This window comes from Hippoglossus stenolepis, chromosome 9 (genome assembly GCF_022539355.2).
Source record: "Hippoglossus stenolepis isolate QCI-W04-F060 chromosome 9, HSTE1.2, whole genome shotgun sequence".
NCBI lineage: Eukaryota > Metazoa > Chordata > Actinopteri > Pleuronectiformes > Pleuronectidae > Hippoglossus > Hippoglossus stenolepis.
In genome coordinates, this window is record NC_061491.1 from 4,025,910 (window position 1) to 4,252,825 (window position 226,916).

The 226,916-nt window shown below is 41.7% G+C and overlaps 1 protein-coding gene across 2 annotated transcripts; it reads left to right on the plus strand.

Moving 5' to 3' along the window:
* Positions 1 to 14,591: 14,591 nt before the first annotated feature.
* Positions 14,592 to 203,501, plus strand: unc5db (unc-5 netrin receptor Db). Of its 2 annotated transcripts, XM_035167032.2 has the most exons (17): positions 14,592 to 15,028; positions 97,724 to 97,939; positions 124,194 to 124,337; positions 126,202 to 126,305; positions 137,638 to 137,818; positions 138,598 to 138,765; positions 150,837 to 151,001; positions 153,926 to 153,958; positions 156,050 to 156,235; positions 160,359 to 160,721; positions 167,121 to 167,205; positions 176,282 to 176,453; positions 186,550 to 186,777; positions 192,647 to 192,796; positions 195,623 to 195,787; positions 198,146 to 198,324; positions 200,988 to 203,501. In XM_035167032.2, the coding sequence occupies exons 1-17, from the start codon at positions 14,911 to 14,913 to the stop codon at positions 201,247 to 201,249; spliced, it is 2,919 nt and encodes a 972-aa protein (XP_035022923.1). In that variant the 5' UTR covers positions 14,592 to 14,910; the 3' UTR covers positions 201,250 to 203,501. The 2 variants fall into 2 exon arrangements, with proteins under 2 accessions (XP_035022923.1, XP_035022924.1); XM_035167033.2 differs by lacking the exon at positions 153,926 to 153,958.
* The last annotated feature ends 23,415 nt before the right edge of the window (positions 203,502 to 226,916 follow it).

The window sequence follows — 226,916 nt, forward strand, 5'->3', positions numbered from 1 at the left end:
ATTTATACCAGTCCCCAGATGAATTTAGGGGAAAAGTAAAAATATCACATATGAAATTTGAATGCTGTTATTTTTATTTGCTGAAATAAGAAAAAGTGATTATTGGCAGCCTTAAGGTCTCTCTGTACTGGGGGATTTTAATTCGATCAATATGTTCTTTAGAACTAATGTTTTTGTCGTTCGCACAAAAGGCAAATATTACACAGTGAATATGAAACAGAATTATTTTCATGGCCTTTCGCACCAATCACTGTGCACTACATTAGTTTGGGTTGTATAACAACTGACCTCAGACAGATGCCAGACTATACTCTGGGTCAATAGGATCACAGTATTGTCCTCAATGTCCTCTGATTCATCTTTATCGTCTCCAGCAGAACGTGGGGTCGATAAAGTCTCCGTCTGTTTTTTTACCTTCTAAAATGGGAAATCAGGTCTTTTGACGGATGAGAACTAGATCATCATCACTGGATGATACCGAAGTCATCACTTTTTCTGACAACTGATCCAGTGGAAAGCTTTTTTTAAAACTTTTTCTTGACAAAGTGTTGCAACCGTTGCAAACACTGTTGCTATGAATAGTTTTGATGCAATATATTGCTTTGTGTATTTGTCATGCCCTCGGTGTGTAAGGGTCTGCACATCCACACTGGTGTAATTCATTCTAATTGCTGGGATCCAGGTCCACAGTAAATTACCAGTCTCCAACTTGTAAAGCAAACCTGAGCCACAATGTTTGATCAAAAAAGGAATTTTAACTTTGTAAACCCATTTGGTTAATTCTACCTAGTTGTTCTTCGGGCTTGAATTTGTCTGACTGCCCCAGCACCTTCCTCGGCTGATGTTGGCACAGCAGCACCGGTCCAAGTGCAATAAGATCTCCACAGTGGATTTATGACCAACACGATATTTGAGCATGATGATAACCTCCTCCAGTGTTTTGCAAACACCGGAGCCTCATATGAGTTTGATCAGACCGCTGAGAGATAAGCTGGGGAATTTTAGAGGGTCGGATATTTGAGCCTCGTGCTTGATTTGTTCCATAATATGGAGCCGCTTGTCCTCATTCTGCACAGCCGGCTCCAGCAACAGACCATTGACTCTACACGCGGGGAATCATCTTGCACTTTACCAACAGTGTATCAATTATCAGGTAAATTAAATTCAACCATATTGTCTGTGTATCATATTGCAGATTACGTGAATGTTTTTTAATAATGCCAGCAGCAGTACAACAGGTGGGAATCTGATATTGCTTGTGTAATTATATTGTCGCCTAATATATTTTTTTATTGTTTCTCGTTCTGGGTTCCACAGCCTCTGTAGAATTTTTCTTGTATCACGGTCTAGGAACAGATGATTCATATAACCTTAGCCAGTGGCAGGAGGCATTATGTTTTCTGGTTGTCTGTCCGTCTGTACGTCCAATTCTTGTGAACACAATATCTCAAGAATGCCTTGAGTGGCTCTGGTGACGGGGGGGACTCGCTGTTCCACTTTATTATAATATATATTATAACACCCACTATTATATAGTATACTATATTATAAGGTATATTCAGCTATGCTATAGGATGTATGCATGTATGTAATTATTCATCTTCCCTTATTTATCTTTGTTGTTTTTTTGCTTTGGTAATATACATAAAATACCATCATATATTTATTACTACCACAGTGCAAACATCACATCCTTTCGTCTCTCCGCTCCACATTCCTCATCTCAGACCACAGCTTGTCCAAACCAATTAAACATGGACATGTATCATGGACTCATGCAGACATAGCTCACACACACACACACACACACACACACACACACACACACACACACACACACACATCATTACATTAGCATACACATCACTTTAACTGCATTATGTTATGTCTGTCTTTTCATTATGTACATATATCTTTGTTTCTTGTCTATCTTGTACGTCACTTTCTGTTATCACCCTCTGTTATCATTTCACACACAAAATAAATAAATACAAAATAAGAAAGAGGGAGTTTCCACATATTTGGTATAAATATTCACTTGGACTCAAGGATGACCTGAATAGAATTTAGAAGCCAAAGGAAAGCTTGAATTTCATCTTAGTAGTCCAAGATCAAAGGTCAAGGTCACATTGGCCTCACAAAGTCTGTTTATGTTTTTCTTGAACATGATATCTTAAGATCAGCTTAAGGGAAGATGAACTTATTAGATCTTGGTGCCTGGAGGTCAAAGGACAAGTGATCTCATGTTACTGTGAATGTTAGGCCCGTAGGGAATTTCTTTACATCTGGCACAATTCACCTGGATCACTGATAAACTGATTATATTTCAGTGGTCAAAGGTAAAGGCTACAGTGAGGTTTATGTTGGGACCTGGTATTTGTTAACTACAGTTCGGCCTACATGTTCAGCCAAAGCCTGACCACATGTTTCTTTGTTCTGGAGACAAACCAGAGCCTCCAGAACTCAGTCTCCCAGGGTGCTTCAACTTCACACAGAGGTGTGAAAACTGACCGTGGACACAACTTTCAACCACTATTGGTCACTGTGGGCCCCATGACCCATGAGGTCACCAGGCCAATGTAAGCCCAGTCCTCCCTCTCTCCTCTCTCTTTTGACTCTTTCTACTCAACCCTCGGAGAGGAGTGTGGCTCTCCAGCTCAACAAGCCAGGGGAACTTCCTCCCTACCCAAGCTCTACCAACCTTCAAGCAGGCCTGCCTGGAGCAGACTGCTAAAACCTTCCAAACGCAGCGACGCGAGAGCCTGCCTAAGAACTTCAGCACAAGAGCTGCATCGCACAGCAGAACCACAAAAACAGGAGCCACAAACCAGCAAGACGACTTCACTGGACTTTGAACAGCACATCAACCTTTTTCCCCTTTTCATGGACGGGTAACACAACTGGGCTTAATAATTATACTCGACTAAGCAAAGACTGTTTATTCTATTCCGTGTGATGTTTATAAGTTTGATTTGTGTTGCTGTGATATTTTGGTTATAAGTTATTTGAAAGTTAATGATAGTTATGTTATGCTCTTCATAGTCTTTCTTTGCATGCAACTAACTACTTTCTCTAACCTGGCACCAACACACACACACACACACATATCTCGCCACACATCTCTCTGACCTCATCCACATGGGGGGGCTCCGTTATCTTCATAGTGGCCAGCCGCCATTTTGAAAGCACACTCACTCACACAGACACACACACACATACTCAATTGCACATATTTATATAGTAAGTACACCTTTAGTAATTTGTGTTTTTATACTTTATTTTCTTTAAGAAATGTTGTCTTCATTAATGTTGCATAAGTGTGAATTTTGCCAACCTCTACACTGTCAAGAACTCCATATCCTTCAACTTACCTAACTATCTATATGGTAATGTTGGTTAGTTATTGATTTAATTATTAATCAGAGTTCCAAATTTGTAGTTAGTACTTTCATGAGACTTAATCAATAAATTGGCTATCTTTTCCCTTCCTTTGAAGGGTGGTGCCCAGAGGTAACTTTAATCAATTAAAGTTATTATTTAATATGAATATTTTTAATATTAATATGAAATATCTTTTCCGGTAACCAAATTTATTGAATGCCCAAAGGCACACCATTTCATGGTGTCACGCTTAATGTATCATATGCACAACATATATATGAATCTGGAACAAAAGTATGTAGAAATATATATACAGAATCTGCACTGGTTGGCGGAGAAATACAACCGCAGTGCAGTAACTAGTTTATTTTTTGATGTTTTGTTGTAGCACATTTTACTTCAGTCAATCTGTGTGGATGCAGTTTGAAGGCAGAAACAATTTCATTGATTGTTATAAATCTCTATAGACCTGCACATTGTTTCAAAGTAACATTTAACTCAAGCCTGATGAAGGAGACAAGTGTTCCCCTCCGCAGCTACAGCACGTATGAAAGCCAGTCAATATTTTTCCAAGAGTTTATTATATTGTGTGTCATGGTGGAGAGTTAGCGTATCCACTGTCCCATTCAGGACATATTATGAATTTGTTTGAGTGCACCCGCACCTACCTCGGGTGATGTCGGCACAGCAGCACCGGTCCAAGTGCAATAAGATCTCCACAGTGGTTTTATGACCAACACGATATTTGAGCATGACGATAACCTCATATGAGTTTGATCAGACCGCAAAAAACACAAGAATGAATGTTCTTAATTAACAGAGCTCAGGTTGAATATGGGTGGATTTCATCCCACTTTATGTAAAAGATAAGATTCACAAAGGTGTTGAACCCTAAAGGGCTGACCATTCTATCTACCTTCTGTGTCTGCTAAGAGTCGTAAACTGGTTCCTGAAAAACATTTCCATTCATATGTTAGCGTCCGTCTGACGTTCCACGCATGTGTACCTGATCCTACATTCCATTGCAGGAGGTGGATATAGGAGCATGTACAGTCAGCGCGGATACAAATTCTGGGCTGTGTGTTCCCAAACAGACGTGGGTGGATGATGACATTTACGTCACGAGGACAATTGCAGACCCCAGCAGACTGGTGGATGCGGAAATAATGAATTCCCGTTATTGGTTCTTAAAACTATCATTAAATTTAAGGCGATGTCCACAACTGTGTGAACCCAGCCTGAGCCCTGAGAGGAGATCTGATTATGAACCATGTTTTCCATGTTTTTGTCTTTTGGTGGCGCTGGTCAGCAGGTGGCATTCTTACCTTGGAAACATGGCTCTTAGACCAGCTAGCGTCGGGAGTGTAAACTTTACAGGCGCAAGGCTTGTCTACACGACTGCAGATTTTTTTGAAGAAAGATATTTTCCCCTCTGTTTGTAAAAATAATCCACACGAGCTTTGTTTTACAAAATATCTCCCGACAAACGACAACAACAAAATTGACAACAAACGCTTGAACAACCATGCCTGGGCAGTAGGTGGCGATAAAGCCTGCATCAATAATGTGGCAAATACCAGAAAAGAGCATTGTGAGAATGCTTCCTGAGTTTATTCTACTTTGGTGGAAGTAACTTCAAAACCAAAACATTCATAGATCATAATTTCTATGCTTCTTGCCGGCGACAGCCAGTGGTGGAGGCATTATGTTTTCGGGTTGTCTGTCTATCCATCCCATCCTTGTGAAAGATAGCTCATTAACGTCTTCAGGGAATTTCGTCAAATTTGGCACAAATATTCACTTGGACTTAAGAATGAACTGATTCTATTTTGTTCGTCGAAGGTCAAAAGGTCAAGGTCACAAGACCTCATGATGTTGTGAACACGATAAATGGCCAAAGAGAATTTCATTACATCTGGCACAAACATTCACTTGAACTCAAGGATGACCTTATTGAAAGGTCAAAGGTAAAGGTTTGTATCGTTTAAACTTTTTTTTTTAAATTGTAGCTTTATTTGTATCTATGTTTGTCTAGTTTTTCACTTAGTGCTTTATTCAGAAACGTCTCTTACTTTACTTCCTGTTTTATTCCTGTTTCCCGCCGTTGTGATTGTCTGCACCTGTTCCTAATGTGTTTCACCTGTGTTCTATTATCCCCGCCTCCCCTGTGGGTCTCTGTGTTTCCCTTCGTCTTTGTCAGGTCATCTCTATGTTTGGGTGCTCCTGCTGCTAACCATCGTTAGCTGACTTCGTTAGCTGAATATTTTATATTTTTAGTTCAATATATTATTCTGTGCTGCTAGATCTGTCATCTGCATTTTGGTCCTATAAACATTAAACCCTGACACTAACAGAGCAGTCTGATGAGACTTCCACACGTACAGTACCTTGTTTAGTCCTGAGCAATATAGCAGGTGAGAAGGGAATCTCTAACTAAGGCCCAGACCAAACTTTGGATCAACCTGAAACATGGTTTGCACTGTGAAAACACCAGAAGGGAAGTAATGAGCCACATACAAATTTGAGTGAGTTAGTCCCTTTATAAAGTGATCAATGAAAAGTAGAGATACAGTAGACATAGATCACAACGACACAACTTTAGGCAGGTCTTGCAAAATGTTATAGTACGTCTTAGTAATGGCAGCAAATTGTAAAGCAAGTGGATCACCACTGGTTAATATGTAGAAGTGCTGTGAATGCTTGGGTTTGTTAAAGTTTAACTTTCAGTGCTTCATCGAGAGTCAAACTGAGCTCTGGACAAAAGTCTTGATTAAAATGATTAAACTTCATCTTTCAGGTGCTATCCTCCCTTGCTCCATTGCCTACACTTTGCAAGGTTCCCTTATGTTTTAATTTAAAATAGTTGTTATGTTATGATTAAAACTGGGCGGCAAAGACCTCTGGAAAACTAAAGCTGCTTTCAGAAAGAAAATCATGTGATCTCCACAGCGGAGTTAATACATCACTTCCTGCCTCTTTCTGCTTCGCCCGGCTCCTCCACCTCTTGCCTGAATAATGCAGAGGATTTGATGCTTTTGTGAATGCCAGAGAATCTCCCATTGCGTTGTATGTGTGAAAGGCAAACTGTGGGTAAACTCTGTATCCAATTCTCCGCACTTTACTCACAGGTCATGTCTGAAAATTGCTTCAATTTTTGTCCATCAAATTAAAGTAAACTCTGCATTGTTAGGAATCTTCTTTTTTTTTTACACGAAAGTACTGTATATTCAGCATTGGTAGGACGTGTCTGTGAAATAAACCTAGAATAAGGTGTTTGTGTTCATGGCAGTGGAGGAACATGTTAAGCAATGCAACAAAATGGCTCACAGATGTGTTATATAAAACGTTTTGGACTACAATGGATTATCTATTTTTTTTTTGCTGGGCCATGTTGACAGAGAGGAATGCAACAATCACCATCTTAAAATTGACCAGTGAGATATCCTTACCCTTAAATGAGTTCTGCCTCATGCTGCTCAACCCTGTTCCCTGACTTACAAATACTGTTTCAAGGATATGTTATTGCTGCCTTGAACAAACGTATTCTTAATGTGGTGACACCAGAGGACAGCCAGACAGAGTAGCTGTTTGGCTGTGCAGGGAACATGACCATCAGAGACCTGATTGATGTCTTGCGTCTCTTGATTGGCTGCAGTAATGCCTGGGTCATGCTGGGTGTGAGTGCAGCGCGTGACAGCAGTGTTGCTGATCGTTGTTCACACAGGGCGTGTGTCTGCTGCAGAGCTGCTACGTCAGGTTTCTGGTGTCAGCACTGTATTTCCTCAAATAAAAGTACTCCACTAAATGCCGTGCATCTTCTGGTCCTACAATAACAATAAAAACCTATAAAGAAATGAATGGATTCATTTGTCTCAGGCATGTCAAACGTGGGCAGTGTTGCTGCTCTAACCTGATACCATGGGCACCGAAATGAAAAGCAAGAGGTTCTGCGACCCAAACGCATGGTGACACATCCAGTGTGGCCTGAGCATTAGGTAGACGACTTGGTCGAGGTCTGGAGGAAAACAACATATACATAGACTCCACCAGTCTGCTCAGGGGACGTCTCATTTTTCTGTAAAAAAAACTTCTGCTGCCAGAATCTTTTGAAAAGTGCCATAACATATTTAGGTTGGAATATAGAAAAAGGGAATGTGTCCTATCTTTTTCTCCAGGTCAGTCTTTACTTTAAATCACAATATTTGACCTAGTCTCAAACAATTGCTTTAATTAAACATAACCATAGGTTTTTTAATCTCTTTAGTTTCCAGGAGGCATATTGTGGAGAATAAAACAAATGTTTGACACATTGACATATTTACTGATGAGTTTGTTAGCTAATAGTCTTCGTGATTTGGTGTTGTGCAAATCAGTTTCAATGAAAATCATTTTTAGGGAGAGAGACATGTTGGCCTTTCAGGAACGTACCTCCACTGGAGCTTCAATTATTCTGCACAATAATCCCAACGCTGCACTCCAGTCAAGTACGGCTGAACTCTAGTTCTGTACCATTCTATCAGCTCTCTCCAAATCCAGGAAAACAGGCTGTCCACTTTGTTTTATCTGCATGGCTGCAGGTACTTGCACTGATTGCTCACCCAATCATTTAAAATAAAAAAGCAACAAGAGGTGAATCATTTCAAGTTTTGTCCTCCAACTTCCCCTTGTAGCCCTGTCACAAGTGTCCAGTCCAGAGCAGGATGTTATGAAAGTGGTCAGCCAAGGATGAGATGCTTATCTGACGTTCGCCGCTCATTTGTGCTTGTAAATTTCACTTACCTTGAACATCTTGATGAAACCTGATTTGTCGTGATGTGTTGTGCTCCTCTGCTGAACACCTTGAAAATGCTGCATTTATTGATAGAGCCTCTGAGCCCCGACTACATAACAGGCGAATAACTTCCATTCCAAGTTTTGACATATATGAGTGCATCATTTTAAGCAGGCTTCTCATTTGTAGCTATTGACTTTGAATTGTATTATGTCCTTGGGTCTGCGATGATAATTATTTTTGACTATCAGATTTTTACTTCCAAGCAATCTGAAATTCCACGTGTTGAAAACACATCATAATTGCTAGGTCTGAGTTAAAATGTTGCAAATGTTGAAAATTGGTACCGTTCTTCCTCTATGTTATTAACAATAGTAATATTAGTTTAATCAATACTAACATGACATAATGCAAACCTATGTAACAGTGTTGGCACTTTCTTTGGAAAGATCACTAGGCTAGTTAGCCAGGCATACGAACATTAACCTCTTATCATAGCGCAAACAAAGACAATCCATCCCTCCAAATTAGAGAATCTTACACAACTTTAGCAAACTATCAAATAATTGTATAAACTTAGAGATGAGCAACAGCCAAGCCAAACTTCCAGTGATTGAGTGGCATGTTTTGATTGAGAACAACTACTTTGAGGACATTATTCAGGCCAAAGAAGAATACAAGGCTGCTTGCAGACCTTCAGCCTCACAACCTCTTTAACAGTGTGGGATTTTTTTATTTTTCTTTCTTTTGGAAGACTGTTCATTCAAGGATGTAACTCGTATTCAATATGAAGGTTAATAATCCATTGATGTTACAAAGCTATTTGCACTGTGTAGCAAGAAAGTACAAATATTTGTAGGCATACAAACTTTGAAGATTTTGCCAAAAAGGAGCAGTGTGTAGTATTTAGTGCGATCTATCACAGAAATGTAAAAAATATGAATTATTATTTTCATTAATAAGAATTCATGTTATAATGAGCCCTTTACATTTATATAAGGGCCAGATCCTCTTGCATGTATCCAGCCATGTTGCACGGCCGTGTCTCTACAATATCCCACTGGACAAACCAAACACTGACTCTGGAGAGGATCTTTGGGGTTTTTATTTTACCTGTGGGGCAACGTTAGGTTCTTCTACTCACTTGGAAGGGGTGAGACAACGGCTATACATTTGTTTGCAATATACAACTTCACCAATAGATGCCACCCAATCACACACTGGTCCTTTAATATTCTTTAACATTTTAGGTTTCACTACCAATCAATGAGCAGCACAGGGAGGCATGACAGCTGTGCCTGATGAATGAGTTAAGAAATGCTTCTTTTCGTGGGAACACCTTCCAATTACATTGTGAACATTCAGATATAGCGAGGGTCGCTCGCCTCAGTATCAAATTTTCTTAATATCCAGAAATTCATATGTAAACCCATTCCATAGAGCTGTCTGCTGGTCACACTGATTACAGGCTATCACATCTCTCTCAGATGAGAGGGAAAACATAATTGAATGCAGAATCTCTGCCACACAGAATCAGGTCAAGAACTTCCTGACGAAACAGCCTGGGCCTCGCATGATGGGAGGGAAGCTTGCCAGTGATATTCCACACAGCAGCAGCACAGTTACTGACAGGACAGCAAAGATTATCAACAAGAAATTAAGTTGGTGGATTTTTGAAAGAGTTGATAAGCAGTTATTGTTAAAGTGAGAATAAAAACGATGAATTCACACAGTTCTTATAAACCTGTCATTTGTTTTAATCATGTACCGTGGACATTATGACTACTTTTATCATTGGTGTAGTTAAATATATTATAGTTACACTGTAAGCCGACGCTTCTCAGTTTAATATTCTTATAATTTGCACATAATTTGTTCTAACAGCACTTGAAATGTGCCATAAGCATATAGAATTAGGTGTGCTCTCTCTCTCTCTCTCGTTTTATCTGTGACCTCATTGTAAATTACAGACGACAGATAAACAATGAGCAGCACAAAGCTAGTTCTGGTCATGTGTGACAACAGATGCACAACACTGAATCCTCAGCTATAACAGTGGAGATCGAAGAAAAGAAGAAAAAGAACATTAAAAAAACATGGTTGCAAATTTAATACATGTTTCATTATTACAATAATTAAAATAATGTAGGATATGCTGTGTGTTAAATTATACATGCTAAGGCTGCGTAACTCTGCTCAGCCAACCACTCACTGAGTTAAAAGCTAATGAAGGTTAATTCTGAGGGGATTATGATTAAAGAACATTTCAGCCGGGCAGGTCCAGATCGGCTCCATAGGTGGTCTCTGGGCAAAAATGAGCTGTGGGTCCTTGTTGACCCCCTGTTTCTCCCACTGATACACATATCCAGTGTTGGTTGGTAATTAGCTTCTAATTAAGCACACAAGTATTTGTTAAAAACACCACTTAAATATTTACTGGCAACAAACACAGTCAGCTGAAATACATGATGAGTCATGATGCGTTCACTTGCAGCTGTGTTACAATAATGGTATTCTGAGTTTCCCTCCAGTTCTGCTGGTAGTCTTCAGATGTGTCTGTTTTACCATTAAGAAGATTTGTTGAACAACTGCTACTCACTGGTGCTGTGTTTGGGCGCTGTTTTTCTCCCCGACCTTCTCTTAACCCTCAGAAGCCTATATAGACAAAGAGATGTCTGAACATAGTGTTATATTTTAGCCAATTCTAAGCTTATTATTTCAGTTGGTATCAAGAGTTATAAATCATGACCTTCGGTGTAGCCTGACTTTCCTTTTGGTGAACTGTCACTGTCCTCCATCGCCTTTGTTTGAGCATACAGTATGTGAACATTAACGCTGCTTTGTGTTGGCAGTTGTCAAAGCCCGTTGCTCTGGACATTATCTGAAACTTTTCCTGAGTGAAACGTCCGGAAAATTCACAGCGACTGAGTGGGCGTGTTGATGACGTGATGTACACAAAACTGACAAAAACAAAAAGGATACAGATATCTCATGATGACCAATAGCTACCATACATGTAGAGAACACCAACAAAGATGTCAACTTGGAAAGACAACGCGATTCAAGAGCTGTTGGTGATACGGGCCTACACTGGTTTATTATCTTGGTGAGTAATAGACACTAGGAGGCAATTTCGCCACTAAAAGCCCAGTAATACACCCACATGCTGTGAGTGTGAGAAAATTCCATGTCCAGTTGAATCAGCAAGCTTCCTTTATACCAACTCTTTGCGTGCATTGTAAATCTGTTACAATGTCATAAAGGACCATTAAAGTCACTTTGGAGAGCAGATAATCGAACTATTCAGACACACACTCCAAGCTTGTTAACTGTCAGTTCAGGATTTATACAACAACATGCATGAATCCTATGATCGGTTTTCGAAGGTTAAGCTTTTATTGGTTGCTTTTAATATTAGTTTAACCAAAAACTTCACTTCCTGTAATGTCTTTGTTAGTCTCTGAGGGATTAAAGAATAAATGATATAGCTCACAGGAACCATACACTCACTGCAGTGATGAGCAAGTTGTGAAGGAGCATGTGGTCCAACAAGTTTTCACACAAACTCCAGGTCTACCAAGCTTGTGTCACCCCGACCATGCTGTACAGCCTGGACCCTTATACCAGACTAGAAAAGCAGCTGAACAGTGCATGTGATGCCTGTGCAGTATCCTGATCCTGGGCATCATTTGAAAGGAGAGAGTACCCAACACACAGGCCCTAGAACGTGCTCACTCCTCCTGCATGTTGGCCATGCTGGGTCAGCCCCGCCTCAGGTGGATTGGTCATGTCTACAGCATGTACCCCAGTCGGCTCCCCAAAGCCATCCCGTACGATGAGATGTCGACAAGCTCCAGGTGTAGTGGTCGCCCGCGGTTCAAGGATGTCTGAAAGCGTGACACGAAGCAGGCAGGCATCGACCCCAACAGCTGGGGAAGAAGCTGCAGGTGATGGCCATACTGCAGCAGAAGAAACAGAAGTGGAAACAGAGCGGTAGCCCCTTCCCCTGCACCAGGTCCAACCCACAGGAGAATGTCACTTCAGAGTGGAGCTGCAACAAAATCTGAAGGCCTTTCAGGCACCGTCCACCGTCAGCCCTGACAGACGGAAACCTACTGGACTGCATTCGATTCAGAGGTGTTTCACTTATACCATGCCCCTTTCTATGGAGGAAAAAAAAGCTTCATGTCAGGTTTGGTTAAAATACACCTCTCACTGAGTAATAGACACTAGGAGGCAGTTTCCACTAAAGGCCCAGTAATACACCCACATGCTCCTGTCATCACGGTGCTCATAACGTGTACACATGTTTACAGGTGCACCTTATGTTGCCGCTGACTCTGTATCCTAGCATTAGTTGTAAAATTGTACTTTACATAAAAATGGGGTGGTGGTCCACACTTACCAGCATATCTGGCCCCTTACACAACTGGTAATAACATCCAAGATCAGAGATCTGTTTAAAAGTAACTGTGTTTACACATTGTCACAGTCTGGTTCATAGGCCATGGCAAACAACAGGAAAAGCCTCAAAATAGCACGAACGAAAATCATTCACTGTGAAAAGAACAGCAATAAGAGATGAGGTGTGTTGACTTTGTAGCATCATGTGGATGTGTGTGTGTGTGGATAATGTAATGCAATGTGTTGTGGCATGACAAAATAAAGTAAAAGCAGAACAAAAGCAAAAGGTGCTGGATGGCCCAGAAGGGCAGGAGACTTTGGAAACGGGAGGCTTTAGGCGTGTTCAAGATGGATGCCGACGTGATCTGCCGGGGCTCTCACCAACATGCATCACGTTAAGTCAGCGCTGCCCATTGCCGCATTAAATCCAACGCACCTTCTATTTCCTGTGGGCTTAGGTGTTCCTGATCTCCTACAATTAGGTCAATCAGTGACTCCAATCAGCATAGGTAAACACATAGGGACGACACAACATTCTTTCATCTCATATTTAAATGTTTTAAAGACTTATGTAACAGTGACAGAACTCTGAGCTTATTCTGTGGCTCGAATAAACCCAGAGATTTTAGTTTTAAATAATTACTATAGTGTACCAGAGCAGGAATGCCAAGGAACATGTCTTACAAGTGTACTTGGCACCCGGGAGCACCGAGGGCCACTCTACTCTCTGCGCTGTATGTGTGACTGAATAAAGAAAAATAAATCATTTAGCACTCTGACTATACATATCTTGAGTGTCACTGTTTCTGGCACATTTATCACCAGGTCTGACCCTGTTTCAGAGGAGGTTTTGTGAATCCTTGCCTCAGTTCCTTTTTTCTACTTTTAGGCACCATCGTACAGTCTTGAGCTGTGTCCCAATTCAGCTGCAGCATCCTGCGGAGGACCCGTTCTACGCAGTCTACATCGGCTACATCCTTGACCAAGTCGACCAAACCGAAATGAGACGGTCTGGTCTTCCTAGTGAGAGCCGTCACCTAGCAACAAAGCTACAATTTGGTTGATTAAAAACATTGAAAACTTTTTAATCACGTTTACAGTTAGCTGTTTGGTTGATATCTTACATTTAAAAATACATTCTGCTGACACTTTTGTCCACCATTACCTCTTTGAAAAACAATTTGTCACTGAAGCGCAATGAATGGAATGGAGCTTCCATCGCACGGGGGTGGAAGGACACATTTGTTGGGTCGCATTTGGAGGAACCTTCGAATTGGTACAGTCTTGTCGCGCCGCTGTGAGAATGCTGCCAATGAAGGATGCGGCCCCTAAATTGAGACACAGCTCTGGTCTCATGCCTGGACGTGCACAGCATTGGGCTAATGTTGCCTGGGCAACTGCCCTCTTTGACTGAACCTCCCTAGGAGAACAAATATTGAACTATTATTGTGTCTGTATCAATAAAAGAATCCCAATATTTGCTTAAGTTGGACCAAATTAAATCACAATATCATCCAATTGATAAAGTGTTGGTTTTTTAAAGATGCAAAGCAATGCACTTTGCCCCTTGTCATGTCACATGGTCCAAACTTTGAGTGTGAATTTGCAAAGGTCAACTCACAATGACCTGAATTTATTTATTTAGAGCTCATCTTCGAAGTTTATATTGTGTGGTTTCCAATCGTATAAATGACTGTTAATGTCAGGATGCAAAATCATATTACTGCTTAAACTAGGTTATAGGAAACTGTAGCCGGCACTAATAAGTTAACTTACACTATCATGGGGGGTGGGGGGGAGGTTGCCCTTTTTTCAGGTTTGAGCAATGGCCCCTGAAAATGTCTGTGCACGTCCCTGGTGTTGTGGCTAATAACAAAAAGAAATGTTTGAGAGATTATAGGTCTACATGAAGCCTGCGCCTCAGTCTCCACCTCTCTCTCTCTCTCTCCCTCACACACATACACTCTTACACTCTTACACACACACTCTCTCTCTCTCTCTCTCTCTCTCTCTCTCTCTCTCTCTCTCTCTCTCTCTCGCTGTCTGTGTGCAGCTAGGTTGCAGGAGCCACACTTCAGGCAGGGATGGTGATGATGATGGAGAAGGGGCTAAACTCAGAGCGCGCACACTCGCGGCCAAAGTGAAGTGAAGATGCTCCTTCTCTTCTTTCTGCCAACAGTCCAACCAGAGAGCCACTCAGCACCCCCTCCTCTCCTCTGTCCGCCTGAGCGCCAAACTGCCCCGGTCCCTGGCTGCCTGGAGGAACTTGCGCTGCCGGGGCTCGTCCAGCAGCAGCTCGCCGGAGGAGGAGGAGGCGAGAGGAGGCAGCGGAGACCCGGAGAGACGTCCCCACTATGGCGTACCCGCGGACAGCTGGACGCGGCGGGATGGGCGCGCTCTCAAAGGGACGTTACCTCTCCATGACGGGCCTCCTGCTCCTTGTTTGTTGCGCGGCACGCGTGGTCTCTAAAGGTAAGAGCTGCCCCGCATGCACGCATCTGTACTTCTGGTGTCAGGGGCTTTCGAACGCGTGTGCTCGGCTTGTATTAGAAACACTCTTCTGGTGCCATCCCCATGATTTACGCACCACATGTGGCATTTCCTCGCGATTTACGGAGCACGTGTGGCATTTCTATCACGTTTTTATTCTTTTTTAATTTCAAATAGCAAATACTCCTCTGTGCACGTTCAGCCTCCAACGTGCGTTTTTTTTTTCCAATCCATCCTCGGACTTATTATCACTGTTGGAGCTTCCTGTCCTCTCATATTGACTCATCAAGCCGCAGCTCCCACTGTCAAGTTGTCCCACTGTTTTATCTGCGTCCATATCCCCGTGAAATCGATGTTAATTGTTCCCTGATCACTCAGTTCTCACAGTCTGTAATGAATCCATCATCGCGCCCGCGCTGCGTGCAGGAGAGTGGAGGCTGTGGCGCGGCGTGGAACCGGCACGCCTGTGCAACAGGCATGTCCCCGCGGTTTGCTCTGGGAGTTGAAGGACTGATGCTGTGGGTGTCTTTCTTCATTTTTGAAAAACGATGCTCCCCCTGATATGATGACCCGGAGGCAACACGGTGGCGTGTGACGGACTGTGCGGTGCGTTTCTGTTGAATTCAAGCCCAAAACAAGAGAAACATTCTGCCACTGACGCACCTAAAGTGACTGTAGAAAAGGGCGGCAGTGCTGGATTCCAGCGGGGTGCCCTCCACTTTTGAGCAACACGTGTTTAAAGCCATGCACCCATGTGTTTTAAACGTTTTTATTGATGGTAATAATGCAACTGAGAGTGGGGTAACTGTGTCAGATGAGGGGCAGTGAAGGAACGTTTTGCCAAAGCATACTTTCAGGTTTTGTGACCGGTGATATTTGATGCATGCACTGAAACTCACTCATTTAAATCTAATGTTACAACCCAAGCATACACCTCCCTTCAACATCTTTGGCTTTCAGTCCTCTCGGTGTGACTTGGAGAAAAAATTGTTTACTCACAACTCCTCAGGCTGCAGCTCAGAGCTGATTCTTCAGATTCCTCTTAATGTAGGTTATAGGTGAGTGTGTACAGTGATGGTGTTTGAGTCTGATTTGATATTACTCTCTCCCCCCTCATGGAGCCACACAATCTGGACTCACTGTACGGCTGCGGATGGAGCTGAACTGAGTGCAGTAATAGATTGAGGTCACAGCATCACGACTCCATCGGCCAGCGCACTCACTGAATGTGTGTGCGCAACATCCCCAGTTAGAATGAGCACAATAACACTCCAGCTCTTTCATCTTATTATTTAATCTGGTGGTCTGTTGGACGGGGTCTATATCGTGATTTTTTTCCCGTTGTGTCACGAGGACAAACACATTTGCCCGTAACTTTATTGTTTTGAGTTAATCTTTCATGACAGGGAAACGGGTGCCACGTCATGTTGTGCAAATGCAGAGCAAGCTCCTTTTTTAAAATCAAAAGGAGCACGGCCCTCAAAACAGAAAAAAAGAGCTAAATGCATAATTACACTTTGCATTTAACCCATAAATTCACATCCTTTTTTCCCTTATGACCTTTACAATGAAGCAATGTCCTCCTGTAATCCCCACCCACACAGGCTGCATATATTTATGAGCAACCAGAAGCTAAAGGTGCACTCTGATAATTTAGTATCGCCCCTCCAAAACATTTGGGGACTGACGAGGTCAAAATCTGTGCAGCAGAGGCCAAGGTCCCCTGATGTTTGGTTCCAGGTTTGGGTCAAGGTTCAGAAACACTGGACCCTACAATTACCATAAAGCAACTTTCCTATTAAGCGCCTCATCTTTTAAGCACCACACCTCAATTCTGTTGAAAACATTAAGTCTTAAGCCCGAGTCAATTAGCTCAGCATCGTCACACCAGGTCGCATTCGCCAGTGGGTCTGGAACCTTGCCGTTAATTCTCGATTCAGGGATATTGTGAACGGTCGCAGAGCAGACCCACAACATATCTGAGCTACAAAACAGTTGATGTAGTTCCGAGTTACCTCTCCACACCAGCAGCAGCCATCTTGGTTGTGAATGAAAATGCTTTACTGGTACTCCCACACCTGACCGCTGTCAGCATGGTTTGAAATCTGGAAGGTGTGCGGGCCAGACCCATCTGCAACAGCCAATACATATGAGCCTGCTGAGTGGTCTGGTTTTGAGGCTACAAGTCCAAATAACCCTGATAACATGTTCTGGATTATTTGCTTAAATATCCGGAGTTTTTCAAGTAGATCAAAAATGTATAAATCTCCTGCAAATCACCTGACAACTTCCGATTTCTCTTGCGAGAGGTTGTCGGAACTAGTCTAATTGTTCACTCGATGCAAAATATGTTGAATTTGTTTTTCAGAATAAATGATATGCTTTGGCTCAAATGGCAGAGTTTGAAATTTGAGGGACCTAATTTCCCAGAAGCCCTGGGAGGTGACATCAGTAAACTGTCCTCTTTTATATTCCTCTGTCATGCTCCAAGAAATAATCCTAATCAAAGATATGACAGAATGTTTGTGTTAAAAACTGATTTAAGTGATTCATTAATTTATTTAAATTTCCCCTCATTATCTAATCAATGAATTTACTTAGTTTTAGTGCTTGATGCAGATGCCGTACATAAAAATGTCACTTAAAACACAGTGAATGCCTCCATGGAGTCCGCAGCAATCAAAGTGACATTTTGCTCTGTGCCCTGTGCCTCATGTGCTGCACCAACACCTTCCATGTTGCCATTTCCCCGCACGTTACATCAGTCTCAAAGGCCATAAATCTAATGACAGGTGTCACACGGACATTTCCCCCCACAAGGTTGACTTTTAGTTGAACCAGACAGCGGTCCCGCCGCAGCAGGACGTGACAGCGCTAGCACGCACTCAGCAAGATTTAAGCTCTTAAGGATCAATGGTGAAGTTTGCAGGTGGGAGGGGGGGGTGAGACTGAAGAGAGGGGTTGTGAGGGGAGGGTCCCTCCTGTGTGACATGGGTGTGAATAAGCATGCATGGCGTGGCCCGTGGGGGAAATTGAAAAGGCCTTTCAGCCATGCCACACACAGAGCTAGACACGAAACGGATGCAGCTTCCTTACCAAGAGTATGAGGTGTAACATGCATTCATCTGCTTTTGAAGCCCTGTTTACAGATGCAAAAGGGCGCTGTCAGAGTGCTCTGATTTGTAATATACCTTTATAAGCAGGCTTCTGATAAGGCTCTTGTTGATATCACTTAGCATGCAGGCGAGTTTATTTGGAACTTGATGACTAATTTATGTGATGTGTGATTTAGTGTGTACAGAGCAAAAAAATAAATAATGGAAAAGGGGATTATCTGTTATTTGGCTGAGGATTGTTGAAGTCACCTAGTTCATTTACCAGTCGTTCAGCATGTTCAGCTGCATGTTTTTTCTAATGCTTTACGTCATTAAGAGAATGTGTTATGAGACCAGAGCGTGGAGTTGTTTGCCTTGCCGGAGAGAGCCAGCGAGCACACATGCCTGGGCCCCTTGTGGTCACCTCATTTGATAAACATTAGCAGCCGTACAGCATCTTCCCGCTTCCCAGATGCACAGTTGTGTCAAGTGTCGTTGAAATAACCATCACCGCATGGCGACGGCCTTTCCATTTTTCTGATGCTGACACCTCATTTGACGCGTGGACTCTTCTATTCTTTGCGGGGCTTGGTTCACCAATGACCTCAGGCTGCAGATTGGACCTCTGTGCTCTTCAGGGATAAACAAAAAAAACACACGCACCTGAGTGCAAAGGATGCACAAAACGGTAGCTACTTTTGTTTTCTAGAAAAAGAAACTCAAGGTTTTTCTTTTTTTATTTCACTGTGTACAGGGTTTTCATGAAAACAGACAAAGGTCAAATCTGTTATTTTCCCTCGGAGACGGTAAAGGGCCTCTTATATTTTCCCTGCCAATCCCAGAATGAATCATCATAGTCAGGCTGCCGTGGGTGACAACGTGCGCAGTTCAGTGCCCAGATTTACATTTAAATGAAACCAAATGGCTTTACATTCCGAAATGATATACAGTAATGATGATGGTAATAAAAGCAAGTCCCCTTTCATATTGGACCCGCTCCTGCTTGGGATTGTTGTCATTTGGGGACTTTGCAGGTACCATCGGTGAGTTATGTCTTTGCTATGTCAAGACTATTACCTTCACATTTCAGCGAGTGGATTCATCAATGCGCTGCCTTTGAGGCGTAATGTAGTCAGCAATCAGCCCTGCAGCTCATTGGCTTCTCCTGTCAGCTCTGTGGCTGGAAGATAATACAGGACATTCAACTTTTTCCAAGTACTGTATGTCATCTGTGCGTGTGGGTTTATGCTGCAGAGGCCCCGGCATATGTTGGGTGTCAGGTCGCCTGATTCCTAACATTTGTCGTGCAAACATCTGGGGACGTCATCGTCCTACACCTGATAAATCCATAAAAATGGCTGAGCCTGGATGAGATTGAGACAGCCGAGTCTGAAATAGCAGTTATGTCACTAGTTAGTAACATCCTCCATGAATGAGCTGTGAAAGTATTTGTGTTATCTGGCCAGTGTGGTTTTGCGTTTTTTTAATTAATAACAAAATAAAGGTTGCTGGGTTTTGGATGACACCAGATTAAGATTAATATTGGCCTCAAAATATAACTAAAAAAAACCTTAACTCCTAATTTATACCAGTTTCTAGAGCGGTTACCTACAACTCATGGTGGTCTCGTTTATGATCCATGTGGTACAGAAGAATTGCAGGTGGAATACGAGGTATTTGGATTTTTAATTTCAACACGGCTGCAGTATTTATAACGGTACTGTAGTAATTATAAGAAGTACCATTTTAGTGATCAGTAACTTCCCCCTGTCGCCCTCAGCTTGACCATTTCCTGCCCTGTTTCCTATTTAATATCCCTCAGAAAATGCTTGGGTCACCGTGTCCTGATATGCCCCAGAAGAACATTGTAGCTTCCATCCTGCCTAATCTGAGGGGACGGCAATCAGGACAGGGTGAGAGGGCCCACTCAGTCACAGCGCTAAATCATTTAAGAAAGCCGCATATACCCTCCATCCATCTCAGTCCGCAGACTCAATCGGTTGTGTTCATAGAGGTTCTTCCCTCCATAGTCATGTTGCGACTGCGGCTGAGTAGGTTTCTTTTCAAATATTGTAATCTTTGTATGAGACCTGAATGATACATGTGGACACAGCCTTTTTTTCCCCCCCGTTTTTTTAAGCACTTGTGAAAGAATTCCCTCAGGGTGAAAACACTTGGGATTTAAATGTGATAAGCTCTGTACTGTATAATACTGACAAGCTAAGACTTACAACAGGGTAAACTGCATTTTTCAAAAGAGCCGGAGACAAGGCACATTATCACTGTGATGATGTTTATATATAATATTAAGTAGATTCACATTTCCTTTCAGATGAATTCTAGGCATTAAGTTGATATATTTTGCACAAATAAAGAGCAGAAATGACCCAGGCTTCATTTATTTAGCATTTTTTAAATTTACATAGCCAGTGCAAAGGTCAAAAGAACAGCCCAACTGCATAATTAAAATATATTGTAATATATTGTAAATGTATATGGAATATTCATACATCATAAATAATAGATAAGAACTGTACACAGGAATAACAGCTAGTTGAAAAAAATCATCTTATTGTCTCTACTGTAAATGGGTTATTACTTATTTTGTACACACACACACACACACACACACACACACTGTGCTTAAATATTTATAGCTATTAAGTGAACATCATCTTCATTGCTGTAATCTTTGAAGATTCTACATGTGCTCTAAATAAATGCATATTTATTGTTGCAAACATTAATTAATCACCGGCGTATAGTGGAGCAGTTCCTCTCAAGGAGCAGCAGGTAGAATGGGTTTTTTATGAAAGCACAAATCTGTGTTTCTCTCACATTTATGAGGCTTTTTGCTATAGAGCAAATGCTGGCATTACATCGGTGCAGTACTACACTGCAAACACAGAGGTGTCAGGCCGCACAGACGCCGTGAACTTCCTCATATCTGTGTTTACAGATGGTGTGCACCAGATGAGCTTTTTACATGGCTGCTTTATGATAGCATCCTATTTAGCAAGCCTCCAAGCAGCCATAAGGCCTTCTGGGGGACGTTTGTGGCGCGATTGTGCACGCATGCTCACAGTCACACACACAGTAATTAGGAAAGCCAAACACAGTCCTGTGTAGATTCAATGTATACTATTAATAAATTGCAGGGCTTATTTGATAGCATCTGGGTGTGAGCTTGTATAGAATCAGAGTCAAGTGAAAGGCCTCATCTCTTTTCAAGTCAGAGAGAATTTTATATTGTTATCGAAAGACATGTCTTGTTGATGTATGGGGTCATGGCTGAAATCTATGTCAGCTGATCTCATGTAAATGTCACTATAAATGACTGGAGTGACTCTGTTTCTCACCTGGAACAGACATACAGGAGTTTTATTATTTTGTATAATGCATGTTGTCAACCATCTTTTGATTGTATTTGTTATGCTGGAGGTATGAATCTATTCGGGCTGTCCTGTGGGCAGATAGAGACGAGGACAAAAATGGGACTTCTCTTATTTTTAGTGAGCATGCAGCGAGCCGTTCACTCTAACATCAAACACCAGGGACGGCTATATTCCAATTAATTCCGGTTAATATTCAGCATCTAAAAGCTGCTGTTGTTACTTGTAAGTGCTGGTTACATTAGATTATAGCTGTGACTAGAAATGTCCTGATACAATTTTCCCTTTTAAAAATACTGATTCCAATAACTGGACTATGCCAGAGTACCAACTCAATACCAGTTTATATATATATATATATACTGTATAAAAAAACTTCTTCTCTGCTGTAAAAACCGTAGTTGCTGTTTTGGAGAGACAAAAAAAGAAGAGAATTCTGGGAGAAGAAAATTGCAGTTTTATCTGAGTGAAACTAATATAATTTAAAGATGTGGAATCAGATCGGTACATTGAATCATGTACTCATTGAGTCCTGGCCCGGCAATTTCATCAGTATCGGAACGTACCAGTGTGTCTTTATCAGAACATGTCAAGCTGTCATGCACCAAACTATCAGTGAGAGTAATAATTAATATTGATGAATAATGTTGGATTACTATTTCTTACTTCATGGAATTCTTGTGGTAATGCACAGTATGTGGGTGGGTATGCAGTTTTGTTAGTTTGTTTTCCGTTACATCCGTGTTCTATCAGTTCCTTGGTATATTTCTAGCTTACATTATGGATAGATTTTATGGTCCAAAAAACATCTCCAATCATAGATGACAGGCACCTTTCTTAGATCCTTGATGTATAGTCTTTGATATGCCAACCCCGATAGTTCCATGCTGTTGCTGTTGCTGTATCCACTTTCATGGCCTCGGGTCAGCTGTTCAAACATGTCCTCTGTTGATCCATGGTGGCGCAGCAGGCCTACCGGGACACAGCAGTGCCGGAGGACAAGTTGTGATGAATGGACTGCCCAGCTCCAGTCTCATTTCGCTGTGTCCTGTCCTGCTTGGAGGACCTCTGGGTCTCGCTGGTGGGCACATGTTAGTCATGGGACCACGCTGTTTTGGACCAGTGGTTGACACGTACAGGTGCTGCAGAGAAGTCCAGAGAAACGGTTTAATAGTAGGTTTTTCTATCTTTATAGATGTTGACGAAAGGTCAGTGGTGATTTGTTAATAATAACCTCGTTATTGGGTTAGTAGGATCGACAGCGCTGTGTGAAAATTGAGTGGAAAGAACAGATGTAGAGTCTGAACCTAAATGTGTCATTCATTTTGATAGCATAGAAGAAACAAATTCCAACATTAAAATCATGAATAATCATCAAATTAATGTAAAAAAAAGATCATTAATTATCAATAATAAATCCTAATCAACAATCAATCGATCAAAACTCTACAGTCGCACTCACAAAAAAGTGAAATAAAAGAAGTGTCTCTGATTGGCTGTTTGGTGCCTAATGAAACAACACACATTTTTGTCTATTTTTTGAAGTGCCCATGAAAAGTAGAGCAGAGTCACGTATGAATCACAAAATGAAGTAAACAACCTGAGGGCACACCGCGAGGCGGACATGAAAACAGAATAATGCTAACATAAAGAACTGACATGCTTTAACTACAAATTTAACTACGACAAACAACTTGCACCGTGCTGGAACTCTAAATAAACAGTAGCAAAACAGTGGACTAGATATACAGTATCATAAAGATTCCAGGCTCCCTTGTACGAGTGTTATCAAGTTGCTTTGTTTAAAGCACCAGTGTGTCAAGTTAGCTGGAATCTCTTGGCAGATATGCAACACAACGTTCATAATTATGTTTTTATTAGTGTATAATCACCTGAAACTAAGAATCCTATTTTAATTACCTCCGAATAAACTCTTTATAGCTTCATCAGGAGTGGGTACTTTTCTCCAGAGTCCACCATGCTGCTCTGTCATGTTTCTACAGTAGCCTAGAACAGACACACCAAACACTGGCTCTAGAGATGTTTGTATTTATATGTTACCTGAAGGCCAATGTTGTCTCCTACAAACTTGGAAGAGGGGGTGTGAGGGGAGGGGTATTCAGTTGCAATTCCTTAGCTCAAAAGCCACTAAATACTACACATTGGTCCTTTTATAGTTTATAAATACGCATTTGGTGTGACTATGCAGTTGATTTGTAAATGCACAAAGTCACATGCAGGTACTTGGCAGAGACTTGAGCATAAATAGGGAATCAATTTTCAAGGAAAATCAAGTTTCAAACCAATCATGTCTTTGTAATCAATATAGTTATTTAAAAAATATTATCTGTTCATTATCATGCAACTCAAACCTTAAAAACAAGACATCTACACAATATGACAACAGTGTCAGTCTTGTAGTTCAAGTCCAAATATCCTGAAAACTTGGAGTTCAGAATTTAAAGTTAGAAATAATCCATAGGTTTTATTTCAGCAGAGTGTTTTTTCTATGGGATGCAATCTGTACATATGAATCAATTTTTAAAAATAAATATAAAAAGAATAAATATATAAATATAAAAAGAAATTGGAAAAGTGGTAAGTAAAGAATAGTCTTTATAAACCCTGTGTAAACTTTACAAACCCACGAGTTAAATGTCGATACGTGTTGTTTAGGTCCATTACTGAACATTGTTCCAGCACAAATCTGTTCTCCAGCCGATCGAGCAGCTGTGAGTCACCTTGCCTGCGTGGCGCTTCACCTTGCTGCACTTGCAGTTTTTCAGCGCTGCGGGCTCCCACACGCTGTACCAGCAGGTTGATGCTCAGAGATGACCAGAACAGTCAGAAAATGAGCATCTCTACAGAAACACTAACACCGACCACCAATGAGTAACCACCGACTCCAATCATTTTAGGAATGGCCTCTGTTCTTTAGGTGAGAATATTCTTCTCTGCACACATTTCTACCTTCACAAATGTCACAACATGTGCCCTATTTTACATTTTCAACACTTTGGTACAGCAGGATCACCTCAATGTTATTCTGAGTGGCAGAATCGGGAAAGATAACATTAGCCTCTTCTAATGTCACAATTTATGAAAAGATTCACCTGCAAATATATTATGTCATTCAGGGATTTACATGCAGCTTAACATAACATTACACATTTGGAGTGAGCACAATGTGCCCAATGAGCAGTTGGAAGCTTTGGATCTGCAAATAACAACTTGACTTACTCAAAAAACAGTATGTGTGTCCCATGGATTATCCTGCACAGTAGTGTGTGCGCCACAGCTCTGATGAGAAGAGTGTTTGTCAGACACGACCTGAGTTTGGCCCTGGATCAACATCTTGTACAGTTGGAAAAGTAACTTTCCTTCTTGGAAAAGTTTATTTTTCAGCTTCTCAGTTCGTAGCTCTCAGCTTGCATTAGGGCAGTTTCACATCATTTCCTCTGTGTACATGTGTTGGGTAAGGGGCAGAGACACTGTTAGACCAAACAAGTCAGCTTAGAGTGAGGAAAAGTGAAAGTCTACAGAGAGCAGCACGGACTGCCTGATAAAATCAACAGCTGTAGGGCAATGGTATCATGATATTTGATATTTCCATACTGTAGACTTCCTCTTTGACCTGAGGACTGCGTATTTCACAGTAGCTGCTATGGCGATGACATGTGCATGGGACTTATAAATCACAAATGAGGATGAACACTTGACTTTGCTCTGCTTGTCGGTGGAGCTTCCTCCCCTGCCTCACTCAGGTGGAACGCTATCAGGTGAGCCCATAAATTGCACAGTTCAGAGTCGACAAACAGCCTCACCTACAGTGCCTTGCATAAGTATTCACCCCCTTGGACTTTTCCCATTATGTACTGTTACTAACTGGAATTCAAATAGACTTAAATAAACTTTTTCCGTTTGATCAACAAAACATGCATAGTACTTTGGAGGTGCAAAATAAATTTTATTGTGACACAAACAATAATGAGAACAAAAAGTTGACATCTGTTGGGTGCATAAGTATTCACCCCCTGTGTCAATACTTGGTAGAACCCCTTTCGCTGCAATTACAGCTGCAAGTCTTTTGGGGTATGTCTCTCCCAGCTTTGCACATCTAGAGATGGAAAGGTTTGTCCATTCTTCTTGGCAAAAAGATGAAGCTCAGTCAGATTGGATGGAGACCGTCTGTGAACCGCAATCTTCAAGTCTTGCCATAGATTCTCTATTGGATTGAGGTCTGGGCTTTGACTGGGCCATTTTAAGACATTAACATGCTTTGATCTAAACCGTTCCTTTGTAGCTCTGGCTGTATGTTTAGGGTCATTGTCCTGCTGGAAGATGAACCTCCGCCCCAGTCTCAAGTCTTTGCAGACTGCATCAGATTTTCTTCAAGGATTTCCTGTATTTGGCTCCATCCATCTTTCCTCTATTCTGACCAGTTTCCTGTACCTGCTGAAGAGAAGCATCCCCACAGCATGATGCTACCACCACCATATTTCACTGTTGGGATGGTGTGCTCAGGTGATGGGCAGTGTTAGGTTTTCGCCACACATAGCGTTTTGCATTGAGGCAAAAGTTCAATTTTGGTCTCATCTGACCAGAGCACCTTCTTCCACATGTTTGGTGTCTCCCACATGGCTTGTGGCAAACTCCAAACGGGATTTTTATGGATCCCTTTCAACAATGGCTTTCTTCTTGCCACTCTTCCATAAAGGCCAGATTTGTGGAGTAGACGACTAATAGTTGTCCCGTGGACAGATTCTCCCACCTCAGCTGTGGATCTCTGCAACTCCTCCAGAGTAACCATGGGCCTCCTGGTTGCTTCTCTGATTAATTTTCTCCTTGTCCAACTCTTCAGTTTGGGTGGACGGCCTCCTCTTAGTAGGTTTGCGGTTGTGCCATATTCTTTCCATTTTCTTATGATGGATTTTATGGTGCTCAGAGAGATGTTCAAAGCTCTGGATATTTTTATAACCTAACCCTGCTTCATATTTCTCCACAACTTTATCCCTGACCTGTTTGGTGAGCTCCTTGGTCTTCATGATGCTGTTTGTTCAGTAATGATCTCCAACAAACTCTGAGTCCGTCACAGAACAGGTGTATTTATACTGAGATTAAATTGCAGACAGGTGGACCCTATTTACTAATTATGTGACTTGCAAATGTGACTTGTGAATGCAATTGGTCGCACCAGATCTTTGTTAGGGTTTCACAGTAAAGGGGGTGAATACATATGCACTCAACACTTTTCAGATTTTTATTTGTAAATAATTGTGAAATCCATGTAATATTTCCCCACTTCCAAATGATGCACTATTTTGTGTTGGTCCATTACATAAACTCACGATGAAATAAATTTTAATCTGTGGTTATACCATGACAAAATGTAGAAAAGTCCAAGGGGTGAATACTTATGCAAGGCACTGTATGTTCTTTACTCTGCTGTCTGCACCCGAAATACTTCCACAAGCTGCTTTACAGAAATGTAGGAGTCGTGATTGTCCGCTCAGGACGTCTTTGCTTGCTAACGTCCTCCATTTTCGTTACAAAACAATGCAACGAAACTACTTTACTGAAAGGTCGAGAGGACAAGCAATAGGTCAAGCTAGACTAGATACTTCTTCCGATGTGAACTTCTCCCCTCATGTTCAAATGAATGTTCAGATTTCAAAGTCACAACCCTAGTTTATTTGCATAAACATTAAGTGGAAGTTGTCTGTGCTCCTAAATAACAGCTTAATATCAGTGTGTCGACGTAAACCACAGTTTTGACAAATGGTTCCCGAGTGACTGCACTGACTCATCTTCACAGGATATGATTGTTGTCATGAGAACTACTCTGGAGGGCTCCAGGGCTCACTGAAGTCATCCCATTTCAAATTATACATGAGGGGGGCCGTGATTGCTCCAAATACTTTTGGTAAATGAATTCCTGATTTAAAGGCTGTAATGTGTTCCAGATAATTGGCTGAGCTTAATCACATTTCAGATTTGATGAAATTTCTGCTTAGGTGATGAGACAGCACAGATGATGTGATGAGCATCTTGACAACCTAAGGTGCTGATGCTGAGCCAGTGATAGAGCTGAGTGTGTAATGGATGATGTGACAATGTTGATAATAATCAAGCAGTCCTAGTCCCTGTTGCAGATATGTCACCCCAGATGCCATGCCTTTAAGTACTGCAGCATTTTAAAGTCAACATCATCTGCAGAGGTACTCAGAGACAAACTGAATATACAGAATATATAACATGAACAATGAGATGATTGCTTGCACTGAAGAGAACTTTAAAAAAATTGTTCTTCAATAGTGATGTAATTTTGCACCTGGAGATTTAAATAAAAATCTCAAACTATAAAATTGTCAGACATTTTGAGAAAAATATCGTCATTAAACAATAATCTTTCTTTTCTTATCAAGCATCTTAGTGGTTGTAATTTTCAAACAACATTTCACACTCACATTCACACCTACAGGTCATTTTTAGAGTCTCCAATTAACCTGCATGTCTTCGGAGTGTGGGAGGAAGCAGAGAAAACCCACACAGACACAGTGACAACATGGAAACAGAACCACTGCAATAGTGTGCCACCTGAGATAGATACTGTATGTTATCAACATTGTAATTGTCAATATCATGATGGTGTGATCATTTATTTATCATCATTTATCTTTTCTATCTTGCCTCAAGTCCTATGAACAAAATACTATTCTTTTTTTGCTTCAAGAAACAAGGAAAAAATAGCTCCTTGAACCTCGACATCCTTAGCATCCTTAGCTGAGAAAACAGAACTTCAATAAATAAATGCATTTAAAATAATATTAAAAAAAACAATAAAGATAAAAAAAAACCTCATCGATAAATGACACTCTCTAATTGACCAATAACTGTCAAATGTTCAACTCTTGTTTTTAGAATGGATAAGTGTCTGTGACAAAAACACCAATACAACATGTTTTATAACAATTTCTCATTAATTGGCAAGGTAGACTGTGGCAGCCGTCGAAGGCCGTTCCGCCTCAGTTTCATAATGAATTTTTTCTCAACACAAAAGATCTCTAACTTTGTGTTTTGTGCTGTTGCTTTATTGCAGAGCTGTAAGCAGTGCTCTTTGCCCAGCTGTCGCTCTGTCTCCCTCTCTCACTCTCTGTCTCTCTCCCTCATCTGTCATTGTCGACTGGCCATCGGCGGCACCAGGAGAAATCCTGGCGTGTTGGTGCCCCGTCAAAACAGCCATAAAGATTTTACCGCCTCGGCGTAACACCTGCTCTTTCTTGTCTCGCTGGTGCTCAGGAGAGTAAACTGTATGCATGTTAAGTAGACAATCACAATAATCCACCCTCATAAACAGGTCAGACCTACCTCAGTCCTCTGCAAAGTTGACAGCTTGTCAACTGGTTTTTATTCATCCTCTGTGGGGTTTGTCTTGTGTTAACTCTGAGAATTCCTTCTCCAATGGTACAGATGTGCCATCTGCAAAATCTGCATTGTGCTTAAGTAGACAAAATTATTCCTTTGTTTCCAAAATATTAGTGCACATTCTCTTTTATTACAACTACATTGAATTCATACAGATGTGTGATATCATGCCCTGAAATCTATCTTTGTTTTTGAGGAAGTAATCCAGAGATCATTTTGTTTTCAGTTTAATCCTCCTAAAAAGAAAGAGAATTCTACAACAAGTCAAATCACTGAATTTTAACATTGTAATTGAAGTGAAAACAAATATTTGGGTGAAATATGTTTGATTGTGGTTTTTGGTTTATAATTGATGTAGTGAATGGCCACGGGCCACTCCTGATGTATAAAGAGTTTATTGAAACATAAGGTGTTTTCCTCCTTCAATCATACACCTGTTTGATCACTGCTTCAAAAACAGATGGAAAAAAGAGACTGAAAATTAAAGATGAAAAGTGGTTTGACTAAGCTGTTTGTATTCCAGCCCACTGTAAGAAACACAAAAAGACTGACAAGAAATGTCATCATTTCTACATTTGAGTTATCTTCTATCTCCTTAAGAGACAGTCAACATGTTATATATGAGATGCATTTCATTCTGTGGAACCTGAAAATGTTTGGGCATATATATGAAAATATACTAAACAATAATTTGCAGTTAGAAATTATTTATATCTTGCCTTTAAAGAAAATTATATAAATTCGGGGCCATAGTGAGTTAGATTTATTTCTTGTTCTTTGGAATGAGTCTTAAAAGTCGATGTGTTTTGATTCTGTCGTGTTGTGTCTGCACTTTAGAGGACGGTTCAGCAGATGTGTTCAAATATCAACCTGAGCTTCCAGTCAAACCATTTTCTTAGTTCAACTTTCTTTCGAGGAAAAAAAACACAGTGGCATTTCAAATGTTATCATTTCATTATGTTAATGGTTTCTCTGTAAAACTGAAGGGCTGATCCCTTGAATACCAGTTTAGAATGCTAATATGAAACTAAGCATTGGGACAATGTTTTTTGGAGAATTTACGAGTAAACTTGTAAAAGTTTGAATTGATGTTGGAAATGTGATTGCTAGTTTTATTTCACTTTAAACGTACGTACTTAAAACTATACATTATACATTAAAACTAAAACTTATTTTTTTCCAGGTTGCATTTTGTTATGTTATTATATTAAGTTTGTATTTGTTTGTCTGAAAAAGTATATTTACAAATAATGTATTTACTAAATTACAGGTGACAAAAATATCAATTTGGAATTTACTAATTTAGCTATGTAAAACCAATGGATGGTTACCAACATGAATGAAAACGATTTGAAAATTCGAATACAAGAGTAAATTTACTCTTAAAGTAATGTACACGTGTTATGTAATGAGCTCAGCAAACTGCTACCAGTATTTGTGCTATGATTGACCTGCATAACGTATTTAATTGAGGTGAACTTACAGTAAACAAATTTCCCCAAATGTCACTGTGCTCTTTAATGTCACTGCTGATGGTATTGATATGAAAGATAAGGGTTGTAATATGTCGACTGTACTAAATCATTTTGTTATAGTCATAATAATGTGTCTTGGCATATGCAACTTCCCCAAGACAATATTGAATATTTCCTTTCAAATGAATTCTAACACACACACACACACACACACACACACACACACACACACACACACACGCACACAAAGACAGTCTTTAATGGAGTTTTTTCAAAGAGCTATACCAGATGATTTTTCCTGCTTCTTGGGAATATGCCCTTCTTTTGTTCTGACAATAAAACACTAGATCACAAATTTCACAAAATTTCCTGTGTTCTTGAACTGTCCCTATTCAATTCTATACAATTGGTATATATCGTAAAACCAACATATAATACATTTACATATTAAGGTACTGTACAGAGTTAATTTGAGACCTTACAATAGTATAGAGAGAGAACCAGCACTTGGCAATAGTAGAAACTCTCTTTCAATAGGAATAAGCCTGTTTCTTATGCTAATGAAGGTGACATCTCGAGACATGGAGTGAACATTTGGTGAAAAAACTGTGAGGTTGAAGTAGTGTTACAATAAAAAGTATTTATAAGAATTATAGGCTTAATTTTGAGAAAGAATGGCACCGGCGTGAGATAGAGGCCAGTTGTCCCACCATGGTCTCATTGTTTTATGGTCAGTACACAAAAGCATTACAGTAAACTAGACTGTGGAATATTGACACTTAAAAATGCTACACATGCATTTTTAATGTTAGAAAGCTCCCAGTGTTGCTCTCCGCCTCAAAGGCACCTTTGTGGGCACATCCCTGTTTTATGGACTGTCTGTTTCTGACAGTTTGTTCACTCACAAGCCACATGAGCCACATCTTTCATCCAACATTACTCACTGCAGGTATCAACCTGAATTGACGAATGATCAGGACTAGCCTCTCGACGGTCGTGGCCACTGTGAAATGAAGGGTAACATGAAAATACATTTAAAGCCTGTCACCGTGGCAGAGACATCAGGTATTACTTTACAGCATGCGGCAGTATTTCAAAAGATAGACCTCTGGACAGGAACACGAGTTCTGATCATGCTGACTGCTGCTATCTCCTCCGAGTTTTGTGGGTGAAAGGTGATGAAACACCTGGCATGTGTTACTCCTCCCACCTTTTACTGGTTGTTCACATCCTTTCTTTTTTATTGATGGCTATTCGCTTTGAGTTGCACCATGTAAAGCCTTTGTTTAATGAGTATGGGCTTTGATGGTGAAATAAAAGGGCTACTCCACTGGTTTTCATTTGATTTAACAGGTCCTGACAGCTTGGCTTGTGACCTGGTAAAGCATTTAAAATATGAATATTGCACTGTACTCGGCTCTGCTTTGTCTTTAGCGGGTAGTGGCTGTGCAACTCGGCCGTTTCTTGTGTGCCTAAAGGCATCCTCCTACTGCCTTCTTTTCATGCTCCATTTTTTTTTTTTTGAAACTCATTTTGGCTTTTGATACAATCTCAGAGCTCTTCAGGGTCAGCACCACTGTGGATTACTCAACCCTCCCATCTAAACCAACATATATTCATCTCAACCTTGTGGGCCATGATGCATCTTTGCTGATTTGCCGTGGCTTGTGCCCACACAGCATCCCGGGAATTGATTGTTTTGTTGCCGTTGCTTTTGTCTTTTTAAGCTGCATTAGCGCGAGTCTGAATAAATAGCAGTTATGAAACAAAGTGACGTGCACTGTGTCACTGGCCGGAAGCGGCTGCTTGTTTGGGAACACATTATGTCAGCCGTTGGTGTATGACGCAGCGTGCCTCTTCCTACAGTTTATGACATCAAATACCATCCAGATAAATGCTGTCTGGAGATATGCCTTTCCTAGGTGGGTGATCAACAGTGACCAGTGTTCAGTCATGGTGTCACCTGATGCTTTCCTGTCTTTCTGTACTTGGAAGTGTTTTATACAGAGATTCCAGGAAAAGCTAGTGGCTAATGCAGCATAACCTTTTATGATGCAGATACGCCAAAATAGAGCTCCAGCTAAAGGCTACACCTCACTGTCTTCATGGCAACATTACACCTCCTGTTTACATCACTTAAAGCATTATGGGACCCCAGGTTTGAAAACTGAAGGAACTACATAGAGCTCAGAGGAAAAAGACAATCCTAGTAGGAATGACAAAATGTATGAGAACCATCTTTTCTTGCTATTCTCTTTTTGTCTTACAGTAAATTTTTGGGACATTTCTATCAACTTATATCAATCAACCTATAAAAATGAATATATATATATATAAAGCATTGTTTAAAATTGCCTTTCCTGCCCTGTGGTAAATATCCAATGATTTACCTGAGAGTAGTGTCGGGCGATATGGAAATATGTTATCACAATAATTTTTTTCTAATCAGTCGATATCGATATATATCGATATAAATCAAATCACATTTTTTGTCATCTTTGCTTCAGATGGTAAAAAAAGATTAGTGGTATTACCTGTCTTTATAGGAACATGCTTTCGACACAATTTGCAGTGCACGCTACTCTGCTTCTTGTCGGACTTTAAATAGCCCAAATATCTCCACACTACCTAATTGCCCTGATCCTTCTTTTCAACAATGTCCTCGTCTTCTGAGGCCTGGGCTGTGTCCGTTGAGGTGTCCTCTTCGGTAACGCTGTTGCCCGACTTTTCAGTAATATTTTCTGTCGTCATTTTCTCTTTTATCTTGCTCCCACTCCTGTTGCACTGGTGTGCATGGCTGCTTTAGCCCAAACACTAGCACGTGTGCTGCTGCTGCTTCCACACTCTGTGCTTAATGCGTAACCCTAACCTGACGTGGCTGTAACTCTATTCAAGCCACATGATTGGTCACTGGTTGTTCATGTTGTCTGTCAAAACATGGATGGAATGAGTTCTGTCGACGTTGTATGGAACATGTCTTATATTTCTATCGAGGAAAAGTTATTTTGTGATAATTATCTCTATCGTTTAATCGCCCTACCTGAGAGAAATGCCTGCCATATAGGACTTCTCCTCGGTCTCTGAGAATGGTGATATAATGTCATGTTCTCAGAAGAGGAATACACACTGAGATAACTGCCATCTCTTTTCGTCGACCCCTCTCTGCACAGGGTGTGTGACATTCATATTTGCTCAAAGATCTCCTGCAAAGTAATAGAAATCACCTCCCACCACTAATAAGCTTTTAACGTCACCTGCTACCAGGTCAAGGAGACGTCCCACCATTAGTGTGAGTGTGGAGACAGAGCCGGAGTTTGGGAGAGGAATGTTTCGACATGATTAACAGGCACTCGCACTTATTTATTAACTGCACCAATGCTGTTTTGCAGAAGTATGAATTTTGAATAAAGCCTAATTAATGCAAAGTCACTGATTAAAGCTGACAAATCCATTCAATGAATAGAGCTATTCAGCTTGGACAAACATTGAGAGTCTGAATTTGTACACCAGGTGGCTATTCAGTAATTTTGTAAGATAGAAAAGCCAATAGGTGGCGGAGAAAGAACAGGAAATAAAACCCCACTCACAAATGTCCCCACTGATTTTCTTTAGTCAAGTCCCAGCATCCGTGTTGAGGTTGTTGAGCTGGATAGATGTTTTCTCTATAGACAGACGGGGTGGAATAAATGGAAGTAGTCCATCACCACGTTAAGTCCTTGAGTAATGAGTCGCCCTCGGGGCTGTATGGAAAGCAGAATGGTAATTGCAGACAAAAAGGTTTCGAAAATCATTTCTAGAAATTTTGTTGCACTTCAGTGGCATCCGGAATATTCCACATTTAGTTCTGCCAGGGGGGAGGATGGGAATGGAAAAACACATTCTCCTATTCAGGAGGAGTGAAAAAGGCACAAAAAAAAAAGAAGACAGATGAGAATTATAAGGCATAATGGATTACATAAAATATACAGTATTAAAACCTTAAATCCATGTCATTTCTTATAATCCCCATGAGCTGTCTGCTTAAGACACATCAAGTGCTACTGAATACACTGACTGTAAAAGCAGCATTGATGAAGAAGAGTTTCTGTCATATCTCTTCTAGTGATGATGACGAGTTTTGCTCTTTATAAAAACTTGCACTGTAACAACTGCTCTTCAGGAAGATTTAAATGTATGTATCAACAACCAATTCTCAAAGCATAGAATGGATTTTCAGGTCACACAATCCATTAATGCGAGTTAATGAAAAAAAACCGAGCGTGACTACTCATGCTCAGATGTGATTCTTGTTTGCTGCCATCTGGTCTAAAATAGTGCTGTACACACAATGGTTCCTCTGCCTGCAGACTGCCAATTGACCAACTGGTGGAAAACTAATTGCTTTAGTTGCCTTTAGTACGCTGCACTAACCTTGGGTAATTTAACAAAGAGTGCACAGCAAAGGAGGTCCAGCAATCTTGCCTAAACTCCACTGCATCTGTCCCCCCAGCAGCCCAATATTGATAGTTCTGTGTCGTTTTCTCTGCGCTCACTTGGAAGAACAGCGTAATTGAATCTCCATTTGCAAAGAAACACAATCAATGTCAGACTGGGTTGCTCCAGAGTTTACATTTAATGGTATGGACAACCACACATTGCATTAAGGGAAGGTTCTTCAATTGTATGGCCGTGCCTTTCCAGGCAGCGTCGGTTGCATCACCCAGTGGCTGTTACAAATTGTTACATCATCATGTTTTTGTGATGTGGTGCAGGGTTATGTTAATTGGAATGTAACTCAATGATCAGATGAAGGGAATCGGCTAGGACACAAAGTCATTGGTCCTACAAGCCCCTTAAATCCTTTATTTCCCTGGATTTTTGTCTGTTTGTCTGTAAAAATGGATTGAAAGCAGGCACCTGCTGCTGAACAAAGGCAGACAAGAAAACTAGTGCTTTATCGTTTCTTAGTCCACTTTATGAAGTTCAGGTAATGATTAGAATTGAAGCATATTCAGACTTTTTCCCCTAGTATGGATCAAACTCAAATAAATGCTTAATCCTTCACTTCCCATAATGCAGTTCACTGGCATCAGTTATTATGTCCTTCCCTGGTAAAGGTGTATGCTCATGTCTTTCAAGGGTTAGGGGTCAGGTTAAGGGTTAAATAATTCAGAATTCATAATGAACCCCACAAACAAAAACAAAGTAGACATTTAGTTTTCTAGGCCAAAAAGTTCTGCCCACGATGTCTAAACTGAAGTTGGATGTGTCAAACTTAGAAATGCTCTGCTTTAATTTACTATCTAGGATGTTACAGACTTGTAATCTAATCAGTTTTTTTTTTTGCTTTTCAGTAATATTTTACGAGACTAATAAGGGTTTCCATCCACACAAATTTTGAGATTTCACATGATGTTCTAATTTGATAAATGGCACATCCCCCTGCTGCTTGCCGCTCTGTTATTAAACTTTGATGAATGTTACTTTGTTGGGATGGTCCCTGGTCAGAGGCCTCTTTTAAAGGCCATGTTTGTCATAATCTGTTCTTTGCTCCTAAATGTAGTGAGCCATGCCTACAGGGGAAGACAAGAGCTTAAATGTCAGCGGCACGCTGGGTAGGAATCCTACCCAGCGTTTGGCAAGGACATCTTGTGTAGCTCTCTTTGGCAGACGGCACCTTGAAGTAGTAATTGCTTTTTAGCATCAGCATGAAGCCAGAGTGAATGTAAATACGACCAAATGATATTCTGATGGTGGCTTGAGAGGCGGAGGGGGTGAAAAGTAATAAGAAGAAATGATATCACTGGGGAGAACAAAGTGCAGTGATTACATTTATTTCCACTGGCCTATTACTGGAGCACTGGGGGAAAACGAGCGCTGAGCTTTCTGTTTTTGCAGCAGGCCACAGGCCGTTAAGAGCCCACAGGCCTTTTTTATTCATGACATGTCAGAAAAACAACTCGCTTTGCTGTTGTCCTTTGAGAGTTCTTGGATGACTTGGACTGAATTCATTTGTGGGAAAAGCATTTTTATGCTTATAAATTTCAATTCTGGTTTTAAATATCCAAATGTATGCCTGTAGAGGATGGGTGTTTAAGCTATTACAGCAAATTACCCCTTTTTCCTCTTATCAAGTCTGCCAGCAGGATGGATACTTGTCATGTATTAGCTCTTGCCTTTCACTTCCTGAAATAGACTGTGCAAAAAGGATGTGCATGTCTGAAAACCTGGAAGCCTAAATGCACAGTCTACGTTTTCTGTCATTTCTGAGCTGTTAGAGTAGGGTAGGGGTCAGGTTAACTCATTTAAAGAACAGCTGAATTTCATCTCCCGATTTTAGCCACAAACAATGATTAATGTAATGTTTGTGGATTATAATGGGCAAAGCAATCCAAGCGTCTCCTGAATTTATCATCAGATCATTTCCAGGTGTTCACAGTGTCACCCTTATTAGCCACCGGTGCCTTGCTCATGCACATCATGCGTCTGGGTGGCAGTGGAAGTTGCAGTGCCCTGACTGGGAGACATGATGGATACACCTCCATTATCAGGGCGTGCGTCTCTGCCCCTCATCCTGTGGGACTCAGCCAGTGCGACATGTATTAATCGACTGCAGATAATTCCCAATAAAACAGCAGAAGTGCCAAGGCTGCACCACTGAGATCTGGAATGGCATGATGCATTACCATGCCAGCGTGTTCCCCTGACAGGGAACTATTATTAACGTAAGGACTGCAAGCCCGGTGGTTTTCGCTTCTGAAGTTGCACATCTCAGCTGGAAGATTGGACAGCTGCCTTGTACATCCGTGTGACAAGGCTGTTCCTAGATGGTCAGATTATGGTGTTCAGTCGGTCAGTTCAGCATCACAGATGGAACCCACCATTGTATTCATTTGAATTTGCAAGGCTTTCTCTGTTGTGCACCTAGATATACTTTCCTCTAAAAGTTATATTCAATTATACATAATTACTATTTCCTTGGTCAGTTTTTTGTTGTAACATAATGAAATCGCCATTAATTCAGGATTGCAGGTTGACAGGTTGAAATAGCTTAATACTTATGAAAAGCTGTCAAAACCCCGCTGCATTTACCACTGGAAACAGGACAAGCAGCCAATCCTGACATTTCAGAACCTGAAACCACAGATGGCTTCAGCATCTTTGCTTGAAAAACATCAGGTAACTCATTTTCTATTTCAACTTGTGGTCACCACATTGTCACGGTCAAGACAAAATGAACACAGCTGCTCAGCTGCTGTTTGCTTCAGACCTTTTAAGCAGCATGAGGCTTGCCATGAACTCTTTCAGGAAATTTCCTCAGGAGGCTTTCAGCGACTCTGTAACGTTACCTGCCATAGGGACTAAATTTTGTCATTGAATTTAGTTTAAAAACGTGTTGGTCATAGTTCCTAGCCCCTCACAAGTTCCTCCTCTAGGGACAGACCTATCTTAAGTCATGGGAACAGTTCAAACAAAGTTAGTTGCTGTAAGCAGTGAAAGCTGCAATGGTAAACATGACTGTGTCTCTGTAGAGATTTACAATGTGCAAGTTCCTGATTCAGCACACGGGTGTGTTTCCTAAGGCTCTCTTAGCTCTTGGACTATTTTGGTTCAAAATGGGCATTAATGACATTTAAGAGCTAGACAGCACACTGCAGTTTAACACTCCCTATTCTATAGGGATCAAGAGGCCAGGGGTTCTCCATTAAGTCCCTATTATGCAGAACAGCCCAATTAAAGATCTATGTAGAAACAAATCTATATTTTTAACTCCATCCTTCCTTCACCTGTTTGTATAGACGAACCATTTCTAAGTCTTAAATGTTGAATGTTGATTTGGTGGGAAGAATAAATGTCACTCATTTCAAGCCTGGACTGCACCTTCACCCTAACTGAACTCTAACTGTTACAGGGAAAGATTTGTTGCTCTGCCCCAGTGTAGCTCTACACCACGATGTGCTCCAGGCCACAGCCAGGGGCACTTTGTCAGCTCTGGCTCATGATCAGAGGGGGTTTGCTTTTTGCTCATATTTCCAAACAGTCAGGCCTTCTACTTACCATCATTCCCGTCATCCGCAATGTCATGATGTTCCAGGACCTTTTATGTCACTGCAAAAAAAGATGCTGCTAGAACACCATGCCAGCACGAAAAGACGTCTGTTCTATGTCAGGCACGCAGAAAAAATGCAAGGCACCACAAATGAGCTACTTAAAAATGGGGAGTGGTTCTGTAGGCACATGCAGTGTTACACTTTGCTCTTTGCTTTGAGTCATCATTGTTTGCTGTAGCTGTTTTCTGGAGCTGAAGTGCATGATGTACAGTCATTGGGTGGGTGGGTGGGGAGGGGCTGCTTTATTGTTTTGCCAACGGAATTCCAAGGCAGCACAGAAGATGGGCCAGCAGCCAAGACAGGAAAGAGCTTTTCATTAGTCTAATATTCCTCCTGTGCATTGGCCGTTTTATTATGCTCCCATTTCTCTTACCAGAGAGACAGTCAGAGGCAGTGATGAGGAGATGTAGCAGAACCTCTTGACCTCAGATGTAAATTATTTGAAATATATTCCTTTGCTACTGGGATAAATTACATGAATGTATTTCTATGCTCCTTCTACCTCCGCCATTTGTTGTCAAGAAGGCAAAGGACAATTTGATGTAATGTTGTCGTGGGCCGTACCTACTGCTGCTGAATGCTATTTGAATATGATTTGTTTAAGATGAAGGAAGCAGTGCAGTTGCCGTCCAGTTGACTGTAATCCCCCTGGTTGTGCACCAGTCACTCGGCTGTAATGCCTTTCATCACTCGGTTAATGGGGCGGGGTGATGCGAGCGGTGTCGTTCTAATGGTATTTGATGAGTAAAGTGGGCTGTGGTGGCTCGCAGCTCCCACTGCTCTCTGCAGGCTGCACACTGACAGTGAAGAAATACTGCGCTGCGATCCTTTGCCAGCACTTTACCATTACTGTCATTAGTTACCATACTGTATGTCAATTAGCATGTACTTTTGACTTATTGACCACACAATGTAAGTGCCTAGACATTCTCAATGGGAATGAAACCCTTGAGTTTACATTTGGTCAACACTTTGAACATTTGAACTCTGGATGGTTTGGCAGACTGTCAGGCACAATTATCCGGGTGTTGTGATACTTGTAATGAGTTAATTCTTAGTAACAGCTTCAATATGACAATAACTGCTGGTTTTCGACAAGGCACAAACCAAGGTCTTCATGGCTTACTTTACCTTTAGTTGTGCTTTATGATCATTACATAATATTACTTCCAGTATCTCATGCTGTAGATACAATTTTTTCAAATGATGGATAAATAGAATGTGTTTCACTTTTTCAGCAGGAGGCTATGTCAGGACAATATACCCTCAGTTTCAAGGGATAGTTCACCCAAAAAAGAAATTCTCTCATTATCTACTCACCATATGCCGATGGAGGGGTGGTGAGATATCTGATATTCTCCTCTGGAGCTGCATTTGCGAGTGGATCACAGCAGACATTAAGGCAAAATTTTCGTCAAATTTGAATGTTCGTGGCTTACGGACACTTGGATGACACCACAGGAGCAGCATGGAGGCGTATATTTTTTTTTTTTGCGTTTGAAGAAGGTGTCCCACAGATACTTCAATTTTATTGGATTTGGCTGCAACGCTGTTTACCTCTGAAACTCCAAAAGTGTTTTGTGGACTCAAACACGTCACCCACCTCTTTATCGGCATAGTGGTGAGTAGACAATGACTGGTTTTTCATTATTGGGTGAAATAATCCTTTTATTACATCCGCTGACTAAGTTTTCCCTGCTGTATATTTTTTTCTTTGTTGGTTTGTTTGTAAGCAAAAGTATGGCATGTTTATGCAACTAAGTGTGTGAATTTTGCTGCAGCTTAATTGAAAGTAAGGGAACCTTTGGACCTTGGCCGAGGTACATTTTTGATGTGACTGAGGCTGAAAAAGAAATTATACTTGCTTTAGGACATTGCATTTCTTCATTGTCATTGTCTGAGATGCATTTGTATTTACAGTATATATTTTGTTCATGAAAGACCTTGAAACTGCGCAATTAAAAACGGTGCTTTTTGTGACTGCTTCTAGAAGGAAGCTTTCGAGCTTTAAGTAAATAATAATAATTGTTATTTTCATGATTAATTCCGCCTCCAGAGCCACTTCGCCTCTGAGAAATATTCGGATATCTAAAACTCCAGTCTGTGATTAAGTGCTGAGGGGGCAATAATTGTAGACGTTGTGTGATTAATTAAGCTGATTATGACCAAGTGTTAGTAGGCAAAGAAAATAATCTCTCTTTTCACTGTGAACATTGATAAACATATACAGTAATTAACAGGGAGTGTTACACTGTGGATACACAACTTATTAGGACATAGCTGTTGTGTGATATTCTTAAGACAGTAGAATGAGTTTAATTGTCAAGATAAACCCTAAATGAGCAAATACACTGTAATGTATTATGTAGATAATGGATTGTACCACTACATATTGGCTTATGCATTGTGTTTAAATGGTTCCTTAGCTTTTATCACTAATCCAGGAAGAGTTACTCCTAATTAACACTATCAGCTGCCTTTCTGTGGTACACTGTTTCTGGCTCTGTATCTAAAGATTCAGGGAGAAATCAATTAGGGGGATAGGGATCTGTGTTACTAAAAAGCACAAAGGCTAGGGCCCAATCCCTGAGGCTGGGGTTGGCAGCAATAATGCTGCATCTTTGGATACGGTTGGGTTAGATTCCCACCGCCTGCAGGTCTGGAAGTGAAAATTATTTCCTCGCTGAGGATGTCTCAATAGATGTTCCTCTCGGATCTGAGGATAGGTCTGCAAAAGAAAAGGGGACAAGTCGAGCAATTAGGCTGCAAAGAGCCGAGAGAAATGACTTTAAAGTGAAGAGCATTAGTAGACGCTGGTTTTCCTTTCTGTTGCAAATGGCTGTGAATAAACTCGTCAATTTCTACGTCCCCCCCACCCCCTGCGTTACCTCTGAGTGCTGCAGAGAGGTGGAGGGGCTCAAACTTCAAGCTGTAGGGTCCTTTCTTCTGTGCCTGAGGAAAACCACATCCCTCTTTCGAAATTGATGAGTGCAGATTATGCCCACTTAACCATATTATAGTTTTCGGCTGCAGTGGTGGAAAAGGGGGCTGTGCGGTACCTTCAGTCATCTTTTGTAATGGCTGAAAGCACACTCCATGTCTGGATTTAGAAGTAGGGGAGGTGTGTTCGGTCATGAGGCTGTTCACATAGCCCTGGGAGTGGTGACCAGCATTGCAGCCTGTGACTCTCTCTATACTGCTTCTTTAACCTCTTTCTTTATTTTCTTTTTCTATCAGCTCCTTTAATAGACTGTAATGTATAACCATTTCTCTGCGTGAGCCGAGTTCCGGTGTGAATCACTTCAAAGCTATAAAAGTGGGAATTTAGTTTTCATTGGTAATGATGTTGACCTTCTCTTTTATGGCTGCACAAATCTGTCCATTGAATTCCCTTGTATTTCTTTCTATCCTCTTGTGTCATTTGAATATGAAAAGATACTGGCGAAGTCATTGGCTGTGTGTGCGTGGGTTTGTGTGTGTATGTGTGTGTGTGTGTGTGTGTGTGTGTGTGTGTGTGTGTGTGTGTGTGTGGGTTTGTGTGTGTATGTGTGTGTGTGGGCATACGTGTTATTCTGTTTGTGAAATATCTGACATGAGGTTAGTACACCTGCCTCGGTGTAAAAAAAAATCCTGTCATTCTCTCTATATCATGCAAGTGTGTGTATCTTATCATGACTTATAATACAGATCTGTGATTTGCAGCGAAGCCGCAGCAGCACATGCTATAAATTAAGCTCCAGAATCCAAAGAACCTGTTATTCTGAATAATCATTTTGCCCTTTAATTCTGCCTTTGTAGATTGTGCCATTTGACACAGCTTAAAAACAAGACCTTGGGAAATGAATTAATGTGAACATAACCTTGAGACTGTCAAGCTCCACACCCCTTTAATTTTACTTTTAGACCAACCTTGAGATGAATTCCTACTCTACAATTCAACCTTTGCACGTAAGCTCCCGCCGCAGTGCAGAATCCATCACTCCCTGCCGTAACGCCTATCATTTCAATGTGTCACATACAGGAGGAAGGCAGATACATAACCATTGCCATGTCAGGACGCTGTTCATCACTCAGCATGAGTAGTGAGAGCTGTTCGTTCTTCTCTGCATCTCAGATGAAAAAAAAAAAGCTGCATGCTTCGACTTTCCTCCCGTATCCCAGAGGCTGAGAATTAGCACTAATGAAACGACATGAAGGGAGACACTGACTTTGTGTTAAATGTGCAGGTGAATGAACAAGGCTGTAGGGGACGATACGTTGTATCTGAGAGCACTCATTGGTTTTCTTCAAACGAGCTGCGAGACAAATTCGCCCTGAAGTGCGTCAAATCGGGCGTTTCACATGCGACACGGCCCCCTTTCACTCTGCAGGTACATGCTTGTTTGCCATTGACATAATGTTGTGAAGTTTCCTTAATTATTTCCCTGCGTACAGTGAAAATTCCTAAGAAAATTGAATAAAATGTGAGTAAATTGTCGGTATAAAAGTGTGTGTGTGTGTGTCTGTGTGCGACATAGTTGACCTTCTCTTTTCTTAATCTAGTGATTTGTACCACACACAACCCACTGTGCAATACACAGCAAGACATGCAACATGCAGTCGAATGTACGTGATAACTTAAAGCAGATTGTGTTATTTAGTGGCTTGATGAGCTCCTTGGCTGTGGGATTGCACCAATTACATTTCAAAGAATGAGGATTAAGGAAACTTTTAGCTAAAAGGAAGGAAAAGCAGCATCCTAAAATTTGTAACACTGACTGTTTCTCAGCGTTCTCCAGTATAAGCATTTTAACTGTGACACAGATTAAAGTATTGAGTCGATAAAGTATAAGAAATTAACCCTTTGGGCCTAATTAACATTTCCCAGATTAGCATAATATTGTCTGCTGGGATGTCGCTTCCTCTTTGGCTCCGTTTTTAAAAGAAACATCAAAGCCGAATTGCCTCGCAGATATCCCAAGTCTCCTAATTTAGTGAGAGGGATGCGGACCCTGCGGACGACCACTAGAGAAAATCGGCGAGGGGGTAATGAGGAAGAGGGGGTGTCAAAGGCTCCAGAAGGTCCTGCATTGGGAGATTATTACTCTCGTGGCGTTACCTCGACAGCTTGTGCTGCCCACTGAAGATTTATCTTTCAGTCATTTTTTCGGACCAAAGAGAGTGTGTGTTAGAGACCTCATCGTTCTCTCTCTGCCGTGCAGCAGGCGGCCCCTCTCCTTCAGGAAGCGATTGGATTGTGAGAGCACAGAGGGCTCTGGTGTCGCCCTTTCATCAAATTATAATGCTAACAGTTGGATTCATACTGACACTGAATAGAACAAATGTAAAGTGCTGTTTGTCTAACTGTAAACCTGCCGACTGGGGCCACATTGATGTATTTGCTGATGTGTCAGCCAGACACTATCCGGTATCCAGCTCTGTTAAGATGGACATGATGGGGTTGGATTCATTTATATACTCTCGTTCTGAATTGATTGGCTTTCATGCAAATATGCATGAATATGGACATGGCCTGATTAATCCAGTTGGGGGGCACAGGGCCTATTAACCCTATGTTCCCCTCCTCTCTATGCACTGTGTATACTGTTCTTATGCTGAAACGCCAAACAGCCTCAGGTTTACTGTGGGCATTGATGAGAGATGTATTTAGGTTTTATGTAAGCACAGCAGCAGGTGAAAAAGGGAGGTGGTCACAATTGCCTTGAAGCAAATTCCATACAATGAACCTGGGGCTTTTTAGGGCCTTCGGGATGTGGAACCTTGGGGCATGTGTCTATTTTGCCTGCTGTGATTTTATTTCTATTCCCTTTAACCTTTTTTTTTTTTTTAACTCATTACTCACATTAAAATAGCATATACAAAAACAACTAATCACCCAACGCCAAATTATTTGTTTAACTCCACATTTTCCTTCAACTGCATCTCATATTCTTCATGATAATGTGGGATTGTCGAGGAGAAAGATTTTTTTAGCTATTAAGTGGACTTTTACTTTATTAAAATAGTAAAGAAAAACCCTAAACTGATGTCCGAGAATAAAAAAAACAACATGGCAGCTAACATCTACATGTTCTCTCATGCTGCACAAGCTGCAGAGGTCAACGTGAAAGTGCTTTATCCAAGTCTTGCAAATGACTTCCGAGGTTTGTGTTACTTCAGCCTTTCAGCACCAAATTCTACGGCTTTCACATGACTTAAGCTTTTTTTAGGTTTCTCTCTATCCCTGCACTTCTTAAATTTCTTAAAATCCCAAAATGCTCAAAGGAGTCAAGTATAATCTGTCATTGATATATTATAGTATATTCTTACCTGCTAAAAAAAAAAAGTTGCACTCATATTGCACGTAAATGGTGTTTACGTGCAATTTGCTTTTTTTAAGACTAATACTTACATGATTCTTGTTCTTGGTTTGTATCTTCATGGTTGAATGCCCTTATTGTAAGTCGCTTTGAATAAAAGTGTCAACTAAATGGTATGTAATGTAATGTAATGTGAAAGAAAACATTTTTTTTTTCACAAAGATCAATATCTTCATTTCTAGACTTGACATTGATCTCAGTTTCTGCCAGTCCAGACTTAAACAGTGCCCGGACGTTTTCAAATAACGGGGCCAGCAGGGTTTTCAAAACTTGATATGAACGATACGAACGAGTTGAAACTCTGTTGTATTACTATCGTTTCAAAATGAAAATGGAGTAATGTGTCACTTCTTTCCCCCACTTTTCAGTTTTTTAAAGGTTCCTTCCTTCCTTCCAAATAAAGTGCACATGTAGTTTTTTTCATCTGTCCTATTTAGCCATTCATGCGCAGATGTGTTGACATGAAACCCAACTTTTGACACAGATTTGAGTTCGGTCATCAGGGGCCGTGTAGTTACATGTTCTAATTTAGTTGAAATCCCAGTAGCTAAGGCCACACAGTCTGCTGAAAAAGATCACTTAGAAAATCACAAAGATAAAGGAAAAAACATCTTTCTTGTATTTTTCTGCAATATAATCCTGTCACAGCATCAGGAGTTAAAGTTTCTGGTCATTTTTGACAAGGTCCTTAATATGTCAGCCCATTTAAACAGGAGAGCGTCTAGAAGAGGGGTTTATTTGCTGTAGAAAGCAGGCTTGCTGAAGTAGCTGCGTCGAATTAATCTCAGACATCTCAGATTCCTCCTCCAGCAGCTTTTTAAATTAAGTCTCGGGCGTTAGATGAAACTTTGTTATCCTCTCAGTTCCTCTCAGCAGGTCCACCTGATTGCTCTCTGCCCATACAGAGCCGAGGCAAAGCAGATGAGTGGATCTAATTGTGGCTCCGCTGTGCTGTATGTCAGCAAGCCAGCCTATACCGCTGACTCTTGGCAATATTAATATCCCAGCACCTCTCTTATTATATTCCTCAGGCCAAAAACCTTATTGCTCACCTTTTTTTGTAACCACCCCCACCAACCACATGTGACTGGCGGCTGGCCGCCGTGATGCAATATGGCGTTGACACATTGATGCCGGGGCTGTTGATGAGGGAGGTCTCATCCTGATCCTGAGGACACAGACATGGGCAGATTTGCGGGGGTTGCTATCTACCTCAAGGTGAGAGATGAGCCCCTACTGCTGCCAAGTCAAGGTCAGTGTGTTTGGTTGACGGGGGAGGATGCAAGCTGTTGGGTAAAGGAGCCGATGCTCCTCCCTCTGGCCTGCCAGCGAGCGTTGCAGTCCAGCTGGACTGAGCAGAGCTGTCTGCTGCTGGGCCTCCATGTGCAGTAATCAGCTGCACTGGGAATCCAAAGTGCCGACTCCTCCAGGTACATGATTGATGCATGATGAGGTACATTATTGGTACAATTAGTCACAGGGGGGAAATATCTAGTGTAATTACCACTGCAGTGTGAATCTGTGCTCGGGATCGGTACGTTGAATTTATCTGGCATTTCATGGCCTCAAAAATAGTCTTCAAAAAACAGCATGTTCCAGAGCTGCAAATGAGAAAGAATTAGACAAACAAAACATAATCATGACATTATGTTGACCCCTTGTTAGGAAAAATAGATCAGAACCACTTATTTTCTTTGTGGCATGAAATATAATTAGCTTTTAGAATTTTTTGGGGAGGAAAAAGGGGAAGAAAACACAGTGTGCCGGAGCCGAGCACGTGATGAATGTGTCACTTGGCCTATTTGACGAGTTAATTGAAAGCTGTGCTCTGTCCTCCGCTAGATTAAGTGCCGCAAATGACGGGTTACTGTCAATGAACAGGACAAATGCACCAGCCGCTCACTTAACTGGAAAATCAGTCATCAGAGTTGCAAAGGAAATTGTTCCATCTCAACAGCACCATTCACATAATTCTGTCATGTGCTCCATTTGCTTAATTTGATTCGCATGTAACTAATTCATTATAATGCAAAACAGCCCGCAGTTATCTGCTGTTGACTCAGTGAACATTCTGTATCAAATTGAGAGTAAATTATTAAATATGGCCATTTTCTCTGGAGAGTTTTGGAGAACACAGAGTATCTGCTGCAAATATTGAGCAAGGCAGAAAATTGACATAGCGGCGTCTGTGCAAGGTAGACATAAATTACAAAAAGATTCTCAAGATGTGGTATTTTTCTGCCTACAGGAGTTGCTGATGTTTCTTTCTCTTATTTCCTTGAGTGCTTCTGAAGTCAATTTAGAGTATGGTCCCCCAAGAGCAGGTATAAGGAGCCTCTGGCAAATGTATGGAGCGCTCCATGGAGAGCCGGTGCAACTGACAGACTTCCGATAGGCAGCCGGCATAGAAACCCATTACAGCCGTCAGCCTGGCTGTGGCGAAATCCATTACATGATCAGAAAGATCAATCCATAAGGTAGCTTTTTTTGATGTCTGCATTTGAAGCAGCCCAGGGTGATGGATGATTTTAGCCTCCGGTTTTCAGGAACCTGTTTGAAATTCTGCTTTTCTCCCAGATTGGCCAGTCAATATGATCTCAGGAGCGTCACGTCAGTGGGCCTGGGTGGAGACGTGGGTGTACAGTGTACCTGGAGAAAAGGAATAGGAAGCCTGGAAGCAGGTTTCCTGTGGCTCGTGAGATGGCGAACTCGATATGGTCCGCCACTGCGTTCCTCAACAGACAGTACACCTTACCCTGATTGAACAACTCCATTACACATAGCTATCTAAACATGAACATATTTCTTCCCTGCAATGTATTGACATGACATGATAGATTGCCAATGAAAAGCTGCCATCCATCAAGCCCATATGAGCCAGTGTTGCTGCGGGGAACAAGCCCACTGACAATATTTCTCATGGCTTAAATGAGTATGCTCAGTGGGGGCGGCACGGGTCATTAGTTTCCCCAAATATCCAACACACTTCCACAAGTTTACATTCTGTTTTTATCTTAATACATTTTACTGCAGCACAAGGCAATTCACATGTGTCCGTGCTAATGTAATTGAGCAGTGATGTACTGCATGTTGACTCCTCTGATTTAATGAGCTGTCGCACTCCATGAAGATACACTTAGAGTCCTCCTTGTTTCTCTATATAAAAAGCTTCAAATCGGACATGGCCGTTAGTTCGGTCCCTGATCTCCTGACTTCACATTGTTCAACAACCTGCGAACAAACCTTTTTAAAAAATCATTGTCCGGAGTAACTGCAGGGAATTGCTCCCCTGAGATGACTCAGAATTCACAAAGCTTTGCCTGAGTGCCCTGATGGCTTATCACAAGAAATGCTTTGCGCTGTTATCATTAACATTGAAATAACCCCAGTCCTCCGGTGATGTGCATTGCCGTGCAGCAAACAACTGGTGTGGCTCTCGTCGCACTCTGTCTAATGACCCTACAGCGGTGATCTAATGGGGATCCAGCACGATACCTCTGTCCTACCTCCTGGCTTCATCGTCCATAGCTAATCGTCACAAGCCTAATGACCACTTAAAGGAGCAAAATAGAATTTGGACATGAGTATATGCTCATATAGGGTGGAGTACTGGCAATGGGATGCATTTTCATACAAGAAGACAAAATTACAAATTGGTGTCACGTAATACTGCCAGTTGGTCTGTGCTGTGTGATGAGACTGTCAAGCATCCCTGGGGAACTATGTGAATCCCAGTTTGATTATTTCCACCTTAGTGCCACGACCAGGCAAATCTAGATGTTGTATTTCTCACCAGATCGCAGCTTTGCCCACTCGTTTCCAGCCCGACCAGGCATTTGTGGTGTGTACCGAACCAGAACCTGTTGCTAAATTCAGTTTGCAGAGCTGGTCAGCCACAATCTCAGTTATTTGTATTTGTTTGTGGTCCCTGTCCCATTTTCTGGCACACTGATCCAGAACCCCAACCAGTACGGTCCATTGCCAGGTGTTTTCTTTTACTTGAGCTTAATTCGATACGGTACTATTCATCGGTTTTCAGATCAGTGGGATCTATCGGATTTTTCTTCTTCACCTTATTTCATACTTCGGAGCGCCGGGGGGTGGCAAATGAAGATAATGTGCAATATAGCAAGAAGAATTTGTTACACCCGGCTTATTGAGACCATCACAGCTAGACACTGTGATTGAAAAAATAATCACACTTCAGTTTGACTGGAGAACAGGCAAAGTTATTGTCTTCCCTGTGGTACACAAGGTTATTACTTAGCTGCATGTTAACATTTCATACACACCCACATGCCACTAGATCCCTGTTGTTTGTTGTCAGTGCCATGTGTTTTACAATTTTAAGAAATATTTGAGCTGCAACGTCTCTGAGCCATAATTACAGTCATTAAGCACTTTTGATACAATGCACAGAGAGAAATTGGAAGTTAGACGTGCAGAAAAACAAAACCAGTCGTCTATCAGCCCTTTGGTGTGGCAATTACCATATGATAATTAGTTGTGGACAATTGGCCTCCTGGATGGTTTCATTAAAAAGTATCACAGTGGGACCTCATTAGCACGTTAATATAAGGGGAACCGCTAGACCTGCTTTACTCTGGTGGATGGGTCTCGTTTAAACTGGAGCAGTGTGATCAAGGCGCGAGATGTTAGAAGTCTCCTGGAGAGTCAAGTGATGCTTGATTTGTTTTTCGCGGTTTTATGAATATTTGAGCTTTGTAGAAATTGTTTACAGTATGTTCATCAAATGCTCAGTATCCCCAGGCGTGTAATTATTCACCATGACTTTATTGACTGCTGCTACCTTGATAAGCAGTAACAGGAAAAGAAAAGAAAAAAGGGCTAATTTGAAAGAAGTCAAACATAATTCAAAACCCCCTGCTGCTTTCAGCGACTGTCATTGATGGGAAAGGTTACCGTCGCTTGCTGCCAGCTAAGGGGGAGGGAGGGGAGTCTCCCTGGATCTTTATCGGAGCAGCCCATCCAGTATGGCGTTCCACTTCCCTGCCCTCTTCTCCCCAGGTCTCTACTGAGCCCCTGACAGCTCTGGGTTGTTTCACTATAAACCAGGGGAAGGCTGTATAGGAGCCATACAGCAAGGTAAAAGAGCAAGGGCCACACAATTTGCTTTCCATGAACTCATCTATGCCAGAGGACAAGCAAGCCATGTGTGGGGAGACTCCATTGAATCCCATGTGGGATCAGGTGTAGCTGATCACACATCAGATCCAATCCTCCCCTCCTTCCTGTCACTACTGCCAAATGAAGGCTCCATGTAGATGGACTTTGCTAATCTCCATTTCCAGCGTTCACCTCCCCTCTGCTCTCTTCCCAGTCTGAAAAGGGAGGGTTACAAATAAAGTCAGACAGTTGGGTGGAGACAGTGTTGGCAGGACTCGCTAACAAGATTTGTTTCATAACAGGGAAGGAAGTTGAGCTGCCAGATGAATTATTGATATGAACTCGACAGTGACCCGCCGCAGATCAGGGTGCAACAAGTGCAGTGCTACAAATCTCTGACAGCACTCATTATAAGAGCAAGCCAGCTGCAGCAATATGTCCCTCAGCACCTTTGTTGCCTTCCTCAAGGAATAGCTCTTCAAATGTTATTGGGTGCCAGATGGTAAGACCGCAGCGCGACAACAGGTGTCAAAAGCTAAAGATGCTAGAAAACAGTGAACTCTGTAGTGCAAATTGCTCTTCAGTGTCTGAGTCTGAATGTATAATCTCACTCGTGGAGGTTATTTCCTCAGAGATTCAAGCTACCACCAGAAGAAGCCGCAGCGTTCGGAGAAATCCTCAAGTGCCTGCATAAAGAGGGCTGTCAGAACAGTGGAGCAAAGTGGAATGAAAGAGTCTTGTTTTTTTCTGTTTCCTATTCTTGTCTTATATTTCAACTGTGGCGTCTAAGTCACAAAGGCAGTTTGCTCACAGCACTTTAAAACCTAGTTGAGGCTTATCTATGAATTTTCTCTTCTGAGTGCAGTGCACCTGCTGCCTCCCAGCGTCGCACTGATGCCGTCAACCGTGGCCCCTCGGAGTACGCAGTTTGTTTAGCTGGGAACATATCTCCTCTAAGTAATAATCACATTTTCTGTGATGAAATAGCAACAGCTGCATGGCGAGTGTCCTTACTCAAACGAATACAGTGGATGCATACTCGGCAATAAGAACCTGAAGCCCTGCCAAGGTCTGACTGAGCAGAGCGGCACAAGACAAAGGCATCTATCATATTAATTTCAGATAATTGTCATTACTTATTATGTCGCCAAGACTGCCGGCTGGCTCAATCTAATTGTCTGACCTTAATTAGCACTGGACATGCTTTGTGCAGCCTTGATGGACACGATAAAGCACAGGGAATGCAGGCATCAAGAAACAGACGGCAACACAGCCATTATAACAGCAGGGTCTGCACACTGAATAAAAACGGCTTCCAGAGCTGTGCATAATGAAAGTCATGAATAAAATCCATACACTCACTGTGTGGGATGTTATGCTGAAAATACAGAGGGTCATACATATACAGTAAACACTAGGTGTTGTTGTTTCATAACCACAAATATATTTACAACAAATATGAACATGTTAGTTTAAGGCTTTGATCATTGTTTGATATTACGAAGGAAAAATTCTTTGTTTGCTCGCTGTTTGTTTGAACTGCAGCTTTGTGGTTGGGTTTGTCCGATTTGTTGATTCACCTCTTTGTTGATTCACCTCTCGGCAAGTGTAAGTGAATAAGCATATTGTCCAAAATATCTTATACTGTCACTTTCAAAGCTGAGATCTAACACAGTGGTATTACTAATAATGAAATCTAAACTAATTTAGCAAGTGAAAGTTAGTTCTTGAAGTGATGCTTCAACAAAATATTAGCTACTAGTTTTTTTTTTTTCCTTCAAGAGTCAAGATAATTCCATCAAATAATTTGAAAGCGACCACCAAGGCAATCGGTCGCTGCCCAGACCGTGAGATACAAACATCACAGTTTACAGACCCCATTGTTCAGCTTTGATGTGCTATACTTGCCGTAGTCTTCCTGTGCAATGGAATGATATTTTGGGGTTGCCCACATCTGGCTTAACTTTCTGACAGTTCATGAGTCTTGCCCAACGTGACTTTATTGTACAGAAACTCAAAGATGTCAGTTCCCTAAATATTCTTGATTTCTTTTATTAAGATCTCTATTATTTCTCAAAAAATTCTCAAAGATTTTGAAAAGAAATAAATATCTCGCAATTTTAAAGATTGATAATAAATGCCCCCTAATCTTGAGACCAAGAAACCTCAGAGAGAGCCACATGTGAGGGATCCCTCTCCCAGGACGGACAGAAGAGCAATAGAAGAGCAATAGATGCCGACATCTACATTGGTTAGAATGGGCTTTAAACAAAACAAGACACAAATTATAATAAATCTTTATTATGTTTGTACTTATTATGTTGTATTCATTTCTATTTTAAGGTACAAGCACCACTTGCTGGTTTTAAATCTTGTCTGATTGTTTTGGGATATACATTTCAGTGCTCCTAAAATATTTCCCCCATTCCCCCCCACTAAAAGAGTATTTTTTGGCACAGGCATTGTGGTTTCCTTCCCCCTCTGAAACACACCCAATGTACTTGGCAGTCAAACAGGCAACCCTATTAACCTGCCTTCCTGTGACTCTCAGTGGGGGGGTGAAGCCCTGATTCCTGGTCCAACCAAGGAACGTGAAGGAAGCATCAAGGTAATGAAAGTTTTATTCCCAGCCAAACATGCAACCTGCTCAAGAGCTGACTTTGAAAGCTCTTCTCACAAAGAGCTGCACTGTGATAGTCCAAATGGGCTTTTCCTGTTTGCTGAAAACCTCCCGCTCTCAGGAGCTTTGGCTTCAGAGAGATTTTTGCAGATTCACTGGGATGTACACCCCTCTCATCTTTGCGCTTTCCTTCATGACTTTTTTTTTGCTTCAAGGGATTTTAGAATTCAGATCCTTCTGGCAGTTTTCCATACCAGTTGGTGGAGTGCACAATTGGCTTTGTGTCTTTGCTTTGGATTTTTTAAACGCCATCACTTCTCATCTCAGATGTGATCTGTGAAATACGCCATAAAACCTTAAAGATCCCCAAAAATCCCCTGGATTGGTTCACAGCCTCTTGTTTGGTTTTGTGTGCATTAAAAACTAAACTAGATTTAGATTTCTTTGAAAGCATCCTTTACTCTGTGTCCTTTACGCTTCTCACAGAAGGTTGCTGCAGGATACTGTATACATCGCTTCAACTGTATCATGTAGATTAAATCACAAACCAATCTGACACTTTGGAGCCACTGAACTGGACCAATCCCAGATGAGACTCTCAAATTATCATACAGATTGAAGTGATTTCCAGTGTGTGATTCCTCTGATTTCCAGCACTTAGGCTGCAGGCAGGAGGTCTGACTCCCTTCAATAGCTGCTGATCAGCTAAAGGATGCAGAACTGCTGGAGGAGAAACCCTGCGGCCTCCTGGACTTCAGCCTGAATGGATTTATCGGTGGTCAGGGTGATACGGGCAGAGGCGGTAATGCAAAGATCACTTGGTCACTGACCAGATGTTCAGACATTAGAGGCAATGAATAACTAATGAGGCCAGGAATCAACCCCGTCCTTAGTATTACAAGAGGGAAAATTAGTCTTTGTGATGATTTTATCGAAGTTCCAGGGCTGTGAAGATATAAGACACGAGACATATAGCTGGTTTCCTTTGGTTTTGTGGTGATTTATAGTTCAGGCCATTATAATAAATATTATTTTTTAGCAAAAGAAGAATCATATTTGTATATAAATATTGCAGCTTCAAAGTTTGTTGCAAAGTTCCTAAGAAAGTCTACATTGAGGTAATCTCCAACACACAGTACCTCACAGAACCATGTGGGAAATACCATAACTCTTGCCTATAAAATGTTGAGTGCATGTCTTGTCATGTGCAGTGATGTATGTCCTGCCTAGTATACATATAAATTACATATTGTGCATGTCACGATTTATATCCAATGTCAAAACTGCAGGAAGTGGTGTGCCCTTCATGCAGTGAGGTGGGATGTAAGAATGTGGCGGTCTTGGTGGTGAACAGACATGTAGAATGGCAGACTTTCACAGACAAGACAGAGCTGTATGTCCTGTCACAGACCTTTGCCTTTGTTTTAAGTGTAACCACGATGCTTCCTCAACCTCAACCAAGTGTTTATTTCCCCTGACAATATTATGTGCATAAAAGTATATTATATTCATAACTATTTATATAGCACCTTTCAAAACAGCTGCTGTGAAGTGCTTCACAAAGAGGACAAATACAAAACAAGAATACAAAACATCAAAGTCAAGAAGCAAATTAATACAATATCATTTAAAATCAGACGGCAGATAAAGAAATACAACATCATTTAAAAGTGATGGCAAAAGAAAAGGAAAAAAGAAACATAGTCGTAATTTAAGAGTTTTAGCATAAAAAAATCAATTAAAAGCCATTTGGCAAAAGTATCTATCATATTAATAATTATTTTTGCCACAACAATGGTGGATCTGTTGCTGTAACCATGACATTGTTGTTGTGCACAGAGATTGTCGAAAGTGAGGGTTCTTGCTGCGACTGGGGTTTGGTAGAGTCTTCTAATGATGTTCTTGTCTGGTGATAGCTGGACACTGCTGCCAGCTGATTGGCCCGTAGTGCCAGGTGACTTAAATGAGTGGGGTAAATCAAAGAGAGCAGAACAGTGCGGGCAGCATCAGTCCCTTACTGTAGATCTGTAGACCGTCTGCTCATCTCACTGCCCTTAATATCATCAGACATCAGAGGTTGTATGCACGTGTGCAGGCAGTGTCACAAGTTACAAGTCTGAGGAAATGTCATCTGTAGCCTGGATTATGGAAACCGGGGACTAAAGCAGTTTTTCTGTATAGTAATACGACTCATAATATATATTTCTGTTGAAACCAGTAAAAATAATTCAATAAAACTTGGCTGTTGTAGCAGTATGTAGGACTGTTGTGCCTATCCTAAATCATATACCATAAACTACTGTATAGAAGCATCATTTCTCAATCATCTATTTTACTGTATTCTAATTCTCTTGCTTTTTATTTCTATCTTCTGTTGGTGTCACCAGGCTCATATTTCCCTCATGTTTTTATGTTTTTATGTTGGTTGTTTTCTAGCCTCTGTTTTATCACATATTCGGAGGCTTCTTCCTGCTAATTGGTCTGAACTGCACCTTTTGTCTCTCAATAAATCACCTGTTCTGGTGGTCCTGGATTAAACATGGCCTGTGGGAAATGGATATCTCTCTTGAGGGTTTCGGTCTTATTGTTCTGGATCCCGTTGGTTTGTTAACTGAAAGTTGCACAGCAGCAGTGCGATTGCAGCAAGACAAAATAACTGCAGCAAAGTAAAGTTTATACAACATATTTCCATGGCTGCTATAGATCTGCAGATATTATACAGATGATATATAACATCTGCTGTTGACCTGGGGCTTATATACAAGATGTTGATAGCCTTTACATTTTTAGTGTAGGTTTCCCGAGGGAAATTGAACCTTTACCACGAGATGTGTTGCCCCAACACTCCTTTCTACCACAGGGCCGCTCTGTTGTTTAACCATGTTACATTTAATTGAATCGGATACAGAGTCTATCATCATGTACAATAAAGTCACTTTAGCTAACCTTGACATGAAAACCGTTGCTTGGGATTTCTCCCAGAAGAATCAATGTGCTCCTGGCCGTCCTTTTGTCCCCACATATACTAATATAATGAAGACGGAGACAGTGACAATATTTTGACATTCATCTGTGTGGTTTTAATCAGCGGTGAATCAATATCTCATCTGTTGTCTTTTCTTTCAGTGCCCTCTCCATAGAGGGTCGGTCTCAGCTGTGACATCAGTCTAGTATCACAGCGTTGTGCTCCATACATCTCTATCCACTGAGTTCTGAGCCCCACAGAGATGCCCCCACTCACATACAAAGGCCAAATCATCGTTAGGAATCCCTTCAGAATGAACTGGAATTGGCTGGAGGTGGACCAGCCAGGCTAAACTACGACATCCTCTCTCCTTTCTTTCCTTTTGCTGCCTTTACTCTGATGGCCATCCAGCTCTGTGGTTGCTCAGCTCCCCAAAGACAGCGGTGGGGCCAAGTCGGAGGCAGCAATTAAACAGCCATGCTTCGTTTATTTATTTTCTGCGGAGATTACAGCAGGCGTCCTTCCGATTTTTCTGTCCTCCTGACAGTAATTTAGATGATGCGTGTAAAATATTCCCCTCAACCCCTTTCCCCCGACCACTCTTAAAGCACGTCTTTTCAAGCGGGGGTAACATTTCACCTTGTTTTGCATCATCGGTACAAGCAGCATAAGGGTATTTACCAAGACACTGGGGCTGTTGGACATAATTTACTTACCTTCTTGCCAAGAAACCAATGACAAAAGCCTTGACTGCATTCAGAACACTTTGGAGATTAAGTACTCTCCATTTCAGTGCCATCTTCATCCCTGCTTGTCATTTATTGTTGAACAGAGGGAGGGCTCGTGTTGCTCTCAGTGTAATATAACTTTTGGCTGGCTCTGTTGGATTCTAGGCTGTTCTGCTGTGACATTAGGCTATTTACACACACTTAATCCCTACTTCTGTTAAAACGTTTCAACGCCAGCATTTATTCGCAAGGTAAAGGCAAACAATGAGGGATGAGACAAATCATAAGTTTAATATCAAGATATTTCCATCTTCCTTTATTTCCATTGTTATAAGACTATGTTAATGAAGACATTATACTCTATAAATGCTCAAGGACCAGTAGGGGAGGGACACGCTTCCGTCCGCCAATTTGTGCAGCTCCTCTTGGCAACATTCTCCTTCTTTAAATTATGTCTTGCCTCTCTTACATGTGCACATAATTAATCCTTCTTCTCAATGCTGGGACCTCTTGCCTGAGGTAACTAGATGTTTTTTTTTCCCTTTTTAATCCTCGCACCCCTCGCTCTCGAAACCCATGACAGCCTTTTCTTTATAGCATATTCTTCTCAAACAGGAAACCGACAACTGTCTCCTCTGCACTATTTTAGGGTCTATTGCTAATGCTGCTAATCCCCCCTCTTAGATGGAATATGAGAATATTTGTCATTATGAGCTGAAAAGCCGATCTGGGATCAGTGTGGCCTTTCAAGTTATCTATGAAGGACTCAGTGGACTTAGTGAGTCAGCACTTTAAGTTCGAGACACTTAATGCCCATATTAGTCTCAGTAGACCAGTGGCTGTGATGACCACTGCTGTCTTTTTATCAGCTTAACATATGCATAAGCCAGTCAGAGATCTTAAGTATGAGCTTCAACTATTAGCCTAACATATAACCTGCTGAGCCTGTGTCTATCTCATTTGAATATGCCTTACAAGGTGTTTACTCAAGAAGCCACATTAAAGGAGCCATTGTCGTGCTGTTATGTTAAAGGGGACATAGCATGCCCATTTTACCACAAGTTGATATGGTTCCTTGGGGTCTTAATGAAATGTCTGTAACATACTTTGGTCAAAATACCACAAGGATCTTTTAAACAGCACCCTTTTTACCCTGTCTAAAACAGCCCTCCACAGAGTGACCTGTTTTGAGTGCCTGTTCCTTTAAATGCTAATGAGCCAGCTCTCCCCTCCTCCCCATGATTTTAAACGATATAAATTACATATTTTATATGATATAAATTATCAAATATGCATCCCATACTTTGTATTCCCCTTCTGTTGTCCTGGAGTTTTAATTTTCCCAATCACATAATTAAATGTCCCCTCTGCCCATCCACTACAAGCAGACAGACAGAGAGAGAAAGAGAGGGGGGGCTATGAAGACCATCATTTACCCCGAACCCCGACATTCAGCCTCGCTGCGTCCGGTGTAAACCCGGCGTAACGAGTGGGGGGGGCTCTGTGTGTTTGTGCCAGTGTTACAGTAGTGAAGAACACTGCGGAAGTCTTCACACTGCTGGCTGTGTGGCGTTGACACAAATTCCAGCTCACGCATGGGAGACGAGCGGTCGCGCCCGAGCAACTGCTGCAGCCTCCCAGTCCCAACGATCCAGACAAATGCCACATGTGAGTGAATCGCGGGCTGACCAGCGCAGAATGCTCGTCCCGTGTGAACAGCCAGGCGGCTGCGCGGCTGGAACGGCACTGCGCTGCCGCAGCCTCGCGGCCCCGGTGTAAACCCGGCGTAACGAGTGTGGGGGGGCGGGGGGGGGGATGAGGAGGGGGTGGGCCAAGGCCATGTAGGGAGACTTCCAGTGCCTTGTTACGACACAATACACAGGAAGCTCATTCGAGTCACTCAAGCATGACGTTTCTGACTTAGAGGAACCATAACAAAATGCGCAAGTGTTTTTTTCCCAGAGTTTTTGGGTTGGTAGACATGCCAGATACCCACATTAACCTGTAGAAGCACTAACAAAGTGGAATTTGCATGCTATGTCCCCTTTAAGGTGTGTGATCATAATAACAGCTTCAATATCTGTAATGGTGGTTGCCATTGAGACCACCATAAGTAGCTGGCTAATTAGACAAGCTTCTTCTTAGCACCCAATTTTGTACCTTTGACAAAGTTAGATAGGAGCATGTCAAGTGGAAATGAAATAGAATTGCTCATTAAAAGTGAATCCAGCCAAAGGGAACATAACTACAACATAACTAATTCACTTGAGGACTTAATCATGCAGACTTACCGGCACACTTGTTCATGTGCGTGCTGCTTTTAATCAGTCTCCCTGTAACTATGAGGCTGAGACAGGTGAATTAAAACACTCCTGCTGCATTTGTCAGAGAAAGAGTTTTCAGCAGGAAACACTTGCATTAACGCTCCTTTAAACCTATCTGTGCAGATTTAAGGCACGGTGGAGAAGAGAGAAAGGAACATGAAGGGGAACAGATCACATTTAATTACTCTGAGCATCCATGTGGTGTAATAACCACCTGCTGTTCAAACAAGTAGCACAGCCTCCCCATCCTCCCACAATGAAAGCTGCTGACGCCGCAGCTTTACTCCTATCTTATAGTGTCTGCCCTCAATCTCTCTTGATCTGGAACTTCACAGAAAACTTGCAAAGTTATGCATTTTTTTCACAGCCTTAAGGAGGAGAGGATAGTCCAGGATTCGCCTGGTAAATCTGACACTAAAAGACCAGGATGTAAAGAATCAGAGACACATTCTTGCAGTCAAGCTTCCCCTAGTACCCTGATTTTATATTGTGCTTTCTTAATTATAACTCTTTTAAGTTGAGTGTATCAAGCAAAGCTACATTTTGGTTATATATATATACACACACACACACACACAAAATATCAGTTGTAATGACCTTCAAAACCTCTTTTTTTGGGCACTCCAGATTTACATTGTGATTTCCATCAGTGGGAGGAAGGTGGACAAGGTAACACATACTTAACGGTAGGACAAGCCTCCTTTACAGAAGGGATAACTGAAAAGCTGCATTTAAGACGTTTGACCTTGAGAAGACTTTGGTCCATTTACCTTGGTCAGGATCATTCGAGGAGCCTTTCAACGTCAATTGAGTTTCCACCAAAGAGTTAGGCCAGTCTTGCTCCCAGCTCAATCTTCAAGGCTATTTTTATCCATCCGACTGACAGATCAAGTGGCACTGATCAGCACACCTGCTTCTCTGTGCTGAGGGGGAGCGGGAGCAAAAACTGGAGCTCATACATCAATGTGTCACTGGCCAGGACTGTCCAAAGGGCCCTTGGGAGCAAGTTTCCACTGCTGGGTCATGACCGGAGACCCTCCCCAAATCTCACGTCCAGACTGGCCTGTTTCAATGCAATTTAGAAAATGGACTTTTTAGAATTTGCAGGTGGCAAATCTTGGCACCGTTATATTTAAAAGGCCGAACTCGAATTAAATCCATGATAAAGTGGAAGGTTTGATTTATTAAAACTCTTTCATAAGTATTTGCACAACCTTGCCCCACAAAGCTGTGCTATAGTATTTTCCATCATCTCTGGTCTCAAGTTGCCAGGAAATCTTTACCCTCCACTCGCTATCCTTCCGTTTGCTTGTACCGGAGAACACTCGAGAATGGTCTGACATGCACTGTTTACAGTGTGTGTCTTCCTTGAAGGCGTGAGAGCAGCAGCCTGTCAAAGTGCGGGGACGATTCCGAGGATGTCATGGTGGCCACTAAAACATAAGGCTTTTAGGCAGTGGCTGTTGGCCTCAATGGCCATTTGTGAAGAGTGATATGACAGTGGTTGTGCCCAGGTCTGACAGATGGAAGACTTCTGACTCCTTCCCTTGCTGAGCAGGTGAAGCCTTCTAATTGGGGCTGCAGCGCAGATGCAGTGTTCGTAGACCTCCAGAGGCCTTGTCACACCGCGGCTGAGTGCTGATGATGTAATGTTACCACTGACAGGACAAGATGGAGCAACACAGGCTTTCAAAGGCTTGCATTTTACATTACATTGTGAGAATCCTGACACTTATTCCTGGATACAGTGTTTTCATGCCTGAGGCTAAGAACCTCAATGAGATCATACAACGTATTTTTAAATTGGGAGTTATTTGTCAGTCTTGAAACAATTGATTCATCGCTAATGATACTAACGTATTTTTCTTTTCTTCTCTTTCTGCTGGGCATGGTACCATCATCCACCAATTCATCATACAGGTGAGTAAACCTTTCAAGATATTGCTGTTGATATTTCATTCTGAAGTTCAGCTTGAGCAAAAAAGCTGCTTTTCCAAGACTTTCAAGATAAAAGCCTTCACAATGTAGTCAGTCTTTATTAGTCAGTCTTGGCATTATTAAATTGCTCTTTCTGAGATGTAGAAAGAAGCTTCTCAGTAATCTGGGCAGCTCAGAACTCCACACAACACGATGATCTAATTGAAACTGCTGCAATTTGCCTTTAAAATGGCATCAGCACATTAAGCTCATCTTTATTCCGTCAATCAGACAAGTATAAGACGATGTGGCTTTGATTGCCAACAGCTCGCTGTGGGCCATATTCCACAGTGGAAACCTTTGCCATGTCGGAACACTACAGCTAAGTCAAAATCATTCCACAACTGTCTCCTGTGCTCCCCCCACCACACAACTTCCCTCCATCCCCTTGTTGACGAGTAGTTATTTGATCAGGGGTGTGTACATCAGAAGCTATACACATATCGCTCCATCGCAGCACTCACTGTCTCTTTCCCGAGCGTATTCCCTCGTGGTCAGCTAAGGCCAGTTTATCTGGTCACCTCTCTGCTGACCTCTTATACTTCCTCCAATAAAGCTCAGTGAGGACAGCTATAAAAAGTCCCCAATGGTCCCTCTCTCCTCCTGTTGTTGTTGTTGTTTGCTGTGATGGATTGGCCTAATAATCAGTGCCACCAGGCCAAGAAAGGATATACTGTGAGACAGTTGATGGTGTCTGGGGAGAATTGGCTTTAGTGGTGAGTACATTACATATTACTGAGAGAGTAGACGACAAGTACCTCGAGGCTTGTTGGTTTGAAACAGACTTCGGAGGATTTCTAAATCCACAGGTACTAATCTTCAGCTGGAAGACAAGATTTGTCATTGTTGTGAACAGTATATTGAAATCCTGAACATTAATGAAAATGTACAATGTACTGCGTGTCCAGTCTCTCCATGAAAACTGGAGCTTGAAATTACAGTTTAAGAAAGCAGAACATGTTGTGTTTGAGTGAGAGGAAAGCATGCTGGTACTTATGAGGTGACTGTGTGTGTGTGTGTGTGTGTGTGTGTGTGTGTGTGTGTGAGAGAGATTGGCTGAGAGTATATTGTAGCGAGTAGCTAACCTGTCACCACTAACACTGGCACAGATTTCCGATTACTCTGAGAGAACAGAGCAGCATATTGGCTTTTTGCTGCATTGAGGATTTGGCTCATAGAGACGCTTTGATGAATGTCTTGACACATCTGTGACCATTATTTTAGAACACTCCAGAAAAATCAATAGTGTTTGCTCCGACTGCCCGAGGCAATGATATCCATGAATGCTTTATTTACCTCTTTATGCGTGAAGATTTGAAGCGCTACTCGGAGTTGCCTAATGAATGAACCGCCCTACCAAATACTCCAGCTATGGGGCACAAGAGTATCTAATCACCTCCAAATGTCACTCTGGCTGTTTCCCATTCATATTTCATTCACCCTCCACCTCATCAATAATAGGTAAGGAGAAAGCTCAGTGGAGACGCACCGGGGACAATGAGTGTCCCTCTGCCCCCGTGAGGGCCCACGGAGGCCTGGTGGCAACGATGGTCGTGAGCCTTCTCCTCCCGTTTCTCCAAGTTAATGAGGCAGATGTCAGTTAGGCCAAAGGAGCTCCTCCTCGGTGCATTGAGTTTAGAACCAAATCAGGCCTACCTCTATAATTGGCACCTGACGTGTCAGATGAGCTCCGTACGCTGACATTCATTACACTTAATAATGCAGTCCGGGCTCCAAGTGCTCCTCTCTAACCAGCTGTCTGCTCACAAGCCTAATGCCATTAGGTTTCAAAGCTGAGGTGTCAAGCGTTGCTTTTGACACAAGTCCTTCGCTGTAGAGGAGCAGGCCGGTGTGAGCTATTTGTCCACCAGGCTGTCCTGCCCGCTTGGCCGTCCATCACTCCACTGAGCTGGAGAGAGAACCACGTTCAGCTGAAGAGTGATTTCCTCCAGCCTCGTGTAGATACACCCGGGGTACAGGCAGCACTTTCAGAAGAATGTATGATTATGGCTGGCTGTCATGTGGGGAGCATCGAGACAGCCTTATCTGGCTGAACCTCCCTGTCATCAGGTGTGCTACTAGCTCCTGCTGCCAATCAGAGCCCAGTGGACCGATGTCCCTGCCAGGATGCCGTCGCATATGTCGAATCCTGGACACACTGCTGGCAATAGTGGACCAGGCTGTCCTCTCCAATCAGGCTTGAGTTCCGCAGTATTGCTGTGTGTGCAGGAAGCGTGTCTGGGGAGAGCAAAGCTCCTTCAGCCCAAGGATCACAGGCCCTGCTCTGCTAGGAAAAAAAACAAAAAACACAGTCGACTCCGATTCTGCCGCTTCCACACTTTCTTGGCAGGGCGTGCAGAAAGGATTGTGTGCTTGTATTGCAACGTGTAACTTCTTTTCCTTCACCAGTGATTTGTGGTTTGAAGTTTTTGTTTCTTTCCTCTATAGTCTTCAAAGGTACGGTTAACAGATACAAATTTGAATTTTCTGTCATTGGAGTAAAAAGGTGCATCCTCAGTGTATATAAAAGCTTTTAAATGGACATTTTTTACGATTTATAAGAGAGGAAGCTGCTGGAAGTCTGTGAAATGTTTGCTTATAAGTGAATTTGTATGCAACACTCATCCTTTTATGACCACACGCCAACTTTGATAGACAATTCTGGCTGCTAACATGAAACATATTGCAGAAGGATATGACAACTAGTGGCAATGAAAATGATAAACAAGACTAAACAGAAATAGAGTTTTACATGGATACATGTGCTAGCAATGCTAACACTCATGTTAGTGATCACTGCAGTGTCAACAGTCGGAGCAACACTGCTGATAAAACGGATATAATTTGTATTTTTATATCAGCCACTGGCTCATGAAAAGAGAACACACGCATAATCATACTTTTCTGGAAAATTAAAAGTGTAACAACGACATATTTTCCATCCAAAGCCATCTTTCTCCTCCATAAGATTCCCAAACTAAATGCATGTTAGCCTTAGTGCTGTACTTAAAACATCCTTTAACACACTGGGACCGTGTTAGCTGCAGTTTCAGTCTACAACCATTCATAGCTTTCCTTCATTTTGGGTTGTTTTCTATACCCCACAACTGCATGAATCGCAATGGTGACGTCACTCTGTATCCCACAGCAGGGAGTTGGGGATGCCAAGTGGCCCAGTGTTGGAGCAGCGTGTGATATTTCTAAGGCAGCACCCTGCAGCTCGTGAACTATGTGTGCACTACTACTGTGCTGTTTTCCTTTATGAACCTGAACCAGAGTTGAAACTGAATCCGGCGACAATTCCAGCCACAATAAATGACCATGATGTCAGTCAGCCTTTTGTATCTGTTGTCGGTTTTTGTAATATGCCATTTTTGCATTGTTAGAAAGTTCATATTTTTGTACTGTTCTTTTTAAAAGTGTGAAAAGCAACCATTTTTCAAAGGCCACTTAACAACACAAGGAACCTACTCTCCTGTCCCTATTGCCGTGAAGTCAGAAACGTTCCTTTTGTCCGTTTGTACGTCCGTCCATATGTCCGTCCATTCTCATGAAAGCAATATCTCAAGAACGCCTCAATAAACGCCTTCAACGTGATATCTAAGGATCGGCGCTAGGGAATATCTTTAAATTTGGTACACACATTCTGAACTTTATAGATTATGTGCTGAGATCAAAACATGGCAGAAAGCTCCAGATTGAGTCGGGGGCAGTGGACAGCCTGCTGTCTCTTTGCATCTACATGTATATGTCTGGATGCAGTGTGATGCTTCTCTGCAGCTGCAAGGGCCGAAGCTCTGACCCTATTTTGCCCTATTTTGTACATTTTCTTATTCCCTTATATTCATATTGCATGTATATTTTTTATATTTCTTAGGTTTTATCTCCTTTGCTGCTGTAACACACCATATTTTTTTAATAGTTAAATTATCTAAATGTGAGTGTTTGATCAGCACAAGTGACGAGAAGGGAAACATTTACCAGCAGGTTTTTAACAGGACCGGCTCTGTTCATGGTAAATTGACAGCTAGCAGAGCTAAGAGCAGGGCTAGCACCCGTCTGCTAAAATCCACCAGTGACTAAACCCCTGCTCACACGTACAGACTCAAAGCAGCAGGCGGCCTCTGGCCACGAGCCTGCACCTTGTGTGAGCGTGCGAGCATGTGTAGTGTTAATCATGTTACATACATAGAAACAGCTCATTTCTCAAGAGGTGTGTTACTTTTTGGTACCATTACATTAAATATTGAATGGAAACACCTTTGACCAGATGGATCTGTTTTCCCCACGTTTACTACGTAGTTGAGTTGGGGCGGACAGCTCAGCTGTTGTCGCTCCTGCATGTCAGAGGGAAATTTGCTTCAGTTGAATTTCTGTCAAGTTGTTGCACCGCAGTAAGACATATCAGTCTTCAGTTGAATTGAGGGAGGCACCAGGATACTGTTTCCACTGTTCACAATGAATGGCAGCCCTTCACACTGCTAGCGTATGGGTGCTTTGATGTGAACTTTGTTTGATGTGAACTTTGCTGCTAAAGATACAAAAGGTGATTTATCTCAGCATTAAGGTGACTCATTGTCACCTTACACAGCTGTTATGGTATGTTAACCAACAATTATTCACTCTACCTGCAGATGTAGAACAACATGAGCTACGATCAGGATTTGTGTTTCCGGCCACCTGAAGAATATCCGTAATCCATGTAGCCTCTGGTCCTGGCCACCTCCTGTGGGAAATATGTGGCTGTTTGGCTGCGAAATGCTCCACCAGGTAGTCGGTGCTGGACATGTAGTGTGAGTGTGTACAGTGGGTTTATCAGAGCTGCCTGCTGCTGCCAGAAACAAGGAGCAGTGAGAGGAACACCAAGGATGAAACATGCCCAAGCAAAATATGTTGTGTTCATGTAGCGTTACTCTCTAAAATAATCAATGTCTACCCTAAAAATGTGTCACATGCATTTCCCTCTTTGGGATTTTATGTTTAAAATTTGATACTGCTATCACTATTTTGCCGTGTTCTTCTTGCCTGCTTTTGCACGCTATCGTGGCAAGTTGCTGCAACCACACAGTGTCATATTAGATGTGTATGCATGACGTGTGTTCTCATTAGGTCCCATTTTCCCAAAAATCTAGTTCGAAAAAAATTTGACATGATACAACTAGTTTGAATACGAGCTTTCCCCCCACGTTTGAATGAATGTTCAAATTTTTTATAAAAAGTTCTGCATTTGCGTAAGAAAATTAAAACCAACTCAAAAGAAAAACAGATCCATGGCATGAAAGAGGTCTAAGACTTCAGAGGAAATCATGGACTGAATGATTCTTTTTGGGTCAGTCACTATGAGCAACCTTTTTTTGTTATAAACGATAATTTGGTCGTTATTAACATAAAACAAATCCAGCTTTAAATCACTTTTCCCCACAAAAGACTCCAATAGAGACTGTTAAATGATTGAATCATTTGGATATTAGTCATGGTTTGATTGATATGTTAAAACTGCAAATGTTAAAATGATCCACAGGATGTGGATTGTTTTACTGCCTTGTTCAAAATGAAGACAGATCACTGCAGCTTTTACAGTGAGTGATGCCATGTTGGTAATTTAGCTGAATACAAAGGCTTTGCTTTTCCCAGCGAGTCAAGCAGAATGGAATTCAGAGGTTCTGATGATATTCATTAGGCCTTCCTATAATGAAGCCTCATGTGTTTCAGCCTGTAAGAGCACTGAATGAATGCAACACAACAATCAGTTCCATTTTCTGATCGTGCAACAATGGTCTGCAACCACACAATAGGATTTTTGTTTGATCATCAACAAGCATTTAAGTTTATTGCAGAGACAAAACCGTACAAAGATATTTTATTGGTTTAATCATAACCGATTTATTTCAATCTGGGCTATTCAGAGGGAAACCGCCTCACATTACAGCGATGTGCTCTGCATTTATTCATTAGCGAGGGAGAGAGTCAGATGATAGTGTAGCGTCTTGTGGCAGTTTGATCGTCGAGGGGAAGTAATCGGATGTATTTTCGTCTCCTGATATTGAACTGCACAATAAAGCCTGTCAGCAAATTCTGGGCAGAGTGAAGCAGCTGAGACAAAAGGAGAGATGAGAGGCGTAGATAATGACTGGTATTGTTTTATTCATCTGCAGGAATGAATGCTGACCACTGTTTGTGTTGAACCCATTGTGTTTGTCAGAACTGTGAATGTGTGAGTGTGTAATTAATTCCCTCCTGACTGGCAGCCAGGGTTGGCTTCTGATGCAGCAGGAGGAAAGTCAAGTCTGGTTTCGCTCTGTCAACACAGCATGGGGCACAACAGTTGTTTAGGTGACCGCCTGACCCTTTCTGACGAAGACCCAGGGTCCACTTTTCAAATTTTGCAGAAACAATGTGACATATCAGAAAATAAGGTTTTCGTCCCTCTATCGCTGTCCGACATATGAATATTAATCACAACTAATGCAGATACAGTTCAATACAAACCCAACCGCAGCCAACACGCCTTCATTTGACTTTGCAAACTTGTTAGCAATCAGTTGCTTGTTTATACATCCAACAGATTCAAAGTAACATTACAAACATCATTGATTGTGAGCCACATTTCTGGCCACCTTCCAAATGTAAGTTTTTATGTTCACCGTCTTTTAGCTCTGTTTTTGCTCTCCACCGCCTCCTGAGGTCTGGCTCTGTATCTGCTTCTTAGTTTCTCACCGTGTCTGACTGCCGGAGCCCTTGGGAAAAAGTCCACTTTTTAAACTTTGTTGAAGCAATGTGACAAAACTGAACATAACGTTTTCTCTGTTCTATAACACAGGCTGATATAGGAATAATAATCACAACTCTATACTAGTCAGCTTTTCTCTTTGAAGTAAAAAATGGATTCAGCAACATATTCACAATCGCTTAACTACATGGTGCCACACAGAAAACAGATTTTTAGGTTAAAGTTTAAAAGAGGACAGACTGTTCAAAATGTCTGCCAGGTTGTATAACAATCCCTTGATGTTTAATATCTGAGTGCTGTTCTTCACCCGGATTAAACTTTATGTTCCCAACTCCTAATTTACAGTTCTTAGAACTGCAGCTAAATATCTCATCCAAGGATTCTGCGTCAGTACCCGTGTCCTTGCAGAGAGAGATTGTGCGGAAGTTGTTTCCCAGAGAAAGAACAAACTTCTCATGAAAGAGCAGGCGGAGACAAACAGCCTCACAGTTTGAGCCGGGCTGTGTGCTTGATGTGGAGCTCAATAAAATATGATGCACACCTGTTCATTTCCCCAGCTGTTTTACCCAGAGCTCTGCCTTACAACACAAACCTTTTTGGGATGAGGAGAGGCAGTTTGTGTTACAAGTCTTAGAGCTTCCTGTTGATTCTTGCTGATCGACTCACAGAAGGATCCTTGACGGGCAAGTAAACTGCTGGGGTCTCTCTTTTGGCTGCACTGACAGAGCGGAGCTATAGGGTCAACAAGTCAGAAAAATAAACCTCCACAACAGTTTTGGTGTTCTCCTCAAGTATCTCCACGTGGTTAGAACTTTTGGTTGAGCATGTCTTGATACCTTTTACATAGACATGTAAGGTTCTCAGAGAAATGACTGCACAGTGCAAAATACAGGGGGTCTTGAGCCCCTGAATTGACATTTGTCATGTCAATGTTTTTTAGGGGAAAAGTGAACAAATTGAACAATTGTAGTGAAAGCAATACAGAACATACATGTAACCTACAGAGCTAATGTAACCTGTATCACTGCAGCTGCTGGGATGGATACTGGTGCCAATACCAGTCGTAATTCTGAAAACGTACAGTTAATACAGGTGCAATATATATTAACTTTGTTATGTCTTCTTTCTTAATTTATCCAAAAGAAAAAAATATCTTCCTCACAACTTCAATCTTGAAACAAAATAGTAAAACATTTGCTGCTATTCCGCAAATAATCTCACTGAATAATCCCAGTTCAATTAACAGTTAAATGTTTCTGTCTGTGAAAGATTTAAATAATTAATGGAGGCCTCCACACTGTGCCAGCTGTGCAAAATATTATGCACAGTTTTGGAGAGGTGTGAGTGTGTGTGTCTGTGCCTCTGAGCAGGAGAAAACACAAGTGACTATAACTTGCTGAAAAACATGGTGGGTGCTTCCGTCTTCACATCTCTTCACATTTCTTACATCTATCTAGATTTTTTTTACATTTATTTGCCCCCCCCCATCATGCACACCTACAGATTTTGTCTGAACAGCCTGTGCAAATGTACAATACATTTGTAAAACTAAAAAGTAATTTTTTAAGCCTCCGCGCCACTGATAGCCAGTGGCAGAAGACGTGATGTTTTCTGGTTGACCGTCCGTCCATATGTCCGTCCATTCTCATGAACGCAATATCTCGAGAACGCCTCCATGAACGCCTTCAACCTTATATCTTAAGATCAGTGCTAGGGAATATCTTCAAATTTGGTACACACATTCAGTTGGACTCCAGAATGACCTGAAAAGTTGGTAGTCAATGGTCAAGGTCACTGTCACCTCTCAAAACATGGTTTGCCTTGTGAATGTGATATCTCCAGAACACATCGAGGGATCTGTTTGAAATTCGGTGCACATGTTCACTTGAACTCAAAGATTAACTGCTTCGATTTGAGTGGTCAAAGGTCAAGGTCATGGTGGCCTTATGTAAATCTAGAAAAGAAATTATGTAGAAATATGCCAATGGAAACAGCACTGGTTGGTGGAGGCATCAGCAGAACCATGTGGTTATTCTAGTTTAAGATCAGCACAGCACCCCTGACCAGGTGGGTTTCTCTAAATTGGTTTTAATATTTATTTTCAATCTGAGTATTAGGGCTAGGTGATATTACTAATCAATATCACAATTATGTCAAACTTTTACCTTGATTGTGATTAATGAATTATTATTTTGTAATTTATTTTATAACATAACATAAAATGTCGTTTTTTTATACATTTTCCGTGGATTGCCCAGCCTTATTGAGTATAAACCTATCTTGAAGTATGACAAAAAACTTTTTATACTTGGTATCATGGTGTTTTGCCAATATGCTTTAACGTACAATGGAAACAGACCAAGCAAATGGATCATCATGCACATGAATGTGACTTAAGGCTTCTGCTCCACCAGGACTAAAACTATAAATCATCAGATCTATGCAGAGTGATGATGAGGGTTTCTTCAGATGAATATATGAAGCAAACCTATCTGACAGTTAATGCCACATTTCCATCATGTTTTCTGCATTGTTTTCATAGACTGAGGGTTAGAGTGGGAGTATGATTGACATTCTTAATTGTGTCATCTTGTTGCACCTCCTTCTTCAATGGTTTACTGGCACAGGTGCTTGTTGTTTATCTCGATATATCAACTCCTAATAGTTGCGTAACAGCAGTGGCTCGCAAAGTGCATGAAGTCACATTTTCTTGTGGTGAATTGAAGATTTGGTTAATCATTGTACAACTTTGGTTTGGAAATGTTTATTTTTATCATTTTATTTAGTAAATAGCCCAAAAGGTAATTCTAACCATCATGCTAACCCTAGATATAAAATGTTATACCTGCCAACCAACAGCATGTTATCATGAGCATGCTAATGTTAACATTCAGTGGAAAGTACCAATGACTAGGTGCAGCCGGGCAGAGCCACTAGCTAGGTTTAGTTTTGCCGATCTTAAGTACTTGTGTTCTTTTGTTGCTCAAGACCAAGATGGGTCTTTCCTACAAAAATGCTGTGAAGCTGAGAAACAACATGACAACCCTTACATTACAACATATGTTCGTCAATACATTTGAAAATAACCCATCGGTTTTCTAATCTAGCAATAATTACAAAATATCACTATTAGTCGATAAAGTTAACTTGTTAACAGCTGAACAGCTATTTCATAAATATTTATATATTGCATACACATCCGGCAGGTACCAAGTAACATCATCTTTCATTTGGAGTCAAATTTCTGGCCACCTAATAAGCTGTGGATTTTCACTCTCCCTGAGCTCTATTTTTGGAAATGTCTGGCTTTGTAGCTGCTAATAGCTACACTAAGTTCCTCAGCTCGTTGCTGACTGTCTGTCTGCCGTTCGGTACTCAGCATGTTGTAAACACTGGGCTTTTGGAGATTTTTATTAAGAAGCAGGTGCCTGCTGCTGCTGCTGCCGAAAACAATGTTTTCATTGCCATGCAGAAAATAGCCATGACTCATTAAAAAGCTGTAATCCTGAGGGGAGCTGTGGATTCTCTTCTCTGTAGTTTGATCATGAGGTGCAACAACCTTCCACATTTTCTTACACATTATGGTGTGGTAATGTTATAAACATTTTGATTATAGCTGCTTTACAGTTAGGTGGAAGAGGATGGTCATTGTTAAAAGAAAACAGTATTGCCTGTCCAATTTCTTTAAAAAGGTAATTGAAATGTTTGAACAAATTATCCTTATAATATTCTTTCCAAATGGAATTAGCATTTTAGACTTTTAGACTTTAGGCAGCAACAACAGCAATCTAAATGTCATGGGATTCTATGGCTGAGCCGGAAATAAATAGCATTATTCAGACAGATAATGATTTTGTAAATTAATCTCAACCAAAGCTGAGAGACTCGCTGCGATGTTTTCATTAATGTTAATTTAACTTGGGTGATTTCCTTAATGATATATCTGGCACAGAAATGATATATGGGCCTAATTAATATTATATTTAACAATTTAGTTGCACACTAAAGCAAGAACCTTTAGCATGGAAGATGTCACCAAAGTACAAAAGAAAGATTTACCCTGGAAAGCAGACCGAAATATTTGGAAAGATGATTTTTCATTTTGTGTTCCTCGTAAAACCTTTAGCTCAGAATTCTTATAGACTGGCTGCACAGGACGAGCAGATGAAACAGCTGTGCCCTCTGTGTACTTTTGCCCTCTGTTAAACTTGGCAATGAGCAGCACTTTCAAGTCTGGTGAATGTGGGTCACACAGTGCTCTGCTTGTGGTCTCTGTGGTCTTGCTCTGCATAAATAACAGCACATCAGTAGCTACTTCAAACAAGCTCCACAGGGCTGAGACAAGACTCACTGTGCCAAACGTTGGTGGTGACTTTCTTGTTTCTTCAGCTCAGCCCACCAAAGGCTTGTTTTTGGACACTCACACAATTGCAGAATTGCTAAGTTGGTGTTGGCCAAAAACTCCGACTGGCTGAGACGCAAAAGACCAGAAATACATCAGAACTTGTCACCGGGGAGTCTGCTGTTCTAATTGCACCGATAAGACGTGTGATACATGTTGAGCAGATATAGTGTATATTTTTCAATCCAGTCCATCAAGCATTTTTTAGTTTGATAGTGTTTAGCTGTGTCTGAGCAGAAACCTGTCTTCCTTTCGTACTGTGTCTGTCTCTGGAGCCTTTCAGCAGCTTCTCTATGGAAGATAATGAGGACTCCAGTGGAGAGGTAATGTTGAATAAGTGGGATCCTCTCCAGGCTCTTGTTAGGTGTCAGGGAAGTGGAGTAAAACCTTTGGCAAAGTTATCCACACCAACACAAGGCAAGCATATTTGTATTGGGGCCCTTTTAAAGCCTTGTCTGGAGAACATCTTTGTCTGTCAGGAAAGAGGAATCTTATTAGGCTCTTAAACAGCTTTCAGCAGAAAGTTTCAGACACAGATTGTTCCTCACTGCACGGCTGCCACTCTTCATGGCGTTAAGTAGTAAGCTGACCTGACATGAAGGTCAAAGCTGACATGTTCAAGATGGAAATTTCAGTTCATTTCAGATTCTTGGTATTTAGTTGAAACTTTGAACAAAGCAAAGAAGCCTTTACAAGCATAGGTTTAAAGTACAAAAGTGGGATTTAGCACCAAAGATTAAAGCACTTTCCATAGCAACAGTGATTGCGTCAAGTCGTTCTCTTCAGAACATAATGGTGGAGAGTGGACTGTGGCGGCACGATGCAGAAACCTGTTCACCACAATATTATATTTTCAAATTAACAGGCACAGCTGTTATGAATTTACTGAAGCGAACCGACTCTCAGTTTAATGACTTCTTGTGAATCGTATGAAGAAGTTAGCTGAACAAAAACATGTTTTACTCAGAGTTCATTGAAAGTTTTGCTTCTCTGATTAAGGACAATTCCAGGTGAACTCAGAAAAGCGTAGCACAGAAACCTTTATATTCCCACTAATTACAATTTTCACTTCTATGAGTACTAATTTCTACATTTCACCAAAGATAACCTTACAATTTTAGCAAACAACACCTGTGTTACACAAAGGCGCGTGAATAAGGAATATAAATACAGTTACGGTTAAAGAAAGATGGTAATTTCGGTTAGATATAAAAGACTTATATGTTAACTGTTACGCTAACTGTTATGTTATGTTAACTGTTACGCTAACTGTTATAGATTATGTTCACAGTGAAAGTTTTTCTAATAAATACAGGATTTAATAGAAGTTAACAGATTTTGTGGATAAATTGAAATTTAATCGGCAGCAAATCTGATAATGGACTTTAAATGTCACAAGTAAAAACTATTTTTCTCATCTTTCTCTCTCTCTCTCATATCACTGAAGCTTTTTAGACTGGTTTACCTGTGACTAGTCTAACGTGAGACATTTGAGATCGTGGAAATATTGTAAAAATAGTTTCGCAGATTAATCAACAATAAAAAGAAAGTTTGTTCAAGCACATTTTCCTGTTTATGTTGAATGGTGATGGACTATATTTGTACATTCATGTGTACCTCGCAAAGAGCTTTACACTTCAAGTCACACTTACCTTCTGTCAGGGGCAATTTATGGTTCAGCGTTTTGCCCAAGGACACTTTGGCATGCAGGTGGAGCAGGCCATGGAACCACAAACCTTACTGATCCAAAGCTACCCACAGTATTGATACTCTTCCACAACACATTTGTTAAATCAAATAAGTTCTTTAAAAAACATAGTTGCTCAGGAAAGCCTCCTATACACGATCAGGCTGTTTTCAACGTAAACCTGCGCTGCCCTTTGCCTCCGTAAACGTGTGCATAACCGATATGTGAGTGAAGAGCAGGTTTCTTATCTCAATAAGGCATTTTAAATTCTTATAAATGCACACTGATATTCAGATTATCGTCAGGATTACATTGTGATTCTATTTACTTGTGTTCAAAAGAAGAGTCAATATAAATAGCTCGTACCTCAGAGTTGTGCCATGTTTGCTGACGATTTGATGATATGTTGTAATTTCAGTTTTTCTTAGGAAATGTATAGCCCATCTGAGATGAGACAGTTATATCAACATACAAATGTTGATATACCTATCTCATCTTTTCCCTCTGTCATTATCCCTTTACATTTACTGCATTATGTTACATTACTGCTTGCTTACTTAATCGTTAGCCTCTGTGGCTTCTAAACACTAACAGTAGCGTTAATGTGGGTGTCCGTGTTGCCATTGCCTTGCAAGGGTTGTTCTCACAATTCGCCTACTTGATCACCAAGCTCACCATGTACCCGACTTCCAAAGTTGTAACCACAAGCTCACAAGTTCCATTTGAAGGCAGCATCAGATTTGTCCTTCGAAAATCCCTGGATACTTTCTCCTCTCTCGCTTCTAGTGTGTCACACTGCTTCACCGGGCTCTGTGTCCAGTTGTCTGTCGCTAACATTACTGAGACTAACTGCCAACGGAGAAAATCCGGCAGGTGAGGGTGGGCACAGGCGAGTGCCCCCTGAGTAATGCAGTTCATTGAGGGGCCATTATGAAAAGGCCCAGCTAGTCTGATACAGAGAGGGGAGATGAGAACACTGGCAGCTTGTGAGAAGAAAAAGTGTTGGTTCCCCCAAGAATAGGTGTAGATGAGACATAAAACATCCACCTTTTGATGGATTTCCTACATGCACTGACATTATCAGACATACTTTTATATTTTACAGACCTAATTGTGGGGCTGGCATGAGAGAGAAAAAGCAAACTTCAAATAAAGCTGCACTTCTATCACATCCCCTGTCTTTGACAGAGGTGGCTCAACAGAAAACACTGCCTGTGTTTCCTCTTTGAGATGCACACCCAGACACTCGTTACCACATTTCACTCTGTCTCTCTGTCATTCAATTCTGTGCTGACTCGGCACCACTCCTCAGAGAGTGGAGACATCAACAGATCCACGGGCGAGATCAGGACATAGAGACCGCTCCTTTCCCCCTCTCTCTCTCTCTCTCTCTCTCCATCTACTCTGTCAGCTTTTCTTTCTTACTTCATGTGTGATGCAGTAGCAGTAGTGTTTAAGTAGGCAGGCGGCCGCCCAACTGCCTTTGAAACAGCATATTTGATTGCATCAGGCTGGTTGGTAGGGCTGTGTGGACGAGGCTCAGAATATAGGCAAGGTCAGATGTACAAGTATCCAATTGCATATGACAACACACACACACACACGCACACGCACACAAACTACAAACACATTTTTCATTCTTAATAAGTATTAATCACTGGACCTTTTGTAAATGCTGCCGGCTGCCAATTATCAACGATTACGCACTATTAGCTGCTGGGAAGGTGATAAGGATCAAGGCTCTTTGCACTGGAGATTATTCCGTAAAAATCCGCATGGTAATAGCAACCAAAGGAACATTCCCCCACACATTCATGGTAATGACCATTAAGCCAGGAGAGTGCTACCAGCAGCAGGCTCACTGATTTATCGTCCTGTTTTGGTCCCAACATGAACAATGCATATGAAATCCTGTCTTGTTTGTCAGTTCTCTGTAGAACAACAGTGTTGGATTGATGATGATGAAAGTGGTGTTATTTTACTTTTTATTTACAATTCATAAAGACGTTTTTGTTAATTTGATGATTATTAATCTCTGAGGTTACAGTATGGAAAACACTGATATGGAGTCAAGACTGTAGGAAAATATTGAAAATATATTAAGATCTGATACATTTACAAAAGCAATTATAATTTGATTAATGACACTGGCTTCTAAATGATCCATTTAGAAATAGCACAGTTATTACATTTGCTGATGAATTATTTATTTCCTCAGTCGTTCATTTCTTTACAATGTAAATTTTTAATTGCATTTCCATTGTATATTCAGTTTCAGTCACTGTTTGACTCAGCAGAGAAAGAGAAGAAAGTATGATGAGTGCAATATAAATATTCACATACAGCCCACATAAAACAATGAATGGGTACTCTTTACTCAGGGTTTAAATCGTGACTGACTTTTAAAACAGAATTACAAAATGAATAAAAAATGTTACCTCCATTTACTGCATGCATCAGTTTAAATGTTAAATCCTCCAGTTCATATAGTTCCTGCTTTGACGTGTACAGTTTTTATTCTATAACATGAACATTGGTTAAAAATGGCACCTTTAGATAGAAACTGCTTTTATTCTGAGGCGCAGAGATCAAAAGCCTTTCTGTTGATGTGTCAGATAACTGAATTATCTGAATTGTGCTGTCAAACTGCACAGTCATAAACTTGTCTTCTTATACCACCTACATTATCACTTAGTGCATGCACCAACATAATATCCAAACTCGGTTATTTTTGCGCTGCGGCAACAAAAACAAGCTGAAATCACAGCATATTATCAGACATTGAAAATTGTTACAGCAACCATGCTAGCAGACTACTTTACATTTAGAAATTCAGCAGAAACAGTATTATTTCAGAGGCATGGCAGTGTTGAACGTAAGTCCAGTATTGACATTCCTTTCATCTCGGTTTTCCTCTCCACTAACTCCTTTGGGAAATGTCTCACAGAATCACTCAAATGCTCTGTAGAGTTTGTCACTATGAGCGACATCTTTCGAATGACAGATATATTCTAAAACGTGACTGTGCTTCTAAACTTTTGTTCCAGATTCCACCTCCTTCAAAAACTATTTTGGTGGATGATTTAAAGGAAATATTTTTTTTTTTTCCAGGACCGAGCGTCATGTTGTTTTCTGTCAAAGCGAAAACCAATGGCATGTCGATCATCCAATGAGATCTAGCTGCTTATCATCTATTCTTTCCTGTGCAGCCAAGGCAAAATAGCATCTCTGCTGAGCAATGTGCCTATTAAGCCTCTCCAGACTACAATAAGCAAATCGAAAATTGCTGTCTCGTATTGCCAGGCGACAGTATTTGTTGCTTTTTCCTCACTTTTCCTCCACTTTTCTTCAGCCCCACGTCTTCTGCTTCGTCTTCTGTAAGTGGTTCCAAATGTGGAAAAAGTAATAGGAATACTATGAAATGGGAACAGCCCCCTCCCTTATTCACACCTGTCTAAGATAGATTTCTCATTGTATGATTTTTTTTTCTTTTACATTGATGGAAACATTCTTTTCATTCTGAGGAACAGAGAATAAATCTTGATGTTTGATGTGGATGTTTCAGGTAGCTGTTCTGGAAATGTCCTGACATCTTATTTACATGTGGCTGGATAAAAAATAAGAACAAACACACCACTAAACAAAGTGGAGCCAGAGGCATTGGATGGATTACCGACAGCTGCATTATTTAATGTGAAACTGCTTTAGGGTGGATTTTTCCTTTTAAGATCTCCTCTTCATATCGGCAGTAATTGGATCTTTGGCAGGCTTTTTTGAATGACATGAAAATCGGGTGGCAATCCAAATTGTAATGACACTTTTTTTAGTAATCAGCTTAAAAGCCTTTGCTTATCTTCTGAACTGCTGAATAGAGAAGTGCCCCCAGTTAAGAATGCAGCACGGAGCTGTGGAGGAGAAAAAAAAAGATAAATAAATAATGGCAGCAGACTGCAAAGGGGGATTTGAAACTCATTTGCATTGCACAATTGATTTCTTGCAACTACCCTGTCCACAATGTCAGTCATTCCCTCTTTTGAGTTTTAATTAAATCCCCGACTGAGTTCTGTTCAAATTTCTGATTCGAAGCCGCAGTCAATAGCAGCAAAGTGTCCAAAGATTGGGCCCCGTCCACTAAATCAATTCCAACAATGCTTCCAGGCCTGTGCTCCTGCACAGGGAGTCGGCTACACAATGGGTGTCAGAGGAGATAATATCTACCCGCTTGTAACCATCCCATCCCTGCTGGGGGGAACACTTCACCACAGGCCTATCGCTTCCTCCTCATGATGTGATCTCATTCTACAAAATTATAATGCAATGCCGCTCATTATGGATGGTAATGAGGATTGAATTATCCACTTTTGAATGGATATGGAAATACATGGCCGATATATGACATGATCATTTCTCCTCCATATTGCATTATAACATATCGTTTACATGTACGTGGATGTACTAAATATTATATGTTCACACTTATTACATATTTGCAATATACAGGCACATAAATACTACATATACAGTACGTTGCACACCCATAAATATTCTTTCTTCATACAAAGGCGGATGAAATCGGATTAATTCGTATGAAAAGCACTCTGCCAATTGTATCTTCATTATACTCTACAGGAAAGACGTGATCTAATCCATGGAGATGAAGCATGAAAAATATGAGTTTTCCCAGACAAAGCAGTGTAGTATACGAATAAGACCTATTGGGGACCCAGGTGCCTGCTGCCGCTCATTACGCCTCACCTCTGCCAGGTTCTGTGTTGCATTTTTAATGAAATGGAGAATGGAGCAACAGCTTCATTTCACATCTTGCATTCCTCCGCACAGTGGAATCATCTGTCAGAGATGATAAACTCCAATTTGGTGGGAGGTCAAGTGAAATATTAACAAGGGCCCCCAGCAAACCGCTCAATCAATTTCAAAATGATATATTCATAAATCAACGGGATGGAGCTGACAGCTGAAAGACGAAATGCTTCGATGCAATGAGATTGGCATATTGGCTTTTCCACCAAATTAACATTTTCTGTCATCGTGGCCAATTTTCTATCTACATGGTAAAGTTTCCACTGATTTACTTCTAGATTTGAGATTCCAGGGTGAGCACAAATATATTCCTGCTGCTGTTCTTCACTTGATTGATACATTCAGTGCGTGCTACTGAATCTTTAACAAACTTAATGAGCATACATGTCATTTGTTCCTACCCTCTGATATGACCCACAGTAGCATAGCGCCTCACTGGTGGCAGGCGTACAGGAGCGTGGTCATCATGGCAACACAGACAAACATTGCGGAGTGTACCATGCCATTAAGTATGTACGTCATGCAGTGGCAACTGAGAGAGGAAATATTGGAAATAATGAATGTTGCTGTAACACAGAATAAAGAAAAGATGCTGGATGATGTAGGACAAAAGATCTGATTAAGGCAGAAGGAGAGAAATGGATGAGACATGCTACCATTCACAGCTGTTGCGGCCTGCATTGTCACAATGTATAGTACCTATGCCGTAGCCTAGGCGACACCTGTATATATATTGACCTTTTCTAGATGTGACTGGTAACATATGTTGGCTTATGTTGGCTAATAAGCGAACAATCATTTGCTGACTTTTTGAAGCTTTTGTACCTGTGCCACTGTTCGGGTCAGGTTTGGATCTTGTCTCGACCAAACACACAATAAATACACTGAAACGGCTTGAAACAGATGTGTGTTATGGTTGTCTTATGCTCCTTGTATTTTTGCAATTCTTAATTAAATTAATTCATGGGAATTTAGGTTAAGAATTATTTCTCAGTATTTGTTTCTAAACCGACTGGACAAATTCAAAATTTGACCTGATGTTGGTGCACCAGAAAAGTGAGAGTATTTATTTCAGGTTCATCCTGAGGGGGATATACTGTATATGTCAGAAACCAGTTTTATAGCAATGCATTCAATACTTAATAGCCACAACCTATTTACTTGCTCTAGTAGTAGTACTCATAGTACTAGAGGTCATCACCAAAGTCACTAGGATCCGTTCTATTGGGACCATGAATGTCTTGTCTATCTTCTACATCTTGAGATCTTTCACTGGATAAGTAGGAACTGTGGTGGTGCTGGAGGACAAGTTGGGGGCTCACACAAATATGTCATATATCCTCCTGTCCACATGAATCATATCTTTTATTTGATTTACACCGAGTGAACCGAAGTAAATCAACCTGTAACTGCAACTTGTGGGTGTAGTAGCTGCAGACCAGCAAGGCAAAATAAGCTTACTCTAATGTTGTGTCGCATCTGATTCTTTTATGTGTGTGCTTGAGACTGTGTGGGTTTTCTTTTACGATCCGAAGATATAAAAGTCTAAAACCACATGAAGCGTGTATTGGAGACATCTGATGGACCTGTCAGGTTTCCACTGTCTTAAATACTTACCTAGGTTCAGGCCCAATGACCCTGAAAAACTAAATGTTGTGTAGACTATAAAACAGCCTGCTTAAATTACTGTTGGGCCACAGTTGAAACTAGAAATAACAATTCTGAAGAGCCAGAGGGTTGCATTGATTCATTGAATCTATCTGTGCCCTGTCTGATTCTGTGCTTGTGTGAATACAACTGTGGTGGAAGCACCTTGATTTTCCCTCCACAGTATAAAGCAGACTGTTAAATAAGATTCATCAGAGCCGCTTCAGCCCGGGTTTAGAGGCCATTTCCCCTGAATCCCACCGTGGACCCTCTGTGGCCCCCATCAGCCAGCTTGTAAATAAATCAGCCCCAACCACTCGCCTCTTGTCTTTGGAGATTCAGTTTACCTCATGACCGCTGAGCTGCTGTGCACTTTTCTCTCATCGAGAGACAGCTGTGAGCTGGACTGCTAGAATTTAAAGGCAAGGGGGGATGGGGGGTGGGTTATGCAAAATAAGTCTTGAGTTTGACAAGTTCCTGCATCCGCCCTCTCTCGCAGTCTGACAGGGGAAATGAGTTGGAATTGGAGCTTTGTCAGGCAGTCACAGTCTGTAATTAGTTTCTGGCCTTTCATTCCGAATGTGCCAAGAGACGGCGCAGGTATCGCTTAAGTCATTTGCTATCGCTGAAAGAGTGATCAAAGCCTTTCACAAAGCCAGACACGTTCCAATCCGGCTGGACACCTTTTTTTCTCACTTTGGGGAGATGCAGTCTCTGTGATATTTTATTTATGTCTAATTCAAATGTCATACATTCCAACGGAACGGTACAATATCTGGACTGAATACTCTGACTTTCAACAAGATTCAGCTTAGTTTAAACTTTAGTAGGGCATTTTCTAAATGATCTGCCCTTCAGCATATTAGTTTTCAAATGCAGACTTTGTACCCATAGCAGATTAACAATGAGTATTTCAACATGGACACCTGTGTTTTGATATTCACTCGATATAGATAAAAGTTTGAAAAAGACACTGTCACGTAAAGAGCATTTTATGATTACCTTAACCCAAATAAGGTCATATTTGAAAGAAACAATAATCAAATTAAGACATTCAGACCTCACTTGCATTATGTAGACATGTATACATCTTAATCGCATTAGAAAGGTCCTCTTGGCGTTTCTCACAGAGTGTAAACTAGATGGGAAAAAAATAATATTGTATATTTTTCAAAATTCAAAACAAAACACCCAAAATGATATACGGTAGCATCGTACATAAAACTATTTCAGGTTGTGTTTCTAAAACTGGCAGAATAACGTCAGACAGAATGCCGTAGTGGACTTAATGATGATATCATTGTTGTACTTGATTATAGCCTTTACGTTGTTTTCAAATCATGGTTCAGTCACCCCTCATAGTCATGATAGTTATTTTCTATATGGGATGGATTATTATTTTGCTTACTTATTCTATCTAATTTTCAGCCAACACAGAATTCATTAAATGTAGCAGTTATCAGCTAAGTGCAAGAGGAGGAATAACTATTTGCCTAATAATTTATTTAAATGCTTTGAGGATTTCACCTAAATAAAATACCATCTAAAATTATCAACATTGTAATGAGGCAAAAAGCGCCTATAAAGCAATGAATGAAACTAGCTGACAATCTGTAGGATAGTAAGAGATCTCAGACAATGACTGATTGAACTGAAGGACTTATATTAACGTGTCATATACAGCGTATAGAAAGGGCTATTTATCTACACTGTTTATCTAATGTGGATGGAACACAAATAATGGAAGAGAGTCAATACTTGAACCTCTTACTCACTGTGTCCTTTCCAACCCAGTGTGCTTTAGTGCAGAGCCAACAAAAAAATGTGTCTGTGATTTCTGACTGCACTGTTATCCGAGGTTTTGCAGATAAAACAAGCATCAAATCGACCTCCTCTGAACCACATTTGAAGTCTCTGACTACCATCACACTTAGAGAAATTACCTGAAGCAAATTAATTTTGCCACAAAATGCTCCTCAAACATCTTGGCTCATCAAACAGACGACATTAGAGCGTAAAATTAATTTATTTGTTTTGTGTGATTACATAACCAATATGTTCTTTGAAGCGCAAGTCGCCTGTTTCTGTGAATCAAACAACCTGTCTATTCCTGTTTTATGCCTCGGGATTAATTTTTAATCTGATGAGCCTGTGATACATAGAAGCAAGGTTAGCTCAGCTACAAGGCCGTCTGAGGCAGGGATAGATTTTGTAGTAATATGGAAATCAGTGTCATCAGTATTTCCAGCGACAACATTCCTACAGTGGCTCGAAGTCTAATAAAGGGCAGATTGATTCAGCAGTATTGTGAGGATTAGGACAGCAGACACCTCATGTTTATACATGAGACCAAAATGTAATGCCGATCAGCCTGTGGCTCTCTGGTAGAACTGTCGGCATCCATTGTGACTGCTAACACTGCTAACAAGCCATTTCTTAGTGTACTGTCATGCTTTTTGGGGAGGCTGGCAACAGGGGAATAAAGTCAGATTGACCTCCAGCCTCGGGTTAGACTTGTAACATAATTGTGATTAAAGGCCGAAACACTTGATGACACTAAAGTACACAACTTAAGATATGTCCCTAACATTCGCTGGTTGCTTACATCTGTTAAAATCAACTGGTGATTGGTAACCCCAAAAGTGTGGTCGACCCTAAACGTATGGATGTTCTTCACCATGTCTTATGTTCTAAAAAAGAACAAGTTCCATCATGACACCTCCTGGAAACCTTCAGTTGTCACACTCATGTCAATTCAGGTAGATGCACGACACACTACATTGTATTTACAGCTGTAGTCAACTTTTACAGGTAACTATGTTTTTGTCCATGTGGGGAATGAGGTGAGTTTAATATTAAAATTAAGTAAAAGTAAAAATGTAAGTTTGCACATGACATCCACAATCTAGAAGCTGTTGATTTCACACATTTTTTTTTCAAATTTGTTAATCAACACCTAACTGAGCTGCAGATGCCAACAGTATCTCAACCCGCTGCTCAGAGTAATGACGCCTGTTCACAGAGCATGATTGAAATTGTAAATTGATGGAGACGACACCTGGAAGCATACGGATTGAGAGATTTCTCTCCTCGTCTGGTGCAAACATGGAGCACAGGTTGCAGACTGTGATGTTACAGGAATCACAGGTTGTCACCTATCATTCTGTCCACACAGACAAATATGCTGAGCTCCATTACGGCCTGACAGCAGGTGTTGATGGGTGACATATGTGGAGATTCTGTGACAGTGTACCGGAGAGTTCAGTGGGGTTTAAGCTGTTCCTGCATAATTGCATAGCTGTGTCTCAATTTAGGGGCGCGCATCCTTCGCAGGCTGCATTTGAAGGCCGATCACAAAGGCGCAACTGGACTGGCTTATTTCGAAGGCTCCGACAAATGCAGTCTAACAAATGCATCCCTCCAACCCTGAGAAACAAAGGCTCCAATGGATGGGTCCTTCTTGGCATTGCATTTCGGTGACGAGATGTACGATCTTTAAGTGTCTGGCTTCAACCCAACTCAACTGTTAACGGTACCAAGGGCCGTTGAAACTTCTCTGTTGTGTCCAACTGCAGCTCTGTAACTAGGCGACAGCAGTAAGGACGGGACAGGCTGGTGATACCAATCCTTAGACCAGACCATCTCAAATCAGTTCGGCCTTTGCCTTCCAGGCCGTCTACGTGGCCCCTGAAGACCACCTTCTTCTTCTCTTCACCCTCCACATAGACAGAGTCCTCCGAAGTAGGGGGCCCCTGAATTGGAACACAGCTCATGTCTACTCCACTTCTATTACTATACTAATTATGTTCTATTTTGTAGAACATAATTAGGTTGTTTATGGTGTGACTGGGTAAGTGTTAATTGCATACAACACCAACAAATTGTTTCCTTTACTGCGCTGCAGAAATGCTGCTGTCTTTGTATGTTGCAGTGGTCATGTGATCTGCTGTAATCCCTTTCTTTTCTCTTCACATCAGACCAAAACACAAAACACAACTCTGGTGAGCCGGCTCTACATGGCGGCGATTGTCCCCCAAACTAACAGATGTGATCATACTTTTATTTATTTATTTATTTTTAATTAAAAATTCAGATTTCCACTACACAGTCTGTTCAATAATGGCCATTGCCAAAACCGGCATAATGAGGCTTTGTGTTTGAATATCTCTCACACTGGACTGTCAAGATATCATGTCTTTAAAGCTTTGGTGGCCACAGAAGCAGTTGCGTGAATCTGATGAAAGTATGGATGTGAAGTCAGAAAGATCCCTGACCTGTGTAGCCCAGACTCATTGCTGGTTGAAGCTGTTGAACTCTGTAATGCAGATGATTTACAGGGAAAAAAAGCCAGGAATGTAAACGAGGCATTTCAGGAGCTGTGGGAGGGGTGGACTCCTTGTGCTGTGGAAATGGCCCATAGTCACTTAACAGACCCTTTACATGCACAAAAAGCTTTGACACACTAAAGGAAAACCAAAAACCCGAGAAGGGAAAATATGAACCTTAGCTAACCTTAACTTTTTTCAGCAACAGATTCTCAGTTCTTTGGCTAATTTGCCCATCACCTTGTATTTGGTCTCATCCAGTCACTAATATCCAGGCTGCATTGAATTTTGAATTTTGTGCATTTTTTCTTTTTTTTACAAAAATACAGTTATAATGAAGGCACTGAAGCTGTATAGTGTATAATACTCATCAATTCCTGAACACCAGGAGGCTTTTCTACAGGTTGAGCAGTAATGTTTGGTTTCATTTAGCGGCATAGAGCAGCAAGACAAGCATTTATCAATTTGAAAAAGTTATTGCAAACTGGCAAATAGAGTAAAACGTGGAAAAGAAAAACAAGTTTTATTGTTGTTCTTCTGGAAGGTTATTAAAGAGGAATCTCACTGGAGGATACGGTGAGTGGCAGATATTTGATATTTAATAAACAACCCATATCGAACACCAGTCCATAAGAAAGTACCTTCAAATAATGCCAAAGAAAAGATCCCACGCGAAGCCACAAACCATGTGTGAGCAGCTCTAACATGGAGATTTGCTTCCCGATCTCTCACCCCCCTCTCTCCCTGTTGCCCTTTCTTCGAAGTGGAGCAGCCTGTCAATAACTGTCAGAGGCTGTCTCAGTCAATCAGGCCTGTAAGGCTGCCCGGGCCTCTGGTGAAACAGGAGGATCTAACAGAAACAACCTATATCAGGCACCGCTCCAGATCTATGCTCTCTAATCACTGGGGAGCCCACCTCTCAAACTGCAGCTCCGCCAGCTGTCTGACAGTGGACACATGTGCCGTGTAATTGCTTTTCATACCATTCAACCTTTTAAAATTGATTACAGGCCATGTAAGAGGCTTCACTGAGACGCACACGGGGTGGTGCTGTTGGTGGAGGGGGAATATTGCTTGACAATGTCATGCTACAAAATGTGTATCTGTAAATACACACATGGAGTCATCGCCCACAGAGGGTCTAATTCCCCCGGGGCCTGTGTTTGACATCACCACCTTGCAAGTGAAAGAAATCTCCCGCTGCTCTAAGTTATTTTCTTCTCAGTTACTAAACAGAGCAGGTGTTTGTGTGTTTTCACTTGCTGGGGTGAACTTGTGGGTGCTTTTCTACTTGCCTGTTTATCCACGTGTTGGTATTTAATGTATACAATGATTTCTTGTATTTTTTTATAACTATGTATTTTTTATAAATATGGCTCATGTGCCCCTCAACCAAAAAGGAAGCTTGCTGCATCCCTGCAGCAAGCTGTGTTCTCCTGGGTGAACTTCTGTCAGTGCCTTACCTCTTTCTGCCAAAATTAGAAGGTATCAGCTGTTTTTTTAAACATGGACAAACCTGCAAAAAAAAAAAGAGGATTGACTTTTTTTCACATTGCTGTATAGAATTTTGCTTTCTTGTTGTTTTCCCCAGTGAATCATGTTGGACGTCACAAGTGCGCTGGAAACCAATGTATTTTGCCAGCGTTGCATCTTATATGACACATAGAAAACAACTGCAGTTGCATGTTGTTCATAAAATGAAAAAAAAATCATGAACTACACGAACGTTCATGGCTATTTACTTGTCAAAGGGCGAAAGTTCAAGGTGCTGCCTCAGCGCCTATAGACTGCCAAAATAAAGAAGAAGACAGCACATTCACCCGGATGTTCATGATCCCATGTCGGGCGATCAGAGCCAGAGCCAATAAAGCCTGTGTCTACTGCAGAGTCAGTCGAGTGAATGCTGATTGTATCCATCCCCATCGCAGTAAAAAAAGCCAGATGTTATTGGGTTTTTTGTGGGTTTGTGGAAAAGGGGCTTTGCATGTGAAAGTGTTCCATAATATTGATAAATGATTCCATTCATGTAGTGTCATTTAGTCTACCTATAAGGAAACCGCAGCTGTAATGTGTGTGTATGTGAGCTTAATGTATTGCATCAGGTTTTATGCATAAATGTTTTGTGTAGCCTCTCGCATTATTAAAGAAAGGATTTGCTCTCTATACCTGTATATGACAGTCTGTAAACAAAAGAAACAATATTACTTCTATAGGTCAGTGAAGCATACGCAGGTCTGGATCCCAGGGGCCACTCGTGTGTAAATGAGTTTTTGTTAAATTTTAGTTTGGGATTTTGCACCAAGAAATCTTTAGATTCTAGGTTGAGGATCTGTATTGTTAAAATATGTGTGTGCTGAAATTGGTTGTGTGACATCTGCTGTGTGCACTGGGAGTTTGGAGGCGACTGGGGACATACACTGTGCTCTAGGGACTGAAGGTCCATAAGGGCCCAAGAAGCCCTGTGGTCCCATGATATATTACTGGAGCTATGAACACTTGCAAATCAGGTTTGTAATGTATGTAATAATAGGTTGGCCCCTAAAAGAACAATAAACCCTCCTTCTATAAAGTAAATTTGCATCTTATTCTATAGTTTAATTGTAATCTGTATTATTGTGATTATACTCATCTGGTTTCTTGCACACATTAAACTCACTTTCCCAGTCTTAATAACTGCTGTTAGTAATCGTATACTGTGTCTGAATCCAGCTTGTTGACATTTATACTCTACTGGAGTAAATCAAAAGCAGGAGCTGCTTGCAAAGCTGTAAATGTATCTTAAAATACATCGTACACAAGGGGAAGTGTGGCACTAATGTTAAATATACATTGCTAAGAACGCAGAACATCGGGTCCTCTGAGCTTTAAATCAGATTTCTGTTGGAGTTCATGTTGAGGTTAGCGTGAGAGTGAATGTCGGTGAACTTCCCCACAGAAATCACCTCTCTGAGTGTGTCTTTACCAGAGCTTGCGTCCTCTCGGTGTCTCCAGCACCTATATTCTGGAGTTCACACAGCGGTCTCCCAGTGCTGCCGCGTGCGGAGCCTTTTTGCTGGGTTTTTTATTCAGCTACTCTTTCTCCTTTAGTGTCAAGGATTAGTCTGACATCTCCCGACTCTGTGCTTTTCAAATGAGGAGGACTCCTGCTGGAAAGCTGAGAGGGTGCTCACTATGTAAAGCCAATACTCACACTGCTGACTCTCCTCATCTTTGCCCTCCTCCTATCTCAGCTGTTGAAGAAATCCATGAGAAATCCCTGGCGATCTCGAGGATGTGAGGAGAAGAATGTACGGTTTTAGAGGACTTTGGCTGTGGAGGAGCCGTGTGAAATAGTAATGTCCAACTCAGTCAGGAGGCTTTGCATGGAAAAGAGTGGAGTGCTGTCAGGCTTTCAGGAACCCTTGACTACCATGGAGGATTTGTGAAGGACTGACACTGAAGCCAGTTATCAATCTAAAAGCAAGGATATGTTGTTTTGACCACCAGATAAAAGATTAAATGCCTTTATTTTACATCATATAAAAAAAAAAACCGCAAGCCTCCACAGTTTCTGCAGACTTTCTCCACCTGTCTTCCTAGTATAAAGTCCGTAGAAATTCAGGAGAATTCGATGTGTGAACACAGCAGGAGATCCTCTGATGGATTCACCGCGAGCGAGTGGGAAGTTTAAGATGCTTCTAACGCACGACAGAAGTAAAAAAAAAAAAAAGGAAACAAATATGTCCTGGTGAAAAGCGGTGTCATACACGTGGAAGACATCGATGAAGATGTCAAGAGAGTTTGTGGCGATAAGAACCGACACCAGTGTGTTGTAAAGAAAATCATGGGATCTACGCAGTGGAATTAATATGTCACTTTCTGCCTCTGCCTGCTGCACTCGGCTGCTCCACCTCTCGCCTGAATAATTTGGAGGATTTGTTATTGTTATGAACGCGTCTGTGCAGAGAACCTCCTGCTGCATTGTGCAATATGTGAAAGGCAAACTCCATGTCTGAAAGCGGCTGAAGTTATTTGAGAAGAGTGTTCTTATTTATTACATTTTTTAAGCTTTCTTCAGATTTATGAGACAATTTCAGTCCCTTTTCATATGACTGAATATAAACTGTTTTTCAAAAAGAAATCATTAAAATGTCTTTTTACACTGCTTTCATTTTGCATTATGTCCCACCGTCTGCCCCTCTATCCAGAGTAGCTCATCAGCTACTGGCCTGGTTATCATGGAACTTAGCAGGACCACCAGAGGCTTCATGGTTTTCATGACCCAGTGCTTTTCCCTTGTCAATTATTTCCCTCGAATCATCATTCTAGTCAATGGTAAGGTATCTCAACAATTCCCCACTCTCTTCAGATCAGATCAGAATCAGAATTCTTTTATTGGCCAAATATATTTTCACATACAGGAAATTGACTTGGTGTGGTTGGTGCATAGGACATAAAACAACAATATATATAAGTAGACAAAGCATTAACTGAAAATCAGCAAAAGAGCAAATATTAACAAATAGCGAAAAATAAAAATAAAAATAAGAGACCAATGTTTTATGAGATAGAACAATAAGTTATTTGGGCACGTGCGGTACTAAGGTGCAGTGATTTGGAATTAGGATAGTGCCAATAATATATGAATTACACTGTAGTGCATTTGTGTGTATGTATGTGTGTGTGTGCGTGCGGGGGGGGCAGAGTCAGTGTGATGCAGGGGGCTTGTTTGTGAGCCCCACTGCCATGGGGAAGAAACTGTTCAGGTGGCGCAAGGTTTTGGTCTTGATAGCCCGGAACCTTTTGCCGGATGGCAGTCTCTGAAATAGGTGGTGACCGGGATGGGAAGGATCAGCAATGATCTTGCCTGCTCTCTTGCTGGTCCTGGAGTGGAACAGGTGTAGGAGAGCCGGCAGGTCGCAGCCGATGACCTTCTCAGCTGACCGAATGATCCGCTGCAGTCTGCCTTTGTCCTTGGCAGTGGAGGCAGCGAACCAGACGGTGATGATACAGCCATACTTTGAGCTAAATGCTAACACTAAAATGCTCGATATGATTATGTTAACATGCTAATGTTCAATGGGAATTGTTTACATTCATTTACGTAAAACAGCGTAGAGTGTCGGCATGCTACAACATGGAACTTAGCCCTAAATACGACACTTAGCCCTAAATACGACACTTAGGGTTGTGGTAATGCCTTTAGATTTGCAGGTATTGTAATAGAATCATCACTCTGATTAAGATACAGCCTTTAGGGATCATTAATGTCTGTAGATATTTGTAAGTGATAAATCACCCTGATGAAGGCCCTGTGCTGAAATACACAGGAGTAGATTATTCCAGTTAGTCTAGTGTTGATGAGTTTTCTTTTGTCACGTTTGGTTTATTGCAACTTGAGCTTGAGCTTTGCACATGAAGCAGATTGACAGATTGACAGACAGATTGTCTTTGGCTTGAGAACTGTCACAGTTGCTATGACAGTTTTCAGGTTTATTTGATTCTATTGTTGCCAGAAGACAAATAACTTGAAATGGCTCACACACACAGCCGAGAGGTGTCGGTGGACAAACTGAACCTGGTGGAGCGATGATAACTGGAGTTGACAACAACTATGATTGTTAGTCTGAGTGAGTACAAAGTAAAAGGCCACTTAAATCCTTCGTTAAACCACCTGCTCAACACACATATGGAACTGAATTTTCAACTGTTTTGATGGCAGTGTCCTGTCTTGTCTCACACAACTACTTCACACTGCTTAACCTCATAGTGAGTTGTAATGGAGAAAATAAGACAAGAGCAGTCTGTCTGCAGTCTATGTGATTGCGTTAGTTCATTCTATTATTATTCTAGCCCTGTTTACAACATTAGAGGTGCCTGCAGTTAGTGAATCACAGCAGGGACGAGGACAGAGGACTGGTAATGGCTCATAATGTCTGTTTTTATTTTCTCTAAACTTCACTCAGGAATCTGATTTATTTTACTGACATGTTAGATTAGATTCCAGTGACTCATCATTGAGTCAATAGTGAACTTGCTGTATTGAACACGACTGTAGCACACACATGCACACATATTTGTTGAATGTGAAACATTTATGTTTATTTTGACAATGATTTAGCTCTGTGTGAAAGAAAGTAAATATTCACTCTAGGGCTGGGCGATATGGCCTAAAACATATACCTGATATAAATCTCGATATTTTGAAATCTCCTCTATAACACTGTACAAATGTTAAATTCATAATGTTAAATGAAGTCTCTGAACTCTCGTCAACTCGCTGGGACTCTTCTAGGGGCATGAGAAGAACAATGAGAAGCAAAACTCAAAGAGAATTTCATGCTGACAGGTTAAAACATTTACAACAATTTATACTCTATGGTCGCGATATAGTGATTTTATACATTCGATACATCGAGTATATTCGATATATCGCCCACCCCTAATTCACTCTTTATTTTCTATTTCCTAATTCTCTTTTGCGATAATTCACTTCATGTTTACAGTTATATGAAGGCGTGGTGACATTAGAATGTACCACAGAGCACCAACAGAGGGCCACTTAGCTGGTTAGCTTTCTCCCACTGTTTAGCTACTACTTGTTCTTTTTCTTACACAAGTCTCCAGTCTCTGAGATCAGCTGTGCAGGTTGTGTTATTGCACATATGGTTTCATCCATTTAGTCACAGAGTCACTTTGAACTCCAGCTGTTGCAGTCGTCAGTCACCTCGCTGTGGTGACGCATTTTTCTTTCAAACCATTTTGATATCGAACAATTTCGCCTTTATTCCTGTGAGAGTGCGATCCGCAGGTGACACAGGATAAACAGCACTGCTATACTTAGTCTCTGTATTCCACTCAGGGCTTCACCCTTTGAACTCGTAAAGTTCAGCTATGTAACATTTCCATTTATGAACACATCTGACATACGGAGCAGGAAGTGTGGCCTTTCATGGTATTATTATGTTGTTAATAATGATGCCAATTTACTCTTCGCATGTACATTCGTACAAATGTCCACAGGTAGTGTTCATCGTGTTTTTACACGCATTTTGACATACTCATCGGACAAAAAAAATGTAAGATTCGATAAATTTATGATTAAAATATAAAACTGTTCTTGCATGAGGCCCATTTATTCTGAAGAGCCTAATAGTGCAGCTTGTTTGCTAAGGATTGGGTTTAGCTGTCAACAAAAGTTGGTCATTTAAAGCTCCATGACTGTACACTCCATCGTTAAACTCTGCGCTGTCTCAATCCTTCCCTGCGTATCCAAACAGGCCATGTAGTGGTTGTTGCCCTGGCATGTCTCTAAGAGATTGCTGATTTAAATCTGTTTTTGTTCAACATGCTCCCCTGGCTCCCAGGCTTTGTCAGCCTGCCCGAGCTGACAGTGCCACCACCGTGTCGTCTGTGTCCCTGTATGCAGATTGATACCCGGGGCATTTATCAGCTGCAGGTCCACTGCACTGAGCCTCATGTTTAGTCAGGTGGAAACCTGTGACTGGCAGCAGATAGGGCGAGGGAGCATTTTAGAGGCAGTGTTAAAATTAACCAGCGTAATGAGGAAATAAGTGACTTATTGGTGCCGCAGTCATTTCCTTCATTAAGGCTGATATTTATGAGCAGCCATCACGGATGGAACAGCCACGGCTACAGCTCCTGGTTTATGGAGCATGGATTGTCACCTTGTTCCAATTATCTGCTACCTTTGAATGTGCTGAATGTTTAAACATTAAGAGAAGAGGACACAGCGCATCATTAGTTGTTGTGCAGTGTGTAAAAAAAGTGAAAGGAGAGGCTTGTCTGGGCTCGGCGGTGTCAGACTATTTTTATTCATCATAGCAGCAATTAGCTAATTAGAGAAGGGCTGCTCAGTGGTGAGGAAGGTGCAGGATGGAGGAGGGTTACATGGCCGAACCATTAAACGTGTTAGTGCTTTAAATGATGTTGAAGCAGGTTTCTTCTTTCGGTTTTATTAGCAGGCTTCAATGCAAATTCCTGAAAGCAATAAGAGCTGTTTCTTCGATTCATAGCCAGCACTGGTATTTATGCTTGTATTTCTGACATTCACTATTAGTAATTAACAGGCTAGACAAAGGAAAATGTTTTTAATAAAATGAAATAGTCAATCAGAGGGGTTATTGATGTTGCCTGTTTTACAAGTATACTATAATTCTCAGAGGTCCTAAATAATAATTATAATTAACATTGATTCTAAAGCTATTTTATAAGTTTAAAATGAGATGTCATTGTAGAGATTTAGAATAATCAAGTATTCCAAACTCATTAAAAATGTTGATTAGTTTATAGAATTCATAGCGGAACATATACAGGCACCACATATAGCAGGGAGATGAATTTTGAGAAGAGAAAACAAAAAACAAATGCCAAGCTACTCCTTCTTTGTGGCTGTGTAACGCTGCTGGAAGGATGAACACACAACTTCTGAAAGTTTTTTTTACTAATTTGGAGGCATCTGGTGTGATTGTCAGAAATTAGCAGTGGTCAGACACAGACCCCTCTGAGCCAACGTCAGAAAGATGAGGGAGGAAAGTGTCCAGTCTACGTGGGTTGCTGACGTAGTGAGTATTAAAGATGTTCAGGCACAAAACAAGTTCATATTCCACTCACCCACCTCACAGTCTGAGCCCATTTGGTTACATTTCTTGTATCAGTGGCAACACCCACGTTCATCAAAGGAAAAACTGCACTTTATTAAATATTACTTATCAACTCTTAGTCTGACTCTATAGTTAGAAACCCAAGCGTCTGTTCCGTGCAGCAGCAGAGCACAGTCGCATCACAGGGTAATGGAGTCTGATCTCATGATGAGAGGAGAGTCAACCGACAAGGATAAAGACACGTCTCTACAATGAAGGGACGATGCAGAACTCCAAGTTAGAGCTCGTGATGAAACTGTAACGGGACAGATGATGGCGGGCCCCCTCAGTCTGGGTAATAATTGGAGAACAAGTGCATCAAAGAGTGTGAATACCCACGTTTAGAGATCGAAGTAAGAACTCTACGGATACTGACAACAAGCATCTTGTCCACACCATGGCCTCCCTCAAATCTACCTGATGTGATCATTTCCACTAAAAACAGATTTTGCTGAAGATTTCCAATTAACACGTAACTCAGAGGAAAACGTGATCATGAGGACATTGTTAGAATGAGACAGCAACTACACCCTCAGTGGAAGGTCAATCCTGCTGGAAAAAGTCTGTTAGAAAAGTGTTGCTAGATGATGTAATACATTAATTCTCATATTTGTGAGGTCTTTGCATTGTATTCAAACTCTGCCTAGTGTCAGCTAGTTTCAGTCTTTTTACAGTATATCACAGCAGAATTCACTAAGAAGCAGTTCTCATGGGCATTTCTGTTTCTGTTTTCCTGCAAAGGAATAAGTATGAAACAGCGACTGAAGCGTGGCCCTTTAAGACGACGTATGAACCATATTAGTCACTGTCAAGCTGTTTCCAAGCTGCTTCTCTGCTCAGCTACAATCCTGATTTCATAACTGTGACAATGACAATGGCTGTGCTGTGATTTCAGCTATATTTACTTGTAAGATGATCATTTTGGGAGAAAGTCAGAAGCTCATTCACTTCTTGTTCAGCCCCAGCTGTCTTCTTGATTCTTTCACCCATCTATTGCCAGAGCTGAATACAAATCCTCTCAAATGTAAGAGGCTGAGGAGCTAGTAACTTTGCTGTGCTCTTAACTTGACCACCTTGATTGATTTAATACCAATGCTGAGAAGGTCATCTTTTATTTGTATTTGTCTACCAGGCAGATTACCATGAAACGTGATGGAAGGTTGTGGTATGGGTCAGGAAAGAACCCATTCGATGTTGGTGATGATCCGAATAAATGGGTGGATAAAGGAATTTAGTTTCCCTTTCGCTGCAGATAATTCATTGAATCAATTAGCGGTAGCGGAGGTGCACGTGTATGCGCATGTACACCTCTCTAACAGATTCCCAGTGTCAGGTACACAGACTAAAGACTCAAGAGAAGTGATGCGTGAAAGAGAGAGCTGCATTGCGTGCTATTTGCGGGTACGCAGCTGAAACTACGACTGTCTGCGTAATTAGAAAATGGTGGGCAGCGACGGTCGAGATAAATAATGGGAAACACTGCTTTGACATGTGAGATAGGGCATTAACTGTGGTGGAGGTACAAGTTGGAATGATGATGGTTAATAAACCTGCAAATCCAAGGAGCAGTATGTGTTTACACTCAGACAATAAAATAGTAAACACAGGGACCATTGTGTTGTTTTCTTGGCTGGTGCTGTAACCAACCCCCTAAGTCATCCTCCCTCCAGTTCACAGAGTTGTTTAAAAAGTAAATTGAATGCTCCTTATTATGTTGTAATTGCATTACAGTTCATAGAAATCATTATTTATCATCTCTACTCGTATGCAATCCAATTAGTGTCTTTATACAGCAACATTGAAATTCTACTTTCAGGGTTTTAGCCAGTAAACTAGTCAGGTCGTAATATCTGCTATGAATAAGAATGGATGATGAGCAGCTGATGTAGGAGCCGTGTAATTTTCTCAGTAATTTGAACTCAGCAGGGAAAACTGTGTTTTTTTGGAAGAAAAACGCCTCCATGGTTTCATGGGACCGTGTGCAGATGGGCGCCACTGATCCTTCTTTTGAAGGCGGCTCTCCACAGACACTACCTGTCGACAAGGCACAGGTTGCGCCAGGTTAGACAAAGTACCCACGTTCTTTGAAAATCCAACAGTTTGGAGAAAGGATAATTAAAAGCAAGGTGTCAAAATAACCTCTCCCTTTATTGCCTGTCCCTTATAATTAACACAAAATCAGTACATGAAAGAAGTGGGATGCAGTGTGTGTGGAAATCAGCTGTTTGTAGCCTGTGTAATGGCTCACCTCCACGTCAGGTGGTATGTGATGTGTGAGGGCTAAACCCAGCTCAAACTGTGGTGCAGCCTGTGATGTTCAAACGCCAGGGATTCACCGTCACATTGATTTCTCCACTACACCTTGTCTTTGATGTTTTTTTTTTTCTTCTTTAAGTGTCATGTATGGAAAGAATATATAATGGGCTTTAAATGTATTATATGTAATACGTGGAGACGGGGTAGGAGAAAAACAAAAAATCTCACGTCAAAAGTCAATTTTATATCGGATGTGTGCACTGGGCCGAGTTCTGCGGATGTAATGAATTGATTTCATTTACTGTCCCCGAACCCATCATCCAGTTTGGTCCCTCTTATCCACCAGCGTACAGCAGCGTGATATAATGCAATCTCCGTCTGCTTTAGAACAATTTTCCACCCGTTATTCCACTGGTTATGGAGGAAATTGCTACCGTTGTGCGTTCCCTCATGTTTCTCATTATAAAAATCATACCTGTGTGTTTAGTTGTTTGTTTTCCTGTTTGTCCCACTTGTCACACACAGTTCCCCGTCATGTAACTCCTCTCCCGAGACAAAACCAATCTATGGACACGCCGCAAACCTATTACCACTTAATAAAGGATGGTAGCGGAATACTTGAGCTCATATTGAACAGAAAGGACGTAAAAATGACACAAATATCAAATAACAATGTGTGATAGAATAAAGCAGTATTCTAGACACAATACAATTCTGTCAAGACATAAAGACAATTGTGACACAACATAGTCGTGTGCCAGTGTTTTCAGACACATTTGCTGCGTATTGATTCTTTTATCACTGGATAAAGTGGTGTTCATATCTGCTCTTGTGAATCAGAGGACATAATAGCACGAGGGTTGTATGACTCCATCCACCAGGAAGACAGTACCGTGGAAGCTGAAATATCGAGACCATTGTGTTTGTTTATGTTTAATGTCACTTCAAGATCATCCAGTTTATTTCAGCTCATGTGAGCAGCAGTTGTGGATCAGGAGGTACAGCAGTTCTTTCACTGATCAGAGAGTCGGTGGTTTGATCCCGGACTCAATGTGTCCTTTGACATGGAGATACTGAACTCCACCTATCACACATGCCACTGTGAATAAAGAAGCACTGTGTATAGGAGGGTGTGTGTGTGTGTGTGTGTGTGTGTGTGTGTGTGTGTGTGTGTGTGTGTGTGTGTGTGTGTGTTTGAGTGTGAGACATAGCACTATATAAATGCGGTTCAGGAGTTCAGTGTACGTATTTACTTCATACAGATGATCTGAGGAGAAAGACTCTGGGCACTGTAAATTGACACTGTACCTGGACTATGTGGATCATAAATTGGACCAACAGACTTTGAATAATAGCATGTATACACTAAAATGTGTTATATGTAGAGAAGTGTGAAAGCAACCTACAGACTTCACATAGAAAATAACATCATACCGTGCACCTAGTATTATCAGGTACTGAACACTAAGAAAACAGCTCATGATGGTAGTTTTAATGGCTAAGTTAAGACTACCTCTCCCACAGTGGGTAGTGTCAGCATATTATTCCCATTCATCCACTCCCCCCCCCTGTTTGTTTTATGTGTGGCCTCTCTTTACACCTGCACCCATTAATTTACCCATTTAACAAGGACAACATTGATTGAGAGAGGTGGCAAGCCGGCCGATTCGATTTCAGAGAACAGAATTGGATTTGATGGTGGGGTATAATAGCTTTCATGGGCTTTTACGGCACTGAATAGCTTAGCTGGCACTGTGCTGATGGGACTGAGGCGTAATTCCGAGAAAGATCCCGGGGACGACAGGATCACAAACATCCTGTTCCTTATTGCCCCGGCCCCGCAGAGCTCTGTGTGCTTTACTCTGAGGAGGCGAGTACAGGACACCATGTGGAGCTGACACCCACCTTCAAAGTAAAATGAAAAGAAAATCCCTCAAACAAAGTCATGCTCTCACGATCGCTCAGATTGGTGTTTCAAAAACTGCTCGGATCAATCGGCTGCCGCGATGAACAGTAAAAGAGAACTGGGCCCAGTTCTCACCAGGCTGGAAGCAAAAAAAGGGTTAACCTGCTATGAATTGTTGTTAACGTCGATGACATGTTGGCGGCAACACAAAGACTGTTTTTGTCTTGTTTTTGTCTTCGTGTGGACCACAATCTGAGCCTATTGGCTGAGATAAGATGTATTCAGACTCCACAGCCACAATTTGGGCAATCAGTCCTCTCATAATTTCTCTCCACTTGGTCTGCTCTGATTTCATTCATCTGCAAATTGCTCTGAGGAGACCAGTTTCGCATGAATGGGGCATGAATTCTACTTTGTGTCTATGTTGCCATTTTGCAATATGTTTCTGATGAATGGGGATTTAAAAACATGGTCCACCGAACAATCAGTTCAAATTAAGAAGCAGTTGCTGTTACATTGCTGTTGGGAAAGAAAAATACACTTGAAAATGTTTGTCACTGAATTGTGTGTCTAAGTGAAAAGGACGCGGATCGCCTTTGTCGCCGTCAGTCTCCCTGTTGTTCATTTCAGCGCCGTTGTAAAACAGATGTAGTGGGAAGATTAAGTGACTCTGGTGTTGTTTTGCAGGCGCCGCGGGTGACGCTCAGCCTGACGCCCTACCTTCAGCGCAGGGCACACTGCCGCACTTCATCCAGGAGCCGGAGGACGCCTACATAGTCAAGAGCAACCCCATCAAGCTGCGCTGTCGAGCCGCGCCCGCCTTACAGATCTTCTTCAAATGCAACGGAGAATGGGTGCACCAGAACGAGCACTTCTCCCACGAGTATAAAGACCTCAACACCGGTAAGATGAGTCTCCCTTCGGTCATGTACTCCACTGGCTGGAATAGGTGCCCTGTAGAATTTCCATATAAACAAATAGATTTTTTTTCGGACTCTATTTAAGCTGCTTTAGCTGCCAACCCTTCATGCTAACACTGCAAAGCCACTTTGCAACCCACCTCCTCCCCGACATCTCCACATGTTGTCATTGATGCCTGCTCTGATCTGTACCTGGTTCTTTGAGCTGCTGCTCGGCCCGCCTCACTTTCCATGAACGCTCATTGACGGTTTGGCAGGTGTGCTCTCCCTACCTCAGGCTTTCAACATATGTGGAAGTGTAGGGAGGTGCCAGAACTGAGCCATTCTGCCAAATTTAAAGTTTATATAAAAGTTTGATGAAAATGGTCCTGACTGAAAATGGTTAAAATCAGTGTGACTCATAAAACACATTGTGTTGAATGCAGTTTCTTCTTCATCAAACACTCTGAAAACCCACAATACTGAATGTTTGCTTGCCAGCAGTCTTCTTGTTCTCTGCCTTTGTTGGCCCTGTGTTCCAGTAGGATTGTGTAAAGCCACTGACAGGAATGTGAATGGTGCAGAACAAATGAATTGGGGAACCTTTAGTAAATGTATGCTTCGACAATGACTTTATTTTGCCAACCTTACCTTTAAAAGAAAATATCTGAATTCCCAAATTATCTCTGAGCCCTGGATCGTCAACATTATTCTTATACATTCAATACATAAATGCACAACAGACAAAGTAAATAAAAAATAATTTGGATTGATTAATTAATAAATATTGTTGTTCTCACAAGAGACAGTCAGTTGAAATCAAATATTCCCTCAGATGAGTTGGAATACAGCTTATTCAGTAAGATGGATTAAATGAAAGTGACACTGAAGGTGAAGAGACCACACTCAAAACAGTGCAGACATGTGACTTTCTCATGTGAAATACTCCAAACTTTTTAAACTTTAACTTTGAAAAGCCATGGTGAGAGGAAATATGTTTCCAGGTCATTCCTGTAACTCCCTGGTTCCTAACAGGTCATTCGCAGTCTAAAAATAAATCAAGACTGACCTGCAAAGAGAAACTTTGTGGTTACATGTATTAGAAATAACTTTTTTTTTGCTTTCGCTGACATACACCACATGTTGCAGGATTTTGTATGGAGCATGTTTGATGGATGGAAGAGCCAGAGTTGCATGACATGAGACCTAACCTGACAGGGGGTTCTCAATGAGAAGCTAACACATTGTATTACGGTAAACGTAGGATCCAGTGTTTTTGATACTAGACATTAAAGCTCTCATACTGTGCTGCTTCTGTTTTAAAACCTTTATATATGGCTTGTCTGAGTCCCTCAACTTTTTGGTAGTGAATTTCTAAATTTCAAAATTAGCTTTTTCTGTATTAAAGGTTCAGTGTGTAGTTTATTGAGATCTAGTGGTGAAGTTGCATGTTGCAGCTGAATACCCCTCACCTCACCCTCCCCTTCCAAACATGAAAGAGAACCTGTGGTAGCCTTCAGTTGTCATAAAACCAAAAAGGTGTTTAGTTTGTCCAGTTTGGGCTACTGTAAAAAACATGTCAGCCTCCGTAGAGAGGACCCACTCCCAATATGAATATAAAGTATTTAAATATAAAGGGTCCATTCTAGGGTAATGAAAATAACAATTCATACATTTGAGATGAAACACACTAATGAAAACATCACAAGGATTCATTCATATTCGATATCTGCCAATAGATCCCTTTCACCTAAATCTTACACACTGAACCTTTAAAGGGAAAATATTTTGTGGCTATTCCGGTTCAGAATTATTGAAAAGGTGTAGGAGCTAGAGCCTCCCTTCTGCAGACATTCCCCACCTGGCCTCCTAGTATATAGTCTGTAGAAAGTCAGAAGAATATGATGTGTGAACACAGCAGGTGATCCCCAGTGGATTCACCGTGAGCGAGTGGGGGGGGAATAAAAAGTTTTTTCCGATAAGAGGATATCTCCATTCACATGCTTCGTTGGCCTGTTATTAGGCATATTAAGTATTGAATTAGTCAAATCAAATGTTTTTTCAAAGTCAATAAATCTAAATGGTGCTGTGATTTTAAAGATTACACTTCCTTGTTGCAGTTATTTTTAATGATTAGGTTTAGGCCAAGTTACACTGTTTAGTTAAATTTTCATCTTCAGAAATTAAACTGAGTGGGTATTATTGAGTCAGTCTATGTTTGCACCATCACTGAGGAGATTTTTCAGAGCCTCAGGTGAGACTAGACTAGAAACCTTCAAATAATGTGTGAATACTCTTTCAACAAGGTCCAGAGCTAACACATGTCCAGCTAATGCTGATATGTGTAACAGGTATGATTTGGAGCGTGAGGGGCGCAGTAGGGTGCCATACCAATTAAGCCCAATAAGTGTTTGTCAGGTGGAAGCATGATGATTAGAGGAGCTGACGGAATCTTCTTCAGGGAATTTCTGGCAAACAACAAAGCCAATGAGACACCTCGGCTAGATATGCTGTGATCAGGGGCTGTGAGAAAGCCGTCTTTATTGTATTCATGAAGGTTGCTCCACAGGAAAGAGCCTTTAATTGCTTGTGGAAGTTCATTATGGTGTGATTGCTGTGCTGTGAAATTGTTGGGAGCTTGATAATGGCAACATGAAATTTAGAAGCTCGATTCTTTGCTGTTCTGCGTGCAGTGGAAAAGTACAAAAGACAGTCACCTACTCAAAGGTCAAAAGCCTGTGCTGCATCATATGTGTTAATAATCTGCCAAAGTGAAATTTAAAATGTCTGGATACAGAATCAAAACATGACCATGAAAACTCTTTACAAAAAAATATTACACACAGCACATTTTACTCAGCTGAATCACTAAATTCTCAGGGGCATTAAAAAGCAGCCATGCTCTCTTCAGTACACAGGAATTTTGCTCCGATTGCTCACTTGTGCTGGTATGTCCACAAGTGGCTAATGTTATCAAACTTCATACAGATACTTTATTTCTGTGCAAATGACATTCCAAGCCTTGAAGTATGATCTACTTATCATCAACTAGCATGGAACAGAGCAACATAGGCCCTCTCCAACGAACATCCGTTTGTTTAACCTTGTAATACATGGTGGTTTTAATTTGATACAAGACGTGTGAGTGAAAGTATGAAACAGCAGGGTCCTAATGTCACCCCTCAAAGATTGAATTGATTCAGTCTGCCATGGTTTCATAGCTCACTAGATAAAGCCCGGGCCACACTGCCTGCGTAAGCGGCGCGGTGCATTCGCGGCTTAGTCACATGAGCTGCTCCTCTAGAGAATCAAGGCCTCAACTACTTCCTCTGAGTGCCCCAAGGTTCACATCAGAATAGACAGTGAAAATGATCTTTCACCACAGTTTCAATGTCTCTCTGTTGAATATGTCACAACATCAATATTTTCAACACTTCCTGTACCCGCTTCAAAGTAAAAGCACTTGTGCGTTTCTGTTGACTGACTCTATTTATTTATTTAAACAACGCCTTATTGTTATTATTGCACAACCAGGGGATGCACGACTTCATACTGTAGAGTCCCAGCATTCAGTTGAGTAAATAGCCATACTTTTTTTCAAGCATTGGATGGTTATAATATTATGATAAATAATCAAAATCTCTATTCAAAAAAATTTATAGGATTTATTATTTTTCTTTAAAGAAGTTCTCGGTTTATTCAATGACATTTTACTACGTTTTGAAGCCCATAATTCAGTACACATCCCAGACTGCAAGCACTGAAAACAATCACTAGTTTCAAATAAATCAGTCTCCCTGGTTCTTATGTCTGACAAGCAAAACAGTCCTACAAAGCACACGGACTAAATAATCTGATTACATCCAATGATAACTAAACAGCCACTAAATCATTACTCTGAGCTGTTAGCATCAGGATGGCTCTATTAGTATTCCTCTTCCCATGCTACAGAGGAGTGTCATAAAAGCCTCCACAGCTTTACAGTTTACCTCAACCTCGAACCTGATCTTTCTGTGCCAACGCTGTCGTTAAGATGTGCATTTAGTCACTTTTTTCAGCATACAAGGAAAGACATGCATGTCTGGAAATGGCATCTAATTCTCTGATAAAGATTCACCGTAGATATTTGAACATAACTTGGCAAGAAACGCACGTGTCTAACAACATTACTGAATGTCTCTTAGTCTCAAGGCCCTGGTATTGTACACGCTGACCCACCTGTCATGGCTCACAGTAATACTTGACGGGACTGAGCCATAGTTAATACTATTAGTTACACTTGTGCTTTTCTTGCTATGATGACTGAATGTGTGCCATTGTTGGATGAAGGAGCTTTAATATCATTATGATTGGATTATTGGTGTGCATGTAAATTAAGTCAATGCAGAATGGGACAAAGCACCAAACCGTGATAAAGGGACACTGGCTGGTCTAAAATAATCACTGCTGAGCTGTTTAAAAAGGATGTATGAATGAAGAGATAGACCATAGTTTAAGGATTAATAGAAAAGCCAGTACTTTTCATCAGTCTTTAAAAAAAAAAAGGATGAAAAACACTTTCAGGAAACAGGACAGGGAGACAGAAGAAATCCTGAGGCCTGAACTTTTGTTCTGAAATGAAATGACCACAGGCATGGCTGTCGGTGAAGTATCACCATCACCAGAATCTGTCAAGCCACAGCAACAACTGCCTGTTACTAAGACCTCAGGCTGGATGCTGTTTTAAGATATACAACTCACCAAGATGAGTGACAGGTGCTGGGGCGTAAACCTGCGGGGAGGAGGGCGGGACTAATACTATGAAGAAACATAAGCGTTAATGCAGTGTTTTGTGTACAAATACAACATGTGAAGTCAATCAGGGAAACATTTTGTGAGTGGAATAGTTCCAATGATACCTGTGGATACAATGAGAACAACACCATCATCTTCTTCCTATTTAACTGCTGTTTCACTGATGCAATGAATAAATCTAAAGTCATCGTAAAGCTTGTTATGACAGAGTTCTGTGAGAGGGGCAGAGTGAGAGTCAGGGTCCCTAGAGGAAACCTTTTAAGGGTATCTTAGCACCCTCTGAAATTGTATTGGCCTCAAGTCGATTAAATATTCACTGTGAGCCAGTGGTGCATAGATGTACACCATTAAACCAATCGTGACATCACCATTTGGCCACTAGTTCAAGTCTAGTTCAAGTTTATTTCACTGGATTGCAATCTCCCTCACTAATATTTATTGCCCGTTAGAGGGACCCCATAAAGTGTGAGGGTCCCCAGAGGTTTTATTTCAATGTGTAGATTTTTTACAAAGTATATATTTACCCTGGTTAGCACCGACACCTTACAGCAAGAAGATTCCCTGGTCGGCCTCTCTGTGGCGTTTGCATGATCTTGCCATGTCTCTCTGGGTTTTCTCCTGGTAGCCGGCTTCCTCCCATAGAACAAAGACTTGCAGATTGGGGTTAGGTTAATTAGAGACTAAATTTGCTGTTTAGGGGTGAATGTTTTTTTTTTTCCTGTATGTTGGCCCTGCAATTCACTGGCGACCTGTCCAGGGTGTGTTTTTCGCCCAGTGACTCTCTCGGGATTGGCTCCAGCTCCCCTGTGATGCTTAAAGGATAAGAGGTATGGATGATAGAATGGAATGGAATATTAAGGCTGGCCCCATGAGTGGATATCTTCAGAAGGTGTACATAGACATCTTGCTTCAGTTCTGAATTGAAGAAGCCTTTTGCACGAGAGGTAAAAAAAACTTCATAAAACACAAGCAAGTCCAGTTGCCTGTGTACAACCTCTGAAGATACCACAGGTGGAGGCATCGGTCCCTAAGATCCGGTGGCCACTCCCATTTTGTGAATACACTTCACTTTTTGTTGTTTTGTTTTTAGCAGCTTAAAACCGCTGGCTGTAATTCATCCAACCTCATCTTAAAATGGCCGAACCACAAAACTAACCAAGCAGAGACGGGTGATGGACAGTAAAAATATAGATAAGACAAAACATGAACCAACAAACCACAAGCACCTGAATAATCAATATACTGTGGATTACAACGCCTTCGAGAGACAACCCATGGCAGGTGTTATTATCTACAGACCTTTTGTTATTGTCTACAGAGCATCCTTTTAGCTGCTCTCATTGGTGGCGCTATCATCACAATGCTCACAGGGGCTTTAATCATATTCCGGTTTAATTCACTGGAATTATCCTAATTGCATTGTGCCTAAAATATTCAATGTTCCCCACTAACATTACCTGTCAGAAGAGCTCTCTGTGATTTAAGATTTAAGCTCATTTGAGGTGAGGTCCTTACGGTGGCTTCAGGTGACCCGTATGTAACCATGGTAACCATGAATAATTCAAAGCTCCTTCGTATTTTTTTTATGTGGCGAAGGCGTCTTTTAGATTATTCCGATGATGTACGTTCTTTTCTTGAAAAACGTATCTGCTACCTTGCATTTGTCTCCCCCAACGACGGTGTGGACCGTGTAATTCAGAACTCTATGGACTAATGTGTGTAACTTGACAATTTGAGAACCACATCGTTGGTTTAATCAGCGTTCAGGAGCTAAACATTGACTAGTTAATGCAGCTTCATTTCCTCCTCCATCAGCTCTGCTCATCGCAGATCATTTTGAAAGGGAAGTTTGATGCATATTTCATATTCATTAACTCAAATTAGGCTCGGCTTGTTCATCAGCGTTCCCACATTGCTTAAGTGCCTGCTGCCATCGCTGTTCTTTACAGGCTGAGTGACAGCCCACCTGCCCCATCTCTTCTTACTTAGCCCCTCCGCTATCTCCCATTCCCATTTAAGGGAGATGAAAAATTACAAGCCATTTTACCTCAACTTACTCTGTCCCCTGTGCACCGACTGGTTACCTCCTGCTTCAATAAGGTGCACTTAGCTGCCTGTGGCGCTGCCAGGCCAAGTGAAATCTCATCGCTATTTCCTGGCCCATGTGGATTAGCAATTAGAGGAGCCAGAGGATGTCCTCGCTGTAGCTCCTAGCATAGGCCCGCCTTATATCAGCAGTAAATGCAAAACCCCAGATAAGGGCGGTCTTAACGGGAGGGCTTTGTCCTGGCTCAGTAAAGACAGCTACATTGTGTATTGGATTAGTCTGGCTAATCAGAGGAGGAGATCAGTGAAGAATTGTAATGTTATTGATTGGGACACGGGCCCTCAATGCCACCAGGAGCACCTGATAGCATCTCTTATTTACCAACTATCCTGATGAATCGCTGGACGCTGATAAAGCTGGCAATGCCCTTGAGTTCGCCGGCAGCAGATGCCGAGGGGAGGACAGTGTATATCTGCACTGTGTGCTGTACGACACCGAGGATTGGCAGTACTGCATAGTGTTTGCATGAATATTGATTGCATTTTTTATAGATTATTCCAGTTCCATCTCAATATAAAAAAAACAACTATGCAGCTCTTTGCAGATGACATTTTAGCAAGCATCATCTGAATGCCACCTTGGAGCCTGAATGTGATCAGAAATTAAAGGACATACCCACCTTGAACATTTTGTTTGTGCGATTGTAACCTTCAGGTTTAGCGTGAATCTCCCCCTGCCTTCAGCCTAGGTACCAACATTCAACAGGGAAACAAATCCATCGTAGAAGAAAAAGAGATTCCTCTCCCACTACCCACAGTAGCATCACTGGACCATAATGCAATGCAGCCACAGGGCAATTGGCATTTTGAGCGAGGGCCTGGCTGCAGACACACCCTGGTGTTTACAGAGTGGCCAGCTCATGAAAAACTATACGCAACAACAATTTATCCGCTCACAAACCCTTTTGAGACTAAAAGCAACAAGCGTACACCCCCGGTGTTGAAAGGCATTCTGGGAAATGTTGAAGTGAAGAAGTCCTAGATGAGGCGGGCTGAGGGGAAATGTGGATGCCACAGACACTTTATCACAAACAACCCCTGGAATGCAGTCAACAGCATCAGAGACTGATGAATAATAACAGTGTAAGAGGATGGGAGGGTGGATTTTTCCTTCAAGACAGAACTGATTTGTTATCGCTAGTGTTGGTACATACACTTTACTGTAGACAACTGGGTGAAACACAGAAAAATCTTTAGTTGGACTCGCAGTGATAGAATTCCCATCAGATCAGTTACAAATAATACATCAGTTGCACAAAGCAGAGGGATATCTCAGAAGGGATTTGCAGAGGACGGGAATATTATTAAAGATAATTTCCTTTACTCTCAGGAGCCACATGCACAGCGCTCATTCAATGTAATTATGAGAATATCCTGATGAATTCTCCATTAAATTACATTGTGTGTGTTAAAAAAAAGATTTCCTCCATAATTTTAATGCTAACTAAGATGTATTGAATTACAAAAGCTGACCAGCAATGGGGAAATTAGGTAGAAATTTCCACAGGAGGTTTTATGCAGGCTTCTGTGTAGCCGAATTGTGGTAGAAAATGCATCGCCCGATAAATCCCAATGAAGGCTCAGTGCTGCTGCTCTCAGTTTGAGTATGCCATTGAAGATTATAAAATCTCTGCAAAGCACACACAGCCAGTTTATTACAAACACCAAGCTAAAAGTAATGCAGTCTAATACAACAGTCCTGCATGAAGTTTATGATGTTCAGTGTTTTAGAGACGCGTTGATCAATTTTATGGTCATTTTTGGAGGCTGAAGTTTGTGGAGCTGTTTAATTGTACTGTGCACACTGACTGGTGTTTTTATAAACCCTCCACCCCCCAAATTATCTCAGTGAGGATAGGCTAAATAACAGAAACACCTCTCTCAAAATACAAAATGCATTAATTTTATTTGCATGTATAAACTGCCAACTGAATGTACTGTATGTTAAACACATTTGACTGACGAGGCAGGGTTGAGAAACATGCAAAGCCTGCAACGGCCCTCATAGCCCCACATTCACCTTATGTCCGTTATTACCTGACTTGAATTCTGAGGCTGATACTGATATGGATTGATACTGATATTTTAGGCTCTATTTCAACTATCGAGGCACAAGGTCTAAAGCACGTGGTGCAAGTGCATTTAGGTATTGTCCAAATCCAATGTTGCTAGTTTCATTAAACTAGCAACATTGGTCTCATGTACTTGGTCTCATAATTAATCATGGGTGTGTTTCGGGCCTATGGGCAATAATCCAGAGTGATATTCCTTTTGAATCGTTTTGAGCCTGTACCTTGGTGGTTTGCTTTCATAATGGTGAATTTGTAAGGTACTTAGAGAGAACAGACATGAAAATTAGATGACGATGAATAGATGAATGAATAAAATCTTGAACTGTTAATTAGATAACAAGCACGTTTTTTTGGGGGGCAAATTATGAATAGAATCTTTTTTTGCAATACACTCCTGGCCTTGTTGATGAGAGCTACATGTATGGATGTGTCAGACATATGAATGTAAATCATTACACTGTTAATGGTATTTACTAAAAATGCTACAATGTTTTTTAGAAATGCAGACATTTTTTGGGTGAAAATCAAAGCACAAATTCCCCATTTCAGCAGAAACTATTCACCACATCCAGATAAAGTGGGCCAGCAACTTAATATGTATTATGCAACTTTTAACATGTTTCCCTGACACAGGACATAGATGCAATAGTATTGATACATTCATTTTACTGGTTTATAGTATTTATTGTCTGGTCCCAGTTTAAAAATCTACATTTATAGCATGAATATTTTAGCTTAGTTTGCTCACCTGAAGCTTTTTCACAAATATTGTAGTGTTTTATCAAAGTGCTTCAAAATATTTGACACACAACACCCAGAGACAGTCCTGAGATTCTTAATCCGGCCATAGTCATAGCCATGTTTTAGATGCAAGTCTCCACCATATGTATTGAGCCAGTAGCTAGTGCTGGATTATGATATTACTAAATGCAAGTCTTCCTTTCTGTATTCACATGTATTTGTAACACGTATGATACCAGTCACTTCATCAGAGGCCTTTTGGACACATTATTAGTCAAGTAAATCCATCTACTGAAGCCTGGATAAGTTGGTAGAGACGTTTAATTTTTCCAGCCATCTTTCACGGCTTCTACTCTTCTAATAACTCTGGTGATATGTATCTAAGACATACGAGTGGGAGAAATATGAAGTGAGCCCTACGATATGAAAAGAATATTGCCCAGGCTTCGACCAATATAGGATTAGGATTTGACTCAACAGTGTTTGGGGTGTCAGTCCGTAAAGCCTGTAATGGAATCTGCCTCACTCTGCCATAAGGAGCTGCAGCCAAAGAATTTCATTAACCTGCCATTCAGTGGGGAGTTTAAGTGTCCCATGATGACCAGGAGAATGAAAATCTGCAGGAGAATATAGAGAATTTGTCAGGTTGAGTCCACAGTTACTGGTATCTCCTGTCAAAAGCCTGGTCAGGCTGACTGAACATGAACAGTAATGAAGCAAAGTGATTAAATGTGAAGCACATTTTTGCCACACTTTATGGTGGTGCACTGCACAGAGCTTTCTTTTTTTTGAGTGAACAATATCTCTGTGACAACATAGGGTAGACCAGCTACGATCTAAGTAGAATCCGATACACCTGGAACGAGATTTGCCACAATACTGACAAAGAAATCGGGTTGTAGTATTGAAAAAAACAATCAAATTCACATTTGGTTGAACATGGCTCATAAAACCACCCAGTAGTTTCGAACCGTCTTGGACCTTTTAATGCAGTATCAACATTTGGGATGTGTCTATGTCATGACATTTATATATATTTGAAAAGGGTAACACCCTCTAATCAAATATGGGCGGCCCATCACCACCAGAGACCACTGGTTAGTGGCCATTTGGAAAGCTGCACTCATTGTCAGATCTATGCTGAAACTAAACCCCTAAACCACCACATCATCTACCATTCAGAAATGTCCTATATCCCCCCCTGCCCCTCAGCTGTGCCACAAACGTTTTCGAAATGTTTTCGAACTGCTGGCACAGGTGGATGTCCCAGCCATCGGTGGCTCAGGACCACCGTGGTCGTCAGACTGGGTTTAGCCCCGGCTATCTCTGCACCAGCCGCCTGTGCTGGCAGTTCAAACAACTGGGGACCACTGTGGTCTTGGCTGTCAGGAAACTCCGGAGGCGAGAAGCCAAAAGTGTCTGTGTGTGTGAGAGTCTGTCCATTAATGCATTAATGAGAGACAATTCAGCCAAACATAAGGAGTGAAGTTAAACTTTAATGAAGGAAAAGATCTATCACAACATTGACTAAGACTACAGCAACAAGCTAACACTGCCTGTGTACTTTTTTCATTTCTAGGGGGCATCTGCTTATTTAGTATTTCAAGCACATACAACCACTGGACATTTTGGGTAAAACATGTCTACTCACCAATATTAATGAATATTAGTGCTTGCACCAACTATACAGGGGTTATACAGATGCTTGAATTTTAGCTGCCTACAATAAGTGTATATCTATTATTGGGTATTTACATGTTAGTATTGCTTATGTATTATATTTCACGACTTCTGTTTAATGCAAGGCAGGTTGTTATTTACATGAAAGCAGCAGCTGTAAAACCAGGAAAAGGACCTGAAAGACACAGGAATCTCAGTAGAACTGAGGGGAAACAGATGGGATCCTCCTCTGTGGTTTCGTCCCTATGATTGACATGTCTCAAATTACACATTGTATTTTAATCCACCCTTTCTAATGAATTTTGATGAATGCAGTTTTAACAGGTAATTCAAGGTGTTAAAAAAGTCAATGAAATTGTGATTAGAATCCATGCATTTAAAGCAGAGGTGGGGCTTTCATTTCTGATCAACATACAGCACTTGGAAATAAACCAACCTTTGAAATACCCTACCTTCACAAACTACTGTTTCACTGTAACGCACACCAAGAATTTCCCATGGTTAAGATCCTTGTCAGCCTCGGGAGATTAGTAAATGGAGTGTAGGTGTATTTTTCTCAACTCCATCCCCTCAAGTTAAATGTGTCCTATTTCCAATTGTGAACAAACCCTCAGCACTCCCTAACACAGTTTGTCGTGGAAACCCTCCTGTCTCACCATATCTGGGAGACGCTCAGCGGGAGGGGGGGGGCCCGCTGGGAGAGCTGACTCGGCGCTGGGTGTAAAACGGTCCTCTCCCACCCATATGTCCAGGACGGTGGGGGTAGCCGTCACTCATCGGTGCCAGCTCTCCTGGCACTTCCCTAATCGTGATTACTGCCTCCAACCTGGGAGTTTGAGAGGAAAACAGCCTCCACCTGGCTCCATCAGGGGGAAACTCTTTATCCTTGTTTGCTGTAAAGAGGAGATGTGTTTATGCTGTTAGGAGTCGCGCTTTCTCCTTTATGTGATTTTAATTGAGGCAGTTAAGTCTCCCTTGGAGGAATCTGGCTATTAAGCACTCCGAGTTGCACACAAATATGTTTCCTTACAGAATCTCAGAGTTCAATAGTTACCCATGGAGCAGGGGGAAGGAGAAGAGGTGGTGGTGGGGGGAGGTTCATTGACCTTTCTCTCCAGCATCTGCAGAGTGTGAATGTTATCATCGGTGAACAGCGAGTGGACAAAGCCCTCACCTTCATACACTGCTGAAACTGTATCGTGTGTGTGTGTGTGTTTGTACGAGTGTGTGTTTGTGTGAGTGGGTGGTGTGTGGGTGAAGGAAAGTGGATGGTAAGTATCTGTGTGTGCATATTGCCATGTGTGGTGTGTAGTTCATTATGTGTGTCTCTCAGCCATCTGGTTATGTGTATACATTGACTGACACTATGGGTATTGCATCTACGCCTCTGTACATCATAATAAACGTGTGCATTAATGGGAGTGGGTTGGTGCATTGTGTTTCCAGTGTGTGTTTTTGCGTTGTTCCTATTGCCATATGTAGAGAGAGTGTGCTTGTAGTTGTGAGTCCTTGTTGGATTCTGTTCAGCATATGTGTGGAGTGAAGGCCTAACTAAAGCAGATAAACGGTCCTCACCTGCCAAGCAGCCCACAGGTACTTGTTGGAGCTTTGTGTGTGTGTGTGTGTGTGTGTGTGTGTGTGTGTGTGTGTGTGTGTGTGTGTGTGTGTGTGTGTGTGTGTGTGTGTGTGTGTGTGTGTGTGTGTGTGTGTGTGTGTGTGTGTGTGTGTGTGTGTGTGTGTGTGTGTGTCTATCCGCATGTTGGTCAGGATGGGGTTGCCGTGTGGACAGAGGGCTGGCCGTGACAAACGGGTGGTGACACCTTGCCGCCCTTCTAGCTACTCCCTCACCTCACTTTTCCAGCACGGCCCGGATATCTCGGCCTGAAACGTAATGGCCTCTAAAGTCGGGATTGATGTTATCGCTGCCCCGGAGTTGCTTTGTGAGCCAGTTAATGGGGTTGTTAACCGGATGTGGCCCAAACAATACACCTCACACACATACACACACTCGCATACCACTATAGACTGTTGGTGTGAAAAAGATGGTTCTCTTTTTCCTTGAGATGATTTTATTTAGCCTTACCACATGTTTGCTGCCAGAGCTGAGGAGTGGGCTGTAAAGGTTTTACGATTATTATTGTTGTTTTTTTTTCTTTTATTACGCGAGACAAAGGGGCCCTTTGTTGCGGTTGATGAGCCAGCGGATTTGGCTTTAATACCTTAGCTGTCACAGGATTATCGATGCAAGCACTTGTGGGGTTTTTTATACAATTTTGACCCTTGGGAAGGTGCTGTGACTCTTACTCATGAAAGTGAGGATGTGGTATGACTCCAGGAGCTGCTCAGTATTGCATGATTTCAGCAATTCAGCAATTCAGGACTGGAAGGTTCACATTTGATTTCATTTGATGGTTGGCTGGGTAGATATGCACAGGAATGTGGAGAGAAAGAGAGAGAGAAGAATGTGATATACAGCAAAGGTCCCTGGCTTGAACTGAAGCTAGGGTGTTAAGGTTATATTTGTGATTGCTTAACCATTAAGTTACCAGTGAGCCCCAGAGGTTTACTGTCCATCCATCCATCCATCCATCCATCCAACCACCAACCAACCAACCAACCACCCGTTCAAAATTCTGTGGTCAGATTCTTAACTAAAATAGAGAAAAGGGTCATATTTCTGCACCGGTTAAGACACTGACTACCTGTACTATTCAGAAAGTTATTTTACTTTTCTCTAAAGCATGGCGTTTTTCTGTCATACATCAGAGATAGTGTTTGATTTATGATCCTGCCAGTTCACTAAGATCATTGTTTTAAATGTACCTCATGTGTCACATTAAAAGTACAAGTGAGGCCTATGTCCTTAACCTGTGGAACACTACATACTAGCCCCAGTGCCCCACACCCATAGGTTTAACGTGTTCCTCTCCGTTCATTTGGCAGAGCTCCACCACAGCATCGAAACAAAATCACCTGCACTTGTGTGGAAAAATGAAGCAGATTCAGGTGTAATTTAGACAAATTCTGCACTAAAACACAAAGGAGTGTAGAGCTAATGATTAGAATTAATGTGCTCAATATGGTGCAGTAAAACACATTTTAGAGATGCAACGTGAAGCAGAAACTACACCACCACCACCACCACCACCCGTCCCCTGCTCCCTGCACACACCACAGCCGAATTCAGTTATAGACAAAATACTAAAGTTAGTAATGAGTTTTCACTTGAGTGGGTTGACTTGATGCATCAATCTGCATTTAACTCCCCATTTCGAAACACATAGAGAAATACAAAACAACTTTTTCTTGTTTACGAGCCACTGTAGTTTTAATTGCCGCTGTTTTCTGCCACCGCTGCAGAGAGCCTCCTTTGTTTTCTGCATCTCATAACACTGCAAGATGTGTCAGTTGTTATTGGCGTGTTTTGGGTTTGTCAGGCTTGATTTCACATTTTGCAGGCTGGAAATTGGGTATCATTTGAAGGAGACATGGCTGCGGGTTGGGACTTCTCTGGTTACAGAGCTGAGAAGTGGGCACAGGGCCTAATGGAGTTGGGAGATAAAAGTTCCTCTTTTCTGGAAGGAATAAAAAAAATGTCCAGCTATCAAATATCCTTTCTCCAAAAGATGAAGGTGAAAAAGAACCCAGTGACTCCATGCACATGCAGCATATTTGTGTGTGTGTGTGTGTGTGTGTGTGTGTGTGTGTGTGTACGTGTGCAAACGTTTTGCTGGGATGCAATATGAATGTGGGCAGAGTGAAATGGTAGCTAATTTGGGGATTCATTTTGAACAAAGCCTCAGTACTCTAAGTGCTCCGGTTACTGAGCAGCGAGGAGACAGGAGCTGCAGGAATCTTCTGTCCCCATTAAATCCTGGTGTGGAAACAAGCCCTGGTTGGCGAGCTGGAGCAGATGTAACGAGACCCTGATGGAGGATGACGCTAATGTGCTAATGCTGTTCTCAGATCTAAAGTGTAGTGTCCTCAGTTTTACTTAAGGAATTCTGCTGTGGCTCTCACAGCATGTATGAGGCACATGGGCCAGACAGTTAAAGCTGATAATTGGTTATTATTAGTCTTTTGTCCAATAGGCCTGCCAGCAGCGGGATGTTTTCCACCCATGACGTATAGAAGGTAAAAATGGAGAGGCTGTATTAACGTGGATGTTTTTTTTGTCTTTAGATTCACAAGCAGAGTCTTAAATGAAAATAGTGTTTGAGAAAACAAATCCCACTCTCTAAAGCATTAGGAACCGGCTCCCAGTAAACACTTTCACTGCAGAACAAAAACCTGTAACTGTGAATGGGAGAAAAACTGCCCTCCCTGAGGTTATTAAATAGAGTGACACTGTCATACCTTTTGATTTTAAAAACACGGCACAGCCTTTCTTTGTGGAGTATGTTTGAGGCTATACACTGGAAATACTGAATTGATAATGGAAAGATCCTGGTAAAATTGTCCTCTGCGGTGCAAACATGGTACAGTTTAGTGTTCTGTTTAATAATCCTGCTCACGTTTGTGTTTCTTCCTAATCGTTCTCATTTTCTAATATCACATCAGGACCGTTTATACCAAAGTTAGTGGATATACACAGGTTTTTAAAAACAGCAATTGATTGCTTTCCAATTGCCAGTCAACGAGTTTGCCTTTCTGTTTTTTCCCAGTGCCTCATGTTGCTGCTGCTGTATGGCCAAATTAGCACGTTCACCCGAGTGTGTCGATTCAATCACTCCCAATCGGAGCGGATTGTTCTGGTATTTCTTTTATTGGTATAGTACATTGTAAACAGAACCCTATACATTTAAACAATGCAATGAAATACAAGTTTCAACAGCTTATCGGGTTGGCAGCTTGGCTAAGACCAGGCCAAATTTCTGCCTGATCCAGTTCTGATTAAATGTATTTGTGGCACGTCAGAACTTTTGCTCGGCTCTTGCGCAGATTGAGAACTTCCATGATCTGATTGCCCACATTGCTGCTGTCTGTTACAGAACTGTTGTGGTCGTGAGCTTGTTTGAGTATCACTGGAGTAGCATCGTGCATGTCGTGTTTAACTGCAGCCTGATAGTGTGTGATTTAAAACTAAACTTGGCTACAGTACAGACCATACTGCCTGCTTTTTTCAGCCCTCTGTAGGTCCATTTTGTTTTCTACCATTCATAGTGGAATTTGACATAGTTACACTGCCTCTCTTTGTTTTTGTCAATGGCTGTTGTTTTTGAATAAACTTTATTAGAACTGAAGGTTGCAGGAACTCTCAGTTGATCTGTTGAGTGTGAGCATATATGTCTCAGGTACAGTCTGATCAAACAGAGTCTGACTTAACACAATATGCACAGACATTAACTGGTAAATGACTCGACTGGAATTGGCATCATATAGAAATTGCAGTATAATTTAGATACTGTAAAGTGTACAAGTACTGTGTACTGTGCACAGAGTACGTACTACTGTACATTACCCATCTGACAATATCTGTACAAACACATGTAATGTTACCAGTGGCAGCATGTTAAACTCTTTTCTAAATAAAGTGGATGTGATTTGGGGCGAGATTAGCTTCATTAGCATGCAGACACACTGCAGCCGACCACTACAACCAGTGCAGATAAGAGCACCTGTCCGTTGAGTGTTGAATTCGTAATGGGATCTGCACTGCTCCTCCTGAAAAGCATTGAAAAGGAGATGACACAAAGTGTTTATCAGAGAAACATGCTGATAAGAGCCCATTTAACATAAACAAACAGAATGGGTGTTGCTGGGCGACGTGAAAGGTTTGTCTGTTTTTTTTATCTTGGCTGCTACAGATTGCAATCCAACTTCCATCTGACTACTGTATATGATCACTAGGGCTGCACCTGTCGATTCTTTTTTAATCGATTAATCTGACGCTTGTTTTTTTGATTAATCGATTAATTGAAAAATTATTTTTTATTACTTGATTAATATAATAATGAATTTATCAAAAATATAATTTATAAACTTTCAACTGTCGTTTATATTTATTTAATAATCTTCTCTTAAATACAAACAAATCTGACAAAAAACAAACTATGCACTGCAAGACATTATTCCACAACTGAACTGCTAATCTGCCTTTTACCCATATCTCTCTATTATTGAAAGAGCTTGGTCCATTAAAGTAAAAGGAATATAACAATCTACAATACATGAAAACCAGAGTGAAATTCAAGTCACTTTCTGGAGGAATATCAACACTGTGTAAATTCAAGGTAAAATAAGACTACAATAAGTGTGAGAAAAAGTGCACAGGTTAAAATAGAAATGCTCCGTCACAATATAATAACAGCGTCTGTGTCCGTACACAGCTGCTTCTGGGTCCGGACCACGGTCCGACTATTGGTGACTTATGCTTGATGATCGTGGGCAATTTTTTTTCGCTTCAGCTTGCACTTCAGGTGACTGCATGCTTTGACTGTGTGCGCAGCCACCTTCCTTACAACGCGTCAACGCATGTTCCGCGAGTCGACGTATTTATGTAATCGATGACGTTGATTATGACAACGAGTCGCCCCAGCCCTAATGATCACAAAGTATAAATATTTCTGACTGACTCTTGTCTGCTGGCCACACATATGTTCAGTTCAGTCATTAATTTAAAACCTGACAGAAAGGTTTATCGAGTAGAAAACACGCTCTGATCGATGGTCACTACCCATCGAACCCACTAACTCACCAGCCACCATCATAATTTACTTCCAGTTGGCTGGAGGCTCGCAGCTATTGTTTCCAAGACATGGAAGAAAACCAATGAAGGCGGCCTACGTCCTGTATCCTCACCAACCTTGATCAAACATACTCAACCCTGAGGGCCTGAATATTAACACAACATAATCAAAGCCTCGGAAGCTATTGCAAATATAATGTGCATTTTAGATTTTAGCATCAGTGCACAGCTTGTGACATTAGACCTCAGAGGATCTGTTGGATCAAGTGGATGGTCCACGATGAGGCTTAACAAACAACACCCATACAGCAATCTTGTACAAATACAGTATCATCAAAAGACAATGACAGCTACCAGTAGTATGACACTAATATGTGTGGTAGGGCCCACGGGTGGTTCATGCCTGCTGCACACTGTTAAACACAATAGATCAACGGCACAATTGGACCCAGCATCAACAGTTTGATGAAAATGACGATCTAGGCACAAATTGAAGAATTGAAAGAGATGAGAATTGTCAAATTATGGAAATTAACAACAACTAGTGCAGGGCTAGGTCTGTTAAGCAATTGACACAATCTTCAGACAAAAGGTCACAACTTGCAAAATGAAATCTCTGTTATTCACGTTAACATACAATATTACAGCAACAAAAAGAATGTCGTGTTTTTAGAATGCTTTTATTTTCCAAATTCTTAAACAGAGATTGATACTAAGAATGTTGTTTCCATGATGGAGATCAGCGCCCGTGCTGTGTGTATGTGTGTGGGTCTCATATAATAAACCATCACAGTGATGTGGCAGCAAATTATCACCCTCGGTTTGACCCAGATACGGATCGCTGCTGTAGTTTATCCTAGAACATAGAAGAAGACATTTTCAACTCTGTCTACAGACTGAAGGCACGCTGCCCTCCCCCACTGACCCCTACAGAGCGCTGGGCATCTGTTTATTACATTTTTATTATTATTGAACATATTGCAAGGCCAAATCACACCAAACTCTGAACTGTACTTTCTTTGGCCATTTACAGTAGACACGTAACAGGTGAAGCCAGTTAGATGAAAGATTGCAAGATATGAGTTCCACAGTCAGACAGAGGTTTTTCGGAATTAGTTGGTAGATGATATAAAAATTAAAAGCCAAGTCACTGTTTCTATAAACACTGAGATTTCTTCAATTCTATATATATATATAGTATATATATATATATATATATATGAATTAGTCTATGAGACCCTTAGTCAACTCGTATTTTCACTGTAAAATCACTACACTTTCTCTTTTAGCTGCGTCTCTTTGTACATTGAGCTATACAGAAGCATGGCAGGTTTCACAAAGCACGTCTTGTCCCACGGTGACCTAACTCCAGAACTAACAATTACAGAAGTCGAGGAAAGTAATGGAAGCTGTTGACAGCACAAGCCAAGGTGGCGTAGTTGATGTCTGTTGTCCTCTGGGATCCCCTCAGCCTACTGTCAGTAAAGTCGGCTAAAGTACCTTTGAGCGAGGCAAACACCCAAATTCTCCTAACCTGCTGTCCAATGAATGTTCGGCTGACAGCACTGACAGCACTCTGTTATGAGAGACGACCCGTGGAAGTGTAATGTCTCCACATCACAGATGTTGAACGAAAATGTTGCAAGTCTTACACTGTGTGTGTGTGTGTGTGTGTGTGTGTGTGTGTGTGTGTGTGTGTGTGTGTGTGTGTGTGTGTGTGTATGTGTATATGTGTGTGTGCTTCTGTGTGTGTGTGTGTGAGAGAGATTCTGTGGTATCGTGTAGAAGTCCCTTTTGCTATCTTGAAGGTAATTATATCGGAAAATGAAGATTCAACCTGATAACAATAAATATATTAATCTATCTAATACAGTAAATATCTAATAAATAGTAGATAAATATAGGCAAGCAGTCTCAAATTAAAATATGTGTCATGTACAGTAGTTCAGTGGATCATTCCACTGAGTCTAAGGTTTAAAGGGACTTCTTCCACAGAAGATATTTTGATCTGTGACAACAGGAAAAACAATGATGTTATGACTAAATGACCGATGGCTGAATTCCATTTAGCTGCTTCAGTTTCAGGGTTGCGGTGCTGTTGGCTCGTTGTCACATTGACATGACTTCCTGTCAGAACTGAGTCACTTGTGCTTTCGTCCTACTCTGACAAGTCAATATGTCAGCTGTGAAGAAGTGCACAGTGAAGTAAGAAGGACACCCGGTGGACAGGGTCATTTTCACTCCCTTTTCTGCACTGTGACCAGCAGCACGTGCAGCCTTGCTAAATTAGTTAGCCTGCTGGTTAATCAGCACTTTCGGCTAATTTAAGACACATGGCAGGCTAGTTAGCCAGATTATCTGGTTGTCTGGGTGAAGAATGGCCACCAGCAAAATGTACATTCCCAGCATAGACGATCCTGGTTATTACATATAAAATGTACTTATCTTTATCTGAGATAGTTGATCATGCGATGGGTGACTGGTATATTGGTTTCTCATGTTGGCCTTTATTATTTTGAAAATCATAAAAGTACAAAATAAATGTATTTAAATAAATGATGCCATTTGTGGCAATAGATCATATTTAAAATTTTAAGTACTAGTACCTTATTTGCTTGAGGCCATGTTGCAGTCTGAAATGATGGCCCACTATGGTCAGGGTGAATGTTTTGAAATTATTTCATGAATGAATCTTGGTCTTTTCCTTTTTATTTTCTGTGTTGTACTGTGTTAAATGTCATCCATCTCACTTGCTCTTTAGGTCAACAGGAGTTCCCCTAAAGGCCACTGTAAATGAAAACATAGGTAGTTTGCCACAGCCCTTCTTATTTGTGGGTTATCTGATCAAACACCTCCATGGATAAGGTCTTGTAAAGGTTAGGTAACTAAAACTAAGGAAAGTTCAGGGCTGTGTTGAGGTTAGTCAAAGAAACACACTTTTAGGCTGTTAAAGGATGTGAGGTGCAAACCCAAATATCCCCCATGGCTCAACGTGTAGGAGTTTCAGCAGCTTCATGGAACTTCCCACTTTGCTTGATAATAAATTTTAACCATAGATTATTGATTTTGAACAAACAAAGATTTCCATGGTCGGAGTCCATAAAACAAATTAAATACAATTTAATATAATGTCAACCACTGCTTCAAACGTAAAAAGAACATAAAATGCCCCCACACTGCTCCTGTAGTGTCCAAGAAGCCCCAACATTCCAGTTACTGCTGCAGTTCTCGAGAGATTGTGAGATAATGAGGTAGATAATGAGATATATGTTTGAGTACGATCATGCTTCTTCTTTGTGCTTTGTGCACAGATGTTCACAAACCACTTGTTTCTACCTCCCCCAGTGAGGTTATGTGTCCACCTGTTTCTGTCAGTTTGTTCCAATTTTCTGCAGGCTAAAAAAAGTACTGAACCCAGCAGCACCAAACTTGGTGGAGCGATGTGGCGTTAGCCAAGGAAGAACCCATTGAATTTATACATGCAGTTAAGGGAGCGGATCCAGAATGTATTCATCACTTTCCTCAACACTGTGAGATGAAGCATATTTTTGATGTATGTCAGTCATGTTTGTATGTTGACAAATCTGACATAGTTATGGTGCACGTCCACATAATAATCCCAGTCTGGTGGAAGAAAATCAACAAATTCGAATTTCACATTCATATCTCTGTCACAGGTTTACAAAGGCAGATTTACAATTATACACTTTTGAATTATTTGTGAACGTCACTTTACAAGTTCAGAATTGACCATAATCTGAGGAGTCTCAAATGATAACAAGACATAGTTCTGACCTTAACATTTCTTATGTTACCCTGAACATATGAAGTCACAGAGTAACATGCTACTCTGAGCAAAGGCTAACAGCAGCCCCCAGCTGCTTGAAGTTGCAGTGTGTAGAATTTAGTGACATCTAGTGGTGAAGTGTCATGTTGGAGCTGAATACCCCTCACCACATCCTCTCCTTCCAAACATGAAAGAGAACCTGTGGTAACCTTCAGTTTTCATAAAAACTCAAATGGTGTTTAGTTTGTCCAGTCTGGCCTCCATAGAGAGGACCCCCCCCTGATGTAAATATATAGTATTTCAATATAAAAGGCCAATTCTAGGGTAAATAAAACAATTTGTATAATTTAAATGAAACACACTCGTGAAAACATCACTAGGATTATTTTATATAAAATTAATGTCAATAGATCCCTTTCATCTAAATCTTACACACTGGACCTTTGAGTGATGCAATGAATAATTTTAGCGCCCAACCACACAGATATTGCACCAATCAAATGACAATACTGATATGGATTCCCTGATGTTAATAAAAATCCAGGCTGCAACAGAGAGTTCAATGTTTAGTGCGGGCCCTTAGACAGTAATGACGTCAACACAGATATTTAAATAGAATATCTGCCGTTAAAATGAGGGCAGGTCCTCTCAAGTGAGGATGGCAAAGTCTAATTCTGAGCTCCCCTTCCACTTATCTTCAGAGCCAGCGGAGCAGTATTTTGGGTTTGCCAGAGCATTGGGCAGATATTGCCATTTTCTGAAAAGTCTAATATTGATCTATGGGACTGCAGCCTATTCCCATTTTACCTTTATTGGGTAGTTAACAGAAGAGAACCAGAGAAAATATGTGCAGAGAGAGAGACAGAGACAGATGATATGAGAGAAACGTTTTCTCCTGAACTCGGACCCATGAAGCTAAAACCTTTTGACATGAACATTAGGATTTTGATGGTAAGGTTCACACCAAAGGTAAAGCAAATATATCATGTGCTGAGATTACCTACAAAGTCAATGCAAAGACATGATGCAATAGACGGAATTCTCGTCATTAGGCTTCACTCGCTTGAGGTGAAATATTTTAACTCGAGTGAAAAAATTGCACGATGCAACGTCACAAAAGCCACAGGCGTTGAGAATGAAACCCATTGCCAAGACAGGTCGTAGAGAAGAAATTCTCCCAGCTGTGTGCACTCCCAGATGTTCCTTTGGACACACAAAATGATGCTGGCTTCTCCCGTGTATCCACAGCAGTTACAATGCAGAAATTGTAGTCCCTTCAGCCAGTAGTCCTCCTCTCATCTTTTCTGCAGGAAAACGGGCAGATTCACGGATTGTGTTTACTCACATGAAGATCGCGATATAAAAATTCCCTTCCTGTTTGGTGTGAACACAGCTTGAGGCAACATTTTCTACTTATCCATAATAAGAGACACTTTTTCAAAGCTCCAGCAGCAACACTCGTTTCCTCAGTGGATCTCAATACCACCAAAACGTATACCAGCCATTGTACCAGTCTTTCTCTGAGTGAATCTGCCGTTTTGGATGAATCTATCTATTTAAGTGACTCAGGAAACTGTGAGGAAGTGAGGAGGGGATTGGGGAAGAGAGCAGATCAAGTGCTTTACTCTAATGAGCCCTGTCAACAGTATTCTGTGTATAAACAAATAGGGCTGACAGATGACACAGTGGCACCACTTGTCTCCGTCTCTCCGGCAAACCACCTGTCACTGCCGGTTTGGACTCCGAGAAATGTGTTGCACTGTTGGAAAAGCTTACAACTGCCTTTTTGTCTTCCTCTCACTATCTCCCCCATCAGTCTGTCTGTCGTCTCTCCTCCTCCTCTCTAAACCACAGCCTCACACTTTTTGAGGGCATCATGGAAAGTCATTAGTCATTATTTTCTCTGCTGTCTCTTTTCCCGCACAAACTGTCACTTGCCAGCTTTCTGCTGCTGCTCGAAAAATTATGAATTATGCTCATGTCTCGACTCTCTACAGGGCCTGTGACTAGGAGACACCAACCATGGAGCTGCAGCTTTGTTTACCACTCCTCTTAAATGTGGCCTTGTTTTGTCAGGCCTGTCAATCATGATTTAAACAATCCCGGTCACCGAATACATCGCCATTCACCATGTTGACATAAACCCCCAAATTTGTATCAAGGAATATTTTGTATCTACCGTGTTTGGCGTGACAAAAAGAAATAAGCCCACTTTCCTGTTGTTGTCATTCACACACAGAACAGTGGAGACCGCCCGCCCCGAAATGTTCTCCATTTCTTAATTTGACCACGAACAGCAGCATGGATCCATTGCCATAGCCCAGCTGCCATTCACACAGTTTAATTGGTATTCATTTAGAAGTCTGCTCAGTGCTTCGCAAGCTGTGCAGCCACAGTATGAGGCTGTTTGACTTTAGTAAGAGCATGTCTGATTTAAGAGTTATTTACCAGAGACACTGGAGGCACAAAAGCCACAACAATCCGGGGTGAAGGGTGTTGTGAGGGAGGTGTGTGGGTGTTGGTCTTTTGCAGTCGCAAGCACATTGCACATCCTTTGGTTTTAATCCAGCTGTGGGTATATGGCCTGCGGGCTGCAAAAGGCTCTGTGCAGCAGTGAGAAAACACATGTGACAGGCCCTAAGCCGATGACTCAGATTAAATATGGGTTCTGTATACTCATCTGAGGCCATATGACAGGGTGACGAATATATCCAACTGGGGGCTTGTGGCATGTTGCCTAAGAGGATTTTGAAATAGTGCATTTCCCTTCTTCTTTAATGCATTCAGTATAATAAGAGCATTGTGCCTTTGCTGCATGCCTTCTGTGTTACATAATACGCAATATTGTCCTGGTATTGCTTGCATGGCGAGCCTACATATGCTGTTTGAAGCGGTTAAGTGTAGTCCAAATTATTAATGCTAATTCTGCTTCAGCTGATTTAGCTTTCCTCTTGTTAGCAGCACTAAGCGCTCAAAACATACAGTAGAGGCCCCTGGGGACTGTGTTTCTGTGTTTCCTTAGCGATGCTCTCAGAACTCAGCCTAGAGGCGGAGAATGCACTGATTTAGGAAGTGTGTCAGCCTTTCCTAAGAACTTACGCAGAACTAATCCTGTAAAACTCATTGATCACCGCACCGAGCCTGTAGATGTATTGAAGTATTGATTAAGGACTCTTTAAGGACCGTTACTTAGAATGTGGGGGCTTTCTAGTTAGCGTATTCCCTCCTATTGTGCTGCATGTACCCTAGAACAGAAAGCCAATGCCTGGTTGTAAATCTGACTAGACTCAGCTGACTGGTACTACCACAATTAAAAAGCCATTCTATCCCAAGACCCTTATACAGGATTTGAGCCCTGAATCACGTCTTAGGTCTGTGGTGGTCTGTCCATCACTTTGGTCCAAACAGTAATGTCTAGACAAGCATTAAATTGCTGAAGGTGACATCTCGTGCAGACATTCATGGTCATGAAGCTTGTTGACTTTTGTTCGTAGCGGTGTCACTAACATTTATATCGTCTAGATTACCATGACATTTATATCGTCTAGATTACCATGACATTTAGAACAGATAGCCTCGGTTCCAAGAGGTTGGATTCTAATATAGTAGTGCTTCAAGGAGGATCATCTTGCAAAAATACATTTTATTTAGAGACAAGTGATTCCCAGATGTTCATACCTACTGACTTTGGTGATGAGTTTTCCTCTAGCACCTTCATGAGGTTGACATTTGTGGCTTTCATGAAAATGTCTTGGCAGCTAATGAATAATTTCATAATTTTCCATGAAAATTGGTTCAGACATTCATCAGGATGAATAACTTGATGCTAGTGTAATTCAAATACAACTAAGTTTTGTTAACATCGCTACAGATCCCTGCTGTGGCATGTTGGACCAACAGAGGATATGACATCAATCAATCAATTGATCAAACTTTATTTATACTGCATCTTTCAAACAAATCAAGTGCATTACATGTGATTGACAATATATAGGATGTTAAACTTGAATTAAAAATCTGTTAAAAACATTCAAAGACATACCAAAGCAATCAATTAAAGAAAAGAATAACAATAAAAGAAAGTTACGTTAATAATATTTATAATTACCACTAAAATTGTAGGTTATAGGTGGATTATTCACAATTTAAAGGCTTCTTAGAACCAAGCCTTTTGCAAGGTTTTGCTTTATTTCTTCCATTACTCATTGATAGCTGCTAATGCATTGGCTCGCCTCAGTTTATCTTTCTGCTTACCAGTGGGAATTGTGGATGGGAGGCACACTCAGAAAAACAAAAAAAGAGAGAGAGAGAAATGTATTAACTAATTAAATTTGTAAACATATTTGTTTGTATAAATTTGCTAAGTGTCTTTTGTTTTCTGTTGTCCCAGGGCTGAAGGTGCGCGAGGTGATGATCAACGTGTCCCGTCAGCAGGTTGAAGATTTCCATGGCCCCGAGGACTACTGGTGTCTGTGTGTGGCCTGGAGCCACCTCGGCACCTCCAAGAGCCGCAAGGCTACTGTCCGCATCGCCTGTGAGTATGGAAAAACCTTCAGGATTAGGAATGTAGTATCTAATGTATACCATTAGCACCTAATATCACTATATAGCAAACAATGTCAATTGTAAGTCTTGTTTTGCTTCTATTTTAATGACTTCTTTTCTTCTATTGACATTAGCATTTCGACCAGGTAACCCCGGCCTGTCCCGTCTCATAATAACACTTTGCAACAGTGACCCCATTCAGACCTGTTATTATCATCTGCCCTGAGTGATCCTATCACAAGTGGTCAGCACTAAGTACAGGTCTGGGACGCATGTGGCCATATTCTTTTCACTTAATGAACACCAATGCACCCTGGGCCACATATGAATGACCGACTACTTAGCTGACGTCCTCTGACTCGAATGTATTTCTGTACTTCTTAGTGTCCATATCGATTTGTTGCCCCCGCCACAATAGTATCAGTGAGCGAAACATAATGATTGATACTTGATTCTCTTAAATCGGTCAAATCTTTCTTCATAGCTGAATGGTCTGTATTTATATAGCGCTTTTCTAGTCTTGAAGACCACTCAAACCACAGTATAGTTTTTTGCCATTCACCCATTCACACACATTTATACAGTGCAACTATGTGCAGAACATTTTCTATGAGACGGAATGGGGAAGACTGGGATGGACCGCCGACCCTCTAGTTAGAGAATGACCCGCTCTACCCCCTGAGCCAGAGCCGCTCCCAGCTGTGCATATTCATTCAATCAATTCCGGGTGTGAACAAACTTGTGATTGGATCTCTCAGGACGGATGTTAATGCCAGGTCTGAACAGGGCCAGTGAGTCACTCGCGTGTCCAGTGTGCCGTCACTTTAGCATGAGAGGATGAAGGAGGTGTCTTGTAGGCTAACCTCTTGTCTTGATGGTTGAAGCAGAAGTATTATGAGAATATATGACGGCTCACCAAAACTGTCCCAGTGTTGATATTGCAATTCTTCACAGATTGGAGCTTAAATACAACCGTGTCTTTCATTAAGTCTGGAGCATGCTGTGGTAGCACAGCGGGCTGATATAGTCCCATCAGAAGCAGCATCAGATTTATTAGTAGTGAAATAATCAATTCCTCCAGTCAAATTCTGTCCAATCAAGTTTGGGCACAGTGAGATATTCACAGCCGCTGTGATCCGGCAGCTAAAGGCCACAATTGCTGCAGTTTCTGCTTGATTTCGATATGGCCTTGAAGAGAAAGCAAAGAGAAAGCACTTTTGAACATCAACCCAGGAAGGATGTTTGTTCTTGTCCTTGAAAGAAAGGAAGAATGTCAGATGTCAGATCTTTATCTTGTGGGATTTGCATATCATTGCGATTGTACTTACTTGCACTTATCTACCTGCCAGCTGAACAGAGTTTTTGAGGCACAATTCTAGAGTTTTCCTCCCTGTATTTATATCCCTTATATGCAGGGCTTCTCTCACGATCATGGCTACATGAGACACATTCATAACCGCAGTTAGAATTTCAAAGGCACATATCCGCTTTCCCAAAAGGCTGACATTTTAAAGGGTTTTCAGTTAATAGTGGCGGCTCAGTAAGCTATCAAAATCAGGATGAAAAATGGGCAGGATAGAATCTGTCACTATCTTATGCACATGAGTGAGCAGGATGATCAGAGCAATCCTCGCTGACTTCCTCCATCCTGTGTAACCTCCAAACCACCTTGTCAACAGATTACCAGGCACAGGGGCATTGGATCCTCTCTTTCCTATACGGGCTGCAGCAGGTTTGAAGGTCATGGCGTGCGGAGCTGGGGCCACGCTGGCATGTTAGCTGCTGAAGAGGATTGCAGCCAGGCTGACCGTAACACTTGACACCTGACAGCTGCCTCTTATCTCCCCTAACAGACCTGAGGAAAAACTTTGAGCAGGACCCCCAGGGGAAGGAGGTGCCAATCAATGGGATGATCGTACTGCACTGTCGCCCTCCGGAGGGAGTGCCTGTGGCGGAGGTAAGGCCGACTGCTCCTCGCTCCTCCTCTCCTTATACTCCCGCCGAGCAGAAAAAATCTGCATCAGGGCGTCCATCTTTATTCTGCTGGAGTAACTCAGCCACTCAGTCAATTCTACCTCCGGCTCGACTTTCTCTGACCTTTAGGAGATGATACAGTTTTGTTACATGCCAGCTAAAAAGTCCACATAAGCATTTAGAAGTGAAGGTGTTGGCTCCAAAGTGCGGTAGCTGTCCGAGATGAAGGGATTCACATCATAAATTTTAATCAAATCATCCCCAAAACGCTGAATAATGTATCAATAAAAGATAGACATCACACACTCAGAGATTCTCTTTCCAATTTCAATTTATAGCTCCATTAGCCTTGCGAGTCTCGGGAGGACACATTGTGAGAAACATCTGGCTTAAAGTGGGTCAGGCCACTAAGCGAACGGTCCAGTTACAGTTTTGGAGGCTGATTTAAGGGAGTGGATATGGATTGGTCCATCAGCAGCTCCTACTGTGCGTGGGCAAAGACATAAAAGTCATGAGAGTAAATCGCATCATTGTGTCGTTGCAATATGGACATCACAGATATGTGTTGCATCAGTGTGTGTAAAATATCCATGATAGATACCTGATACCTCTTAGTGGTCTGGAATCACAGCTGCACATCCCACTAGAATCCCTGTGGTCCCCCCCCCCCAGAGTCTTTTGCTGGTGTGAATCACACAATATATGGAATTATGTTTACATTTGATTTTTCATCTCTCTGCCTCCAAGACTCATGCATGTCTCGACACAGCTGTTTCAGTTTGGTTTCGTCTTTGATGCTCTACCGGTCAAGTTGTGTCCTGATGCTGCATTCACCACTCAGCTGAATCCAACCTACACACTAGTTCAATACAGTAACAAATACAGTTCACCTTTTGTAGTATGGGACAAAATCTGGATATACTGTACATATCGAGACAAAATAAGACTGTCTACCAGAGAAATACAGGGTATCTACGGCAGAATTCAGACATTTCTATGTATTTATTTTATCCATTGATGTCCCTTATATCATTATTATTTATTTACTATATAAAATTACATGAGGATTTACTCTTTGTGGGCTTTTCCCAATCCTCTGCATACGTATGTACGTCCGTCCATCCCATTCATGTGAACGTGAAATCTCAAGACCGCGGAATTTTTTACATTTTGCAAAAACATGATTTTCTGCCAACTAATTAGATTTTGGTGGTCAAGGTCGAGGTCACTGTAACCTCCACACTATTTTTGCCTTTTGAACGTAATATCGGGAGGCCTTTAGGGAATCATTTTGAATTTGGCAAAACTAAATTCTCTTAGACTTAAGGATGAACTAATTTCATTTTGGTAACCCAAAGTCAAAAGTCAAGGTCACGTGGGCCTCACAAATTATGTTTATGTTTTTGTTGAATGTTATTTATTAAGACCAGCTTGAGGGAATTGACTCACTTGGTCTGTTGGTCGAAGGTCATAAGGTCAAGGTCATGTGACCTCACTTTGTTGTGAGCACGATATATCAGGAATGCCCAAAAGGAATTGTATTACATCTGGCACAACTTGGTTCATGGATGACCTGATTAGAATTTGGTGGCCAGAGGTTAAAGGTCACCATGACAACACTCAAAACACCTGCATTGCCTTGTAAATGTGATATCTCAGGAACATCTCTAGGGAATTCTTTCAAATGTGGCACTCATGTTCACTTGGTCTCACAGGACTCAAAGATTATCTGATTCCATTTCAGTGGTCAAATGTAAAGGTCATGGTGACCTTATATGAATCTGGAAAAATAATATGGAGAAGGAAACTGCAGAGGCATGAAACTGCAGTTTGGTATTTCTAGTTTCTGTGTACTAATGTATTTGGAACTTCACTGTAGGCTAGAGTCTCTGCTATGAGCGGGACAACCAGTAATTAACCTGTGACAGCTGTCCACAAAACTGATTGAGCGTATGTCCAGAAAACCAATATGGTGCTTACATATTTAGCATCACTATGCTTAGTGGTAACTGAAACGCTGTCGCCCCGGGAGACGGAGAACAGATGTCTCTCACAGTCAACCTGTAAGACTGACTTCAGGGGGAACAATAGCCTTCAAATGTCTCAGTGAAAATTCACTTTCTTCTACAGAAGGAGATGGTCTGGCTCCATATTTGGTCCAGTGATTATCAGCATGAACGATGGCTGTGTAATTGATGCGTGCAGGGAACAGATTTAGACGGAGGTCAACCTCCTGCCCTGCACTGTATAAATGATTCAGCATTGAAATGGAGGACTGATGTCATTCCAGCACCGCTGAATCCACAGTGGGATAAAAATAGTTGAATCTGAGCGGTACAGACCGAATCACAATCTCCCGTCTAGTCCTTTGTCAACACAAATGAGCCCAGCAGCGAGAGATGGGAGTGAATAATGCAGAGCGCACAGGGCAGATACCCTCAGCCCAGTCGATTTCAGCGCACCTTGTCCATGAAATATTGAGGTGGCGTCCACGAGTGCAGCGGTGTGAGGTTTCAGGAGAGTGCAGCAGCAGGGCGGATGCTTCTGAAGCAAACACAGCGCAGGCCCAACATAAGGTGAGTCTGCGGTTTGGGGTGCAGCGTAAACAGTGTGCTTCTGAAAGGTGCGTTCGGGAATCACCTTTGTCAGCAGGGATGTCAGGTTGTGAGCTAATGAGTCCCCAGCTCCTCACAGTGAAATCATTGTGTGGTACGTGGCAACGACAGTTTGACTCTGGAGCCGAGCCGGAGGTGAGAAGTGCCACAGCTGATTTTTTTCTGATGACGATATTTTTTCTTCTCAATGATTTGTTTCCTTATTCTTTAACACTTCCCAACAAACATTGACATGTCAACATGTTTTTCTAGTTTTTTATTTCAATTCCAGTTCTTTTATGTCAGACACAAACAAATTATCACATTGAGTTCACGATGGGTTTCGATAAAGATCAGAAGTCACAATTGATTACGCAATTTAAGAGAAACAAGTTTTTGTTTCCGTTTCCGTTTGTGTCCATTTTCATTTGTTATTATAATTAATATTATTATCTACTATATAACGATACATGAGGTTTAAGTCTGTTGCCTGCTCTGCATCCTCTGCATTCACAGTGTTAGACATTTCATTTCAGCAAGCAGACTAGCATTACAATTTCTTTAATCATCCTGTTCTTTGTTTTAATGACCACAACTACACCCACGACATAATTTCATGTGAAGATACACCAGCACTAGACCGATGCCAAACACCGTTGTGCGTCATCCACACCAACCACCCGCTGTCGACTCCCCTGCTGTTTATAAATGCAGCACTTAATTCATTCATTAATTCAAATAAAAGGTTGCTTCCGAAAAGCCCATCATTGCTTCCTGTCCTACCAAACACATTTACAGTCTGATTTAAAATAAATAGAAATGTAATTTAAAGGAGAGAAGATTGGACCTATGTCCTCACCATGAGAACTTTAAAATGTAACATCGGTAACTTCTAACAGAGTCAGTATATTTTAGTCTCTGTAAAAATACATTTGGTTTTCTTTAACATTTTAGTTGTAGACACACAGTACTTGTAGACTAACGCAAACCTCACATGACAGTGTAGAGTGTGTGCAGTAAATTCTCACTGGAAGCCACATGAGCGTGACTGACAGGTTTGTACTATGAGAATTGTGTGTTTTATTTTTTTAGATCACAAAGAAAGAGACAGGAAAAGCTTTTTAGCTCCTCTGAGAGGCCGTGTCTGCTGGAGGACTGTCATCCCCACACCTCTCTGCAGTATCTTCAGGTCACCGCTTCCCAAATCACTTCTGCACCAAATGTGCCACAATAGTTGCACAAACAAAAAAAAATGTAGCGAAAAATAGCTTGAGAGCCTGAAGTGATACAGAGTTGTACTGAAAACATAAAACTTTGAAGGAAAGCAAAATTAAAAGAGAAAGCTTTTTGGTCAAGATCCCAGTTGAGCACTGATGTCATCACTGATGTCATCACTCTGTAGTCCAGTCTTTCAGTGAAATTAAGCATTTCATATTAATATGTTGCCACAACAACATAAACGCGGCCCTGAGTAATGTATTTCTATAAACAATTGGATCAAATAACCTGTGTGTGAAAAATAAAGAGGTCACTTGTTGGCACAAACCTTCCTCTCTACGGAGCTTTTTAGCATTTCCGAGCTCATCCTCCTGGTTTTACAGCCCACAGACTCTGCTCTGAACAACTCAGCCACAACAGGCGCTCAGTAACATCCCACCAAGTGAATGCTAATGTGGCTCCGTGTCTACTGCATATGTAAATAGGCAATTGTTTGCCATCATGTTTGCCATATTAACTTTTTATTAGGTCAGTGCCCCCAAGATGCCAAAATATAAAAATAATCCGCCAGCTTCAAATACATTATCATGGATGAATGTACTTAATAGTGATTTATAAAAACACACAAACTGGTACATTTGCTGCTACATTAAAAACAAACCTCCCTGTTGATCAATGAAGCATTTTAGCATTGTTCTTTTTTTTTTCCAGTTTCAGAGCTTTTCCATGTTGAAACAAAGTCCCAGTGTGCACATCTGAAGCAGCGTGATGGAAACGAAATAACACCAGTGCTCATTATGAAACAAAGCAGAGAGTTTGTTGCTATGTTGTTAAACCATAATTGCAAAGTTTAAGTTAATTACAGTACTTTACCATAGTTTTGTAACTCCTGATACAAATTTCCCCTTGAACTTAAATTTGAAATGCATTTCCATTTTGAGAAAAATACCTCTCTCTTTCCCAAGAGTGAAAACATGATCCTCACCACACGAGGCAGCAGGTCATTGTGGGTGGAGAAGTAATCTGCAGTGTGGGTTGATACATACAACACACAACACAAAAAAGAAATGAGAATAAAACTTTGATGAAGCTTATTATATGTAAATAATTCTATTTACATATAATAAGCTTCATCAAAGTTTTATTTTCCAGTATTTATTTTGCTCCATGTCACAGTGTAAAAATGCAATGTGTAATCAGAAGCTTTAAAGAAGACTCATGACAGTAAATAGCTGAGTCTAACTCCCAATTCGTCGAGGCTACGCCGTTGCCTGTGCATAGACGTGTACCCTTCGCAGAGCCCTACGCCGTACCCTGACGCCCACCTCCCCAAAGATAGAACTAGATGTCGAGGCGACGCAGACCTCAGGAGCTGTGATTGGTCCGCTTGGTAGCATTGCCTTCCCGTCAGTAATTGCAGAGTGACGCACACACACCTATGCACAACTATGAATGCTCGGCCCCGTGCATAGGCTACGGAACAGAGAGAGAGAGAGAGAGAGAGAGAGAGAGAGCTTGCTGTTTCTGGGTCTGGTCAGTTTGAGTGGTTGACTAACACATATCTTTTTTAGCATCAAGATTCAATTACAATTTACCCATCAATGATTCAATGCATCTTGATGCATCTCAATGTATCACATCCTCATTTTGCTATATTACTGCACATGGCTACTTTTTTCATAAATTAGTACAATTTGTCAAATAAATCTGAACTAAATTTTTATTTAGAAAGTGCTTTCAAAATGTTCTAGTCTGTTACTACAACAGTGGTTGTGTTATTTTGATGCTCACCACATTGATATGACATTGATATGCATTCAGTTTAGGCGTGTGTGCTGTACCTAAGCCTTCAGAGGAAGTGCTCTGATGATAGCCTTTACTGTGGAGGGCTGGCCCGGCCTGAACGTAACAGAAAACCTGATTCAGTTATGAAGTTTAGTCCCGACTTGGCCTGTAAACCTCAACTTACAACCTCTGTGTGCAGTTTAATACCACCGCCCTTCGTAAGCACTTATAGACTGTGTGGAATCTGTAATTTAATTGAATAATTCACTGAAGCTTCATTGACTGTTGTTGGAAAGTAGCACAATTATCTAGATCACAATTATACAGACAATGAAACCATTTATATTTCTATAATAATTGAAAAAGCCATTACATGAATAGCTACTGTCTCCCAACATTTCAAAAACATTTGTTTTTTGTCAGGCTTTACTTCTCAGACATTTAAAGATGTTAAACAACAGAAAAATACATGGACACAGGTTTCTGAGTTTCATCTGTGAGTATTTATTGAAAATGTGCATATTCTTGACAGTGTTTTGCTATAAAAAATACCTTCACACATGGTACCCTAAGAGCAGGGGCTGTAATGTATCTGTGGTTAATAGAACGTAAGAGCGGCTTATTTGTAATTCCGTTTCGGTGATCCAAAACCAATCCTCCATTTTTACTTCACAGATATCATGGGGTGTGAATGCAGAGGAGATCTTTTGACTCAGGGAGAAAGGAGTCCATGAGAACCCTGTATAATGAGTTTCTTTTGAGAGGTTGCTCTGAGAGAAAGTGTGAAATGAACAGCCGAACTGGAAGCCAATTTCAACTTCCCTGAATGAAAGCCTTTAATCCGAGATGAATCCCCTTGATCTACAGTAGCTCAGGTAGACAGCCCAGGCTATGGCTCAAAGGGGAATCAACTAAATGCTTCTGCACAGTTATACAAGCTGTTCGCCGCTGAGCTTCCCAAAGACATCGCGATGCTGCTCCAAAACAAGTCAGCATTTAACTATATGTCCCACCCCCCGCCTTCCCTTCACTTGTTTCAACTTTCCGATGCCACCGCCGAGCGCCTTTGTTATTTTCTCATAGGTCAGGGAAAGTCTCCCAGAGAGCAGATGATGAGCTTCATTATTAAGCCAAGCAATTACATCCACCCCCAGCCCCGGCCGTAGCCGGGAGCTCCCTCTATTTATTTCGTTAAGATAAGACAGATCGGGGTGGAATAGCAATGCAGTGCCACATAGCTCGGAGGGGAGGAGAGGTGGCATTTGGGAAGCAACGGGGGAGGCGGACGGGCGACACAGGCCCACTTTGTGTTCTCATCGTATCTTTTCTGATTAACCTCTGGAGTGGGCGTGCACGGTTGAGGTGCAGATAGCTCCCCACAGCTGTACCTGCTGCTGTCAGGCTTGCTGTTCGTATGAACACACCGAGTCATGCTGAGTACAAAGAGTCGGTGGGTATCTCTGTGTGTGTGTGTGTGTGTGTGTGTGTGTGTGTGTGTGTGTGTGTGTGTGTGTGTGTGTGTGTGTGTGTGTGTGTGTGTGTGTGTGTGTGTGAGCATGTCATGTGCTGCCTGATTGGTTGTGGGGAGAATCCGTGAAGTGGATTAGCTCCGTGCTCTGAGGTGTCGCTTCTGATAAGCCGCTCAGCAGGTCCCTCTGGCGCCCCCGGGTCCTCGAGCTACACCTGACAGGGACCCTTAATCCACGTAATTGCGTTGATGAGATACTCAGCAATTAAAGAAGAAAAAAAAGTTCTGCTGCCCACGCCGGCGTCACAGCTGAGAGTCGCCCAAAGGGGGAGGGGGTCATGCCTCATTGTGACACCTAGGCATGACTCAGCAGACAGATTTCCCCTCCGTATTGCGCTAAAGCCCCCCCCGTTTGTACTGCGTCACCTTGACATCAAATGACCATTAGACCTCTGAGTGTTGCGATGAGGCGCACTCTCACAGGGAAAAAATGTGTCAGCTGGGAAGGTCTTTATCAGCTCTCTCCTCATAAGTCTTGATGATGGCTGCAGTGTCGCCAGTTACACCGCTTCCCTGTCCTCTAATTGCCCCTCAACCGCCACATTTCTCAGCATCTAATCATCAGCAAATGTCATCTGAATGAGCTGTGTGCGTGCTTGTGTGTGCTCGTGTGTGTGTGGATTCAAGTGGATGAGAGTACCTGGCCGCCGTGTAGGGCTGGAGGAGGTGACCTTCAGGGGCAGTCCAGGTAATGAAATCACAGGGAGGAAGCCCTGATGCGAGGCCCTGCCTGGAAACCCCTCCGTCAAGGCTGACACTGATGACCGCTTCCTAATTGAAACAAATGTGCCAATTAGGCAATTCATTTCTCACATCCTCTGCCACACACTTGCCCGGGCTAATTTGTATTTGTCCCTTCATCTTTTTTTCTCTCTCACCCCCTCCCACCTTGTGTGTCTCTCTCTCTCTCTCTCCCTGTATCTCTCTTTGTGTTTCTCTCTCCCGCTGTCTCTCTTCCCCACTGCTCGGTGAATCTTTTCATCATCACCAACGGGCTGTTAGCGGCAGACAGACAGTTAATGTGCAGCATGGACCCCAAACACTGCGAAGGGGCCGGCTCGTGTCACATGTTAATTGCCTCTTTCAAGCCACAAATTTCCCAGGATAAATATGAAATAAATACATAAAGACTTGGGGGACGGGGGTGGAGGGTTGCACTTGTGTCACCCATTCAGTGACGGACGACTTTAATCATGAGAAATTAGATCCTGTCCCTCAGTCCTCCGTCTGGTTTTTCTTATCTATCAGAGATGCTTAGGCATCCGATGAAACCCACATGAGAGGATATCTTTTAATTGTCGAAGAGAATCTGGGAGCCTTTGAAAATCGGCCTCCAAGTTTCCGTCCAGGCAAACAGAGGAAAATGCCGGCTTGCATTAATGTACTGGTTTACTGCATTCCTCCTGTCTGGAAAAGAAAAACATTCCCACTTCTGTTAAGAGTAGTTCAATTGACTCGGTTGGTGTGGAAAAAATAGTGAATGTGGGAAATGATTACTGTGTTATGATGTTCATTATCATTTTTATTTGTGTCAATATATACCTGCAATCCATCATCCCTTCGGTCGGCGTGTCATTTCTATTTACCCAGCGTTTGCATGCCCAAAGGCACTTCCTATTTGCATCCGGCCTGAGCGTTGTTTATTATAAAGAGTGCCTGTGTGCTTCCTATAAATCCATCAGCTCGGCCCATTCTGCCACACCATGAATGTAATTTGCAAACGCACTGATGCAGCTCTCTTACCAGAGTAGACGCACTAAAGCGTCACTAAGTTTGTAATTCATAATTAGTTTTCCTCTCTGTTGCTGGTAATTGGTTATAGTGCATCTTTTGACTGCTTAAAGGCTTCAGCGTCAGTGTTCGTGCTGCCTGGCTGTGGCGGACAAGGTACAGCTGACCGACGTGTATGTGGGCCACTGGGCGGGTGCAGGACACAACAGTTTAATGTGAAATGAATCCAAATATAACATCTGCATCTTCTGAGAACATGAGCTCACGTTCTAATGTGTCTGTACCTGTTTTTATAGGACACACCTTCAGTTGCATTATACTCCGGGATCTCTGTCCAAGAGAGAGGTCTGTATTGTAATTGTCTAAATGCAGATAGAGAAAGATTTGCACATTTTCATATTTCCCTCAAAGGAATTCATGCTATTGCTAATGTCGGAAGAGGTTTTGTGAAGACTGTGCAAACGCTGCATAACTTCAACCTCCAACGACCACGCACATCCTGAGGCACGATGTGATTATCGATTGCTGGTCCCAGAAAGTCACAAAACCTTCATTGATTGTTTGGGTTTCGGTCGTTAGATCAGGAGCTATAAGCAGGCGGTACTTCCTAGGGGGATGGTGGTGTGCTGCGGGGTAGTTGCCTGTTAATCACCTACTGCTGAACTGTACTCAAGCTGTTGCCTCTACCAGCTTCACTGTGTTCATTGCACTCAACCGCAGTCGTCACAAAGTCAATTAACACAAATTATGACAAAAAAAATATTTGTCAATGTACTGTTTTAAATAATGAAGCCATAACTAACTAAATCCCCTTAAAATGTTGAAGAAATGTTGAAGACTGAAAATATAAAAACTATAACCAAATATCAATATTTTCAGAAAAGGAGGAGAAATAACACATTTTCATATAATTACATAACTCAAATATTATTTTTGAATGAATGCACTGCCCATGTCTCTCCACAGATGTCTTCATGGAAGTATAATGGCATAGGTGGAGCTTGGTCAGAGAAAAGAACAGCTACAAGCCGTAATAACACCATCATTAGCGTCTCACTGCAATTGCTGCATTGCTTTTAAATGGGGATTTATCCTCCCTGGACAATAAGTAGCTCAGCCAGCTAAGTTGGCTAACTTAGTGCTAAAGACAAATGTGTTTATTTGAGAGTGCTAAACATACTATGCATACAGGAGCATGCACAACTTAATACACATTTGGTGATTTTGATAGGCTCCAAGCAGTTTCTATTGGTTATTAAAATACACAGCATATAATAAAGTCTGATGAAAAGCAGTTAGATGTGTTGTATACCAAAGAGGTTTGAGTATGTATTTACAAATGTATTTAAATAGTTATACACAACCCATTATATATACTTAGGCCTGCTTTATGAGTACAACATAGTCTAGCTGCCATTAAGTCCAACAGAACCAGAGAATAAATGCAACTCGGACTGAGAGTACAGGGGGGTTAGAGTGGCTGAGGCAGGGAAACAGAGATCATGCAGGTGATCCTAATGAGGTGGGGCACGCACAAATAACAAGGCTTTCCAAAAACAGACCAGAGATCAGGCTAAGTTAGACAAAGAATGAATACCTCAGGGTGTAATGGTGTGGTGGAGTGGCCGAGCCGGTCATTAGATACTGGAGACGGTGAGAGTTGATTTAAAGAATGCCGGGACAAGGCATCGTGTCCACAGTCCTAACAGTCTGTTTCCATAGTAATCAATACAGCGTTTTATGCAGAACACACAATGGCTAATTTTTTACTCTTGTTACACACTCATAAACAAAGCATGAAGTAGTCTTTTTTTTTTTCTATCCATCCATCCACCCATCCATCTGTACCACTTATCTTTGAGGGTCAGGGGGGGGGGAGCTGGAGCCAATCCAAGATAATATTAGGCGAGAGGCAGGATGCACCCTGGTCAGGTCACCAGTGTGTCACAGAGACAACATATAGAGACAAACAACCATTCACTCTCACATATACACCTACAGTCAAGTAAGAGTCTCCAGTTAACCTAAGTTCTTTGGACTGTGGGAGAAAGGAGGTCCCCGGAGAGAACCCACACAGACACAGGGGGAACCTGCAAACACAGAAAGATCTCATTCCAACCGGGAACCGTCTTCCTGTAACCACTGTGCTGCCTGGCACTGATTTCATACTTCAAATCTATTTCCCACCATTTTGACACAGTGCGTTTGTTTAGCTCTGAGCAACTGGCAAACTGCTGCTGACCTACAGCTGAGTTCATCCTGTGTAAACTCACATGGAGCCCAGAAGCTGCTCCTCTGTTAAAACCACTGCTCACACAAACCCTTCCTGTGGAGACTCGCTGTAAGATGGATGCTCTTACAGCCTAAAGTTGTGATCACTTTTTATTTGAAGGGATTAACACTTGACTTAAGTGCATTCCTCTCAAATACAAACACAATCTTCCTCTTTCTGTCCCCAGGTCGAATGGCTAAAAAACGAGGAGCTGGTGAGCTCCCTGACTGACGACAACATCGACACCCGAGCCGACCACAACCTCATCATCAACGAGGCGCGCCTGTCCGACTCGGGCAACTACACCTGTCTGGCCAGCAACATAGTGGCAAAGCGGCGCAGTGCCACGGCCACTGTGATAGTCTTCGGTACGCCGTCTTTCCCAGCTGCTGTTGTGCTGCGTTACATCACACTACAGTGTTGTGACTCAATGTTTACATGGCGCATCATGTTTCCCTACACCTCAACACAAGTGATTAAAAGACCCATCTCCGTGTTTCCAATGAAGAGAGATGTTCCCTCTTTCTTTTCAATGAATGTATTATTCAAAGACTCAATTTACTGCCTCTCATTTAAAATCAATGTGTACTTTATGAAAGGAAATAAGCCACTGTGTCTTAATCTCATTTAAAAGGAGTGTAGCTTATTAAGTATTTATTTGCCAGAGGCCTTCCAGCCACGGCGGTTAGCACCAGCTTTGATTGCGCGGCTTGAACATCCCGATTCCACTCACGTAACACAGAGGGATCATAGAATAAACTGCTTCAGTCAGAGCGCTAAGTGGTCGACTCCAACCTGTCGACCACTATGAGTCAGTGTCGCCTTCAGAAATGGCAATTCAGTGTAATGGCTGTTTTCTTCGCTTTCTCACAGTTCCATGCCTTTATCTTAATCCAAGAGCAAGGAACACTGAACAGGCAATTAGGAGAGAGGGAGCTGTATATCCACCACAATGACTGTGCTGAGCTCAATCTGCTCTGGCCGTTATGCATTGTTGCCTTGCAGCGCCTCGCAGCCTGCATAATCATTAATAGCTGCAGCTCTTGTTAAAGTATTTAAAGCAGACTTGTGGACAAATAACACGTTGTTGTGCACTCACTCTACCTCCGCTTCTTCCTCCTCTTTAACTTTGCGGAACTCTCTCCAGTGAACGGCGGCTGGTCCCTGTGGACGGAGTGGTCGGCGTGCAATGTGCCATGTGGGCGCGGCGTCCAGAAGCGCTCTCGAACCTGTACTAACCCAGCTCCCCTGAACGGCGGCGCTTTCTGCGAGGGCATGTCGGTACAGAAGATCACCTGCAACGCACTATGTCCAAGTCAGTCCCTCTTGAATCTCTGCATAGAATGAGTAGAACTTCATGTGTATAGAGTTGTTTCTTTTCTCTAGATGAGATGTAATAATACTTGGCTATGAATGATTGAGGCGATTTGTCAAAAAATGTTAACATGCTGCCAGAAATGATCACATTTAATAACGGTGTTAGTGGATGACAAGCTTTTAACTGTTTACTTTGCTAGCTTATATTTTTCTCTTCTCTTTCCTGATGAGCCACATCAATACAAGGTCTTTTTTAAGGCACCTTGCAGTGTCACAGTGTGTTGCCCATATTAATAAACTTGGTGTTTATCTGTTGAGGATATCCAGGGTGACTTAAATGAGCTTACATTTCTGCCTCGATAGCTTTACGCTCAACCAATAATGGGACAGACCCATAGCTACCTGACAACATCCCTGCAGCAGCGGGCTGATCGGGTTGTAGAGAGAGGAGTGCTCCCTGGAAGAAAAGACAAAGCATAAAAACGAAGAGGGGATTTATGATGTAAAATAAAGTGAGTGGAGGAAGCAGCGGCAGTGAGAGGGCATACGACTCGGCGCACTCTGCAGTTCAGGGGGGAGAGCGTGAGCTGAGGTGCTTCTTGAAGCAATGAGCGTGATGTGGCTAGTTCGCAGAGAGGCAAGAGGTTATCTAGCAGTGCAGTTCAGGCCCGTCAACATGAAGACTGATCTGCGGACCACAGTTGTATTTCTACAACCATTTCTTAAGACAGGGCTGTTACATAGTCCAGAATCGTCCTATTGGTCCTCAGCTTTGAGCGTAATACAAATGTGCTGGGGTTCCTAGTGTTGCCAATTTAGCTTCTTTTTTTTTCTCACTTGATTAAGCAGGTTTTTGAGATTTTATTTTGCGATGTTTTTCAAAAAAGCAACCAACACATATTTAGTTGACTGATTTTATATAGTGTCATGACTCAGGAGGTAAAGAGGTCTAGGGTGGGACTTAGAATGTAGAGCAAGTCATCCACTTAGGTTGGCGGTTTTATCCCATTCCACGTGTCCTTTGTCCTTGAGCAAGATACTGGGCCCCAAATTGCTCCTGATGGCTGTGCCTGCAGTGTGTGTGTGATGTGAGAGAAGGTCCGACACATTGATGCACTGTATGAATGTGTGTGTGTTAACGTGTGATTTATAATTCATAAAGACAACTTTCACCATTGCTGGTAACATCTGAATAATATGACTTCTCCCAGAGCCACTTCAGTTAGAAAATGTATAAAACAGGATCCGTGCCAAAAAATGACCATATGTAAATGACAGCAGACTATTAACAGGAAGTCTCCTGGTGACGACCTCACAGAGTCCAGAAAACTAAACAAAGAAAGAATTGAGCCACACCAGACATTTCCTGTGAAGCTGTTGGAGTCATTTAACAGTCAAGCCTGTGAGTCACCATCATGGTCCGCTTACATTGTTCTACAGCAATTAGACACAATTATACACAATCAATTATGAATTTGCTTTGCCAATTATATTGTGTGGACACATGATTGTTGGCTGAAATACGCGGAGAAGCTCAGCTTATTTTACACATCAACTTTTCTCTTTAACAGTTTGCAGGAATGTTCAATGTCAATGTTTCTTTATGTTGTGGTTTTTAGGCTGTAAGGAGACGACTTGCTTGCTTGGCTGGGTATATTGATGTTTAACTCGCCTAACTAGATTATTTCTGCCTGAAAACCCAAATATCAAATATGTGACGGAGCTGAACCAGCAGGACAAAATCAGATATGTTTAATTTCTGCAGCCTGATGGATGATAAATCGCTTCTGTCTGCACAGAAATAAAACCACTTTCCGCTTTGTGCATCTGCATATCAATTGTAGGAGAGAGGAGAAGATTAGACCATTCAAACCAATGAAAGGCTTCCGAAAGAATCAGTTTTGCTCATGAATATTTTCAAAAGAGACATTGTACGAGTTAAAGGTAAACTTTGGTTCGCTTGTAACCTTTCCTCTGTAGCGCTCTGCCAGACAGACACAGCCGACTCACTGTTTGGTCCTCAGAAATTCAATCCAGTGGCAAAATGAAGTTGTGAGATGACACAGGGTGAGCCAGCAGTTTTTCTTTTAAATTGTTATTTTAATTTTTGTCCTAAAAGTAAATTATCAGAGCCTTCAGAAAGCGTCCAGTACTCATCATCTTGCACACATTATTGTGTCAAGGATTACGTTTTTAATGAATAAAATTTCCACTTCTATTTCCCTTTTTTCCCACCAATAATCCAATCATAAGTCACACAATGAAAGCATGTTTTAGAAATTGGACTTGAATGTCTTATTTTCAAAAGTGATCAGAGTCTTTGCTGTAGCACATTGAAGCTGTGGTGTGGTTCATCCTGTTTGTTTAAATTATCCTTGGGATGTGTCTGGAACCTGATTGCAATCCACCTGTGGCAAAATGAATTGATGAGATCCTCACCTGTGTATATAGAATATCCCACAATTCCCCCTGCAGGACAGAAATGTCATTAAGTCTGAGGAACTGTGGACCTCAGTGATAAATCGGTGGTGAGGCACAGATCAGGTCAAGAGGGATAGAGCCGTTTGGATATGGCAGATGGAAGCCTGTGTAGAGTTTACCAAACAGCATTTAAAGGAGTGAAAAATAGATTCTCAGCTGCGAGGAGACAAACACTACGTCTGACAAACAGCAGGCTCTGCTCTCCACCTGTCTGATACTTCCTCTACTGTGACACATGTCCTTAAGTGGCCCGGCCACAGAGCCAGAACCCCTGAGGGGAGACCTGAAGAAGATAGTTCACAGACTATTCCCATCCAATATGATAGAGCTTGAGAGGATCTGCCAGGAATAAGGGTTTAATCCAGCTGTGCAAAGCTTCTAGAGACTTTAACAAGAAGCAGTGGCGGCTCTGGGATTTTTTGTAATTGGGGGCCATAAGGGGGCCACAGTTTACACAGAGGGGCCAATTATCTGTCCAACATCCATGCACAATTCCTGATTCAGTAAGGAGCACATTTAAGTCATTCATTATTTATTTATTAATTAGTTAGCTCTTTAGCTTTGAGCAAAGCCAGATGTAATTTAATGTATATTTAGAAAATAGTGCCTTGTTTGAGCAAATTGTTTACTCCAAAAAAGTCATGTTTATTCAATGTCAATGTCAATACATTTTATTTATATAGCACATTTAAAACAACTTGGTTGACCAAAGTGCTTTACAGGTGTAATGGGACAGTAAAACGTAACACAACATAGTGCAAGTAATACAAATAAAATACAATTATTAATTTAAAATAAATCAAATTAAAATAAAATAAAATATAAGATATACGATAAGATAAATTAAATCAGCTGCGATGAAATGCACTCAACTCGAGGAGAAAGCCTGGGAGAACAGGTGTGTTTTTGGTAGTGATTTAAAGTGTGTTAAAGACGGGGCAGATCTAATGTGAAGTGGTAGGTTGTTCCACAGGTTATTGTAAGTATCATTAGTAAGTGACTAGTTTTAAAGGGGGGGGGGTACTTCGGTAACCAATCAGATTTCAGCTGGCACCAGTGCCCCCTGACCCCGCCCCTATCAAGAAGATAGAGAAGAAAGACTTCAACAGAGTTCTGAAATATACTTCAAAATATGTTTGTAAATTAGAAATCTCAGTTCAAGATTTTTATAAATTTGCTATCAAACTTTGTCATCATAGGTTATTGAGTGTCGACTGATTAGAGGATTTTTTATTTTTATTTTATTTGATCCAGTTACAGTTGACTATACAACACAATATTGTTTGGAAAAATCCACTGAATAAGTCTCACTTCCATCATTCGATCATTTGTCTTCGTTAACCAACGTGAGCATATTTACTGCCTGTGAAATCCACTGTTCTGTGTTGAAAGAGCTAAAAATAAGTTGAAATGCAGTGTTTCCTCAGCCTGATCAGCCGATGGTGTGAGAAAACAAATGAAGTGTTGGCTTGAAAGGTGCCAGACTAGTAGGTGAAAAAAACAGGGGGAGAGATTCACAAAAGTCAGAGAAGAAAAAAATACAGTGAAAATCTCAATTCTTTCGAGGTAACAGGACAATTAGTGTCTGTCTTATACAATGCCCCATACACACTATCATTTTCTATCTATTATCTTCTTTTCTCAATGTCATCCAATGAACCTGCCATGTGCCAATTTGTTTTCCGAGGGGTCAGACTGCTATGGCGCAGATGTGGACAGAGAGCCAGGGTTAGTTTAATGGCAACATGGAGGGAACGCCAGGGTAGGGTGATGGAGAGATGTGAGAGAGGTAGATGTACAGAAGTCAGGAGGGATTTTGGAGCTAATGCTAAGAAGGTATTACTGTAAAAGGATTAACATTCACTTCATAGATATATTTATTTATATATATTTTTTTAATTATTATTATTATAAGTTATTATATTATTCTTAACTGCAACTAAATTATACTTTAACAAAATACATCTTTATCACAAGATTCCACATTCTTTATTGTTATTGTTCTGCTGCAGACAACAACACAATCAAATTGGGATGGCTCTCACACAGTACACATGGTTAGGTTTTTATTCCTGTGTCATTTAAAACATGTGGTCCCGCCCACACATGTACAAAAGAAAAGAATAACAGCAGCAATAGCTTTTTACTCCATGAACATATACTTTCAGATAATATAGTAATTTTAGCAAATTCAACCGTTTCTTATGTGAATAGTTAAGTGAGTCTTTATCCAGACATCATGATGACAAGGCATCAAATTTCTACACTCTGCAGACAGTGATAGGCAGACTCGTATACATTATATACACTACACACTCCTGGCTAATGTCAATTATTTTGAAGGGATATGTTCAGGATTGTAATTATTTTCTATTCTAGTACCTGACTTTTTTGTGGAATATTTGGATAAGCCATGTGGGCCAGTACATTCAATTTTCATAGTACTGTTGAGGCAGTTTGTACGCAATAAATCATCTTAATCACATGATATGATGTCAATCAAACTGAGACTTTAATGTCAGTAACAAATGCAGATGTTAGAGACAAAACATTTACTGAATGATTGGTTTTGTGGATCATGTTCCAATCAGCTGCACATTCGATCAATCTAAGTGAAAGTTTGTGTTTGAAATCACTCACTCATTCACTCCCTCCTACTCACTGTGTAGGGTGCTTCATATAGTGAGCTATATAGTGAGCTCATCGGCAATATAAAAACACTTTTAGACACTAATTGGGTCAATTCCTGGCATGTCATTGTAATTGAATTAAAACAACGTTTGTTAGCACATATTACACAGAGCGTTTGTAAATGAAAAATATTTACTTATAACTTTCCCTTCTTTTCAATCAAGGCATTTCTGTTTTTATCATATGATACAGTAATCTTTTCACAATGTGCTGTGGAATACCATGAGTATTATCATTGTGGCCTTCATGTTGTCATTAGTGTTTACTGTGTTAGTGTTAGTATGTCAGTAGCACTGTGGAGCAGTGTTGTGATGATTACATCCCTGATGTCTTTCTGTCACACATGCCTGTGCAATAAGGCTCATGCGTGAACACAATGTGCAACATTGCAATGCATTTGCTGCCAACAGTTTTATTCTAGTGACCTCCTGTCGGTGGCAGTAATGTGCCAAAGAAATGCAGCAATGTTCCAAAAAAGTCAGTGAAGAAGAAGACACGCCAACCCTGGACTGCATTAGGAAAGTCCAAAGCTGTGTCCGAAATCACCCACTCACTATCCCCTACTTGGCTATATTCACATTTGTACGACAGTATGTTGGTCGGTTAGTGACCATCGGTTGTACATTACTTTTCACGATGCATTTTTTTCCTTTTCTCACAGCCATATGTAAAGCGTCCTTGGGTCCCGTGAAAGGCGCTATATAAATGCAAGATATTATTTTTATTATTAAACATTCAGACACCACTACAACAACTGTTTTATTTTTTATGTTTATGTGGGTGTCCTCAGGTGCAACTCCAAGGTTGTGCCACTTTAAATGTTGCTGCCACAAAGAATTGTGGGGCAGCATTTCTCCTTTCCTTTCATAAAGGATGGTCTGATGTTTCCTATAGTAAAGGAGATAAGTTAGGAAGCATTGAAGCTCCTTTCCTTACCATTTAGAGCAGTGTAGTCAAACTCAATCAAATTAAAAAGTGGTAGTACGTGAAGGGCCAAACAGGGTCAACATTTATTAAACATGATCGACAGGATATTGGATAAAGTGCAAGAAGAAAACATATTTACATTCTTGTTTTATGTACATGTGCCAGAGCCAGATGTTTGGCTTCTTTTCTTGGCTGCCAGTTCATTAATGTGTGTGGTTAGGTTCTGTGCTGTGGAAACCCTCAAGATGGAGTGAAGGTGCAGTGAGACGACTCCTGTGTGGGTTTTTGTTCATCCTCATCACAGAGAAGAGCGTGTGGGTGAACTTGACGGGGCAGGCACCGGGGTCTCTGGAACGCTGGAAAAATAATTCAATAACACCAAATACTCGGCAGGTGATGAGGGGCGCTCGCTCTGTGTGTGTCCAGCCGGGCATTGCGCACCGTGGCTCGGTCAGTGGAGCCCATGCCCTCCGCCTGGCTCTCACTCGGCGAGTGGAGAGGAGCGCTCACTCGCTCGCTCTGTGTGAGTCTAGCAGGGAATTGCGCACCGTGGCTGGTATAATATATATGGACAATTTTTTTCTCAAAGAAAAGTGTGAGTCCTATTTACCTAAAAAACACACATTTGGTCACTTACTCTCAAAATGTTGTTAACCCTCCACCAACGATCAATTCTTTAAAATACTGCACAAGCTACATCATTTTACATAAATAATTCAGCATTCTTTTATCGGTGCTGATCTTCATTGAAAGTTGTTTTCTTATGTTTCTCATGTTACATACCTAACTTTTAAAGGTTCAGTGTGTAGAATTTAGTGAGCTCTAGTGGTGAAGTTGCATGCTGCAGCTGAATAACCCTCACCTCACCCTCCCATTCCAAACATGACAGAAAACCTGACGTATCCTTCAGTTGTCATAATATAGTTTGTCCAGTTTTGACCACTGTAAAAAACATGGCGGCCTCTGTAGAGATGACCCGCTCCAAATGTAAATATAAAATGTTGAAATATAAAGGGCCCATTCTAGGGTAAAGAAAAGAACAATTCTAGGATTATTTTATATTCAATTTCTGCCAATAGATCCCTTTCAGCTAAATCTTACACACTGGCCCCTTTTAAACCCAACAATTGTCAAAAGCATAAACACAACATAGTGTTAAAATTGCATCTTTTAACAATGGAGGCACAGAAAATGACACCGTCAGCCACCTTCGTTTTCTGTGCAGCAAAAACTGATGAGACTCAGCTTTTACTTTTTCGAGGTGCAGTGACATCTGACTTATAAAAAGCACTTTCTGCCTGGATGTCGGAAGCAAACAAATTGAAGTCCAGACGCCAACTAATGTGTGGGTATCCAAGTTTTCAACCACCAACTTGCCAATTAAAGCTGTCAACCTTTAACGCACCTTCAATGGTCGGGCCGGGGTGGCAGGATATGTTCGCAGCGAGGGACCTCACAGGAAAAAAAATAATTACGTGCAAAAGAGGAGGAATAGGAATTTCCTACTTGAGGAGGGATATGCAGACCTGTTGCCACCGCCGTAGCCTGGAGGCCTCACAGAGGGACTGAAGATATATGCAGCCGATGGAGGAGCGGGTGTGTTAGTGGGAGGAAGGAGATGCAGACAAGGCTGAAGCGTAGGCTGCGGTGACCCAGCTGTCTGAGCCACTGACTGACAAGGCTGTCCAGCTCTGACAAGCCAGCCCAGAGCATTGCCTTAATGATGGTGTGAGTGTAAAGACAGCCCGGAGGATAGATGAGGTCAGAGGGCCCCCCCATCACAAAGCAGATTGGCACTTAACAAGAAATGGCAAAGAGGGAAGAGAACAGTCCCAGAAGTGAAACTCGTCTTCTTCAGACTGTAGTTCTGGGACAGAACAGGTGATTAAAACGTAGTCATTACACACTGTGTACGGTTCAGACCCACTGGGTATCTGTGACAAAGACATATACACCTAATCATCGCCTCAGGGGTCTCAGTCGGCTTCATTTCCTCCGTTTTTAGTAACTCTTGATCAAAAACTACAAGGCCCCAGAGTTTTAGGAGAGTACCTTATTAAACCTGAAACTTGGCATTTGTGGCCTCTTTTTAATTTATGCCTTTTGGTCTTTTAATGGGCCAGTAACAATACATACTGGAACCAGTAGAGCTGCAGTGCAACAGTTAGCATTTGCTTCATTTTATTAATAATATATAAATAAGTGGAGGTTTTATACAGATGACTTTGATGTCTTGCATTCTGACGAAATTTCAAAGGTAAAGATCCAGTGAAAGAGTGAACCTCTTTATTTCCACTGACTCAGGCTGTCTCTTTAGATCTTAAAGCTCATGGTTCTGTAGCTAAAAGAGATAAAACACTCAATTAGATTTCTTCAATGGGCTCTGCAGACAGACTGATGAGACCAGTAAGACCAGGCTGCCACTGTAGAGCTTTGAGGCCTGTATGTATATCCTTCAGTCATTTAATCTTAAGCAGTAACAATCGTTTCTTGATTGTCGAGCATATAAATCATTTCATTGCTCTCTGTTTCCCAGATCACAGTTAAGCTGCTTTCAGTCATGCAGTTTCTCCTGCCATTAAATACTCTGGATAATGTCTGAGCAAGTGGCCGCATTGATGACATTTCTAACATGCGAAGAGCACAAAACTGAAAAAGACAAATAGAATACATGTCTCCAGGATGAAAAGGCATTGCCATGCATGAATAAGATACCGACAAATATGTCAAGAGCTGACACCTATGTCGATGTGGTGTAAACAAAAACACGTGATCACCACAGCAGAATGTATATGTTACATCCTGCCTCTGCCTGCTGCACCACCCCTCAAACGCTCCAGAGATTTCTGAGTGGTTGCGAAGGCAACAGACAAGCACCGGAAGAAAGCCGGACCCCACACTGCATGGTTTGAAAGAAAACAAGGCACAAAAATCAGACAGTCTGCGTAGCTACCAAAATGTCGCCAAAACAATTTAATGAGGCAATTTTTTTAAAGCAGACACAAAGAAAGCAGGACCGAAAAAAAACAAACCATGAAGCTTGGATTGTGAAAAGTACCCAAAGTCTATGCAGAGTTTTGCAGTGGTTACAGGTTGTCAGACTGTATCTAAAGCAGTTGGCAGATGAGCTCATGCAATGGAATCAGAGCAACAAGTCATAGGGAAAATATGTGGCAATATGCATAATAACTGCGGTGAAACTCAGAAACACTCAGCATTTCCTCTGCAACATAAACATATCGTTTGCATTTTAAACAGCTGAGAAGAAACCACAAACAAATGTGAAGTGTGGGCACGGCCCACGGAACATTACAAAAGAAATTTCCCCTCTCCACCGCCCACAAGACTGTATATTATGGGCATCGCAAGTGCTGCCAAAAAATCTTCAGGCGCCATATGGTCTCCCAATATTTGTTAAGCTAAGCATGATGAGCTCTTCCTTGATCAGATGACAGAGCGTGGCGGAAGAAATTCAGCTATTAGCATGCACCAAGCTGTTTGGGTTTCACAGCCTTGTATCAAATCCCATTATATAAACAGGCCTGGGGGTTAATGAGAAAAAGAAAATGTCTCTCAAGCTGTACCACCACATCACAATGTGCATTGTGTGTGTCCTGAATATGTGTGTGTGACCATTAAGACAATATCTAAATGCCGAATGTGTGTAAAGTTAGCACCAAATTTCTCTTGATATAAACATCTGCATTTTGCAGATGTTTATATCAAGAGAGGGTTTAAAATTTTGACACATGCGTTTTTGAAATTCTTGTCATTGTTTTTAAATGAGCTTAACTTAGCTTAAAGACCAGAGTCATCTGCAAACAGTTGACATGGCTGTAAGAAAAATTAGAAAATGTAGCCACCTACAACTTTGAAGATGACTAATACCATTGGTTGAGCTTAGCTTACCTTAGCTTAGCTTAGCGTAGCTTATTTTAACCTAAAGACTAGAGTCGTCTGCAAACAGCTAACCTGGCTGGGAGCAACATTTAAAAATGTGGCCAAGCACAGACAGCTCTAAAGATGACTAATACCATTGGTCGAGCTTTACATAGCTTATTTTAGCTGAGCTTATCTTAAAGACTAGAGTCATCTGCAAACAGATAACCTGGCTCTGCACAAAATAATGTTGCTACCTTTAACTCTAAACTTGACCAATGAACATGCTATATACATTTTTTTTTAACCTAATCTAGAAACAGTAATGAAAGAGAATCAAGCTTTGTCCTTCAAATGAAGACATGAGGATGATTTTCTTTTTCAAAAAAAGAGGAAAAACACAACAGCAAATCAGTCACATACAGGGACTTTAACACATTAGGGAACAGAACTATAGAGCCCACCACCGTGATTCAGGTGTTTACTACACTATGGGTGTGGTAAATGTAATAAATAACCAAAACGTCAAGGTGGGGTATTTAAGTTAAGACTGTGGCATCTGAGAGTATAGTACTGACAGGAGTAACTCATAGAGGTGAGGCAGCAGTGTCTTTTCATCCTATAGGTTAAAAGCAATAGTAAGTAAATGATCCCAGAACTCACTCTCTCTCTCTCTCTGCTACCTGCTACACTTTATACGTTAATTTGTTTGAAATATGACACAATATCAACACCGATCACCACATAACGATTGGTATGTTTCTTAAATAAATCAAATACTTCTTCATAGCTGTGCACATTTATTCATTAGTTCTGCTCATCCTGACTCTGCTTCCTGTCTTTATCTTGCGTGCGCGCTGACACACACACACACACACACACACCCACACAAACACACACACACACACACACACACACACACACACACAACTAGTGACATCGGACATGTGTAACCTCAGGCTACAATGGAATTTGTAAACTTAGGCAATGTATGGAGCTGGAGGAGATGGTGGGGCGCGCATGGTTTGACTCGATTCAGTTGGCAGTGCGCAGTGCGAATAGAGACACAGAGAGGAGCAGTAAATTACTGACAGAAGTGGTCTAAACTGTTAAAAAAAAGTACGCTCCAAACATGTATGAAAAGACCCAAAATGAACAGCAGAGAGCGTAGAGGGACTAGTCTTTGGTCGTGAGGTGTTGTAGCATTTAGTTCCTGACAAACAGCCCAAGCTGTAAACTGCTAGTTCACAGCTGTACTTCTAACTTCTAACTCTCTGCTCCAGTCACACACCTACACACACACTTTCTCTCGCCCACTCGCTTATGCTCTGAACTATCCCTTAAAGCAGCTGCACTACTTGTGTAAGTATCGTCTGTCTCAAACTTCTCGTACTTACCGCAGATCGAACACAGATGTGTAATTTGCTCGTTTACTTGCGACTGCTGCCCCTTTACACTTAGAGAAAAAATTGTGGGAGTAATTCTTAAATGTAATCAGCTTCCACACTGTGCAACAAAGTGTGAAAAATACCTGCTCGCACAACAGTGGAAGCCAAATCAAGAGCAGCTTGACATGCACACTTGTTTGTAGCTACAGCCATTCACCCATCAGAGATCCCAGGTTTTATCGTAAATGCGAAAAAGTCCAAGACATACTGCGTCCCCTCAACTTTACAAGCCCAAGACTGAATGGCATGCACCCCTGAAAATGAGAGAAACAATGAGATACATTGGCTAGTCAACCTAGCTTCAAGAGACAATAGCCTGCTTCCACCTGAAGAGGGCAGTATATTACGAAACTAATGCAAACAGGCTGTGTCATTATTGGGATAGAACGTTGTTCTGAGATGTGAGGAGAGATATCACTTTGTTTTGTCTAGCTGTTGTTTATGTTTAGCTTTAGCTTTAACAAGTCGACCACTTGCGCTGACAGCACGCGACTGCACTGAATAAAGTTGAACTCTATAACGTCCATTATAAATGCTAATCAAGCTGTGAAGTAGTCTTGTTAATATAGCCTTTGAACTATATACATGTAGAGTATCAGTTAATTTTGTTCATCCACTTATGTGTATTATCCTCATGTTACAGTTGATGGAGGCTGGGACGAGTGGGGCGAGTGGACCATATGCAGCAGTCAGTGCGAGAAGCAGCGGAGTCGGGAATGCAACTCGCCTGCACCCAGACACCGAGGCAAGATGTGTGAAGGGAGCAGCGAGGCCACTGAGAACTGCACAGATGGACTGTGTACCCAGAGTAAGGCCTTTCTCCCCACTGGGCACCGTCATCATCATTTTCATCATTTTCACTATCATGTTCATCATCATCATATATACACTCACTGTAACTTGGCAAATCATCCGAGCATGTTTGAACAGGAGGTGTGTTGGAAAGAAAACACACTGTGGATTGACATGGATGCCCAGTGCATGATAACTACAGCATGCTGCTCACTAAACAAACTGTATGTCACACTGATTCTGTGTCAGGCTGAGATGTGCAGACATCCATCATTGAATGATGCTTGATGGTGGAAATGAAAGAGCATTGCACTGTTTGGGTCATGCACATGCAATGACTTGAATTTGTTAATGAATACAGCATCGGGCTGGATGATGATCTTTTCTATCAGAATTGTGATTTGAAGGGTTTAAATTTTCAAATCACAAGACGCACGTTTCTTTTAGAAATACAGATCTTTTCGACACATGCATTTTTATAAAAACACAATTCTTTAATAGACATGCATTGTTTGAATAAAATGAATAAAGTTACAATGAAATTAAAGGAGTTCATTAGGCGTACAACAAGTGAACAAAACACAACTGCAATGTTTTATTTAATCTTTAAAATTATGATCATTCATCATTATTTGGCACAAGTGCATGTTATTTATCACTACCACCAATACAACCTGTAGTTTAATTCATTTTGTATTTAGTTTTAATTTAATTTATATAAAATTATACCAATTACCCCTCCTATTGTCCTTGGGGGTCAATATGATCCCATAAAATCTTTTACATCTTTAAATAACTTCGTCATATTGGGGTCAGTATGACCCGAGGCTTTCAGCTCAACATATCGACATTCTACACATTTTTGTTTTGACTAGTTTGGAAACTAGAACTTGCAATTTTTTGTTCAAAAATCCTCTCTCTGCTTAAGGACCCAAAAGCAAACATCAGTGATCAATGATTGCTCACACATGGAGGAGAAAACACAAAGTGCAAGAGGACTATAGCTGCGCTCAGTCTGCAGGCAAATCCGATTTGTTTCTCATGTTAGATATGTACGGAAGACTGTCCACACTGTTATTTGCAAGTAATCAGATGTAATTGCTGTGTCCAGACATTACCAACCCATCTGTATGGGTTGCTGTGGTGACGAAATACGCCTCAGTAACAACCATTGACTGCATATAAAGATAGACGACACATCTCTACTTCCTCCCATTGTACAAAAATGATGCCACAACATTTCAGATTCGAGTGCTGCCATCTCTAAGTCTGTGAAGTAGTGATTGTAATGTGGAGCCACAGTATGGAGGTCCCGCCAATACATGCGCTGGACCAATCACCAATCAATCTCAGCTGTCAATCATGATGCTTTATGCCATATTTATAGCATCATAATGCTAATTAAAATCAAACTTACTGAAAAAATAAACGCTTGATCACACATGGGTGTGAGAACTACCCAAAATGACAGAGACTATAATTGAGAAAATGATTTGACTTTGTACTTTGACCTTTCGTTTTTTCCATGTCCTATTTATAAACATGGAGGAGGTGTTGTCTATGACGTATACTGCAACCAGCCACCAGGCGGTGATCTAGCTGATTTGACGTTTGGGGAGCAGTCATGCTGTCAGGGGTCCCTTTTGAGTGGCTCATAAGAGACATGGAGTGAAATGACAAAAGGCTGGTCTCTACCTTCTGATGGCCTGCAGAAGAAATAATCTGTTACGCCGTTTGTATTTCGTCAAATTCATTGAGACGACTTTGTAACTTGGTTCTTATGGAGGCTGGGGATGTTGTGTTTTATTGAAAGGGCTATTAGGTCCTCAACACAGAAACTTACTGAATTACCTGACACATTAATTTGGGTATCAATTTCAATTCTATTCATGTGGGTTTAAACAGGTTTAAATTGAACCAAAGATGTTATTAAACTGAAGATAAGAAGAGGGTTAAATCATAGCCCCAATACTGTTACTAAAAGAAAATAAATACATTTGTTTTTCCCTGAAGTTGTTCACCTCTACTTAAATGTGCCTTTCACTACGGTGTTCATTTTTGTCTCCATAATGGTGCCATCTGTAAATTCCAGGGTTTCTGCTGTGGCTTTTAATGTCTAAACTTTAATACTCAGAATTTTTAGGCTTTAAAATGTCTTTAATATGTTAGTATTTTATGCACTTGATCCATTTTGGTGGGTCTTTATTATGTTAACATTCATTAAATGCTACTTCCATCACACTTTCAAATTACCAATATTTATGAGGAAATGTTTTGGCGGCATTCATGGTTTGTAATGTCTAAGTATGTTGTAGATCTACATATTAACATGCTGTAATAAAACTCGATACGCGACAACAAGGCCAACATGGAACTGATGACTGATCCTACAAACAGCTCGAGAACTGAGCTCATGACACTCACCTTGGCTGTTGGAAAGATAAAGATACCTACTGTCTCTGCCTCTAGTTTGCGGGATAACATGTCGGATCAGCCGTTATTCTCAACTGGACAAATCTTAATCTCAATTAATAATTTGGGGACTTCTGTCATATCTGTTGTACTTGAACTCTTATATTTCCCTCATTATGTTCTTAAAAAGGTTTTAAAAAGTTCAACTTGTTGCAACCTGCAGAAACCCTGGACCTTACACCTCTTACATAAAATCAATCTTGTTTTTCGAGATGATCAGTCCTCAGGCATTTAAAAGACTGAGCACTTTGCAACTCCCCATCTTCGTCGATGCTGATGTGAGGACAGTGGTGATGCTGGCCTGGCCATTATCACTTAATATCTATCATCTATGAGCACTGTCATCAGAAGAGCTTCTCTCTCTGCTCCAGGTCCGACACCACACTTGTTAGACACTTCACACTAGGCTGGGACTTTAATCACCACTCTCTCTCCTCTTTGTCTCACTCTATCTCTCTGTCTTTGCAGATCGAAAGCTGCTACATGACGTTAAACCTCAAAGTGAGTCTTCCTCTGTGGACTTCTTTCATCTCCAGCTCCCAGTCCCCACCTGCCACTAATGTGCAATGCCCTCAATTCTGTGGGCAAGAGCTGAAATATTCCAAGTTTAAAGTTAGCGGTAAATGGGGGTGACATTCAATTTGCGTTCTCTCAGGACATACTGGAAACGGAAACATCCCGAGTTACCGACAATTAGTTCACCTTGATCTGATCTACTTCTGTTTTTAACCCAGCAAGTTCTCATTTGCATTCATGTCATCATTCAGCACTGACTTTTTATGACAGCCGTGACATCCCAGCTGTGCTTCCCCTTTGAGCCAGGTGATATATTGGTTGTGACAAGTGAACATGTGCTCTGGTGTGGAGGATTAATGGGTTGTAATCATTGCAAACGAGCTAATTTGACCAATTTACGGTGCCGTCCTCACATTCCTGTGGCGGCTTTCAATCACTCACCGGTGTTAGCCTGGCTAAGTGATTGTCAGGTGCTAGCTAGTGTGCCTTCATTAGCCTGCTACGTTTGTGTAAAAGTCGAGCCTACTGTCTGCTCTGCAGTTTGAAGTGATTGAACAGGGACTGCGTTACATTGATATGTGTCGAGTGATCACCCTGGTAGGAATAATATAAATGAATCTGCCTCTGATTGGCCCTAGCGTCAACTTGTGACCAGCAGCAACACCGCATGGGCTCCTAACTGTCTTCACCGTGAGATATCCATCACAGCTATTGGTTATAGACCGGTGGGTCTAAAGGCAGTTTGGCTAATCACCCTCCATGTTAGCAGCTTGACTGTGGCATGTAACAGTTTAGAGTAACGACCGTGCGTGTTCATTTAATCCTGTCTGTGGGGCATAATATAGCATAGAGAGATAAGACAGATGGTCTGCTCCATCTTACCACTTCTCCATCCTTCCCATTTCACTTCCATGCTGGAGCCAGCGTAACACATTATAACTCTTGCATGTGTTTGCCCTTGAATGTCTTCATCATAACAAAATTGTCTTCACTGCTTTCCTTCCATCCTCCTCCTCCTCCTCCTCACTGAGTCTGGGTCTTTATTAATATAAAAATAACACAAGGGTCTTTTATGTGCAACACTTAAAAACTTATTTTTTGGCGGGGCTGCTTTCATCAAAGTGAAAAAAAATTGACCCAGTTGCTAGAGAAACCTCAAGAACATATTTACATATTGTCACACTGTCACATACTGTACAGACACACACTCAAAAACTGCCTGGGGCCTTTTACTTACCTCAGTGCAGATAGAACCAGGCCTTTATTGAGTCTTATATTAGAGACGTGCCTTTATTTCTAATTCCCTAAACTTAACCCGCTCCGTGTTTTTCCTGCTGTCTTGATGAATTCAGTAAAAAGTACAGTTTCTCAGCACTGGTCATGTCAGGAGTTCCCATTTGTTTGTTTTTTCTCTGAACAACATTCGGCTCATCTCAGTGAATGAAGCTCAAAGTTTTCTCCAGAATTTTCACGTGGTATTTCTCCAAGCTTTTCCTGCTGTAGAATTTTAATGTGAAACAATATGAGGAGGTTTATTGGTGACAATGTTTTAAAGAGCACTCCACTGATTTAACATTACACTCAGTGTGGAGAATACAAATGTTTCATAAATAGATGCAGCAGAACCAGAGATAATATCGATACTGTCTTTTGTTATATAGTATTTATACATTAACCTCCAATATAGTGACCCAAGTGACATCACTTATTGCAGTTTAACACTGTTTGCGGAACTCCCTCTGGTGTCAAAAATATCTTTACACAACTTTAACTCCCCAAAACATGTAAATGGAATTCATGTGTGTGCTTTTAATATCAACAAGGAGTAAGAGAAAGTCAAAATAACTGGAATACATTAGAATATAAATTGTATTCAGTTGTTATGAACATTATCCCGAATGTGAACTGTAAGGTTTCTGGTAATTTCCTCCTCTTTCGTACCCAGCCTTTATTAGCGACTGGCTGACATTGGTTTGTGCAGGCCCCTATTATTTGACACCTGGGCAATATTTGAATACTGGCTTTTATATGAGATTTTAAATCTCTCTACTTTCCCATGTCGCCTGTGTGTTTCAGGTATGGACAGCTCCAATGATGTGGCGCTGTACTCGGGCCTGGGAGCCGGCATCATTGCCGTGGCAATCCTCGTGGTGGCCGTCATGCTGTACAGGAAGAACCACAGCGAGTACGGCGTGGACGTCATCGACTCCTCTGCGCTCACAGGAGGGTTCCAGTCTTTCAACTTCAAAACCACCAGACAAGGTAAGAAACATTGCCATCAACTACACGCCGACACCCGCTGACATCCACAAGGCCAAAAGCCGGCGTCATCAAAGACCACTGCGGCAGGGCCACCCTGGTGATTGATGGCATTTGTTTACATGGAGCAGCATGGCGTGCAGCTTCCCTATTTGCCTAGGATTTATACCTCCATAATCAATGAAAGGATCTGTCCTTCTTTTTTGACAGACCTGCTCCCGTGTTATTGTGAAGAAGGAGATAATCAATCTCTGATAGACACCGGGGCTGTGCCATCCCCTCCCCGAAGACCACACATTTGACTGTCAGGCAACCAATCTCCTCCATCAGATTACACTGGCCTAAGCCACTGATGGATAAATGTGAGGGGTATGGAACAGTGAACATCAATTCATTTTTTGTTGCGCACAGCAATAACTTCTGTTGGTTATGGGACTGTGGCCGTCCCGGCCAGCCTCGCTCCAGGCATTCGTATTACTGTCACTGACACTTCTGGGTTAGCGCAAGTGATAGCCATCGTGGCGATGGGTGATCCATCCTCGCCGCCGCGGTGACAACGCATTGAGAAGCCCTCCTGGTGCCCGCACTATACCCCCGGCTCCCCCAAGGCCTAGGGAGTAGCTCAAGCCCCCACCCCACATCACGGGGAAAGATGTGAGGAGAATGGGGGGCAGGGAGGTGGTACAAGCCGGGTCTACATTCAGCAGGTCATCAATCCTATTTAAATAGGCCATGTCTCCCCGCAGCCTGCCTGCTGTGCCCTGCACCGGCCACAATCACTCCTTTCCATTTTCCTCTCCATCAGCCGGCTGAGGCTCCCTGTGAAATGAAGAACACTTCCTGGCTCTTTACGGCAGAGGCAGTTTGGTTGGGAGCAAGTTGTTGAGGTTTTTTATATCGGCCTGTTTCTGCTGTGACTGCACTCTTAACACTTTTTCATAAACACTTCCTCAAGGGGGGGAAACGCCTCTAAAAGTGTGTGTTTAATTTCAATGAGTGGCTTCCTGCCTAATAATCACCAGAGAGAAAGAAAGAAAAAAAACATAAATAGTTAAAGAAGTTCTTAAATGCTTTCGGATGGCTGTGTGCTGCCGGAGCGGCTGTACGTCAGTGTGTCGAATGAGTCTTTGGACCTGACCCTGTCTCTCTGCATTACTTCTCCCTCTGAGTGATTTTTAATCAGAGGCCCAATTCCAGACCTATCCCTCAAGGTATTCAACCTGAGGTACATTTCATTAACTTCTCTCATCTCGCCACTGCCATTCCATTTTCGCTACGCCATTCTTAAAGATGCACACTCAAGCGATAATCAGATCATTCTCCACTCGGCCGGAGTGGAGAAAATTTTGCAGTGATCGAATATCTGCTGCAGAGGGGTGATGTCCACTCGGCCGCAGCTCTTACGGAGTCCTAGAATAGCCGCGAAGTCGCCCGCGGGTTTGCTTTCACCGTGAGAGCATTCAGAAATGCATCTTTTCATTTCTTGTGGAGCATGTATATTTATATGGAACACTAACTTTGTAGCAATTACTTTACATTTTCCCATCTGCTCAGACTTTGTGTTATTTATAATACAGGTGAAACAATATGCGGTAGTGGATAGAGTTCAAGAGCAAGATCACAGAAGAATATCTGTAATGTGGCTTTGTTGTTATCACATTCTTATGACAAAGAAATATAATTGAGCCTTGATATTGTACATTGTCATAAGATACTTTTAAGTCTATATAAAATATAAACATTCTGCATTCCTATCAGCAAACATAGGCCATAAGTAGAATAAAACACGCAACTTAATGTCTTAGGGTTGTGGGACGTAATCAACAGTTTTTACAATTACAGAAATTTGGTACTTAAGTACTTTGGCTGTATTTTAATGACAGACATGAAATACTGCTCTGTTGTGTCCTTTTGTCTTCAATAACTGAGTGAAATGTTTTTTTCGTTTCACATTAAAATCAAATAAATGCACAGCAAAGAAAGTGTGAAGATGGATTGTGTTGTTGTTCAGCATTATATACAGACTGCTGCTAAACACGAAGCACTGTCATTAGTTTTCATGAGGAAGAAGACGTGTAATTAGTTCCAAAAGGAAAAGCAATCATCTGTCGTGACATTATGGGCGACCTGAGCTGATGGCAGCCATGACAGACAGTCTTTCACATGAAAAGTGTTTCCTCTTGGCCAGCCTATTCACTGTAGATTTAAGAGACGGCCTGTACTGCAGGAGGCTGCAGATGATGGATGATGGACAACATGCCAACTCACAAACACTGATGTCTAATCACTTGGATTTCCCCTGGTGGCTGGCTGCACTATAAGTCATAAAGCCTGTCTCCTCCATGTTAGCAGATGGGACATGGACAAAACATTTTGTTAAGATTTGCTATATACATGGACTGAAACATGGTTATAATGCACCTTGTAATACCCAAAAATGGCCACTGGGACAAATTAGCAAAAGAGGGGTTGCATTGTATATATCCAGTATCCATGGTATCCAAAGCTGTGGTTGGATATTTCTTTTTTGATTTAATTTTGGCACAGATGACAAAAAAAGTTCCCCTGCACCTCTTCGTGAAAACAAACTGTGCTTTGCATTTAGCAGCGTTACTCTGCAGTCAACTGAACAACATTGAAACACAATATATCACTTTGCTTTGTTAGTGGGTGACATGAATGGAATTCATTCAGTTATTAAAGACATAGTTGTCATTTAACATTTGAATAAACCATGACAGAGTTAATCCATGAATGAAAAGCAACAGTGTATTTCATTGTATGACATGAGATCTAGAGCCCAGGACAGTGCACATTGAAACTCTGTATAGTGACTAGTGTAACTTAATTGATTTATCAAGAATTAATGAACACTTTCTCATGTAGTCAAAATAATTATTACTTTCAGCTCCACTCATTGTGATTCACTCCACGTTAGAGCAGCAGCACAGTTGTTAGGATCTGAATACATGTGTGGCTGTGTTCCATATTTTAATGACCAGACCCCTGAGGGGGAGACAGAAACAACAGGAAAAGTTGAGCTTTTCAAGAACAAGTCAAAACGAACACATCCCAAAATGCTCGTCACAAATCACGCCACCGGTAATTAACCATTTCCCTAAAAATAAAACAACATTAGCCTCCCGCCTTGTACCCCTTGCCAGGCAACAGCTGGGCAGCAAGGACTCAGTGACTTCGGCGTTATCTTGGCACGGCTCGCCCGGGGGCACTGCTCATCTGAGTCTGCCAGATCGATGCTGCGCACTCCTCGCTCTATTTGGCAGCGTTGTCACATCTAATGGCCGCAGATGAAGACCCCCCTCCACAGGCTGTTGGGTCCACACTGCGAGCTGAAGGACTACCCTCATTTACAGAGCAGTCACCTAGACCCCTCCTGGCCCTGCCTCCTGTCCTTCAGGAGGACGCCTCACCGTCCAGAGGAGCTGACTCTGGCAGATGGATTATGGAGATCAAGCTGTGTGAGCGCTTGGTAATTAAATCTGACGCCCTGACCGTGGCTTCGAGCCCTGGACCTTCTGTCCAGGTTGCGCTCCCTTACCTCTGATGCTCTGATCGCCTGCCCGGACATGTTATTTTAATTGGTGCTGGAGCGTCACTGGTCAGCTGCAGGAATATTGCACTTAAAGGAGCCCGGAGATGTGTCCTTTAAACCTGATCTGAACTGGATTAATGTTACCTGCATGGGAACATCCATGAATGTGTGATTTTAATCTCAAGTATGCTGTGCCTTCTCTTACGAAAAACCAACTCTGCTGAATGTACTGCATTGTGCTGCAGACAGAAATCCATATTTAATCCATGCAAACTGAGTGGCACATCTTTCCCTGCCGTGAAAATTACAGAATTGTTGACACAATTATCAGCTTTTAGACCAAAATCACAAAATAACTAACACAACAAAAAAAGAAAGGAAAAATGAGAATGATATTACTATCCTGACCTTATTACATTGTATCTAGGACACTGGTGAATTGTGTTATCCCATGTGAGATAACACAGAGGCTTTGATTCATTAAATAAATGAGTTCCCTACATAATGCAAGTCCTCAGCTGTGAGCGGGGCTTTGAGGTGACCGTGCGCTTTGTGCTCTCTCCATCTCTGCAGGCAACCCGCTGCTCCTCAACTCCTCGATGCAGCCTGACCTTACAGTGGGACGGACGTACAGCACTCCCCTCTGCTTCCAGGACGGCACGGACAAAGAGCTCTTTGACCCCCTGCCAGACATCAAGGTCAAAGTTCAGAGCTCCTTTATGGTCTCGCTGGGTGTGGCTGAGCGGGCGGAGTTCCGGGCAAAAGCTCCCGCCGAGACCTTCCCGCGAGACCTGAGCCGGGATTACAGCAGCACCATGGACAGACGCAAGAAGGGCCTGCTCACGCTCAATGGACCCATCAGCTCCAGTAAAGAGCAGCTGAGGACCACGAGTGTGTTCGGCCACCCCGGAGGACGCCTGGTGGTGCCGAACACCGGTGAGCTTCACAGGAAGTTTGTTAGGAGAAAAAAAGGCTCTTTGTGTTGATAATGAAAAGCAGCTTAGTTTCCGTAAAAAGAGGCTGCAGTAACTTCTCATTATAGTGGCCATCATCAGCCAGCCCTGTTTAACGTTGGGTTCAGCTTCCACAGAAAGTCTCCCAACACAACAAATATCTATTTTTCTCCAATTCCGTGTTGCTTGTTGTTGCTGTTAACGGTCTGCTGCGTGTGCGATCAAGAAAGCACCGTTTTTCACTGTTGTGCTTTGTTGGCACACACAGACACACACACACTCTCTGACAGAAAAAAGTGGTGCAGTGAATTTTCTCAGAGCTGGGAGGTGGCACGCTGCCTAAGAGAGACGCAAATCAGTGGTTTTCACAAGTAAGGTATGAATAGAATAAAGCATTCATCTTTATGGTTATTATCAACCAAAGTGGAAATTTCTCTTTAGCTCACCAAAAACATAAAAACAGCACAAGAACATCTTACATTATCATATAAAACAGATACAGACCACATTACGATGTAGAACCACAGTACGATAGTAAAAGATAGCCGAATCAAAGCATACTGTAGATTATATGGTGGATGAAACTTCTCCGCAGCAGGATTTTTTTTAGTTGAAACTGCTGATTGCACTTGGAATAAAAGACTTCTCAAACTACTGTATTTGTGGTTGTCAGCGGCACACTATGGTACCTCCCACAGTACAGGGTCTGTGCAGTGCCGAGTTGGGTAAAAGTAATAAACCAAATTCAGTTTCTTTTTATGAAAAACATTGATGATAGAAAAACTTTATTACAGATATACCAGGTAGGATGAACACAATATTTTCTAACTTCCTTCTCCAGCATAGAGTATTTTTAAAAAGCTCTGCGCACAGTGGCCAACACACAAACAATAAAAAGTGACCGTGTATTGTAGAACTGTTTGAGGAGGACAAGGACTAATTCTGAAGTTGTCTCCGGAGCATTAACACATGACAATAGAACAGGCAGGTTTAGAACTAGCACTCGTAACACTATAAGTAATACTTTCAACTCTTGATATACTTCTTATGAAGCGTTTTAAGAGGTATTCACAACGTACTGTAAAATACTGTCCATAAACCATCAATCAATCAAATTTTATTTGTATAGCCCATATTCACAAATCACAATTTGTCTCATAGGGCTTTAACATGGTGTGACATCCTCTGCCCTTAACCCTCAACAAGAGAACCATTAAACAACCATTATATTATTATTATTTGGTATAACCATTATACCAAATTGTTGCAAATTGTTGGAAAAAGTTTTTGTCCTAAGTAAAGATGGAGAAAAATAAGTTGTGTGCAAAAAGTGTTAAATAAGTTTGTCAAGACTTCCTCTTCACCAAGAAGTCAGCCTCTTACTACGGCACATCACAACTATCTGTACACCTACACACTCATTGCTCAATCAGTGCCGTTGCCAAGGTAGGTAGCTGTTTGTTATTCCTCCACATCATCGCCGGCTCTCTCAGGCAAACACGGGTCACGCTGTCATCGTGTCCCGCCAACACAAATGGAGTGATTGGAGGAGTTTGCATGGACTGTTACAGTTGTCTGGGGGTCAACAGCCCGTGCAAACTCACGGCCCTCTTCTGTGGCCCTCGCCTGGCGTGGAGAGGTGAAGTACAATCAGCCTCCTGCGGTCATCTTTCAGGCGGAGGGTCTGAGTGGAGCAGTCACTGCTGTCAAGTGCAGCACTCACACAGTCTGTCGGCGGGGACTGCTATTCATTAGAGTGAATAGCCAGCCACACGCAGCACTTCACTGCAGATTACTGAAGCTTTCTCCTCACCTCAGTGGTATAGAACCAAAATAGCAGCATACCTTACAGCTCCCCTGACTTTTATATTGAGCCTTTTAAAGAGTGGATTCACACAGGTTGCAGATATTGTAGTTGTATTTCACTATTTAGATACAGTAGATTTACATGTAATTTTATGTTAAGCCAAATCTCTAGCGTAACCTGCCTCTGAGATTTGAGATTTAGAGGTGTTCGCGTAATTGAAAGATGATTTGCAGCAACATCTCTGTCCGCAAACAATGTTCTGATGACTCTGGATAATCCTCCGACGCCCAATGGACATTTTTAATTGGCCCTACTTTCTGCAGAAGACATAGTTTCTCGGTGAGTAGTGTGGCAGGGAAACAAAGACAAAATGGACAAAAAACAAGCAGATGAAGAAAAGAGCTTTGTCGCCAGGACAACACATACAGAAGCTGCAGGCAAAGAAAACACAACAGCAAATCAACACCAATATATATATATATATATATATATAACAACACATAAGCAGGGTGAACAAACGTGGTGCTCCATGACAATTCACACTCATCTGCCAGTTAGACAAGCACATGGGTATAACTAATGTAGTCTAATACAAATGTGCTGCAGTGAATCAGTGAATGTGTGGCTAAAGGTGCACTGTGACGTTTTGACTACTGGTAACACTATGCAAAATCTTAATGATTAGCTCCCCACTGCATTTTTCTTATGACATGAAACATCCCTGCCAGTGGGCTTACGCTATTCCACTGATTGACAGTCGGTGGCAATAACATGCGTGGAAATATAGCAGTGTGTCAGCAAAGGCAGAGAAGAAGAGGACACCTGCGTAAACAACAAGTTACGTAAATATTTTCTTTGTTAATGTTTTAGGAGAAAAGAAATTCATTCAGCACATGTGTGAGGCTTGAAGATACATGCAGTGTATTTTGTTAAGAAGTAGAGAGTTACTATGACCGCCCACTTTTAGAGTGGCTTTGGTTGCAGAAGTAAATTTCCCTTTTACTTTCTCAATAAACATTTCAGAAAATCCTTAAACCTGGAACCATAATGACCAGATAACAGAGGAACAGTGACCATAAAACATTTGATTCAGGGCAAAAAGTAACATAGGAAAACTACAAAGGTACAAGACTGTCAACATAATTATCTGAAGAATGAAGGAACTAGGTATCTTTTGAACCCTTAGGAATTAACCCCTACCAACAACTTCCATTGCGATTCTGCTTGAATTTAATCTTGTTGAAGTGATTTTCACCCTTTTGAACTTTATTTTCCTCATCTCTAAGACACACTGAATTTTCGAAAGAGAAATCATAGTTGCTTTACAGTAAACGTAATGTAAGGCTGAACCATCATAAAGATATGATTTTTGTAGTTGTGGTATACATTTCCACGGTAACAAACAGCTCCACCAGTCAGAGATGTTGCTATTACATCTGAGGATTGTGGGTAGTTTAGTACTTCTCTTTGACATTGTAAATAAAAGATGTCTACAGGAGCATATAACCATACTGTTGGGTTCTATACTGAAAAAAAAGACATATGGTACTTTAACTCACTTATATTATTAAAGCTTTGTATTTCACTTCCTTAACTTGGTGGACAAGAGAGCAGATTTTAGTCTGGGCCAAGATCCCCAAACTCTGGATCCTATGTTGGACCCTCACTACCTGGTAAACGTCTCAGTCATTCCTGTTTACACAGGCTGTGTTATTCAACCTTTGTCAACTAAACCGACCTTTTACCTCTAAAGTCAGTGGCGTTTCCTATCAATGCTACACAAGACATTTCAGAGAACGACTGAGAGTCTTTTCCATTATTAATGTTTGTAGATGGAGTACAGGACTCTATATGAACATTTGACACAGCATGTTCATTTATTAAAAACACACTGGTTAAAAATGCACATTTGAAAGAAGGCTGCCGCTATTACAATAGATCCCCTCCCCAGACAGCTGCCAAAAGCTGTCTCTCTCTGTCATCTCCCCCTCTGCCCCTCTGAACCTTTTCTTTGTAGAGCATGGGCCTTCTATATGCTCTCTGCTCCTCGCTGTGAATGCTCTGCCATCCACACAGCAGCAGATGAATAGTGTCAGGCAGTGCTGATGAATAGCGGCGAGGCAGTGCTGCGCTGCTTCTTGAAAGCTATTGCATAATCAGAAGTTAAGTAATTGTTGTTGCAAGGAGATCAGAATAAGATTGTAATGATTATTCAAGATCGACGTGCCCAATTCAGAGAGACGTGTTTACATAATAACATAATTCAAATCCATATATTTACTCATCTATCCTTTTCCATTACACGTGTGAACGATATTCCGGCTGATCAGGTGAAGGTTGACAAGGTCACGTTGTTGTTTGTTTATTTGATTCAGTCTTTTCTGATAGTTCTTAGCCTTGAAGCTACAAAATAAATGGTATAAATTCCACTCAACATAAAAAGATAAGTTTCCTTGCTGCCTTAAAAATGTGAGTAAAAGGTCCAATGTGTTCGATTTAGGTGAAAGGGATCTATTGGCAGGAATTTAATATAAAATAATACTAGTGATGTTTTCACTATTGTTTTTTATCCAAATCGTATGAATTGTTGTTTTCTTTACACTAGAATGGGCCCTATATATTTAAATACTTTATATTTACATCGGGAGAGGGTCTATCTACGGAGGCTGCCGTGTTTTTTACAGTATCCAAAACTGGACAAACTAAACATCAGTTTTTATGACAACTGAAGGCTACCACAGGTTCTCTTTCATGTTTGGAAGGGGAGGGTGAGGTGAGGGGTATTCAGCTGCAACATGCAACTTCATCACTAGATGTCACTAAATTATACACACTGAACCTTTAATGGAACTTAACTCAAATGGTTAGTTCAATGCCATATAGGAGTTAACCAGAATGTCTTGCTTTTCGTTTCCATGCCCATGTTATCAGTTCAGAGTGGCCACACTGCCCACATGAGACGTGCTGCTCTTCTAGAGAAATAGACAGGGGAAATCAGTGTCCATCTGTGGAATATGTCACAAACATATATAGTGGCAACACTTCCTGTAGCAGTTTCAAAGTAAAAGCACTCTTGCATCTCTGTTGACTGAATCCATTAGTTTGTTTTAACAAGGTTTTGATTGTTATTGCATGACCAGAAGATGCAGTTGAAGATGATACAGATGAAGATAGTTGTGTGTGTGAACAACAGATGCTCATGAGACGCAGCAGGTCAGCGACGCAGCCGCACACGCAGCCAGTGAGGCCTGGGCATATGAGCCAACTGAGATGAAGCCACTTAGTATCAGTCAGGACAACATGGAGGGCTGCTCCCAGAGACTGGCTGTATCACAGCTGATTTCAGTACTGCCCTTCATCATGGTTAATATTATGGTTTGTTTTTATGAAGAATTGAAAAAGGAAGGTTTCTGGTGGTTTTTGATGCTCAAGCAATGCATGTTTACTTAATGTCCCTGCATTGTTTCTTTGAAAACTCTTAGTAGTTAATGGAGTGAACTCTCTGTAGTTTATTCAATATTCAAATCATAAGACTCCAGGTTAGAGTACCTCATGTTCATAAGATCTAAAGACGTCAGAATCAAATTTAAAATCAGACAGTTTAAGAGGAGATTTACATCAGAAGCAGAGTTGAAATGAGACAGTCAGACATCATAGAGGGAGAAAGATATGACAGAACTGCATGATGTGCTCCGAGGGTGGAGATGACAAAAATAAACTGATGCTTAATTATAATGCGGTAAGAGACTGCATTGTTGAAGTTTGAAAAAAGGGGGTTTCTTTCAAAGTTAGTCAATTAAATCCTGAAACTTACAGATGAGCTCTGTTGTTTTACAATACTTGAGACTGGGGAAAAACTGAACCTGTCCTGTGAGCTAAGGACAGAGCACCACCGTGAGAGAGCAAAGGCCAGACCTGACCGCTGGCTGTCCGAGGAAGAGGTGGAAGTAGCGTGACTTTGTTTTACAGCAGCGTAACTGAACAGGGATGTTTGGGTCAACGAAGGTTATGACTTTCACATGAAAAGCTGCTGCTCACCATATGTTTTCTACCTATAGTCTGCGCCAAGCTCAGCTCAGGCAAAAGTCGTCTAAGTAATTTTTTGTAACGGCATCAGTTTTGAAAAGCAATTACACGCTTTAATTTTGAAGGTCATTCAGAGCGTTGTCCATACTTAAGCCTAAACAAACACTGCTGTTAGCCAATCACAATTCACAAGCACATATAGCAACTTGTGTGTGAGTGTGCCCGATCCTGTGTAAATATTTGAGTGACTTTACATCCTCCTTCACTTAAATATATATTTCTCATACCCATCAGTGTTTGCATGTGCTAAAGTTTATTATAATTTTATTGAAATTCCTTATGTTTCCAATAAAAGTATTTTTGTGATATTTTATTTACACACTTGAGTTTCACTTTGCTCTTTGCTATCCCACAGCTCATTAATGTCAAATGAAGCTCACATAAATATTTCCATAACCCGTGCATCATGAACAACCTGCTGTAAGCCCTTGTTTGGACCCCCCCACGCGCTGTCAGGCTGCTGCTGACACATCTGTGTGTGTTTTCCAGGGGTCAGCCTGCTGGTGCCTCATGGAGCCGTGGCTGAAAACATGTCCTGGGAGATGTACATGGTGATCAATCAGGGAGAAGCAAGGTGAGGCCAGAGTTCACCCAAATATCATTTCAAGCATCTATCTGTCTGTCAGTCTCCGTCTGTCCTCTCATCCATCAGCCCAGGACCTCCATCCTCCGTCCTCACTGTCCTGCTCCTCTCTAATTATTCAGCACCCTCTGCTACAGCTGCAGTGTGTAGCGAGGAGACCAGGCTCAGTAGAACAACACTCAGAAGTTTTACTGGAGCAGATTATAAAGTTACAAGTTTAATACGCTCCATCATTGGTGGCTTAATTACCACAGAGTTACAGTTAAGCGCACTGATGTCAAAGAAATGTGTTTTTGTGTTTGTTTCTCACTGTTTAGTGTCTCTGTTGAGTTCACTTTAATGAGGCTCGGCTTTTTTTTTATCACGCTGACTTTGCTCATTCTTTCCTCTGAGTATTAAATATGAAGATTCTCGCGCTTTAAGATAAATTAGAGGTTTTATTGTCAGTGTCAGCAGGGAACTGTAATTTAAACTGCTTCCTTGTTCATAGATGTTCTTTCACACTATTCACACAGCCCTTCAGTTTCAATAAGATTTGTTGTACTGGATCACTAACAGAAATGTAACCATTTAGCATTTTTACAGACGATGAAGAGTTTATGTTTTCACCCTTGTCTGTTGTTTGTTAGTTTGGAATCAAGATTACAATTGTGGACCGTTGTGGTATGGGTCAGGGAGGAACCCAATCATTTTTCATTTTACTTTTTACTTTTTCAACATTTTCATAATTTTCCCAGGGAATAATTCATGATTCTTATTAAATCACATTAATTCAAGCACATTTAGGAAACTGATATCTATGAGTGTGTGAAATTTGGTGCAGCTTGATTGATTTTTAGGGAATGTTGGCCGTTGGAATGAGTATATGCATTTTACTGAGTGAAGTAGCACTCTATAAACCTGTGATTATTTTAGTCGCCTATGAAGTAGAAATGTAAATTTAGTGGTGTAGAGGTAACTAAGTCTTGATGGAGTCTGATTGACAAATGTAGTTTGTATGTAGAAATTCTGCAATAAGCTCAAAGTAAGATACGTGGATTCTGAAAGGCTTCACTGATTTTACACTTACATACCAATCTGAGCATTAAGGTTGGTACTGTTCAATACTGTTTCAATTTTGTATTCATTTTCTCATCTCAGACTGGGAGACTTTGAATTTTGATTTAGCTGTCCTACTTACTGTGTGACTTTGTCCTGCAAGTGTGTCCAAGGACATCCAGTCGTCCAAATTATTAGCTCATCGCAGCCCATAGGACGAGATGGATATAATCTGCATTCACTCCCAGCAGGTCAAATGACTCTGCAGAAGACACTAGTTTTTATCGGCTCCGGTTCCGATCTGCAGTGATGGAAACGTGACACTCGGGTGAACGCGTTCATTTTGTCTTCTTCTTTAATATGGTGGTCTAGACAGCGATGGAGGATAGTGCCTCGGCTTCTGGTGCGTCGGTGACTGCTGTTTTTAACAGGTTTACCCGCGTTTAAAAAACCTGCGTATATACCTGCCTATTTTGGTGTAAAAAAGATACAACTGCTGCTATCATCAGTAATACCTTTAAATTAACCAACATTTTGTTTTCTGGGCAGTACTGCAGGGAGACATGTAAAGAGAGCAGATGTGTGTGACCCTCCCTGTGGACATCAGCACATCTCTGAGCGTTTACCGGCTGGCTGCGTGACAGATGGACCCAGCAAGCACTGCAGCCTATCTCCCGCTCTCTATAGGAGTCCTCTAGGTGTCACGATATGGGTGTTCATTTCCAGAAGCCTCTCACAGGTGGTAGTCTGGGCCTTTGATGTCCCAGCTGCTGTTGAAAAACTCAAGTTCCCGCCGTGCGACCACGGGGGGTCTCTGCAACCGAGTCCTTCATTTAGCCAACTGACGCGCAGGAAGCAAAGTCAAACCTCCAATCTCGCTCAGTTTTTTTCTGTGTCCTAGCCTCTCTGCCTAGAGTCAATATGTAGTTTATGTTCTCCACTCTGTCAACAATACGGCGCTCTGGGAGAGAGTCACAACCTGGGAAGCTTGTTTAAACGATGATGAATGCAGTGATGAATGGAGCGCGGTGCGCTGATGGATATGCACAGCGGAATGGAAGGCGCGGACGTCTCCCGAGGCCTTTCATCTTGACAGCATATACGCGCATTGTGTATTCTGATCACAGCTAGGTAATGACCCTTGGATGGACTGAGCTTCTCTCTGAGGGGGGAAGTGTTCAGGGCTTGGGGGAGGGGGGGTTGTAAACTCGTCCTCGCAGATAGCCACAAGGGTTTTCCAGTTTCCTCTGAAGTGTCAGTGTTTATTTGCGCCACTCCGCTTGAACAAAGTCACAAAAAGAAGAGAGAGCCCACAAAGTGCCAACATTAGCCGCACGAAATGACAGGCTTTTATGGACCTGACAAAGTGATGAAATAATAAGGTGCAAACAGCAACGAATGTGTCATTTCTTCTATTTGAGCTCAATTTTAAAAGCAGGCAGTCAATTTCCCCTTTAGAAGAAGGACGACTCATGATACACTGACCTCAAAGACTGCAGTGTGCTCTTTGTTCTGTCACACTTTCAATATGCTACACAGTAAGTATACACTTCCGTGAATCATGAATTGTTTTTCGGCAGTGTTCTTTATATATCTGCACAGGAAGGTCTGCAGCCATCTTCATCTCTTGTTTTCGATTCCTATCTACAAGCATCAAGTGTCTGCTTTCTTCCACCGGTTTATCCACCATTGAAACACAATCAAAATATCTCAAGCTTCAATCCGACAGTATTCAGTTTTCAGCCACGGCCGTGACTTTCAAGTGCTTTATTTCTTTTTCCGCCTGGCTGTGTGAGATGTTTACTGTAGACACCCGTAATTCTGCCTGTGGTCTGTTGTGTTTGTCATCTCACCAGCTGTCAATCACTGCCGACATCCTCGCAGACGCTTGAGAATTGCATCCTTTCTTTCTCTCTGCAGCGTCCAGCCCCCCAATCCCTGCTCAGCCTACTTCTCCACACCCTGACAGAGTCCTATTAAAGCCCCTTTCTAAAAAAAAAAAAAAAGTGTTCTTGAAGCTTTTCAAAGGCTCATCTAAATCTTTTCAAGGCGCAGTTTTGCTTAGGTCAGACATATTCCGTTTTCCTCTGAGGTTTTACGAGTGCGTTGTGTTGTGAGATAAATCCCTCAACCCACTGAGGCAGAAACACCTTTGTCCTGGTAGGAAAAGAGCTTTTAATGATGGAACTTCCAAATGTGTGCTCTATGAACATGTGGGACACGCCGCTGTTTGCCGTTTATTGTTGTCTAGACGGCCCAGGTTCAATTTGACTTCTTAAATCAGAGGAGGAACACTCTCAGAACTCGCCCAGTGTGTACCAGGATCAATTTAACAGTTTGGGGGTTAACATGATAATCTCATACACATGGTTGTCAGTAGAAGGGCACCGGTGCATAGGTGTGACATGGCTTCCCGTGTGGATGCAGGGCCCTGCAGTCATAGACCAGGCCGCCCACAGTGTCTGACCCAGCTCAGCTGTTTCTCTGGAACAGCTCCAGGGCAGCTCCTGCTCTAACCTCACAGCTCATCTCAGACGCAACATTCATAGTATTGTTGCAAAGCACACAACTCTGTATCCCCTTCAGTGAGTGTATATAAGGACGGATGATGTGACAGCTGCCCAAAAGTTAAGCCAAAAACAGCAAAGGTCATAAACTGAAATGTCAGAGAACATAACTAAAGATGTTTTTGTCATTTTAGTTCTCATCGCTAATTTATATTCAAGTGCTCATATTTCTGATGAATTTGTTTTTAATTCAATGCGAAGAAACAGGGTGAGGATCAATGATCAAAATAATGATCAGAATTAAAGCACCGACCTCGACATTATAGCATATGGAAACTTAATCAATGAGCATGAAAAATAAAACATTATTTAATATACTGAACCATCACCAAAGGTAATTCACAATGTTAATACACACTCTTATTTTAAATAGTTATTTCAATAACAACTGACATTGGAGAATTGATGTTATATTCGATAGTATGGACTGACGTAATTTCAGGAAAAATCCAAATTTACTTTTGGATTATTCTCCTGGGCATACAAATTCATTAGATTTTGATTTGTAATAGGCTACCAAACATGTACATTGTGGACTAATTGTGATGATAGAGAAAAGCTCCTGTTTTGTACTTGGGGGAAAATGTGGCCTAATTGTGGTTTTATAGTTCCTATTCAATGGCAACCTGTAATGTTGTAGATTCAATTAAATAAAGTGTAAACACATGGGCCAACTGTCTGGCATCAATTAACATTGCAGTCCCTAAAGCCCCATGACTAAAATTAACAATATCTTCAAAATAAAACCAGTGTTAATGATGTGTTTAAAGACTTTAATCTTAAAGTAATATCACTTTTGAAAACTTGAAAGTCCAGAGTTTGGATGGGAAGTAAACTGATCGATTTTTAGCATGGTTATCATCTTTTCCATTTTCTGCTCAGATAGACACATGACTCAGCTAACATCCATACGCACTCATCTCTGCCCTTTATTGACTTCATCAAAACAAGAAGAACAGACGCTGGAGAGAAAAGGATTGACTCTCGGCTCTTCAGGTTCCTTTGATGAACTCATTACCAATAACAATGGGCCTGAGAGGCTGTGATCACACGGCTGAGCTCAGTGTATAGTGCCCACGCACCACAGTGTCTGCTGTACACAATAATGTGGCAGAACATACCGCTATTTATGTGCCTTTAAGTGCTTTGCACATTTACTCAACTCATTCAGACATTTTGTTGTTTTTTTGAATATGACTCTCAATGATAGGTGACCACATATCATGGTGAATTGTTTCAAGTGATTCGCCTTGTTGCTTACACTCATTTTCCCAGTCAAGTGTGCCGCGGTGCACCAAGCTCTGGGACTGGAAATGAAGTGGTATTAAAGTTAGTTGAATAGTCATTAGGGTGGTATTATAAATCAAGACACTGTCCCTTGCAGTGTGTTTTTTTAAATAGATGGGGGATTAATTTCTGCTATTGTTAATGTTTTAAAGAGCTGCTCTTTCAATCAAGGAACCGTGCAGGTCCTTGATTACTGAAGTTGCGCCGATAAAAGCTTTGCAGTAAAAACTTCAGCAGGGGAAAAACAGGCAGCAGCAAAACAGAGATGTTATAGACGATGGCAGAAGCAGAAGTCTAAAAGTATAACCTCTGGATGCCTGTTTGACTAATGCATCCATGCACCACATAAGGTGTCTTCAAAATGCTTAAAATCACAGTGGGACAAACAGGTGGAAGACTACAAGCAAATAAAGGTGAAGTTAATGGAGCATGCTAATGTATGCATTTGTTAAGCGCCGCTCTACCCTCTCCCTTGCCCAATATGCCACTTTGCGCGGCTCCCTGAGGAGTGAGTCATCGCTCTCTTTAAATAATGCACCTCATATTGGGGCTTAAGTAGCCGCCGTATAAAGGCCTTCATCGTGATGACAAGTGGAACTTAGAGAAGAGGACACGAGCCTGTAAGGTTACTGCTGGACTCTTAGGCCCGAGCTGAGGGCTACTTAACGATCAGGTAATCGGCTCCTTGGCTACACTTCGCATTGAATGTGTGATCAGGCTCGGCGCTATTGGCTGAGGGATCGAGGGCCTGTCAAGAGCAGGGCTGCTGTTAACGTATAAGGACCGACTTCCCATTAGACACTGGGAAGACAGGTGATCTTGTTCTGCATCTTGATGGAACCTGCTAAGCTGTAGAAGAAGAATGTATCACAAATGAAATGTATTATAGATTGAAGGATTGTTCTGGTTTATTTGACACTGTGTCTTATTTTTGTAGGTAGATATGGGAGTGTCTCAACATAAATAGCAGGACAATACAAATGAGGAGTTAAACAAAGAGGTCATAAACCAACCAACAGGTTGGCCAGACCTACTGAAAGAGAAATGAAGGAGGTGTTAGAATTTTGTATGCATACTCTGTGATATAATGGTGCATCACAGGTTAGAGATTTAGGCTTAAACCTTTCATAACAATACACTTGAAACCAGTTTTAATAATCACGGATATTGTGATCAACCATTTATATGGATGAAAAAGCTTCTGTATAGACAGCATCATTCCTATACAAATGCTGTTTAAATAAATTGGTTACAGTGATCAGGTAGTCCGTATACAGTGTTCATTTTGGGTCCGAAAAAAGGTAATTTTTCACAGTTTTTACTGGCTCTGTCAGTAACTTAATGCTCTCTTTAGTGTCTTCATCATTCGCGCTGCGCACTGCGCCAACCAAATCAAGCCAAACCGTGCGCACCCCGTCATCTCCTCCGGCTCTCCAGTTTACAAATTCTGTTGTTTCTACCCAGTCTGGGTTTACACATGTGTCCGATAACAGTTTCTGTGTGTGTGTGTGTGTGTGTGTGTGTGTGTGTGTGTGTGTGTGTGTGTGTGTGTGTGTGTGTGTGTGTGTGTGTGTGTGTGTGTGTGTGTGCATACGCGAGTGCACAATTTGATGTCGTCCTTATCGTACAAACTGCCATTAGCTTTCCTTCAAGTTCTGGGACTGCCATACAGAAGATACACAGTTCGGTTATAGCAATCAAATGCTTATAGTGATAAATTTGGCCCAGACAAACGTGATCGCTATAAGCGGTTTCCACTGTAATTTCTTACTAACGACTTTTCATAATTGCTATAGTTGTGTGCTCAGTTTAACACTTCAGATGTGCTCACCTCCCATTTTGCTGGGCTTCCAGTATAAATAACATATATCATTTAACAAGATTATGTGTCTAGCAGCTCTGAGGCTGCACTTGCTAATTCCTGCATGCTAACGTTTCCTAATTAGCTCTTAACACAAAGTGCTGCCGTGCCTGAATGGAATCTCATTAGTTGTACAGGTCCTTTTAAATCAAAGCAAAGTAGTGGTAGTTAAGTTAAGCTTTTACCAAAGTTGTTAGGATTTATCTGGGGGACCTTGTAAATCTGTAGCAAAGCTAAAGGCCAATCTGCCAAATAGATCTGGAGATACTTAAGTACAAACTGTGAAATTTGGTGCTCGCTAATTTGATACTACTCGTCTCTGAAAAATGTATTTGTAATTCATCAAGTAGTTGTTTCAACCAAACCGACCTTCTATCCTTTCGATACATAGATTTTTTATAAAGATGGATCACATGACATCCCCCAAAAGTGAGGCTAAAGTGCTTGATCACCCCCTGGTGGCTGGCTGCAGTATAGATGTTAAACCCTGCCTCCTCCATGTTGGCAAATCTTTCTCAAAGATGGTTTATTTTAGGTGGTTCTTATCACACTTAAGTATGTTCCAATGTTCACTTTTTCAGTTACTTTGCTTTTAATTAATTATTTAATGCTATAGAAATGGGGTGAAATTTCATGATTGACAGGTGAGACAGACTCGTGATTGGTTGAGTGTTGGTGGGACCTCAATACCGTAGCTCCATATTCATAATCATGAGTGCACAAACTCTGGCTCCAAATAATGTAAAAATAGCAAAATGACAGCACCTCTATACTGGATATTTTGGCCTAATTTGTATACATCGGGAGGAAGTGGAGACATGTCATCCATCTTTATATACAGTCTATGATATAACATTGCCACCCATAGAGCCTTGCTGTTAGTGCTGCTAAAAACAGAAGGTGGGGTCATTTTGCTTGAGATAGCACTGAGCCACTTAAGTAAAATCCCCAAAAGTTTATTTACACAGTGTATTTCTTGATTACATACAGTAGATGTAAAACAAATTTGTTTTCAATAAAAACATACACAAGATATAAAAACATACACAATTTTTGTGGGAATGATTGAAATAGAGGGTTGGGGGACTAGTGGAATAAGTAAAAATGTATATATATATATAAGTAAAAAGTACAAATAAGTAAACAATGTTACACCAAATAGTATAATATTTATATAAAAATAGTCTACTTAACTAAGGATGTTTTATTGCTCTGCTTTGTGGATTGCAAGATGTAATGTCCCAGTGGACTCATGGCTAAAATGTTTACTACATCATTTCCCTTTCGAAACCGAATTGTTACAAAGTCACTTTATATCCAAATCTCTTCTTTGCTTGTTTCATGTCATTGTGTAGTGCGCAGTAAGTTAAAGCTGCTGCTTTCATGGCGACCATAAATGACTCCTCATTGAAGGGATGAAATCGGAAAACAAATCAACATTTTCGGTTCTCTGATCTGTGATGATGCAAACAAGCCCCGCAAGCTTTTTTTAGAGGCGACGCTCATGTTCATGATCCCGCCTGCCCTCTTTTTTCCTGTAACAACTGCTGCCACCATCCACTGGCAAGACCTGTTTACTGTAAGCTGCTTTTAATGAGCACACTCCAGCTCGACGTAAATTACTGTGACTTTTTCACCCGGGCTGGAGCCTTTTCTAGCTGCACGGCTGTGCAGCAGTAGCTTGAACTCGAGCAACAAAAGTCTACAGCACTGGCCCCCACAGGAAGCCTGACCTGGAGGTACAAGCCCTCAGGCGTGTTTTGTTTGCAGCCCACCTCGTTTCACAAGCTCCTCTCATTAGCTTGTTTTTTCTCATGCAAAAGCTCAAAGAGAGTTTGTTACCATGTATGATTGCTCTCAGATCATAAATATATAATGCTGAATACTGGAAGTCCTGTGAAGATCCCAGCCTACAATCTCAACACAGACAAACAGGCATATTTCACTTCTTTGCAGGAGTGAGAGTTTTTTTTTCTTCACAGATTAGGGATCATGCTTCAAAGAAATTAAAGTACAGAACTCATTAAGGCATTTCACTTTAATGCTTCGGTAGTTCATCAGTCTTGCAGCACAGTAATTTATTGCATGCATGCTTCACATAAGAAGACAGCTGTTCAGACAACCTCTCCCTGCAATAAAAAAATAATTTATGATGCATTTGGATTGGAGCAGAATGTCTTTCTGCTGACATGTGTCCATATACTAACTCAGGTAAACTTTTCCTTGCAAGACTTTTCTTTTCTTGTTTCCTTTACGCTGGTTTTCATTCTCATTCTGTTTGTGTGTGTGTGTCTGTGTGTCATGGTGTGTTTAGTGTCCAAACGCTGGAAGGCTGTGAAATCCTACTGGGCCCAGAGGTGACATACGGTCCTCCAGGCCTGGACCTCTTCTGCCCAGTGGCCATGACCATCGCTCACTGCGCCGAGGTGGACGCCGAGAACTGGAACATCCAGCTTAAGAGGAAAACCCAGGACAGCAAATGGGAGGTGAGAGCTGCAGAACCACACCTGTCAAGTACCGTGCGGCCCATCAGGATCTTAGCTGGGCTTAGACACAGTGTTTGCCTTTCCCCTGTTGTCTCTTTTCCCTGATTGGCTCCATTATTTTGTTTGGTAGCAAAATGTCAACAAGAATGAAAGGAGGAGGGGTAAACCAACCAAACTCCAGTGTTTCCACTGGTTATGTCTGCACTACGAAGCCAGCTACATCTCAAGACCATGGATGTGACAGAAGTACGAGTGTATTGATTTTGTAAAGATATTAAGCAGAAGAAAAAAATAGTCACGGAAACAAAAGTAAAGTAGTTTGTTCTTATGTGAATCTGTACTTTTGGGAGCTGTTTCCTCCCACTGACCACCTGTCTTGCTTCAGATGAGATACAATAGGGAGATAAGGGAATTGCATCTGCAGCATGTGCAATACACTCACTTCTGTACCTGGTAAAATTAGCATGTTTTTTTAATGCAAATTCAGCTGCAACACCTGGATCTGCGGAATCCAACAAACACCAGCATTGTAATGAAGCCTGCTTCCCCTTTTGTTCAGGTTCATTCCACATGAGGCCCATATGTTTCTGAATTAGCTAATGCAACTGCTGCAGATGTATTCTGCCTCAGACCTCAACTCTCCACTGATCAATATATGTTAAATTTAAGTGGCAGTATTCTGAATTAAATGTTTATTGCACAGTAATGGCTTTAGTTCAGGTCCCTATGAGCCTCACTGTTACTATACAAGTTTATTTGGCATCTTGTGTGAAATTTCATGGAAAAACCAAATGCTTTCTTCAGTGCTTTCGTTTTCCCTGATAGTTATTGGTGGCTTTCCCCAGGTAGTGGAAATAGCAGGCAGTGGGACAACTGGAGTAAATGTAGAAACTCAATCTAGAAAAAGAGGTGGTAAAGAAGGGGAAGCTGGAGAGAAACAGAAACTGGATTAAGTAAGGAGGGAACTTAAAATGAGCAGTGGAGAGAGCCATGGTCAGACAGGTACAGAAACTGGACCTGGACTTATCTGCTGGGACCTGGGTTTTTTTCATTCCACAAATTCAGCAGCCAACATGTCCAGATTTGTCCAGGTAGTCCAGGACATGACCAACAGTCAGACTCCATTTACATCCTCACTTTTGTGCTTGTCCAACAAACTACAACAAAAACATGAACAAAAAGATTCATAGCCATCCATTAGTTTCAACTCCATGTGTTAACTGGCTAATGGCTGCTAGCATAACATTTCTGCCCATGTACTCAATGAGGTAATTTCATGTGATCAAGCTCTATATGACAGCAGTCCATTTGTCCAAGATCCAATCCAAAAGTTGGCATTATTTCTACTTCATCAATAACAAAACCTGCCTTCAGGTTTGTTTTACTCTGCCTTTATCAAAGCACTGGGCGTGGTGTTCTTAGCAGGTTGACAGCAGTAGCCATGTTGTCAACAGCCAGAAACAAACATAACATTTGATGGTGGTGGGGGCCTTTCTCAAAAACACATGGGTGAAATTCCAAAACAGGTCTTGTCTTTGCTACAGCGGAACCAACACAAATACCACAAAGTTGTCTATTGCTACTGTAATCAGGTTTGATTCTAAATGAGCAAAACTCCACAACAAGCTGCTCTCCCCCAACACTTTGTCAAAGGGACACACTCACACCCACACAAATGACAGGAACGATAGACGCAAATAAAAGATCTGTGCAAGTTGGCAACATCAGATCCTTTACATCACTGTTCTGGGATCGTTTGATTGTTTGAATTGAATTAATGTCTATTTTTAGACAGGTCAGGCACAGCTTAACTTGAGTGGCCCTGACAGCATGCCACTGGTGCATTTAGCATATGTGAGACCAGAACACAGCTACACTTTCCTAGAACCATGACTTCGTTAAATGCTAATGCTGCTGCAGTATTACATCCGAGGTCTGTTACTGTCAAGATTGATTGATATTAATCTGGTTATTTAGACGATCTGCAGGCACAGATCTTGACACCAGATGCCATGAGTTGTTCCCTCTGTTCACTGACCATTTCATTTGCTTTATGTTTGGTAAAAGCTCCAGTCAGGCACTGTGACATGTGACCGGTGAATTATGTGTGAGCCATAAAAGACTGCTGGGGCTTTGTGGGCGAGCTGATTGATCCGGCCTTATGTCCTCTGCTGGTCCAGAGGGTGACATAAGGCCAGATGAAGGTAACACCGCCGGTCCGGCAGGAGGAATATAAAGAAACAATTACAGCATGTAATGCCCAGGAAGAGGCATGGCTGCTGTCAGTCAATGCAGGGAGTGGCAGGAGAGAGAGAGACGGCAGACTGAATTTAGACGTGAGGCGATCAGGAGTAGAATCCTGGAGATTGTTTCTCTGCTGACAACAACTCTCTGTTTCCCTCTATAGATGTCCTCACACACACACACACACACACACACACACACACACACACACACACACACACACACACACACACACACACACACACACACATACACACACGGTCATGAGAGCATTGACACCTACTACATCTAAGCGATGTGTAACTCACCCAGTGTTGTGCGTTTCCCGTTAGCTTTGTTCTGATGCTTTGCAATAGTACACATTGTGTTTGGTACTTTTCCAGCTCTGTGTGGGTTTTCATCCCAACAGTTTCAGCCTTTTTGTTCTCTCCAGTCCCAAACGCTTAATCCCAAACCTAAAGGCATAACAAGCCCAATCGCCGCCATCACTTTGCATTACTCGCTCATGTTTTTGAGCAGTAACCAGCGCCATGATAACGAGGCTAGTAGTGGGGGTGAATAATGAAGACAATATCCAGTCAGGCGGCAATGTAAAATGTAAATGTAAAACTGACGTACATTTTTGGCAAGGCAAGCATGGGTCAGAATAATGAATGCTGCAGGTTTGCCCCTGGCTGTTGTGGTGCTTGTCAGCGCTTTAAAGAGCTTGTTATGTAGAGGAAGAGCAGTCACATTTGCCTGCTCTCTACAGAGTCTGCCTTTGTCCTGAGTAATGTTTTTCTAAGCGATCGAGATGGCTGCTGAGAAGAATATGTAAGAACTGCAGTGGCGTCTCACCCTGATCTCACCCCGAGCAAAGATGCAACATGATGTGCTATGGAAGCTGGGTTAGGTCCCTGTAACCCAGTTAAAAGTACTTTACGGAGCCCTGAAAGGTCACAGCGAGAATCATTTGAGGATTACTTGTGCGTTACCTTGCAATACTTTTATCTTATCCTCTTCAAGAGAATTTGTTGTTTATTTTCACTAAGTAGCAGCATACCTAATGCCCAGTGAAATGTTAAATTCAATAAGCTGATCCATACTGTATAGGATGAGTGCAAATGAGCTACTGAACTACGATAACCAAACCGGTCGGGACCCGTCAGGATCCATCAGGCTGGGCCGGGTTTGGACAAAGACAAGCAAGCAAGTTACATTCAAATCACATCACAGGCATAAAAACAGAATGCTTGTCAGGTTTGAGTCGGGCTCGGCAAGCTTTCCCTCAGGCTCAGATGAGTTCAGACAGAGATATATGACTCTACTACATATGGCTTAGAAAGAATAAAGGATTGTATAGTTTTGCAACGTAACATAAAATAAATTGCGAGGAAATGCAAAAGTAATCCCTTAAAAAATGATTCTTGCAGGTACCCTTTAGGGGCTCCGTAAAATATTATTATTATATTAAATAAATGTATTTGTTCTAAGTTTCACTACCAAATGCTGGAGTGTGTATGTCAGGAGCTCCAAGTAGTGCTTCGGTCATTTGACCAAAATCGACTGTATATTAGTGTCTAAATTTAGTCAGTTGATTATTTTTTATCTCCTTTTTGTCGTCCATTTTTAATTGTCATGTCTTGTGAGTGTGTTAAGCCCACAGCTTCAGGGAGTTTAGTGATGTTTCTTTAGGGAACATTGAGATGGATGACAGTGACATTGATGCATAAGCTTACTCGTCCCATTTGATTGCTTAGAGCAGCCAGATGAAAACAACATTAATGTCCCAGCCACAGACGTTAATAATGTTACTGTGACTTACTTTCTCATGAATGTCAGTGCGACACCTGCATGTTTTCTTCGATGTCTCTGCTATTTTGTTGTGTCCTCTTGTCTCCCGCTCAGTGGATTGTAGATTAAGTTAGTGTACAGATACATCATTCGAAAACATAGTGACAGCTACAGAATGCTAATGATTTAAAGATGCTTCTTTTTAATGTTAGAGCAACAGGTCAATCAAATCAAGCTCTGAACAAGATGTCATTTTGGGTGGTGGAGGAAACCGTTCAAACTAGAATTGCACTCAGTAGAGCACCGAGGCCCAACGGTCCCCTTACATTTAATCAAGCTCCACCAAATTTCACACACTCATAGATATCAGTTCCCTAAATGTACCTCAAGATTTACGAGTTATTAAATTGTGAAAATGTTGAAAAAACGCCCTATTTCGCAATGATAAAGGAAGTAAAAATTCTTGGATACGCCCTCTGATGGTAATCTGTCCAATAGCTTTTGAGTAATCCTGCTAACAACCAAACAATCCAACCAACAACTAAACAGGGGTGAACACATAACATCCTTAAGGTGGCGGTTTGGCATCAAAGCAGGAATTAATTAGTCTCATTTGTGTTGTGAAAAAAGGTTGGTCATCAAATATTTGTCATCATAGTTTCCATTCGACATTACTGTTGATCAGGTTGTGAGCTTTGAAACCAAAACCCTCATGCAGCCCATCTAAAGCCTGATTGTTAAAGCACCTCTCATGTGAAGTTGGAGTATGGAAAAGAAGCGATATCATGTAACTACCCTAAAATCACAAGTTTCTTTTCATGTTTTTTGATGTAGAGGTTTTCAAAGCAACAGCTACTGTGTAAAGAAGTCAGCATTGACACATTTATAGAAGTTGCCTTCTGCCTCCAGTTGTTATGCCAGGGTGAACACATTAAGATTCCATGGGCTTGTATCACAAAGCCAGTTCAGCTCAGTCTCCTCTAAACACTGGAGATGCTGGCTCACTTAACTATGTTCCGTGCCGCCCAGTAGCAGCTCTTGCTTCCAATCATATCACATAGTCTCCCTCAGCGAACAGAGTTGCCCAGTTGTCATGGAAATGTACTTTTGTTCAATTGTTTTCCTGAACACTAAACAAACTTCATCTGCCTCTAAACTGCTGTTCCCAAGGTCAAGGAAACGCAGTCTAAACAAAATCCTTCCAGTGCAGAGAGAAAGATTGCAGATCCGTCTGTGCTAAACACTGCCTGAGGTAAAGACACAGATGCAGTATGAGGTCCATCTGATCGAAATTCAGATTTCACCCCGCTCAGTGTTAGAGCGTCTGTTTGTTTTCTAACAGAGGCAACATGAGTGTACTTTTATCTCCACATATCCTGTCACATGAGCCTAAAAAGTTTTAATACACAGTTTAATATCATGTTTAAACTGTCGATATGAAACAATCACTGTCGGGAGTCATGTGGGGAATAAAAGAATTGAGTCATTAACATAGAGCAATAATCACCAATTACCTCTGTTGTAGTATAAATGTGAAGCAACTTAATTCCACTGATCTATATATAAATATATATATACAGTTTTATTTTCAGCAGAAACAAAGTTCTCAGTCAACTTTCTTGTTCATTGTATTCTATGTTCCAAAACAGGAAGATTTCCAAAGCATCCATTTCATCTGCAACGCAAAAACAGTAAACGCTGCAAGTTGGGTCGTTGTTCTCGTCTCACTGACGCTCCTAGAAGGAGAAATTGTCCGATTTGAACACACCTAATATTGGGTGAGGCCGATGCCTGTGAATGCTGGTAATGTGATGCAGTCAATTTAGCTCCAAACCTGTAATAAGACCAAGCAGCACTAACTGAACGTGTTGTTACCATGTTTAATTTGTGCTGGTTTACAGACACCTCAGCCGAGCCAAACCTACAGCTAATCTCTCTCATGACACAGGCATGAGATATGATATCAGTCTTTTTCTTTCTCGTGTGCTAATCTTACATAAGGGGTTGCCAAAATACAGAAGACAGAATCTGCAGGGTCCCTCATTTGTTCTGCCTTCTCCCGTGTCTATTTTTCATAATCTGTCTCTGAGATGCCGCCCGATGCTTCTGCGGATTAGAAACCTTGTCAGCTTTCGTCAGGTCATCCAGTCAGAGATTAAACAGCTCTTCTGCTGACATCTTGTTTGCTTACAGAGGTGTCAGTGAGCATTTCTGCTTCCCCCCTCCTTCGGTTCAGGCTCATGTTTATCTAACCCTGCCCTTTATGAACAATCAGGGTTTTTCCTATTGTGTGAGGACAGAAAAAAAAAAGATTTCTCCACAGTGTAAGAGGGAAATTTCTCAATATGTGCAAGTGTTGCGCATGAGGAATGGAAGGGGACTAGGGGGAATAGGAATGAATACAAGATTCATGTCGCTCTGAGATTTCCCTGTGATATTAAAAGGGCACAGAGAACCTTACAGCTTCCTGGTTCAAAATGATGACTAACCATTGAGGTCTAATCTAAAGAGAGGGGGCTGGGGGGGGGGAATACCTGTCATGCCATTAAAAAAAAACCTATTTCAGGGAATTTTATACACAGTATACCGGTAGACGACTCCTCCGCACTCCCAGCCACACTAAAACATTATTGAGTGTCATATTGCACTGTGTTACAGTTCTCTTGTGAGGATACAGCAGAAATAAAATAGGTAAACATAAAGTATTTACAGAAGGACTGTCAGACCCTGACATGAGTGTGGCTGAAAAGTGCTAAGGTCTCTCCCTGTGTGTTGCATCAGGGTCTGATAATAATGTACAAGCTGAATTTGCCAACAGAGAAAACATAGAGCCTAATATAAGCATCCTTTTTTTGCTCCACACAATTCTTTAAGTTTCCTGATGAATTGGGATACAGTTCTGGTGAGACGCCAAACTGCACGGTATAATTTATCAGTCCCTCAGCTGGAACATTGCTGGAAACACCCTTACATTGTGGTTTTAGTCAAATAATAAGCTTGGTATTACATATTCTTGTATGAAATCTCAGATTCTCAGACTGAACTGAGAGTCCTGATCTACTGTCTTGCATTGGAACCCCATGGTATTGAGTACCAGAGGTCTTTCAGACTGTGAGGTGCGTCGTTACAGGAGGGGACCTGGAGGCGGTGACATGGTCAGCAGGAGCAGCAGCACTGGCTGTGACGCAGCTCTCAGAGGATGTGAAGCTCCTTTAACAGCCCCAGGTGCCTGATAGCTGCAGTTTGAGTCAGAGCTCGCCTTCCTTCTCAGAGTCACAATTCAAGTGAGTTATGAGCTGATGCTCACTGCACATAAACATCCTTAAATCTGCTTTTAAATCATAGGGAGAAAATCATGGAAGAAAATATAAAGAACAAAAAATCTTGGCTGAGAATCATGTTTTGAAGTTTCCTTGAGTATCAAAGTAGTCAAGTAATAGTAATGTGTACATTCACAAATATGTAACAGACAGACTATTGAAGTCTTTAATTGTTGGTGCATGGTGGTTCAGTGGTTAGCATTTTTTACGCGTCACAGCATAAGGTTCCTAGTTCGAGTCCTGTTTTGACGAGGCCTTTCTGTGTGGGGTTGGCATGTTCTCTGAGGGATTGCCCAGTACAGCTGGGATTGGCTCCAGACCCCTTGACCCTGAAAGGATAAGTGGTGCAGATAATGGGTGGAAGTCTTTAATTTCTTAAAAACAACTGGTTCAGAGTGAATGGAAGCTTGAGTCCTCTGCAGTAAATGGTCTTTCACACACGCATCCTCCAGAGCATCTACATGCAGCACTTTGTCTCTGGGATCGAACCTCCAATATTCTGGTTAGTGGACGACCCGTTCTACCTCCTGAGCCACAGCCGCCCCGAAGTGAAGTGAATGTATGTTCAGGTCTGACTCGGCCCTTTGATGCATGTGTCTCACTATCTCTCTCTTCCCCTTTCACCTGTCCAATCAAATTCTGTTCTGTCAAAAAAGCCCAACAAACATGAAAGAAAGCGTCTGGACAGCTGGTTGGTGTAGTTTTTAGCAAAAAGGGGAAAGAGCACATTTGTGGGACTGACTCAGAAGAATATGAAGATTTTATCCGATTTTATTTAAACAGGAAACATTTTATTGGGATCAGTTCATTATTTTTTTATGAATTTACAGTTTGACAAGTTGAGAAAACAATCTTAACTCAAGGTCATTCAGCAGCTCAAGAACGCCCCCTTGGTGTTCCTTGAGGTCCAGTGTGGTGGTGTAGCTAAAGGCTGTTATGAAGCGACCCAGCAGTGAGTGAACATGTGGTGCTCTGCCGCCCTGCAGGCAGCGATGACTGCCGGTAACACCTCTATTCTATGCCACGCTGCCAGGTAACGTGTGGTTATTTGCGAGGGAATAAAATCTTGCTCCTCCTCAGGGCTGTGTTTTAGCTGTTTGGCCTCACAGCTCCTCATTAAATTCTATAATCACACGTATTTCATGGACTGTATCTGCTCGCCTGGACGGATGGGGGGGTGCAAAGTGCTGCGTACCGATGTTGTGACATTGGACATTCACAGAAAGATGTTTGAAGGAGAATTTGGAGCAGTTAACGCTCAACTTTTGCTTCTTCAGTAGATTAAAACAAATCTTTACCCTGATCATATACGGTATTTGAGCACATTTGCATTTTTGTTAGGTTATGTTTCCCTTGAAATGAAGTTCAGAGTTTTCACTTGAATTGGTGAGGCAACTGAGTGTGCTTGAAACAGTCATTCCACCTCCTCAGTCATTCACTGTAAAAACACAGACTGAACTCATCTCTTTCCAAGAGTTCATTGGCTTGTCATCCCGTCCCCTTGGTACAATAACACTCCTGTTTGTCTTCTAGAGAAGTAGAGAAAAGAAAAGAAGGGAATAGAGACGAATGAAAGACATGCTGTTAACGAGATGCTGTTATCCAGTTGGAATGAAGTTCTTTCCAGCTGCTGTTGTCGTTTCATAAATAAATAACTGTATTTTGCATAATGACTATTTTGTATTCTGCTATGTGCTAACACCATCACTCATGTAGGAAATGTTTTCTCATGTTCTCAGGAGACTCCTAACAACCTGTGTGGGTTTTTGCTTTGTGATTTAAACCTGTGTTATGTTCCCTCCACCGTTATTCCACTGCACTGTACCAGAAGTCAATCCATAATGCATTCTACTGTGTGCTGGGCATCATTTGCACAGTTTTCCTGTCATGATATCCATGCAGCTCTGGGCATGAATATTTAGCTCTTCAACAGATTGTGTGTGTGTGTGTGTGTCTGTGTCTGTCTCTGTCTGTCTGTCTGTCTGTGTAAGATAGAGTCCGATTTTTTCTGATGGTTATGAGTTTTGATTAGTAATTTTCAATATGAGAAAGTAAAATACAATTTTCAAAACACGTCCTGAAGGTTTTATTGTAAGGAATCAGAAGAACTGCAAACTGCAACATGCAGTCAATTACTAATGTTAACAGTTTCATGATCAGCCTTTGAGTGTATTCAGGTGATATAGTTAAAAAGAAAGCAATGAGTTTTCCTTTCAAAAAATTCACGACAGTCGTAAATATTAGCTAGAATTAAACATCTAAACTCTCTTGATTAGTTAGAGTCCTATATCATTAATATTATTGAACTTGAGGAGGATGGTTGAACAAAATAGAAATTAAGAAAAGTAATTATTTGTTTAAAACTTTTCCTGATGAACTCAGACGAAACGTTTGACTTGGTGGTGTCACTGACTGTAGATTGCCACTAGAGGGTTTATGCACAGTATATTTGTATTGACAAAGGTTATGCAACTGTCAAGACATAACATGTGACTATTTTACAACAGTTTTATGGGAATTTGTTCTAGCGTTCTTGTGCACTTTGGGTTGTTTACAGTTTTTCTGAAAAAACACAAAAAAAGTCTGCCTTAATCTAAAAAACACTTTCATAATGTTTTATCATAGATGCTTTAAAATCATATATCAAACCTATTGGTATAATTGATGCAAGTAAAATTACTGACTCTATAATGTGATATTGTCTAGCTGAGACTTATGGATTCACTAAAGACGTTAACTTCCTCTGTTCTTCTTTGCAGGAAGTGATGTCGATAGAGGAGGAGTCCACTTCCTGTTACTGCCTAATGGACTCATCGAGCTGCCACTTGCTGCTGGACCAGCCGGGCTCGTACGCCCTGGTGGGCGAGCCTCTGACGCAGGCTGCCGTCAAGAGGCTGAAGCTGGCTGTGTTTGGGAGCATGGAGGCCGGCTCCATGAACTACAGCCTGCGGGTGTACTGTGTGGACGACACACCACACGCCTTTCAGGTGAGGGGGGACACTTGCATGTTTGTCTATCCACCATGTATACAGGTAGCATGGCTAATACCAGGGCAGAGCTGATATAATGTGAGACTGCTGCATTCAAAAATGGCAGCTGAGGTGGATCATGCACTTGCATCTTCTACGCTCTCCAATAATAATTCCCTGATTGAAGTGAGACAGAGTGAGGTGGAGAACACTGCTGAGTTGATTTGTTTATACTGGAAATGACTGATTTATTGGTATTTTTTAGCTGTAGTTAGACATGTGTCCAGTTCTAAGGATTACTTTGTAGATTTTGCTGCAGAAGAATATGCAGGTAAAATGTGCAGCCCCTACTATAGACAATTCCCACAGTTAAGTTTCATTTGCCCGCAGCTCATGGCAAAACATGCACAGGGTCGACTTTTTAAAATAAATGAAATTACACCAATTCCTCCATTAGCAAAACTGCTTATATGTATATTGAGGGTCACAGGGGCCTTGAGCCAATCATAGCTGACAAGCTTGGACGAGAGGTGGGGTCACCAGTCCATCACAGGGCCAACATATTGAGACAAACAACTTTTCACGCTCGGGCTGGCCAATCAACTCAAAATGTATTGAAACTGACGTTTATAACCTCTAACCAACTTAATCCTGCTCATGTCGGTTCATACTTTCCCCAATGCGTGCATTCACAAACTGTCGCGTTTCCACTACATTAATTTTGCAGCGGCGGCCCGGGTACCTTGTACCGTGCTGTATTACCATCAATTAATGACTAAATGAATGCGATCTTAGTGTTTGTTTGTTTGTGTGTGTTAAAATGATTGTGATATTGATTGGAGTTCATATCGCCCAGCCCTAATTCACAATCACATACACACCTCAATGGTCAATTTAGAGTCTTCAAGTTGCATGTGTTCGGGCTGTGGGAGGAAGCTACAGTACCCAGGGAAGACCTACGCATGCACAGACAGAGAAGATGCAAACCGGGATTCAAACCTTTCTGCTATGACAGTGCTAACCACTGACCTACTGTGCCGCCTACAGTAGTGGACCCATTGTAAATTATCACCTGACTCTTCAAAGGCCCCTCAATTCAAATTGTGTATCAAGCAGTCTTGTTGTAATCATAGTCCACGGTCAGCTGCCAGCACGATACAGGATCGGCCATTACGATCACGATCCCTGATTCGCGATCCACCATCGTAATCCAAGATGTGGCCGCAGCCGTGGCCCTGGATCTGCGAACGATAGGGCAAAGGGACTCCGGGGAAGAAGTCAAGTCCGTAACATGTATTGATGAGACATTCATTTATTTAGTGTAATAGGGAGGGAGAAGAGGAAAGGAGAAATGTGGATTATTTTCCTGGCTCTTGTCAGGACACGTGCTGCAGCATTTTGGACAAGCTGCAGAGTCTTTAACGACTTACTGCTGGAGCCTCATAATAAGGAATTACCTCTTTCACAAGATGAGGATGCTCAGGTTCACTAAAGCTAAATCCACTCTATCAGGAAGTACACACTGTAGGTTGTGGCAAAGATTCAAACTCAACATATTGTGTGAATAAAAGTTTTTCTTTTTTTTGTGCCTGATTTCTTTGCGGCAGCAGGGACCTCAACATGTGCTCTCTACCAGTTGAGCCATGTGAGTGATTGCAGATTCATCAGCACCGTGAAACAATATTTAGAGCTGATAGTGGGGACTGGAACAGCTTGACAGATTCTCTGCCAGTGGTTTTAATAGACTGAGACAAAAGCTGCCGTACTGTAATCACTGCCATTCAAATGTTTACCTTTTTTTCCCCTTGTTTGACTTGATTACCCTTCAGCGACCTATTGGGTTTTTAAGCATTGAGAGCTCATCAGTGAACATCAGGGAAATCAGGCTTCCTCATCTCCCCGCAGAGATTAGACTAACAGTAGAGCAGAGCCACGCGGAGCCCTACGAGCCTCGTGACTGGCTCTGCCTCTCTGTCATGTCTCAGCCGTCAGTGGCAGCTGGCTTTAAAATGCATTCTGGATTCGCTTTATGAATTCCATGCCTGCCGAGCAGATGCCAGACTTCCGCGTGTCCCCCGGGCCCCTGTCTGTTAGCACCACATCGCTTCTGTGTGTTTTCCGAGCTGCGGCACAAAGTCAATTACAGACTGGATCCTGGATCAACGGGAAGCCGGATGCAACACAAACACTCGTGTGAGGGAGACGTTCTCCTCAGCTGAGCGCAAGACAGGGTCGTGATTGGCAGAGTTCAGATGGCTTCCGCGATACTGGGTGAAGCTGCATCTTTTAATATTCATCTCTTCAACTAGACAGATTTTTTTACAGTTAGATTGGTCTCATCTCTTCAGCTTGTCTCAAAATTGGAAAAAAAACAAGCAGTTCAAATCTTAAAATCATCAAAACGGTCAGATTTTCTGTTTCAGTTGTTGCAAACCCACGGAATGTTGCAGAAAGGTCACAGCGCTCAGGTCCTAGTGAAGACACAACAGGTCGATGGTTCAAACCTGGAAATACCACTTGTATTAGTATTCTCCTAGCAGACCTTCTCTTCCCGTCTCAATGCTTCAAGAAAATACCCTTCACCTCAACCTCTAGCTTCTCGCCCTAAATTGTAAAATCTTTCAGATGAAATGATTTGTTTTAAATGATAACATTTTAAGCACAATCAGTGATTGTGAACGTCCATATTGATCCTCACAATACTCCTGATATATGTCACAATGTAATGGCAGCCAACTCCTCTTGTTTGAGTTCTCACTCAGCTGTGTATTGTGTCCAACAGCAGAAACAGACCAATCAGAGACACATATCTGTCTGGGACATGTTGGGCCAATCACAACCATTTATCTAAAGCAGAGTGGGTTTTTGAAACAGGGACAGTTTTAAACAAACAAGATGGCTGCCACTGATCTGGGAGAATCCACCATTGTGACTGTATTAAACCACCTGGAAAATGTATTTTCTGTAGAAGAAGAACAAACAACTCTACCTATGGCATTTTTATAGTTTGTTTCTTCACACAGTACTTTGATCTGATTGGTTGTCGGTCTGTCCAATTTAGTCCAGAGGCATTTTGGTTTGCTATCCTTTGATAACGTCCCTTGGTAATCTAAAGTGAACTAAGACCAAATCATCAATGTGAGCATGATCACAGATCGAAGTTCGCTACCTGCTAATGTCTATAAACAGATTCTGCATGTTCAGACAATTTTGGGGCCTGAAGCCATCTGGTCTCCATTTCTATTTTGACCAATCAGGTTTGAGCAGACTTTGGTTGCCCGCAGCTCAACAGTCTGTGTGGAGAGCAAAGGAGGTGGAACACATTGACTGAATTGCATCAGCTGTCTGCCTTTTTAATTTGTCTGCATTCAGATAACTGTTGATAGAGATTAGACAAATGTTGCCTGGACCTAAGACACCTCAAAAGTACGTCTCTTTGTGTTTTGTGTGGAGAAACATTCAACTCGTGATAAAAGAATCTGTAAAAAGTGTACGGTGAGCGTATGTTCCCTCTAAAATGCAACACCCCTCAGTCACTGCAGCCTCTGTTTGACTGTTTCCAGGACACTAAGGCCTGGATGTCACAAAACGTCCTAATGCTGAATGAATCCAAAACTGAAGTGATTGTCTTTACTGTGAGAAAGTAACCCATGCTTTTATCTCTGCTCGCCTGGATAACCGCAACTCCCTGTTCATGGGAGTCAGTCTTAGAGTTCATTTTAAAATTGTACTTTTTATAAATCTCCTAATGGATTGGCTCCCTCCTACCTTTCTGAACTTGTAATGCCCTATAACTCATTAAGGGCCCTCCGGTCCTCTGAGCAGTCACTGCTTGTCGCTCCTCAGTCTCGGTGGAAACTCAGCAACGGCCGCACCTTCTCAGTCACGTGCCCCAGTTTGTGGTACAATCTGCCCGACCACATCAGAACTGCCCTTCGCCATTGAGACATTCATAACACAGCTCCAGACCCACCTCTTCTCTTTGGCATTTCACTGCAGTTAACAGGGCCCACATATTAGCTACTACATTAGTTATTTCAATGTTTGTTTGTCCTGATTTCTGCCTATATGTGTGTGTGTTTTTGTAAAGCACTTTGGTCACCTTTTGTGGTTTGAAATGTGCTATATAAATAAATTAACTTGACTTGACATAATGTAAACTTAATCTGGACAATAAGTGGTAAATCCTTCTCTGTTTTTTATAGCTTGGTAATGCTTATGGCAGATATTTATACACAGAGTCCAAAGACTGAGGACGCAACTGAAAGTAATCCATCATTGTCTAATGGCTTGCCTAAAAACTATAGGTGTACTAGATAGGAAAATAACAAATAAATACTAGCTATTACTAAATTATTCTGAACCTCAGGATGCAACCGGCTCAAACTGATTATTTTCATTATTGATGAATCCTCTCAGACTTTTGCGATGCATTAATGGTTTGAAATGTAAATGTAAGAAGTTCAATGTGATGTCTGCAAATTCATTGTTTTATTCTGAAGATATTCTCTATTACAGATGTCAGATTATAATCCCACTCTACAAACTGGAACCCCATGAATTTTTTCCATTTTTGTTTGAAACATCTCTTAAAGGACCAGAGAGATAAATTGAGAGCTCAATTTATACATTAGTCAGCAGTGTATTATCACATGGGACAATGTTTTAGAACTTCTAGCCTTCTGTGTGGGTTTTCAATTGAAGTGAACCTTGGACTTGGTAGTTAGTTTCATTGTCTTGCACCTGAGCTTTCAGCTTTTAACTTTTTTCATCAAACCGAATATTCCGCAACACAATTGTCGATTCAGACAACCACTCACATTCTCAATGCTCAAAATTATCTCTGAGGAACATTGGATGTTGAAAATTCCTCTGACACCTCTTCTCCGGCTGGGATTTCTCATTTATGGTTGACTTTGTAACACTCGTGCAGCTGTAAAAAATATGGTATAACAGTCAAATCAGTTGTGTGTGTTTGTGTGAGATGTGTCAAATTACAGGAACCGTCACAGTCTACAGAAACCTGGCTGACAGGCTCTGTGTTTAACAGTGACGGAGTCATGATGGCAGTAGAGAAACGTCATATCAGCTCCCTTACTTTCACATTTATTTTCCCTGTGATTTATGTCCTTTATCTGCTGTAAATTGATTGTTTTCCCACCTCCAGCTAAGGCAACATGCAATATGGCATGGGCTCACCTTTCTGCACACCCAGTGGCTACACACACTCATGCATAGGCGTGCTCTTGCACACACAGACTGAGTCAGAATCCATCAGAGAGGCCTGGCATTAGCCACAGCTCTGTTCCCTGTCTCCTCTCTTTGTGATTGAGACGGCTAAGCATAGACAGGCCCGACTCTGAACCGTCCCAGAGTCCACAGAGACACTGAACAATGATGACAGATGAATACCTACAGGCGACAATCAAAGTGCTCTTTCATCATCACAAATTCAATTTGGGAGATGGACATTTGCTCCCCCCTCCCTCCCTCGATGCAGGCGCTTCCCCGGCATTACATCCAAGCCTCAATCTGTCAAGTGGAGGCTGCGTATGTGTGAGGCTAATGTGCGAGCACAAGTTGCAGTAGGGTTTGTTCAGCGGAGAATCAACGTCACTTCTTTTTCAGATTGTTTCTGTGTTAACGTTTGTGATGAGTCAATTAGTGGATGTGACAGAGGAAAGGATTAGAAACAGGAGTTTGTGCTATTATATAAAGGTGGTGTACCCTCAAAGGGAAGGAGGACACTCTTGTGTTATTATGTCTCTCACATTCATCTCACTTCTCTTTTGTCATCTTTATCTCTTTTTTCTCCCTGGCCCGTTTCCCCCTATTTCTAATATCTCCCCCTTACTCTTTGCTTCCTCTCCTCCCCTCTCCTCTCCAGGGAGTGGTGGCAGCAGAGAAAACCAGAGGGGGTCAGCTCCTCGAGGAGCCAAAGATGTTGCCTTTCCGAGCGAACACCTTCAGCCTCCAGGTGTCCATCCAGGACGTTCCCCAGTTCCTGTGGAATATCAAACCCTTTACCACATGTCAGGTAACCATGGCAATAACCGATTAAGTCAAAACATAGATCCGAAACAGAGGCACTAATTTGCAAGATCCTGTTTTTTGCTGCTAAGAGCTAATTACTGTGCTGTTTCTGCAGCGCTCCTCTCTTAGTTCACTGATCAATAAACAGTGTGAGGCGAGCTTCGATGTGATTGTGGTTCGAGTCAAGTTAGACTTTGTGTGTTCGGCATCACTGACTTTGTGTTTTACAGTAAAGTAAATCTAACACATTCTAATAAGGTACTCTTTCAGATTATTTTATAGTTGTAATGTTAATTAGTGTTAATACATTTTTCAGAAAAATTTATGCAAATGTATTTAAGTTTCAAGTCTCGCCCCCTGTGGGATTATAAATCACCTTAAGAGGAGCAGCTGTACGGGACATTAGTCCCAGTAAGCATCAAAATATTAAACTGCAATCATAATGAGCAATAAATAATAATAATAATAACAACAACAATACATTCATTATCTCATGAACTTGATTGCATTTACAAGATAACTTAAAGTTAAATTAGTTCATGTTAATTTCAAACAACTATCACATTGAGTCATTAATATTCATCTGCTCAGTTGTTTTCTTTATCACGGAAAAAAACATCACAATATTTCCAGTGCTGAAGGCAGTGAAAAACTAAATAATACTCGTTCATTTATTATTCATTCATTCTTTTTCTTCTTCTTTCACAAAATTTAACATTTGTCTGTAATGAATTACACAAAAAACTATGTTCAGCAAATCACTTTTAATTCAATTAAAATATGCTTGTGGATTTTATTAAATGAAAAAAGGGCAACAACCTTTTTTTTGAACAAGTGATAAGTTAAAGCTAATTGATTTGAATGAAAGCATAATTATATCAAACTGAAATTTGGGGGAAATGGTGTAAGCAACCTTATTCCGTCTTACAGTAATAGTAAAATAATCTAAATGAGCCATGTATGTTAATTCCGTATGTTATGTTATGACATTATCATGTTCTAGTCTGAGCCTTCCATAGCTGTGCACTAGAGAGGTGTGCGTGTGTCCCGTGCTCCAGCTGTCAGCAGTGCTGCATGAACCTGTCAGCAGGAGAACACACTTGTGTAGCTGTTTATTGAGTGAACTCCTGGAACTGACTACTCCCTTTTTATACGGTGTGTTATACTACAATTTGCATTTAGTATTACACATTAAGAGTAAGGCATGTTAGCTGTGATATAATGTGGCTCTGCTTCCTGTTTTCTCTTTGTCCACAATAAGATCAAGGATGTTACAGTAACTCCCTTTACAAGGACTGTCCCTGTAGATACTTAGTATTACAAAAAAAAAAACACACAATGTATATCTCTGTTGTCCAGTTGTTACAGATTTTCTTTCCTCATACCCCTGTTTTCTTCTACTCCACCTCTGCTACCATAAACAGATGCAGCAGCATATTTTAAGGAGAGTTATTGTTGCAGAGGTCAAATACTTAAGATGAACCTTTCTATGTTTGTGATGATTAGAAGACTGGAAACTTTATTTTGTGTCAATACAATTTAAAACTGTGTCTGCAGTAGTGACTGACGTGAAATCTGAAAACCAAAATTTGTATTGATTGTGAAGAAAAACAACCTGACCCGAGCCTCGTCTTGTTTTCAGCCGCAGCTACCACACTTTGCATCTGTGATATCTCAGCTTGACCTGTCTCATCAGTTCAGCTTGTTCTAAACTGCAGTTCTCAGCCGGTCAGATGCTAAGTGACACAGCGTCAGTCGCCACAGGTTGAGAAAGCAAACCTCCTACAGCGTTAGGGGCTGTGATGTTTACCTCTTGTCACAAATGCTCAGACAAAGACGAGGCAAATCTGAAGATCGTTTCCTCTCAGATCATATTCAACTGGTTTTTGCTTGATTTATATTCCTGCTTGTTGGCACCATCCTGTGTTTTAAAACAGCTCCTTTTAGCGTGAATCCGCCTGTCGCCCACATTTCTCACACAAGGATCATTAAGATGGACGTGACTTGTGATTAATATCTCTGTGTTTGTTTTTGCTTGCAGGTGCATTAGGGTTCAAAAGGCATTAGATGGAACACGCGGCACTAGAATACCGTTTTGTATCTGCTGCTGCCATGTGCAGAGCAGCTGAGCTGTTTTCCCCACTGTACTCTGCCGGTGTTTAAAGACGTGGATGCAGGGTGAAAATCTCTGCGTTTCAAACACACCCACTCTCTACAGCCTTATTTATGAGGGTCTTGGGATGGCGGGCAGGCAGGCACGGTGAACCTGCTCTGGCGGAGCAGGTGTAGAATAATAGGCGCGTGGCGCACCATACATCAAGTCAGCTTTTAGTGCTAAAGAGCCGAGCTTCCTACGTCCATCATCCCCTCCCCCTCTGTACTCCGCCACCACTCCCCGGCTCCATTATCTTGCTGCGGTGAGCTTTGCTGTGCGGCTGAGATCAAAGCCACGCGGGTTGATTCTTCAGTAGGCGCTGTGTCCTGCCGCATTTAATGGCGTGGTCTTCAGCAGGAATCATTTACAGGTCACTTTTAATATGCAGATAAGGCAGAGACAGAGTCTGGCAAAGGTCAAGGACGTTTCCCCTCAGATGTGCCTGCTCTCCAGAAATTAATTAGACATCAAAGTAATCTGTTTTCCCTGTTCCTCACATTCCCTCATATATTGGGTACAGTACTTATCCCACAAGCTGCTTCTGCTAACAGCGTTACTGTACAAAGGATTCAGGCTGTGAATTATATAAGCAGTCTTCCTCTCTGGCTGTACATGTGGCCATTTGTCCCTGACGTCCCTCTTCTTCCTCTTCTCCTTTTCCCTCTGCCACCTCAGGAATTCTCCTTCCCCCAAGTTTGGTGCAGCAACCAGCAGCCCCTGCACTGTGCCTTCTCTCTGGAGAGATACAGCCCCGCCACCGCCCAGCTCTCCTGCAAAATCAGCGTGCGCCAGGTCAAGGGCCACGAGCAGATTCTGCAGGTCTACACGGCCGTGGACGAGGTGAGGCCCTGCAGCTGCAGGAGGTGCTCAGCTTTTACTGTAACCTTCCCGGAGTGTGTTCACAGTGCCAGCTCTCCTGAGCTCGCAGTGTTTATTAATGAAGCGAGGAGGACACCCTCTCTGTCTGTCTTTTTTTCTTTCTTTCACCACAAATCTATGCTAAACAGAGACAGAAAAGATGAAGCTGTATGTATTGTTTTATTCTTTAGTTCTACACCTGTTCCAGCAAATAGCTCCACGACACCAGGCTTCTGTCAACGTCTGAGCAGCTCCACTGGAGCAGTGAGGAGTTGGACGTCCTCAGTCAAGAACTCCTTGTGTCTGTAAGGCAGGAGAGAGTGTTACTCATTGATTTTTACCACACTGCATTTTCACAGCCAGTCACTAGCCTGAACGTCCTACCTCAGGGTCACCATTTGAACAGGTGGTGCTACAATCAGACACAGGTGAAATATTCTTTGAAATGACCTTCTATGGTTTGATGGTTTAATCCCACCTCTGTGATTAGTTATGGTTTGTCAGGTAGGAAGAAGGACTCAACGTGTTTGCATGAGCTGTGAGTGGAATGCAAATCATCAGCACTTTGTTTTTGACACTTGGTCAAATGCAAATATATCAATTGTTAAACTAAAAGGATGTTAGACCGTGGCAGCTCACTCAGACTGAATGTGATGGGCCAGAGGAGCTAACTTTATTCTTGAAATGGAACATGAAAAGAATCCTCCTCTAATATCTGATATGATCACCACAGCATCAAACGTCTCAGTGAGGCGAAGGAAGACTGAGCTAGCTTTTAAAATGGAATTCATCATTTCCTCTTTTACTCTTCAAATGTCATATCTACACAAATGAAGTAAAACTACATTCCCACCGTGCGTTTACTGCAGTGTACAGTGTTGATCGTGTGCAAGGGGCCGTACGGTCCACTCAATTGAAAGTTGCCGAGCACTCAGCCCCTGACATTTTTGACATTATTCCACTCCTCCTGAACACAGTGCGTCGGTGTCTCTATTGGCCGCCTAAGCACATCCTCATGGTCAGAAGTGAACTCCAAGTCCTGAGCCAGCTGCAGAGCACGCTGAAAAGGACGATGGATAAAAAGTAAACTGGACAGAGATGTCAATGTGACAGTATTTTTCAGGGTTGGGGATTAACACTTCCTGCCACTACATAAAAATGAAAGGTACATCAGGGGATGACAGCTGCTGTATAGAATTATGTCTGCTGAAGCTGCTGCAGCTGGATGCTCCTCGGCTGTGTGTTATGTGACCGAGTCTGCTGGGACTGTGATATGGGACACGACAGGAGGGGGGCGCTGTTTCTCCATGTGCAGGGAGTCAAGGTGGCAGATGCTGGAATGTAACTGCCTGCATGGGGACATGTGGTCTAAAAGTGTTTTTTAATGACCTTAAATTTTACACCTGTCAGTGGCGGATCTAGGATTTTTCTAAATTAGGGGCTGTTAAGGGGCCACACTGTACACAGAGGGGCCAATTATATGTCCAACATCCAAACACAATTCCTGATTCATTAAGGTGCACATTGAATTCATTTCCTGTTTACTGTTAGCTCTATGGTCGTATGGTCATATTTATCATTAGTGACTACTTTTCTTAAGACTTCTGATTGAACAGGGGGATTACAGGGGCCCCCCCCCCCCTGGACTCGCCTCTGGATCCGCCCCTGACACCTGCAGACTTGAACTGTCGCCTTAAAGATGGTAGTTCTAAAGAGCAAAGGATTAATTTGCTTCTAATGTATTTGTTAACAGAAGCATAAAGTTTGATAGTAATTTCACTTATTTCAAATTTTGTGAAGTATGTTTTAGACACTTATTTCTCCTGCTTCCATCTCTGTTACATCAGTGTGTTGACTGCCTCAAGTATGGAGGAAGTATCTGTGTGACATTCAGCAGAGCCATGGAGTGTGTGTTTACTGAAGTTACTGCCAATGGATGTGCTGGAATAGAGCGTTTCTGACCAATGGAATTGGAGGGGGGTGGTGTTCAGTTGTTTGCAAACCAGCCAGTTTTTGTTGGAATCTATTGTAACTGATCTGAGTTCAAACTGAACACAGGAGCAAACTCCAACTATTAAAGCCACATCTGAAATCTGTGAATGTCGCTTTATTTTCTAGAAGACAGAGTCCACCAGTTGTCTCCACCTTTGCCTTACTTGTTTACAGACTATGCGCTGATCCTTTAAGATGTTAAACCTACCTGTCTGAATTACCCTGACCCAGTGAACACCACCCATCTGGCTCTCCAAGCTGGTTAAAACAAGCTCAAAGTGACATTTGCAGATCCTGCCTGAACCCGGTCTGAATGTAGGGCTGTTTTTCTGTTTTTATTCCATCCAGACTGAAAAGGAGTCGGTTCCATTTTTTATGCAGACAGACTGCACCATCACATCCCAGACGGGGCCCAAGGCCTTCAAAATCCCCCTATCCATCCGCCAGAGGATCTGTGCCACCTTCGACACTGCCAACGCCAAGGGCAAGGACTGGCAACTCTTAGCCCAGAAACTCCACTTAGACCGGTGAGTGTATGATGTGCATCCTCTCTGAGATTGCATGATGTCCTCGTGCACACTTGTCTCTGTGGTGGTCCCGCCGTGCACACGTGCTGACCACAGTGATAACAGTCCTGTGAGCCTATATATGCAGCCTGTTGTTACCTTTTATCTTTGGTGGTCTCTGTCAGCAGAAGGACACACTGTTTAACTGCACAGCACAGTAGTGAGTGTGTTAAAGGTTGTGTGCTGTGGAATATGGTGTGCATTGTGTTTTTAATATCATTTTGAAAATCAATCCTCTTGCCTTTCTGTTGACTAGTTAGCCTAAATGTTGTAAGCCTTATAGGTTAACACTTACTATTGATTATTCTTATTTCATCTAATGAAAATGCATGTTTACAATAATACACCGGACAAAAATGGCCTCAGTGCAGTTGTTGTCTTTGCTCTGTCTTAGCTTGTGGCAGCTATAATCTCCTGTTAAGAACATGATTCATGAGACAGTGGTATCTACGAGTCCCCTGGGATTCCAAATTATCCAGATAAGCTTTCCTCTCCACTTTGAAGGGCTTTGAACTGAGCCTGATGTGACCAATGGCTGCAGCCTCTAATGTTGCCTGTTGTTATTCCTCCTGTGAAGTAGCGGGGAGCGGCAGTGAAACACTGCCTCCATCTGGACACATCACTGCATGATGCAAGGAGGAAGTGTACTGTATTGGCATGGCAACAAGCTCCCTTTTTGTTTTTTGGCAGCACCTGAGAATGAGATTCAAACCAAACTGTGCCTGCCAGTAATTGCTCATTACTTCTGATGCTAATTTATGCTGGATTATATTTCTAATAGACTTAAAGGTCACGCTGTTTGTTTTAGCTACATGTAAAACCAGATAGTTGTGTTCACAGCACCAGGATAATCCGATTTGTCTCAAATGAATTTACAGTCACAGACCGATATAATTAGTAGATTTACTAATGGTCAGCTAAAGAGGATCCAGGGGCCCATATGGGCTTCGTTAATATTAATTTAGGGCTGAAATATACGCTGATTCTCCTGTGACATGTGGAGAAACATTTTGTATGAAATTCATTTTATGATCCAGTGATAGATATATAAATATTAATAGTCTAATGTTCCTCGTTGTGCGAGGAACAATGTAACCAGAGTGTGAAATGTGAGTCTTGGACCTTTTGAGATCTTAGACAGTAAGGACTTTATATTTATCTATACTGCGTAGTTCATTTGCATCCAACTGTTGAAATGATTCAACCCTAATCTTGTTGTAATTATGCCACTTACATCATTTAAATGCGCTCTGTGATATTTTAAGATGTCAGTGTAATTTACAAGGTATACCCACCGTGGTGCTGCCATGCAGAAAAGCAGTTCCTGCCATTTTAAATGTCAGCAATGACAAGTGCTGTCAAATTAGTGGGAGTAGCAGATGTGGATAACTTCCTGTGTCAGTAACGTAGTAGTTATCTTTACTGGTATGAATATAAAACTGGTGCCACCTCCAGACCTAATCCATGCTGAGCCAGAAAGCTGCTCTTGGTCCCCCATGTAAAACCGTCTTTACTACACAGCTTATATAAATAGTTAAAATGACACAAACATGCTGGGACTACACAAACACAATACTTACAATCAGTCAATAAAGATTGTTACATTTTTAATTATGCTTACAGTAGCTTTTCTTAGATTTTCCTCTCATATAAGATGTGTAATGTGTAGTTGTTGTATTTTGTATTGTATTTTGTGTATTTGGGGAGTGCTCAACAAATCCCTTGGAATCATATTAACAAGCAGTGGGTGTGGTGTGTGTGTGTGTGTGTATGTGAGTATGTGTGTGTGTTTGCATCCAAACCCTCCATCCAATAATTACCTGAGAGTGAGAGAGGGGCACTGCAGACAGGTCAGCAGTCAGTCAGAGGGCTGACACCTGACATTCACACTAATGGTCAGTTATGCAGTTGGTCTGTGACAGGAAACCTAAGCAGGCACAGAGAGAACAGGCTGGCTGGTTTGAACCCACGACCTTCATGACGTGAGGTGATAGTGCCCACTGCACCACCGTGCCGCCTGTAACTAAATGACCGCTCCATTATTGTTCAAAAACTATTAAAAACACATCAGTTAGCCACACTGTTGGATTGTGTCTCATAGACACAAATGTGTACTAATCTGCAGCTGAAAATAGTAAAAAATTGACATGAAGTAATTTAATAGTATAGTATAAGTTATATTAAATGTAAGTATAATGTTTGATTAATTTCACCCCTGTTTTTTCAGGAATGACCAAGTCCAGAGTGTGTATTTGTGTTTGAAAGATTTTCAGTTGGAACTACAGTGGCACTCAGCCATCTGCAAACCTCCACCAAGGCCCAACGATCCTTCATATTTTGATTGTCTAATTCCTATTGTAAAAATATAAAAGGCCCTATTTTGGAACATTAAAGATACCCCCCCCCCCCCATTTTCTGTGAATTATCCCTTTAAAGTCCCCAGTTTTTGAACTACTTTTCCTTTTATCATCTCTCATCGCTCTCTAAGGAAATTAAAACAATGGACTCAGTTAGACTCTTTTACAAGATAAATACATTCTGAACATAATCATCTGTATCTGAAGCAAATTTTAAAAAGGCTTGCCCTGATTTCTGCCCCTGGGTTGTTGTTTGCTCCTCCACAGAAACCTGGGTTATTTTGCAAAGCAGCAGAGCCCATCTGCAGTCATACTGAGCCTGTGGGAGGCTCGCCATCAGGACACTGCTGACCTTGACTCTCTAGCCAGCGCCCTGGAGGAGATTGGCAAGATCCACTCCAAAAGCTCCCCCAAGGACCAGGATGAGCCGGAGTCTGACTTCAATCACATAGAGGCGGGCAGTCTGTGTGGAACAGGCAAACTAACAGGCGAGAAGACAGAGGACTCTGCTCCTGAATATACGGGCTGAGGGAAAAGAGGCCGCAAGTGCAAACTGACAAACATGTATCTGTGCACGTGCACGGCCAGTGATGGACAACACACTGTGGCAGTCCGCTGGAAGGTCGTGAGGTTGTCGGTGAGTAGACAGTGGCAATCAGCCGACCCATCACAATGGGTCGAGGCGAGCCGATGCCTGCTGTGGATCTACTCCCCCTCTTTTAAGAACCTGTCTGAGGATGGACTGTACATTTTCTTTTTCGTCCACCTTTCCACTCAAGTTTTGGGTTAAATATATATTGAAATGTTCTTTATTTTAAGTTTTCCCCTGTATATTCATATCGAGCTTAGAGGGGGAGAAGGAGAAGGAAAAGGAGAAGGAAGAGGGGTGGTGGTGTCCGTAATTTAGTGAATCTGTGTTATTAGAGATGGGAGCTCCTTTTCCCGTGGGACTGCCCCTGCCTGCTCCCCTCCTTTCCCAGCAGTCCACTCGCCAGCTGGACATATTTGCATAAAAGTTCTTATATGCAAAGAAGGTAATACAACTGTGGCATCATTTTACAGTCACCTGTGTTTAATCTAATTTCTTTTTTCCCTCTAAATCATATATCTGAGTAAATGAGGACTCAGAGTTTACTTTTGTGACGTCTAGTATTATAAGTTTCAAAGGAAGCTGCTGATTGCTTAAATGTTGTGATTGTGAACTTTTAAAGCCAAGTATCTTGAAATTCACCAGTTTTCATCCCTTATGAAATAAAGATCCAACAGATATATAGTGATTTGGAACTTCTGATAGACAAACCACTGTTACATCATAATTTATAGAGATAAAAAAAATCTGTATCCGCCCCAGTCCAACCTTGAAGGATGGCACATTCAGATGTAACTATGTGTGCGCAAGGAAAATAAAAAAAAACATGGTTGTGAATGTGGCAGAGTGAGATTTCAAACCGTGACATTGCAGTTCATTACAGTTTCCTCTACCAGTAGATAGCGCATGAGGAAGCTGAAAAAAATAATTCCCTGGCATCGCAGGGAGCGTAACGCCACACCTTATCACCCAATTCCCACTGTTACCACTCGTCACATACTCCTCATATCATTCTATGACACACCCAAACGCCCAACCATCAACCCAAACCCCTCACTGCATGTCCACATTTCATGTGCACGTGAACTGGGACTATAAAACAAACAGACGGGAAGGGATTGCAGTACAACACACAGTCACATATGTGTTCAAATCAACACTAAGCATACATCGTCATGAAGGAGTAATAAATAGCAAGTTGCCACCAGGAGACTCTTGGTGTGTCTCTATTCAGAGGCTTCATCCTTCGGAGGCTGCATTTGAAGACGGACTGCGTCACAGCAGCGCAACTAAAATGTCCCATTTCGAAGGCTCCTTCAAATTTCATCCCCGACAAACGAAGGCTCCCATGGGTGGGTCCTTCCCGGGCCCAACCTATCCCAGGATTCATTGCACTTCAGTGACAAACTGTTTTTCGAAAAAGTTAATGGCACCAGCAAGCGAGCTCAAGTATCACTCTTCAACTCAACTGAACAGTGCACGTTAAAAAAAGCAAGGAGCATTAAAACTGTCTCGTCATGTCCAACTACAGCTCTGGTATTAGGCGACAGCTATAAGGGCGGGATGAGCCGCTGATGTCAACCACAGCCTCTGTAGACCAGACTTGTTTCTGTTCAGCATTCACAGTCTACAGCGACCATCTCCCTTGTGGGCCGTGTAGACTACGTCCTCTGAAGGAGACGGCACCTGAATTGGAACACAACCTCTGTTCTCTTTAGGAAATATACAAAACTTTGAATCTCACTCCCTGGCTTTGTTATTTTACCCATCTGAAGCAGTCAGTGATTCAACGAACCAAGAGTTAGGTCCATTTCTGGTTTTGTCGGCTTCTGAAGTTTAAATCACTTGGAACCAGCTGTGTCATTATGGCACTATGGTTCTAGCAAATTAAAGAACGGCCTGCATCAGCGACCTGTACCAGTGGCATCACGGCGCTTAATCAAATTTTTATTGCATTAGTACAAGTAATATTGCAACGTGATTAACATTATATTGTTTGTTTGTAAAAGGACTCAAGTCTGATGAGCCGTGTACAATTTACTGCTGAGCCAAGGCAGGAAACATGAAGGAGGTCACGTCTAAGCAGGGGGACTTGATACACTGTGTCAACTGTGCCAATACGGCGGCAATTTGGATTTGATGCTGTCAAAGATGAATGGATGTTGTGCAAAATAAAAACATGATGTGATGCACAGTTGTCCTCCTGATTGTGGAACAGCTTCATCTCTGCTTCTACTTATTCAGTGTTAAGACACAGTATAGTGCGATAGTATACAGGCAATGCTACATGACACTCAGTGTGATGGTGTTCAAAATCAATCTGAAAACAAATGAAGTTATACACCACTTTCTATAAACAATTCACATTTAAACTAGAAGGGTTCTCTGAGAGCACATACCTCCTTCAAAGCTAATGGCCTTTCTCACCAGCGTTTCCCATTATATGGCCCACCATATTCTGCTTTGTCCTGCCACAGTTCTCATAATAATGTAAGAGATCTCTCACTTGGTGTTTTGCTCCATTGCAGCTGGAACTATGAGGTGTGACCGCCCATGCAGACAGTCACACCTCATAGTTTCAGCTGCAGTTGTGCGCGTGCCTGGAAGTGGCATGCAATAAAGTTCTCATGTGAACTTGTCTTTCACTTTTTAGTGAGTGTACCTGTCTCTCAGAATCTCTTGGGTTGGAGAGCGCATTCATGTGTGTGCACGCCTGCCACCCCCAGAGAAAGTGACAACAAAATTCCTTGATATGCCCATTGATTTGGATCTGTACCAACATTTTACGGGTTCTGTCCTGACCCATACCATATCCTTCCATTAAGTTTCATGGTAAAATGTCTAGTAGTTTTTGCATAATCTTGCTAACTAACAAATATCACAAACAAAATGAAAATATAACCTCCTTGCTGAAGGTAATTAAGGCTACATCCACACTACTGCGTTTCTGTTTGAACCTAAAACGATCTCTGTCCACACAGTCGTTGTGGCTCCATATTGGTTTTACACCTTGTCCATACTAACACGCCTGCTAACACATATCATGTTTCAAATCACGCACACTAGGCATGTGTGTCCCATTGGACACAGGAATTGTCGCCGATTGCTCGAATAATAGCTTGTGTCCTACATGTGTAATTCGTAATATTGCAAAATGCAGAATTCGACTACAACAACAGGGTTGTCTTTGCTAACAGCTGCTTGTAATTGATTATCCTTGTTGCATTCTACACTGGTAGCCGAGGCTGATTAATGCCTGTTGTTTTCTTCTGGAAGAGTGTGGTGGGATAGCAGCCTGAAGAACCAGCAAAGAGAATCGTTGTGACCAAAAAAAAAAAACAATCAGCCAGCGGTTGTGAGTTCCTATGTTATTGTTCCCAAACATCTGTTTCTGCCCATCCAGACAAAAACGCTGCCCCTGCAGTTTCAAACTAAAACGGGGCCAGCAACATTTCCAAACTTACTACAGAGTGGTGTGAATGCCATGTATATCTGTAGTAGAGTTAATGCGTTTTCAAAGGAAAACTTAGTTGTGTGGAAGTAGCTTTTCACAAAGTAGACATTGTTTAACTTTGTTAAAATCCCAATGGCTTCAATTTCTAACAGCAGTGGGTCCTGATTCAGAATGTAAACCTTGGGAAAAGGAACACAATCCATTTTTCGGATGCAAGAAATGCTGACTGAGGCATTTGTATTGAGTTACTGGAGCCAGTGGAACAGAGGCTCACCGACCTTGGCTCTCGATAAGATAATGTTGGTCCAGAGCAGCAGAGCAGAGGGACACGGGACTTATTACATTAATGTTGGTCTCACCCAGGAAAACATTTTGTCACTGCACAAAACTTGCTACAGGATAACAGATTTGATTTGACCTCAGTTTTGTGTTGGAAACACAGCATTAGCATTCACAGGTCACTTTTCTTTTTTTAATAGTTTTTGTTTCCCCCACATGTTATTATCTTGTTGTTACAAGTTATTATCTCATGGCCAAAAGAATAAACCAACAAGTCGTAGCCACAACTTATCTTGTGGCCACTTATTTTTGTCCCAGTTGTCACCAGGGGGTCTTCCTACTAAAACCTGTCTAACTCTACTTTGCTTCACTTTATTAGAATAAAATGAGGCCCTCGTGATTTTCAGATGTTTTACTGTGGATATCTGGAGGTTTGGGGCTACAACTGCATGATTTCACAGGGGATATTTCACTCTAAAGGTGTCTCATTTTGTAAGGCGGAAATTGACTTTCATTTTACGGTGCTGTTAGACATGAGCGTCATTCAGTCCCATGAGAGTGAAAGATCAGCAGCTGCAAACAAAGTTGCTCAGTTTACCGTACATCAAAAATATGAACGCGTTCAATGAACAGGGCTCTTTTAGCACGTTCATGCACTGCTGGTTAACGTCAGTGATCCTTGTGGTTAGAGTGTGACATTACCCAATATTACCAATAACTTAGTTAGTAAATCAGATTACTATTCACCGTATTGGATCCACGTGCAGACTCGCTTTATGATAAATGTGGTACAAATGAACTCATGGTCTTCGAGATGGATTCTTCATTTGCACACGCTGCCTGTTATGTTGAAGAGCCCAGTTGAGCCTATTCTATGCTTTATCCACACCTGGGTCAATTTTGCCTCAAAATACTGTGTTTCTTTCGACCTCAGAGGTGATTCTTTGAATTTTTACTGCATAAGACAGCCAGCTCGAAGGAGATTCTGTGATTTTTGGCGAAAGATCTAAATGAATTTTGATTTTGTCCCAATGGTTTATCAGAAACAATACAGTGATTTTAAACACACCACTGAGGGTTACTGACATTATATATGTGAATGCTTTTATTCTGCCCTGATGAAGAACAAAATTCCTTGATATGCCCATTAATTTGGATCGGTACCAACATTTTATGGGTTTTGTCCTGACCCATACCATATCCTTCCATTAAGTTTCATGGTAAAATGTCTAGTAGTTTTTGCATAATCTTGCTAACTAACAAATTGACAAACAAAATGAAAATATAACCTCCTTGCTGAAGGTAATTAAGGCTACATCCACACTACTGCGTTTCTGTTTGAACCTAAAACGATCTCTGTCCACACAGTCGTTGTGGCTCCACATATGTGATTGCTTTTATTCTGCCCTGATGAAGAACCATTTGTTTTTTATCTCTCTCCATCATCTCTATCCATTTATAATCAGATTATACTCGTCTTTTATGTAATTTAAACTGGTAAGTGAAGAATCATTTTTTTCCCTGGATATGATCGCTTGCCTAATTGTGACTAACTGGATTCCCCTTCTCACACCTGCAAGCAAAGAGTGTCAAAAAATGGAAATGTGTGCTTTATTATCGCTTCGCAGTGGCCTATGTTGCATCAAGAGCTTCCTGTCTGTGCGGTACACATCATCACACCCAGCTCTCACCTTCATCCTGGATGTGTTTCAGCTATGTCTACTCATGAACCTGTTGAAATTCTGTTTCAGACACAAACATTCACCAACGTATTCTCACTATGTACGTATAATGCTTTGGTGTAAGACTTAACCCTGTTTCATGAGATAAAAATGTCACTGTTATTGCGTCCATGATATTCTGTCACCGGAGTTGGTCGGACCCATGCGCTTTCTTCTTTGCTCAACGCATGGCCTATGGCTTCATATCACTATTCTTGTGCCTTGTTTAACTACTGTAAATGGTGAATGTTGTAAAGGACAGGTGGGGAGGAAAAAATAACTGAACAATTAATCATACTGACACACATTTAAAGGTATTAGTTGAAAAGTATTTAAGATTATAATATTGAATAGGCTGCAGAGCTTTTCTAGTGCTGAACATCTATGTTTGGTAATGCCAGGGCAGCTTTGTGGTATATTGTATCTATAATTATGGACATTTTGGATGTTTTCTGTACAGTAGAATTTGCAAATGTATATGCAGCCTTTTGGAAATAAATGTACAGTTGAAAGATCTCAACCTGTGTAGACGCCTATTATTTTGAATTGTGGAATAAAACTATCCATAATTTAATTTACGATTAACTACTGCAGTGCCTGTTTTACACCTGCCTGTTTGGAATGGACTGTTTGCCTGACCTGTGGTAATGCTTCAGAGCTACTTCAGAATTATTAGTATTATTCCTTACCATTAGTGAGTCCTTCTCAAACAGTTATAACTTTGTATTGTTTGTGTGCTGGACGTTGTGTGCAGAGCTTTTTATAAACAGACTATGGTCCAGAGTGAAGTTAGAAAACTGTTTGTTCATCCTACCTGGTTTATCTGCAAGATGTAATAGTCAGTGTTTCTCATTTAAAGAAAGAGAATTTGATTAAATCATGTGTGGTTTATATACAAGGTTGAATGATTTACTGAACTGCTGTTGTTTTTCATACATTGCATGTCGGTTATTTCCAAGGTCTGTTGGCAAGTGGCACAGTCTTCAGAGCAAGTTCCCAATTTTTCGAAATAAAAGCTCTGTATTTCAGCTCTGTGTAAAGCATTGCAGCAACAAAACAAACTTTGAAGATAAATTACCAAACAGGAAGTAACCATTATACCGTTGTTGCCATTATGGAGAATAGCACCCGTCGTGGGTCAGTCCGTCTCAGTCCGAAATGGTGAAATGAAAAAAATATTTAGAACATATTTTGACAGAGTTTGAACCAGTTTGACGCAGCTGCATACCACTGCTGTAGTTTATCTGAGGACATATAAAAAGACATCGTCTTTAAGCACAGTGCCCCACCTCCACTGACTGCTACAGAGCGCTGGTCACCTATTTATGAAACTTTTATTACAATTGCACATGTCGTTTGTCCAAATCCCACCAAATTTGACAACGCACTCCCCAGGACACTAAAACTCCACATGCTAAGGGTGAAGCGGATAAGTTGGACGGTTTACGAGATATGCGTTCCACATACAGACAAAAAGAAAGACAGACAAACTGACATGTTTGTAGAATTTGTAGGTAGATATTATTAACATGGGGTGGATTATTATGTGACTGTAGAATTTGTAGGTAGATATTATTAACATGGGGTGGATTATTATGGGACTATTCTCATCACTCCCCACACAGAAACACTGAGACCAGCAGAACAGGGAGTCACAATAACAACTTCCTCTCAAATAAAATATATGTGCACACATAGTACAGATAATAAATATATTCATATTTTTCAGTACCTGCTGCAGTTCCAGAGGGCATCCTGTATCCTGTATTTTCTGTGGTTTACCTTGGCATCATTGCAGTGAAAGATAAAACTGTCCACAGTAAAAATCCTCTCTGTGAGTATTAAAAACCGCTGTGCTGTGTTTTGGCATCTAATAAGCCTCTGAAAACATGAACCTGTTCCTCCGAGTGGACTTCCAGGAGTACATTTCATTCTGCCACTGGTATATAAAACAATAGACCCCAGAAATATACCCCCCGTGCTGTTTAAAACAGGGTTTTTTTCTGTTTAAATGTGGCCTATTGCACATAAGGGGCATTACATAGAACTAATTAATTTGAAAGGACAAATTACTCATATGCATTAATTTTGTATAATTTAGAAGTATGAATACTCCCCGACTTAGGTAGAGGATGAATATATTATGAAATGCACAGGTGCAGAAGACTAAACAGTAAAAGCAAATGTAACCAAATTGGATGTCTTAGACAGAGATCTTACTTGACTGATTGTTAACCAACACCGACAACAGACTTCTTTGGGACTTTCACCCAAAGAATAAGCAATATTACCAGGATAAACCTGACTGATCCCCGCAATTACACTAATCTCTTACAAGAGGGTTCCCCATAAATACACAGATCAGTCCACAAGTGAATACAGACGCGTGTTTCAATTATAAAATATAACAATGTTTATTTGGTCAGAAGTTCATTTTCTAAGACAATTCTTTATTATTCCTTTTCTATAAAAATGTATATTTCAATACCAGATACACACAGTTGGAAAAGTTTAAACCTAGAGAAGCATACACTACATATTATTAAGTTGAGGTAGGTCAAAACAACAAGGGCTATTGCAGAGCAAGTGGTCGCAACCTCACTGCAAACCACACCCTGCAAACAGCAAAGAAATAGGAGCAAAAACATCTAAAGAAAGGTAAATCACACTAAAGAAACAAATGACTGAGGATTAAAGACATACTCCTGCAATATCCTATGCCGCCATCACTTCCACCACTCAACAACTCTGTGCTTTTAATTCATCTGTTCACATTACATAAATACCAACTTTACACCTTAAAACACACAGATTTGACTACTGTATTTCAAACACAAACCCTACACAAAGGCAAAGTGTAACCCACTTGTGTCCAGGTTACGATCTACGAGGTGTGATGAGGAGCAATTAAATGCAAAATGTAACTTTACTAACTTAAAGTGGCAGGTGATAATTCACAAGCATTTGGAAAAACATTTGTATGAAAATAAAATTGAGCCCTTTAAAATAAATCAGTCGTTTTACGTCAGTCGTCTTTAAAGTCGGTTTCCTGTGATCAGTCTTGATACATTTTGTCAATCCACTGGTTCGCTAATGACCGTGACTGTTCCTGTGACAATTCCTTAAAAGAGTGTGCACCCTTTATTAGTGTATGTAGCAGTCCGGGTGTCTAGCCACCCCCCTACCACCACAGGGAATACTCGATGGATCTCCTCTTCCAGGTGGAATCACGTCGGGAGGCTCGCCATCAATAAGAAAGGATCTTCAAAAGTTGTTCTCACTCTGTCCATAAGACCTGACCTGTTTTTGCAACAGGAATTTAAGAGTTTGTCTGATCCTTTTGTTTCACAACAATCATACTAAAGCATAACACTCGCATAACATTAAGTTAAACATACTGTATAACACTTAATGATAATATGTTCAGGTCTTGCATTACACTCTAATTCAAGTTCAAGTCTCAATATATGAATCATAACCAGCATACATCAACACATTATAATGCTGATTAATCATGACTTCTTAATAGAACCATTATGACAAAAGTATTAAGTATCACCTTGATCTAGTATTAGGACAAACTATGATAACACAAGTGTTACCCATGGCTCTGTAATGCCCACTCTCTTGTGAGAGTACATCTTCAAAAATAACAGTACAATAATAATGAACATCAATATAATAGTTTAACATCTTCTGTCAGCGTGTACTACTAACCAGTTAACACTGCCTTTATAACATGGACAAAATGTGTAACTAGAAAACAAAAGAGTTGCTTCAGTATCAGCTAAATTGCATGTAAGAGTGTTACTATTTCAATAGCATTATTGTCACCAAGCACTTACTGCTATAATTCGCTGTCTGAATTGAACAACTATGCATTTCTCCATAGCATCTCTACAATAGGCAATACACATGCAGACTCCTAGCATGTGTACACACCAATCTACATTAGCTTCAGATGATTAGTTTACTGAGATCAGTGTAAAGACCCGGGACCCTCCGGGTTCTGGCCGTTCCGCTCCAGACTCTCAGTCAGCTGCACTCAAAGCTCCTCCGACTTTAACAGACTTCCAGTGACTTGTCTCAACTCCACTCCCTACTCTGATCCCTCCCACACGAGCACGTGTCTTCTTTCTCTCACACACACACACACACACACACACACACACACACACACACACACACACACACACACACACACACACACACCATCGACCATGCAGGTGCGGAGTGATCTGTCAATCATGTTGAGCTGAAGGCGGGACATAACTAAACTATCAACTCTGAATGGCTGGAACTCTCACTACCTGCTGTATCTGCGAATCACGTTAAGCTGGAGGCGGGACATGATCAAACTGTCACTTCTGAGTGGCTGATCTCACTCTACCTATCGAGGCGTGATCCTTGAGCTACATTTTAACCCTTCATTGTAACTGGGTTACAAAACCAATAATAATAACCAACTATAAGGCAAGACAAGAGTGGTAGCATTTCATCTACAACAGAAAGAATACTCGGGGTTAATACACTTTAATTTAGGCATGACATCAGGTAATTTAATAAACAAACGTAAAGGGGTTACCTCGGCGTCAGAGCTCTGCGCTCTCCGAGCCTGGCTCATCCCACCAATGACGCGCACACCCTGGACCGGCTGGGATCATAGCGTGGGCCTGAAATACAGTGATCTTTAACAGCCTGCAACAAGCCACACAATGCACGCCACATACCTGAACCGGAAAGGGGGAGGAGAGCAACTTCACTCTATTTAGCACCGGTGTGAGACGCGTACACAACGGTGATTGGATAATTATGTACCTGACGCACACAAGAAGAAAAAATGCATCTCCTTGTTACCAGCCGGTTACACAAACAAACCAAAAACACGTGGTACGATTTGTTCACACAGCTCCAGAGGTGTGCAAAGAAGAACACTAAGAAAAACCCCCTGCAGAATAATGACAATGACGCAAGGTTCCATGTTGTTTTAAAGGGGACATAGCATGCAAATTCCACTTTGTTAGTGCTTCTACAGGTTAATGTGGGTTCTGTCTACAACCCAAAAAGCCTTTGTTAGTTCTCTAGTCAACTCGCATCTGTATTGTGTCGAACAAGGAACTGAAGTCTCCACATGGTCTTGGCCCCCCCCGCCCCCCTTATGTTACGGCGCGGCAGCGGCGTCACGCGACACTCGCCATCCCATGTGTCTGGGATGAGGCGCAGCTGCTCGGGAGCGACCGCCTCTCCGTGCGTGAGCTGAATTTGTTCGCGCCACAGCCACATGGAGACTCGAGGTTCATACCCAATGTACAAGGAGAGAGATGGCTGACATATATACAGCGGACCACAATGCGCCCTGAACAAGTCCGCTCCCCCACAGACTGATTACTACTGTATGCGGTTAGAGTTCGCGGTACACGGAGGCGCTAGGCAGCGGCCCCAAGCGCTGGCTGTTCAGACGAATTTCTCCGCTGGTCACCCATGACAAGGTCACGCATGCTTTCCGCTTGTTGTATGAATGCTAATGATGTCTTCAGTCCGTCTGCGTGCTGTGGGGCGACAAATGATTTTAAATCCAGGACAACAGGAAAAGTGGATATTTGATATTTATATATAAATATGTAATTTATATCGTTTAAAATATGGGGGGGAGCCTCATTAGCATTAAAGAACAGGCATCAAAACAGGTCACTTGTGGGTTTTACGGTGGTGCTGTTTATATGATCCTGATTGACCAGTATGTAGACATTTCATAAGACCAGGAACCATATCAACTGGTAAATGGGAGCATGTCCCTTAATAGTCTGTTTTTGAATTTCATATAAGGTGTAACCACACTAAGTCATGACTCTCTGCCAGTCTTTAAAAGACTGCGCTTTATTATATAAATTCTTTGCAACATAGGTGAGAATTCAGTATGATCTCTTATGGTTTTTAGATACTATACATCTGCTTGGAAGGCCCAAGATGTAAGATACTGGGTTCAAATCCAATTTCAAAAATAATAGTTTTTATATTTCAGATAGCACATTGGATCAGTACCTTTAAACTTTACAAGTGTTACGTTACCAATTTCTGTCTTGCATTTGAAGCCCATGATTGTAAGAGTAGTGATGAAGCGATGTTTATGATTGGGATTGCATTCTGTGTATGATCCTAAACCGTGTTAATAATTATATTATTATATGATAATTAGGTGATTTTTCAGGCATCATGAAAAATTGTAAAAACAACATAACACAATCCAAAAAAGAAGCAAAAGAAATAAAAGAGTGAAAGTAACATTGCCGTGTAAGAAATGAGTAATTACTTGATTTAATAAAAGGCCGTGGCAAACATGAAAGTCTTCAGCATTGATTTAAATGAACTTAGATTTGCTGCGGACCTGGAAGCTTGTTGAATATATGTGGAGAATAAAAACTGAATGCTCCTGTAAAGTAACATAGTGTTAGAACAGACTTGAACAGACAATTTTTTTTAACCATTTGAAGCAACAGTTTGTTAAAAGGGGTCAATTAACATTGAGCTGTGTCACATATAATGCCTTATCAGCAAATGACACAAATATTTGTTAAACTTTCAAATGTCATTATTGAATGATCAGAAAACAAGTCCTTCAGTTCACTAACGCCACTGTTACCCCACTGTCCAAAACCAGCATTAAACCACCCAGGCTGGAATTCAGGACTGTTCTAACACAGTCAGTTTAACTTCCCCTCGAGTCAAAACAGTAACCACCAGGTGTTATGGAACTTTTCTGGAAGCTGGTGAAAGGAGAACTCAGGCAGCAGCTGATGTCTTATGCAGAAGATTTTAATGTGGACTTGATGCATCAAGGAGACGAGAAGATAATATACAAACGCTAACAGAGTAACATGAGCAATTGTCACCCCCAAGTCTGAAGATGTCTTCCACAGTATCCCCATATATCTCCCTCTACTCACCCATTCTAACAGCACATACATGAAAGGCTAGAATTGCCATCACTCTATGTTACATGTAGGTGTTTGCATCCTATTGGATAGTTAACCCTAAAGCATGCATTCCTAAATCACATTGTGTCCTTACGTCTTGCCACTGATAAAATACGCAAAAGAGATAAAGTCGGTGAGAGTTGAAGTTGGTGCATCTCTCTCTGGCACATCTGGGTTAGATATGAAAGTCCCTCAGCGTAGACACTACAATGAACTGTTGTCCTTTATCTATAACCTGACCTTGGGTACTGCTTAGAGAGGAGGGAGTATCTGTGGAATTAGACAGGCACTATTCTCCTGTACAGATATAATGTAATATACAATATACATAATATATAGTGGCATATACAGTAATGTGTGAGGATGGTCAAAAACTCCTCAACACCTGGCACAGTCGAACTGCGTAATCACAGCTCGCACTTAGAGTTATGCAATTCTTAAAAAACAGTTAGCCCGTCATAAATATCTCTCATATGAATACTGATATCATCTGGTATTTGGTAAATATAGACTTCCCACAGCAATCTTACGTTTTGGTCTCTGTTACTCCATAGGAAGGAACTAAGCCAGTCATCAACAGTAGGTCTCTCATTGAAAATAACACAGGAATCATTTGAATAGAATGCAATAATCAAAGTTATACAAATATTTCCACATAGAGGAACAAGATAAGGCTGTCCCTTGTTTGCCATGAGAGACTGGACTATTGGCGGAAATGAGGACACCCTCTGTATATGGTTTGCACATCGATGGTCTGTATCACAAAACAAGCTTATATACAAATTATATTTAAATGTATGTTTTAATTTCATCTTACTTCACAGTGCAACTTGACTTTCAACAGCTTGGACAGAGATTGTGTTAAACAAGTCGCACCCAATGCTGCCTCCAGGCACTAGCTTCAAGTATAGATGGCTACAGTGGTCTGGTAAGATCCCTTCTTTCTAACTCTGCACCCCCCTGATTGTTTCTATTTTCAAACTTTGGCAATTGATCAGACTTCACACAGCTCCCTCTGGAGTCAAAAACTTGATATAAGCTATGTAGTGGTATTCTGCAAGACCTGTAAAGACATTAGAAAGAATTCCTATGTTACCCTTGAATAACACCACAGTGAAATTGCATATAGTATTTACACTAACTTAAAGAGGAAGGGGCATAACCACCCCTCTTACTCCATTACACAGATGGGGGGTTTTCTGAATCCTCTGCTAATGTAACTGTAAAACTTCCCAAGCAAGCCCTGGAAGTTAGCTTACTAACCCATTTGACCTGATGAGTAATGCATCAGTAATGTAGTTCAGTCAAGGCTGCAGCAGTGTGTTAGATTATTCACACGAATAATGACTCATGACTTGAAAGTAAATGGGTGTGGGGAGAAGAGATCAACGCATTATGAAGAGTCACAGACTGATTCAAACAATGGAACAGTTCATGTTTGTCACTATGAAACAGGTCTGAGGTCTGTTGTTTTAAAAGTTTTACAATAAAAGTTATTCATACAGCTTCTAATGGCAGTAAGCATATGCTTAATCTGCATTAGTATTATGAGAATGTATTCCTCTGTAAGATGTTCCTGGCCCAAAAAAGTTTGAAACCCCTGCTGTACTACTCTACTGCACATGTGCACAGCTGAGCTCACATTAACTCCAGGAACATGAGTGTGACTCTACCTCATGAGACACGTTTGCCTTCGCTCTCCTACTTTGCCCGATGACCAAGTTGATGGACTAAATATAATGTGTATTGTTTTATTGTAGGTTTATTAACTAGACAAGAAAGGCTAAAGATAAAGTTGCTTTTTTTATGGGTGATCCAACATTTTACTGGAGGAATATTTACTTTTTCCTCTAATCCTTCATCCTCATGCAACCTCCACCTTTAATGCTTCATTAAATGCTCACTAACATGTAATTTTGCTTTTAAAAAGATGCTTAGGCTCTATACAGTGTGGCTGTTTGATACTGTCTTGACAGAGGTATAACAAACAAAGCACTTTGTTTAACTCAAGAGCACAAGCCCATCCCCTTCTCTTTTTAAAACATACAAGACAGTTTTTGGTTTCACATTTTCTACCCAATCTACTTTTGATGTCCACGATGTCCTGTTTACTTCCATGCAGGTTCAATTTCCCATTTGCACAATTTGAGGTGAGGAGGGTAAACTGAGTTAATGTGGGGTTATCTTTAACTCTATACCCCACAGCACTGCTGTCAAAACGATTCAGCATGCTGCTTCCACTCAGTACTCAGTAAGAGAAGAAAATAAATTTGATTTTCTGTATCATCAAAACAAATCTTGACCTTGGTGCAACAGTAGAGCAGAAAGCACCACAGTTTATCTCAATGCAAAATTCATGTCTTAACCTTGGGGAAAAAAAGGTGCCTCAGACGCTGCTGCCTCCTCCCTTGCCTTATCATCAAAAACACAAGTTCCAGCAGAGTGCAGGGGTAAACGGTGCAGAAATCCTTCCACGTGCAGTACACTCTGAATGATTGAAGAAATAAAATAAATACAAACAGACATGCGGTGTCAAATTTAGCATAGGTGATGTTGATGAGCTGTGGTGCACAGAAGAAGCCTGCAGTCTTTATTGAAACCATCAGTCACCAAATTATGAGTCTAACCTTTGAGTCTGCAACAGCACCATCAGGTCCTCATCATTCTCTCCAACCTCCAGCTCCAAGTTAGAGCTCCTGAAGTTCACACCCACACTTTCAGGATCACCGTGTGTTGTTCTGTTTGCATTATATGCTGCATATCCCAGCAGAACACGCAGGGTTGAATCCACCCGTTTCCTGTTTGGCTCCATATCTGTGAGCTGCAGACAACTGCTCATTAGATAATGTTAAAGTAGCATATGCAGGAGAATGAGGTTTGCTACAAACTGTGATAATGCCCGACTTCATGCAGTTTGTGATGAGAGGCTTTGAACAACAGTCTGTTTTCCCCATTATCTTGAAGGGCCTCACAGCATAAGTGACCACTTAGTACTGCTGTTCATTTTACATCAGTAACTGTGATCCTGTCCTCATTCAGCTCAAAAACTCTGTTACTTTTATATACATATTCTGCAATGAGAAATGAACCGTGGCCAGAGTAAGAGATGGAGCTGTTGCTTCTCTTGAGAAGTGCAAGCAGTATTACTCAGATGCGTTGTATCCAAACAAAAAAGATAAAATCCTGTGCAAGGTAGTAATGCATCGGGGCCTATCCCAGCATGCATTGGGCGATGGCTATAGGTAAACCCTGGATATTCTATTACTGAGCTAACGTATAAATGCTGTTCAGACCTGGTATTAACATCTGTCCTGAGTGATCTGATCACAAGTGGCCGGCATTAAGTTCAGGTCTGACCATACACTGTATATCCAAAAGATGAAGCCTATGCAGAAGTGCTTGAAAGTGTAATACCGCGGAGATCTGGTAGGGGCTGGCTCGAGTTGGCTCCAAGAAATCTCTGGCTCCTTAGACTGCCATTCAAAAGACGCCGACCTCTCCCATGAAATACTCATTACTGAAACGTTTCCCCCGGGGGATTACGGTCTCATTCGCTAGACACTCTCCTTCTTATCAGAGATCTGGTGGTCCATCTTAAAATAATATCGTAATTAATTAAATTTTAGGTTTGGGTGTGTGTCTGTTTAATTGACACGCAGACTCTCAGATGATTGACAGGCAGCAGTTGAGACTAGAGAGAGATTTACTGGAGGAAAACTGGAGCTTTATTTACATCGTGTTCACTCAGTTCTCTGACATTTACTTGTCATTGTCATTGTCATTCTTGCCGTTATAAGTTGATGGACAAGAATTTACATATTTACTGTTTGTTTTCGTTAGTTGTGAGTTCACCAGGATTAAAGCTTGTTCTTCAGTAACAGACTCAGAGGAGCTGATATCCAGTTTGTTCAGTAAATAAACCCTTGTTCTCTTAAAGTTTTACACTCTTTAGCTTCACATGCGTTCACAATGCACCACAAAAGTTACTGTGTGTTTCTATGTGTTCTGACTGAAGGACAGGAAACTGTTTGCATGCTAGTTACTGCCCCAGTGAATGTGAATTACGATGCTAACCAAGCTAGCTAGTTAGCCTACCAGTTCCCTCAGGGCTTCTAACCTGTGTTTACCAGGTGTTTAATTTAAGCTCGATTCAACCAACATTAACATGGTGACCTTTATTTTGTTTCTGCCACATGGGACTCAGTTTAAATTATGTGAGCTGCAATAATGTGAGATCTATTTCGATCTCACTCAGACCGTCACCACGGTCTTTACCTTGAATGATGCCCTCATCTCCCTATCCTCGAGACCATATATCAACAATGTCACATGAGTGACCTTAGGGGGCTGGGCTCGCCACCCATAAAGCTCCCCGGTGAGCGCGGCCGCCTCCTCTTTGCTCCACTCGCCTCATCCAAGACCGGCAGGTAAGTGATATATTTTGGGACTCCACTTTTATCAATCCGCCACTTTTGTGCAGGCGCCTTGTGTCCCTGACGATTGTATGTGGTTTTCCCCTTTTCTAATAGCGAGGCAGAGGGTTACACTGCATGTGTTAAACTCTGCTCTTTGTTTCAGGCAGCTTAATTTGCTGCACCTGGTACTAACTACTCTTGCTTGCAGCTTCGGGTAAGTGTTGTTTATCCCACGCTGTTTGTTTCCATAAAGAGTTTTTTTCTCTTACAGGAGTGAGTAGAAAAGTTTGGAAGTGTGATCACTAAATCATCTCTTCCTAAAGACAGATCGGGGGTTGCCCCCCCCCCACACCCCGTAACTCGCTGTCCGCAGTGAGTGGGGTTTCTCCAACCCCCCCTCGTGCGTTCGCGCACAGTGAGGAGTGGAGGTGAGTTTTAAGTCAACCTTTTCACGTTTATTTGCCTTTCAAAAATAAATAAACAGTATTTGAGGCCAGGTAGTTTCCCCTTTTCACCTCTGTGCGCAGCAGGTGGGATTGTTTACTTGTGTTCCCTGTATAAAATACAATCGGTTCTTAGTTATCACCTTTTGTTAGGTGCTAATTTTTTTTCCCTTAAACCCTGTTCGCAGTGGCTGGACTTTTATTCTCTCTCCACCCCCCCCCCCCCTTTTTTTTCTGCCATTGCAGGCATACAGTGGGCATTTTCAGGTGAATTACATTTATTTCACCCCTTCCTTCGTTTTATGTGATTGTGGCCAGTTGTGATCAGCCTGTTTATTAAATCCCCTTTATCAGCTATCCGTAGCTGCTGGGCGCTATTTTTTATCTATTTATTTATTTATTCTTAAATCACAAAAGTGACACAGAAATGTCCTCACATTTGATGTGATTTGGTATGATGGATCCCCGTGATGGCCACCGGGAATGCCCTACTTGTTTGGGCATGGCACATTTGATGGAGGATATTGAGAACCCCTGTGTGGCAGCAGTGGAACTGCCTGTGGAGGAGTGTGTTAAAAGAGCCAGATGGGTGGAGCAGTCTGTTCGTGCTGGGGCCGTGCAGCCTCTACCAGCCCAACTAAATGAAAGGGGACACACCTCAAGGAAAGCCCCCCGAAAACGTAGGTATGAGCACACCCCTGTTCGCAGGCGGGACTCAGGCAAGAAACAGGCTCCCAAATCTTCACAGAACCCAGCTGGTCAGCAGGATGACACTCAGCTGCAAATCCTAGCTGCCATACGTGGTCTGTCAGAGAGGTTGGGTAGAGTTGAGGCCCAGTACCTGGCCACAACAGCTAGGGCATCGGGGCATGGGCACTCAAAGGAATCCTCCCCGGACAGGTTACCCTCCTGTCAGGAGGAGAATGTGGTTCACCCTGACAGTCTCTCTCTCTATGCTCAAAATTCCCGTTTTGAAAGTGATGAGCAGTCTGATGGTGCTGCTGGGCTAGAGCAGCCTAAATGCACACAATTTGAGGGGGCGTCCAACCTCAGCAACATGGGTGACAGTGAGCCTTCACCCATGGACATCATCTCAAAGGTTTCAAGTGCGGCAAAAATTGTGGGGCTCAATGTTCCAACTGAGGCTCCTGCTCCAGTGAATGGGATTTGGGCCGGCATCACTCAGTCCCAGCTGAGGTACTGTACCTGTGGCTGGTGACTATTTGCACATGCTCAGGAAAGCATGGAACATCCCTAGTGGTGCACCTCAGTTCAATGCAGGTTGCCGGAGACTGGCTAAGATACAGTATGCTCTTGAAACCGGAATGGGGGATAAGCCTCCAGTTGAGCGGGATATGGCAGCCTTAACATCTCTGGGTCCAGAGCGGGTAACCGCCAATCCACACTGTCCACTGAAAAAGTGTGATAAGTCGGACCGACTGGTGTGTCGGATTTATAATGCAGCCACACGAGCAGCCCATTCGGGCAATGCACTCGCCATTTTATTGGCAGCTCTTAGGAGAACAGCCAACCCAGAGGACCAGGACACCATGAGCCTGATAGACTCTGGCCTTGTCACTCATTCACAACTTACAAGGGACATTGGTGCAGCTATGTCATCTGCCATGATGTCACGGAGGCAGATCTGGTTGGCACAGACAACTCTTCCTGAGAATATCAGGAAAGAACTGACCAATATGCCACGTTTTTCATCCTGACTCCCAGGGTGTGTTAGATAAGGCTGAACAGTCTCGGCATACCAGAGAGTCTGTACAGCGCACGTTCAGAGGGGCTGTGACTACCAGGTATAAACTTAGGGGCTCCCAGCCTCCCCACCAATCATCATCCTGGGCTCGTAAGGAGCCATGGGTGTATGGCAGGCGACAGGCTACAGGATTTACAACGTCGACGTGGGTCCCATCCCCGTTTTTCGGCCAGAGATGCACCCCAGAGGAAGCGCCCCCCCAGAGGTTCAGGACCTCAGGGCGGTACTGCCTAGGGGTGGGGGGACACCCGCCGAATTTCATTCTCAGCTATGCCTGGGCAGCTGGGAAGAAACTGTGTCAGACCCATGGGTGCTTGCTACAGTATCAAAGGGGTACAGAATTCAGTTTCGGCGGCGCCCCCCCCCCTTACTCCAGGCTCCACATGACGATGGTCAGGGACCCAGTCCAGGCTCAAATCCTGACACAGGAAATTTTAACCCTTCTGCTGAAGGATGCAATTATGAAAGTAGATCCAGACGAACAGCTCACTGACTTCTACTCCACGTATTTCCTCATGCCGGAAAAAGAGGGCGGAATACGTCCCATCTTGGACCTAAGGCGATTAAACGCCTTCATAAAGGTACTTCCTTTCAAGATGCTGACCACGGGTCAGATCTTAGAATCTATCGAAAAAGGGGAGTGGTTCACCTCGATAGACCTGGAAGACGCGTACTTCCATGTGCCCATCTGTCCAAACCACAGACCCTTTCTTCGTTTTGCATTCCAGGGGCAAGCCTATCAGTTCAAGGTCCTGCCATTTGGCCTTTCCCTCTCACCACGGGTGTTCACCAGAGTGGTTGGGGCTGCCTTGTCTCCTCTCCAGATGTCAGGAATAAAAATCCTTCCCTACCTGGACGACTGGCTGATTTGTGCTCCATCTCTTGGCCAAGTTGTAAAGGATACCCAGAGGGTGATCTCGCATATACGGTCCTTGGGTTTCAAGGTAAATGTGACAAAAAGCAACCTGAGCCAAGGCAGCAGGTGACTTTTCTGGGACTTTGTTTGAATTCCCTTAGGATGTCTGCATCCCTCACCTCTCAGAGGGTGAGGAGGATTCTAGCCTTCCTGGAACTATTCCGTCTCGGCTGGCAGCTAGAATTTATCAATTTTCAGAGGATGCTGGGGATGATTTCAGCCGCAGCAGCCGTTGTTCCTCTGGGCCTCCTCAGGGCCCGGCCAATGCAGAGGTGGCTGAATGCCTTCAAGCTCGACCCGAAGCTGGACAGACACGTGAAACTTCGTGTGACACGTGCATGTCTCCAAGCCTTACGCCCATGGGCGGACCGGGTGCTCCTGCTCCAAGGAGTCCCCCTCGGGAACATTCCATCGAGGAGGACAGTGGTGATGACAGATGCTTCCCTCACAGGTTGGGGGGCAGTCTGGGAAGGCAGGATGGTGCGCGATGGTAGCCCACAGGTGGCCAGGGAGGCATTGGTTCCCAACACTCCTTCGCCTGGTTCACGGTCAACCATGGGCCCTGCCAGTCAGGGCAGACCTCCTCTCACAGGCAGAAGGTCAGATATGGCACCCCAGATCAGACATCCTGCAGCTTTGGGGTTGGCCCCTTCTCAGTACCTCTCTCAGGGGTTAGATGAGGCTGTCCTGAGGACCATAGACAATGCCTGGGCTCCCTCCACTCGGGCTAACTATGGCCAAAAATGGAGGGTGTTTTCTACATGGTGTCACAACAGACAGGACAATCCAGCCACTTGTCCTATTAGCTGGTTCTCCGCTTCCTTCAGTCACTTTTGGACTCGAACAGGCGCCCAGCACCATTAAGGTATACACTGCCGCAATTTCTTTCTTCCATGAGACAGTGGGAGATGTTACAGTTGGGAGACATCCTCTAGTGTCTCAGTTCATTAAAGGAGCATACCGTCTGCAACCAAGCAGGGCTCCCAGGGCTCCATCGTGGGAATTCCCCTTGGTATTACGGTCCCTGATGCAGTCTCCCTTTGAACCCATAGGGCAATCCAGCCTTAAGTCTCTATCTCACAAAACAGCTTTCCTCCTGGCTATATGCTCTGCCAAAAGGGTGAGAGAATTGCATGCTCTGTCTATAAGTGACGATTGTTTAAGATGGAGGGCAGGTGACTCAGGTGTGTCTCTCTGGCCAAACCCCTCATTTTTGCCTAAAGTCATAAACCCTCAGATGGTAAATCAGGTGGTTGAGATCAGCACTTTGGTTGAGATCAACCTGATCCGGCTCTACTGCAGGAGGAAGCCGGCCTGCCTACTTTGTGCCCAGTAAGGGCACTGAAGGCTCATATTGCACGCACAAAGTCTCTGAGGGGCTCACACTCTCAGTTATTTGTCTGTTTTGGTGGTAACAAAGTCGGCCACGCTGTTTCTAAACAGTGTTTGTCCCATTGGATCGCTAACACTATTGCTGAGGCCTATTCTGGACAGAACCTACCAGTCCCAGATTCCTTGGTAGCTCATTCCACCAGGAGTGTGGCCACTTCCTGGGCTGCATTGAAGGGGGTCCCTCTTTCAGAAATCTGTGCAGCAGCAACATGGAGTGCTCCCTGCACATTTTCTAGGTTCTACAGGATCAACGTGGCTTCCCCCACACCATTGGCTTCCGCGGTGCTGCTCTCAGCTTCCGGGGCGAGGATGGGAGGCGGTGAAGTCCTCTGTTCATCGCGACCCTGATGATACTCGTCATCCAAGGTAAAGGCCGTGGTGACGGTCTGAGTGAGGTCGAAATAGATCGTAAGTTATGACTATAACTATGGATCTATGAGACCGAACGATGACTGTCACCCTCTCTTGTCACTCAGAACGGGCTGAGGCGTTCAGACAAGGAGGAGGTGGCCGCGCTCACCGGGGAGCTTTATGGGCGGCGAGCCCCCTAAGGTCACTCACGTGACATTGTTGATATATGGTCTCGAGGATAGGGAGATGAGGGCATCATTCAAGGTAAAGGCCGTGGTGACGGTCATCGTTCGGTCTCATAGATCCATAGTTATTGTCATAACTTATGTTACCACCACCTCTAAAACAGCAGAAATTAAGTAAAAGGTCAGAAACTGAACCTGAGAATATAGAGAATCAAACTGACTGTTTTACTGACATCTCATGAGAGGAAACTGAACTGAAGGTGGTTTATAACTTCATCATCACATCTCATCAAATAATTAAGGATGTTGTTATCTAGTCTCTCTTCTCCACATCCTGAAGAAAGGCACCAAATATTCTACCACAGGTCTCTCTTCTGTTGACACCAGTCATCAGATCGTTGGATGAGTTCCAGTTGTTTCACTTCCTCATCTTCAACTTCAGCTTCAGTCCTTCAGCCTCTGGTAGATCAGAGAAATTGAAAAATAAAGTTGGTAACAATCAGACATTAGCACATAAAATCAGATTAAAGTAGAAATAAAGACCCTGACACCAAGAAATCCAACAACCACAGCCCAGGAGAAATCATAACACTGAATCTAATGTAGTAGACTAGCACTCAAGGATTTCTGTTGACTGCATCTATTCATTTGTTTTAACAAGGTTAGCTGAGTACACAGGCTCATTTTTACTCAAGAAAATCTATGAAGGAAATAAAGTAGCTTCAGAAAAAAGCTTCAAATAAATGGAATGGTAATGTAATGTAGTCAAACCAAACCTGTTTAGCACAAGCGCCACTGACGTAGGACCAGGACGTACTGCGTAGTGTGTAGTGGGCGTGGTGTAGTGGGCGTATTAAATAGACCCGCGTCACACCCACAGGTCTCATAGGACTTCTAGCAGCATCGTCTGAAACAGTGAACTCCAGTAAAACTATTTTGCGCGCTTATTCGCTTGGGACGAGTCTGTTCAAACCTGTGGATTTTCACCTTTATGATGAGCAATATGACCTTCTATCAGCACAGTAAGTCTTATTTCTGCTCTTTAATGAGCGTGAGTGCAGAAGCTGCTGCCGACTCACAAGGCCCGAACTTTTCTCCCTCACGTGTTGTTAGTTTCATTTCGCTCTCTCTCTGGCCTGTCTGTCTCTCTGTCCAGAGTGTTGTTATTCGTTGTGTTTGGTATCTGTCATGTGGATTATGAGTTGGTGTTAAAATGAGGTTTCCCGTCATGAGCTCTGTCAGAAAAGTCTCACAGCTCCGTCTACATTCATACTGAGACTCAGGTGCGACATTCTGCCTTCTCTCATTAAACACACACATGAAGCTACCCTGCTCGGTGCTAATGAATAAAACGCAACTATCAACTTTACGCTGTTGTGAACCGGCGCTTCCCCAGTCTCTGCTGGAGAGTTGGTTATTTGGAAGCGCACCTCAAGTTTAAAGAGAGGTGCCGCTGTTTCGACTGAATTAAATGGAGCCGATTTATGGTTTGGTTCCTAAAGCTTCGTGAAGAGGTGCTGAATGTTTTCGGCGGCGCCTGTCTCTCGCGGTATTCTGTTAAAAGTGAAGTAACCATTGTTTTTGAATGGAGTTCAGAGATCCTACCTGTCAGAGGTTTAACAAAACCTATTCAGCGGTAGGGAGCTTACTTACTGTTAGCAGTATAAGCAGATTTAGCTTGGATGACTAAGTTGAGGGGAAGGGGCTAGAATGTATTATGCCAATGAGTGTCTTCACTAAGCATGCAAACGTGTGTGTGTGTGTGTGTGTGTGTGTGTGTGTGTGTGTGTGTGCGCGTTAGAGTCTTATGGTTACAGGTGGCCCATGTGCCGGAAGACTTGCATCATGTGATCTTTCAACAAATAGAGCTGTGTGGCTCATGTTGGGAAATAATGGGTGCGGAATCCAATCTGGTCTATGCAAATTTACCTTATTTGGTTATTCCTTCAGCCTGTACCAGGTATTGTCTGTATTTGGGCTCCTCCTGTTTGTGTTCAGCTCTTTTTTTTTTTTGGTGTATTTTGTTCTAGTGATAGACCAGTAAGTTTAAACGTTATTCCTTCTCAGTCAGCAGTGGGGTATTTCAGCACCACCGATTCTGTGGTGAAGTCTGACTCTAAGCCTACGAAGGGAAATCACCTGTCCAAACATCTCTCTCCTACTTCTTCAAAGCCAAAAGTATGTGGCCTGATCTGAGCTGGATTTATTTCATTGGCCGAGTGTTAGAGGGAAATGTTTCATCATCTCACCATTAAACAAGGATGTCCTTAGGAGAAACATGACTCATTCTTTTTCTTGTTGCATTTTATATTTGAGGTGTATAAATATTTTGAATTACTAAGTAACAAGTGTTTTTCCCCTATATGAGTAGAACTGATTTTTTCATTTTATACAAATATATAAATGATTTACCCACAGGAAGAAAAAAGAGGGAAAATTCCATTAAGCTATTATGCTCTTTATATAAATGTAGTGTTGTAAAAGTATTATCTTTATAATATTAACAAAGGAAATGGTTATGATTGCGCTACAGAAATTATTTGTGTGATCAAATATTCTTTGCTTTATTTTCTCTTAATTAACTGATGTTTAATTTATAAATGTCCTGAAGATTGGTGCCCATCTGAGTTTTCTGAGTCTCATGATGATGCATAAAATTGCTTCATGGAAAGGTTAGGCAGTACAATGATTTTATTGTCAGTCTGTTAGTAACAATTAAGATTTGATGGACTCATTGTTTGCTTTATAAAGGTCTGTAATGATCAGGAAGTAAAAACGAGATGCCATTTCTGTCACATTCGTCAGGAGTTTTTCCTGTTGGTCCTGCCCTCTCAACCCCCGGGTGTTTCCGCTGCCCGGCATTGACTTTGGAAGCAGGACAAAGTGGGATGTCCTCTGCACAGGAAATCTGCAGTACCCGAACGGCAACAATTGCTGCTTGAACTGTCCAGCTGAAGTCACATGGAGCAGAGTTTGATTTATTCCACTAAAGTTCTGTTATCGACTTGAATCAGAAATCCACCAGAGGAGCTATGGAGCTATTATTAAACCGGAAATAACAGGTTCTGTTAAATGTTGACAGCTCAGTTAAGAAGCTAATTAAAGATATTTTTGTTTTATGTGTTAGGTATGCATGTGACATCACACTGCATCAAAACCGGAGAGAGGGGGCAGTGTCAGGAATGCGATTACGAGACATACACTGAGCATCCCCACCTAAATCAGTGTCTCAAGTGCACAAAGTGTCGCCCAGGTAATTCTGCTTGACAGCTCGACAATTGATTGAATGGCTGTAGAAGAAAATCAATATTCAACCTTTTCAGAGCCCTTGGGTATAAACTCAGACTTTAAAACAAGGCAGTTTTTTCTTCTTTTCTCAGATCAGACGTTGTAAGGCACTGCATGCCCACCCGGGATACGGAATGTCAGTGCAAGCTGGGAAGATTTCAGATCCTCACCAAGCTTTTGTGAAATATGCAAGAGATGTTCAAAGTGAGTTTTATACCAACAGCACACGACTGCTGCATGATTAATTTGTGGTTTATCATATGAAAAACAGATTTCTACTGTTTCAAGTCTGGGTTTCACTCATTTGAATTCCTTTTGTTTTTCCTACCTCCAAACTATTAGGTGTGAAAGGACGAGAGATAGAGAGGAACCGGCACCTCTACTCACCAACACGGAGTGCAAGAAAATCCAGCCTAGCCTCTGG

Excerpts from the sequence above, each read along its gene's own strand:
- unc5db (XM_035167032.2), top strand. The coding sequence starts at position 14,911 with ATGGCGTACCCGCGGACAGCTGGACGCGGCGGGATGGGCGCGCTCTCA. Across the intron at positions 15,029-97,723 it reads GGCACGCGTGGTCTCTAAAG|GCGCCGCGGGTGACGCTCAG; the intron begins GTAAGAGCTGCC and ends GTTGTTTTGCAG. Across the intron at positions 126,306-137,637 it reads AGGGAGTGCCTGTGGCGGAG|GTCGAATGGCTAAAAAACGA; the intron begins GTAAGGCCGACT and ends TTCTGTCCCCAG.